This window comes from Pinus tabuliformis, chromosome J (genome assembly GCF_031772625.1).
Source record: "Pinus tabuliformis cultivar Carrire ecotype Pingquan chromosome J, CPIR1, whole genome shotgun sequence".
Classification (NCBI taxonomy): domain Eukaryota; kingdom Viridiplantae; phylum Streptophyta; class Pinopsida; order Pinales; family Pinaceae; genus Pinus; species Pinus tabuliformis.
Window position 1 is genome coordinate 994,152,206 of NC_142295.1, and position 288,358 is coordinate 994,440,563.

Here is a 288,358-nt window from a genome sequence, read left to right on the forward strand (position 1 = left end):
AAGCTCCGGGTCCGGATGGGTTCCCTGTTAGATTCTACCTTTCCTGTTGGGATATAATCAGTTCTGATCTTCTGAGAATGGTTAAGAAATCCCAATCTTGTGCCAAGATTGGCGGCGGCATCAATTCAGCGTTTCTGGCCTTGATACCAAAGGAGAAAGGAGCAGCTAATTTCAGCAGATTCAGGCCAATCTCGTTGTGCAACTCCAGCTACAAGCTTATAACCAAAATTATAGCCAACCGCCTCAAAAAAATCCTTCCTGCCATTATTCCGGAAAATCAAGGTGGTTTCATCAAAGGGAGGAAAATTCTTGATAATATAGTGCTGGTGCAAGAAGCTGTCCATTCAAGCTATCATCGAAAGGAAAAAGGTATGGTGATTAAGCTGGACCTGGCAAATGCGTTTGACAGGGTTAAGCATGAATTCCTGTTCATGGTTATGGAAAAAATGGGCTTCTCTCCAGCTATCACTAACTGGATAAAAGCCTGCATTGCCTCTCCTTGGATTGCGCCTTTAGTTAATGGGCGTCCTTCAGATTTCTTCCAAGCCTCTAGGGGCCTCAGACAAGGGTGCCCTTTGTCCCCGCTTCTCTATGCGATCCAAGCCTCGGTTCTCAGCTTCCAACTGGATCATAATCTCCAATCACAAATCCTTCCTGGACTCCGTATGGTTCATCAGGTCAAAGACATAAACCATGCCCAATTTGCTGATGATACGCTTTTGATGGGAGGGGCAAGCATTAACTCTGCAAAATCCTTCAAGAAGGAGCTAGACAGCTACAGAGAAGTTTCGGGCAGCAAGATCAATTATTCTAAAAGTACAGTTTATAGTTGGAATTGCTCGGCCAGGGAACTATCTGATATTGCAAGGATTCTCCAAATGGAAGGATCTTGGGATTGGGACTCCTTCAAATACCTGGGGATTCCTATCTTCAGGACCATTTCCAAAGTTGCCCATTGGACGCCCTTGCTGGACAAGATCAAAAACAGAATTCATGCCTGGGGAGCTTCATGGCTGAATAACGCAGGGAAGATCATTTTGATGAAAGCGGTCCTCTCAAGCCTTCCGTTATATCAGCACTCTATACTCTTGGCCCCTAAAACCTTCATCAACAAGATGGAAGTTCTGCTCAGACGCTTCCTGTGGGAAGGGGGGAAAAACAACGAAAGAAGGCTGCACCTTGTTAAATGGGATACTATAAAAAAGCCATTTATGGAAGGAGGATTACAAATCCGCGATCTGGCTTCTCAAAATTTGGCCTTGGGAACCAAGCTGCTCTGGGACATTGTCTCTGGGAAAATCAGCTGGAGCAAGAAGGTCCTGTGGAGAAAATATTTCCATGGGAAGCGCCTCAGATGTCTGGACCATCCGCCTCGCTTCGCCAAAGGTTCCCCTGTCTTTAATCTCTGCCTCAAAGCCTGGGATCATTTTAGTCGTAAACTGTATTGGATTCCAGGTAATGGGCGAAAAATAAGAATTTGGGATGATCCTATTCTAGGTGACCAACCGATGAATCAAGAAGAAGAAATTTCTAATATCAGAGACTGGCTCCAAGATCGCAACCTGAACACTCTCTGGGATATCTCCTCTTGGTCGGAGGATGGTCTATGGGAAAGCTGGCATTTGGGGGAGGTCCCCCAGTGGCTGGAGGGTGAAGCCTCTGTTCTATTGGATAAGCTACAAGGGAAAGCTCCTGTAAAAGCATCAACAAAAGACAAACGAGGGTGGGGATCAGTCACAGGCTCATATTCCGCCGCTGAAGGATACAAAAGCATCACGGCCATCCCGAATGTTCCCCCAAACCCGGCTCAATGGAATTTTATTTGGGACTCCCCCTCTCTTCCCAAAATTGATTTCTTCTGCTGGACATTAGCTCATAATAGTATTCTCACTCGAGATAATCTCCGTAGGCGAGGAATGGAAGGACCATCCTGGTGTAATCTGTGTAAGTCAGAGGAAGAAACAGCTGATCACTTGTTCTTAACATGCCCCTTTGTATCAGAAGTCTGGAGGGGAGTCCTCATGCTAAATGCAGATAACTTCGAACTCCCGAGGAACATCCAAAACCTGTTCCAGTCCTGGAGCAAATTGTCGCCGTATGGTCTCTCCAAAAATATCCTTCTCAAAAACTGCTGGCTCTGGATCCCCAAGTTCGTTTGTTGGAAGCTGTGGCTGGAAAGGAATAACAGACTTTTCAGAAATGAAAGCTGCAATCCGCTCAAAGTCATCACCAAGATCAAAGCTCTTTTAGGAGAAACTCTGGATGCCAACACTGCCAAAAAATCTGGGAAAGCCCTGAATAGAGAAGAGGAACTCTGGCTGAACTGTTTGGTCCCAAATCATAAAGATAGAGCTGCCATTGCTATCAACGTTCCCTCTAATTGGGAAATCAGGCTGGAGGAGCAAGAGTTCATAAAATGGAGGTCGGCCCTTAATGAGCATTGCCTGTTTTTTGATGGGGCCTCCAAAGGCAATCCCGGTATCGCAGGAGGAGGCGGAGTTCTATTGTGCCCGGATGGCTCTGAGCAGTTAAGGTTTGCCTGGGGATTAGGCAAGGAATCCAACAACAGAGCGGAGGCTCTGGCTCTGTGGCAGGGGCTCTCACAAGCGATCAAAGGCAATGTCAGTTCCATATCAGTCTTCGGGGACTCCAGAATTATTATTCAAGCTCTGCATACCAAAAAGAATCCTTCGCAGCTCCAATTATCAATCATCCTCAGGAGAATCAGATCTATTTTGCCCAAATTTCACAAGATCACCTTCTATCACATCCTCAGGAATCTAAACTCCCAAGCAGATATGGAAGCCAACCAAGGCGTTTTGCTAAGCAAAGGTTCGATGTCAGTCAACCAGATCGACTGTTTCTGCAACATCCCCTAAATTGAGCTCGCTGGATTTGCTGATGTTTCGTCGCCTTTCGTTTTCTCTATGCTGTAAGGGCATCCAAAGAATCAATAAGAAGAACGATCTGAGGAGTGCTGACATTGTCGAATCTGTCTGCCTATGGGGAGAGCTACTGCCACCGGGCCATCCAGCCACCAGAAATCGACTACAAAATCCGAAAGGGCAACGCTTTTGAATCCGTTTCTACCTGAGTTTTGTAATCGCTGGATTCTCCAGGATAGCGATGTAATCTCCAACGGCATTATTGCTGGCGCTTATTAAATAACATATCCGTTTCTGTCTAAAAAAAAAAAAAACATAGTTCAGAGGCATGTAGCCACCACATCTCTTCTCAGAGATAAGCTGCCTTCGCCCTAGCTGGTTTATTTCCATTTCTAGTTGTAAGCATATTTCATTGTTTTCCATTAATGAAATGAAGCATTATTTCCGTTTCATCTTTGTGTATATGGTTATCTCTGTATTTTTTTGCGTTCCTGTTTAAATCTGGATCAGAGTTAGTCTTACAAATTAGGGTTTTTTACAAGTTTTTTCCAGAATTACTTCAAGGCATTAGTTCTCCATCTCTTCAGGGATGTGTTGAGCATATAATTCATGGTGATTAAGTTTACACAACTTTTGTCACTTTAGGACATTTATGACGGCAGTGGCACAAAGGATGACACTTCGAGTACAAAGTTGGAAATGTGACAAAAATATTGTGTAACATATGCCCCCTAAAGCATGAAAGCAAAACATGAAGTGATGGTTGAAGTGCTTTATCAATTAAGGCAAGGAACTTAGAAGACCACCGTTAGGATCTACAAATCAAACATGATACAATATATGACATCTCTGAATAGGCATCAAAATATAATACATGAACCCACAGTATGGACACAACCATCTATCTGAAAAGGATCATGTTTATGGATCCACGACATGGACGCATCCATCCTTATGAAAAGGATCATGTCTAAGGATTCACGACATGGACGCATCCATTAGTATGAAAATAATCATGTATACAATCATGAATCTTAATAACTCCTCGCACCCTAAACTTTTACATATAAGATGTAGGGTCTTCATCTCTATCCCGGTCGAAGTATGAACCTAACCATGTGAATAGATGTGTTGACGTCAAACATGGTAGAAACCACCTGATTACCGGTCAATAATGTAAATCGTTAATAGGCGCGAGAGAAACCACCAACAATGATGATGGCCCTCAAGGTACACTAACAGAATCTACAAGTGTGAATAGGTGAGATGATGTTGAACGCTTACATAATCATTCGATCGAAGGCCAATGATGTAAGCCTATCGTCGAACATGAAGAACTTTCCATTGAAACATGCAAGCTCCAAGGTACTAAAAGGGAATTTCTAAATTAGCTCCCTGGATAATGAGATGAAGTCGACAAGAAGTCATCCGTCGAAGGAGGGCCATAATGTTTTCCACATAATCGACATGAAACATAAGATATCTCAAAATGACAGGAGTGATTCAGGATTGTTGCAAAGAGGGTCACATACGTATAAGAGGTTTGACTTTTGCAGGTATGACTTCTCTTGAACGTATTAACGACACGACTTTGGAGGTTGGCAACATCTGACTCAAACTGGATGGGAGGTCAGGATGACAACAGCGGTGATTGAATCAGAGGCAAATGGATTCCCCAAACCCAGGAAGGCAAGTGACGAAGAGAGGATATCCTGTTATAGACAATTTTGTGCCTGGCAGCATCAGGCATGAATTGTCAATAATCCAAGGGATCCAAAGTCCCTAAACATGATGTTCCTACCCCTAGAGGAACAAGGTCAGCAAACCAAAAGCTCTCAGATCAGTTCTCCACCTGAAAACACTAAAAAACAAGCAATCCTGAAATCAAAGCAGGTGCTCCACTAGGCTTCTGCGCTGAAACTCAACTCCTCCATGGTGTACCTGCGTTGCAAAGCAGGTAGAACAAAGGCCACCTGCGCTGAGCGAGATGGGACAAGTGGCACACTGAGTCATTGCTCTGGAATCTTCCAAAAATGACACTTGGATCAGGGATTTCGCCTTGTGATGAGTCAGAGGCTCTGTTTCTCCAAGTGGAAGCAAGGTTCTCCAAGTGGACTCAAGAACTGAAGAGAGAGAGGACACAAGGCAGCTACACATCAGTTGCAAGCTGACTCATCCTTTCTCAATTCATCTATATATTGAGCTCTCTCCTATGAGCTCAGGAGGCTGGAATTTTGTGCAAAGTAATGATATGCTGTTGGTTTCACTATAGAACTATTGGGTGATTGCTTGAAGGAGGTGAAGAGGAGAAATTCTTTCTGCTGGGAAGTGTTGCTGGATTGGGGCCTTCAATGGTTGTAACCTTCTCAGAACTTTACTTCTTCCATTAATAAAAGCTATTGAGGTTCTTCTATATGCATTTGTTTCAATGATGTATTGTGATGATTGTATATTTGATTTATGCTAATCCTTGAATCAGTTATGAATGCATGCTTCTTGTAGTTTCCTTCTTTGTTATTTTGCAGGATCTCATTGTAGTTGGGCTAGCAAAAGAACAAAGAGCTAGGAGCAAGCAGCAAAGAGAAGAGATTGGAGCAAATATTAAGCGCAAGGCAACGGTTAGTGCATTTCTTCATTCTCTCTTGCTTTCATAAAGAAGTAAATCTTAAGTAGTTTTATTTACAGTTGTTGCTGAGGTACTATCACCCTTAGAGTGGGATAGGGTCATCCGAATCGGATACTTTTCCCTACAACAAACTGGCGACTCCACTGGGGATCGTATCTGTTTGATTGTTTGTAGTATTTTGCTATTCATTTCCTGAACAAAAGAGTACCAAATCGAAAAGCTTTTGACTATATCAAAAGCGAAGTAGAGGGCAGCTACTCTAACTCATTTCTGAGCATGTTCATGATTTGAAGAGCTGATCTACAAGGATCCTTGTAAGCTCTTAGTGATAGCTTTTCATCTTCCTTGTCATCCCTTAGTGTGTACTTGACTGATAGCTTCTGATTTGAGCAAAAACTGTGAATTTTTGATAAAATTGTGACCCGGAAACTGAGAAAACGCAACTTTCGTTTTCCAAAGCAGGTAGTACACAGGCTACCTGCTTTGCAACGCAGGTCCCGAAGGGGCTACCTGCGCTGAGAGCCAGACTGGCTGTGCAGCACCTGCGTTGGCCCAATTTTGCCTTCTGCATTTGGGGTTTCCTCCCTTTTTCTTGCCTGTTTTCACTATAGATTTTGCAGCCAGTTACCAGTCTTGTACCTGTTCTGAAACCAACCTTACTTGCCATCATTCCGCCTCTGTTATATAACGAAATTGTACTTGTTCTTTTGTATTTCTTACATCATTTACAATTTCCCATAACGAAAGTGAACTAGTCTTGCTTTGGCCTCTTAGATCTGAACCTGTGTTAGGAATTTTGCTGGTCTAAAGAGTTAGCTTGTTTGTTGTCCATAGCTGATTAGTCTTTTTACTTTCGTCATTATGGTTTGATTTCATGTATTTCCAGTGATTAAACAAGTAAATCTTAAGGTGTCTTTTGATTTTGGACTAGCTTGTTTACTTTCGCTTGAAATCGAAATCAAAGTTATATAACAACTTTCTTTTTGTAATACATCAACATTAAGAAAGGGAAAAGAAAATACATGCATTGTGCATTTTGCATTTGAAAAAAGTTTGCATGATGATTTAGGAGAAAGTGCATTAGTTTGTGCTGTATGAACTGTGTGAAAAGATATGCCTTTCTTCTCCCTCAGTAGTTAAGATTTTCATCAGTCAAAAAGATTTGAAAAAGCTTGCTTCTCATCTTAGGCTGCATTTAGGAATTTTTCATATACATCTCGTGGTGAACCTTGAAAGGCAAACTTTAAAAAGATCAACTTAAAATATACTGAATGAACCTAACAACGCATTGAAACATAACGCAAACACATAGAGGTCTAAGCTAGAGACGTGTTCCGGCGTCGTTAAACGTAGTGACTGTCGATCTCTACGAAGGTGGGTGATTCCTCCTGAGGGACGATAGCACTAATACGGACTTGTGCTCCCACGTACCGTCGCGTATATATTGGGAGACCCCTATAGGCATTTATCCTTTATCCTTAGGAAGCCGTGTCGGCCGCCCTACTGATCGCGATGCAGTGAACACAGCATTCACGAAGATCGACCACCCGTAAAGTAAAACGTATTCTGTGGTTTCGCGAAAGGTTTGGCACACCCTCTGCCTAGATCTCCAGAGCAGTTTCTTTTGGCCTTTTTCAAACTCTATAACTGAAAAGGTCCAACCGAGCATTTGTCACTTCGGGCTCGTTAATACATCGAAGGAGACTAGAGTCATCTTTAGCTTTTTCTCGACTCTTAAAACATGAAAAAGCAAAGTTATGTCTAAAGGCGTCTAATAAAAATTCATTCAAATCGGAAACACAAATTTTCCCCTTTATATTTTAGTTGATCGAGTAATCCGCAATCGTGGAAGAAAGTCAATTGAATATCCGTCGTTCGCGGAGGCTTGCGAGTCAACCGTCTTTGTCTCTGGAGTCGAAAACAGTCCGGGCAAAGCGAGCTTGTCGAACCAGTTCAAAATCTCCTTTAAAAGTTAGAACAAGTGTTCCAACAACATCTGAGATTCTGGTTACTCCAAACATTTCCGGAAACCCTGCCTCTAAAGAAGAAGTTCAACCGCCACAGAAGGACAGTAATACTGATCCTAGTCTGGGGGCAAATACTTGTATAACTGAACCAGTTCCATCTGTAACCGGTCCAGAGAGTTTTGTTCCTCAAACATCTGTCGCTGTCGATACAACCCCTTCTTCGGCACCGGAAATGTTTTACGGACCTGACGGTCTTCCTCTTCCACCTGGTCTGATAGAGGAAATTATAGAGGAACCGCAAGTATCCACTCCAACTCATTTTGGAGTAGGGGTCACTCTATTTCCTGCTACAACAGAAGTTTGTCCATCACCAGTGGAAGTTCCTGTAGAATCACTAGGCAATCAATTGGATAGACTCAAAATGTCTGAACAACCGTCGACATCTAGGACTGTGTCAAATGACACGGCGACGGCAGAATTACCTGCTGCAAATCCAACAATGTTCGCCGGCATACCATCTGTCCCAACTAGCTCTCAATCGCTAGAAGGAGTCCACCAAGGGACTATCTCGGCAGTATGGTCTGTTCCTGTTTGTTCCGGAGTAATGTCTGGTAACTCTTATGGTGAGACTCATCAAATTGATCCTTTTGGGAATCAATTTAGGCCATCCAGTCCTCCAGGACAATCAATTGCCTTGAGTTCCGGATTACCACCGTATGGGGGGCAGTATGCCCTTTCATTACCCCCTCCGGGAGGGTACCCATACGTGAGTTCTCAACCTTATTCAAGTTATGGTGGAATTGCAACAAGTAGTTGGGTACCTATGCTGTCCCAACCACCAAGAGTTGTATATTCTATGCAACAGTGTGTACCTGTGACGAACATCCCAACTACACTGGCTATTATAACCGTGTCGCAAGTTCAAACGATGCCTGTTGTATGTCAACCTCAGATTTCTCAGGTTCTCATGCAACAGCCCCTTGACCCTGCAACCCAACCACAATCGCCTACTGGTGGGGCGACACAAGTACAATCGGGTACAATTACCCCACATCTTGGTCCAATGGTTAGTGTAGCACAACAACCCATGGTATCGCAACCGTGGATAGTGCAATACCAACAGCCACAATTCCAACAAGTGTACCAAGGTTCTGAACAGCAAATCTTTGCGAATACTGGACAACCATATATCCAAAATGGTCAAAATCAACCACTTTATAGTGGTCAAGTCCATCAACCGTATCAATCATACCAACATCAACTCCATTATGCTGGTATGCAAAGACCAACTGTTCAGGCAATTCCATCGTACCCTGGTTACGCTTCCCCTAACTTGAATCAACAGTTACCATTCGTGGCGACTTTAGAGTTGCCTGATTTACATCGGTTAACCAATGATCCAATTGCTTACGCCCCATGGTGGCCAGTGATCCCGCACAAACTTCCATCCGACATTCCTAAATTCAATGGAAATCCAGGTGAAGACCCGTCGAATCATGTGATGACATTTCATCTATGGTGTTCGTCGAACACTTTAAATGATGATTCGATAAGGCTTCGCCTCTTTCAGAGGACATTGACAGGTCCAGCGGCGAAATGGTATATAGAATTGCCAAGAGCTTCGTTCGACAATTTTAGCTCCCTTGCCACGACATTCTTAACCCACTTTCAATTACCAATAAGGTATGAAACGGGAACAGAGATATTGACCAACTTCAAGCAGACAACCGCAACTCATATATCAGATCATATACATGAGTGGCGACGTCGACGAAGAATGGTTAAAACATACGTTCCTGATAAGCTTTTAGCTGAATGGTTTATAAAGTCGTTACTTCCGGCCATAACGGAAGATGTGGCAAAGGGGGGAGTCGTAACAGAAGAGCAGGTTATTGCTCGTGCGCAATATTTGGACTTAGTATATACTCAGTCCGGCACGCTCTATGACAAAATACCAGACGCCCCTAGACCAGAGTTTTCAATCCCTCCTCCTCCTAAATCAAATAATGACTCTCATGCCGGCGATGGCGTGATTGGCACGGCAAACACGAATCCAAAAAGGGCCAATCAAAAGAAGGCCCGTAAGGATTCGAATCAAAATGCGCATGAAGAAATTCTTGCTTCGGAAGTAAATGCCGTATCGACAGATAAGGGCAAAGAAACCAATCAACCAGGAAGCAAGAAGAAGCAAAACAAAGGGAAGAAGAATAAACAAGGTGAGTCATCCCCTAAGAAAAATTCTTCGAACCCTCCTGGGAATAGGAAACCGAATCCATGTCAAATATGCGATGACAAGGATCATAACACTAAGAATTGCCCATTCAAAGCTGAGCTAAAGAGGTTCTTTAAGAGTCCGCATACCTCAGCTGTGTCAAGTGATCCATTTCCTAACCCAGGTCAAAATCTGGTTGATAGTGGAAACGCTTCCCCATCTCAAGTGCTTATGTTGTCGGTTTCAAAACAGTAGAATGATGCTTTGATTTCGACAAGGAACAAAGATTACGGGAATCCACAGGTGTCGAACGATAAAGGTAAAGATCAACCTAGCAGTTCGACAACAACTTCGGCAGAAGTTGTACCCCCCATCACGCATGAATTAACGATAAAACCGCCAAAGGGAGTAGTACACAAATCGACATTTAATCCTCGTGCCAGAGCGGCACAACATTATAACATAGTGGAAGATTTGGCGCAATCGCCATCTGCTATGTCGACTCTTGAGGTACTACAACATTGCCCATCCCAAAGGCAGGCATTGTTATCAGCAATTGGTGGGGTGGATCCTAAAGATTCCAATCTGGTATCCTTTGATCACAAAGGGTATGATCCTCAGTTACCAGCTCAACTAGCTTTCCTCGTCCAAGTGAAAGCCCTCAACAAAACAGTTCATCGAACGATTATTGATGAGGGAGCATCGACATGTATTATGTCGATGAGTTGTTGGAAAACTTTAGGATCTCCAACCTTGTCGCGATCATCGACAACATTAAAAGCGTTCGACGGAAGGATATATACCCCTTACGGTATCCTTAGTAATCTGAAAGTTGAACTAGGGGGCAAAACAGTAGAAATAGATGTTGAAGTCATCGATGGCAATCTTGACTATAACATCCTACTGGGAAGGCCATGGATTTATGCCATGCAAGCTGTTGTGTCGACTTATTTTAGGAAGATCGCATTCCCCTTTGAAGGAGGGATTACGGTCGTCGATCAACAAAACTTCCTCCCTAATGGTTCACAAGTTACAGGAAGCGTTCCTATGATCCATGGCAGTGACCGGTCGATTCAGGATATTGGAGTAGGTCTGTTGAAAGATCCCACCATGATGGGAACTTTCGCGCTACCACCTCCTATTTGCATAGGAAATGTACCGTTTGTAGCAACATGCAATATGGTATCCACCTTGAAAGTCACAGAAGGCAGAGTCGCTATGGATCATGCAATGGTTTTGCCACCAAGCCCCATTGAAATATTGTAGCAATCAATGTTTCAAGCTTGGGAGGCGAACCCAAATCAACGCTCGTCGAGCGTTTGGGTAGATAGGTCTAGAGAATATGGTACCTCATTAGATCCTTGGTCGAAAGTGCATGGGACTGACGAAGGAATCTTACAATCAATGTTGATTGAGGGGGCACCATGGAATGATCACCACCATCGTTCCCTTCTTCCGGAATATGAAGAAGATACTCGACACGACCTATACCACCCTTCAGTATTTGAATTCCTAACAAATACTGTAAATACGGTGGATTCCGAGCGAAACCTATCCAATATTGAAGAGACTATAGCCATAAATATCTCGACAAAACCTGATGTTGTAGAGAATATTCATGTCGGCAAAAGTTGTTCCCCTTCAGAACTGGAAATATATGACGCTCTCTTTCGCGAATTTAGAGATGTCTTTGCTTGGTCGTATGATGAAATGCCAGGCATCGACTCAAGTATCGTTGAACATGAAATTAAAATGTATCCTGATGTCAAACCAGTAAGACAACGGCTTCGACAGGTTCATCCTAAGAAAGCCGCTGCCATTAAGGCAGAGGTTGAGAAACTTCTCCATGCTGGATTCATCTACCCGGTTCCTCTAACCGATTGGGTATCGAATATTGTCCCTGTTATGAAAAAACAAGGGACGATAAGAGTGTGCGTCGATTATAGGGATGTAAACCAAGCTTGTCCGAAGGACAACTACCCTACGCCCTTCATCGACCAGATAATTGATGAATGCGCCGGATGTGAAATCTTTTCCTTTATGGATGGATTTTCCGGGTATAATCAAATAAATATCCGCCCACAGGACCAGTCAAAGACTGCATTTATTTGTCCGTGGGGCACATTCGCTTATCGGAAATTACCCTTTGGTTTAAAGAACGCAGGGGCGACGTTTCAGAGGGCAATGAATTATGCCTTCCATGACATCAAGAACATCGTTCAACCATATCTCGACGACCTTCCGGCTCATTCGCGAAAGCGGACTGATCATCCGCAGCATTTGAGAGCAATATTTCTACGTTGCCGACACTACAAGATAAGACTCAATCCACACAAATGTGTGTTTTGTGTCGGTTCTGGTCGTTTACTTGGCTTTGTAGTCTCTAAAGATGGGATTCGTCTCGACCCCTGTAAGGTTCAGGCAATCATCAATTTGCCTCCACCTTCGAATTTGCTTCAGATTCAGAAACTCCAAGGGAAAGCAAACTTTCTGAGAAGGTTCATTCCAAATTACGCAGAACTTGCTAAAGGTTATACACGTCTTTTGAAAAAAGATGTACCCTTCGACTGGGACCAGGTTGCGCAAGCTTCCTTTGACGCTTTGAAAGAGTCTCTAGTAAAAGCATCATTAATGTACGCCCCAGATTATCTTAGGGATTTTAACCTGTATCTAGCTGCAGCAGATACAACCATTGCGATGGTTTTAGTTCAAGAAGTCGACGGAGTTGAACATCCTGTATATTATTTAAGTAAAAACTTAAATGATACAGAAAGTAAATATTCTTACGTTGAAAAGCTAGCGCTTGCTGCTGTTCAAGCGGTACAGAGATTTCGAATTTATATCCTCTTTAGGAAAACTACCATTCTGTCAGATTGCAACCCCATGACTTATATACTGTCGCGACAGTTGCTGGGGGGCAAGTATTCCAAATGGATAGCGATCCTTCAAGAGTTTGATCTGGAATTTGTGAAATCCAAGTCAAAGAAAGCTCTGGTATTCGCAGAATTATTATGCGATCTCCCATCGTCGTCCAACGATGAAACTTCCAGGGAATCAATCGTGGACGAGACTTTATTTCTGATATCTGCAAGCGATGAATGGTATGGAGATATAATTATCTATCTCCAAACCCAAAAGTTTCGGCCAGACACCTCACACTCCGAACAGAAACGTATACGATACCAAGCAAAAGACTACGTGATCGTCGGTGATACCCTTTACCGTCGTGGTATCGATACAGTTCTGAGGAGGTGTCTCACCCATGAAGAGGCCGAAAAAGCCCTGAATGAGTGTCATTCAGGCGTGTGTGGAGGGCATCAATCTGGTTTCGCTACAGCCCAAAGGATATTAAGAGCAGGATATTTTTGGCCAACCATGTTTAAAGATTGCATAATCGCAGTCCGAAGTTGTCATTCCTGCCAAATATTTGATAGCAAAACCAGAAGACCACCCGCACCACTGCAACCAATAGTTGCAGTTGGGCCTTTCGCCAAATGGGGAATCGATTTCATGCAATACCCCACCTCGACCGGGGGGCATGGGTATATTATAGTCGCAGTTGACTATTTTACCAAATGGGCCGAGGCGATGCTTACATTGGACAATACTGGTGAAACAGCTGCCCTATTCTTTTTCAATCATGTAGTCGCCAGGTTCGGCGTACCCCAGGCTATAGTTACAGATCATGGATCACATTTCCGCAATCACATGATGGTCGAATTAGCTGCCAAACTAGGGCTATCTCACGACAGCTCTACTCCGTATTATCCACAAGCCAACGGACAAGTTGAAGCAATCAACAAGGTCCTGAAGCGTATGTTGCAAAGGATGATCGGAGTTCATAAAAGAAGATGGCACCTAATCCTGTATGCAGCCTTGTGGGCCTACCGAACTTCGGTAAGAAACGCAACCGGATTCACACCTTTCCAATTGGTGTACGGTCTAGAAGCAGTCTTACCGATCCAGTGTGAAATTTCGTCGCTTAAACTCGCAATTGATCTCCTCCCCGGAACTTCGGAAGAAGAGGCTCGTTTCTTGGAATTAATCCACTTGGATGAAACCCGTCGTGATGCCGCTTTGGCTAACGAAGCCCATAAGAAACGAGTCAAGGCTCAGTTCGACAAAAATGTCAAACCCCGTGTCTTCTCAGAAGGTGATTTGGTCTTGCTTTATGACCAAGAATCCGATAAATTAGGAGCAGGTAAATTCAATTCCTTATGGATGGGCCCCTATATTGTTAAAAGAGTGTTAGCAAAAGGAGCCTACGAGTTAATAGATTACGACGGAATTCCACTGGCGCAGCCCCGGAACGGGCTGTACCTCAAGCGTTACTATGCTTAAATAGTAACCTACATGCTTTTGTTGTATTTTGTTTTCGCCAAAGTTCTTGTTCTGGTTGAGTGATTCCCCTTTTTCATTCGTTGCAGATGTCAAACCTTATGGAGACATATGTTGGATATGCCGACAGAGCAAGTCGTAGTTCGCGGAACCTATCCTCCGCAGCATGGGCCATTTTTGATCCAAGTGGCGAGTTAGTAAGTTTCAGAGGTGTATGTATTGGGCAATCAACGAATAACATCGCTGAGTATAGCGCGTTGATAGAACTACTCTCTGATGCCGTCACACGAGGCATACGCCGACTAATTGTCAGGCTAGACTCACAGCTCGTAGTACTACAACTCAATGGCATATATTCCGTTCGTAATCCAGCGATTTATCGCATGTTCCTAAGAATAAAGATCTTGGAAAGACGATTTGATTCAATTCAATATCAACATATTTCAAGAAATTTAAACACATTAACTGACTCATTAGCAAACTATGTGTTAGATAGACATTTGCAACATTTATAAAAGGGACACATCATAAAAAGTGTACATATGAATCATCCAAATCAACCAGAATGAAAATCGAAAATCAAAATATATATAAGCTGTTCATAAAGTTCATACATAATGTTCTGTAACCGAGACAAAATTGGTCATGTGACCTAAAAACTCAAAAGTGCTAGGGGGCATCCTAGCCTAGTGATGCTCCTGATAGTAAGCCACAGTCTGTGCTATCATGCGCAGAAGACGGGTCCATCGTCTAGGTACACCGATAGTATGCTGCTGCATCGGTAAAGGTAACTCGTCAATCTGTACATTCGGAAGACCACGGGTAAGGTTCTCAACCTGCCCCTGCACAGCTGTAAGGGTCTCAGTATCGCTAAGATCACGGATAATAACTCTCCGAGCAGGTTCCTCTGCCGGAGCAGCAACAAGTGGTCTCAGACGAACTGCCGGACGAACAGGACCGACATCTGCAAGCACACATGAGTTCAATTAAAGTCTTGATAGAATAAAGCACAAGAACATTATAAATGAAAACAATGAACAGTAATATGGTTGAAATTCTTACCAGTAGCATCCCACTGAGCACCGTCTGGCAGTACCATATCCGGATCACCCCGGAAATCCATACCGACATATGGGTACTCGGAAAAAGCCATCTCCTGGCGATCGAACCACCTGAAGAAAGCAGCATTGAAAGAAATCTGGGATTGACCAGCATGTCTAGACATGTGACCGACCCATCGCTGCATACGTGGCTCGGTAGGAGAAGGCACTCCGAGATCAATATACTGAGGTTGCATCAGAGGGATCTTCTCCAAGGCGAAGGCAGTCAGAATCGAACCAAAACCAAAGTTCTTCAGCTTCCCGTCCTTCACCTTGTTCAATTGATTTTTCATCTGAGTAAGCACCGCATCACTCCAGTTGAAGATCTTCGGTTGGAGACATTCCAAGGCGTGCTGCATATGAGACCTGTTGGCAACATGTAAAGATGCGCTACTGGCCATCCTACCAAGAGTATACAGAATAGACCTGAGGGGCCTGCTAGTAACATCACGGATGACTACCTTGCCGTCTCTGCTCGGCTGGGACCCCTCCCTGCAATACTGGCGGACATAGTCTCTCACGGAATCATTCCCCCGAACTGTACCAGATAAAGAAATGGGGGCACCCCGCCTTGACAAGCCAGTCAAGAAGTAAATGTCTGTCACGGTCAATGGAATAGGTTTGTTCCTAATCTGGAATACTTGGTTAACAGGATCCCAAGCATCAAGTATATACTGCAGTAGAGAAATATGTGCTCTCATGCTAGAGATACGGAAAAACTTCAGCAAACCACAGTCTCGTAATGCGCCCACCGTAACAGGATCATGAAGGGAAATCATATCTTCTTCTTCATGTTCTCGTTCTCGCCATGTTAGGGCCATCTTGATCAAGAACCCCTGCAAAACAAACAAGAGAATGAGTCAGCTCCTGAAATTGATGAAAAACTGGCGAAAATTTCATCAAAATCTATGAAAGATTGTTGTTTTTATGCCCCAACGCAGGTGCCCAGTGTACTACCTGCGTTGGGGGACAAGCTGCCTTCAAACAGCTTGAATCCCAACGCAGTTTTCGAATAGGGAACCTGCGCTGATCAGAGGGCGCCCTGGCAAAACCCCAGAGGCTCAATAGAACAGCAAAACAGGCATAAAACAGGAAAATGAAACCATGAAAATGAAGAGCTAAGGTTTAGCTCCTACCTGGTCCAAACGGCGCTGAAAATCGTCCGCAGAATCTCCCGGAATCAGCTGGTGAAAATCGAGGGGAAAGAGGCTCCTCCAAAGCTCCAACAAGCAAAATGCAAATGAAATGGTAAAATGAGAGGTAAAAACCCTTTTTATTTGCTTTTTTACGTAGTTCAAGGTAAATATTAATGTGTTAATCTCATTTTCAAGTAAATATTACTCATTTCTAACTAGTTTGTTGCAGCAATTTGAAAATGCAGTGCTATCAGTGAAAAAGAGAAGCTAGTTATGGTAAAAAATCAAAAGTAAACCATATAATCGAGCAGTTTTAGCACACAGTTCATGCTCGTTAAAAAATAAACGCAAGATCCGAGCAGTTTTAGCACATAGTTCATGCTCGTTAAAAAATAAACATAAGTTGTGAGCAATCTTCCCCTAGAGTTCAAGCTCACCCAGAAAAAATGAACCGGTAAATAACCTTGGTAAATGTAACCTTTGACAGCCATATTAAAGCCCTTGGTCGTGTTCTTGCAGTCTCACCTCCATCCGTTCATTTGGCCAATCGTTCATCTCCATATGTTTGTTTACCCATTTTGAGGAACAGCTGCGAAGAGTGATTTCACTTAGCCATCCTTGTGACACTGCCGTGATTGGAAAATTCCAACCTGTACCTGGAATCTGCTGCTATCCCTGTTTATCACTCGTTCCTCAAAAGACGAGTCTTCTTTGAGATCTTTTCTCCTGACTCGTAAAATATGAAAAGTTTGCCGAGTTTTGGCCTTCCAGCTCGTTAAACGACCGGAAGAGCTATCCCTCCTCTAGATTTTAATCTTTTTGGACCTGAGGGATTATTGCACAAAAAGATCGAGCGCTTGTTTTGTTCGGCTCGTTAAAGCAATCGAAAATTCATCCCTTCTGTATTGTTTTATACTTTTTCGGACTTAAGGGATTAGATGACGAAAAAGGAATTCTGGAGTTGACTTTATGTACCTTTTCAGACTCTCTAAAAATGAAAAGGACCGAGTTATCCTTGTCGTTAGACTCGTTAAATTCATTACAATAGAGACAAACTTGTCTTTAGACGAGAACGAGTTTCCCTATTGCTAGGCTCGTTGAAACATAGCGATGGGCTTGCCCGAAGGGCAGGTTATAGAACAAGCATATGTTATCCTCCTCAAGCTTGACAAAAATAAAGAGGTACTGGTCAGCAATGACTGGGGAAAAATTGGGAGAACCTCACAGCTTTAATGGTAGCAAGTCGCTCTTGAACATGACACTTTGTCCTCCGTATCACATCGGGTTGGGTTGTTTCATTCACCGGTCTCATCACCATGGTCCTCGCCACACCATCCACATTTGGGGTAATGCTACCGATCCATCACATCAGTGTCGTTATATGTTCAAGAGATGTTGTTCTGCAAAGAGTCAACCGTGTCCCATCCACTGCCATACATTGTCCTTCATCCATTTCATGACCGCCACCCTGAATCATACATCACAGTTTGTTTTCACCTCATCACAATCACTAGCTCCGTTCCGTGTCACTGATGTGGGATTCATTAAGGCCCTCCTTTGACGGATCGCTCCTTGTCGACATCAGCTCATTATCCAAGGAGTTGATCTAGGAACAACCCCTTCAGTACTTTGAAGCTTGCATGCCTCAATGGCAAGTTTCTCACTTCCGGCGACAGGTATACATCAATGACCTTCGACCAGAAGATTTTGCATGGTGGCCGACGCCAAGTCCTTTATTCCCACCATGTGAATTGTACTGCCGTACCTTGAGGGTCATCATCCTTATCGGTGATTCCTCTCGCGCTTGTTAACGGTTTACATCATTGACCGGTAATCAAGCGATGTCTTTCCATGTTCGACTTCAAGAAATTCTCACATGGATCGACTTGTACATCGAGTGAAGATCAGAAGAGATTGAAGACCCCGGATCTAGTTTCATCCATCCGGGCTGCGATATATATTCAGGATATAAAGACATTTGATATGTACATCATTGCAGCAGATGATCATCCTTCTCAAAGAATGATAATTTCAGCAGAGAATTATCAGTCTACCATCAGACGATCGTTTGTGCTATGTACCAAAATGAATTTATAAAGCTGAGCATGGGAATGCCCGCCTCAGCTAGATCATGAAAAAGAATGAAAAATAATGTATTGTATTGTATCTTATTACAGGACACTTCTCAGCAGATTGAATGAACTTCGGATCCTCCTAATAAAGCATTTCACCCGATAAACGACCTCATACTTTAGGGGGCATCTGTTATAGACAATTTTGTGCCTGGCAGCATCAGACATGAATTGTCAATAATCCAAGGGATCCAAAGTCCCTAAACATGATGTTCCTACCCCTAGAGGAACAAGGTCAGCAAACCAAAAGCTCTCAGATCAGTTCTCCACCTGAAAACACTCAAAAACAAGCAATCCTGAAATCAAAGCAGGTGCTCCACTAGGCTTCTGCGCTGAAACTCAACTCCTCCATGGTGTACCTGCGTTGCAAAGCAGGTAGAACAAAGGCCACCTGCGCTGAGCGAGATGGGACAAGTGGCACACTGAGTCATTGCTCTGGAATCTTCCAAAAATGACACTTGGATCAGGGATTTCGCCTTGTGATGAGTCAGAGGCTCTGTTTCTCCAAGTGGAAGCAAGGTTCTCCAAGTGGACTCAAGAACTGAAGAGAGAGAGGACACAAGGCAGCTACACATCAGTTGCAAGCTGACTCATCCTTTCTCAATTCATCTATATATTGAGCTCTCTCCTATGAGCTCAGGAGGCTGGAATTTTGTGCAAAGTAATGATATGCTGTTGGTTTCACTATAGAACTATTGGGTGATTGCTTGAAGGAGGTGAAGAGGAGAAATTCTTTCTGCTGGGAGGTGTTGCTGGATTGGGGCCTTCAATGGTTGTAACCTTCTCAGAACTTTACTTCTTCCATTAATAAAAGCTATTGAGGTTCTTCTATATGCATTTGTTTCAATGATGTATTGTGATGATTGTATATTTTATTTATGCTAATCCTTGAATCAGTTATGAATGCATGCTTCTTGTAGTTTCCTTCTTTGTTATTTTGCAGGATCTCATTGTAGTTGGGCTAGCAAAAGAACAGAGAGCTAGGAGCAAGCAGCGAAGAGAAGAGATTGGAGCAAATATTAAGCGCAAGGCAACGGTTAGTGCATTTCTTCATTCTCTCTTGCTTTCATAAAGAAGTAAATCTTAAGTAGTTTTATTTACAGTTGTTGCTGAGGTACTATCACCCTTAGGGTGGGATAGGGTCATCCGAATCAGATACTTTTCCCTACAACATATCCCAAACCCAACACAAGATAGAGATGAGTGTCATGTTCATGAGTGACATGTTACCTTTTATACAAGGTACAAAACACAATTTAATTCCATTTTCCCCCCACTATTGCTAGCGAGTACCTCTTTATTTTTGTTAAGAAGCTTGAAGAGGATAGCATATGCTTGTCATATAAGTTCACATTTCAGATGAATCCATCCTAGTAAGTTTAACAAGTCCTAGGAAGGAGTAAATCGGTCTCGCCATGGTGACAATTCTTGAATCCTTTGAAGTTTTATGAGTTTGACAGAGGTGAAACTCGTCATCTTTTTCATGTTTAGATTTGAAAAAAGGCAAAAAGGAAACTCCAAAGGTCCCTTTTCGTAAATAGTCTCTTCAATTCGAAAAGGTAGAAAATGATATCCAAAAGAACCGCTTAGCCATGTTCGACCAAGGTATTCCTTTTTCGTACAATAGTCTATCTAATTCTGGAAAAGGGTTAAACTTATACTGAGTAGACATCTTTTCATTTACTTTTACGAGTTCAAAAAGACAAGTGCTCGACAATCTTTTGATATTTTTCGAGTCAGAAAAGAGCCGAAAGAGGACTCTTCCTGAAGGAACAAGTGGTATAAAAGGATAGCAACTGGTTCCGATCACGATGGAATTGCTCAAAACATGTAAAGGTCAAGAGGCTAGCTAATAAGACCACTCATTGCATATGTTCCCCGAGAAAGGGTAAAACAACCAAGTGAAAGTGTATAATTGGCCAAAGAGATGGTGATGATGGAATGAAAAAACCAAAGTTCATCTAGCAGAAATGGGCTGATAAAAATGGAAATCACAAGAGGTAAAGTGAGAATGGTTTCATTTTTACACAAGCTTAAAAGAAAAATAAACTATGCTTGGATTCGGTTTCATTTTTACACAAGCTTGAAACAAGATAAACTATGCTTGATATGAGTTTGCATGCCCCCAACATAATGACTCAATTCGAGGTACATGCCCCCTAAGTTTCATTTCATTCACCTAAGTAGACAACTAGTTACTAACAAGTGGATGGAATGAACGTTCATTTACGAGATCAAGTGAAAGACTCAACTGGGAATTTACAAGATCTAATCAAAGATTCAAATTGGAATGGCTTTGTTTCATTTTTTAATGAGCTTGACACAGGAAAAGAACCATGCTCATGACAGCTTGTTTCATTTTTTAACGATCTTGACATAAGAAAATAACCATGCTCATAGGGACCTATTTCATTTTTTAACGAGGATGTCTTAGTAAAAGAACTATCCTCGTGACACCTATTTCATTTTTTAACAAGGTTGGCATAGTAAAAGAACTATCCTCGTGACACCTATTTCATTTTTTAACGAGGTTGACATAGTAAAATAACTATCCTCATGGGAACCTATTTCATTTTTAAACGAGGTTGACATAGTAAAAGAACTATCCTCATGGGAACCTATTTCATTTTTTAACGAGGTTGACATAGTAAAAGAGATATCCTCATGACACCTATTTCATTTTTTAACGAGGTTGACATAAAGAACTATTCTCATGGGAATCTATTTCATTTTTTAACGAGGTTGACATAGTAAAAGAACTATCCTCATGACACTTATTTCATTTTTTAATGAGCTTGACATAGTAAATTAACTATACTCATGGGAACCTATTTCAATTTTTAACGAGGTTGACATAGTAAAATAATTATCCTTATGGGAACCTCTTTCATTTTTTAACGAGGTTGACATTGTAAAAGAACTATCCTCATGACACATATTTCATTTTTTAACGAGGTTGACATAGTAAAATAAATATCCTCATGGGAACCTAATTCATTTATTAACAAGGTTGACATAGTAAAATAACTATCCTTATAACACCTATTTCATTTTTTAACAAGGCTGACATAGTAAAAGAACTATCCTCATGGAACCTATTTCATTTTTTAACGAGGTTGACGTAGTAAAAGAACTATCCTCATGGGCACCTATTTCATTATTTAACGATGTTCACATAGTAAAAGAACTATCCTCATGACACCTATTTCATTTTTTAATGAGGTTGACATAGTAAAAGAACTATCCTCATGGGGACCTATTTCATTTTTTAACGAAGTTGACATAGTAAAAGAACTATCCTCATGGGGACCTATTTCATTTTTTAACGAAGTTGACATAGTAAAAGAACTATCCTCATGGGAACCTATTTCATTTTTTAACAAGGTTTATATAGTAAAAGAATTATCCTCATGGGAACCTATTTCATTTTTTAATGAGGTTGACATAGTAAAATAATTATTCTCATGGGGACCTATTTCCTTTTTTAACGAGGTTTACATAGTAAAAGAACTATCATCATCGGGACCTATTTCATATTTTAACGAGGTTGACATAGTAAAAGAACTATCCGCATGGGGACCTATTTCATTTTTTAACGAGGTTTACATAGTAAAAGAGCTATCCTCATGGGAACCTATTTCATCTTTTAACGAGGCTGACATAGTATAAGTATTATCCTCGGACATTGATCATGGACTATAAGAGACCATGGCTTCCAAGAGGTTCTCATCAGATGAGAGAACAACCCTCTGGAAGGGATATCTTTCAAGGGATCTAATGAAAAGATAACGTTCCAATAATCCCAGTACATGATGCATCATATCACTAACTATATCAACATTTGACGCGGGCATGGAACATGTGGCCACATAATTAACCTGTGGCGAGGAAGATGTCGCTTGCATACAAGGACAATTAAGGGAAGATGGTTGATCGAGAGTCAAATTAGGACCAACGAACGAAAGTTTATTAATGACCACAATTCTTCCTTCATGTAAGAAACATTTGACACGAAAGAGACAAGAGACAAGAACTCACATGACATAAACATAGTCATGGTCGAGAAGTAAATTAAACTCCAAAGGGCCTTGGAAAATCATCACGTCGAGATAGACGATTTTTCCTCCCAAAGTAATAGGCAACTTTGGAAGGATCCCTAAGGGTTGACTGGCTGTAGAAGCTAATAAATTCTGGGTAACGGGCACAAGCCACGGAGAACCTAACGCTTTCCAAGTAGTTGAGGACAAAATACTAATGAATGCACCTTCATCTATGATTGTGCCAGGTACAACCACATTATAAGCCTGCATGGTGACCTGAAAAGGCACATGAGAAGGAAGATGATATCCTGACAATCAACTCCAATCTAAGAAAGTGACTAAACTACTTGGAGGGGGTGCCATCGGGATGGGAGGACTAGCCTCTTGCATTATGGGAAAGGGTGGATCACCCCCCTGTACCATGGTAATAGGAGGATTTCCCCCTAATTCTTTGGAATCTGAAGAAACTAGAAGAACTTGAGCAGTACGAACTTGACTCTCTATAGGAAAGGTGTGATCACTTGAAGCTAGAATTCAACCATTTCCTCGACCAATGGTTGGTCAGAAATGGACTCATGAGATTCACTTTAAGAGAGAGTAGTATTAACCAAAGATGAGTTCTCACCAATCACTTGATCAATTAGTGGAGGATCAAGGAAAAGCATCTGATAACCACTCAGAAGACAAGGTTGAGAAGCAGTAAGGATATCCAACACTTTCGATGCCTCATCCATATAAGGACAAGGGTGAATATGATGATTCACTTCTCATAACCTACAGGGAAATTTAACTTTTCCCTTTTTCCCATGGGTTTTACTGTCACTAGTTGAAGGTTTATATCCACCATGATCTTTAGATCTTGATGACGAAGGTTGATGGGAACCTGTGGACCACACTTCTAAGACCCTGGGAATACCAGGGAAATCTCTAAGAAGGTGTTAAAAATTACATAACATGCAATGGAATTTCACTTTTCGGGGTTGATTGGAAGATTTTTCAACATCAGCTACATCTGTAGCAATGACTGCTTTGTTGGTCTTTTGCTTATTTTTCTTATTCTTAATCTTCCTTTTCTTCTTCTTCTTATACACCTAGTTACTAGCTTGTAGGCTTTCACCAGAGAAAGAGGAAGAAGACCGAATAGGCGAAGAAGGCAAAGAGTCAACTTTAGGCTCAACTGGAGGTTGATACTATTCAGGTGGAGGACAACCCGGTTGAGGAGAAATTTGGACATGCGAAACCATAGGGGTCGAAAATAACCAAACTGGAAAACACATGGTAATCCCAAGAAGGGATAACGTTGCCATATAAAGAGAACCAACATTTCCAAAAGAAGGAAAATGACTTGGATTCCTGTCAGGGGAGTTTGCTTGATTGGTAGACTCCGGAATTGTTTCCATTAGTCTCGACCTAAGATATACTAAGGAATATTTCCACAGGAAAGATATTATTCCGCAGTCAATTAATTCTAGAAATAAACAATAAATAAATCAAAAAGGGGTAACTGGGCAAAAGGGTTTACCAAGTATCCGTGAATTGTTATATACACCTTGGCAGAACCAAGGACTTAACGTACGACAACCAATCTCCCCAAATGTTGTATTTGGTGTATCATGTCTACAAGGTGGATGACTCGGTTACCTGTGGCTGATATGAAATTATCATAAGTTAAAATTACTTGAGAAGAATACTTTACGACAATTGATTAAACATAAGAAATGCATAACATAAGTGAAAACAATAAAAACACAATGATACAAGACAACAAAGTTGATTACAGAGTTTGTCCCTGGTGGACTACGTCTCTGGGTCCACTTTCAAGATGGGCGACCGCTTTATTAGGATTGAAACCAAGGAGTTAAATTACACAGAGAATATACCAGAATAAATGTGCATGGAGGCACTTCCGATCACTGCCAAAAGGAAGCTCTCTGAACCAGCTTTCCAACGCCTGTCACGATTCGCAATTCCAACTCTGGATGTTCATGTTTCATTGAAAACAAAAACTGCCAATGACCTCCAGAATGTGCATACAAAAACCAAAACCACTAATCGCCTCTTATATGAACAAAAATCGCCTCTTATAGGCCTGCAGGTACATCAAAATCTCCTCTGACCTAAACTTGGCTTGAACAAGTTGCATTCTAGGTAAGTTGATACTCATTCTTGTTGTGAAAGGACACCTAGGATTAGGTTTAATGGTCCTCGAATTAATAATTTAACAAAACTGTTAACAAAAACCTAAAAATACATTATATTAACCGCAGGCCGTTAGTTGACTGGGTGGAGGTGTTGACATATCCCATGTAAACAGCTGGGTTCTTCAACAGCTAATTGCCTGACTGCCACCTGGTGGCTTATCCACCCAACGGTTACGGCTATCGTTACTCTGACGGTTTTACATGTGTCCACCTCTGCCATTGCGCTACACTAACTTCTGCAGTGAACTGACTTTGCTCACATGCCCGATTCAAACCCCACACAGTCAGTCATGATGGTCACATAAATCCCGATGGTTACATTTGATCACATGTCTATTGTCTATACTTGTGGTCTCCGACGCGGTTAAGACTGTAGTCAATGTTAACCCGACGGTCAATCCATCCGTTGTTCACATGTCTCATGACCCTTCACGGTTCCGTTGCGGTTAGAGGTGGCGGGTAGGGCCTGTGCATTGTTATTTGTAATGTTTTTTGTTGTTTAAACATATTAACATATGCCTGAAGGTTATTATATGGTTTTTTTTAATTAGGTTTAGGAATTTTAACACATAGTTTTAATGTGATAGGTTTGGTAGGACTTAGGTTTTGATGGTTTAGAACTTAGGATTAGGGTTTACGAATAGGTTTTAGATGTAGTTTTAGGGTTTGATACATGGTGTACATCAAGAACCTGATTACAATCATTTGTCACAAAGTGACATTCACCCAACACACCTCTTCATCACAAAGCCACTTTTGCAATGTCATCACATGACGACAAACCATATCAAACCTCTACAAAGGACAACACACCCATGTCGATGATCAACCTACGAGTGGATGACAAAACCCAAATCCTGTGAGGCAAACGACAAACACATGTCGATGACCAATCCTGTAAAGTGGATGACAACATCATGTCAACAACCCCAATCCTACGAGGCGAACGATAAGCACATGTCGTCGACCAAATCTTGGCAAAACTGATGACAACCACATGTCGACAGCCAGGTACAAAACCATCACAACTGAACACCATGAAATACCATAAACATCACCTACTCAACCATAATCAACACCATCAAAACTAAGCGACACTGAACTGAATGCTGAGGACGACACAGAATACTGATGATGACCTGAGTAGCTGATCTGATGAGATCCTCTTGGATCAATCCTCTCCACTTGAAAGATTTTGGACCACAAAAGTTTGACTAAAAAAATAGTCAATGAGGGTAGAGCTCCCTCACTTTCCACCTTGACCTGATGATGTACCAATACATTCGATCAATTACCTGCAAGTGATGACCCTGATGATGCTAACCATGGCACATTTTTATTCGGTGACCTGTTCCACCCATCCACAGTATGAACAACTTGTGACGATGGTCAAACAACCTATTATGAACATGGCAATTGATTTCTTTCCATGAAGAACCATGAGTTAGTGATTCATAATCATCTTTGAAAACAATCTCTACTGGATATTGTTCAATACCATCAACATGTATTAACAATATATTTTGCGGAATAACAAAGACAATCAAAGATATTTTGACATCAAACCAACTACTTGACTTGACATACTTTCCCGCTTCCTGATTACTAAGTGAACTTGCTGCCATGAACCCTTCAAACTGTAAGGTGAAAATTGTTACAACTTAGTTTGTCTTTGAAAGTATTGAATTAATTGTTGATTTGTTTGAATCACTTTTTCCTTATTCATTAAATGATGTTTCCATTGATTAGCACTTTCCCCTGATGAATAAGTTCCCCTTAGATACTTTGATAATGCTTTATAAAATGCTTTGATATGAAAACAAATAGGTTTCCTCTCCACTTGAAAAGAAATTTCCAAATTGTTCGAAACATGAAATGGGGACACAATACAAAAGAAATTGAACACCAACTTTACCCAATATTGACCTGTATCCCTGTATCTGTTAATTTCCAAACTTGAACTGAATTTATTCATTTTGACACTTGGAAGAGGAGCTTTAGGCACAAACTATAATTCATGTTGTATTCCCTGCTTATGAGTAAGATGTTTGGATTTATATAGAACTTGAATAGTTTCTATCTTTTTTATCAAACTATCTTTAAACTGAGGCTCATAACTTGAACAAACATCATGTCAATTGTTATGTTGCTCCTTTACACACATGATTACAAATCTTTTATTTGAACTTATTAATCGCTTCATCGGATAATCATTAACTAAATTCAAGTGATTTTTGTTTTGATGTGCCCTGACAATAAATTCAACCCCATATTTTTTAAGGTGATATTTATGTTCTCTCATCTAAAAAATTGCATCACGATCATAAAGATAATGACTTCCTAAGACAACTCCACATATGTCTACTGGAACCACATCTAATTCCACTTCATCAATGTAATTAGCTGTAATGGCAAATCTTAATCGACAATGTTCACTGACTTTTATCTGAGTTGATTTATTTAGCCATCCTAATGGGTAAGGTCTTGGATGATTCCGTGTTCCCAAACCCAAACTCTTAACTAAATATTCAGATATTAAATTCCCCTGTGATCCATTATCAAACATTGTATCTATCTTTGTATGCTTAGAAGTTATCCTTATGTTAAACAATTCAACTCTTTTATCCTCATTTGAAGGATCTATGTTTGATGAAGATGCAATAGTATTCGAAATTGAACCAGTGTTAGAAGTTTTACCTATCGTAACCATAGCAGTTATCCTCCTTTCATCCCCTGAATCTGAACCTAGATCTTGTTGTACTGCTGCAATTGCCTTCTTTTCATCCTTCTCCTTAAGGAACTTTTTGGGCTTAAGTTATGGATGAAGTTTCCAACACTTAGATTCATCATGACCGATTCTCTGTCAATGAGACCAAGTAGGTCTTTCCTTCTGAGCTAACACTAATTTCTTTCTCTTCGAATTGTTCTTCCCCTTATTGTCATTGGAATCTTTGATTTAAAACTCTTTGGATGATTGCGATGAAAACTTGAATGGTCTACCACCTAATTCAATATGTATGGCTTGAACACACACTTCATCAAAATCATTAGGATTAAACATCAATAATGTATGCTGCAAATATGAATGTAAATTGTCGATGTATTTTAACAAAGTTTCACGTGTATCCGATGAAATACCAAGCGCCAATGCTTTCTTTCCGAACTCCTGAGTAAACTCCTGAACACTCTTCCCTTTACCTTGCCTCAGATGTTGCCAATCAATAACAGCTTGTTGCATGTATCCTAAAGGATAGAATTGTTTCCTAAGAGCTTCTAAAAACTTAGACCATGAAGAGATGACTTTTCCTTTACGCTTTACATCTATCTGAGTTTTACTTTCCCACTAGATTAAAGATGTTCCCCCCATTCTAATTGTAGCTAACTGAATTTTCGTTTTAATGTCAGAGATGTTTTGAATATGACAATACACTTCTAACTGCTTAATCCATTTTTCTAACTTTTCAAGATTCATTTCGCCATCATAAATAGGTAACTCAAATTTTACATCAAGTTTCAAAAGAGATGTTTTCTTCAGTTTCTTTTTTGTTTCAGATTCTGTACTGGACGAAGGAGAGGAAGAAGATGATGATGGATATGATGGAGGTGAAGGTGGTTTATCAGCGTTACCTTTACCTTTGTCCTTCTTTGATGTCTTTGAAGAAGAAGTTGCATGTCTCGCCTTCTTGTCTTCGTAAAGTTCTCCCAACACCTACTGCATAGTCAAGAATTCTTGTTGAAACTATTCATCACTCATCTTAGTTTCAGTGTTTTCACCTGCATCAGAGCCTGTCATGGTCAACTTATGAACGACTCGTCGCTTTCCAATATCTGGATCGATCTGCTCAAGGATTCCTTCTCCTCGTTGCGACTTTGACCTGATTAACATTCAATGGCAAATTCTACAAATGCAACCTGCTCTGATACCAAATTATATGATCTGAAATGATCATAAGTTAAAACTGATGTAGAATTGATTAGCCACTACTGATTTGAATGTTAACTGAAAGTGCCGAAAAGGAGGAAAACTGCTTGAGAAGAAGACTTTACGACAGGTGATCAAACAAAAGAAAGATGCATAACATAAGTGAAAACAGTAAAAACACAGTGATAGCAGACAACAAAATTGATTACGGAATTTGTTCCTGATGGACTACGTCTCCGGGTCCGCTTTCAAGATGGGTGACCGCTTTATTAGGATTGAAACCAAGGAGTTTGATTACACCATGAATATACCAGACTGAATGTGCATGCAGGCACTTTCGATCACTGTCAAATTGATGTCTCTGAACCAGCTTTCCAACGCCTGTCACAGTTCCCAATTTCGACTTCGAATGTTCCTGTTTCATTGAAAACAAAAACTGCCTATGACCTCCACAATCTACATACAAAAACCAAAACCACTAATCTCCTCTTCAATGAACAAAAACCGCCTCTTATAGGCCTGCAGGTACATCAAAACCTCCTCTGGACTAAACTTGGCATACACAAGCTGAATTCTGGGTAAGTTGATACTCAGTCTTGTTGTGAAAGGACACTTAGGATTAGGTTTAATGGTCATCGAATTAATAATTTAACAAAACTGTTAACAAAAACACAAAAATACATTATATTAACCATAGAACAGCAAGTGGTTACTTGACCGGGTGGAGGTGTTGACATCTCCCATGTGAACAGTTGGGTTCTTCGGCGGTCGACTGGCTGACTACCACCTGGTGGCTTTTCCACCCGATGGTTACAGCTACCGTTACTCCGATGGTTTCACATGTGTCCACTTTTGTCGTTGCGGTTACACTAACTTCTACGGTGAACTGACTTTGCTCACATGCCTGGTTTATAGCCTGCACGGTCAACCCTGATGGTTACATCTGATCACATGTCTGTTGTCTATACCTACGGTCTCTGACGCGGTTAAGACTGTAGTCAATGTTAACCTGACGGTCAAGCCATCCCCTGTTCACATATATCATGACCCTTAGCGGTTCCGGGTCGGTTAGGGTTTGTGCATTGTTATTTGTAATTTTTTTTCTTGTTTAAACATATCAAAATAAGCGCGAGGGTTATTATACGGTTTTTTGACTAAGGTTTAGGACTTTTAACACATAGCTTTAATGTGATAGGTTTGGTAGGACTTAGGTTTTGATGGTTTAGAACTTAGGATTAGGGTTTATGAATAGGTTTTAGATGTAGTTTTAGGGTTTGATACATGGTGTACATCAAGAATATGATTACAACCATTTGTCACAAAGTGACATTCATCCAACACACATCTTCATCACAAAGCCACTTTTGCGATGTCATCACATGACGACGAACCATATCGAACCTCTACAATGGATGACTTACCCATGTCGATGATCAACTTGCGAGTGGATGAAAAAACCCAAATCCCGCGAGGCGAACGACAAAAACATGTCGATAAAGTGGATGACAACAACATGTCGACAACCCAAATCTTGCAGGCGAATGAAAAACACCTGTCGTCAACCAAATCTTGGTAGCCAGGTACAAAAACATCACAACTGAACACCATGAAATACCATAGACATCACCTTCTCAACCATAATCAACACTGTCGAAACTTAGCGACACCGAACTGAATGCTGAGGATGACACAAAATACTAACGATGACCTGTGTAACTAATCTGACGAGATCCTCCTGGATCAATCATCTCCACTTGACAGCTTTTGGACCACAAAAGTTTGTCCAAACAAATAGTTGATGAGGCTGGAGCTCCCTCACTTTCCACCTTGACCTGATGATGTACCAATACATTCGATCAATCACCTGCAAGTGATGACCCTGATGATGTTGACCATGGCACATTTTGATTCAGTGACCTGTTCCATCCATCTGCAGTATGAACAACTTGCGACGATGGTCAAACAACCTATTATGAACATGGCAATTGATTTCTTTCCATGAAGAACCATGAGTTAGTGATTCATAATCATCTTTGAAAACAGTCTCTACTAGATATTGTTCAATACCATCAACATGTATTAACAATCTATTTTGCGGAATAACAGAAACAATCAAAGATGTTTTTGACATCAAACCAACTACTTGACTTTACATACTTTCCTACTTCCTGATTACTAAGTGAACTTGCTGCCATTATCTCTTCAAACTGTAAGGTGAAAATTCTTGCAACTTAGTTTGTCTTTGAAAGTATTGAATTAATTGTTGATTTGTTTGAGTCACTTTTTCCTTATTCATTAAATGATGTTTCCATTGATTAGCACTTTCCCCTAATGCATAAGTTCCCCTTAGATACTTTGATAATGCTTTATAAAAGGCTTTGATGTGAAAACAAATAGGTTTCCTCTCCACTTGAAAAGAGGTTTCCAAACTGTTCGAAACATGAAATGGGGACACAATACAAGAGAAATTGAACACCGACTTTCCCCAATATTGACCTATATCCCTATATATGTTAATTTCCAAACTTGACCTGAATTGATTCATTCTGACATTAGGAAGAGGAGCTTTAGGCACAAACTGTAATTCATGTTGTATTACCTGCTTATGAGTAAGATGTTTGGTTTTATATAGAACTGTAATAGTTTATATCTCTTTGATCAAACTATCTTTAAACTGAGTCTCATAACTTGAACAAACATCATGTCGATTGTTATGTTGTTCATTTACACACATGATTATAAATCTTTTATTTGAACTTATTAATCGCTTCATTGGATTAGCATTAACTAAATTCAAGTGATTTTTGTATTGATGTGCCCTGACAATAAATTCAACCCCATATTTCTTAAGGTGATATTTATGTTCTCTCCTATAAAATACTGCATCACGATCATAAAGATAAGGACTTCCTAAGACAACTCCACATATGTCTACTGGAACCACATCTAATTCCACTTCATCAATGTAATTAGCTATAATGGCAAATCTTAACGACGTCGTTTGGTGACTTTTATCTGAGTTGATTTATTTAGCCATCCTAATGGGTAAGGTATTGGATGATTCCATGCTTCCAAACCCAAACTCTTAACTAAATATTCATATATTAAATTCTTATGTGATCCACTGTCAAACATTGTATCTATATCTGTATGCTTAGAAGTTATACTTATGTTAAACAATTCAACTCTTTTATCCTCATTTGAAGGATTTATGTTTGATGAAGATGCAATAATATTGGAACTTGAACCAGTATCAGAAGTTTTACTTATCGTAACCATAGCGGTTATCCTCCTTTCATCACCTGAAGCTGAACCTAGATCCTGCTAGATTGCTGCAATTGCCTTCTTTTCATCCTTCTCCTTAAGGAACTTTTCGGACTTAAGTTCTGGATGAAGTTTCCAACACTTAGATTCATCATGACTGATTCTCTGGCAATGAGAACAAGTAGGTCTTTCCTTCTGAGCTATCGCTGATTTCTTTCTCTTCAAATTGTTCTTCCCCATACTGTCATTGGAATCTTTGATTTCCAACTCTTTGTATGATTGCGATGAAAACTTGAATGGCCTACCACCTGATTCAATATGTATGGCATGAACACACACTTCATCAAAATCATCAGGATTAAACATCAATAATGTATGTTGCAAACATGAATGCAAACTGTCGATGTATTTTAACAAAGTTTCACATGCATCCAACGAAATACCATGCGCCAATGCTTTCTTTCTGAATTCCTGAGTAAACTCCTGAACACTCTGCCCATTACCGTGCCTGAGATGCAGGCAATCAATAACAGCTTGCTGCATGTATCCTAAAGGATATAATTGTTTCCTAAGAGCTTTTAAAAACTTAGACCATGAAGAGATGACTTTTTCTTTACATTTTATATCTATCTAAGTTTTTCTTTCCCACCAGATTAAAGTTCTTCCCCACATTCTAAGTGTAGCTAACTAAATTTTCGTTTTATCGTCAGAGATGTTCTGAATATGACAATACACTTCTAATTGCTTAATCCAGTTATCTAACTTTTCAAGATTCATTATGCCATCATAAATAGGTAACTCAAATTTACATCAAGTTTCAAAAGAGATGTTTTATTTGGTTTCTTTTTTGTTTTAGATTCTGTACTGGAAGAAGGAGAAGAAGAAGATGATGATGGAGATGATAGAGGTGAAGGCGATTTATCGGCCTTGCCTTTACCTTTGTCCTTCTTTGATGTCTTTGAAGAAGAAGCTGCATCTCTCACCTTCTTCCCTTCGTAAAGTTCTCCCAAAATGTGCTGCATAGTCATGAATGCTTGCTGAAATTGTTCATCACTCATCTTAGTTTCAGTGTTTTCACCTGCATCAGATCCTGTCATGGTCGACTTATGAATGACTCATCGCTTTCCAATCTCTGGATCGATCTCCTCAAGGATTCCTTCTCCTCATTACGACTTTGACCTGGTTAACATTCAATGGAAAATTCTACAAAGGCAACTTGCTATGATACCAAATTATATGATTCGAAATTATCATAAGTTAAAACCGATGTACAATTGATTAGCCATTAATGATTTGAATGTTAACTAAAAGTGCGGAAATCGAGGAAAATTGCTTGAGAAGAATACATTACGACAGCTGATCAAGCATAAGAAAGATGTATAGTAGAAGTGAAAATAGCAAAAACACAACGATACCAGACACTAAGTTGATTATGGAGTTCGTTCCTAATGGACTATGTCTCGGGTCCGCTTTCAAGATGGACGACCACTTTATTAGGATTGAAACCAAGGAGTTTGATTACGCAGAGAATAGACCAGACTGAATGTGCATGAATGCACTTTTGATCACTGTCAAAAGGAAGCTCTTTGAACCAGCTTTCCAACACCTGTCACGGTTCCCAATTCTGACTTCGGATGCTCCTGCTTCACTGAAAAGAAAAATTCCTATGACCTCCAAAATCTGCATACAAAAACCAAAACCACTAATCGCCTCTTCAATGAACAAAAACCGCCTCTTATAGGCATGTAGGTAAATCAAAACCTCCTCTCGCCTAAACTTGGCATGAACAAGCTATATTCTGGGTAAGTTGATACTCAGTGTTGTTATGAAAGGACACCTAGGATTAGGTTTAATGGTCCTTGAATTAATAATTTAACAAAATTGTTAACAAAAACACAAAAATACATTATATTAACCACAGAACCGCAAGCGGTTAGTTGACCGGGCAAAGGTGCTGATAGCTCCCATGTGAACAGTTGGGTTCTTCGGCAGCCGACTGGCTGACTGCCACCTGGTGGCTTATTCGCCCAACGGTTATGGCTACCGTTACTCCGACAGTTTTACATGTGTCCACCTCTACCATTGCGGTTACACTAACTTTTGCATTGAATTGAATTTGCTCACATGCTCGATTTATACCCTGCACGGTTGGGCCTGATGGTTAGATAAATCCCAACGGTTACATCTGATCACATGTCTCTTGTCTATACCTGTGGTCTCCAACGCGGTTAAGACTATAGTCAATGTTAACCCGACGATCAATCCATCCACTATTCACATGTCTCATGACCCTTTGTGGTTCCACTGCGGTTAGAGGTGGCGGTTAGGGCCTGTGTAGTGTTATTTGTAATGTTGTTTGTTGTTTAAACATATTAACATATGCGTGAGGGTTATTATACGGTTTTTTGACTTAGGTTTACAACTTTTAACACATAGCTTTAATGCGATAGGTTTGGTAGGACTTAGGTTTTGATGGTTTAGAACTTAGGATTAGGGTTTATGATTAGGCTTTAGATGTAGTTTTAGGGTTTGATACATGGTGTACATCAATAACCTGATTACAATCATTTGTCACAAAGCAACATTCACCCAACACACATCTTCGTCACAAAGCCACTTTTACGATGTCATCACATGACGATGAACCATATCGAACCTCTGCAATGGATGACATACCCATGTCGATGATCAACATGCGAGTGGATGACAAACCCAAATCCTGCAAGGTGAATGACAAACACATGTCGATAAAATGGATGAAAACATCATGTCGACAACCCAAATCCTCCAAGGCGAACAACAAACATCTGTCGTTGACCAAATCCACACGGAACTGACAACAACCACATGTCGACAGCCAAGTACAAAACCATCACAACTGAACACCATGAAATACCATAGACATCACCTGCTCAACCATAATCAACACTGTCGAAACCGAGCGACACCGAACTAAATGCTGACGATGACACAAAATACTGATGATGACTTGTGTAACTGATCTGACGAGATCCTCTTGGATCAATCCTCTCCACTTCAAAGCTTTTGGACCTCAAAAGTTTGACTAAACAAATAGTCGATGAGGGTAGAGCTCCCTCACTTTCCACCTTGACCTGATGATGTACCAATACATTCGATCAATCACCTGCAAGTGATGACCGTGATGATGTTGACCATGGCACATTTTGATTTGATGACCTGTTCCATCCATCTACAGTATGAACAACTTGCAACGATGGTCAAACAACCTATTATGAACATGGAAATTGATTTTTTTCGATGAAGAACCATGAGATAGTGATTCATAATCATCTTTGAAAATAGTCTCTACTGGATATTGTTCAATACCATCAACATGTATTAACAATCTATTTTGCGGAATAACAGAGACAATCAAAGATTTCTTTGACATCAAACCAACTACTTGACTTGATATACTTTCCTGCTTCCTGATTACTAAGTGAACTTGCTGCCATGAACCCTTCAAGCTGTAAGGTGAAAATTGTTGCAACTTAGTTTGTCTTTGAAAGTATTGAATTAATTGTTGATTTGTTTGAATCACTTTTTCCTTATTCATTAAATGATGTTTCCATTGATTAGCACTTTCCCCTGATGCATAAGTTCCCCTTAGATACTTTGATAATGCTTTAGAAAAGGCTCTGATACGAAAACAAATAGGTTTCCTCTCCACTTGAAAATTGGTTTCCAAACTGTTCGAAACATGAAATGGGGACACAATACAAGAGAAATTGAACACTGACTTTCCCCAATATTGAATTGTATCCCCGTATCTGTTAATTTCCAAACTTGAACTGAATTGATTCATTCTGACATTAGGAAGAGGAGCTTTAGCCACAAACTATAATTCATGTTGTATTCCCTGCTTATGAGTAAGATGTTTGGTTTTATATAGAACTGGAAAAGTTTCTCTCTTTGATCAAACTATCTTTAAACTAAGTCTCATAACTTGAACAAACATCATGTCGATTGTTATGTTTTTTCTTTTACACACATGATTACAAATCTTTTATTTGAACTTATTAATCGCTTCATCAACATTAACTAAATTCAAGTGATTTTTGTTTTGATGTGCCCTAACAATAAATTCAACTTGATATTTCTTAAGGTGATATTTATGTTCTCTCCTGTAAAATACTGCATCATGATCATAAAGATAAGGACTTCCTAAGACAACTCCACATATGTCTACTGGAACCACATCTAATTCCACTTCATCAATGTAATTAGCTGTAATGGCAAATCTTACTTGACATTGTTTGTTGGCATTTATCTAAGTTGATTTATTTAGCCATCCTAATGGGTAAGGTCTTGAATGATTCCGTGTTTCCAAACCCAAACTCTTAACTAAATATTCAGATATTAAATTCGCCTATGATCCACTGTCAAACATTGTATTTATCTTTGTATGCTTAGAATTTATCCTTATGTTAAACAATTCAACTATTTTATCCTCATTTCAAGGATTTATGTTTGATGAAGATGCAATAGTATTCAAACTTGAACCAGTGTCAAAAGTTTTACCTGTCGTAACCATAACAGTTATCCTCCTTTCATCACCTGAATTTGAACCTAGATCTTGCTAGACTGTTGCAATTGCCTTCTTTTCATCCTTCTCCTTAAGGAACTTTTTGGGCTTAAGTTCTGGATGAAGTTTCCAACACTTAGATTCATCATGACCGATTCTCTGGAAATGAGAACAAGTAGGTCTTTCCTTCTGAGCTATCACTGATTTCTTTCTCTTCGAATTGTTCTTCCCCTTACTGTCATTGGAATCTTTGATTTCCAACTATTTGGATGATTGTGATGAAAACTTGAATTGTCTTCCACTTGATTCAATCTGTATGGTCTAAACACACACTTCATCAAAATCATCAGGATTAAACATCAATAATGTATTCTTCAAATATGAATGTAAACTATCGATGTATTTTAACAAAGTTTCACGTGTATCCAATGCAATACCAAGTGCCAATGCTTTCTTTATGAAATGAGTAAACTCCTGAACACTCTTCCCTTTACCTTGCCTCAGATGCTGCCAATCAATAACAACTTGTTGCATGTATCCTAAAGGATAGAATTGTTTCCTAAGAGCTTTTGAAAACTTAGACCATGAAGAGATGGATTTTCCTTTACGCTTTACATCTATTTGATTTTTACTTTCCCACCAGATTAAAGTTGTTCCCCCCATTCTAAGTGTAGCTTACTAATTTTTTGTTTTTTCGTTGGAGATGTTCTGAATATGACAATACACTTCTAACTGCTTAATCCAGTTATCTAACTTTTCAGGATTCATTTCGCCATCATAAATAGGTAACTCAAATTTTACATCAAGTTTCAAAAGAGATGTTTTCTTCAGTGCCTTTTCTATTTCAAATTCTATACTGGAAGAAGGAGAAGAAGAAGATGATGATGGAGATGATGGAGGTGAACAACCTTGTCTTTACCTTTGTCCTTCTTCGATGTCTTTGAAGAAGAAGCTACATCTCTCGCCTTCTTGTCTTTATAAAGTTCTCCCAACATCTGTTGCATAGTCAAGAATGCTTGCTGAAACTATTCATCACTCATCTTAGTTTTGTTGTTTTCACCTGCATTAGATCCTATCATTGTTGACTTATGAACGACTCGTCGTTATCCAATCTCTGGATTGATCTGCTCAACGATTCCTTCTCCTCGTTGTGACTTTGACCTCGTTAACATTCAATGGCAAATTCTACAATTGCAACCTGCTCTGATACCAAATTATATGATCTGAAATGATCATAAGTTAAAACTGATGTAGAATTGATTAGCCATTGATTATTTGAATGTTAACTGAAAGTGTGCAATCGAGGATAACTGCTTGAGAAGAAGACTTTACGATAACTGATCAAACATAAGAAAGATGCATAATAGAAGTGAAAACAGTAAAAACACAGCGATACCAGACAACAAAGTTGATTACGGAGTTCGTCCCTGATCGACTATGTCTCCGGGTCCGCTTTCAATATGGGCGACTGCTTTATTAGGATTGAAACCAAGTAGTTTGATTACACAAAGAATAGACTAGACTGAATGTGCATGCAGGCACTTATGATCACTATCAAAAGGAAGCTCTCTGAACCAGCTTTTCAACGCCTGTCACAGTTCCCAATTCCTACTCCGGATGCCCCTATTTCACTGAAAACAAAACTGCCTATGACCTCCAGAATCTGCATACAAAAACCAAAACCACTAATCTCCTCTTCGATGAAAAAAAGTCGCCTCTTATAGGCCTGCAAGTACATCAAAACCTCCTCTGGCCTAAACTTGGCATGAACAAGTTGCATTCTGGGTAAGTTGATACTCGGTCTTGTTGTGAAAGGACACCTACGATTAGGTTTAATGGTCCTCGAATTAATAATTTAACAAAAGTGTTAACAAAAACCAAAAAATGCGTTATATTAACCACATAACCGCATGAAGTTAGTTGATCACGCGGAGGTGCTGACAGCTCCCATGTGAATGGATGGGTTTTTCGATAGTTGATTGCCTGACTGCCACTTGGTGGCTTATCGCCTAACAGTTACGGCTACCATTACTCTGACGGTTTTACATGTGTCCACCTTTGTCGTTGCGATTACACTAACTTTTGCGATGAATTGACTTTTCTCACATGCCTGGTTTATACCCTGTGCGGTCAAGCCTGATGGTTACTTAAATACCGACGGTTACATCTGATCACATGTCTGTTGTCTATACCTGCGGTCTCCGAAACGGTTAAGACTGTAGTCAATGTTAACCTGAGGAGTCAATCCGTCCCCTGTTCACTTGTCTCATGACCCTTCGCAGTTTCGTTGTGGTTAGAGGTGGCAGTTAGGGCCTGTGCATTGTTACTTTAATGTTTTTTGTTGTTTAAACATATTAACATATGCCCGAGCGTTATTATATGGTTTTTTTGACTTAGGTTTAGGAATTTTAACACATAGTTTTAATGCGATAGGGTTGGTAGGACTTAGGTTTTGATGGTTTAGAACTTAGGATTAGGGTTTAGATGTAGTTTTAGGGTTTGATACATGGTGTACATTAATAACCTGGTTACAACAATCATTTTTCACAAAGTGACATTCACCCAACACACATCTTCATCACAAAGCCACTTTTGCGATGTCATCACATGACGACAAACCATATCGAACCTCTGCAACGGATGACATACCCATGTTTATGATCAACCTGCGAGTGGAAGACAAAACCCAAATCCTGCAAAGCGAACGACAAACACATGTCGATGACCAATCTTGTAAAGTGGATGACAACATCATGTTGACAACCCAAATCTTGCGAGGCAAACAACAAACACATGTCGTCGACCAAATCCTGGCGGAATTGACGACAACCACATGTTGACAGCCAGGTACAAAAATATCACAACTGAACACCATGAAATACCATAAACATCACCTGCTCAACCATAATCAACACTGTCGAAACTGAGTGACACCAAACTGAATGCTGACAACAACACGAAATACTGACGATGACCTGTGTAACTAATCTGATGAGATCCTCCTGGATAAATGGCTAAAGGATAACAACTTAGTGGGGTCTCCCAATATATACGTCACGGTACCGAGAGCACAAGTCCGTGTTAGCGATGTCCAATGCATAATCTTTCGATGAGAGCATTCACATATACTTTCCATATGTGGAGTGCCTTTGATATACCCGAAAGTACTGCAGAACGATCCTATATACTTCCGTACATGAAACAGGATATCACCCTTGGGATACAACGCTATTAGATAACGAAACATGTTAGGTTTATAGACACTAGAACACTTCTCTAGCCTAGACCTCTCAATGTTTGCGTTAAGTTCCAAATGCTCCTTAGGTTAATTGAGGTAAATTTTAAGTTTATCTTCAATTAAGTTTCGGTTTTAAGGCTCAAAATAATGTCACATGAACAACTATGATGCAAATATCATAAGAAAATGATTCTTTTCCAATTAGATGCAATCTAATCTAGTAAGGGAAGAGATTTAAACAATTATTCAACAATGAAGAATGCAACAAACAAGGCTTTCCTAACTAGATCTTTCACTTTCATTTTCCAAATGCAATGCCAAAAAGTAAAAAAGATTTTCACTTTTCCTAAGACGCACTTATATGCATTATGCTTTTCTTTTTTTATTTAAATGATTTAATGCAACTAATGCACAATTTAATTTTCAGTTATTGAAAAAATTGATCTATTTCCAATAATTAATTCCAAAAAATAACGTTTCATTCAAGTGACTAATGCAATTTTAACGAAAAGTATTTTTTCGAAATGAAAACTAATTCAATGCAAAATCAATTCCTTTAATCAACGCAAAAGAGAAACCACTGTTTAATTAACATAAAAATCAATAATTCTCAAGCACACAACTAGTAAACAAAGATCTCAATCAACTCAAAACTTGAAAAAACTCAATCAGAAACCGATTTTTTACCGCTTCAAGCAAGAGACAATCTTTTGCATTCCACAAAGAAATCAAAAGCATACAGACAAAGATTGATGCAAATAAAGCATCGAAAAGACCTAAGAGACCAGGACACACTAGAGTTTTCAGTAGAGACCCTAAAAACTCTCACATTCAAGGACCAACACCACTTTATATAGCAAAGCCAGTGTTGACAGGGTCATTAGTGCTACTTTTCATAGCAAAACTCTTGCTAGTAGCACTACCTTTCGTAGAAAAACCCGTGTTGGTCTTAAACATGGTTAAATAGTGGAAGACAAGGTTTTTAGCTTGACTATACAAGGAAAAACAGGCACTGTCAGCGCGACTGTCACTAATAAAACACGCACTAAGCGAGGAAATTTTAGGAAAAACAAGAAAGACTTAGGAAGAAACTTTAGACCTAATACCCTACGACATCAACAATTCAGAGTACAAACTAAAAATCAATCCAAATATAGGGTCTTTCAACGGTTTGCCAAACTTAACGAGAAGGCAAAAAATGAAAGGAGGATGAAAAGGGTGTAGGTTTCCCCAACAGAATTGCCAATTTGTTATCTAGGCAATCCCTTTTACGGTTAGAAGTGATCCCTCTAGCCCAATGTGTGGGTCTAGTAATAATTGTGACAAAACAAGCAAACTTCCCTAACCTAAATCAGAATGACAAATGAGAAAGGGAGATGTCCTACCTCTCGCCTATGCACTCGTACTTTGATGATCCCAATCCCTTAGCTCCGAGGCTCGCTCCTCGCTATTCCTTGCGTCTAAATACCTACAGAGATATCAAAATACAATGACAAGAGATATCATAGCATATGCATTCCAATGTAAGTTATACAACAGATCAAGGATTATTCTTCTAAGAAAACTATCATAGACAAGCTTATGGGAACTAAAACATGATTTGTATTAATGATTAAATCAAAGAGGGGAGCATACAATCAGTGCCTTGATGTTGAAGGCCTCATTCAAGATGGTTCCATGTCCAAGCCAAAATTAACAAGCTCTCCTTTCCTCTCTCACCAAAATGGCAGCATCTAAGCACAATCGAGCAGAAGAATGGCAACCAACAATGACCAACCCATTGAGGAAAGTGAAGAACAAATTTATAGTGAGGGAGAGGGAGTTAGAGATCCACCAAAGGGGGAAGAAAGTCCTTAACCCAAAGGTAAGATCCCTAAAGGTAGGATCAAGGGCTCTAAATGGGAGTACTCGACCATATCTTCATCCAACAACTACCAGCTCACCGTTCTCGAGGCTTCTAGTAAGAGAAGCTTTTGCTCCATTTTTGGAGAAACTACCTCAAGAGGACCAGCACAGATTTTCTTATCAAAAGTCATGCTGCCAGCGCTAGTCACTAGTTAGACAAAAGGTTACCAACACAAATTTACCTACTAAAAGTGGTGTTGGTCTTGCAAATTAGGGTTTTTCACAAGTTTTTCTAGAATTGCTTCAAGACATTAGTTCTCCATCTCTTCAAGGATGTATTGAGCATATAATTCACGGTGAATGAGTTTACATAACTTTTGTTGCTTTACGACATTTGTGACAACAATGGCACAAAGGACGACACTTTAGGTATAGAGTTGGGAATGTGACAAAATACTGTGTAACACTCATCCATCTTCTACAACAAAAATTTGAATCTGTCTCCCTGGTAATATACACTAGCACTGACTGATATTTAAACACTCCTTCAACTTTGAATTTCCTAAATTGATCATGGATGGCATTAGACAAGAATTGACTATAATTAAATAAAACTGAAGGCTTTTGTCCTACTAAGAAAACTAACAAGAATCCTAAAACTACTTCATCAACCCACTGGTTTGTATAATAACCAACTAATTGAGTCACCGTGGAAATTACTTGCTTTGACATCTCTGGAAAAATGGAAACAAGGTATGGGGGATTTGTTCTGTGTAATTCAACATTTTCAGGGAGAAAACATTCAAATATATGGGCTCTCTGGGGAAAGGTGAGCTTTTTGTAAGACTCCATTAATGAGTCAGTGGAAAATGGATGCATGGAGGCTTGTGGATTTATTTGCAAGGCTTGGAAAATGCTCTCAGGAGAAAATTTCATCATTCTAGGCAATCACTGCTTTTCTGCTTGGGAGGTATTTGAGGTGTGGCACCAGGTGGAAAATTCAGGGAAGAAATCGGTTTGAGGGAACATGAATTGAGAGAGAAAGGACTCTCAAATACTCAATTCATCGCTCAAGTTAAGGTATTTATACTTTCCCCAATTGTGGAGTTCGTACATGTCGAACTCACACTCAGTCTCAACAATTTTGAACTGGGTGTTGATCAGGGGAGTTTTTTCAATGTCTGGGAAAGGGAGAATCATGGGGTCTTCTTTAATCATCTTTCCTTTACCCTTCTACGTTGACATTTTCAATTAAAAATGAGTAGAACAGGTTACCAGAATACTCAATTTGTCGAATTGTGTAGAGAAATTGCTGACAGACAGCGCCTGATCACTTTTATTGGCTTGATAACGACCCACCAAAACTATAAAAGCGTGGAAGGAAATTAATGCATGCTCCTGGGGTGATTTTATAATGGAAATGGCAGGGTGTCATAATGGAACAATAAACGTTTCAGGAGCGGGAGCCATTAATTTGGAAAATGGTTGATTTGGCGGGAGGAATTAAATGTGCAATGTTCAATTGGCGAGTAATTTGAATGTTGCAATGGTCATTTGAGGTGGACGAGTGACATGGAAAAGGGGATGAGGTGGAGGTGTGACATGGAGGGCGGAAGGGAGGACAAGTGGCACAAGGGGTATGGATGGAGGTGACAAGCGGAAATAACAGGTGGGAGTGACGATCAGAGGTGACGAGGAGATGGTGGTTTTCGGGGGGGTAGAGAGGTAAGAGGTTTTGGGCCCCGAAAGCACTGTGGAGCTGACACGTTTGTCGAGGCAATAAGCTCTCAAATAACTTTTCAGGACCCCCGCCCCCCTTCCATTAACCGTCGATAGTGCAGGGGTCTGAAATCATTCTCCCGCCGTTGATCCAGGCGAGAGTCATCGCTGTCGCGCGATGTTTATTGGAAAAAAGAGAAACAATCAGGTCATATCATGTGGTAAATATAACATATAACCTATAGTTTTATGGATAATACATACATATAAAACTTTATTATTAATTTAAAAGCGACATTTTGATTGGTGCGTTATAGGTGTATATTTTTTTATTTTTTAAATTTCTTTTATTCTTTTATTCCACACATTTTTTTTGCCCTTTTTATTCTTTATCCTTTTTCTTCTTTTTTTTAATTTTTTTCTTTTCTTTTTATTTTTATTTCTTTTGAGCCAAACAAACTTGAAATGAAAAATATTTTTTACAATGTCCCAGTGGATGAAAACTTGTTAAAAATACAGGACTCCTATATTTATAGGACCCTAACAAGCGAGATTGTGGTAAAGTTTAAGGGTGGAGGTGGTTTAATCTTCGAGAAGCCCTGGTTTTTTTGTCCTGAGTCCCACATTCATGCTTGGAATATGGCACGGGGATGGTTGGCTAAAAGAAAGATTTGGTTCAACTCAATCTATGGTCGGGTGGTACATGGATGTCCCTAACTTGATTGGCTTTTGTATATGTTTATAATAGCTCTTTTCCTCTTGTATTTCATGAGTAATTGTACATTTTATTATGTGGCTTTGATGGTTGTTCTATCATGGTTATTATTATGGTTATATGTTGGTTATAAGCATGGTTTCATAACAAGTTCTAGTTATGGCTCTTGATACGTTTGGTTTGTTAATGAATGGTTGATGAACGCATGATCTAATAAGTGTTTTTTTTTTTTTTTTTACAGAAATGGTTATGGGACTTTGATTAACTGTCTGGCAAAATACCATGAGTTCGGTTACAAAAGCTGATACTGGTTTCTTGGAATCTCTCCAACCAGCTGAGCATGCCACAAACACTTTTGAATCGCATTTTTTTACAATTTTTCACATGATCTTTTCCTGCTATCTTCCCTAGCTTATGGATACAGACAAACTGCTTTAGCAAAAGACGGAAGAACATAGAGATTTTTTAGGGGATTGGGTGCCAGGAGAGTTCATTATCTCTAAGGATAGATCCAACATCTAGTTGGTCTGCCCTATTTGCTTCTACATCTGCTTCCTTGTTATTGATTCTCAGAATATGGAAAAATGTCAGACTCATGTGTTTTATCATGCTTTTGATTCTTGAAATTGTCCTTGCCAGTCATAGATCTGCTAGATTTGCATTGTTCACCATTACATTTATAATGATTTGGGAATCTCCCAGCACAGTTGCTTCTGTGAGTCCCATGTCCCTCAGTGTTTTGATCCCTTGGAACAGCGCCATGACTTCCACTTGAATGCTTGTGGTGAGGCCTAGACCCCAAGCAAATCTGTGAGTGGAAGGCTCTTTTGGATTTATGATTATGCCTCCTACTCCAGCCCTTTCTGGATTTCCTGTGGCTGCTCCATCAAATAACAAGAAAGGAAGAGTTTGATTATTCAACCAAGCTTGAAATTCTTCTTCGTTTTTCCTTATTTGCCAGTCTTTAAGGCATAGAGGAGATATTGTAGACTTTTGAAATTTTAGATTGAGAGCTGCTCTGAACTCCATGTCATGCTGGCTTAAATTTGAGTCGTCATCTTTATCACTCAGCCACTCATTTAGTTGTCCTTTAACTGTGTGTACAACTACTTTATAGTTCTGTTCCTTGTCCCTGAAAATCCTCCTATTCCTCTCCAACCAGGTTTCCTAGCTAATAAATTTGGGCAGGGTAGTCCAAGCAAATTTGACAATCTTGTTTTTTGGGCCTGGTCCTGGATATCTAGCCAACCACCCAGCAAACAAATCTGAAACTATGTGGGGGAGGTTGGGCATCAATTTCTGCGTTCCAAGGAGCTCCTTCCAGATTTGAACTGTAAATTTGCATTCCAGAGAAATATGAACAGCAGATTCGAAGTTTTCTTTACATAGAACGCATCTTGAAGGACCAATAAATCCCCTTTTCAGCAACCTATCCTCTGTTAGGATTTTTTGATGGCATAACAGCCAGCAGAAAAAATCAATCTTTGGGATAGTAGCAAAATTCCAGATACCTTTCCAAGGCGCCGGATTGGGGGGGACGTGGGGTCTCTCCGTGATTTTGGCATAGCCCTGAGACACTGAATATCTTGTCTGATGCGCTCCCCAACCTCTCGAATCTTTCCTTCTCGCGTGGATAGGGGCAGCTCCATGAAGCATCTGAAGAAGCGTTGCATAATCTGGTAACCACGCAGCTGGAACGTTGGTTTTCCAGCCTGCCCAACTGTCTCCATGCCAAGAAGATATGTCCCATAGTGTACTTAGATTCGCTTCTTCCATCCACGCCTTCAGTTCTCTCCTTAGACTCGAGTTTGCAATCAGAGGTCTATTCATAATGTTGTCCTCCCAGATTCTAATGTGCTTGCCATTCCCGGGAATCCAATATGCAATATCTCTGATAAGAGGCCCAACTTTAAATATTAGCTTGCTGAGGAGGGATCTGATCTGATCTTTAGGTTGCTCCAGACAACGTAGTCGCTGCCCTCTGAAATATTTTCGCCACAACGCCAACTGGACCCATCTAGGCTTTGGTGCTATGATCTTCCAGATCAGTTTAGCACCCAATGCTAGATTCTGAGTGTTTAAATTTTTAAAATTTAATCCTCCCTCTTGTAGCGGCCTGGCAACTATATCCCAGTTTATTAATGAGAGTTTCTTTTCATTGTTCTTGCCTCCTTTCCAAAGGAATTTTCTGATTAATTCCTCCATGTTTTTAATGACTCCCATTGGTGCCAAAAGTACAAAAAATTTAAACAGAGGCAGGCTGCTTATTACTGATTTTATTAGCACTGATTTCCCTGCCAAATTGAGCCAATGTGACCCCCAGGCTTGCATTTTGTTTTTGAATTTTTCTATCTGTGGAGACCAATCCTTACTTGTAGCCCTCTTGTGGAATATTGGTAGCCCGAGGTACTTGAAGGAAGTCCAAGAAGCTGATGCTGCAAATCCCAGGCATTTGACAATGGAGCTTACAGCAACCACTGATACATTCCAGCAATATACGTGGCACTTACCCTTGTTTAGTTCATTGCCCGATGCTTGGCAGTAATCTTCCAGCACCTCTTTGAATTTCCTTGCCGATAGATGAGAAGCATCCCCAAGAAGCAGAGTATCATCTGCGAAGAGTGCGTGATTGATGCATCTGATCCCTCTTGCTATGCCCAATCCAACTATTTCTTGTTCTTGTTGTTTCTTATTTAAGTGGAAACTGAGGAAAGAGGCCTGCAAAACAAAAAGGAGAGGCGACAGGGGGCACCCCTGCCTCAGCCCTCTAGTTGCTTTAAAGAAATCGGCAGCCCTGCCATTCACTAGAGGAGAAATCCATGGTTCGGAGATACAAGCTCTGATCCATTTTATGAAATTTTATCCAAAACCTAGCTTGTGCATTACATCAAAGAGAAATTTATGCCTTACGTGATCAAAAGCATTTGCTAGGTCAAGTTTAATAACCATACTTTTTTCTTTCCGTCGGAGGCTTGAGTGGATCGCCTCTTGGACCAAGATGAAATTGTCTACCAACTACCTGCCTTGAATAAAGCCACCTTGGTTCTCCGGGATGACTTTAGGGAGGATTTTCTTCAATCTGTTTGCTATAACTTTGGTGATCACTTTGTATCCGATGTTGCATAGGGATATTGGGCGGAATCTGTTGAAGGAGTTAGCACCTTTTTCTTTAGGAATGAGAGCCAGGAACGCTGAGTTTGTGCTGCCCCCAATTTTTTGACACTCTTGGGATTTTTGTATCATTTTCATAAGATCCTTCTCGACTATTTGCCAGCAAGTTTGAAGAAACCTGGGCGTGAAGCCATCCGGACTCGGGGCTTTGTCGGGTTCCATTGCAAACAGAGCATCTTTAACTTCGTTAGCTGAGATTTTACTTTCCAGAATCTGGTTCATTTTTGCAGTTATGAGTTTGGGGACATCATCTATCAGTTTGGCAGTTTCGCTGGTCCCCATATCTTCAGAATACATTTTTCCAAAGTGGTTTGATGTTGCCTTCTTGATGCTGACAAAATCTTTTATGGTGTTGTTCTCATTTTTTATTTCTGATATATTGTTTCGGCATTTTCTAGCTTGGGCATGTTTGTGGAAGAAGGGGGAATTGCGATCTCCAGCTTTGAGCCATAGACTCCTTGACTTGAGTCTCAAAAACTCTTCTTCTGTTAGGCACGCTCTTTGGAATTTGTGTTGCAGCAGGTTTTCCTTAGCTAACTCTTGTTTGGTGATTTCAGCAGCTTCCAGGTGGAGGTGATGGAGTTCCAATTCGTTTTGAATTTATTTTTATTTTTTTTCTGTCTGCTGCAGGATTTGGCAATGTCTTTACCCAACCTTTCAGCGTTTTTTTGATCCTACAAAGTTTTTCCTCCCATACAAAGAAGGGGGACCCCTTGACCGGCTCTTTCCAGCTCTCTCTAATCTTATGCAGGAAATCAGGCTCTTTGATCCATAGGGAGCTAAACCCGAAAGGTATAGGTCCTAAATCCTTAGTGGGAGTCAACTCTAGACTGATAGGCTTATGATCAGAGGCACTGGTTTGGAGAATGTGCATTCTAGCCTCCAACCCCAAGAGAAGGAAGGAGCTTTGGACAAGAAAACGGTCAAGTCTTGCTGCTATGTGTGCCGGCCCCACTCTCTTGTTTGACCAAGTGAAAGTGCCTGAGACTAGTTTTATATCTAGCAAATCCCAATCTTGCATGAGGTCTTCTGCCCATTCTCTTGTCGAATCCCTGACTATGCTACCTCCTCTCTTTTTTTTATGCTTGGAGTGTGAGGTTTAGATCTCCAGCTATAATGACATTTTCCAAGTTTTCTATATCTGTTAGGCCTTTGATGGAGTCCCAACAGTCTTTTTTCTCACCTGCATTGTTAGGAACATACACATTGAACAGACATATAATCTCTTTTGAATCTAAGTGTTGAAAATTTAAAAAGATCCAATGAGTGTTGAGGGACTCAGAAATTAGAGAAACTTATTTGAGTTCTAGAGCGCCCCCAGCCCTCCCGATGCTCCACGGGCAGACACTGCATGCGCTCCATTTTTTTTCCAAAATTTTTTGCTTGCATGGAGGAAAGTTGAGTCCTCCAATTTAGTCTCCTGGATGAGGATAATATCTGGGGATTCCAATCTTGTTAAGCTGTGCATTGCTTCTTCCTTAGTTGAGGTACCCATCCCCCTACAATTCCAGGAGATTATTTTCATCATTTATTTCTGCCTTGGGGGGCTCCCTTAGAGCCCTGTGTTTGAATCCTTGTCACCTTCGGGGTTTTGGCTAGGAGATTCTCTAGCGTTGGTTGGCTGCCCTGGAGCTTGTCCTTGTAGGTTTCTTGTTCTCTTTTTTCTTTTGCAGATTTGCGCCCTCGAGTAGATCTTCTGGGAGAAGACTGGGATTCCCCGATTTCCCCTTCTTCCTCTGATTCTTCAGACTCTTGGGTTTCATCCTCTTCTTCTGTAACCTTTTCTTTGGAAAGCTCTGGGATACTTTTGATGGAAGGGTAGGCTTTGGGGGGAGAGGTCTCCTTTGGACCTTCTGTCTCATGTGTGTTCATGATCTCAGATCCGAGGATTTCAAATTTATTCCCTTGGCTTTCCCTGACTGATTTTTGAGCAATGCCCTCTTGGTGGGTTTTGGCACCCCCATTTGTATTTTTCCTGTGAGAGTTTTTGGATCGCTTTGCCTGGTTCCATCCCTCATCCTTTCCTTTTTCTTCCACTCCTTTATTTGGGCATTCCCTGGCAAAGTGCCCGTAGACATGGCACTTCCGGCATTTGAATGGCAACTGCTCATAGTCCAGTTTCTGTCTGTGGGTCCAGGGACCTACCACTATTTTGACGGCTTCTGACAGTTCGAATTCCAGATCTACCTCCACACAGATTCTGGCACAGTCATACTAGTCCTTACTGTTGACCTTGTCTATGAATTTTCCCAGGGTATTGTCGATATGCTTCAAAGGGTCCCAATTCCAGCAGTGGATAGGGAGATTTGGGAGCCTCACCCACACCAGGACCGTTGTGGGCACGTCCACTGCCGGATTGAAGTCTGGGGTCCATTTGCTTAAGTATAGCCCTTGGGGGCCCATGAAATAAGGACCATTCCTGAAAATTAAATCTTTGTCTTCTTTTGCAAAGAATTCAAACAAAAAGTAGCCTCTCCCGAGGAAGTAAGAGGTTACCTTGTTTTGGATCAGAGGTGCCCAGTTCCTGGCAACCTAGTTCTCGGTCGTCTTCGGTGAAGGCCAGAGTCCTGTAAACTGTCCTACCAGAGCCCGATCTGCCAGCGAGAGGGCTACTTGAATCGGTCCTTTCGGTGGAAGAGCGATCTCCGAAATATCTTCCAGTCTTTTCACAAACTTCGTTGATTCCTTGCATTTCTTCTTAGGCAGGGAGGCTAGGAGGGTTTTAAAGGCCTCAGCTGCAGGAGTTGAAGGGGGAATGAGAGATGGCTCCTCCATGGCGGGCCAATTCCAGCCAGGGCGGCCGCAACCTGGAGCTAGGTCCTCGACGGGCCCCCGCAGGCACAAAATTCGGTCAGCGGATTCCCGCGCAGGCTCCCGAGAGGGTCTTCAGCGGCTCCCACGTAGGCTCAGAGAGCGCGAGGTGCAGGCGCGAATGCAGTTTCGGCTCCCGCGAAGTGCAGACTTCGCAGGTCGCAGCAAAACCCCAGTAGAGCTCAATTTTTTTACGAGCTGAAGAAAAAAACTACCACCATTATCTAATAAGTGTTGTTTGCAACTATTATGAGAGGGAATTATACCTTCCTGAAGATTCTCATATACGTATCATATCCCTATGTTCAAATATGCATTCATGACTTGTAGATTAGATGTTCTTAATATGTTTGACGAAATTATTGTCATGGTTAGGCCTGGTTAGGTCAAGTCTCTTACTCAAATTTGAATGTTTATCTTTGTTGTCATGTCACTTATGCATCTGAGAAGTTACATGAAGTTCTGGGTAGTGGTTTGAAAGTTGACCTAGAAATTAGGCTAAAAATCTGGGACTACATGCTCTTAACTATAAAGTTTCGGTTGCAACCGCATGGATGCAGGCTTGTGCATTTGGTTGGAGGCCTTCCTGTGGGTGCAGCTGAGGATTTAAGGTAGAGAAGGAGGGGTCCAACTAAGGGTTTGGCCACCTGGGATGGTTTCTCAGCCCCTGAGTGTCCTATAGACCCTGTAGCATTTTTTGAAAGGTTATTTTGTCGTCAATAGTTGGCCCCACTTCCTTAGTAGGACCTAGGAGGTCGTGTCATGTCATAGTAGCTCTTTCTCTCTTGTTTACCTTGGCAGGATGGTGAAATTGGATAAATGTGGGAGGGGTGGTTACATTACAACAACATGGTACAAGTGATCAAGATGTGGATTATCATCTCACAACAGATGGCTTAGTGAGATTTAGGGATAGGATCTATGTGTCAAACAACAGTGAGCTCAAGAAGCTTATATTGAGGGAATTTCATGTCAATCCATATTCAGGTCACCCTAGATATCAAAAAACATTGACAACGATTACGAAGTTCTATCACTCGTTGAACTTGAAGAAAGAGGTGGCTGAGTATGTTGTGAAATGTTTGGATTATCAGCAGGTAAAAGTAGAGTGTAAGCATCCAGGTGGTTAACTACGGCTGATTTTGATTCTAGAGTGGAAATGGGGGGTCATTTCAATGGATTTCATTTTAGGTTTTTTGAGGACATCAAAGCATCATGATTCTATTATGGTTGTGGTTCATAAATTGACCAAGGTAGCTAATTTCATCATAGTTAAGTCTATGAACTCAACTAGTGACATAGCTTAAAATTTCATTAGGGAGATAGTGAGGTTGCATGGTATTCCTAAGAAGATTGTGTCAAATAGAGATGCCAAGTTCACTTCCAGGTTTTGGAAAGAGTTGTTTGCATGTTTGAGGACAGAGTTGGCCTTCCATACAACTTATCATCCGCAGACAGATGGATAGACAAAGAGGGTCAACAAGATTCTTGAGGACATGTTGAGAATATATGTCATGAATCAGCAAAGGAAGTGGGAAGAGTATTTTCCACTGGTTGAGTTTGCTTATAATAATGGGTATCACGAATCTTTGAAGATGAGTACATTTGAGGCACTTTATGGGCGGAGTTGTAATACTCCTATCAGTTGGAGGGATCTAGTGAATAGGTTATTGATTGGACCAGACATGTTGGCAGAGATGGAACATGAAATGTAGGTTATCAAGAAGAATCTAAAGGAAGTACAAGATAGATAAAATAGTCATGCAGATCAACACATGGTATTTAGGGTGTTTTAGGTTGGGGAACACATGTACTTGCACATCAAGCCCATGAAAAGCTCCTTGAGGATTGGATCATGTGTCAATATGACACCTCGATATTTCATGCCTTTCAAGATCCTTGATAGTATTGGACTACTGGCCTACAACCTTGCATTGCCTTTGATAATGAAAGTCCACAATGTGTTCCATGTTTCATTGATTAAAAGATATGTGAAGGATGTTGATCATGTGATTTATTGGTCTCTATTGTAGGTGGAACCATGAGGAGAATTCTAGCAAGAACCTCAGTGCATTTTGTAGAGAAAGATGCTCATGCTCTGGAATCGAGCAAGTTAAAGTGTAGTGGAAGCACTTTGGGGCCGATGAAGCGACATGGGCGATGGTTGATCAAATGCGAGCTATGTATCCTTCTCTATTCACTAGTTGAGCAGATATATATATATATATATATATATATATATATATATATCGAGTGGTGTTATAAAGCTCCATGGGCAACATGTGTTTTGTTGGTTTACATGTGTCATTGAACACCAAGGACGGTGTTCCCCCAACAGGGAGGGGTTTATAACAACCCCTAGTTGATTCTATGTAAATATAATAAGACCAAGGTCATGGGACACATATTCCATGTTGAATATTGGGTAAAACATAGTGATGGGTATCAATGATGATTAATTTATGGATATGGAAATTGACAAAGGCAAAGTGGAAATAATTGACATTTTATTTATGAAATAAAGGAAAATAGGAGAAAAGGGAGATGAGAGGTCACATATTTGCATGAGAGGGAAACTGAAGGAAAAATGAAGGAAAATGAAGAAAATAGAGGCCTCAATGATAAAAAAGGCTTTTGAGGATCAGTTTCTAGCTTTTTTTTGTCAATGTGTGAGCCTTTTGATAGTTTTTGTGCAGAGCTCTCTTCTATTCTCTCATTCTCTCATACTCTTGCACACTTAGAGCATGCTTAGAGCATTATAGTTTCACTTTGATTGGAGAAAGAAGGCAAAAGGAAGCATGAAAGCGCAAGGGAACATGTGGATCAACAACTATAACTGGATTTCTTTGCAGGTAACAGGTTGCATGTGCGATTTCCTTATTGATTTCTAGATGTAGGGTATATGAATGTGATTTTCTGGTTATGCGTTGTCATTGGCATGGATATTTGCCTGTATTGAAAATGCTTTTAGCCTTGCGTTGCCATTTCCTGGAAAACCATGGCGTTGTGGGTTTTTCCACTTGATTGTTTTCTGATTGGTGTTCATAATTCCTTATGGTTGTGGGTTGAAACAAATGCTCTAGAAGCCCTGGAACAACTTAGGTTGAGTTACTAGTCCTAGAGACTAGGTTGGGACAAACGTTATGGAGCCCTTGGTGGGTTGAGTTACTAGTCCCAGGAGCTGGGTTGGACAAATGCTTTGGAGCCCTAGAAGGTTGTGGGTTGAGTTACTAGTTCCTCGAGCCTTGGACAACTTGGGTAGAGACTGATCTAGTTGATGTTAGTGATTCTGACCATGAGGTAGAATCGCTCGTTGAGGGTTGAGGTGGTTTGGCCTCTAGAAGCCCTAGTTTGGTTTTGCTTGGTTTATTCCATGAGATCCCACATTCATGCTTGGAATATGGCTTGGGGGTGATTGGCTGAAGGAGAGATTTGGTTCAACCCAATCTATGGTCGTGTGGTATGTGGAAGTCCCTGACTTGGTTGGCATTTTAATATGTTAATATGAGACATTTCCTTATTATGATCTATGAGCAGTTGTAGAGATTATCTTGGCTGTATTGCCATGGTTTTTATGTTGGTTATTTTATGGTTATATGTTGTTTATTTTTCATGCATCATCTATGGCTCTTGTCATGAATTGTTTAGCTATTAATTGGTTGATAAATATATAGACTAATAAATGTTGTTGCAACTATGTGGAGAGGGCATAGGGCCTTCTTGGTGATTTTCAGATCTATCTCAGACTATTATGGTCATATATGCCTTCATGACCTGTAGCTTACATGCTTGTGATTCAGGTGGATATTGGTGGCCACCCGCCTATTCCACCTAGACCCCCCAATAAGTTTCATCTGTTTCCTTATTCATTTCAACATTTACTATTTTTAGCAGTTTTTCGGGTCTTGAACTTCCGAAGTAGTTTTAACCCCCTAAACGGTGTTTTTTGGAGTCTGCGGCAGGCTCATAGCAGTGGGCAATGACCTACAGTGAAACCTATAGTACTTTGCGAGACCTTTCCAAAAGGTATAGTACGCACCACATATAGATAATATGACCAAGTTACGACCCCGGGAAGTTGGTTGCACAATAACCCTAATGGGGCCCACAAACTCTTGGTGTTACATATCCCGAGGTTAGGGTTTTGGTTGTTTATGGTTTTCTCATGTTTTCAAATAATAAATAGGCCCTTGAGCCTCATTGTAACACAGTTCATAGGCATGTAGCCACCACATCTCTTCTCATAGATAAGCTACCATCGCCCGAGCTATCTTATTTCCATTTTGTTTGTATGCATAGTTTAATATTTTTCTATTAATGAAATGAAATGTTTTTCTGCTGCATATCTGTGTTTATGATTATATATGTAAGTTGTTTCATTCTTGTTTAAGTTTGGATCAGTGGTATCAGAGTGGTCTGCTCTTTCTCTGTTTTTCTTTGCATGTCCCCAACAAGTTCAGGGTATAATTAGTTAGGGCTTGATTTGGTTGAACCATTGCAAGATCAGCCTCACAAAACCCAACGAACTCGATGGTGGAAGAAAAGAAAGACGAGGGGGCAGGAAGCCCTCGAGCTACGAAGGGACGCGATGATGGATAACTTTGTCGAGATCCTTCGACGAATACCCACAGGCGATGCATCTTCATCCAGCAACCACTCTGGAGACACCACTCTTTTTAAGGTACAAGTTAACTTCAATATTCCCATATTCAAAAGCCTGATAGATGCAGACGCCATAGCTAAATGGTTAAATTTGTTGGAAGGATATTTTTCAATTCATGACTTTTCCAATCGGGAAAAGATTACTTCTGCACTTCTCAAATCCGCCCCACATTAAGGACTGGTGGGAAACCAACTGTGAACAAAAGGACGAGAGTGAACCCTCTCTGTTTTCGGCCACACCCACTTTGAATTCTTTCTGAGACGCCATCAAGGAACAATATTACCCTGTCATGAGCTATGAAAACAAATACATAAAGTGGACCACGCTACGACAATGAAGGGACCAAGATGTGCCAGAGTTCACAAATATTTTCCATACCCTTAACATGAAGTTGGGTATCAAGGATACTGAGCAACATTTGGTGCTCAAGTACCATGGCTATCTACACAAGTACTTCTAGGATAAGATGGAGTTCCTGGACATTTCCTTGCTCAGCACGACGTATCGGTACACTGTCAAGATTGAGCAGAAGTTTAAACAGAAGAAGCGGGACTTTGGATCTATAAGTCCAAAGCAAGGAAAAGGCGCCCCTAAACCATAGAACAAAGGACCATGCCAAGGTGGGGCTACCCAGGATAGCCCGCCGAAGCCACAAGCAAAGAACTACACCATGAAGAAGAAGAAGGATAAGGAAAATGGTGTGAGTTCCATAAGATCTCCACTCACAATACAAGTGAGTGTCAGACCAAGTAGTCACTAGTGGCTGAGCTAAAGGCTTCTGAATCAGATGTAGGTTCTGAATCTGAATTAGAACCCGATAAGGGAACTGACAAAGGGAAGCAAGTCATTGATGTAGAGCCCAATGCCACCGTGGCTACCACCAAGATCCAGAAGATTGAGCCTGAAGATCCAGAGGAGGGGGAATGCCTCTTCCACTCACAGATGTGGGTGAAGGGTTCTCCATTGTAGTTCATTATCAACAGTGGGAGCCAAAAAAACCTCATTTCAGCAGAGGTCATGAAGTGGCTAGAACTAAAGACTACAACACATCCACAGTCTTACACCATCGGGTGGCTTCACCAAGGACAACAGTTTCGCCTTCCCTACAACATCAAGCCCTTCACGGATGAGGCACTGTGTGACGTTGCTCCTCTTGACATTTGTGATGTATTGTTATGACAACCATACTTGTGGAAGCAACATGTTGTATATGAGTCTAGACCTTGCTCTAAGATTATTACTTTGGCTAATAAGTTGTACAGGATACTAGAGGTAGCCCTGCCTACCATCATTTCTTTGATCACTGCAAAGCAATGTAGTAAGATAATTTCCTAGACTAGGAATTTTTTTTCCTTATGATTCACCCCCAGGGCAAGAAGAAGGTTGTGGCCACAACTTCCAAGCAAGGCTCCTATGCACAACAACAACAAATGGACAAGGTCGTGGAGGAGTACAGGGATATTTTCGCCTGACCCGCAGGGATACCTCTACACTGTCAGGTCAAGCACTCCATCGATCTGACCCTAGGCATGCCGCTACCCAATGAACCGATCTATCGATTCTCTATTCTGGAGAATGATGAGATCAAGAGGAAGATTTAGGAACTATTGCAGAAAGGGAACATCAGGCCAAGCTCATCACCTTATGGGAGCCTGATTGTATTAGTACAAAAGAAGGATGGGACCTGGAGGCTCTATATTGACTATCGGGTGCTGAACAAGATCACTATCCAAAATAGGTACCTAATCCCGCAGATTGATGACCTTCTAGACCAACTCAAAGGGGCCAAATATTTCAGCAAGATTGACTTGAAGTCAGGTTATCACCAGGTGCCTATCAAACCCTCCGATGTGTGGAAGATTGCCTTCAAATCCAAGGAGGGCCTTTTCGAATGGTTGGTCATGTCGTTCAGATTGACGAACACCCCTGCAACCTTCATGAGACTGATGGACGACATCTTACAACCCTTCACCAATGCATTCGTGATGGTGTATTTAGATGACATCTTGATCTTCAGCCACAGTTGGGAAGAGCACCTCCACCATACTCGACAAGTCCTTCAAACCCTGCGATAACACAAGTTGTGTGCTAACTTGGAGAAATGCACCTTTGGCCTGACCCAGGTTCAGTATATGGGATACATCGTTGATGAGCATGGTGTACATGTGGACCCATCCAAGATACAAGTCATTCGGGATTGGCCAGACCCAACCACTCTAAAAGAGCTCTGCAGCTTTCTGGGTCTTTCCAATTTCTACCGCAGGTTCGTGTTGGGGTTCTCTCATGTCACTTGGCCTTTAAGTCAAGTCACCAAGGCGGAGAAAAAGCAAATTTTTTTTGGTCGGAAACCCAATAAAAAGCGTTCTCCGAGTTGAAGAATCACCTTTGTTTTGCACCAGTGCTCACATTACCAGATTTACAACAACCATTTGAGATTGAGACAGATGCCTCCGACTATGCTATTGGTGTGGTTATTACTCAGCATGGGCATCTAGTGGCTTACCATAGTGATACACTTTCAGACATAGTCTGAAAGGACCCCACTTACGACAAAGAAATGTATTCCATTATGCAGGCCTATCATCAATGGAAGCATTACATTTTTGGAAAGGAAACAGTCATCCACATAGACCACCAACCTCTACAGTTCATACAGACACAATGGAAGTTGCATAATAATCACCATCAGAAATGGTCCACCTATCTGCAACAGTTCCATTTGAACATTAAGTATAAGAAGGGCAACACCAATAACGTCATTGATTGCCTTAGTCGACCACCAGTCATGGCGCTGATCACTGTGCTCGACTCCTGTGGGCATAAGACATCGGGGTGGCCACATCTTTACAAGAGCGATCCAGAATTCAGTAGCATATACCAAACACTCCTGGAAGGGAAGAAAGTTCCAAATTTTCACCTTCAAGATGCACTGTTATGTCATCTGGGACACATATACTCCTCTATCTACTCCTAACTGACCTTGGGAATCTATCTCCATGGATTACATGTCGGGCCTTCCTTCTACTAAGCAAGACAACGACTGCATTTTCGTGGTCGTCGACAGATTCTCTATGATGGACATCATGGTGACCTACAAGAAGAGTATCACAGCGAGTGTGGGTACACTTTAGGATCCCACATTTCATTATCTCATATCGGGACAGCAGATTCCTAAGTGCATTTTGGTCAAGTATCTGGTCGATGCTGGATACAAAACATACTAAGTCCATGGATTTCCATTCCCAAACTGACGACCAAACAGAGGTTGTCAACAGGATGATCGTATACCTTCTGCGCGTATACAACTCGAAGCATCCATGCACGTGGGATGAAAGTATCTCCTATGTCCAACACAACTACAAAGAGCTCTCCATAGCTCAACAGGCTACAACCCCTTTCAAGTAGGGCTGGGATTTGAGCCATTATGCCCCATTGATGTGGCCATATCATTTACAGCCACTCAGGTAGATTCAGCTCATGTTCAATCCGAAGTTGAAAGGGCTAACAGATTCATTAAGCGCATTCAACACATCCGCCAATAGGCCCATGATATATTAGACAGAGACAATGCTAAGTACAAGCAACACCATGATCAACATTGAGTTTCGCATAAGTTCTGGGTGGGCGATAAAGTTTGGCTACATTTGCAGAAGGAGCGCCTTGTTGGACCCCACCACAAGCTTCTCCCGTTCTGATACGGGCCATACACCATCACCAAGGCCATCCGTGACAATGAATTCGAGCTTAGCATCCCACTGTTCCTTGGTCTGCACCCAGTGTTCAATGTAGATCACCTTTAGCCATACTTTCCACCATTGTTGGACACATCTGACATTGCAGAACAACTCACACCAACAGAGCTCAACCCGGACTGCATGGAACATGCCACAACTAATCAGATCATGGACACATAGATCAAGAACACTCACCAACAGAGGATACAGTTGTACCGAGTTATCAAAGTAGGCTAACTCCTTCACTAGGGAAAGTGGTTCACAAGGGACCAAGTTCAACAGAAATTTCCTCACCTCGTGGAGGTTTTGCACGCAATGGGGACCATTGCTTTCTAAGGGGGGAGGAATGATCCAGGTGGATATTGGTGGCCACCCGCCTATTCCACCTATTGGGGAAGGTTTCATCTGTTTCCTTTTTCATTTCAACATTTACTATTTTTAGCAGTTTTTCAAGTCCTGAACTTCCGGAGTAGTTTTGACCCCCTAAACAACGTCTTTTTGGGGTCTACGACAGGCCCGCATGCGGCGAAACCTGTAGTACTTGGTATGATCCAGGTGGATATTGGTGGCCACCTGCCAAGTCCACCTGGACCCCCATCAGCATTTTCAGTTTCCTTAATTGTAGCACAACTTACTATTTTTAGCAGTTTTTCGGGTCCTGAACTTCTGGAGCCGTTTTGAGGCCCTAAACGACATTTTTTGGGAAATCTGGGGGCAACATGCGTTCGGGTCCTGAACTTCTGGAGCCGTTTTGAGGCCCTAAACGACGTTTTTAGGGCCTCAAAACGGCTCCAGAAGTTCAGGACCCGAACGCATGTTGCCCCCAGATTTCCCAAAAAACGTCGTTTAGGGCCTCAAAACGGCTCTAGAAGTTCAGGACCCGAAAAACTGCTAAAAATAGTAAGTTGTGCTACAATTAAGGAAACTGAAAATGCTGAGAGAAACAATGGTGGGGGTCCAGCTGGACTTGGCAGGTGGCCACCAATATCCACCTGGATCATGGTAAGACCTTTCCAACAAGGTATCGTACGCGGAAACAAAGATAATATGACTAAGTTACAACCCCGGGAAATTGGCTGCCCAACTAACCCCAACAAAGCCCACAAACTCTTGGTGTTACATCTCCTGGGGTTAGGGTTTTCGTTGTTTATGCTTTTCTCATGTTTTCCAATAATAAATAGGCCCTTGAGCCTCATTGTAACACAATTCATAGGTGTGTAGCCGCCACATCTATTCGCCCGAGCTATCTTATTTCCATTCTGTTTGTAAGCATAGTTCAATATTTTTCTATTAATGTAATGAAGTGTTTTTTTGTTGCATCTTTGTGTTTATGATTATATCTCTAATTTTTTGCGTTCTTGTTTAAGTTTGAATCATCTTGCCATGTGTTTGACGAAATGTCTGGTGTGTTCTAGGAAGTCTAGATCAATTTATGCCTTCAAGTTTGTATGTATAGCATTGTCATTATGTCATTAATGATTCTGAGAAGTCTCAAGCAGTTATGGGTAGTGGTCTAGAGGATGACCTGGAATTGTGGCTCAGATCTCGAGACTGCACCCTCTGAACTAGGCAATTTGGGTCACAATTGCACTCAGGCAGTGTTGTGTGTGTGGTTGCAGGCCTTCAACTACACATAGGCCTTGTCATGCATGCAGTGAGGGGTTAAGTTGTGAGAAGAGCAGCCACAACCCAGGGTTTGGTCACTTGAGGCGGTTCTTTGGCTCTCGAGTTTCATGTAGCCTTGGGGAATGTTGTGAGTTGTCAGTTGATGGTCATTTGTAGGCTCCACTTCTTTAACTAGAGCTAGGAGGTTGGGTCATGTCATAGTAACTCTTCGTCTCATGTTTACCCTAGCAAATCAATGAAATTGGGTAAATGTGGGAGGGGAGGTTACAGTAAATTCCCATTTTATTTCTTTGTTGTTTTTATTTATATATTGTTATTTTCGTCAACTCCTAATTTTATGGGTTTATTTTTTTACTTACATCTTGATTTTTATTGATTATTATTTTTTCTCTAATGTTTTGGTTGAATTTAATATTATTTATTTTTTAGTTGTTGTGATGTAACCCTTGCATCTCTACTGTATTTATTTGTTCCTTTTGTCAGCCTATCCATCTCTGTCTCGATGATGAACCACAGTAAGTGGTTCGAAACACGTCGACCCTAAAAACTACTTTGTGATTAACAAAACTCTATTTTGACTTCACAAAAGGCTACATTCTGAGAATATAAAGATTAACAAAAATCTATTTTGACTTCACACAAATCTCAAATATTGTTGGAACTTAACTAAGGTTTAAATGGCCCTGTAAAGCTAGTGATATTGTTTATAGCATGTAATAAAACCAAACCAAACAATGTTAGATTAGATTGGGAAAGAAGTAGTAGAATGCATAGTGACACTAATGGAATTTGTGACATACATAATAAAAGTAGACATAACGGAGGAGGCACTTAACTAGAAATGAGTTTGGTTGCTATTATGGGGATAAATGGTATCATTTTGTATTCACAAACAACTATGATGGCCACTATAAAAGTGTTGTGAAACAACACATACACTTGACATGCACAATTTAAGAGATCGATGTTTATAATGATAAAGAATATTGACTAAAACCTCTAACAACCGAAATGATTTATATTCTCCCATATATAAGAAAGAAAAGAAGTGGTGGTATTTGATACGATTAACGTTGAGGATTAGTTCATTGTTGGGGTTGAGAATGAGGGGAACTATCTTTGTTTACTTGTTTGTCGCTGCCATGATTGTAGTAACAATTGTGGCATTAATTGCTAGAAATCTCAACAATGAATCACCCATAAATAAACTATCATGAGGAGGAGAGATTGTCTTTGACTATCATCCGTATCATACTTATTTTTTATGCAAGAGCTCATAAAGTAATAGGGCTTAATTTGATTTGACATTCCAGTTTTCCTTTGCCTCCCGAACTTTGAGAACTCTTCAGACGAAGTATTTGACATCAACACATCTACATGGATATATAAACACACATGTTTATGTGGACGATTCACAATTATTTTTCCATATGGTTTGTTAGTGTTGAATAGTATCCGTGATCAAATGTACTCTTTCATATTGATGACAATTTTTTTTGTCAAATTATAATACTTTCAGATTAAATTTGACTTGGTTGAATTGAGGCTTCTGTGATCCATGACTTGTCTCGTGGACCCATGACTACGTTTTTTCCCTTTTCCAGCCTTAATTTCATTCTCCCTTCATATTTCCAAACTCTAGCCAATTTCTATTTTCCTATTCTTTTCCATTTAACTCTAGCCATATCCCATATTATTTCATTTATTAGAATCGACTTTTGTTAAAGAATCCAACTCTAGTTGTTCCCCATAGCATTAAACATGGTCGCAAAGTCTTTTGCAATACATTACGTTGTAATGTACGTAATACATTATATATAATCCCCCATTCTTTTATGGTATATATAAGCCCCCACCTCTTAAGCACTAAACGGGCCCACAAGTCATGTGGCGCCTTAAACGCAAGTCTCATGCCCCATTGCGCTCCCATAACCTCTCCTTTTTCTGATTGCGACCGTGCGACCACAATGACAAATTTCTCATGGCAGTCCCACAATGGCAGAGCTCATCTTATTGTTGCGACATTGGCAGACCCGATAGGATTATCTATTGGATTTGAAAGATTTTCGGGTCTGGGAGTGGTATTCCTATATGCTCCCCCTCCGCAATGCGATTGCGATCAACGTTTCAGATGCGATATTCTTATAGGATGGTTTTGAAGGTTTTTCAAGTCTAGTTGTCCCATTTTTTAATGCAAAAAGGGCCTCCTTTAAAGTCATTGCATTACGATAAGTCACTCCACCAATATTGCAAAACTTTCCCCTCGCTGATTGTGATGACTCCTCCCCCGCCGATTGCGATAAGTCTCCCCCGCCGATTTCGATATCGCAATTGGGATTGCATAATCATAAATCCCTCCTCCGCCAAGCCCCTTCTGACTTGCGATTGTGATGGATGCGATCTTTTATATATGGCAATTTGTTAAAGTTTCGGGTCTAGCCCGTTGACAAAACACTATGAAACATGGTTAAGGCCCCTCTCTCTGTTGCGACTGCGATATACAATGACCCAGATCAATGACCCAGATTTAATCGGCTCGAATCAGCCAACCTAGATCAATGGTTCATAATCCTCCAGGATGGTCAAATCAGTTCATTTTTTGTGCTCCCGGTCACAGTTTCTCATTGTTTTCGTGTAATTTCCTCCATTCACATAGCACCAAATCATTCATTTTGCCTCCACTCAGAGGATAACGAGGAAACTTTTGATGCATATCCATTCCACCTCCGCTCAAACATAATGTAGAAAAACAATGATAGTAGCACAGTTCATCAACTAGTAGGACTAACAGTAATGTCTATTCTAGGCCTCAGTTACCACCGGAATTCCTAGAACAACACCAAAACTCAACCGACTGATATTATTAGCAGTATTGATCTATTTTTATAATTTTTGTAACAAATCTTGAATTCTATTTCAAGATATTTATTTTTGTAAATAATTGTATAAATACTTCAAATTTCGAAGTATTGTGGGTTGGATGTTTGTGAATCATAGCTTGGAGCTAGTGTACATTTTGCAGTAATATAATAGGCAGTTGCAGTTATTATCTTGGGATTCTTGTGGTATGTTTTTGTGATAGTGTTTTCTATGATATTTCTTTTTCCTACCATCTTTATGCTTTCTTGTGATCATCTCATGAGTTTTAAACATAATTCATAAGTTATATGCTCTGTTTTGATGAGATCTTCATGCAAGTGTTCTTTCTTCTTGATGAATGAATTCATGGTTACATGCTCATTCTGACCCTTTACCTTTTCATCTCTGCACCACCATGACAAACTATTTCTGTCACTGATCATGCCTATCTTGCCCCATTATATCTCTGCAATTGATCATTAGAAACCTTAGGGTAGTTCCTATATCTATGAGCTTCATCCAGCAAACCTTAAAATCAAACACCATTGAGCTTAATATCTAGCCCAACATCTGATTCCCTCTCCAGTCACTTCATTGGCTGTGAGACCTTTGAGAGAGCCCTCTCTGATTTGGTAGGGCTAGCTGCCAAGTCTAAAGATTGGTTTGAGATTACCTCCTTGACATCCTTTCTCATCCTTGGGACACTGAGGAGTGCTAACATGGTCAACACATCATTGGTCTAGTAGATATGGATTGCCACAACTATGCATCATGGTGGAAATTATAAGACTCATGTCACATGATAACATAACATAAACTTTATTATGCATGTGATGTATATAAGGATTTGTCTATGAGTGTGTGTGTGCGCACGCACGTGTGCACACACACACACACACACAAAGGATTTCATATCAAATACAATAGGGTTGCTTAAGGTAGTGGTCATGACTAAAGCAAAACACATTGATTGTTTTAATATTTTTATTGTTAAATGTAAAATAATAATAATATACACTTTCAAAAATGGTCGAGGATAATGCTTGCCCCTTGTACATTTAGAGTTGTGTGTTTTTAAGCTTACCCATACATCTTATTTTTGTAGGGTGCATGCCTTGGTGTATGTATTAGGCTATAATGTTGGTTTTATATGTTGATTCTAGTCATACCACCATGTAGACATTATAGTGCTTGTACACATGGGAGTACAATCATGTCAAGGATGGTTGTACAACTATCGATTAAAATCCTACAAGTATAGGTGTAAGGGGGATGAGATATATTCCGTTAATATTCTTGTCCTAAAATAATAATGTTGTACCATATAGATGATATTAACAAAGTGAGAAAAAACATTAGAAATTAGCTGAGTAGTCAACATGATACATCACATCAAGGTGTAGTAGATAAAAGTACGATTTCAAAGGAAGGATCTTTTTTATTTGTTTAAGGTTATCCTCCTATGTTCACTTAAGGGTTATAGATCCATTAATATCGAATTTTCATCTTCATTTTGTATCAAAAAAGGAAAGGACCAAGTCCAAGTACTTATCATTCATAGGAACGAGGGGTAATAATGTTGTCATTTCTAATACTCATGCATTGCTCAACTAATACAAAGGCAACATCATTCCTTAAATTGCCATCCCACTCAACTCAATTTTAGTAAAGAACTAGCGCATCCATGCAAAATAAATGGCTAATGAATATCGATAGCCTAGTCTGGTCCATGTACATACTAGGTGCCCACTTGCACAAGTGTTGCCTCTTCCTCCACGCCCAAAACGACTTTGATATTTTCATGGTGATTCAACATTCTTTGAGAATAATGCATGGAGAAGAATTAATGAATTTGGCTCAGGAAGGATGAATGAATGAATGATTTTAATGACGTCCACGAGGCTGAGCAGCCTAAGGGACCCAGAGAATAACAACCTTAACTCATCTTCATATTCCTTTCAATGTCAGATCTTCTACTATGAGTCTTGACTAGAAGGCTAGCAATCTGATTGATCTTATCTTTGTCAAATAGATGGTGCATGTTGTCAACCTTTAGATTGTTTTCATATTGAATGCGTATATCCTTATATGCTGCACACTCCTTGACAAAGTGTCATTCTCTCTCCACCATACCCTTATTGTAGAAAATGCAAATTCTCTCTTCCCAAACTTCCTTGGGGATCTTCCACATGCTAATCTCACATCTAAGGTGATGTGACCCTGTCCTCAATAGTGCCACTAGCACCCTCACTTTTATTTTAATAGTTGCTCCTAAATATGTTTTCTCACCATGGTCACGAGTTGGTGTTGAAAATAGCAACAAGAAATGCTAAAAATAGCAATGTTATAGATAGCATTTCAGGATATATTCCAATTTTAATTTGTCCTTGAATTAAAATTGAGAATCAAAATTCGAATTTAGTCTCACCAGCTGTTTGAAAAATAATTAATTAATTCATCTTGAGTTAATTAGTTGGTGAAATTCAAACATGAAGTCTTTGCGAAGACATACAACAGTTATCCCTTTGATTGAGGAAGTTATCCCTTAATTAAGGAGATAAGGATGAGTTGTATTTGAGTTGTAATTAGTGAGCTCAGTTAACTGAGTTAAGTCTAGTTAAATCAGTTCCAAATAGTTTGTGGAACTAATTGTGAGTTTAGTCAGTTAATGCATGCATGCATGCAACTAGTGTTCTCCAGATAACTGAATATTCTCTCATAAATAACTCATGAATGTCAGTTCAGACAAAGACCCAGTTGAGATAAAAGGCAGGGACAATGTACTATTAGTTGCTAGAATATTTCCATGTGAATATCTCTCGCATGCAGAGGGAATTCATTCCTTGAGGATTGCGTAGTTTCTACAGAGGTCAGAGCAGTGTGTGAGGTGAGAATCACACAGGTTATAGCTGGATCACCCAGGAGAAACAATGCAAGGAAATAGGAGGCTTGGAGGACAGAGGGAAAGGCATATGTGTTGTCTATTATGTCTATGAGCAGCAGTGAGGGATTGTACTGAGAGCTGGATAGCTTGAGAGCTAAAGCTTTGTGTAATCCTGAGATATTTCCACTTGTATGATAATACAGATAGCGGGGTTTTTAGCTGAGGCTTTCCCCAGAGTATTCTTCTGTGTTTCATGTGTGATTGAATCTTCTTCTTTGTTATATGTGTTATGTTTGATCTTGCTCAAAATTGATTAAGCTTCTGCAAGTTTGATTGTAGAAGTAGATTAAGTATTTTGCTTTAGTACATTGCATAATCAGTTTAATCTACAGTGAGAATTTCTACATGGTATCGGAGCAAAGGTGATCAAAGCGGAGAACAATATACAAAGAAGTTCGAAGTTCGAAGGTTGAAGTTCTTGATTGTAGGTACAAAATCAAATTCTTATCACATCTCAAAGTTCACCAATGGCATTCAATGGCTTGAGACTCGAGTATGCCCTGGATGGCAACTTGAATTACATAGCATGGAAGGATCGCATGGAAGCGGTATTAGAGGACAATGGTTTGAAGGACTTCATTGATCAAGAAGTCCCCAAGCCAACAACAACTAATGCCCAAGAATTGGCGGAATGGAAGAAATGTGTGATGAGAGCGAAGAGGATTCTTCTAGAGGGAGTTCGAGACCATATTTTTCTCGAGTCTCCATGGGAAGGAGACTCTATTTTCAATGTGGAAGACATTGAAAGATCTTTATCAGAACAACAACGACCAGAGGAAGCTGGCGCTGAAGGACAAGCTTCGGAAAATCAAGTGTGAAAAGGGCGACATGACCTCAACATATCTGAACAAGCTCACCACTTGTAGAGATGAGCTTGGAAGTGTAGGAATCATGACAGCCGATGATGATATGGTGAGTCTTGCTCTCCTCGGTCTTCCTAAGAGCTAGCATAGCTACCAAGTTTCAGTGAATGGAAGAGAGAAACTGCCAGATTGGGAACGACTGTGGTCGGATCTGATGCAGGAGGAGAACGGGAGACGCACTAGAGATGGTTCTTCATCTAAGCATGATGATGAAGAAAATATTGCCTTAGCCAGTAAGGCAAGGAAAGGGAAGGAGAAGGATTCTCATTCCAAATCGAATTCTTCTCATGGAGGGAATAAGGTTGACAAATCTAAAGTGATATGATTTAATTGTCATGAGGTGGGCCATTATGCAACTAATTGTCCATTGAAGAAGTCCAAGAAGGGATCCGTGGAAGGATCTGAAGGTGAGGCATTGGCCTCTCAGTTCGAATTGGATTTTATCCTCATCGCATGCATGGTTTCATCGATGATGGGTTGTGGTTGGTTTCTTGACAATGGAGCCTCATTCCACATGACCGGCGATAAGAGTTTGTTCAGTACCTTGGAGGAGAAAGACCTCGTGATGTGCATAGAGATGGGTAATGATGAAAGGTATAGTGTTTCAGCAATGGGCACAATTACTTTTCAGAGGGAGCATGGAGCTCTCAGTACCTTGACATATGTGAAGTATGTGTCTGGACTGAAGAAGAACTTGGTATTGATCACGATGTTGGAGGACAAAGGCTACGATGTTTTCTTCAGTAAGGGAAAGGTTTTCCTTAGACACATCACCACGAGACATGTGAAGTAGATTGGTTCACGAGTCAAGAACCTGTATGCTCTTGAGGTTCAAGATGCATGCAAAGCCTTGAGGAGCAAGGCAAATGTTGGAGACTTGGTGGTTGAGAGGGAGAGTAAATTACCTCTCAATATGCAACCCCATAAGAAGTCTCAAACAATTGTGGAGGAGCCACAATTGGAGATGTTGAAAGGAGACCGAGTGGAGGCATCCACTCATGTAGAGACCTCCAGTAGGGGGAAATTTTGAGCCAAGTGGGTAGAAGGATCACATGCAGCCATACCGCCAGGTGTAAGGTGGGGTAATGTGAAGTGATAGTCCCAAGAAGGCTGAAATAGGGGCAAGATCCTTGAGGTACCCAGCCTATTTGATTAGACCTTGCTACGGGAGCCCCAACAAGGAGTAGCAGGACTAACTGAGTGGGTAGAGACAGATGCGGATGGAGCAGCAAAGGGGGGTTCAACATCAGAGGGTGTTTCTAGCCCAATAGGGAGGTCAGTTGGGAGATCGGTTACTTACTTCTCAGTAACTGAGTTGCAGTGCAACATTGGGCAGCATGATGCAACATGATGAGAGGAGGTGCAGTGCGGATGCAGTGCTGGGAGATAGGACCAGCATCAACACGAATGCAGCAAGAGGAATCAGTGTGATTGATGTAGTCAGAGATGAAAGTGACAGAGGCTATAGCAGTTAGATACTAAAGAGCACAGAGGTGCAGAGTTTTCAGTCGACAGAGGCAATAGCAGTGAGAGACTTTGATGACAGAGGCATCATTCTGATTCAGGTTGGATATTTTTTTTGTTTCTGAAGTTGCTGGAGTAACGACACTTGAGAGAAGTGTTGCATGCAGAACATTCCAAAGGTTCAGGATCAGGTTCGAGTTGAATTCCTTTCTTGTTGAGAGGGAGTGTTGAAAATAGCAACAAGAAATGCTAAAAATAGCATTTCTATATAACATTTTAGGATAAATTCCAATTTTAATTTGTCCTTGAATTAAAATTCAAATTTAGTCACACCAGCTGTTTGAAAAATAATTAATTAATTCATCTTGATTTAATTAGTTGGTGAAATTCAAACATGAAGTCTTTGCGAAGACATGCAACAATTATCCCTTTGATTGAGGAAGTTATCCATTAATTAAGGAGATAAGGATGAGTTGTAATTGGTTAGCTCAGTTAACTAAGTTAAGTCCAGTTAAATTAGTTCCAAACAGTTTGTGGAACTAATTGTGAGTTTAGTCAGTTAATGCATGCATGCATGCAACTAGTGTTCTTCAGATAATTGAATATTCTCTCATAAATAACTCATGCATGTTAGTTCAAACAAAGACCCAGTTGAGCTTAAAGGCAGGGATAGTGTACTATCAGTTGCTAGAATACTCCCATCTGAATATCTCTTACATGCAGAAGGAATTCATTCCTTGAGGATTGCGCAGTTTCTACAGAGGTCAAAGCAGTGTGTGAGGTGAGAATCACACAGGTTACAGTTGGATCACCCAGGAGGAACAACGTAAGGAAATAGGAAGCTTAGAGGACAAAGGGAAAGGCATATGTGTTGTCTATTATGTCTATGAGCAGCAGTGAGGGATTGTACTGAGAGCTGGATAGCTTGAGAGCTAAACCTTTGTGTAATCCTGAGATATTTCCACTTGTATGATAATACAAATAACGGGGTTTTTAGTCGAGGCTTTCCCTAGAGTATTCTTCTGTGTTTCATGTGTGATTGAATCTTCTTCTCTGTTACATGTGTTCTGTTTGATCTTGCTCAAAATTGATTAAGCTTCCGCAAGTTTGATTGTAGAAGTAGAGTAAGTATTTTGCTTTAGAACATTGCATAATCAATTTAATCTACAGTGAGAATTTCTACAGTTGGATTGAACTTTTTGATGTAGTATGCTTTTTTACATCGATTGCGATTAGTCCACATGGCAGTCCTAAATTTTTCCATCAATATATATATATATATATATATATATATATATATATATATATTGTCACGTTGGTGTTAAGGCATTCAAGTAGCTTGTTATTCCACTTACTCTACCACTTTTTGTTTTACTTCATCCAAGTTTTATTCCTACAATCTAATCCTTCTTCCATAGCTATCTTGGGCCAATGTTGGTTATCCATGTTTCTAGTCTTATTTAAATAACTTATTAAATTGGTTATCGTTGTTGCCTCTAATGGAAAAGTACCTGCTTCAGCCAAAAGGATTTCGTATGGGACTGTGGCTTTACCTTTGAGATTGTTAGTAATTAGATGTTTTGTATTCTTTCTGACTACCTCCAGTTGCAAGTTGACATGCTATTTCCCCATACTTCACAACCATAGAGAACAATCGGCGTAACCAACAAACCAAAAAGGGTTTTCTTGGTTTTCCAATTCCAAAGTTCAACTCTCCTGCACGTATTTTGGAGTAAGTATGAGACACTCCATCCTCCCTGAATTCTTTTCTTCCTACAAGTCTCCCAACTGAGCTTCTGTTGGAATTCAATCCCAAGATATTTGTGTTCTTTCACTATCTCCAAAGGAATACCTTTGAAAAGAAAAGTGTTTTGTTTATCTTTTCTATTTAAAGAGAAAATATTGATTTTAGTCTTGTTAATGTTCACTTGCATCACTTGTTAAGGCCTTTAAGTGTTATCTTAAGCCATGCAATGTTTTTGAGATTGGGATAAGATCATGTACGTATAAAAGCAACTTTACCACATAACTTGCTAGATGAACCCCTTCTCCATCCGCTTTGCTTAACCAAGCTTCCAACTTACCAATATATACACTGAACATAGTGGTGGATAGAGGAAATCCCTGTTTAACACCAATATCGCTACCAAAACATTTAGACATTACTTCACATGTTTTGATTTTAGCTCTAAACTTCTCATAAAGTCTATGAGATGCTACTCTATTCTTGTATGGGATGCCCAACTCTTCCGCCTTGTTCCATAGTTTGTCTCTAGGAATTGTGTCAAAGGCTTTCTTGAAGTCTAGAAAACAAAAATAGGTTGTTTCACCTTACTTTTCCTACACTTTCTCTATCAAATTTCTAAGGGTGACACAATGGTCAATGGTAGAGTGTCTAGGTCTAAAACCTACTTGTCCTTTTCCCCTTTTCCCTTACTTTCTACCCAACTGCTAATTCTTCACTCTATCATGCTCCCAAAAAGCTTTCCCATGAAGGGGTTGACCATAGTAGTGAAGTAGTTAGAGGGGTTATTGATATCTCCACTCTTAAAGAGAGGAATGACCACACTAGTAGTCCACTCTCCCGGAATACCATCATGGATGATCCCATTGAAAATTCCTTTTAATTGAGGAGCAAGGAGCTCAAATCCCCATTTTAGGAATTCAGATTTAAGCTCGTCTATGTTCTCTGCTTTATATAATGAACAAGGTTCGTATATGCAACAAAATAATCTTCAGAATACTTCGAAGACAAACACATCAATTGTAGGACAAGAAATGTAAATTAAATATTATATAAAAGAATTGATGTGTGATGATTACAATGAGGGTCAGGGCTTGCTTATATACCCTAGGCATATACCTCTTCACCAATGGTTATGTCCTTAGGGACATACCTTTTCATTAACTAATTATTAATTAATCATTAATTATTAGTATTCTCATTTACATTATTTGTGTTATATATATATATATATATATATATATATATATATATATATATATATATATAACATTGCCTTCCTCTTCAAAAAGCTTTGTCCTCAAAGCTTACTGATGAAAAGCCTTGATCTCTTTTTCAACTCATCGCAGAACTGTCATCTTCGTTGTTACAAGACGATATGATCCTTGGAGCAATAAATAAAATTGTCAAATCGAAAATGGATCTGACCATCCTAGATTAATCCTCTGTGAAATCTTCCAGTCACTAGAAATTTGCAATGAATTGTTATCATCAGACTGGATTTTGCAAACTTTAGTATTCCTTGGAACATAAATCTGTTGTTTATGTTCTGAGTGATACTGGTACGTAGATTGATTAAAAAGTCTGCTCTTATGGTTCAAATGTCGATAAGGAGTTTTTTTGGTTGGATTTCCCCTTATCATGTGTGTGGCAGTTTCCTGATTTACTTCAGGTATTGTTGTTGTTGAGTTGCTTATAGAATTTTCACTTCAGTAGGTTTATCCGCTTCTTTAATTGTGATATTGAATGGATCAATATTCATTCCCTTATCTTCAACTTGGACTGTTACAACTGGAGACTTTAATACTTCTTCTTGAGTAAGTTGTTCTAACTTGTCATTTAGTGACTTCTTGTCACTTTTAAGCTTCTTTATTTGCGTAAGAAGGTCTTGGTTATGATTCCTTAGACGTAAAAGCTCTTCGATTTTTGGATTGTTGACTTTATTTTTAGTCTCCTCCCCATCTTTTAAACTTTTGATTTGTTCTACTAATGTTTGATTAAGGTTTTTTAAATGTAAATTTTCCTCTTCTTGTTCTGATAAGTGCTGCTTGAGTTCCTTCTTGGTGGCCTTAGCTTTCTTGACTTGTTCAAGTAGTTTTTTATTGTGATCTTTGAGGTGCAAAATTTCTTTGCCTTTACTAGAGATGAATTCTTCAAGCTCCTTCTGTTTATTTGATATTGTTTCTTGATTCTCTTGTAGCATCAGTTTTGAAATATCCTTAAAGTTTTTTGATGACGAGAATCTTGACTTTGACTTCATTGTCACTTCTTGGAATGCGATCATTTTTTTCTTATAAGGAAACATCAACATCTTTTTTCTAAGTTTAGCATGAACATACCCAATTCTTTTAGCCAAGGTTGACAAAAAATTATGCCAATCTTTGGGTTAAACATAGTTACGACTCAGAATTGAGAGATGCATTCATAGTGGTCAATTATTAATTGTAAATCATTAATTTCATACTCTTTTTGGCCAAAACTATTTGTTCTTTCTTCTATGCTTGACCCTAGTAGTAATAGTTGATTCGCCAAATTAACATTGACATAATTTTTCTCGTCACTTGCGCTGATAGTGATATTAATCCTCTTTCCTTGGATATTCCCTTTTAATATAATTAATTTACAATCTGCAATTGGAAGACTTTTATAGGAAAATTTCCCTTCCTTGGTTTCTAGATTCTAATCCATTCTTTTGTCTTTATTAATTGGCTCCATATTGTCTTTATCGATATGAGATTAAGGTTTGAGGGTAGCCTTTTCCATATATATATATCAACAATTTGTTTTGTTTTGTTTGAAAAGTTACAACTCTAGTGAAACTTCGCTATTCACCTCTTTGGGGTATAATATAAAATATGTGTCCACTTATGTGCCTTCTCCAGATAAAAAGTAAAACTTACCATTCACATAAAGAGTTTTTGTATTCATTTTGTTTTTCTTTTACCTTGAAGATACCATGGGAAATTACCATGGGTTGCTAAAACCATGAACTTGTAAACTACTTAATGAATAATCAAAATAATTCTATCTACTCTTCCTTCTCTTACGTATAGTTTTAAAGATATTTGGAAAGATTCATTTTTGACTTTATCATGCATTTTTGATAAATAATGTAGAATATATATGAATTTTCTCTTCCAAAATTTACATTCGACTATTTTTTATTAGAATCATTGAAATGTCAATGACCAAAGGTTGTCGCTGTTGTTTTTTTAGTGGCCAAGGGCTTGACCGAAAATGGAGAAACTCCAACTTGTGTAGCAAAACGCTTTAGTTGTGACGACAAATTGATGGCCAAATGACGAGATCTGCCAACATGGCTCTCATACCAATGTAACAAACAAGGTTCATATACTTAGAGGATTGCTCTGATACAAATGTAACGAACAAGGTTCATATACATGGGAATAATCTTCAGAATACTTCAAAGACAAAGACATCCATTGTAGGACAAATAATGTATATTAAATATTATATAAAATAATTGATGTGTGATGTTTACAATGAGGGTGAGGGCCTGCTTATATACCCTAGGCAGGTACCTCTTCACCAATGGTTATGTCCTTAGAGACATATATTTTCATTAACTAATTACTAATTAATCATTAATTATTGTTATTGTCATTTGCATTATTTGTGTTTGTTTGTTTTGTTGTTTTGTTTTTTTTTTTTTCCACAACACTTTACCGCTTGCTAAATTCTTTATTCCCTGCTTGATATCATCCTCCACTGAAGTGTTCATTGTGGGGGGAGTATCTTTCTAGTGCACCTGCTCATAGAGGAGCCTCATATACTCCAACCATTGACCACCTGTAATATTGTTTTCAGTCTGCTTTCTCCTTGTTGTAGCTCTTTCCAAAATCCCTTAGGGTTGTGCTTTCCAAGAGAGGTTAACTCCTTTCTTCTTCCATTTACATTTTTTTTTTGTACTAATTTTTCATATTTCTTCTTGTTTTCTTTGCTTCACTTTCTCTCTTTTAGAAATCTCCTAGTTGCCTTGCATTCTTCATCATACCATGGATTTGCCGATAAAGTACTTGTAATTCCCTTCTTGAACTCAGAGATTTTACATGCACTTAAAACCCTAATAACACTTAAAGAGAAACCATAATAACACTGAAAATAAAGAAATGCGTGCAGATCATGAAGCCTTTCATAAAGCTTGGATACAAAAACCTAGATTTCAACCTACGAGATCTAAAAAACAAAAGCCACCCACTCTCATATTCGTGATAAAGCAAACTCTCTATGAGGGCATAGAATTGAGATCCCCAATGTGTGCTAGATGAGTGAGATAGTGTATCTAGATAGGGTTTACATTTGGAGTAACACTATTAATTTCTATGCAAGTTTCATATGGGATGGTATTGATTAAAAAAAGGAATAAAGTTTAAACGTATCCTCACCCTTAACTTTGAAACCTTTCATTCCATTCCAATATTGATATAATAATTACATAACTAGAAAAAGACATTATGGTTCAAGTGACAATATATGTATATTATTGATAAATGTTACACACCATTAACATTGATAAGTTAGAAAAAATTATGGTACAGATCGCTGAAACCTTACCACGTTGAGTACACAAGCTTAAAAGGTCACCTTCGAGGACAGGTGTGATAGCAATGGCAACGTTGGGCCCATAATCGTTCGATATCTTTTCCACTTGACTCGACTGAAACTAAAGTCCCCCGGTGCTGCTTTCCAATAGCTTGATTTAGTAAAAGAAAAAACGAAGTTCTCGGGTGCTTTTGACAACCAGACCAGTCCAATTCCTCGTACTAAATAATTATTATTGGTATCATTATTTCAGATTCTTTTCATTTATTTTCAATGAGGGCAGGGAAATTGCTATGGGAAGGCTGTAGCTGGAACACCTGGGAGGAAGCACGTCTGCTCCTTATTACAGGTCCCGGCTTCGTACCTGTTCTTTTCCAATTTTGCCCAATTTGTTGGAAAGTTGTGTTTGTAGGGTTCGAACGAAGGCGCTCTAGGGTTTTGGAGGCTGAATGGCATTTGTTATCTTGTGATCAGGCTCAAGGGCTTCAAAGGGAAGATTAGCTTCTGCCATTGCACGCACTCTCAAATGGAGCAGTACAGAGTGGAGTCTGCTAAACGTAGGGAAGCTATAATCTCTAATCCGGCGGAGTTAGAGAAGAAAAAGATCGCCATTAAAGCTGCTGGTCCTTCTAAACTACAGGTGCCAGATTTTCCTTGTGTTATTTATTTTATTTTTACTGTTTTAAATTATGGCTTCTGATTTGCAATGCACTGTGTACGTGAATGAAGCACTTGCCATGGTATTCTTATATTTCTAATCCAAGCGAAGGATTTAGTAGAAATGTTTTTTGGTTTATCCTTATATTCCACCAAGTTGACGGGGAGCGTGGTAGTGGGAGGGGGCGATGTGCAAGGGGACGTGTGGGAGCAGCCCAAATTTTACGCAAATTCAAGGACGCGGAACGTTGGCCCTTGTCTCCAAAGTCATAAAAATAAGAAACAATAATGCTAAAAATTCAATAACAACCATTCATCCTTGCGAATCAATCATTGTCCAATTTTGTGGAAATGCTATAATGCTGCCAATCCAAAAATCTTGAAAACTGTTTAGTCTGCAGAATTATGAATGAGATACCAAAAAACACTCAGTAACCAGGTTTCCTCCAAAGAACTCTGGGAGATGTCCGCAGGAATCCCATTATTTCAGCCGCACTCTCAGACCGTCACTCTTTGACTAATACATCAATTAAGCAGCTCTAGAAATGGCGTATATGATGGCTTCTCGCACCAATAAAGACGGCAGGGACAACAACAGAGAGCGTCTGTAATTTATGAGTTCAGGTTTTTTTTGCGTGAAATCCAAAAGAACGGTTTGCCTGAAACCCAATACAGTAAGTCTGTTATTACAGAGAGTTGGAAGGAGTAGGTGCAGATAGCATTGTCCGCCTGCCTAAAAGTCAGGGTCTTCTCTCGCATCCAATATTCTCGAACACAATTAAATCGTCTTGGCTTATTTTTGCACGACCGAGAAGCAGCAAAGACCATTGTACGCAGGATTCTGCTTCTACATCGCCCAGCAGGGGAGTAGTGGGGGTCGGGTTCTAGGCACCGACTGCATACAGCAACAACAGAGGCCCAGACCAGGAAAGGAAGAGAGGATGCACACTAATTGTTTGACGAATCAACTGTATAACAACTGAAGTAACAATCCTTGTTTGTGTAGTATTTTTACAGGACCTCTGATGGACTTAGACATGTATGTCAACCAATTCCTTGAAATCCTGTCAGAGCGTCCAGCTTCGCTTGAACCTGCAGTAATAGTGGCTGAAGGTCAAGGGGTACAACTTGAAACCGAGGTCCATGAAAAAACCATTGAGTCGAATTTCTTATTCTGGACAGACCAAATAAAACAAATGCTGCAAAAAATAGAATTTCTGGAAACTGAAAACAACAAGCTCCGTTCAGAAATACACACCCTCTCTATCAGAGTTTCGCAGGTGGAAGGGGATAATTTATCCCTTAAGAAGATAATACATGAAAGCAAAGAGCAGAAAAATCTCCATCCTCCAAATGATACGTTGAATGCTTAAATTCTCGACCTTAAAAGCACGCAGGAAGAAATCCGATCCCAACAGGCCACCTTCAAACAAGAAACTGATGCACACATCAATTCTTGGGCACAAGTGGTTTGGGCAAAGGATAAAACTCCTACCCCTCTTGCAGCAGTTGAGGAAGTGGTGCAAGCAAAACTTGTGGAAGAACGCACCAGACGAGCGAGAGAATTGAATCTCAAGGTGAGAGGTCTCCCCTTACCTCACTCCTCTTCGGAGTCTATGGAAGTGGGGGCTAGGTTCTTTCAGGAGACCTTTAGCCTCCTTCATATAGCTCTGGACAGAGCTTGGTTAGGCTACGACTCCACTCTCTTCCTCAGGTTTCGGACTGCATCCGATAGATTCCGTGCCCTTAGGGCTAAGCGGAAGTTGTTTTCTCTCCCTAGCAGGATTTTCTTGGATGAGGACCTCACTCGAGCACAGGTTGTGGAACTTAAACAATCCAGAGAACAAGTTATGGCAGCACGACAAGTAGGGAAATGGGTAGTTATCAGGAATCTTCGGGCAGTCATTCGGGACTCCAGGTAGGGAAATGGGCAGTTATCAGGAATCTTCGAGCAATTATTCGGGACTCCACGCAGGGAAATGGGCAGTGATCAGGAATCTTTGGGCAGTCATTTGGGACTCCTTCCCACTTGGGTGGGAACCCCGAACTGGAGGTTCCAAATGACAGGCCCGCTTGGGGAGACGACAAGGTACAAGCATCTCTATCCGTTGTTGGAATGGCAATGGATCTTTTTGGTCATCGCCGGGACTTTTGTATGATGCTCTTGAATCAGCGGACATCCTCTTCGTGGTCGAGACTCATGCAAGCCCTATTCGACCTCTCCCAGATATTGCAAGTTACCATTGGTTCTCAATTTGCAGGCAGGAGACGAGGAGCTCGGGAGGGGTTAGAGGATCAGGTGGAGTTGCTTGTTTGGTTAGTGACTCACTTTGGAACAGGGTATCTTTGGTAGCCGAAGATGAGTTTGCCAGGTTTATGTGGATTCAGATTAGCGTCGGAGTCTCTCCTTCGAGGGACATCTACATTGTAGTTTGTTACTTTCCCCTACCTCTTCACCATTTGCCATCCATAATGGCTCAAATGGGGACCCCTTTATAGACTTGTACATTGACATCACCCAATACTTTGTTGTTGGGGAAGTCATCCTCCTAGGTGACTTCAATGCTCGTACTAGAGATCTCCAGATCCCTCTCCACGATCGATCAAAGGATGTGTTTTGTACCCAGGGGATAGATCCAGATTCAGTTGGGCTTCATCGGATGTTAAATGATGCTTTGGGGCCCACTACAGTTTATGGTAAGCATCTATTGCAGTTGGGGGAATCACAGGAGTTGTTAATTCTAAATGGTCTCCCCTGTTTCCCAGACTCCCGCTTTTTCACGTGTCGACCATATGGCGGGGGTGCGAGTGTAGTTGATTATGTCCTTGCTAGCCAGAACTTGCTCCCTTTTATTTGCCATCTCTCGGTCTCCCCCATCCCCCTTGCTGATCATGCACTTCTTTCCTTCTCTCTTCAGTTTGACCCTCCCCTTCCACCCCATCCTTCCCCTCGAGGCCCACCTTGAACCACCTTTCGATTTGATGAAGGCAACCCTGACATCTTCTCCTCTACCCTACACAAGATGCTCCCATCAGAGACCCAATTCTCCTTGCTTGATTTTGCTTCCACTAAATACACCTGTCTTTCATCTGCCATTTGGGAAGCAGCACTCAAATCCTTCCCTCACTCCACTCATTCCACTTCCACCTCCCGAAAAGTTGGATCTTGCCCCATGAACAAATGGTACGATGACGAATGTAAGACTCTACATCGAGAACTTCGATATGCTTTCACCCACTCTCAACCCTTCTACCCTGACCTCAAGGCTTATTACCATCGTCTCCTTCGTTGCAAGAAACGGCTCTTTGTTTCTCATAGAAGACGGGAACTTTCTAATCTCCTTGCCCACTCCCATAAATAATTTTGGCATACCATCCTTCCTCGACGCTCCCCTCTTCCATCTACCTTGACCCTACATCCATGTTCTCTCACACTTTCAACCTTTATGATATTCCGAGGCAGGGCCAAATTCATGTTACCTCCCCGCCGCCTTCCTGTTACCTATTCTCAGACAAAGATATTAGAGAGGCCATTTGGGTGATGAACAACAACAAAGCAGCCAATGAGGAAGGCTACCAAGCAGAGTTCTTTAAACACGATTTCCGTGCTTTGGTTAGCTACTTGGTTGATCTCTTCAACCATGTAGTCCGTGAAGATTTTCCATCGGCATGGTCACACCACATCATCCGTCTGATCCACAAATCAAGCTCCAGCCCAAATCCTAATAACTACAGAACAATCATGGTGGGCCACACGTTCTCGAAGTTGATGTTATTGTTCTACATAGGAAGCTCTCCAGTGACCTTGAGCAAAGACAACTCAGAGCTAGGGGATAGACAGGTTTTTGACCAACTCATCAGACCATTGACCACATCTTCACTCTCTACGTCGTGATTGAGGAGGCATGACATCGCTCTTTGAAAGTCTACTGTTATTTCATAGATTTTCGGAAAGCTTTTGATTCTGTTCCGAGGAAAGCCTTTCTCCAAAGACTCAAAGATATTGACATCTTGACGACCCTATTGATAGCTATTACGCGCCTATATGAGTCTGTCCTTGGTCGTCTTTGCATGGCTCATGGGATGTCTGATTTCATCCGAAGCACTATTGGGGTTAAATAGGGATGTCCTTTGTCCCCTACCCTGTTTGGATCTATATTGATGAGTTAGAGGCTTTTCTACACGAGCATATCCAGGACAATGATGGCTGCCTTCTTCTGTAGGTCTTGATATCTATTCTACTCTTTGCTGCCGACGTGGTCCTCCTCTCTGTTGATTTCTGGTAGCATCGATGTGCTCTAAGCCTCAAAATTTGCAGGGAAGCTAGGACACATGTATTCCAGAATACCCAGAAATTGTTTTGGGAAATTCTACCCAGAAATAGTTTTATTAAAATAATTAATTATTTTTAATGGGTGCCTAAGTCTAAACTTAGGAAATTAAAAAAATTAAAGGGTATTAATGAAACTGGGTGTGAATCTTCTAGAAGAAGACGAAGATCGAGTCATATGATTTGAGCCATTGATTAGAATCTAATCCGGGCTGTTGATTACTCAACTGGAATATTATAACAAGGGCTTTGATGGGCATTTGGAAAACACATCGAGTGAGAGATCAGAGATCGATTTTATCAAGAGAGCAGCGCAACAGTTGCCGGAGAAGGTGATCAAGGAGATTTCTTGCAGTGAGGGGCAGAGATAATTTTCCGGAGGGAGTTTTCCTGATTCGGAGGGTACAAGGCAGAGAGGGCAGAGAGGAGTCCAAAGAGGTAGCGCTAGGTCACGTTGAGGCAGTGTAGAGCTTCAGAGGGAGCTTGTATTTCTACTTTGGAACAATCGGGATCTAGTGTCGGAGCTGGGGTGTGAGATCGAGAGGCTAGAGGGATGAAGTTTCCAGCGAGCAGAGGATCAAGAGGAGGTGCAGCGCAGTCCCAACAGCAGTGATGCAGTAACTGCGTGGGTGTGACGAAGTACTGTGAGAGACAGCGCAAAGGCTCATCTCCAGTGCAAATCAGTGCTAGATTTCCCAGTGACAGGGTGAGATCATCTCACTATCTTTTTATCCAGTTAGATCTCTGTATAGGATTGCTAGTTTGGGCATTCGAAGAATTGTACTAAGAAATTACTGCATAATAATTCAAACCCTCAGCTGCTGCACCGATTTTCCCACATTGGGTTTTTCCGGGGACATTTGTCCAACACTTGTGTGTGCTATTTCTTTCTTGCTCAGTTCTTATTTCCGCATATTATTTAAGTTGTGAAGGCTGCAGTTGTATTTACTTTGATATTTACAGTGTAACACAGTAAATAACTTGCATGAATTAACAAGTAGAAGTAATATCAGTTTGCTGTAGTTCACATTCTCCTCATCTCCAGAAGGATTTCAGAGGCAACTAGATGCCTTAGCTCTGTTTTGCGATCTTCGAAAGTTGATGGTCAACCTGGGTAAAACCAAGGTTATGATCTTCAATGGGGTGAAGAAAACTTCAGACTTTCACTTCCTATTCAGAGGGGAGGAGGTTGAGATCACCAACATGTATACATACTTGGGGGTGCCATTCTCAGACCCTCGCTACAGTTTGCGACCAACGCTTCAGCCTCAGATCAACAAAGGATATGGATCCTTAGCCCTTCTCAAGAGACAGTGATTTTGACATCACTTCGAGGACATCTTGTCCAAGATGATTCTCGTTCCACCTTGATTCGTCCCACTATTCTATATGGCTCAGAGATTTTGGGATCGTCTTTACTTGAGTTGGTTTGGGCTTCAGTTGAGAGAGTCCAGATTCTTCTTCTCTGCCGCATCATTAGATGCAAACAAACAGTACCTCAACACATCATCCTTGTAGAGTTTGGAGCTCAGCCCTTTCGACTTGAGATAATATTCAGTTTGGTCTCATTCTTGCATCGTGTCCAGGGATTTGCAGACTTGATAAAGTGTAGGGACCGTTACCCTTACTTGGCATATTGGTCTTCTGAGACTATTGTCCATTCTACTCCCTTGGGCCGGGCTAGATGTTGGTTTACAAGAGATTCAGATCTCTTAGAGTCAGTGAGCATTCAATTGGATTGTCTCCCTCCTTTCCAATATTCCTTGGATGCTCCTGGTCACCTTCTACCTACTAGACAAGAGTTGAACAAAATAATCAGGGAGGACATCTATAGGCAGTTTGTCCACGTTACCTGAGTCAATCCTTCGGGAGGGTTGCGCCCAAAGATGGCCTTCTACGCTGAGCACTTCTTGGAGTTGAGAGACAAGCTCATTATTCGACCCCAGTATATGTTTCACCACTGGATGCATGCTCTTCGCATTCCTCTAGGCCAATTCAGAGTAGGTTCTCATAGACTTTGGGTAGAGACGGACCACCAGATTGATAGACCAGACAAAATTTACCAGGTATGTCATTTACAGGAAGTAGAGACCGAGGTGCACTTCATTTTTGGATGCCCTATCTACTACGAGATCAGAGGAAGGTTCCATTGCTTGTTCAGAGACTCTCAAACCCTCACAGACTTTTTCAAGTATCTCGATCAGAGATGTTTGGCCCTATATATGCAGGAGGCTCTCAGGTTTCAAACGCATATTCTTCAGCCTCCCATCAGACCAGACCCCACACAGAGGATCACGACATTTTTCAGGGTACTACCTTTAGACAGGGGCACAAAGAGACCGATTGATACCGTTAACTCATCCTCCTAGGTGACTTCAATGCTTTTACCAGAGATCTCTAGATCCCTTCCACAATCGATTAAAGGATGTGTTTTGTACCCAGGGGATAGATCCAAATTCAGTTGGGCTTCATCGGATGTCAGATGATGCTTTGGGGCCCACTATAGTTTATGGTAAGCATCTATTGCAATTGGGGGAATCATAGGAGTTGTTAATTCTAAATGGTCTCCTCTCCCCCACAACCCTAGCCGTCAAGCCTAGGCACAATCTCCCACATATCATTCTTCATGATGGAAGCATATTCTTCCACCATGGCATCCCTTCGAACTTGTTGGCCTATAGCCTCTTCGTAGCTAGATGGCTTGGCCTCCACAATGCTACTCACCATAACCAAATAGCTACCAAACATCTCGGGTGGTCTCCTCTCCCTAACTGACCACTTGGCTTTCTCACTATCTCCTCGGCTTCTTGCAGGGTATCACGAGGCCATTTAGGCATCCTCTTCCTTGAAGTAGCCTCCTGAGTTGGGGTGGGTGTATCCTCCTCTATAATCGGTACTCCTGATGATGATGCCCCTGTGGTCTGCAGTGAACCTGTACTTTGGGACCTAGTGCCCAATGTACTTGTAACCTGTGGACCAGTCACCCCCGAATCCTGTGAACCACCAAACCCTTGTGATCTTGGACCCTGTGGCGAACCTCCCTGCTATGCCCTACTCTGCTGCTATACATGACCCAAATCTCTTGACCTCCTCAAGGCTCGCTCCTCCTCGAACCTCACATCTTGCCTCACCACCACCTTCCTCAAGGTTGGAATATAGATTCGATAAGCCTTTGAGGTCTCGCTGTACCAAACAAAAATGTCCTTCTCTACTGTGGGCTCCAACTTTGTCCTCTTCTCTGAAGGGACTTGTGAATATGTAAGGCACCCAAAAATCTTAAAGTGACCCACCTGTGGCTTCCTCCCAATGAAAGCCTCCTCAGGAGACTTGCTCCCCAACACTTTGTGTGGACTCATGTTCTACAGATATACTGCAGTGTTGCATGCCTTTGCCCATAAGAAGAATGGTAACCCTTGATCATGTAACATAGCTCTTGTAGCCCCAACTATGGCCTTGTTCTTCCTCTCAGCAACCCCATTCTGTTGTCAGGTGTAAGGAATTGTCCATTCTCTCCTGATGCCTGCACTAGCACAAAAATCTCTGAACCCATGAGAGGTGTACTCGCCCCCATTATCAGACCTCAAGACCTTGATCTTCCTTCCCATCTGATTCTCTACGAGAGCTCTGAACTCTCGGAACCTCTTGAAGACCTCACCCTTGGTCTTCAAGAAAAAGATCTAGGTCTTCCTGGAGTAGTCATCAATTAAAATGACAATATACAAATAACCACTCAAAGAAGATGAAGATATAGGAACACATACATCTGAATGAATCAAGTCTAGGATACCACTCACCTGCTGTCACTGCTTAGGAATGTTGATAGGTGTTTGTCATTAATGTCAACCCAAACAACACCAGGAGCTACCCCGATCTTCGATGGCAAATTTGACATGGCAATTCATGGAATCTTGTGTCAAGATCCTTCTAGATAAATTCTCCTCGACGTGATGTTTCCGTTGATATATGGTACGCCTCGTGGTTCCACTTGGTTTGAGAGAAAATTGACGTTGAAGTTGAAGACCCAGTTTTGTGGGCTAAAACCCCTAGGGGTAGAGACATGACACCTTATTCACCAATGATTTTCAATATATGACATGGATTCTCACCGTAATCTCACCACGTATAAGTTGAATAACTTCAAGATCCAAAGGTAGTAATCCAATCATTGACTTCACACTCGGGTAGGACCAAATGCACTAAGCCAATAATTGGTTTGCTTAAATTTAACGCTTTTATTAAGAATTATTAAGGATATGTCACTAATAAGAAATAATTTAAGTCAAGAAGTATTAAGACAAATGTTAGGAGGAATATTAAAGTGATCCACTTACCTTAGAACAAAAAGATGCATATTTTAAAATATTTAACATTCTAAATATATTATGCATTACTCCTCCAACGTACATTAAGAAGCCCCTCCTTAACATCCGACGATCAAATGATAAGTATTATTACTTAAGTCTGAAATTTCGGGACTACCCTAAAGGAAAATCAACCCAGATCAAATTTTTGTTAGGGCTCAGTTTGTTGTAGGTTTATCAATTGTTAGCGAAGTATTTGGCAAGGAAGCGAGGTCCTATTTTGTTGCAGGTATATCAAAGGTTAGCAAGGTAGCGATGTTCTGTTTTGTTGCAGGTCTAATCACCAAAAGATTAGCGAAGATTTGGGCAAGGTAGCGAAGTCTTAGTCGAGGCCTATATCACAGAAGTTTCAAACATCACAAATATTGGTCAAGGAGTTACAATTCTCGATCTAGAAGTTACAGGTCTTTGTCAAGAGTTTCCAAGCAATCATTACCGTCTCAGACCACAGAACCTTGAGCAAAGAAAAGTTTTTGACCTGAAATTACAAGTCTGAGATCTTCGTCCAAGGATTACTGTCTCCATTCAAGATTAAGTGAAGGATCAAGGTCTCGGAACCCCACTCCAATCTACCAGAGACAAACAAGGAAATATCTTGATGATCTGCAAACTCGTTTAAGGATCTCAACCCTTCTGTTCAACAACAAGACCTGGTCTTCGTTCCTCATTCAAAAACATCACAGGCCTGAACAACATTGAATAACCCTTAGCTTGTTGTGAAAGGGACGAAAGGTAGACCTGTAATCAAGCAAAGATAAAGGTCTGTATAATTCAAATTCCCTTCCTCTGTGTTAATAATGTACTTTAATAATTGTTGACTGCACTGTACCATGTATTAGGCTAGTTTTCAGTTTTGCGTAACTGCCTTGTCATAACTGTAACTAGAGTTGTGTCGAGCTATGCAAGTTTTGTCCTATGTATGTCTAAGTCAATATTCATCTCTTGTATAAAATGTGGTTTTGTGTCAAGGTTGGGTACGTTAAGTAGAGTCTAGGCTTGTGTTCAAAGTTTGTCAGCTGCTGCAACAAGTCAACAACAAAAGGGACGAACTCAAAACACAAACACATTTCAGGTACGCATTGTAATCATTTAATTTGTACATTTACTTTTATGTACTTATATGTGTACTACAGGAAAAGGTAAGTTGAAGGGTATTTTTTGTTTTCCGTTTGGGGAAATTTGCATGCAGGTAAAAGAAGACTCCAGACATCCAAGAAGACATTCAAGAACTTGAAGAGACAAATCATCATCTCTTGAAGGAAGCATTACAATGAGATAATTCTTGAAGGCATAACAACTATCTTGTCACATCATTCCATGTATTAAGAAGCATTGTCAAAGTCAAGAGTCAAATCAATGTAACTGGGCCATTATCTCTGGTATGAGAGCCCATATTTGTAAAAGAGTCAAATTACCTAAGAGTTGTAAAAGGCATTGCTGGGAAAGTTAGTTTTATTGTCAAAGTATGTTGGGATAAAGGGTTTGGTCCTAGTGTTATTGAACAGTCAAAGAAAATCATTGTAATATCATTGTTGATCCAAGAGGATCTCGTAAGATCAGTTGCACAGGTTCATCGTCAGTGTTCAGTGTCTTTGTCAGCATTTAGTCCAGTGTAGTTCAGTTTTGACATTGTTGATTATGGTTCAGGTTGTCCAGGTGATGTTTATGGTTTTTCATGGTGTTTAGTTGATATGGTTTTGTACCTCGTTGTCGACGTATGGTTGTCATCAGTTCCGCCAGGATTTGGTCGTCGACATGTATTTGTCGTCTGCCTCGTAGGATTTGGGTTGTCAATATGGGTTGATCATTCACCTCGTAGGAATTGGGTGTTGACAAAGGTTTGTCGTCGCAAATGTAGCTTGTGTCGACGATATTTATGTGGGTGAATGTCACTCTGTGACGAATGGTTGTAAACGGGTTGATGAAAAAAACTATGTATTAAAACCCTAAAACTACATCTAACCCTAACCTAATCCTAAGTCTACACCATAACCTAAGTCTAAATCTAAACCATAACCTAAATAGTAAATACACCATACATAAGTTCTAAACCTATCAAAACATTCCAATGCAAACCTATGTGTTAAAACAAAACATACAACCTTGTATTAACTCTCGGCCTTTGCAAATATATGTAAATACATTACAAAAACATTGTAAATGGTATACCAGTCCCTAACGGCCATCCCTAACCGCAGTGGGACCGCAGCCATGTGAGCAGTCGTGGCTACGGTTAGCAGGTGTCCATGGTAACCACGTGGAAACCAAACAGTTAACTGTTCGTCATAACCGCAGCGGAACCGTGTTCACATGAGTGGATAAAGGCGCTAACAGTTACGATGACGAGGCTGTCGGAGGTTACGCTAACTCCAGCGTCGGAACCACGGGCGTGTGAACACACGATAGAAGACTGCGCCACCACCAACAGTTACCAGAACCGATGGAGCCCTAACCGCGGGGTTAACCCACGTCTGCACATGCGCTGTCAGTGCCTTCGCCCGATTAGCTAACCGCTAACGGTTTTCGGGCTATTCTAAGGTCCAAAAGTAGGTTTTGTTCGGATTTGTGATATTTAATTACACCTAGGTGCTGAATGTCACTAGGTGACATCAATTCATTAACCTAAAACCCTAAACCAACCCTATTTTGAGCTTATTCACTCCTAAACACAACATGTAGGAGTTTGAGTGGATTTGGTGGGTGTTAAAAGGCAGTTTTGCTCATTGAAGTGAGGAGAGTGATTTTTGGATTTTGTATGCAGGTTCTGGAGGTCATAGTTGTTTTTGTTTTTAGTGTAACAGGAGCATCCAGAGTTGGAATTGGGAACCGTGACAGGCGTTGGAAAGCTGGTTCAGAGAGCTATCTTTTGACAGTGACCAGAAGTGTCTGCGTGCACATTCAGCTTGGTCAAATCTCTGTGTAATCGACGTCTTTCGTTTCAATCCTAATAAAGTTGTCGCCCATCTTGAAAGCGGGCCCGGAGACGTAGTCCATTAGGGACGAACTTCTTAATCAATATTGCTGTCTGGTATTGCTGTGTTTTAGCTATTTTCACTTCTGTTTTGCATCTTACTTATGTTTTATCAGCTGTCGTAAAGTCTTTCTTCTCAAGCAGTTCTCTCAGTTTCCGCACTTTCAGCTAACATTCAATTCATTAATGGCTAATCAATTCTACATCAGCTTTAACATATGATCATTTCAGATCAATTGTAACGTGGATCATTGTCCTTGGTTTGGGAATCCACACATTTTGTATTTAATTTTTGTCTTTATAGGGTGGTAGGGTGGTGCTAGGCAGGTGAATGAAGTCAGCTACAGGTTGGGGCCTGTAAACACTTCAGGGTGGTAGGGTGGTGCTAGGGTGTTGGGGCATCCATTCAGTTGACTGCTGATAAAACTAGGGTGTTGGGGCATCCTTCTAGTGGGAGTTGGAGAAGAATGCTTTTCTAGAGTTCTAGGAAGTTGTAGCTTTCTTTTCAGTTGGGGTTGAAGATTAAAGAACTTATTAGAAAAGCGTTTGGTGGTTTTTGACCTGGACAGGGTTTACCACCTTAAAATCTTGTGCCTACTGTCTCTATTTTTGCATTGTTGTTTACTGCTCTTACTGAACAATAATAATAATAACTGAAGATTAACTAATGCTCTGAAAAGATTAATAAAGTGCTAATTGCTAAGAAACACTGATTCACCCCCCCTCTCAGTATTTCCAACAAGGAAGGCCATCTTGGTGTACTTTCCCAAAGCACACTTATTGCACACATCATGATTCTCTTTGCCAAACACTGGTACACCTATAACTATCTCCCTCAAAATGAGCAAAGCCCCATGATGCAAGTGTGTCATCCTCTTGTGCCATAGCTCACATAAATCGCTATTGCTAGTAGTGGATACCAATGCTCCCATCAGTTGAAACATAAGTATGTACAACTTCCCTTGGGATACATGAGGACCTGTCCATCACGGAACACCACTACATATCCCGTGTCTTCAATAGCAGATATAGAAATGAGGTTCTTTTTCAACCCCGAAACATATAGGACCTTTGTCACTTTCAAGGAAGGATGCAACTCCCTCTGAAAGGATACGATCTCCACACCAACTACTCTAACTGTAGAGTCATCACCCAACACTACCTCCTAATCTATGTCTCTCACAACTAGATCTGTGAAGTGCTCTTTGACACCTGTCATGTGTCGTGAAGCTCCACTGTCTAAGTACTAGATGCTGGAGGATAAATTTGTGAGAAGACTTGCCAACATAAAAAAGTCTCTGTCAAATTTTGTGGCAAACTCATCTATCTCCACAAAATCTGTAACGTTCTTCCTCTTTCCCTTCTCGTTGGGACACTGAAAGGCATAGTGCCCCATTTTTTGGAAAGCAAAGCACCTCACCTTGCTCATGTCCTTCCCTTGTGTCTTCTATTTCCCTTTCTGCTTGGTCCCACTCGTGGACCCCTTCTTGTACCTCTTCTTGCCCTTAGCTGCAAGGGAAACATTCTCCTCCTCATCCACCCCACCATGTTGATCGACACTTTTGGCATTCCTCTTGATCTCCTTCTGAATGAAATCATCCCACATCCTTCCCCGATCTGGAAGATGTTCTCTAGCCACAATGCCATCCATGAATCCATCACACTTCTTGGGGAAGCCACTCAATGCCGTCTTGACCAATTGGTCATCAGGAATAATCTCTCCCACTGCAGACAACTCATCTCTCACTTGTGTGATCTTGGTAAGGTATGAGGTCACTGTGTTAGTTTTGGTCATCTTGGTGTTTCTAAGTTTCTCATGTAATACCATCTTCTTGTTTTCATTAGTGCTTTTGTAAAGTTTTATCAAGGAATCCCACATCTTGTAAGCAGATTTCTTCCCTGACACATGAGGTGTAAGGTGTCTTTAATTGCATCAAGAAGGATTCCATTAGCCTTCACATTGCACTTGTTGAAGTATGGAAACTGAATAGGAGCAATAGGTGGTTGTAGTGCCTTCTCAACAATATCCTACAACCCGGACTCCTCAAGCAACAAAACTGTCATCTCCTTTCATGGGCTAAAATTTTCAGCCCCACTCAACCTATTCTCCACCCTCAAACCAATAACCATTTGACCCTTTCAACCAACACAACTATCCAACACTGAGAATGGAAAACAATCTCCCTCTCAACAACAAAATCTCTGGGTATGTAGGCTATTTATGCATGCTGTTTAACACTTCTTAGCTTATAGGTTCACTGTTGCTCTGATACCATGTAGATAAATTGCACCTATAGATCCCCCCGCGGTTTCAAGTTTGTTTTTCACATCAAGTTTAATGCTGTTTTGAACTTGAATCTAAAATCTGAAAATGAAACACAAAGATTAACTCTACTTTCAAATTTTCTAAGAAATCACACATGTATGCATAAAATTTAGACACGATATATTTGGTCAAACTAACCCTGGAAAAACCCCGAAGAAAAAACTAGTGAGCAAGAGAATTTATTTTCTTGTCAAAGAATTTTACAACATTAATTAACAACAATTAAACTCACTTATCTCCCTTGAATTTTGTGCCCGAGTCTGCCTTGAAATTCATGTTGATAGTCACTCGAATTTTTGCCTAAGTAGTCTTGAAACTCATACTGAACCAACCTCGAAGTCCACGCAGGTAGTCCCCTAAAAAATTCGCTTAGATTGCCTTGAAAAACACACTCAAGCAACCACGAATTTCAGCCTAACCAGTCTCGAAAATCGCATTGGAGCTCAGTCAACAGATCAAGAAGATGCCTTGATATGCGTGCCTCCTCTTGTCCTTGAGATCTGTGTTGATTTTCTTGTTGCTGTGCTATTGTACACTTCTTTCTCTGCTGGGATTTGCTTTCTCAGCCTCCTTTTCTCCTTTCCTCTCCTTCTCCTTCACTTCTCCAAATCTCATGAAGAAAAAAAATAATTCTACCTCTTCACTCCCCCTTCTCCTTTTATAAACTTATTAATTACTAAAACCACTAACCCTTGATCTCAATGGCCAAGATTAAATCTTACTATCTCAAGGTCAACGATTGTGACTTATGCTAGAAATACTAAGAGGGAGGTTGAATCAATATTTCTTTTACAATCGTTATTTAGTACCAGTTAAGATCACTTATAAACAAAACACAATATATATATATATATATATATATATATATATATATATATAAAGCCAAAAGAATAACTTTATTAATAAAAACAACGAGGACTTCAATCCTCTAGGGCTCCAACTCTCTCCTTTGGCTCAGGCTCCAACCCTTTGCTTTTGTTCCTCTAGATGAGTTCTATAGTTCTTCAGGGCTTCCAAATTCTTCTGCAACAAGCCTTGATAATACCTCCAAGATCACCATCAACAATGGCCTCAAATAATCTCCAAAATACTTAGTCCATCAAGGTCATCTTTAGTAATCATAGTAGGTGTCTCCAAGATTCTTCATGTTACCTAAACAGTCTTCTCAATGTTACTCCATGAGGGCTTCAACAATGCTGCTCCATTGACTTCAAATGTGCTTTAAGGTTTGCTACTTCAAATCAACACAAACACTCTTCAAGAAGGCTACAAGATGCTTCAACAATAAACTCCAAATGATGCTTCAAAAAGTCCTCAAAATATCTAAAACAATAATCTTCAAGAATGTTCCCCTGATCACTGCTTTAACAAGAGTTATGAAATCTGCTCCAACAATCTTGTACAAATGTCAACATCACAAGTTTTCTCTTCAAGTCTGCATAAATTGCTCCAAGAAGTCTCCAACAAATAATAGGTTATGCTATTCAATAGTTGAGGCAAACGTTCACATGTTCTGCTATCAATAGCCCAACAAACTCGACAAATCCAAGTCCAACAAGCCCAAAGTCCTACGACTGTTGCTACAATATTCTCCTCTGTCCAGATGTCACAAGTTCTTCCAATAGTTCGAGTTTTGTAGCCAAACTAGATTTCCACAGGTATTGGTCCAAGTTTTAGACACCTACAGGGCCGAGTTCAAGGCTTTTACAAGTTCGAAGATGATGCTTGTAATAGGTCTGAAGTCTTAGATCCTTTCCATAGCTTCGAGCTATTTGAGGTTTCCACTAAAGTGTTTCCAAATTGAGGTATAGCACAAAATGTTTACAATGCTTGCCTAAAGAATGGCCAAAGGTCGAAGATGGTATCTCTCAGGTGTGAAAGAAGCATCACCACAACTCTGAAGTATAAATAGTCTCCACAGGTCCAAAATGTAGATAGTCTTCACAAGTCTGAAAAGGGTATTCTCCACAGGTCCACATGTTTGAATATTGGTCTTCTCCATTGATCTGAGCTCAGAAGTCTTCACATGTTGTATTCCTTTTAGCCCTTCAAGTTTACGAGCCGTGAAACAATTTCCTCGCTCTGCAATTATCTTCTTCTTATCTTGAGCCGAGATGATACCCCGACTGAACTTCCCATTACTTGAATTTATACTAATTCGCTGGTTCTGAACAGTGAGGACTCATGGAGAGCTGACTTGTGTGTGGGAGGTCAACTTGAGATTTAAAGCTGACCTGTATTAAGTATTTATATTTTTCGACCTGTGGTTTTTCCTGCCTTGACTTCATATGCTTCCTTTGACTTCATGTTATGTATCACAATTAATTTAATATATATCAAAGCCAGAGATACCTTCTATGAATTTTCTCTTTGAAATGCACCATCAAACTATGATCTTTGTCATATTCAAAAGTCTTAAATTCGATGTGTTAATGAATTCACCTCTAGTTCAATACTAAGCCAACTCACTTGTCCATTCCTCAATCAAGCAATGTGTCAGGTTATCTTGATTGCAAACTACCAGTTCAATGTGTCGTAGGAGCCATCCAAGTTTTAGCTTTGGTAAGAATGCGATCTCTGAAAGAACTATTCCAATTGTGGAAACATGCCATCGCTTCAAAAATAAACCCACATTCGACAATACCACATAACATTATACCAACTATCCTCAGAACTTAGACTTCAATTTATGCAAGATCATGCTTCCTCTTGAGCCCATAGATCATGTAGTTAAATGCTAGAATCAATCCATCAACAACAACCAATGACTTTATCTCCAACCACAGAGCTTGTTATTCTTTATGAGAGTTCGTTGCTTAGTCACAACATTGTAACTCCCTTTGATGAACAAGGCTATCCATATCTAGGGCTAGTGCTTCATTTACATTCTTCATTCAGGGCATGTCTAGGGTTTCATCATATGGATGGACAATGCTAGGACATGGACCTAGGGTTTCTTGTTTTCATCTTCAACAAGGGTGCTTCAACACAGTTAGGGTTTAACTATGCTAGAGACATGCTTCAACAAGAGCTAGGGTTTATCATGTACCTAGGGTATGCTCAGGACACCAATGCAAGGGTTACTTAGGGTTAGGGTTTGCTATCAACACCTAGGGTTTGCACCTAGGATTTCATCTAGGGCATGCTTCAACAATGCACCTAGGTTGCCATCTTATTGACATCAATGACAAATTTATCCAACAACTTAATCTCTCATTGAGATGACTTAAGTCACTTTTAGAAAAAACCGCTTTCTAAAATCACTTAAGCCACTCAAGCTTTATAAAGTCATTTTTATTAATTAAATAGAAAAAGTCACTTTCTAAGTTAATAAAATCACTATATAAGTAAAGTCACTTTTTCAGAAGGGGTTCACTTTACCACTTTTCCTATGCTAGGCACAAAGCACTTGGAAACACTTCCTTGGTACCATTTCTCAACAAAGTCTGCTTGATCATCTCCTTGCTATTGTTGGGATTTTATTCTTGTAAGAAGGGTTTCTCTGATATTGGATCTTGAATATCTTGTTTCTCTATCATTTGTTTCATGAGTTACCATTGACTTTGGGGAGATTTGTGAATCCTTTTAGCTATTAGAGAAGGTAGTCTGAACAGAATTCACAAGAATGAGATTTGGGGTGACCCTTGGTCGAGAAGGGGGAGAAAGAGGATGAGGGTCCACCTTGTTGAAAAGTAGCGAAGGAATGTATTCCTTGATTTGTGCCTCAATTCAAGGAATCGATTTAGTGATCTTCTTAATCATGCACGAGTCCCAATGATGAAGATGAGTTCAAGGAGCAGTTTGACTAGTGTGAGTTTGTGGAGGATTGAGTTATCTATCCTCTAGTGTGAGTTAAATTGGGAATTGAATGTTCAAGTGGAGTTAGCCTCCTAAATTTTAGGAGGACCCAGTTAACTAAGTGTGTTGATTTTTGTTAATTAGAAAAGCTCCAATTCAACTTCCTAATTTACAAACTCACTAACAATAGCCAAATCGAATTGCTTATAAGAAGATCGAAGGCACACTTTGTATTCATAATTCTTGAGCACGAGTTTATGATCAAGTGAGCTTGTGAGAGGAATAAGCCAAGAAGTTTTCTCTTGTGCAAGTTGGAGAAGGAAGGCAACCTTGAGAAGAGCGTTGAAAAATAGGAGGAAATTCCAATTTTTTAGGAGTTGGGAATGCACTAGGAAATATGGCTTTATTTCCTAAGGAATGCACATAGATTTAGGGGCTTAGGTTTGCCCAGTTTTCGAGCAGCAGATTAGTGTTTGAGTAGGTGTTTTAAGCCTAGTTTAAGGCAGACAAAATATTGTATTTTTCTGATTGTGACAAGCTGGGTTGTAAGAGATTTGTAGCTTATTCTTCTTCAATAAAACTCTGAAGTAAGTGAGGCTTTTCCCTAGAAAATTGTTGTGTTTTCTTGTGTGAATTTGTGCAATTAAGTATGTTCTATTCCATTATTATTTGGTAGAGAAATTCTGTGTCCATATGAAAAGAAAATCTGTTTTCAGATTGTTCATACTAGCAGATCAAAATTTCGTGGATTTTCTACATGGTACCAAAGCTGTGAACAGAGATCAATTAGAGCATAGACTTCAAGATGACAACTCATACAGGACTAGGATTGAGAGAGCAGGATAGACTAGATAGCTCCTCCAATTTTGGTGTTTGGAAGGTCCGCATACTATTTTTGTTGGACGAGTTTGGGCTGAAAGAATTTGCTGAGCAAGGTGTTGTAGAACCTTTAGATCCAGACGAGTTGAGGCTCTTCCAAAGGCAGATGGCCAAGGCCAAAGGGATGATCTTGGATGGACTTCAGGATCATGTAGTTCCTAATGTTGGAGGTAAAGATACAACTAAGGACATGTAGGATGCGTTAGTCAAGCTCTACCAGAACTCTTCTGAGAACCGAAAGATGGTCCTCAAAGAGAAGCTAAGGACAATCAAGATGCAAAAGGGTGAGAGTCTAATTGCTTATCTCACCAGAATCCAAGAAGTCTGTGATGAGCTAGCAGCTGTTGGAGAAAAGCCCATGGACACAGAGCTAGTGCGTGTGGCTCTGAATGGGTTTACCAAAGATTGGCATACTTTTGTTCAAAGCATTACTGGACGAGATAAGTTGCCGGATTGGGAATGCCTATGGAGTGACTTCATTCAGGAGGAGCTAAGGCTCAAACTAGTTGAGACTTCTAGCAGCAGTGGCAAGGGTTCCAAGGTTGAGAAGGAGGAGGAAAATCTTTCTCTTGCAGGAAAAGTCAAAGGAAAGAAAGGCAAAGGGAAGAGCGAGAACAGTCAAAAGGGTGACAAGAAGAAGATAAATCTGATTAAGATCAAATGCTTCCAATGCCATACTTTTGGACACAATGCTTCCAAGTGCCCTAACCGGAAGAAGAAAGGGTGGAATAAGGAGCATGTAGCTGCATCAACTGAGGTAGATGAGTTTGCCTCTTAGATTGAGAAGGATTTCTCATCGATAGCTTGCATGGCAAGCTCAGTAGGGAGCAGTGCGTGGTATATTGATTCAAGAGCCTCTTTTCAAAAACTATAAATCGAGAGTATTTCAGCCAGCGGGATGAGAAGGATATGCAGGTGAATATCGAGCTTGGAGATAATGGCAAGTATGCTACCAAGGGAGTTGGTACTGTTAACTTTGAGAGGGAGTAAGGTAATACTCTTCATCTCAAAGTTGTTCTCTATGTTCTAGGGCTAAAGAAGAACTTGGTTTTAGTAGCTATCCTTGAGGATAAAGGATATGATGTCATCTTCAGCAGAGGTAAGGCTTACCTCCAACACTTGGCTTATGGATGTAAGAAGCAAATAGGTATGAGAGTGAAAAACCTCTACAAATTGCATGTAGACACTGATGCAACCTTGAGCAACAAGGCAGGATGTGCAAATGTAGCTGAACTTTGGCACAGGCGTATGGGACACTTGCATCATGGAGTGCTGAAGATTTTTCAGCAAATTTCCATAGGATTACTAACGGGAGGCCTTGACAAGAGTGGAGTGAGCAAGGGATGCACGCTTGGCAAGTATGCCAAGTCTTCCTTCCATGGTCAAGATACCAGACCCAAAGGGATTTCGGATCTAGTGCATTTAGATGTGTGCGAGTCCTTTTCTTCTCCGTCACTAATGAGACACACGTTTTATGTTACTTTCATTGATGATTTTTCTCAGAAAACTTGGATTTATTTTATGAAAAAGAAAGATGAGGTCTTAGACAGGTTCATGGAGTTTAAGGCTTTGGTAGAGAAGCAAACCGGGAAGAAAATCAAGGTAGTGAGAAGTGACAATGGTGGAGAATATATCTCCAATGCCTTCAAGGAGTTTTGTGCAAAGGAAGGTATTAGGAGAGAGTTGATAGCACCTCATAACCCTCAACAAAATGGGGTGGTTGAGAGGAAGAACAAGAGCATTGTTGGAGCAGCTAGGGCTATGTTGCATGATCAGGATCTGCCTAGGTTCTTGTGGGCAGAAGCATGCAACACTGCAATATTTCTGCAGAACAGGAGTCCACACAGGGTGCTTGGATGAGTCACACCAGAGGAGGCTTTCACAGGCAAGAAGCCTGATGTTTCACACTTTTGGATCTTTGGCACAAAGGTCTACTGTCATGTGTCCAAAGATAACAGGAAGAAGTTGGATGCCACAACAGAGAAGGGTATCTTTGTGGGGTATAGTGAGACATCTCAGGCATACAGGGTGTATCTTCCAGGACTTAGGAAGACAGTTCTCAGGCGAGATGTGAGATTCCAGGAGGATCAGGCTCTGAGAGTTTCCTTAGAGCGTGAGTAGATTGCAGTACCTGAGGAGGAGCTACTTGCTCCCAAACAAGAGTCACAACCAACACCTCAGATTCAGCCACAACTACAGTCTATAGCAAAAGGGTAGCACAAGAAGATTTGCAGTAGGGTGAGGAGGACAAGCCAAATCGATAACAGACATATCAACTAGGGCCATCCACCAAAGGGAGGAAGAAGGCCAAGTGGGTCAAGAGGTTGATCCAAGAGGCTTAGGAGTAGGTCGAGGCTCCTAGCACCATGTTTAGGCAGAGTAAACAACCATAGAGGTACACATGTTATATGGTGCTGATGACAGAGTTGGTGGACACAGAGCCTTCTTCTTACAAGGAGGCAACTTCTTTGCAGGTTTGGTAGGATGCCATGGTGGAGGAGTATTCCTCAATACCATGAAGAATGATGTCTGAAAGGTTGTTCCACGACTTGAAGGGATATCAATTGTTGGATCCAAATGGGTGTACAAGCTGAAGCATGGAACAGATGGGAGCGCGGAGAAGTTCGTTTGTGGCCAAGGGCTTCTCACATATTGAGGGAATAGACTAGGTGGAGACTTTTGCCCCAGTGGAGTTGTTGAGGAGGGGATCTATATAGAGTAGCCAAAGGGGTTCGAGTAGTTAAGCAAAGACACGTGTGCAGGCTAAAGAGAGCTCTTTATGGGCTCAAGAAAACTCCGAGAGTATGGTACACTCAAATTGATAGCTACCTTCGAGGATTGGGCCTCACTAAGAGTGAGGCGGATGTCAACCTTTACTACATCATGGTTGGAGGGCTTCCACTCATTCTAGTTCTCTATGTCGACGACCTTATATTGACTGGAGATGAGAGCTTGATCCAGGATTGCAAGGAGGAGCTTGCAAGGGAGTTTGAGATGAAGGATATGGGGCTTATGCACTATTTCCTTGGCTTGGAGGTTTGGCAGGGTGATGGTGAGATCTTTGTGGGATAGTGCAAGTACACAACATAGATTCTACGAACATTTCATATGCAGAATTGCAAGCCCATGGCCAAAACCTCTAGTCACACACTGGAGGAAGGTGGATGATGGCAGAGGAGAGCGAGTGGATCCTACAATATACAGGCAACTCATTGGGTCGTTGATGTACTTGGTCAACACATGACTTGATATTTGTTTTGCAGTCAACTAGCTGAGTCAGTTCATGGTTGAACCGATCAAAGTGCATTGGGTTGCTGCAAAGCATGTGTTGAGATACCTCAGAGGCATGGCGAACTATGGATTGAGGTACAAATAGGTTGATAGAGTAATGCTTGAGAGCTTCACAATGCAAATTGGGCAGGGAGCTCCACAGAGAGGAAGAGTGCTTTAGGTGGCATCTTGAGCATTGGGTCAGCCGCAGTTTCTTGGTACAACAAGAAGTAGAGATCGGTTGCACCCAGTTCAACAAAGGCTGAGTACATGGTTGCTAGTCAGGAAACTGCGAGGCTATTTGGATGAGGAAGTTACTTGTGGGACTTTTCAGACAAAGGATGGAGCCTACCATAATACATTGTGATAATCAAAGTTGCATTAAACTCTCTGAGAATCCAATGTTTCATGATCGCTCAAAGCATATCGAGATCTGGTATCACCATCTTAGAGATTGCGTGCAGAAGGGGATAGTCAAGCTACCGTACATTCCAACAAGGGAGCAGACAACAGACATCTTGACCAAGGCATTGGAAAGAAGTAGTTTTGTTCATCACAAAGATAAGTTGGGAGTTGTACATAATCCCTTCTTCGCTAAGAGAGAGTGTTGAAATGTAGTGAGGGAATGGATTCCTTGATTTGTGCCTTAAATCAAGAAATTAATTTAGTGATCTTCGTAATCATGCACGAGTTCTCGTGATGAAGATGAGTTCAAGAAGCAGTTTGACTAGTGCAAGTTTGTGGAGGACCGAGTTATCTGTCCTCTAGTGTGAGTTAAATTGGGAACTGAATGTTCAAGTGGAGTTAGCCTCCTAAATTTTAGGAGGATCCAGTTAACTAAGTGTGTTGACTTTTGTTAACTAGAAAAGCTCCAGTTCAACTTCCTAATTTAGAAACTCACTAACAATAGCCAAATCGAATTGCTTATAAGGAGATCGAAGGCACACTTTGTATTCATAATTCTTGAGCACGAGTTTGTGAGCAAGTGAGCTTGTGAGAGGAATGAGCCAAGAAGTTTTCTCTTGTGCGAGTTGGAGAAGGAAGGAAGCCTTGAGAAGTGCGCTGAAAAATAGGAGGAAATTCCTATTTTTTAGGAGCTGGGAATGCACTAGGAAATAGGGGCATATTTCCTAAGGAATGCACATAGATTTAGGAGCTCAGGTTTGCACAGTTTTCGAGGAGCAGATCAATATTCTAGTAGGTGTTTCAAGCCTAGTTTAAGGCAGACAAAATATTGTATTTTTCTGATTGAGACAAGCTGGTTGTAAGAGATCTATAGCTTATTCTTCTTCATTAAAATTTTGAAGCAAGCGAGGGTTTTCCCTGTTGGGTTCCCTAGAAAATTGTTTTGTTTTCTTGTGTGAATTTGTGCAATTAATTCTGTTCTATTCTTGCTGCTATTTGGTAGAGAAATTCTGTGTCTGTGAAAAGAAAATTTGTTTTCAAATTGTTCATACTAGCAGATTAGAATTGGCGATTGGATTTTGATTGATCTGATAGTAATGCTTATTTATTCACTGAAGGAGTTATTTTTCTTTCTATTCCATTGGAGGATGAAGGCCCAAAAGAGGAGGGAGGGGAATCTTGCCGACTACTTGTTCTCTTTTTAGCATGTTGCCATTGATGGTCTTTCTTTAGTGGGGCATGGATTGGAGTTGTAAGTTTGCAATCTTTAGCGAAATTGTTGTACTCATGATAAGCTTTGAGTTTGAACCGTAGCTATTCATAATCCAGTTTCTATAAATATGTTCAATTGTCTAGGTATAAATTTATTACTTCTAGCAATCCTTTTTTTAGATGTACTTCCACATAGATTCTAGCACATGCAAACATCCCAACCTTAGGGTTGAATTTATCTATGTATTTGCCTGAGAGTATTTTCTGTGGTCAATAGTGAGTTAGCACTCTGATAATGAAGAGGCAAATAGGGAAAGCGAACCTAAACTAGAACCATTGAGGACACATCTATTTCAGGGTCAAATTGTGGTGTCCATCAATTTTGATACATCCCTCTTGGGTCCATGAGAGATGGTTCGTTCTAGAAGATGAAGTCTCTATCTTCTTTTGGAGCAAAAAGGCATAATACCCATGACCATAAAACTAATAAGTGAGGGTACCTTGAATCATTATTGTCGAATTTATTTGCATCCAAAGGTCCATGGCTCTGTGAGACGAACATAACCTAGAAAATACCGAATAAGACCATGCTTGTAAAGAGCGAATGCTTTGAGGCAACGAGCTAAGGGGGCAATTTTATTGCAAGAACTATGCCTTTTTTTACAAAATTTAATGGCATGGGCTTTGAAGTTGGCTTGCTTAGTGATGTTGCAAGAGCTTGAGATCTAGCATCTTCAAAGGAAGAAAGGGTATTCCCCCTTTTGATTCCATGTCTAGGAGTGACAAACCAAAGTCCAACGCTGACATTCATAAAGTCATCAAACCTGAGATTTAGTCAATATTTATAATTTAACTTATTACTCGATAAATGTGACCCATTTTGTACAAGGTTGAAAACAATTTATGTACGTTTTATCTAAATTAAAATAAACATTTGAATGAGATGATGCATTTCATTTGAGATTACATTCCTAATACTTTCTTAATGCTTTAAAGATATGAATCTTCCCTATTTTGTATGAAAGTTCCCTTTTGTCCTTTTCAATTGCAATCAAGTTGTCGAGGCACAAATGCTTCACTATGATTTTATATTTTTAATTGTTATTGCATAATCCCTACAAATATTTGTCTCTATATTTCTTTATAGGTGGTGTAGTAGATTGCACTCTGTAAGGAGCAATTGGATTTAAGTTGGCTCGCTTCTCGTATTTGCAAACAACACTGCAACCATATCCTTGGATTTCTTATTTTTGTGAGAATTGGCATTTCTATAGCAAAATATAGCAATCTAGTGCAAAGCCTCATTAGGTGACCTAGACAATGTGCAACACATGGGAGTGTCACCATTGTCACCTCAGTAACTACTCCCCTCTCTTTAATGAAGGATACAATCCAACACAAGGGAGGCTTCCTTGGTAGGGCTTAGGGATCAAGTAACTCAAGGATCATAAGCTAAGTGCCCCCTAAGAATTCTACAATATAAATCCAACGGATGAAGATACAATAAATTAGGGTTTGAAGTGGATGGAGTAAATTTTAGTTTGGGTTCAAGGGAGCTATGAGTCAATCTAAAGGCTATGGTTGGTCTAAAGAGTCTCAAATAGGTTTCTTGAACATACCAAATCGATAAAATACCTAAAGCTATTGTAAACTAGGGTTTTAAATAAGCAAATTGCAACAAGACAATAGCTATAATGGCAACAAATTTAGCTGTGAGGTGAATAAGCTATGTGAAATAAAGGCTAAATTAGAGAGTAAAAGAGGGATAAAGTTACAACAATTTTTGATGTTTAATAAGGCAAATATAACAACTAAAACCTTGACGCCAACCCTAGAAAATGGTTGAAAATGCATGAAAAACTTCGCTTTTGTTTCTTTAATGCACTTTTACACAATATCTAACCCTAGGATATATATCAGTGAGTTAGTAAATGCTAAAAATACGAGTTTTTGCTATAATTCAACCCTAATTTACAATGAAATAAAAAAAAATCATTTTATATTTACAAAGAATGCCACAATAGAGATGGACTAGTGCCTTCTTAATCTAGGGCATATGGAGTCTATGATACAAACAATTCTAGGGTTTCCTTGGAGTGATACTAAATCCAAACAAACTAGGGCAAATAAACTAACTTACCCTAGGGTGTGATATTTAGCTCCTCAAATTTTCGGATGATTAAGGGCAATAAAAACCTATCTCTATTCCTCAAATACTTGGGGGAAGGCTATGTTGCAGGATATGGAGCCGCCCCTCCGAGTATCAAGTGCATTTTTGTACAGATATGTTGAAATGCAAGTGATACATGCTTATTATGTGTATCAAGTGGCATACAACAAATAGCAACACTATACACTGTTTATCGATAGTCGTGCATTGTGTGTGGGCCCATATGGCTTGCTGATATAGCCTAGTTTCTCGTTTTAGTTGTTTAAAAAATGTTTTTCTCTAGTTATGTCTTTAAAATATTTTTTCAAAGAAGCCTCTAGAGATTAAAAAAAGTTCTTGTAAAAGATTATCCCGATCATTTCTCTTCACACTATTTGAGATTTGAACAAGGGAGAATTGAACAGTTGCCCATTTATTCTTGAATCTATATATGTATTTTGAATTATAATGTTAAAACTTAAATGCTTTCTTTTGAAGTATTAGTATAATTTTTTGAAATACACACACATATATCACGTCTCACCATTTCCTATTTTTTTGGGTGTCACGTTTCAAATGCATTCTCGTTTCAGATATTTGTTTCTATTTCCTGATACCATTCCACCTAGGAGGAAGGGTATAGCTCAACAAGGGACAAATGATGCAAATACCAAATAAACTAACTTAGCACATGAACATTCACCCCAAGGAGCAAGATACCAAGATAAAGCAATTAAACTAACTTGCTTCACCATGCATCATCCAAGATCCACCATAGGCATCCATGAAAAGAGATCACATCACATCACAAGTCCACCCAGGTGAAGTCACTCCACATGCCTCCATGGTGTACAATGTTAGCTTTTGGGCACAAGAAACAGTGTACACACACACACACTAGATGTGGAAAATCACAAGGGAAACCTTAGCCCTTAACAACTGTCCGAACAAGGTTGTAACTCAGCCCTTCTTTGCTATCCAAATAGGGGAAAACTCAACCTTTCTCTGCTGTGCAACCAGGGGCAAACTCAACCCTTCTCTGTTGTCCAACCAAGGGAAAACTTAGCCCTTCTCTGTTGTCAAAACATGGGCAAACTCAACCCTTTTGTGCTGTCCAACCAGGGGTAAGCTCAACCCTTCTTTGTTGTCCAAACAGGGGCAAACTCAATCCTTCTCTCTTGTCCAACTACAACATACTCAACAACCTTACTTGGCTTGCCACAAGCCCTCTTGGCCCTTCACAGATATGAGGCCTACCACAAGCCCTCTCAGCGCTCCGTAGATTTGAGGCTACCACAGGCTTCCTTGGCCCTCCACAGATTCAAAGCCTACCATAGGCCCTCTCGATCCTCCATAGATATGAGACCTACCGCAGGCCTTCTCATCCCTTCATAGATCTGAGGCCTACCATAGGCCCTCTTGGCTCTCCACAAATTTGAGGCCTACTTGCCCTTCTCCTGCACAAGATGCTCTATTTCCAACTACAAGAATGAACAACTCACCCTTCTACTTGTAGTTTTCCAAAGGGTGCAATACCATGAGTTTATACAATGGGTCATCAAAATACCATGGGTCGTTAGAATACCATGGTTCCATTGGTGCAAAGCCCCATCACTTAGCCCACTTGCCCCACACATGAGAATACTCCTGATGCTACCCAAAACATCAATATTCCCTCTTAGCGAGGGATGTATTCTCACAACACCACCTGGAAGTGGCATTGCCTACGAACCTAGAACACATTTCCACCCTTGATTCTCTACCACAACTGCTTCATATGCCATGAAAGCAATCCCCGCTATATGAGAGGGACCCTTCTTCGAAGACATCCTACTCCTAGACGCCTCTTGCTCCTGAGCATCCTGCATGGCCATCTCGTACCATGACTCTTGAACCTGAAGGTTTTCTTCCTTTGAGCTATTGAAACTTGACTCCCTCTAAGCCCCTAAAAATTGAAAACGGTCTCCCAAGAGCATTCAATTTGATTTAAAATAAAAGACGACTGCAATTTTTTTTTTGATTTGCCATAAACCCTCGAGAAACCCTTAAAAAAATATTCAATTTAATTGCAAGGGAAAGTCAAAATTCCTTCTAGCTTGAAGAGATAGGCTAACAAAATGGTGGATGGGATCAAGAATAATTAAATATAAAGCCCAATCCGTTTATGCAAGAGGAAAGTTTGGCTTCAAATGATGTTGATTTTTCTTTGATATTGAAAGAGATCCAAACCAAACCCAATCCTCTTCTTCAAATTTGTTGGAGAAAACAAAAAGGATATATACCAAATAAATAAAAATATGTGCAAGGGTTAGATCTATATGCCAAAGTTAGAAAACATTTACAAACTATTTACAACATTTACAAATCTACAAATAACAGGCTCTAATTAGGAAATATATCAATTGAAGCAACATATATAAAAGATTTTAAGATATAAATGAGTTTAAATGAGGCAGTAGCTAAGAAACCATGCAAGAAAGTCTTGGGATCCAATCAAGAAGGCTCTTCAGATCTTATGCCTTGGGAGTTGGCTAGTCCAACCGAGGACTTCCCCTCACACCCAAGTTTTCGAATATAAAAAGATCTCTGCACACTCAAGATCAAGTTGTTAGATCAATAAAGACATAAAATAACAATATAATCATCAAGAATTAGAGATACCTGCTAATTCAATTAAATTAAAATGTTACCTTAGATCCATTAATCAATGCAAGATACCTATGCAATAAGTTATTCCACAAAGGCTAATAATCAAAAACTTCTAAAATATTATTAAGTAGAGCATTAGGAGCAGTATTACCATAAGAAGTAAGAGACAAACACCACAATCAATGAAAACCCCAAAGACTTGCATTATTATTATTCCAAAAAAATTACAAGAAAGTTTCGAGAACTAGTACACGATCCAAAGATCGGATGATTTTGAGAAGCAAATGACTTCTAATTTATAGATAAATCCCTCAAGTGGAAAATATCGGCTAGTTGGTTTGATCCCCGTCAAATAATCTCGATCGTTGATAAATATTTGTTCATCTTTTAATCTCCATCGTTGAAAATCTTTATTTTTTAAGAAATTTCGAAATTCTCATTTAATCCATTTTTTATTACCTCAAAATTAATTATTTTGAGCTAATTTCCTCAAAAAATTGATTTTGACTTAACTACCAAGGCCCAAGAGTCCAATTTTTCTTGAAATTTCCAATATTTCCTTGGTGGGGGACCTCCAAAAATTAATTTATTTAAGACCCACGAATTTTTTCACATAGAGAATTTAATTTCTCGAGGATTTTAATTTTGACTCTAATTAATTAAATTTCTGGCTTAAGATTTTAATTTATTTTTGCTAGAAAATTTAATTAATTGACACATGAGGAGATTAAATATTTTTTCCGCCCTCTAATATTTTAGCCATGGTGTCTAAGTATGAGAGACCATGCACTAAAATATTTTTTACACAAGATAATTACATTTCAACCCTCAAAGGGAGAACACCTGTTCGTTATAAACTGTCAATTTATTACCCAATTCTGTGACTCAATATGATTTAGTAGACCAAGTGATTTGTAATAAAATAATTTAGGCAATTAGCTTAAATTATTCCTAAATTACTTTTACAAAAGACTCGACTAAAACACTATGACTCACCTAAGATCTTGACGATAAATTCCACCCGAGCTTTGGGGTGAGGCTAGAGGGAAAAACTCTGCTGATTATCCGTGTTTAGAGACATAGCTGAATTAGTGAGACGAAAAACCTCCTGGGATGAAATTCATCGCGAAAATAATAAGCTTACCTAGGTTGTTACATACACATATGGTCTTACTAGCATCATTAACATCAAAATTTTGCAGAACGGGTTTACAACTCTAATACACTGACAACTGACGATGATGAATCTAGGATATTTGAGTGCTTGAACATGACAAAATCCTTTTGTGGAAAAATGTACTGCTATATGGTAGTTGACACGGAGTGGTCAACACTGGGTTTTCCCCTCGTGGTTTTTATTCGGGCCTCTACCTTAATCTCTGGTGTCTTTTGTCTTTTGTGCACTGTGATCTTTATTTTCTTATACTTGAATGGTTAAATTGATAATTGCTTGATGAATAATAAAGAAAAGCTAAGAAGGAACAATAAATATCTTCACAAGTAATTATCATGATAAAAAATTCAATCTTGCAATCGAATTTCACTAGCTAGAACTGTGAAGGTTCTCTCTTTTTCTATGGTACTGCTGTAGCAGCTTCTGTAGTAGCACAATATGAACAAAATATGCTGGAAGTAATGCCTAAACTACTAGCTGATTGGGTGTAGAATTATTGATGAATGGGTGCATTGTGAAGGCACTCCTTGTTTGAAGGTCACCTGTTTGAAACCTCGTGGGTAGTCCCACCAGTCGAGCCTTACCTAGAAAAAAGACCTAAACTACTAAAAGCAAATGAGATGTGCAGGACTGTTGGCTGCACTGGGGATGCTTTTGCATCACTATTGTACTTAGTGATCTCGACTCCCTGGACATTTTAAGTTGATTTCAATTTTGGTGCATTCTATCATATAATAATTTTATGACAACCTTGGCTTGGAACAGACAGATGAGATCTTAGAGAAAAATATAAGTTTCCATATTGTTTACTTTTTGTGAAACTGATATGCATGGGGGGATGCTTGAAACTAATTAGTTATATGATTTATTTTTATTTGATGACAAGGTTTTTTTTTCCCTTGCAATGTTAAGTTGCATCATTAGCCCTTGTATATGGGATAGAATTTATTGCATCGTGATGCTTTTTGTTGTTCATTGTTACATGTTTTCTTTTCTTTCAAGGGGAGTAACTAATTTTTTGATTTGAAGTGCTTTATCTTTAGGTACAAGAAATTTGATTTCCATGAGCATGGTGCTCGCTACAATGTTGTGAATTTCTCCTTAGCTTCAAGAAGTTATATAAATTAAAACTAAATAAGTCTATAGTTGTTAAAATTGGTAACTAGGGCCAAACTCCATGTGGGTTATCTTATTAATGGCAACTGATATTTTTCTTGGATCCCTCTTATCGAGAGGTGTAGGATTGATGTAAAGATCATCTGATTTCGATAAGTATTCATGGAGATATGAATTTATTTGTGATATGGGACAATTCGTCAAGGTCGGCCAGCAACCAATTAAACCCCACTTGTGCTCATTGTTTTAGTATAAATAGAGGTGCCTTGAAAGTCATTTGGACACACATCCTCTTGGTGATCTCTTCCTCTCCACTTGTCTTTGGGTTTTGGTGGGAGGAGAGATCTAAAGAGGATACGTTTCCTTAGAGGATGCCCTAGATCCTAACGCTTTCATGGAGGAGAATTTAACGCAGTGAAGGAAGCCTACCTATATACAACTCTATGGAGAGCCCTACGTTGCCCTATATGCAGCTCTATGGAGAGCCCTACACTGCCCTATACACAGCTCTATGGAAATCCCTATGCTGCCCTCTACACAGCTCTATGGAGAGCCCTACGCTGCGCTCTACGCAACCCTATGGAGAGCCCTACATTGCCCTATACACAACTCTATGGAGAGCCCTACGCTGCTCTATACACAGCTCTATGGAAAGCCCTATAATTGCAATAATGCACTCAGCTTCAATAATACTCAAAGCAATAGTATCTTGCTTCTTGCTCATCCAAGGGATCATGGAAGATCCCAAAAGTAAAGCATCCACCTGTAGTGTTTCTTGCATCTATCTCACTGCCATCCCAATCAGAATCTATATATCTCACGAGTTGGATTTAATTACCAACATATTGAAGCCAATGATGTATGGTCCCATGAAGATATCTTAGGATGTGTTTGGTTGCTATCCAATGGTCATGCTTTGGCTCCATCTGAAATTGACTGAGGACATTTACTGCAAAACAAATGTCAGGTCTAGTATTCACAAGATATATAAGGAGCCAATCAACTGTTTGTAGCAAGTAGGATCCACTAGACTAGAATCTGAACTCCTCAACTTCTTTAGATTAGTAATCATAGGAGTTGTCATTGGATTGCTATCCATCATGCCAAATTTTTGTAGTATCTTGATCACATACTTTCCTTGACCAAGATATATTTCACCTGGTTTCTACCAAACTTCTAGTCCCAAATAGTAATGCATAATCCCAAGATCCTTCATGTCAAATTCGGCTGCCAATTGCCTCTTGCATTCCTGAATTCGATGTTCCACACCTGTAACAAGTAGATCATCCACATATAAAAGTATGATCACTGGTTCATCCTTGACCACTTTGATGTAGAGGTTAGGATCTGCAGAACTCTTGACAAATCCAAGTCTCAATAGGTATGCATCCATCCTGGCATACCATGCTCTAGGTGCTTGCTTCAAGCCATATAGAGCCTTCTTCAATCTGTAGACATGTGTCTCCCTCTTATGGACTTCAAATCCTTGAGGTTGCTCAATGTAAACTTCCTCATCAATGGTCCCATTCAGAAATGCTGTTTTAACATCCATTTGATGGATATTCCATCCCATAATAGCAAACAAAGAGACAAGTGATCTGATCTTTGTATATTGAGCTATAGGAGCAAAGGTTACTTCATAATCAATACCTCTCGTGAAAAGCCTCTTGCCACAAATCTTGCTTTATACTTGTCAATGCTCCCATCCACAACATGCTTTATCTTAAATATCCATTTGGAAGTGACAATAGATTTGTCACTTGGTCTAGGAACAATCTCCCAGACATCATTCTTCATTATTGACTAGTATTCTTCCTGCATTGCATTCCTCCACTCTTGATGTCTAGCTGTATCTTCATAGGAGGTGGGTTCAACTTCAATGAGCTTAGTCATATAAGCTACATAGCCAGAATATCGTTTTGGTCTCTTACTTTCTCTAAAGGTTCCTTTTGCTACAATATGTCCCTTTGCCTCTTGTAGAGTTGTTTTTAACCAAGTAGGTCTCTTATGAGTTACTGGAATAATAACATGCTGCATAGGTTCACTATGTCCTTCAAGATCTTCTTGAATTGATGTAGGATCTTGAATATTGTCATCTTTAGAGATTTCTTTAAAGATGGGTATCGCTTCTTCATCAGAATCAACTGGAATATCTTTGGATCTCTTGTAAGCTATATTTTCATCAAAGATGACATCCCTGCTTACTTCAATACGACGATCCTCTTTAATGTAGATTTTGTACGCCTTTGATGAAGCATTATAACCAATAAATATGCCTTTTGTACTAGTAGGATCCAACTTCTTCCTCTTATCTTTTGGAATGTGTATGTAAACTGGACATCGAAATATTTGAAGATGATCCACACTAAGCTTCCTTCCTGTAAATGCTTCTTTTAGAGTCATATTGTTGAGAATCTTATGAGGACTTTGATTCTGCAAGTAGACAACTGTTACCGATGCTTCTCCCCATAAGAATTGAGGGAGATCTTGATCATGTAGCATGGCTCTTACACATTCTTCAATTGTTCTATTCTTCCTTTCAGCCACACCATTTTGTTAAGGATTCTAAGGAACAATTAGCTCCCTCTTAATGCCCGCTTCCTTGCAAAGTGCTATAAGCTCTTTGCAGGTATAATCTCCACCATTAACAAACTTCAGGGTCTTGATCTTCCTTTTTGTCAGATTCTCTACTTCATTTTTGCATTCTTGAAACTTCTCGAATACCTCATTTTTGTTCTTAAGGAGCTATAACCATGTTTTCCTCGAGAAATCATTAATGTCACATAATATTGATGACCCCCAAGAGATTTTATTGCCATAGGTCCACAGACATCAGAGTGTATGAGATCTAAGATTTCCTTTGATCTGGTATCACTTCTTGCAAAGGGTTTCTTCACATTCTTGCCTAGAGCACATCCCTTACAGATTCCTTCATATTTCCTTTACTTCAGGGATGCCAAGGACCATTTGATTCAGTGATTGCAATATCTTGCAGTGAAGGTGTCCATACCTTCTATGCCATAGTTCAAAAGGGCTAACATCTAAGTGTATTAGGACTTGAGGGAGAGGTGTAAGAAGTCTATATGAAGTCCCCTCACGAATCCCAGTTATCTAAGCATGTTCAATACTGGAGCCCTTTCCCCAAACCAAAAGTTTTCCATCAACAAAAGCAATCCTATCACCTTTATCTTCTAGACAAGAAATAGAAAGTAAATTTTGTCTTCAAACCTAGAACATATAGTATGTTGTTGAGATGAATACTTCCACTGGTCTCTAGTTCCAATGAAGTAGAACCAATTCCTTTCACTAAATAGTTCTTCTTGTGTCCAAGTTCAACTGAATGAGAAGAGATTCCTTTTGACAAAGTTTGGAGTTGATTGCATTCACCTGTCATATGTTTGGAAGCACCACTGTCAATAACCCATACATTATCATCCTTGAAAGTGCCAAAGAGAGCGGAGAAGAAACTTCCATCCATCACTTCTTTTGCTAGCTTGGAGATGTTCTTCAAGATGCATTCTTTGATAGTTACAATGAGGCTCCCAAGAAACTTGAAACCCTTCTTCATAAACCTTGCCATTGAGAAGAAAGTGCCAACTAAGATGTGATCTTCAATCTTCTTGCACCTTAGCTCTGATACCATGTTGGAAAATCAAGGTTCTTGTATATTATAGTTGACTTTCCTTACTTGATAATTACTTGTGATGTTAGTTGGCCTTTTATTACTTTTTATTTCTTGTTCATCAAGCAATTACCAAAACAATGAAGATCACAAAGAGACAAAGTACACAAGATATAGGCTCCAAGCTAGGGCAAAACCCCTCCAAGGGGAAAACCTAGAAAGAATACTTCTCTTCTTATAGAATTAGTTCAAAATGAGACTTCCAAGACCCAAAGACCAAAGCCAAAAATCCTCCCAAGCACCAAGTTAGCCCTTCAACAAGATCTCCTTCAAGCAAGATGAAATCTTCCAAGGTCAACAAAGATCAAACCTTCTTCAAGTCTGTTTCAAATAGGTCTTGGCCTTCACTTAAGATCTACACCTTTGAGCTGCAATTCTCGACCTTGCAATTAGCCCAAAAACCTTAGATTTCGCACGTGTGGACAAAATTAGGTCTTCTTTCGTTCTTCCTTTCCTTTGCTAGATGATTCTTCTTGCTTTTTTGCCCTTCGCACTTGCTTTTTTTCATGTCAATTGTAGATCAAACTTGTTGTGAATGAGTGCTTCAGATGAGTCGAAGTCCTTATTTATAGCCTTCTTGAGAGGTCGAATAAGATTCATTTGGGTTGACTTGTCTTTGTTAGGGCCGACTTGGTCTTGGAGGATAAATTAGTTTTCTTGACTCAAAAATAATTATTTTCTTTTGTTACAATGAGTCCAAATGGGACTATAATACATGACACAAATTCTTCATTGACCTAAAAATCCCTAGAAGCATGAAGAACATGCTTTGACCTAGACTAGAGCATGAAACCTGTTATCACATTTATTTAAGTTTGAATTTTTTAATGCTGACAATTATAGTGTCAACGAAATATTTGTAATGAACAGGAAAAAATGCTGAGAATGGGACTATTAACACTATTTGAGTTCATAAAATTATTCGAGGAATACGCTGACAACAAGAGTGTCAAAGTTATCGAGTATTTGGTGATAACTGAACTATGAGCGCTTTTGTGAGTTCAGTAAATTTAAAAATGCGTTGACAACGGGAGTGTTGACCACTACCGGTCAACTACCCATGCAGTACACCCCCTTTTCTTTGCAAAAAGGGGTAGCGCTTGATCGACGTGTCCGTGCCATCCTGCAGTCATCAGCAGCTTGATTATTTTAATTATAAACCCAGTCTGCATGTATGAATTGTAAGTAATCTTAGCAGATCTGAGTCGTGTATGTAAATTGCCTAGGTGGACCTAACTTTCTAATGGTAATCTACGTCCCGAAAGGTTTTTCGTCTCACCGATCCATGATCGGCAGAGTTTTCCTTCAGCCTGACCCCAAAGCCGGGATGGATTTTGTCATTAGAATTTTAGGAGAATCCTAGTGTGTTAATCTGCTGGATTATAGTTGTGTCGCAGAACTGGGTGGTTTATGAGGGTCTATGGCAAATGGGTTGTCCCCCTTAAGATGTAAAGTTGTAAAAGTCATGATGTAAAGTGTCTTGAGGGTTAGAAAATGTTTTAATCCCCTCATAAGTCCTAAGTCCTAGGTCCTAGGTGTTTTTTCCAAAGGCTAAGTTCGAGGATCCATTTTAAAATGAATTAAAAAATTAAAAATAAATAAATAAATAACTAAAAAAATAATAAAAAATAAAAATAAAAAATAATAAAAAATAAAAAATAATAAAAAATTATAAAATAAAGCAAAAACCCTAAAAAATAATAAAATAATAATATTTTGAGTAAATACATGCAAAATTTCATTTTTAATGAATTAACAAATTCGACGGATGAGATTAAGAGATGTCTTGATCCTCATCGACGGTCGAGATCATTTCAACATGGATCACTCGAACTAGCCATTGGGATCATTTCCTTTAAGTAGGGTGCTAGGGGTCATTTTCAGATCGGAGGATCTGTGAGTCTTGCGCTGAAGAAGCTCTCTTGTAGTTCATTTTTTGGGCAATAAAGAAGACTTTGGGGTTAAAAATCTTGCTGGTGTTACTCTTCTGAAAATGCTGTAAGATTGTTTTAGTTTTTCTGCATAATTTTATTTTCAGCCATTGATGATAGCTTAAAGAAGATTGATCTAGGCACAGGTATCTTGTCTGATCTTTGGGGTTTGAATAATAGTTTAGATTCTGAAATATAGTGGCAGGTATCTCCATTTGATTGGGGTTTCACTATTGTTTTCTCCTCCTATGTTGATGGTTGATTTTAAGCTGTGCAGGAAATCCTTCTTTTCAGATTACCGGGCGTTAGGGGAAGTTCTCGGCTGAACCAGCCAACTCCCGGGTTGTGTTTTCTGAAAGAGCCCAGCCAGTTCTTGATCCCGGGCTTATCATTCAAAATATTTTTCTTATGAATGCATGCAGGGTTTTCTGAAGCATTTTACATTTAAATTAAATTCTGATAACATTACTGTGATTATCGATAAATCTGGCTACTAAAGAGCCTTAGATCTGTAAATACTGTAATTCTTTCGCTGAAGCTAGGGTTTTGATTTTGTTTACTACAATTTTTTTTTGTGATTTTAGGATAGTTTTGAAGGGTTTTACTTTAAAATTTTGTGTATATATGCCGGATTTTGTTTTCTTCTTGCAGGTTACAGACCTGAGACAGAATCGGTAGAAAGTTTTCTCTAGATGCAGCGTTGATTGTTTGCCCATCTGCTTGGCTGGCCGTCGAAGGATCAAGGCCCAGAAATCACGCATAGAAGGAAGCATATTTCGTTTCAAGGGTTCTGGCCGTCCTGTCACCCACGTAAAAACATCCTATCTGCAAAAAATCTGTGCATTTCCTTCTACGCCGTGGCTTTATAGCCGTAAAAAAAAAACTGCAAAAGTACATGTGTGGCTGATTTGTACATGCGCAAACCATCAACTGAGAGCCTTTTTCAACAGGAATCGTTCCATCTCCAGTGAATATCAGATATTTGTGAGAAAATGAAGGTGCATTGACTGGGTAAAGGAAAACTCATTCACTGTATCCAGCGCGAAAAGCTTCAAGTGAAACTGCGGTTGGCATTTTTGCGTGGGAGCTTCGGATTAACCAGTTCTGTTGGGCTCGTGGTCCCGGATTATATGCGATGGTCTATCATCGTATTCCCTGTTGATTCACCTGCATCTTCAAAACCGACCCGCAACCATCACGATTTGGATAGCAGCTTCAAAATACCCATGCGTCTTATTTAATCTCTGCCGTCTGGTTGCTGGAGGCCGCACGTTTCAAACAATGGCGTAAAGCTCTGACGTATACGTAGACGTACTGTGTGTAAACAGCAGGTAAGAGACGCATCACTTGACATGAACCATTCCTTTCCAGTTTGCTAATCCGAGCCCAGTCGAAATCGTCCAGCAGAAATTACTCAGGTAATGTTTCAAACCGATTCATGTTTTTGCCCTCCGCCGTCGAACTGTGCTCTCGAGATTTCTTTCTACGTGTGTCCAATCTTTTGTCGGGGTCACGATTTCTTTGTTAACGCAGACATTGGCATTAGCGCGTTTGATCTTTGTTTGTTTTAAATTTTAATATCATGGTTCTGTTAGGTTTTAGTTTAGCATAGTCTAGTTATTTTCGTTTAGATCCAAGCGTTAACTTTTTTTAGATTTCGTTAGTTTCTTAGCGTATACTTAGATTTAATTTTGTTTCTTTTATTTTTCTTATTTTTATTTTTTCAATCTTTATAAAAATATCAAAACAAATTTTTGTTTCAAATTTGGTTTTATGTTAATAAAAAATATATGAAAATACAAAAATTAGAAATCATAAAAAATTCAAAAGAGGCAATAAAAAGTTTTCCCTTTTTTTTAAGTTTTAGATTTAGATTTAAATTTCAAAGTTTTGTTTTAGTTTAGATTTTAAAATTTTATTTTTGATTGAAAAGCATAAAAGGTATCGTGGGAAATGTTGCCAGTTTCAGTTTTTCTCGGGAAATCATCACGCAATATTTTTTCACGCTGAGATTTAAAATGAATAGACAAGTCTGCGCATGAATGAACATCTTAAAGATTTGCTTCATATGATATCTAGTTAATGATTTATAATTTTAAGGCATTGATTGAAATTTTCTTAATTACTGGATATCGGTCATTATAAGAGCTTTGTGGTTTTAAAAGGATATCTTGCACTGTTCTAAGTTACTTGATGATAAATGATTGCTGTTCATGGTTTGTATTTCTATATCATCTAGCAAGTAATCATTTAAACATAAATCTTATAAGGCACTGGTCCGCTAAATTAATAAAATCATTTTAGTGCTTCGTGTCTCCCAAACCAACTGATCAACAGTTGGTCTCCTTCACCTCATAGGGTCTACCCCCCTTAGCCACGGGAGACAGGCTTAAACGGAGAGATCGGGGATCAGAGTGACAGCCCCCGGTCTGAGCGTTGTCGTGTCAATCTGCGCGACAACAAGGAGTGTCAGCATTATCGAGTGTTTGGAAATAAAAGGAAAATGCGTTGACAACGGGAGTAGTAACGCATTTCTATAAATGGTCAGTTAAAACTCGTTTTTTCCTGTACAACATAGTAATTTTGGGCACACTTTCCAAACAAAAGAAAACAGAGTTTTCAAAATCGAAAGAGGTTTTTGTCCGCTACAGATCCATTTAAAAAAACCTCTCGGTTTTCTAACAGCTATCACGGTTTTGGATTTTCAAAGGGATCACTGGACCCTATTTTTCAAGATATCGTGAGGAAAAAGCTCATGGACAATTGTTGACTTGGATGCCACCTCATCAATTTCGACTCGCTGATCCTTATCTCCAGCAATGAATCCAACAACAACATGATCTTTAGATGCAGATAGGCTTGGAAAGTTTCATATGCATGTATCTAAGAGATTTATATTGCTATTATTGGATTATTGTAATTAATTTTGAGCTACAAACCTGTTTCAATTATTGTATTATCTATACAGGCAAAGACTGTAGAGAAAGAAAGGGTTGGTGTTTATTTGAGATATAGCATCCTTGTGTATTTTTTGTGCAGATCTTAATGAAAACAATCTTCATGAGCATTTACAGAAATTCTTGTGTTGTATTTCCTTGTTTGTCTTTTTCTTTGTTTTATATTTCCTCATGTCTGAAAAACTAAGTGTATGAGATTGAGATTCATATTTTATGCTCTTGTTTCTTTATTTCTCAGGCATTAATAATTGTTGTTCACTTAACCCTTACACTAATTTCCTTCATCTTCCTCTAAATTACTTAAGTGTCAAAGGAATTACTGCTACCCTGCTTTTGTGTTTTTCTCATCGAAATTGTGTTTGTATAAAACTTGATTGGGTTAGACTCCATGCCCAATGGTAGTATTTTCACATAGCCCAACCAAATTTCAATCATTCTTCAATAAATCTGGCCATAGGACTCAATTGCAAACCTTCTACTACAGTGACCTTGAGTAGTTTAGTTTAGGGAGAGATCCATCTCCAGGTTGAAGGGCCAGCTTTCAACCTCAAAGAGGTTCGAGGTTACCTTAGAGGTTTTTCCTGCAGCCAAGGTTTTCCTCTAAGAGATAACATTTTGGTGCCGTTGTCGGGGAGCGAAAGGCATATTTTCCCCAAACGATTTCTTTGTTTAAGATCAAATCTCTGAGGGAAAACCGAGATTTGGATATCAGTTTTGGCTGCAAGATGTTTGTTTTGGCGACTCCATTTTCAATTGCAAACCTTCTACTACAGTGACCTTTAGTAGTTTAGTTTAGGGAGAGATCAATCTCCAGGTTGAAGGGCCAGCTTTCAACCTCAAAGAGGTTCGAGGTTACCTTAGAGGTTTTTCCTGCAGCCAAGGTTTTCCTCTAAGAGATAACATTTTGGTGCCGTTGTCGGGGAGCGAAAGGCATATTTTCCCCAAACGATTTCTTTGTTTAAGATCAAATCTCTGAGGGAAAACCGAGATTTGGATATCAGTTTTGGCTGCAAGATGTTTGTTTTGGCGACTCCATTTTCAAGAACCTAGAGTTAGAAGCTTCCATGGCGACTCCATTGTCAGAAGGATTCATGTTGAATTTCCACGATCTTGGGTCTAGGATAAAATCTTAAAATCTCTGACGCTACCAAACCAAGAATCTCATTAGAACTACTTTGCACAGTGGAATATAAACAACAGTAAATCACACATGCACATAATATAAACAACTTTTTACAATTTTTAACCTAACTTCGTTATATTAATCCAACTGATATAATACAACAGTCTAGGGCTCCTGTACCAGGGATAATGGCCCTCATACATCCACTAGTACAAGAATACAAACTGGGGCTTGGTGTCAGTACATTGACAACCAATCTGCCCTCAACAAGATACTTTGACCATCTGGCTGATGAAATCGACTCTCTCAGCTCCCCTTGGTCGTACCCTATACCTGCCCGGGCATTCGATTCTCGATCTGCAACTCCTGCCTCTATCAATGCTCCAAGTCCATCTGGCCACTGAATCTCGATTGTCAATCTACGCTCTAGTTGTGCCTTTATCGAGACTCTTGTCGAGTTGTTCACAACTCCGTTTGTGAACAACTCTCAATCTGCCCACTACTGCTCCTCAGCTACTCAGGGATTTCAACCCACTATAGTCTTTCTGCGCTGCTCCAATGAAGACTAACGTTGGGCATGAAGGGCTGCCACTTATCACTGCAAGATGTCCATCTCCCACAATGAACACGGGCTAGGAGTGATCCAGATTTAAGCAGGAACGCAATAGATTACAGCGATAACCATAAATACAGAGATGTGATAACCATAAAAACAGAGATGCAGCGGAAATAATATTTCATTTCATTAATGGAGAATACTGAAATATGCTTACAAATAGAAATAACCTAGCTAGGGCGATGGTAGCTTATCTCTGAGAAGAGATGTGTCGGCTACATGCCTCTGAACTATTTCGAACTGTATTACAATGAGGCTCGAGGGCCTATTTATTGTTGAGAAACAATGGAAAACCCTTCACATTCCAAAACCTAACCCTAGAAGATGAAACGCCAAATTGTGGGCCCCGTTTTTGGGTAAGTTGGTACATCAACTTCCCGGGGTCGTAACTTTGGCATACGATCTCCGTTTTACGCGCATGATAGCCCGTTGGAAAGATCTCTATGAGGACTACAACGGAAAAGACGATTTTTTACCTAAAAAATTGCAAAACGTCGTTTAGGGCCTCAAAACGGCTCCGGAAGTTTAGGACCCGAAAAACTGCTAAAAATAGTAAACTGCGCTATAATTAAGGAAACTGAAAATGTTGAGAGGAACAATGGTGGGGGTCTAGGTGGACTTGGCAGGTGGCCACCAATATCCACCTGGATCATTCCTCCCCCCTTAGGAAGCAATGGTCCCCATTGCGTTGAGTTCCTCCCTGAGATGAGGAAGCTTCTGCTGAGCTGGGTCTCTGGTGAGCTGTTCTGCAATCTCTGATGTGTCCAGAAATGGTGGGGAGCATGGTCGGAGACGGTCCACATTGAACACTCGGTGCAAGCGAAGGAATGGCAGAATGCTGTGCTTCAAAGCATTGTTTCCCGTAGCCTTGTTACTGGTGTAAGGACCATGTCGAAGTGGTCTGAGTTTCTGATGGGTTCTGGTAAGGCGCTCCCTCTGCAAATGTAACCAAACTTTGTCGCCCACCTGAAACTTGTGTGGTACCCCTCCGGGTAAGGAGAAGTTGTTCCTGTGTTCTGTCACGACTGTATCCCTCTGTTGCTGCTGCTGTGTGGAGGAACCCTTTGCGGGGGCTATGGATGTAGCAACGATCTTCCCCTTACTTTGGGAGCGAACCAGACAGAAAATAAATTTCCTAGTCTGTGAGATGAGCTTGCTGCCTTTCTTAGCAGTGATCAAAGAGGTGGCGGTAGGTGGGGCTACCTCCGGTATCCTGTATAATGAATTATCCAAAGAAATGATGACGGCGCGAGGCCTTGACTCATACACAGCATGTCGCCTCCACAAGTATGGCTGGCCTAATAGTACATCACAAACATCCAGAGGTGTAACATCACACAATACCTCGTCTGTGAAGGGCTTGATGCTGTAGGGAAGGCGACACTGCTGGCGAACTTTGAGATCTCGTCCTTCGTGAAGCCAACCGATACTGTACGGCTGTGGGTGTGGTGTAGTTGGTAGGCCCAACCGCTTCACGACCTCTACTGAAATGAGGTTCTTTTGGCTGCCACTGTCGACAATGAATTGCAGCGGCGAACCCTTCACCCACATCTGTGAGTGGAAAAGACGTTCCCCCTCCTCTGGATCTTCGGGCTCATTTTTCTGGATCTTGGCAGTAGCAACAGTGGCGCTGGGATCCGCATCAATGATCTGCTTCCCTTTGTCATTCCCCTTGTCGGGTTCTGACTCAGAGTCAGAACATGCATCTGATTCAGAAGCCTTCAACTCGGCCACCAACGACTGCTTGGTCCGACACTCACTTGTGTTATGAGTGGGACTCTTGTGGAACTCACACCACTTTCCTGTGTCCTTCTTCGGCTTCATGGTGTTGTTCTTTTCTTGCAGCTTAGAGGGGTTGTCTTGGGTCACCCCACCTTGGCTTTGTCCTTTGGGCTTCGGATTTGCAGATCCAAAGTCTCGCTTCTTCTGTTTGAACTTTTGCTTGATTTTGACAGCGTATCGGTATGCTATGCCGAGTGAGGAGATGTTCAAGAACTCCATGTCTTCCTGGATGTATCTGTGTAAGCAGCCGCGGTATTTGAGTACCAGATGCAGCTCAGAATCTTTGATACCCAACTGTGTGCGAAGGGTATGAAAAATATTTGTGAACTCTGGTACATCTTGGTCTCGTCCTTGCCGCAATGTGGTCCATTTGATGTATTTGTCCTCATAGCTTTTGACAGGGTAGTACTGCTCCTTGATGGCATCCCGGAAGTCATTCCAAGTGGGTGCGGCTGAAAACAGTGAACCTGTACTTTCATCCTTCTGCTCGCAGTATGTTTCCCACCAGTCCTTGACGTGGGGGGCTGCTTTGAGAAGAGCGAAAACAATCTTTTCTCGACTTGAAAATTCATGAACAGAAAAATACCCATCTAGCAGATTTAACCATTTATCTACGGCATCTGCGTCTATTTGACCCTCGAAGATGGGGATTTCGAAATTAACTTGTACCTTAAATGGTGTGGCGTTTCTAGAGTAGCTGTTGGAAGCCGATGCGTCGCCTCTGGGTAGCCGCTGAAGGATCTGCGCAAAGCTATCCATCATCGCGTTCCTGTGCCGCTCGAGGGCTTCTTCGAGCAAGATTCTGATAGGATCTCCTGCCCCCTCGTCTTTCTTCTCATCCGCCATGGGAGGTCGTCGAGATTTGCGAGGCTAGTCTTGCAAAGGTTCGACCAATTCAAGCCCTAACTCCTTATATCCCGACCTCGTTGGGGACATGCAAAGAAAAACAGAGAAAAAGCAGACCGCTCTGATACCACTGATCCGGATTTAAGCAGGAACGCAATAGATTACAGCGATAACCATAAATACAGAGATGCGATAGCCATAAAAACAGAGATGCAGCGGAAATAATACTTCATCTCATTAATGGAGAATACTGAAATATGCTTACAAATAGAAATAACCCAGCTAGGGCGATGGTAGCTTATCTCTGAGAAGAGATGTGTCGGCTACATGCCTCTGAACTATTTCGAACTGTATTACAATGAGGCTCGAGGGCCTATTTATTGTTGAGAAACAATGGAAAACCCTTCACATTCCAAAACCTAACCCTAGAAGATGAAACGCCAAATTGTGGGCCCCGTTTTTGGGTAAGTTGGTACATCAACTTCCCGGGGTCGTAACTTTGGCATATGATCTCCGTTTTACGCGCATGATAGCTCGTTGGAAAGATCTCTATGAGGACTACAGCGGAAAAGATGATTTATTATGTAAAAAATCGCGGAGCAAGATTTCCCAAAAAACGTCGTTTAAGGCCTCAAAACGGCTCCAGAAGTTTAGGACCCGAAAAACTGCTAAAAATAGTAAACTGCGCTATAATTAAGGAAACTGAAAATGTTGAGAGGAACAATGGTGGGGGTCCAGGTGGACTTGGCAGGTGGCCACCAATATCCACCTGGATCAAGGAGGACTGCCCATCTTCTACTGTAGATGTCCTTCTCTACACGACAAGTCTAGGGCTGCTCAAACTGCTCCTGGTTGATCATACCCTTGAGCTCAACCACTGCCACTCTAGCAACCACCTAGGTCCATGAAGATGGTGCACACCGGGCTCCAACTTGGGCACTATCACACTGTCCTCCAATAGACCATAAATGCCCAATCCACGTCCACACTTGGTCCACTCTCACGTTGCCCTCCAACAGTCCACGAGTGACCAAGTCCACGCTGTAGCATCTGCACCTAGTTAGGGCATCCTCACACCTAGGAGACCCTTACACACAATTGCCCACAGACTTCTCCAACTCTGCGCTTTGCTCTGCAATAGAGGAGCTATTGCACAAATCTAGGTTCCAAACTTCACTGTGGAAACTGCCTATTGGTTAGGGCTTCTAACATGCCACATCAACCCTACCTCCTTGGCTTCCACAGGCTGCAACAATTTTGTCCACACTAGGGCACCTACATCACTCCATAGCGGGATCTGCTCCTAGTTTGAGTTCCTTAATGTCCAAGGCAACTTCAACAAATAGCTCCTAACAACCTGCAATGTAGACTGATCCAAACTGATCCAAGGACGTGGATCCAATGCACATTCCCACATTGTTGCAACACTGTTGTCCTGGTTAGGGCAAGTGCATGCTGCAACTGCCCTTCATAAACCGACTTGACAACCCTCTCTTTGCTGCGGCCTAGGCTAGGAGGTACACCTTCTTTGCGCGCTGTTGTTCTGGGCAATTGGCAGCCCTTAACAACCCAACTTTAGGCCTATTTTGGGAGGCTAGGCATATGGCCTACCTTCGCTGGCTGCGACACTCCTACGACCCACCAAAATAGCGCCCATACTGGCCCTAAAATAGTTTGCAATACTCCCAGCAGTCTCGACCTTCCTCCAAGGGATCTCGGCCCCTCTACCAGCAACTCGGACCCCCAAAACAGTAAACTCGGACCCTTAAGATAGTCCCTCCTTCCACGTTGTTCCTTCCTGTTTATTGATGCGACTAGGGCACAAGGGAATCCTCCTCCAACGAGTCTTCCTTTTGAGAATGCATTGCACCAATAGATGAGTAAAATGAATCTCCTTCACCCTCTATTTATACACAAATGAGGGGCTCCACGAATTCATTTGAAGAGACATGTCTCTTGGATGAATTCCTCAAGCCTACATGACTTTGGCTGTCCATAATTAACTGTCAACTTCAAAAATTCATAACTTCGCTTCTAGAGCTTCGATTTGAGTGATCTTTGGAGTGTTGGAATTGACTCGCCAAGCTTTATCACCTCAAATTTTCCCAACCACAAATTCATCATGGTTTTGACCCAAATACTAATGGGTGCAAAACCCCATGCTTGGGTTCCAAGCCCACAAGTGAACCTTGCCCTTCAAACCCTGAACCCTAGGGCTTGGAGTACCTCCCAAGCTACACAAAAATCAACAATTCATAGCTCAAATGAGTGGTTATTTCACTAGGCCAATGAAGAACTCAATCGCTGCTACTATTGTTTTAAGGTATGAAAGTTTAGATTTTACAGTTATTCCTGGTTTTCCTAATCATCTACCCAAAGATGAATATTTTTTGAGAAATGGACCAAAATTTAGTGGTGATGATTTGAGCCTGACTTTGAAACATATCACAAATTTTCGTGACTTTATTGATCTTCTTAAAGTCAAGTGTGAAGATGTATACATGAGATTATCTAATGATTCATTCCATAACAATGTTTTGGGTTATCTTCTTGGAAACATGGATGGAGAAAAAAGAATCTGTAGTAGATCATGTTTCCATTCAAGGTTTTAGAGAATGGAATGATGGGTATACTGATGGTGAAGTGGATACAATTTTTTCTGCATTTTTGTCCTCTTATTTAAAGTCATGCAAATGTAGCTCAGAAGAAAAGATTCATTTCTTAGAAGAGTATTCCAAGGAAATTCAGATAGAGCTTGTAATCTTAGAGGATCAACAATTTTTTCCATATCAAGATCATTCTTTTGGAATTTCTTCTCAACAACAATGAAAAGACATATTGCTTCCCTCTGTTATTGAGAGTGGGGAATTTTCTGTTTTGGATTATGAATTTGAAATAGAAAACATGCATGAAAATTTCAACCATGATAATCAAATTACATAATACATTGAAGATCAAGCAAGATATGGCATCTATGACTTTGATGATCCTGTAGCCATTTATATTGAAGAGTTTTTTAGTTCAAATTTTCAACCATGGTTTCACTGTGAAGATCAAGTTTATTCTAAGCTATCATTATATTGTCAAGTTTTTATTTTAATCAACTATAATCAAGGAGTCTGGTTTTCAAATCAGATGTTAGATTGGTTGCATTGGAAGTTTCATATAACTTGAAGAAAGATAAAGTCAGTTGGTTAGAATAGGAACAATGTACATAAATAAGCTCACAAGACGGAGCATCCTTTCATTTTGGCATTTCAGTTTTTAGTTTTCAGCAATTGGTGTTTAGGTTGAAACTAGAGTTCGAGTGTGGATTCGATTGAAATAAACAGTTTTCAGCTTTCACATTGCAGTATAGATTTCAGTTGATTTGGTTCAATTTCAGTTAATGATTGGACTAAGTTAGAGAGAAGTTCACAGAGTAGGATACAAGTTTCAGGTAAGAAGCTGGAAATAGCCCAATGGATTAGGCCTCTGGTCTATGGGGTTCTTGCTGCCATCCATGATCGACAACATCCCTGTGAAGCTACTTGTTATCACATTTATTTAAGTTTGACTTTTTTTAATGCTGACAATTACAGTGTCAGCGAAATATTTGTAATAAACAAGAAAAAATGCTGATAATGGGACCATAAACGCTTTTTGAGTTCAGAAAATTATTCGAGGAATACGCTGACAATAGGAGTGTCAATGTTACCAGGTATTTGTTGATAACTGGACTATCAACGCTTTTGTGAGTTCAGTAAATGCGCTGACTGTTATCCTCCACAATATCCCAAGGGTGAGAAAGGAGATCGACGAAGGTAACCTCAGACCACTTAGGGTTCAACAGCTAGCCTTGCTAAACCAGAGAGGGCTCTCTCTATAAAGCTCACAGCCAAATATGATTGGAGTGGGAAAAAGATATTAGGCTAGATATTTCAGCTCATGTAAGGTTTTGAAATTTAGGGTTTTGCTGGATGAAGCATGAGTCAAGGAACCAAGGCTAGGGTTTTAGGAAAAACTCAGTTGCAAAAATACAAAGGAGCAAGGTAGGTATGTCTCAATGGCACTTCGAGGCTTTGTCAGTGTAGTGTAGGGTTGAAAAACATAGGTTCAAAATGAGCATGGCAAGCATGAGTTCATTCATTAGAAGATAGATAACATAAAGATGAAATTCTTATTAAAACAGAGCTTAAACTTTAAGAATTCTGTTCATCAAACTCATAGGAAGATCATTGAAAGCTAGACATGGAAAGAAGATACATTAAACATTCATAAAAGTGAATCACAGAAGAAAAAGATTGCCACAAGATCATACCACATTAATTCCTGAATAATAGTTGCAACTGGCTTGTATTATTGCAAAGTGATCAAGTAGAAAGGCTCCAAAAGACTCTCAAGCATCCAACCCTTTCTCTAACTTAGACTAGGTTACATATAGATCAAAATACTAGTTTCCGCCTCTCAGGGGTCGAATCCAACATTCAGGGAACTGCTTACAAGAATATCTCCAACCATACCTAAGACTAGGGAGGTTAGAAACCAACTCCCAATTTGGTGCAAAACTGATTCATTTGACCATAAGAACCTATACAAGCATGAATCTACTTAATTTTTACTTTGACAAACATAATTACACCTCAATGCATCATCACAACCCCTAAAATGACAAATTACATCAGCAAAAGTCGAACTAGACTGAGCAAACTGAGAAAAATGAGTTCCAGGCAAAAACGTAGCAAATTGCCTGAAAACATAGCGTGCCTGGAGAAAATGTAGCGTGTTGCTTGTAAGTGACTTTTGGAGGGGTTCCCAAGCTCCAAATCAAGATCTAAAAAATGTTGGAGAAAGCTCTGCCTATCTACTACACCATAGAATCTTCAAGCATTGAAAAAGACTGCTTCTAGACCTCCAAAAACCATTTCTCCCACAACTACTCCAAAAATGTAGTGTGCCTTTGAAAAACATGGCAGAAAGGTGTTTTTTTTATTACTTTTTTTACTTTTTGACCTAGCAAAAGCTGCTGACATGGATCTCCGGTTACATAACTTTAATGTGCAGGTCATAAGGAATCCAAAAATGCAAACTTTCGTGATTTGGAGGCCTCCAACAAAAATGTAGCGTGGGACACGCTACCTTTTCTGCCCAAAACTGTGTAAAATTTCCAAAATGCCCAAAATCTTCAAAAAATTCCAAAATTTGTTCAAAGTGTTTGAAATTTGTTCCTTGGAGCTAGGTAATGATTCTTCAAGCTATGAGTGAAGCCTCAACCAACAACTCAAGCTTGTCCCCCTTGTTTTGCTGAATTAGGGTTTCCCTTAGTTTTCTCTTCAAGTTTTGAATTTTGATTTGGGAAACCCTGTTTCTGGTGTAATAATGTCTAGCCATGTGACTTTGCAAGTTGTTTGCCCTGTTGGCCCTTTTAAGGAGCTCCTCCAAGTGGCAATTAACTTTATCCAACCAATACTCCCTATTTTTCTCAAAGTCTTGTTCAATGGATTTGTTAATGTCTTGCTGCTCCAAAGGTGTAGATGGCTCACTCCTTTGGTATCCTTATAGCTGTAGCTATGGCCTCAATTGAAATGATGAAGTTGAACCCTGCAATGTTGACCTTATCACTCCTAAGGTTTGTGGAAAAAAGACTGGTTAACTTGGCATGATATCCTACTTGTTGAATTTGCTCACAAAACCCTAAACAACCCACCTTTTGGAAACATTGTCTGGCAAATGATCAATTATTTGGTGTCAAGTGGCTCAAACCTTGACACCTGACCTCCTTTGTTGTATGGCTTCTTTCCTCCCTCCATTGTTTACAATTGCAAAGCAAAACCCTAGTGTAAGAGATGGGAAAAACAAAGTTTTTAGAGGGAGCAGGGGATTGGGATTAGTGTATTTAGGTGAGGGGATGAAGGGGTTAGGGAGAAGATATGTGGGTAAGAAAAATTGGGGAGGTAGGGAGATGTGTTAGGAAATTTAGGGAGGTGAAAAATGATGAAAATAGTGAAGGGATTGCTGTAGGGAATTTAAACACAGTCCTAACCCTAAAACTGCCAAAAATGTAGCATGGAGACTAGGGTTAGGCCTAGGGGTTAGGGAAATGAGGGAGGAAGGGTAAGAAACGCTGTGGGAAGTGTATTTGGGTATGGAGAAGGGTAGAATAGGTAGTGAACTAGGTATATTTGCTTGCAACCCAAATTATGGAGCTCACCCACCAAAAATTTAGCGTGGGGACTGTGGGAGGGTTTCTCCACTGAAAAGATGAAATAAATGTTGATAGGAGGTGGCAAGAGCTTTAACTTACTTGTCAATAGGCTGATGGAACCTTCATTGGCCACATAAAACCTTTGAAGATGTATTCTTTGCCTCTAGAAGCGAAAACGTAGTGAAGGGCCAAAAACGCAATGTGGTTCGCTGAAAACGTAGCGTGGAGCTTTGGAGGGGGTGCCAATCACCTTTTGAGAGTGTCCATTGATGCTTGCTATACTAAGCAATGTTGCAGTTATCATTATCGGGATATTATCGGCGAGGGGAAAAAAGAGGAAAAAATCATAAAAATAAGAAATAATCAGGAAAAAATCGTAAAATACAAAAATATTCATTTTTTTTAATATCTAAAACATCTACAACATAAAATAAATACGTTGACACAGAAATATGATAAAAGAACTAATATATAAGATGTGTAATATCATTTCTAGTGCTACATCACACATAACGGTGAATCATGTCCTGAATAGTAAGTCTTGACTCCTGAGTCCCAATTGAGCCTCAAAATATCAACAAAAGATATAATAAGGTATCTCATATCATGAGTCATAATGTCATATACAATGAAATGAACCAAATAACTAAAGTCTAATACTACTGATTTCCTTTGCCCCTCTTGCGAGAAAATGCAATAGCAAAGCCCTTTCCCTCTAGATGTAGATGTCGGTGGAGTTGGCAGTGGATTTTGCTGTGCTCTAGAAGCTAAATAACTGGGAGCTATAGGAGGTAGACCACGTCCTCTATTGGTGGCAGGGGTAGCCCGGGTAGGTGGTGTCACCTCCTCCTCTTGTTGCTCCTCCTCCTCCTCCTCCTCCCCCTCTACGCCTTCCACTACCTCCTGCTCTAACCAATCATCGACAGACTCCATGAGAGGCCTCTCGGCCTCAACCCTCCATGCAGCAGTGATGTCAATCCCATCGAATGAGATGGCCTCCATACCAAGTATCCTCTCAAGTTGCCTCACCCACAATCAAAGATTGTAGTAGATGTAGACCATGTCATTAAGTCGCTGGGACTCCAACCTGTACAAATATCATGAAATAGTAATTATAAAAAAATATTGTTTAATGAATTCAAAAAATTATTTGGAAATTTGCAATATTTTAAGTTTTAAGTTTAACTTGTTGCGCTTCTTGTTGTGTATTTTTCAAATACACTCCAGTTGCGCTCACATCCTGAGGAGCTACATGTTTGGCTGAGGATTCAAATGGCAAGCTTTTGCAGAAGGGGTACCCTGGCACCATACATTCTCCACCATGCATCTACAACAAAATTACAAATAAAATTTTAAATAAACATAAGAAAAAAATGAAATTTGAAAGTTGAAGCAAAGTATGAAGTTATGAACTTGAAGAGACAATGAAATTTGAAACAAACTAAAAAATACCTGGCATTTTAGTCGTCCTATCAGTCACAGCCATGTCAAAGCCAAATGTGCCACCTGCCATCTTGTATGTCTCAATTTCTTTGGAGATTTCTGTACGTTCTGCTGGAGATCGCACCATCCTTTGAACACAGGTTAAGAATCCATCCATGATCTCAGCATCAAATACGAACCCACATGGGTAAGAAAATGCGGGGTTCAGGTAGATCCCTGCAGCATGAATGGGACGATGGAGTGTGTTGTTCCATCGTTCATCAATCACTTCCCATAGGAGGAGTTGTTTCTGAAACCCCTCATCTCCTTTATTATCATAGTAGGCCCGAATGGATTCTTTGGCCCTGTCCATGGCCTCATACAAATAGCCCATTGCGGGCTTCTCACCATCAACTAATCGAAGAACCTTTACCAAAGGTTCAGTAACGGTGCACACCTCCTGCACTCCTGCCCAAAAGTCTTTCTGGTATGAAACTAATCTGCATATGGCCTCTCCCTCTGGTTTGCGGCTCATTGTCAAAGTACTCCTCTGAAAGAAACATTCTCTTCACATCCCACATAGAATTCAAGAGGGATTGAAGAGATATGAAACTAGTGGCAAACCGTGTAATGGCGGGGCACACCAACTCTTTGTTGTTGGTGAATGTTCTCATCAAGCTAAGCACAGATGTATGATTATATATAAATTTTGTAATGCTTTTTGATGACTCAACAATATTTAGGACAAAGGAAGTTTTTCCTATGTCCTCCAACATCAAATCAATACAATGTGCAGCACAAGGTGTCCAAAATAAAGTAGGATGCCTCTCCATAAGCATTCTGCCAGTAGCAACATAATTTGCAACATTGTCCTTTATGACTTGGACAACATGTTCTGCACCCACCTTGAAAATAAACACATCCAACAAATCACATAAAGTTTTTGCATTTTTGATATGTGAAGATGCATCAATAGATTTCATAAACATTGTCCCCTTGGGACAACTAACCAAGAAGTTTATAAGGGTTCTCCCCTTTTGGTCGGTCCAACCATCTGACATCACAGTGCATCCTGTTTGTGCCCATGATGCCCTAAACTCCTCCAATCTTTTGGTGCAGTCAACCTTTTCATTTTGAAGAATCCGGCCTCTAAAGTCATCATAAGAAGGGATTTTGTCATTAGGGCCAACAATTGCAATAGCATCAACAACAGGGTGGAAAAATGGATTATTCTTTGCAACATTGAAAGGAATATCACTTCAAAGGAGAAATTGGCCAACAACTTATCAGCTTGTTCTTTCTCAGTTTTTTTAAGCATTGAACTGATAGATGGTTGTGAACCAAGCATGGTTCTAGGAACAAAAAATGATGAGGCAACTACCGGGTTGGTTGTAGATATTGATGCTGAAGTAGAACCAGTGCCACTTCCTTGTTCACCTAAGCCTAACACCATCTTTGCTAGTTGCTTCTTCATTTTTGTTTTGGCCTCTCTATCGTGCTCTAAATTTTCCAATGATCTCATGGCTCTTCAGATGATTTCCGGATTTGTATTTGAGCAAGGCCCTACATCAAATCCAGGGATTTGTGCAAGGTGATACTTCAATCTATAAACCCCCCCGACATATGATGCCCACACAACTTGCAACTCAAGTTTATTCTATCAAACCCTCCATCAAGTTCACCAAATTCTCACAGAGGGTCCAATTTCCTTGGCATGTTTGTAACTTGGTTGAACTCTTGACTCTTGAGTTTTAAATTTATAAGATGAAGTTTGAACTTTGAACTTTGAAGTTGAATGGTGAACCTATGGCAAAATAAGGATTGCAAGTTACAAAAAAAAAAAAAAAATTACATACATGAGTAACATGACAAAACACATTGAATTTTTGACAATTTAACAAACAAAACACCATCAAATCAACTCAAAAATATTTGATAAATCAATGGGTTATCCAAACCCAACCAAAAACAAAAAAAAACCAAAACAAAACACATAAATTTGGTGTCTATACCGGTTTGCCGGAGAAAATTGACCCTCTCCTCCTTAGCTCTCAATCCACCAGGGTTTTTGAGTCGTTTTCTCCTCCAATTAGCACCCAATCGACTAAGGTTTTTTCTCCTAGATCATTCCCAATCCATTGCTGCCGCTGTCCGTAGAAATGTATAAAAAAAAATTTGTTTTTTGGTGTTATAAACCCGCTATCCGCTAGCCTGACGATAAAAACGCTATCGAATCGCGATAATTTCATTTTTATCGCAATTTTTTTTTTAAATTTTCGCGATTTTTTCGGGAAAAATCGCGAAAAAAATTAGGCAAAAAAATTGGGCAATTATATCGTTGTTTTTTTAAAAATCGCGATAATACGATAAAATTGCGATTTTCGCATCACTGGTACTAAGATGGCCTTTGCTTGTGAATTAGTGCTCAATGCCAATGGAATGAGTGAAATAAATGCTTATATGGTTTCTTATAAGAGTTAAATTCACTTTTTTGCATATGACATGACATCATCCTTCATTTTGAAACTAAAAGTGAAGTGTTTTGTAGTAATACCTTTATGAATTGAAGTAGCACCTTTACCTTTATTACATATGCCTGCTAAGATGCTAACTCCCTTATGTGTAGACTCAAGACCATAAACATGGCTTTTTTAGCTTAAAACTGACATAATGATGACAATTACAAGTGATGACCTAGACCAAGACCTTTGATTGATCCATGGCCCGTAACACTTGAAAAATGACATGACCATGATGAATAATAATAACCATGAATGTTGAAGGGAGTAGCATTGACCTAGATACACCAACCAATGATCAAAGTTTTTTATTTGAAGACCTACTGAAACCATAAAAAAAACTTGACGTAGGACATTAACAAAAACTTTGAAAGAGCACATTTGATCACTGGTGACTGGCAGGAATGACAGACACTAACACTGATAACAAGAGTGTCAACGTTATTATGTGTTTGAAAATAAAAAAAGGAAAATGCGCTGAAAACGGGAGTAGCAACGCATTTATGTAAAAATGGTTAGTTAAAACTCTGTTTTTTCCTGTACAACACAATGATTTCGGGCACGCTTTCCAAACAAATGAGAACTAAGTTTTCAAAACCGAAAGAGGTTTTGTTCGCAATAACCCATTTAAAAAAACCTCTCTCGGTTTTCTAACAACTATCATGGTTTTGGCTTTTCGAAGGGATCATTGGACCCTATTTTTTAGGATTTCATGAGAAAAAAGTTCATGGACAGTTGTTGACTTGGATGCCACCTCATCAAATTCGACTTGCTGATCTTTATCTCCAGCTATGACTCCAGCGACAACGTGATTTTTAGATGTAGATAGGCTTGGAAAGTTTCATATGCATGTATCTAAGAGATTTATACTGCTATTATTGGATTACTGTAATTAATTTTGAGCTACAAACCTGTTTTAGTTATTGTATTATCTATATAGGCAAAGACTGTAGAAGAAAAAAGGGTTGGTGTTCATTTGAGATATAGCATTCTTGTGTATTTTTGAGCAGATCTTAATGAAAACAGTCTTCATGAGCATTTGCAGAAATTCTTGTGTTGTATTTCTCTGGCTGTATTTTGCCTTGTTTTATATTTCCTCATGTCTGAAACACTGAGTGTATGAGATTGGGATTCATATTTTATGCTCTTGTTTCTTTATTTCTCAGGCATTAATAATTGTTGTTCACTTAACCCTTACACTAATTTCCTTCATCTTCCTCTAAATCACTTAAGTGTCAAAGGAATTACTGCTACCCTGCTTTTGTGTTTTGCTCATCGAAATTGTGTTTGTATAAAACCTGATTGGGTTAGACTCCATGCCCAATGGTAGTATTTTCACATAGCCCAACCAAATTTCAATCATTCTTCAATAAATCTGGCCATAGGACTCAATTGCAAACCTTCTACTACAATGACCTTGAGTAGTTGAGTTTAGGGAGAGATCCCTCTCCAGGTTGAAGGGCCAGCTTTCAACCTCAAAGAGGTTTGAGGTTACCTTAGAGGTTTTTCCTGCAGCCAGGATTTTCCTCTAAGAGATAACAAAACCCATGCTTTGATAAATGAAAAATTCTTTTTCTCTTTTTATACATACAAAATATACAGTGTCTTGTTTACAAAGGTCATTATGAAGACCAAATCTAGTTACATTCTCCAACATTTTATAGGGAATTTGAGAAATATATGCTGCAAAGAAGCTGTTTTTGTGCTTTGGTTTAAAACTTAAACATGTATCTGATCAATGCTAAGCAATGATTGAGAGCAAAGCAGTCTCATTTGTAAGATGATCATGTTTACAGGTTTTGGGACAAAAGAATCTTTCCATCATGCAAAAAAATGAAGAGTTATCGATTTAAGCAAATAAAGAGCAGAACATTCCACTGTGCTTAGTAATTTACATCGTCTATTTCTTGAATGTACAATGTTGTTTGACTTCTTCCTAAATGGTTTTCTTTATGGTATACAACAATTATTTTTGATGTCTCTGTTATTTTGCTTGCAAAAGTACAAGGTCTATGCAACACAAAGGGTTTGTTTTGAATAAGATCTGGGTTTTGGAACCATCAATCTTTAGATTGAAATTTTAATTTTTGAAGATATTATCTGATTATTTGTGTCAACAGCACAAGCAAATTTACCTCAATTGTAGAATTTTTTTCTTTCAAATTTATAAACTTAATAATTTTGGTTTTTTAAATCTTTTCCTAATAGTACAGAAGTTTGCAGGTAATTGCAGACTTTGACATGACTCTTACAAAGTACTGGGTTGATGAGAAGCGGGGACAGAGTTGAGTGCTTTGCTTCTTTGGACATGCAAAGGCTGTCTTTATTTAGAAAAATGCTAGCACATCCTGTGTGGCTCTAACGCTGTTATGAATTGTCACCAGGCACTCATGCCCTCTTGAAGCAAGGAAAACCTGAGTATGATCTCAAGCGGAGAGAAGTACATGATTATTATTACCCATTAGAAATCTGTCCTACAATTCCAGTTGATGAGAAGACAAAGCTCATGGAAGAGTGGTAGGATGCTTTTGCTGGTTTATCTACTTCCATCTGTTTTTCATGAATGGTCTCTGTAGGCAAATTTATTTTCAAGGGTCGAAGGGCTGAATTTTTATATGCTGCCTTTGATCTGGCATTTATAATTTCATTTTTGAGTTGAATTGTGAACGTTAAAGTTAATTAGGTTTCAAAATAAGTGATCTATCATATTTATAATCCCAATATCCTAGATTGCTTTATTATTTATTTTTTAGCAGAACAAACTGATTTTTAGTAAGATTAAAAAACGTACATAAAGTATAGAAAAAAATACATAAATTATAGAAAAATGTAGCGAGTGCTGAAAGATAAAAAAGCAATGTCAAATCATGATATAAATTAGAGTAGCTACCTGCCCCGGAATTAATGAGTTAGCCATATAGTCATTCTCCTTCAACTCCTCAGATGCTTTAATTGTTAGGCCTTTCAGACCATTAAGAAGCCATGAGAGAGAGGTATCTATTATATCAAGATCATCTAGGGCGTAGACTTAACCTTGAGTGTTAGCGACCTGAGGACTAATCCCCAGTCCAATATCCAAAGTTTTGCAGATATTAGCAACTTGAGAAGGTAAGATTATGCCACACCCAGAACCTTACTTGCATTAACATGGAGAGAAGTCTCAGAATCAGAGGTCTTATAAAGTCTGACATGCATCAGAAACATGACAGTGACATTTTTTTGGATTGCATTTAAGTGCAACATGCCTTACGCTTGACCAGTCCTATAAGTAACAACCTGCACAAGCAAAGGAAAATCCTACAGTGCCCCTAAAACTGTCATGAACATGTTCACCATGCAGGCTAGAATAGACGCTGTAACCCAATGATGACAAAATACAAAGTGAAACCTACCAAGAAGCATGATGAACAAGTATAATTCCCATCACAAGAAAAGTCTCAAATACCAAATAAATGACCAAACCTCTTATGCAGCAATTCTCTATTAGCGTGATCAGGAAAGAGCACAAACTGATTCTGTTTGTCATTTGCCTTTACCTTCTCAAAGGGAAGAAAACTAGGGAAGCAATAGGATAGAGTTAAGAGCAAAAAGTGTTTCTTTGAGGTGCCTTCTCCATTGCATTTTTAAACGGAGAAACAACTAATCTTTAGAGCTTGGAAACCAAATTTAAGAACCTTTTACTCACAACCTACCTCCAAGAAGACAAGGATATGCCCAAACCTTGTTGGAGGCAAACACATGATGCATTGTGCCTATAATCAAAATAGTACTACTACAACAAATTTACTCATGTAACTGAAAAGAATAGCAACGATATGATTGAAGTAAAGCTCAAATAATAGAAAGAGTTGAAGACAAAATATTGTGCGCACCTGCACACCCAATTGTATTGCTCCTACAAACCTGAATGCATGAAGAGCTCTCTAGTGAAGACTTTGTTGATTAGGTAGTTGGTGTGACATATCCCATCTGCCTTCTTTGTCCAGTGGGGTACCATGTCTATAAAAATTCATCCAATTTTATTGCTCCTACAAACCTGAATGCATGAAGAGCTCTCTAGTGAAGACTTTGTTGATTAGGTAGTTGATGTGACATATCCCATCTGCCTTCTTTGTCCAGTGGGGTACCATGTCTATGAAAATTCATTCCTTTCACATACTGCAACTCTATCCAAAGCTTCCCTCAGATTTCAAACCAGATTTATATGCAAATCTAATCCGAAAATTAGCTATGTGAAATAGCTGATTTTTATACATTCTTTTACTTCACCTGTGCATTTTGCCATTCGCACACAGCGCATGTAAAAACACACAAATATAACTATTCCACCCCATAACAGCATATATGATGCATATGGATTCCTTCACACACTTTAACATTAAAGCACAAAATTCCTTGCAACATACAGATTTAACAGTGAAACATATGTAATTTGTTCATATAAACTCAATTCATATATTATTTATTAACAGTAGAATTTCACAAGATGGGCATTCACTGCAGATACCACCCCTGAGCAGGCTATGATATGACAAGGGAAAAATTCTACCTATTGGTAATCTCACTCAACCACAAGCACAACTGATCTGTAAATTGTAGGCCTATGGCCCATTCATCTCACCAATGCAGATCTTCTCTGTGGAATTAAGAATTCGATGTCTGCAATTCAGAACTAGGCAGAGATCATACTACTTGAGATGCTACTCACCCAGGCAGAGATCATACTACTTGAGATGCTACTCACCCAGGCATGAAGGAGTGGTTCTGTTCAGATTGGTTTCAAGTTTTTTCTTGATGGCTTTCCAGTGCCAAGGTCAATGCCTAGCCAAGGAAAACAAATCCACCTATATAATTATGTTATGCCAACACAAACAATGTACCTTGTATACCTAAGTGTGCAAACACGACACTCAGTCCCATGGCTTTGTCCATTGAATATATATATATAGATATATGATCAAGCAAGATTCCAAATACAAACACTATTACCACATTGCAATTATGTATCCACGTATTTGGGAAGGGATGGCTGTAGCTGTTGGCAATGCGCACAGTTTTGGAGGTGCCTGGTCAGTGGTATGTATGCATTTTGGAGTGTATTGACACGAACAGTCGAACCAATCAAACGATTCCTGGAAATTTCCTGTCATCATGGTTCATATATAATTGTGCGTGCTGTAAGTAAAACACATACTATATATTTGAATGTTCAAGCTTAGTGTTTGTTTAATAATCCCATCTACCCATTCGTTACATCTATATGAGCAATTGACAAGATGCATAGCAGTTCTCAACTTCTCTCTTGTCATCGCTATGTCATAGCCATGTGACATTAACTAAATAAATATACATTCTTTTGCATGAGGAATGCTCATGCGCTTGGGGATATATGGCTGTAGGTCAGCAATGTTTATGGCTGTTTTTGACTTGGGCAGAACAAAAGGTATGCCTGTAGCTAATGATCCACACAACATCCAAGCCTGTTTCCTATTCCAGCGATCCAATCCTAGAGGATTTGATGCTACACAGCAGGCAAACACACCAGCGGATAAGCGATTGAACAACTGGGCGGGAGATGCAAGCCAGATATGCTATGGAATCTATTTTTAATGCTGTGGGTGATGGAAAAAATTACCATCAGAACTAAAACAAGCATGCATAGAAGCCACATGATCTGAGCTAAACAAAAGTAGCTGCCAATGGATCCCAAGTCCAACGAAACTGGTGCAGATTCATGTTGCACCCTCTTATGCTACTCACTCAATGTACAATACTCTCAATGTCAACACTTCCCTAGCAATTTCACTGTCAGAAGTCTCACCTCCAGAGGAACCCTTCTCAGCCAGGTTACAATTCTGGTTTAGAGAATCCCAATCAAGTTACAATTCATGTAAGGGCCATACTCAGGCAGCACAACCCATCAAGAATCAATTACCAGATCTCCAATTGGTTGGTGTTAGGAAAGGATAATAATTGAAAGCAATCAAGGACTCATTGCAAATTCATGTCAATTGCAACAATTCACTCCCATGCTTAAGTTCACTACATGGCATGTATTCTCAACATCATAATAGCTTTGACCTGTAATTGAAGGCCTTGGCCAAAATGACTCACCAACACATTTTAGTATGCAGAATAATAAAAACATTAGAAAATGCTATTAGAATATCTCACTGTGGATTGATTATCTTTATTTCTGTAATAGATCTTTGATAAACAAAATAGGTTGAGATTTATAGCTCAGACAGGGAATTCCACGCAAGTTCAGTGTGAATTTGTGAGAAGTGCTTTGAGGTATTTTTCAAAAAGTAATTCTATTTTGTAATTCACTTTAGTTAAAAAGTGAAAGTCTTATATTTAGCAGTTGAGTCTATTGTTGCCACCTGTCACACACACCTAAGTTAGTGAGAAAAGCCCTTAACCCCACAAGGTGTGGTTGGTGGCAATACTAAGAGATGGGGCTGTCACCTATTCCCAGCTCTCTCCGTTTAAACTCTCTCCTAGGTAAGCTAAGGGGGGTGGTCCCTAATGAAAAGTTAGATGAAAAATGATGTGAGGTTTCTAGGAGATGTTAAGGTCAATTGGATTACTTTAAGATTATGAGCAAGTTTCAACAAATATGATGAGCAATATGAAATGAAAGATATTCTTAATAACCATCAACACATAATTCAAAGATGAGCATATAAAACCAGTGCCTTCAATATTGCTTTAAAATAATAAACATTTGCGCAAAAAATAAGATGTTTCAAAATGAAACACCAAGTAATCTTGCAAGACAAGTGAATGTTAGAAAAAAATGATATCAATTTGCAAGGTATAGAAATGCTTTAAGCAAAGATACATTCATTCATGGTCACAAAAGCATGTTAAAATGACTCGCAAAATGAAAATAAACAAAGCTTTACTTGTCCACAAAGACATTACACTTGATCAATGAAATACTTCAACAAAATGTATCACTAGAGATCTTCACCGAGATAGCAATCCAAAATTCATCACTGTAATATCACTGTACTGTGAGCATGTCTGAATTGCAGCGTCATTGAGACTGTGACTTGAGCGAGGTTAGCACTGGATCCTTGATTCAAAACACAGTTTTCATATTTTCTTGACAGTGGCCTCTCCTCAACACAGAGACAATGTTACTGCACTAGGCTACCCATCCGAAATCCTCAGAGAGAGAGACATCCGAGCTCCATTTTGCTGCTATCCATCCGAGATCACAGGGAGATCTGCGAAGGTCTCATTGTTGTTTGTCACAAAAACTTCAGACAATCCGGACTTCTGTCTTTTGTTACCCATCCGAAATCATCAAACTTTTCACTGTAATTATTATGCAAAAAACTCAGAGACAGATCTGAATTTCTGTGTCCTAATGCAAAGTTTGTTCACTGTAATTACCTACTGAAATTGCAGAGGTATCCGAGTTTCTGAACTGAACTTATGCGAAGATCCTAGCTGGGTATATATAGTAGTTTGTCTCCATAATAAGCCGACATGATCTATTGAAGAGATGTGTCCCTTTAACTGTGAGCCGACATGAGTTCTTATTCTTACTTGAAGCCGACATGAAGAGGAGGACTGTGCTTGTCATTGGAGGGCTATTAGACATAGACATAGACTCATATACTTTTTACATATGCTCAAGAAGAGCCCTTCATACATGACATTAATTCTTAATGACAAATCCTAAGGCTCTCAATGGGAGCCATCTAAAATAAAATCACTTGCTCATGAAACCCATGAAGCAAGGTTTACAAAAATAATTTTATTTCCTTTTATTACATCATCACAATTACATGTCATTATGAAGACCGAACCTAGTTACACTTTTCAACATTTTCATCATAACAAGTACATGATATAAATGCAAGTAAAATACTTTGAAGTAAAATGAGTTAAGATGATACGCACTTAACTAAGGTTAGATGCAATTATCTTGATTAGTTTTAAAGCTAAATGCCTATTCTAAGTGAGAGATCTTCCTTTTAAACTCTTACCAAAGGGTTAAAATTGGTGTGACTGTAAGGAAGAGGGGCTGAGGACTCACTAGTAGTCGTTAACGATACCCTTCCCCTCAACGTTATGAGCCATGTGTGCCTTCGTTTCTACAAGGGGACAAACCAACTTCATAAGCTTATGCTTGGAGGTAAATTGAGATAGAAATGCAAGCTATTCTAATATGCCTAAATAGAATGCATGTAAGTTTCTCCCAAAAAAATATTAGATTGCAATGCTTCAAAATAAGGAAATTGTACTCGACATAAAGTGCAAATATAACTTCAATTGAAGAAATAAATTGAAATTAGCTTGTAAATGAATTAAAATGATGCAAGTTGCTTGGAAATAAAACTTGTTTGAAGTAAACACAATGATGATATAGTGCTTCAATACTTAGGATAACAAATGTAGCATAAATGAAGCATGCACTCAAGTGATCATGAAACAATTTGCCAAGCTAAATAGAAAGAAATTAGTAAACTAAATTAAAGCTTGCTAGAAATGTAAAGTGCTTGCATGTAAACAGTAAATTACCCAAAGTAAAGTGTTAACTTGTAGCTCAAAGAAATATGAAATAGAAGATGCAAAGCTTAAGTGCAATTGTAGCAAACTTATATGAATAAACAAAATGTGATGGATGAGGTTGTGTTAATTTCCAAATTAAGCATGCAACCAAAATGAAAACTAAGAGAATGAAAAAGTTAATCCACCCACATATTTCTCTCCCTAAATGGAGAGAAAGGATGCCATGGGTAAAACCCAAGCTCCCACAAGAAAATTAGATCTTTTATTAACTTGTTACAATGAGTAGAAGGCCCCTTAGTGGGCTGCCCAAAAGATGGAAGGGAGAATTACAAGATAAGAATCTATAGGAACTAAAGTCTCCTTCCAAGAAGTGGCAACCACAATGGCCAATGGAAAACTCTTGAAATCTGAAAATTACAAGGACCAAAAGGCCCACGGCCAAGCCAATTTGCTACTGTTCAAAATTGCCCACGACCTCCTACAAGTCGAAGCTCAAGTGCTCTTGGGGTCCTACAACAAATAGTTAGTGTTTCAAGCTTTAGCTACCTCAATCACGTCAACAGAAAAAGGGTGAGCACGATAAGTAAATCTGAATTTTTTCTGCAAAACCAACCCTCAAAATTAGTGGAAACTAGAGAGGAATGTTAGCAAAAAATGTTTACAAGTATTTTACAAAATTAGACCAAGGAATTAAAGCAAAACTCCTCTTCTTGTCAAATTTTTAACATGCTCGTCAATAGCAAAATGAAATCGATATTAGCACAAGAATTTGAGATAAATGATTTAAATGTAATGAACTTTGAAATACAAGCTAAGGCCAAAGATCCTTGCAAACACAAAATTGTAAGATGAGGCCTTGGGAGACAACAAATGCGGGTTCTCCAATGAGCTTGTTCAAGAGTGGGATGATTCCTCGAAGAATTTTCCCTCATGCTTGAGGCTTAATTCAAAATATGTTTCTACACAACTTCAAATACACATTAGATTTGTTGTCGCACAGAATATCTAGGCACCACGACAACAACTCAGATCGGGCGCGGTCACCCTGATCCCCAATCTCTCCGTTTAAGCTATCTCCTTATAGCAGGCTAAGGGGGGTAGACCCTGTGGAAATGGAATGAAGGAGAACCAGTTGGGAATCAACTAGTAAGGTAGACACAGTGAAGCGACCAAGTACTTGTTTAAGGTTTAGCAAGACCTATAGGATTTGATTAAATTTAAACGATTGATACCAGTGCCTTATGGAATGAACGATCTTGCTAGGGAAATGAAGACCAAGTAATCGATTAACAACTGCTTCTTAGATGAATGACTATCTTCTATGAAATGTAGATCCTAAACTATGTTAGATGCAAGAATCTTGGTTAATTTTAGTTAAATGCCTATCTAAGTTTTAGTCCTTCAATCCTTTCTGTGTTGAGCCTGATTTCATAGTAATTGACAAAGAGAAGATAAGGTGAAGCACACTAAGGTGTGATTAACGATACCTCTCCTGAAAATCTAACATACCCAGTGCCTTCGACGCTGCAGGTAGTTGTGGCTCTGATGACTAGAAGGTCACCGTTTTAAGTACTATTAAAAGCAGGCTTCTCAAGCAAAGATGGATGAATATCTATCTCTTTATCGACCAAGCTTATGCTTGGAAGTAAATTTTATTTATGCAATGCTAACTTATATGCAAATGCACGGGATAATAAGATGAAGCTAGACTAGAGGATTAGAAACACTTGAGTCGCAGAAGCCCTTAATCACCAAAATGAAATGTTCACTTTACTGGATGAAGACTTAAAAATAAACCCCTGAAGATATCACAATTAAACCACAAACTTATTTCAAATCTTTTTGATACAATTATAGCTCAAAGAGAACATAAACTTCTTTACAATTTAAATTCAATGTCAACAGATGTTCAAAAAATACTCAGCTTAGGAAACAAAGATATGCAATTTATTACAATTCCATGACAAATTACTTTAATAATTACTCGAAATATTCGCAAAATGTCTAACATGCAATGAACATCAAATAATTCAAGCAATTAATATGACGATCAATTTCAATAGATGCAAAATATTCTAGCAATTAAATTTCTAGAGATCTAATTACTTTGAAAAACCATGAAATTTAAATGCTAAACAATTCACAATCCTAGAATTAAAATGATTTTTCATTAAATGACCCAAATCCATAAGATTTATAAATTTTCTATAGTTTGTTTGACTATGGAGAAGTTAACACAAAAAGACACCAAGAAGGAACTTTAGATTAACAATTTAATTATTCCTTAGGCAAATTTAATGTGCTAAGTTTTATGAAACAAGTTGATGTGGCCAATGATCAATTAAGATTTTGTTTTTTATGTGACCAAAGTAAAACAAATCAAAAGGATTTAATAACTTTTAAATTTTTTAATGGGCCAAAGGCCACATAAAAAAATTTAAAATCTTTTAATGTGAAAAATTATCTTTTGATTTAATTTTTTCGAAGTCTCAAAGTCACATTAAAAATAAAAATGGCACTGAATTTTTTTTAAATTTTTATTTTTTATTTTTTATTTTTTTATTTTTATCTCAAGCAAAATCAAAATGTCATAAAAATATCAAAACAAAAAAGGAAAAACAAAATAAAACGAAATTTGAAAAAAAAATATCAAAGTAAAAAATTTAAAATCATATATATATTTTTTTGATTTAAATAAAAATCAAAACAAAGAAAAACAAAAAAGGCAAACTCATAAAACAAATCGAACTATGGAAGCAAAAACCTAACCCAAGCTAAAACAAAAGGGAAAGTGAATAACAAAAGGAGGGAAACTGAATGTTACATGTGCCTGCAAGTTTGACGGCGACAGCGAAGGGAAAGCTTGTGGAATGAGGAGAAATGCAAATACACATGAGATGGCAACGATGAGGGAAAAGATAATGCGGGCAGCGAGGACGCAGAGGAAGAAAGCTGATGGACAAGGGAGGAAGGAGCCGTGGGTTAGGGAGCTCAAGGAATGGGAACGAGTGTGCAAGCTCGACGGAAAGAGATGCAAGGAGGGTTGTGACAAGGGAGCAACAAAAAGAGAAATCGTGGAAGGAAGAGCTGCGCGGGAGGAAAAAGAAAGGGTTCACGCATAATCAGAGGGAAGACAGCTCGCAGAAGAAGCAGGAAGAGCAGGGTACACAGACAGAAAAGGAGCCGATGTAGAGGAGGGACAACGAGGAGATGAAGGAAATGCGAACTGGAAAAACGCAACATACAGAAGGGTTGCGATTTGGTAGCAACAACAAAATGAGGTTTAGAAAAGGAGAAAACACAAGCAGCAAAGATGAGGGGCTCAATACGACAACAAATAGGAGACAAATGGTAGCCAAAAACCTGAGAAAATTTCCCAGAAATTTATGATTAAAATGATATATTCTTTTGCTTAATATTTTTCGTCGAAACTCTTGTAGAGAAACCCCAGATCTAAACTCTGAGATCCTCAAACTGAAAATAATTTAGAATAATGCCCCTGCAAAATGGTATTGAGGCCAGATCTTACCCTCCAGGGTTTAGATCTGGGTTCAAATAAAAAAACTCTCCCTCAGATCTGCACTCTTTACTTGCAAAAACGAAAAAAAAAACCCAGAACCCTGATATATAAAAATAAATAAAACCTCAAAAACCCAAGTTAGAAAACCAAAAAAAATTACAGTTCTATGCACAAAAATGGTAGATCTATCAGATCTGAGAAGTATGAGTCCAACTCTACTCCCAAATCTGATAATCTAGGGCTTTCAACAGCTAGATGTATCAATTTTCCACACAAAAAATTAAATTTTTACATTTTGAAGGTGGTGTTAACTCAAAACCCTTCGTGTATCACCAATAAAACCTTATGATAAGCCGAGAGCTAATTTAGTTGAGCTCTTTAGAAAACACAGATCAGGAGTTGGCTGGTCCGACTGAAAACTTCCCCTAAAGCCCGAGGATTTAAAAATCAAGATTTCCCTGCAAAACTCAATCCAGCCATCAAAATAGAGCGAGAAAATAATAATAAAATTCAGAAAAATAGAGATACTTGCTATTACGTTCAAAATTTAAATCATTATTTAAACCCCAACGACTGAGCAAGATACCTGTACTCACATCACTCTTCAGAAGCTATTATTAATGGATTTAGAAAAAATTATGCATGAAAACAACACATCTTACAGTATTCCCATGAAGAGTAACACTAGCAGAATTTAACCTTAAAGTCTTTCTTTATTATCTAAAAAAAAGATTACACAAGAGCTTTTTGCTTAGCACACGATTCAGAGATCGGATGAATCGACTGACAAATGACTTCCTATTTAAAGATAAATTCTCCAACTACTAGTTTGAGTGATCCTCGTCAAAGCACAGATCAAGAGTTGGCTAGTCCAACCGAAAACTTCCCCTAACGCCCGAGGATCTAAAAATCAAGATTTCCCTGCAAAACTCAATCCAACCATCAAAATAGAGCGGGAAAATAATAATAAAATTCAGACAAATAGAGATATTTTCTATTACGTTCAAAATTTAAATTATTATTTAAACCCCAGTGACTGAGCAAGATACCTGTACTCAAATCACTCTTCAGAAGCTATCATCAATGACTTTAGAAAAAAGTATGCATGAAACAACACATCTTATAGTATTCCCATGAAGAGTAACACCAACAGAATTTGACTCCAAAGTCTTTCTTTATTATCCAGAAAAAAGATTACACGAGCTTTTTGCTTATAGCACATGACTTAGAGATCGGATGAATCGACTGACAAATGATCTCCTATTTAAAGATAAATCCTCCAACTGGTAGTTCGAGTGATTCTCGTCAAAGCACGGATTAGGAGTTGGCTGGTCCAACTGAAAACTTTCCCTAACGCCCGAGGATCTAAAAATCAAGATTTCCCTGCAAAACTCAATCCAGCCATCAAAATAGAGCGAGAAAATAATAATAAAATTTAGACAAATAGAGATACTTGCTATTACATTCAAAATTTAAATTATTATTTAAACCCCAGCGATTGAGCAAGATATCTGTACTCAAATCACTCTTTAGAAACTATCATCAATGGCTTTAAAAAATATTATGCATGAAAACAACACATTTATAATATTCTCATGAAGAGTAACACCAATAGAATTTAACCCTATAGTCCTTCTTTATTATCTAGAAAAAAATTACACGAGCTTTTTGCTTAGCACACGACTCAGAGATCGGATGAATCCATTGACAAATGACCTCCTATTTAAAGATAAGTTCTCCAACTGCTAGTTTGAGTGATCCTCGTCAAAGCAATCTCGACTGTTGATAAAGATTAAAATTTCTTTTAATCTCACCCGTCGAAATATTTAAATATTTGGCGAAATTTGAAATTTTTAATTAAATGCATTTTAATTAACTCAAAAATAATTTTTTTGAGTTAATTTCCCCAAAAAATTGACTTTGATTTAACCCGAGAGATCAAAGGTTTAAAATTTAGCAAAATAATTAATTTACCTTAGTCCCGAGATTTTTTAAAATTTAATTTCTTAGGACTGACGAATTTTGCTTCTGGAGAATTTAAATTTACCCAAGACCTAGAATTAATTAAATTTCTGGCTTAGGATTTTAATTAATTTTTGGCCAGAAAAGTTAATTAATTATTCTATGAGGGGATAAATTATTTTTCCAACTCTTAAGACACTTTATATTATGATTTTCATATTTTTTTACATCATGCGGGGAAAACCCATTTGTAATAGACCCTCACAGACTACCCATTTCTGCGACACAAACATAATCCAGCAGACCAAACAATTTGTAATAAAATAATCTAACCAAATAGCTATGATTATTCCCAAATCGCTTTTACATAGACAAAAATTATGCATGAAAACAACACATCTTACAGTATTTTCATGAAGAGTAACACTAGCAGAATTTAACCTTAAAGTCTTTCTTTTTTATCTAGAAAAAAGATTACACAAGAGCTTTTTGCTTAGCACACGACACAGAGATCGGATGAATCGACTGACAAATGACTTCCTATTTAAAGATAAATTCTCCAACTATTAGTTTGAGTGATCCTCGTCAAAGCACAGATTAGGAGTTGGCTAGTTCAACTGAAAACTTCCCCTAACGCCCGAGGATCTAAAAATCAAGATTTCCCTGCAAAACTCAATCTAGTCATCAAAATAGAGCGAGAAAATAATAATAAAATTTAGACAAATAGAGATACTTTCTATTACGTTCAAAATTTAAATTATTATTTAAACCCCAGTGACTGAACAAGATACCTGTACTCAAATCACTCTTTAGAAGCTATCATCAATGACTTTAGAAAAAAGTATGCATGAAAACAACACATCTTACAACATTCCCATGAAGAGTAACACCAGCGGAATTTGACTCCATAGTCTTTCTTTATTATCTAGAAAAAAGATTACACGAGATTTTTACTTATAGCACATGACTTAGAGATCAGATGAATCGACTGACAAATGATCTCCTATTTAAAGATAAATCCTCCAACGGGTAGTTCGAGTGATTCTCGTCAAAGCACGGATTAGGAGTTGGCTGGTCCAACTGAAAACTTCCCCTAACGCCCGAGGATCTAAAAATCAAGATTTTTCTGCAAAACTCAATCCAGCCATCAAAATAGAGCGAGAAAATAATAATAAAATTTAGACAAATAGAGATACTTGCTATTACGTTCAAAATTTAAATTATTATTAAAACCCCAACGATTGAGCAAGATATCTGTACTCAAATCACTCTTTAGAATCTATCATCAATGGCTTTAGAAAAAATTATGCATGAAAACAACACATTTATAGTATTCCCATGAAGAGTAACACCAACAGAATTCAACCCTATAGTCCTTTTTTATTATCCAGAAAAAAGATTACACGAGCTTTTTGCTTAGCACACGACTCAGAGATCGGATGAATCCATTGACAAATGACCTCCTATTTAAAGATAAGTTCTCCAACTGTTAGTTTGAGTGATCCTCGTCAAAGCAATCTCGACTGTTGATGAATATTAAAATTTCTTTTAATCTCACCCGTCGAAATATTTAAATATTTGGGAAAATTTGAAATTTTTAATTAAATGCATTTTAATTAACTCAAAAATAATTTTTTTGGGTTAATTTCCCCAAAAAATTGACTTTGACTTAACCCTAGAGATCAAAGGTTTAAAATTTAGCAAAATAATTAATTTACCTTAGTCCTGAGATCTTTTAAAATTTAATTTTTTAGGATTGACGAATTTTGCCTCTGGAGAATTCAAATTTACCCAAGACCTAGAATTAATTAAATTTCTGGCTTAGGATTTTAATTAATTTTTGGCCAGAAAATTTAATTAATTATTCTATGAGGGGATAAATTATTTTTCCAACTCTTAAGACACTTTATATTATGATTTTCATATTTTTTACATCATGCGGGGGAAAACCCATTTGTAATAGACCATCACAGACTACCCATTTCTGCGACACAAACATAATCCAGCAGACCAAACAATTTGTAATAAAATAATCTAACCAAATAGCTATGATTATTCCCAAATCGCTTTTACATAGACTCGATCTAGAACACTAGGACTCGCCTAAGATCTTAGTGACAAAATCCATTCCATCTTTGAGGTAAGATAGGAAGGGAAAACTTTGCCAACCATTCAAGAATGGATCAGTGAGACGAAAAACCTCCTAGAATGGGGATTGTCACTAGAAAGGTAGGTTGACCAAGGTTGTTACATACATGACACAGTTCTGCTGAGCTTATTTACATCATTTACACGCAGAATGGGTTTACATTATAACATGATGATTAGGCCGATGATGATAACTGGACGACATGAACACATTGATCAGGCGATATCCCTTTTTGCAAAAAAGGGGGTTTACTGCTATGGGATTGTTGACACGGAGTGGTCAACAAGATCCACATAGGTTAAAAGAATATAGTGATAAAGAAATTTTAGAGATTTATTGAAAAATCAACTAAAACATTCCCTATCTAGAGCAAATTCTCAAAACCAAATGCCAATGTAAGGTAGCTCTACGTTAACAAATCTCTAGAAACATAATGGAAATAATAGACTCAATAGCATAAGTGGAAAGAAGAAGCACAATGATCAAGATATTACCATGCTCAAGAAGAACAACACCTCATAAGTGAACCCCAAAGTCTTTTATTGCAATAAAAAGTAAGTGTACACAAGAGCAAAGCTTTCCCAAGCACAATAGCTCGTTTTTCAATGATACATAGTGAGAGCCCATGGCTTTATTATATAGAAGCTTGGGAGCCAATCCCAAGGTAGATGGGTGACAATCCCAAGACAGATGGGTGACAATCCCAATGCTTCTACATGCAAATTCGAATTTCCCAAGTGGCCATTTGATTTCCTCTAGAGAGGCCCACACAATCCTTGAGGAGAACTCATTGGAGTGAGAGAGGGACATGTGGTTGTGTGAAGTGGAGTGGTAGGAGACCACTCTCCACTTCATCTCAAGCAAACTCAATCAAATCTCCACCAAATACTCAACTCAACTTGGAACTCGAGCTATCTTCCACAATTTATGCGATTTGTCTTTGAGAACTTGTGGTCCTTCTCCAAGAAATTTGATTTCCCTTTTTGTCACATGTTTTTCCATGATTTTTGGTCCATTGTGGAATCCATATCACTTTTTAACTCCTTGATAATTTTCCACCTTATTTCCACATCATTTAGCATGTGTGGATATTTATTTCTTCCAATTTATTTAATTGATGGGCTAAGTATTGCCACATTTTACACAAAACTTAGGAAAAATGGGTTTTGAAAATCTAGAACTTATTTTTTACCCATCAAAGTGTGTCATAGTAGAAAGTTGAGGGTGAGAGGTGTAACTTTGATCACACATACCACATACAACTTCTTTAGACATTACTTATTACAATCTATTTTCAGAATTTATTCAAATTTCTGCTATGCGGGAAATTTAAGAAATTAAAAAATTGACCCCTAAACCTAATCAAATTCCACGAAATTTTTTGTGATCTAGTATGATAATATAAAATGACCCTAAACACTAGGACTCACCCAAGGCCTCACCATCAAACTGCACTTCGACTTTGTGGTTATGCTTGGAGGAAAATACTCAATTAATTATTAAAGACCAAAAGAATATGATAATTAACCAAGTGAAAAAAACCTCCCAGAGTAAACCCATTTGATAACAAAGTCCCAAGTTACCAAGGCCTGTTACATGATTCAACTCATCATACTAGTATCACTTTTACATCGTCCCTGCAGGGCTTGTGGAATTTGAGTACAATAGAAGAAGATGAGAAGAAAAAATAGAGTTGAAAAATTCTGATGGCATAGTGAACTCTGATGGTACATGAAGGCTCTGACATATCCTTGGGCATGGAGTCTTAAAAAACTTTCAGGTGCCACTTCAGTAGTCAACAAAATATAAAGTTGTATCTCATGCATGATGCATGACTTAGACTAGGAGGAATCTTAAAAATATATTTCATGCTAAAAATATAAAGACAAGGCAAGGTAGAGGCTTTTAACATGCTTAATCAGTTGAGCAGGTCGAACAACAAAGAGGGAGAGACAACCAACAACCAAGAGGAAAGACAACCAACAACCAAGAAAGAGACATTTCAAACAACATGCAGTTCCAAACATTAGTTATGTATAGTTGTACGTAGTGTGTACAACATTGTATGGATCCATACAATCATACTGAAAGTACTGTATGGGTCTGTATAGTCATACAGGCATCCATGCAATTCATAGTGCACACACACAGGCTGGACATTCATACAACAATCACTTCACTCAATTCAAGGTGTTTTTGGTATCCGTGCAATGTTGTTTATTTTGGGGCAGTGTGGGGAGGTTTCCTTGTAAGTTTTATGAAGGAACGAAGAACTGATTTGAAAAAGTTATTACCTGTTTATGTGTAAAATTAATTTTTATGCTTCCACTATATAAATTCTAACTATTGAGTGATTGATTTTATGGTTTGAAATTTAATTTCAACATTAATTAAATTCAACAATCTACTTGTTTGATTGAGGGAGTGGTCTACAAGGAAACATTTGCTCCAATCACTAGGTACACTTCTATTAGAGCTGTTATGCCCTTGGTTTCATTTATGGTATGGAAGATGTATTAGATGGATGTGGAGATAACTTTCCTTAATGGGATCATTGAAGAAGAACTGTATATAGAGCAGTTTTAGGGCTTCAAAGTAAATGGGAAGGAGTCCCATGTGTGTAGACTTAACAAATCCCTATATGGACTCAAGTAGGCATGGAGAGCATGGTATTCTAAGATTGATGGATATTTGCGAAGTATGGGCTTCACCAAAAGTGAAACAAATTCTAACTTATATTATGTATTTGTTTAGACTTGCTTATTTTGGTGTTGTATGTAGATGATTTGTTTTTGATAGGTGTAGAGAAGCTCATTGCTGGGTGCAAAACCGACATGGAAGTTGGGTTCAAAATAGAGGACATCGACATGATGCATTACTCCTTGGGGTTGGAGGTTTTTGTAGAATTTAAGGGAGATATTCCTTGGGTAGGTTAAGTGTATAGTTCAGATCCTGAAGAGGTTTTGGATGGAGGATTGCAAAGCTATAGCCACACCTATGACCACTAATTTGAAGGCAACAACTTTAAATTTAGAGTGGGTGGGTCCCATGATGTATAAGTAGTCTAGACTCTATAGGTTCCTTAATGTATTTGGTCATGTTGTGGTATGACAACAACCTCCCATTTTGTATATAGCTCCTAATAAAAATGCGGACCCTTCGATTCATTACTTTGGCTTTAAGTCCTTATGCATTTCTCCTTTTTGTTTTGTTAAAATTGGAAACTAGGGCCAAATTCCACTTTGGGCAGGTCTTTTGAAGAAGGTAATTATGGCAATGAATTCCTCTTTTTGAGAGGACCAAAATCGACATAAAGATCATTAAATTTGGATAAGGAGAAATGGGTTTTTGAATTTATGCCCACTCATATGTAAATTATCAAGGTCGGCTTCACCTCTATGTAGGATCATAAAGCCCAATCATCATGTCTCTTGACCCTCACCAAGTTGTATATATAGAGGTGTCCTCCCACCTCATTTTGAAATAGGACAACATCTGAGCCAAAGAAGCAGGTGGCAAGGAGTCAAGTTTATGAAGAGGTTTGTTTCTGTTTAGGGTGCGGTTTCCTTGGGAGAGAGAGCCGCAGATCTGAGGCACCATGCGCAGAGGGTAGGACTGTCTGGGCAGTTTATCTCTTGATTTTGGGTGCAAGTTTCTTGCTGGATAGAGCTGCAGCCAGAGGTATGCTTGTTGGGTGTTTTTCTGTGCTATTTGGTGTGGTGTATCTCTATTACAGGCCACAGAAAGAGGGCTGCTACAATAGCTAGTTGGTAACGTGTTTGGAGGGTGTGAAGGCATGAATAAGCCCTTCTCTCCAAGCCGCATATGCCTAGGCTAGAGCGCAGCTAGGTCAAGGATTCTTCCATGAGTTTGGGACTGTTTTATCTTGCCATTGATTTAGGATTGTTGTAGGGTGCGTTGAGGAGGAGCCTCAAGCCCTAGATCAGTTTTCGGGTGCCTACAAATGGAAAACCGCTGTTATTGAGGGTGTGGAGAAAGAGGGCTGTAGCAGGCTGCTAAGCTCTAACCAGTGACCAGAATTGCAGAGAAGAAGACATTAGTTCTTGGAGCATGCAAAGAATGCCAGAAGTGCAGATTGATTGGGCCAGGGTTGTAGCAGGCTGCTAAGCCCTAACCAGTGACCAGAATTGCAGAGAAGAAGACATTAGTTCTTGGAGCATGAAAAGAATGCCAGAAGTGCAGATTGATTGGGCCATCTTTTTGTCTAAGGGAAATGTTATTAGATCTTCAATTGGCAAGACATTTTTATTGTACTTTCTTTCTCTGCTGAACATTTGATAATAATAATAAGAATAATTGATCAAGGGTTTTCCCCATCTTGGGGCTTTTCCCTGGCTTGAGCCAATTCCTGTGTTTTCTTGTCTTGACTTGTCCTTTGCATTTATGTTGGATGTTCTTTCATTAGTTACTGTTATAAGACAATGGTTAATGTGATTGCTAATGGATTAATGGAATTAATTATGGGCTCATGAAGTAACTGACCCAAGCAAAGAACATGTTAACTCAAAATTAACATGGTATCAGACCCAGGAGAGGACATGCCCAAGCAAGAGTGAAAGAGAAAGCAATCACAAGGAGAAGTTTATTGACATGTCTCCTTTCTCTTCGAGTCTGAAAATAAGACAACGTGAAATGGACTATGAATGCACATTTGCTGTGTTTATTTTATTAAAAGTCAAGGGTTTCAAAATCTTCAAAATAGGAAGAATGGAAGTGGAAAAAGAAACTTTTTTTTTGGAAGCCCTAATCAGTAACTAAATTATAGTCCAATGAATAAAGATCAAGTACCCATGATCTTTGTGTCAAAGAAGATAGTCAAATAGCCATTTAAGGCTGAGAATCTTATCAGTGGAAGGATCTGACGTCAAATCTTTGGAAAAGATGTGAATGTCTGTTCATGGGATTGTTTGTCTACAGGATCATGTCTATTTCTTTTGTGCTTATATTACAGTGGCCCATGGATCTTATGGTTCACTTTAGGAATTGCACTTGTTTTATTTATGTGACTCGCATATTTCTATGATTCTCCATGGCTCACATTATTTCTAATATGTTCTGAGTGACATCGCTCCTGTGCCTCTATTGCTATCTGTGGCATGTAACGCGATCATATTTGATCTCTGCAGTTCACAGTTCAATTGGCTACACGATCTGATATCACTCACTGTTGAGAACATAGGCATCACAATTTAAGAACAGAGGCATCAATGGCATCACATGTTATATCTAAGGCATCACTCCATACATATCACAGTGGCGTTAACTATGTACAGTGGCATTGTTTCAATGAGGGTTTCAATACATTATGGGCATCACTACAGTGAGATCACGCTTCAAGTATAAGCATCATTGCACACATTCAGTCACCGATACTTTATTGTGACTCGCACTGACATTTCAGTGTCCATATTATACTATGATTTGCACTGCATTATGGTATGGCTTCACCCTCTCTGTATGGTTCAGTGATCGTCTAACATGTGATAAACTGTTAGGGTTCTTCAAAATCATTAACCCTTGACGTTGCTGTAAACTTAATATTGCAGTAAGTTTGTTGTATGTCAATATTTGTGAACCATTTTCAGATTTGATGTCTCTGGTCCAGTCTAGAGATCAACCTTGGTGCACTATTTCTTAAGATTATTCTCAAAGATTTATTTAGGATTTGAAAGAGATATCCTTTATTTGTAGCATAAGACCTGCTGACATCTCTTGGTCTTGTCATCTCACGAAGATTCTCTTCAAGCGGTGAACCTGAGGCATCAAGCATTGGAAGAATTTGATATCTTGCAATAGCATTGATCCTCCTTCAGTTTTGAGAAGAAACGTTTTGCTCAATCCAAGTGTTACATCTGCAGCCTGAGAAATCTTGGTGATCTTAACATGCCTCTATGATCTCATGTGCAGTAATCATAGGAAGAGTACTAAATAAGGATCAATCACCTTGCAAGGAGAACAAAGGTTCAATGAATTCTTGACTATAGGCCCTTATCCAGGGCACCTGTTCCAACATCAAAAGATCTGTGAACAGTGAAGGTACTACGGATCAATTTGGTTGGCAGAATAAGAGTTTGTTCTGAAGTAGTTACATCTGCGGCATATTCATCTCAATTCTGTGTGTAATGACTGTTAATTCTGAACATAAACCTACAACCCTAGAATCAATTCAATTATGAAACCTCTGTGAATCATTACAGACCTGGAATGTAATCTAGTTATAATCAGTCATCAAGACTTTTGAGGTGTGGTCTTATTGTACCTGTCCCAAGCATTAATCAGCCATAGCTATTCATATATGTATGAGCTCTTGGGAAGCTGCCTTGATTCAAGAAAAGTAAGGTGTATTTTGCAGCAAGAAAATACCAATATACAAGGAATTTTTACATAGATTTGGCTGTGGTCCATTGTCATCAAGAGTTGTTAACAGTTAACATCACCCACTGTAGAAGAACAAAGTCATAATCAAGAAAGTGTGACATCAAAGGTTTCGCTTATTGACAATAAACCTACTTCCTTAGGAATAGTTTCAAATAGAAACAATGTATAATATCTTCTCTTGCAGCAGGCAAGAAATCTATTGATATACTGCTGTTGAGGTTTGTCAGTTGATCAAGCAGATCACATGATAGAAACTGCCAGTGCATGCATTTGGTATCTGAAAATTTGCTGATAAGATAATGTACAGGTTGATGAAGCAAGATTTTGGGCGGAGCTATAAAATCCCTGTCAGAATAGATGGATGGCCCTGCCTCATGGATCAAAGAAATAATGACAGGAAAAGTAACAGGTTGCAGATTGCTTGATGTTTATGTTTTGACAAGATCACTCTCCCTATATTCAGAGGGAACTATGAATGAGATATTGTAAATATACATCAATTGATGATGTCTGCTTAACAAATGATGACCCTCATGTTTATCAATGTAAGAGGGAGCTGACATTTAAAGTCAAGATGGAAGACCCTACCCTGATGCACTATTTCCTGCACTTAAAGGTCTGATGAGATGGAAAAATTGCTGGCCTGTATATGTATATCTTGTGGGATCCCTGCTCTTCTTGATAAACACTCAGTCATATGCATCACTATGAAGGCTCCGAGTCAATCAATGGATAAGCCTCATATATTGGATAACTACTTATTGAAATATCTCTGTGATTCTAATATCTATAATCTGAGGTACACTGCTGGAATGAAAGATTCCATTTTTGATGCTGGATCGGTTGGTAGTGTTGTCGCACAAAATGTCTAGGCACTGCGACAACGGCTCAGATCGGGTGCTGTCACCCTAATCCCCAATCTCTCCGTTTAAGCTGTCTCCTTACAACAGGCTAAGGGGGGTAGACCCTATGAAAATGGAATGAAAGAGAACTAGTTGGAAACCAACCAGTTCGAGAGACATAGTGAAGCGACCAAGTACTTGATTTAGATTTAGCAAGATTTGTTGGATTTGATTTGATTTTAAGCAATTGATGCTAGTGCCTTATGGAGTCAACTATCTTGCTAGGAAATTTAGGACCAAGTAATTGATTTGCAACAACTGCTTGGATGAATGGCTATCTTATATGAAGTGCAAATCCTAAAGCTAATATGAAATGCAAGAATCTTGGTTAATTTTAGTTAAATGCCTATCTAAGTTTTAACCCTTTGATCTTTTCTATATTGAGCCTGATTTCGTAGTAATTAGCAAAAAGAAGATAAGGTGAAAGACACTAAGGTGTGATTAATGATACCTCTCCTGAAAATCTAACATACTCGGTGCCTCCGGCACTGCAGAGAGCTGTGGCTCTGACGACTGCAAGGTCACCGTTTTAAGTACTATTAAAAGCAGGGTTCTCAAACAAAGATGGATGGATACCTATCTCTCTATCGACCAAGCTTATGCTTGAAAGTAAATTTTAGTTATGCAGAACTAACTTAATATGCAAACGCACGAGATGATTAGAATATGGATGAATTTAGATTCAAAAAAGAAAAGTGCTTATGCTACGATCTGATTCAGAGTTATATATCAAAGCCCTTAATTGTCAAAATGAATGTTCACTTCACTAGACAAAGATTGAAAGATAAACTTCTTAGCAATATCATAATTAGACCACAAGCTTACTTCAAATCTTCTAGATTCTTTCAAATGCAATTATAGCTCAAAGAGAACAAAAGCATTTTCACAAATTAATATCAGATGCTTGAAAAATACTCAGTTTATGAAACAAAAGATACGCATTTTATCACAATTCCATGACAGAGTACTAAATTTTTAGAAATTAGTTTTTAGGACACCAATAAGAAAAACTTTATGACAACAGCAATTTGACAATGAAAATAGTAAGCTATCAATGATATCTTTATGCCAAAAATTTACCGAAAATTTTCCAAACTTGCCCACATGAATTATAAAATTTTTTCAGCCTGTTATGATGTGATTTCCAGAATTATATCAGATCTGATATACTTATTATAACCAACAATTAAAACATGAAATAAGCCCAATGATGAATACCCAACTCAAGAAATTAATTCCTTAATGTATTAGACAACTTAGGCACTGATTTTAGGCTAACCCACATGAAATTTTGCCACTGTTATATTTCATACTTCAGAAACAGAATTATTCAGAGATAACAGTCACTCAAAATGTAGATCTAGGCCAAATTTTTGATACACATCAAACATAAATGACTTATTAATGTATTTAGCAATTTTTTTAGTTAATTTAGAACCACTTGGATGTGTTTTTCACCACTATTAGAAAGGTATATGACTGCTGTAGCAAACAATGAGGAAAAAGATGGTTTAGAGATCAAATCTTTTGGCCCTAAGCCTTGAAGATTACTTGCCCAAATTGCCAAAAAAGTTTCAATCCTTGAAACACAAATTTTTATCAAATTTTCTGCAAAAACCCACCAATGATTAGCTTCATAAAATCAAACTTTCAAATCAGAAATGGAGCAAGGGGAATCTAGGGCCAATGAGAGCTAGCACTAGGCCCAATAGAACTAGCATTGGGCTAGGAGAAGGCAAATCTGGGCTTAGGAGCTCCAAAACTTGAAACTTTTGTTCTAAAAAAAATGATTTTTCTTCAGATCTTCAGATTTATTGCAAAATCTTTAATGGCTAGCCTTGCAAAATATTTGGGACAAGATATAGCCCTTTAGGGCCTAGATCTGTCTCAAAACCCCCCAGATCTGCTTGAAAAATCTCAGATCTGAGGATTTACTTGGCCGATTTTCCAGATCTATTCCTGAAAACAATCTTTGATCTTAGATCTTGCCCTCTAGGGTCTAGAATTAGCTCAGATCTGAAGATTTTCTTGGCTGATTTCTCAGATCTATTCCTGCACAAGTGAAAAGAGAAAAACTCAATGCCCAATATATATAAAAATAGAGAAAATCCCCAAAACCCAAGTGTTAAAATTCAAAATTATGTTACAAAATTTCAGTTCTATACAAGTAAATAACATATCTATACAAATAATCTACAGATCTATTAGATCTGAGGAGTATGAGTCCAACTCCGCTCCCAGATCTGATAATCTAAGGCTCTTAATAGCCAGATCTATCAAAATTTCCACAAAATATTTAAAAGATTTTGAAATTTTAGAGAGGTACTAGCCCAAAAACACTATGCAGAAAAAACATTATCATTAGATAAATCCTGAGGCTTATATGAAGTAGGCTCTTCAGAAAATGTGTTAAGAGTTGGTTGGTCCAATTGAAGACTATCCCCAAACGCTCAATGAGAACCTGAGAGGTCTTCTGCAAACACTAGATCAACCATCAAATCAAGTAGAGAAATAGAACAACAATAAAATTATGAAGAAATAGAGATACTTGCTACTTCAATCAAAATTAAAAATGTTACCCTAGATCCAACAAACTGAGTAAGATACTTGTATTTAGATTATTCTAAGAGAGCTATTGATTGACAGTTTTCATATAATATTAAGCAGAAATTAAAACAATGTTACCTATAATTCAAGAAGAGGAACACTACAACACGTTGAAACCCCAAAGACTTTTGCATTAATTCAAAAAATGATACAAAAGAGCTTGAGAGCTTAGTACACAATCCAGAGATCGGATGGATCAACTGACAGATGACCTCCTATTTAAAGATAAATCCTTCAACAACTAGTTCGAGTGATCCTTGTCAAAGCAAGCTCGACCGTTGATGAGGATTAATTTTTTTTTTAATCTCATCCGTCGAAATTTTAATTTCTTGAGGAAATTCGAATTTTTCAAGTAAATGCATTTTAATTAACTCAAAGATAAAATTTTGAGTTAATTTCCTCAAAAATTTGACTTTGACTTAAACCCTAAGGACCAAAGACTTAAAATTTAGCAAAATAATTATTTACTTTAGTCCCGGGACCTTTTAAAATTTGAATTTTAAGGACCAACGAATTTTGCCTTTGGAAAATTTAAATTTACCTAGGACGTAGAATTAATTAAATTTCTGGCTTAGGATTTTAATTAATTTTTGGCCAGAAAATTTAATTAATTAACTTGAGGGGATAAATTATTTTTCCAACCCTCAAGACACTTTATATCATAAGGGGGAAAACCCATCTGAAACAGACCTTCACAGACTACACATTTCTGCGACACAAATATAATCCAACAGACCAAACAATTTGTAATAAAATAACCTAACCAAATAGTTAAGATTATTCCCAAATCACTTTTACATAGACTCGATCTATAACACTAGGACTCGCCTAAGATCCTAGTGACAAAATACATTCTGGCTTTGGGGTAAGACTGAAGGAAAACTCTGCCGACCATCCGAGAATGGATCGGTGAGACAAAAAACCTCCCAGAATGTAGGTCGTCACCAAAAAATTAGGTTTACCTAGGCAATTACATACATGACATAGATCTGTTGAGATTATTTACATCATATACATGCAGAATGGGTTTACATTATAACATGAAGATCAGACTGATGATGATAGTTGGACGACATGGACACATCGATCAGACACTATCCCTTTTGCAAAAAAAGGGGGTGTACTGGTATGGGTCGTTGACACGTAGTGGTCAACAGGCAGTATGATGGATGGAAAAAACACATCTAGTACTATATATCTTGATTTGGTTACTTTGGAGGCATTATTGAGGCTGAGTGTATGAAGCAACAAGTATGGTTTATTATAAAGCCAGCTGGTTGAGGAAGCTCTTCTGTAAGCCATTCGAGCATGTGTTGATAATCATCGTTGTACGTTGCGTCATTCTTAAGTGAGACTCATTTTTCAGAAAAACCATGTTCCACGACAATTCCAAGTATTGGGCACCACTTTATTTTTGATACATTGGAGAGATACCAAGCTCCATCATTGTTGGTTGGATGAACAGATTTCTGTCATAGCCTCTTGGTAAGGTCAAGATTATCTTTTTTTTTGGAGAGGTTGGGAGTCGTGGAAGGACCCTCCCGTGAGGGTCATGCTTGAGTTGGACATTGAGCTCTGGGAGCTCCTGGGGGTTTGGGGACTTCTTGGAGATATGAGCGAAGAACATAGGGTGAGTGGTTCACCTTCCCCTACGGTTGATGATACATGCATAGGATGAGTGGTTCACCTTCTCCTATGGCATATGAGTAGGATAAGTGGTTCACCTTCTCCTATGGATACCACCGTGAAAGATGCATATAGGCATCTGTCGTTTGTCACATGTGGACATGTCGGTGGGATGTGGTTCATCCTTTCCCCACATGTAGGATGCTCATTCCCTACGATCGATGGTTGACATGTCAGTGGGATGTGGTTCATCCTTTCCCCACGTGTAGGATCCTTCCTACGATTGTTGGTTGGCATGCATGTAGGACGTGGTTCATCCTTTCCCTACTCTCGGTGGTTTGCATGTGTGTAGGATGTGGTTTATCCTTTCCCTATGATGGTTGTGATATGTGACTGTAGGATGCAATTCATCCTTTCCCTACGTGTGGTTGTGAGTAGGATGTGATTTATTCTTTCCCTGCTATTGCTCCAGTATCATCCTACCCATGTAGTCCGAGACACATGGGAAGTACCTCTCATCTGGCCAATGAGTTGGGAAAAGTGGATAGGGACCATAACACTACCGATGGACGCATCATGTACTGCCATACTCCCTATGTCTAGGATGCATGATGTTCAACAACTTGATCACTTGGGATCAAGTTCGATTGGGGTTCAACCCCTGGTTATTTGCACTGACTTTTGTCAGTGGAGAGTGACAAGGTCTTGTGACTCACAGTCGATCAATTCTTCTTTATTATCTATATCAGTGTTCAATAAAGATGAGATGAGATGCATAGATGGTTGATAATGAAAGGATGGCATGATAATGAGTGGATTGGCAGGTGTAATTCTCCCTAGTTGAGAGGGGTGTTAAAATTGGCAACTAGGGCCAAATTCCACTTTGGGCAGGTCTTTTGAAGAAGATAATTATGGCATTGAATTCCTCTTTTTGAGAGGACCAAAATCGACCTAAATATCATCAAATTTGGATAAGGAGAAATGGGTTTTTGAATTTATGCCCACTCATATGTAAATTATCAAGGTCAGCCTCACCTCTATGTAGGCTCATAAAGCCCAATCGTCATGTCTCTTGACCCTCACTAATTTGTATATATAGAGGTGTCCTCCCACCTCGTTTTGACACATCCAAGTGCATCATCCACACCTCTGAAATAGGACAGCGTGAGGCAAAGACGCAGGTGGCAAGGAGTCGAGTTTATGAAGAGGTTTGTCTCTGTTTAGGGTGCAGTTTCCTTGGGAGAGAGCAATAGTTCTAAGGCACAATGCGTGGAGGTTAGTAGGATTGTCTGGGCAGTGTATTTCTTGATTTTAGGTGCGAGTTTCTTGCCGGATGGAGCCACAATCAGAGGTATGCTTGTTGGGTATTTTTCTATGCTATTTGGTGTGGTGTATCTCTAATATAGGCCGTAGAAAGAGGGCTGCTACAACAACTAGTTGGTAAGCTGTTTAGAGGGTGTGAAGGCATGAATAAGCCCTTCTCTCTAGGTTGCATATGCCTAGGCTAGAGAGAAGTTAGGTCAATAATTCTTCCATGAGTTTGGGACTGTTTTATCTTGCCGTTGATTCAAGGTTGTTATTGGTGCGTTGAGGAGGAGCCTCATGCCCTAGATCTGTTTTTGGGTGCCTACAAATGGAAAGCCACAGTAATTGAGGAAGTGGAGAAAGAGGGATGTAGCAGGCTGCTAAGCCCTAACCAGTGACTAGAATTGCAGAGAAGAAGACATTAGTTCTTGGAGCATGTAAAGAATGCCAAAATTACAGATTGGTTGGGCCATCTTCTTGTCTAATGGCAATGTTATTAGATCTTCAATTGGCAAGACATTTTTATTGTACTCTCTTTCTCTGCTGAACATTTGATAATAATAATAAGAAGAATTGATCAAGGGTTTTCCCCATCTTGGGGTTTTTCCCTGGCTTGAGCTAGTTCCTGTGTTCTCTTGTCTTGGCTTGCCCTCTGCATTTATGTTGTATGTTCTTTCATCAATTATTGTTATAAGACAATGGTTAATGTGATTGCTAATGGATTAATGGAATTAATTATTGGATTATGAAGTAACTAACCTAAGCAAAGAACATTTTAACTCAAAATTAACATGTTTCCTTCCTTTTCTCTCTCTCTCTCTCTCTATATATATATATATATATATATATATTTTAGTGATTGGCAGAATCGGTAATGCATCGACTCTCGTACTTGTGTGACACGGGGTTGATCCCCGACGACTGCCACTATAACCTCCAGGTGCAACTGCACCGCCCCCAAGCACATCACATGGGTAATACGAGGTTTGAATATGTGACTTGCACAATGGCATGAACGCCTTAGCAGTACATTCGTTGGCCAATAAGTTGCACCCCTAGGGGCTCCTTCCTTTTCTATTTCATCTATCCCTTTCTTTTATTTTATATATAGCCTTCTTTTGTATAAAATGCATTATCAAAACTTCGCCCCTCTCTAAAAAACATTATAAAAACCCATATGTGATTAAGTTTTGAATGCATAGTGCAAATTTCCATGACGTAGTACACTCTTTCCCGTTCTGTGGAACTGAAATATTTTTGTCCTCCACCCTTCGTTAATAGTGCTACGTATATGCAAATTGCTCTATGTAAATCCTTCATGGCATGACGTGAATTTTTCCAGTCTATTGTCAGAAATTCCTGTCCCACTCCTTGTCAACCACGCTTCATGCGCTTTATCAACAAATGCCAAGGTTTACATAGAAACTAGTGTGGCGGGACATGAATTTCTTCCATTAGAAAACAATAATGTTTTCGTTTTGTGGTTTCTGTCAATCTCACCAACATATAAGCCATAACTATGAAATAGCATCGGGAAATAAGTCTTGTAGTGACGTGGCTTTTCTACTCCTCGTTTCACCACTTGGCACTCCCTGCCATGGGTCCCTATAGATCACTACCTTGTGTCAGTCATTTTCTAGTCATATCAACATACTAAAGCTCATTTTCTATCTACTTGGACCACATTTTCTTCCGCAACTTCAAGAATGGCTTTCGCTAAAATCTTGAAAATGTATTTGTTGGAAATACTGAGATTGGGGTGAATCAATATTTCACTCTTTTTACACAATTGGTTAGATTCCTTTAAACATTCAAATCATCAAAAACAAACATGAAACAATATCACATCATATAGACAATGCACAAAAGATTTTCTCTCAACAAAGATTCGTTATGTATGATTACATACAAGTTTATCAGCTGAACTGGAAGGAAGTACAAAAACTCCCCAAGGGTTTTACCAACAAGTGTTGGAAGGAAATAATTTTTCCCTAAGGCCTGAAGAGTTTTACAGATTGAATCTGAAGGAGTCTTCAGTCCCCTTGTACAATTTAACTTCCTTGCTCCACACTTCAACTTCTGCTACCTCAAACCAAGATTAAGACTAAGCTTGGGCTCCCATACCAGGGACAATGGCCTACATACAAATATATTCAATTAACAACTTCAACAATACCCAAACTACACACTAATGCCCCAACTTCAAGCAAATCAATTTTCCCACTCCAAATCTGGAAGATGCACAACATACCTCTGTTTCTTTGTTGATGAAGTATCACTGTCACTAGTATGTCTGCAATCTAAAGTTGATGTGATGCCTCTACTCAACCTCTGTTAGTACAAAGGTTGCAACTGAAACACTAGCTGAACATTCTCACTATTATACACCAAATGTATAGGCCTGTGCTTCAATAGAATAACTAGCAACAAATACAATTCTTCCACTACAGTATTCTGTTACAACATTCTTCACTAATAAAACCCTAGCTTGTCTTCATAGTAGCCATATAGTCTACAGATCACAAAACTAAGTCATGCCCCTAGGTTGATATCTAATGCACAATAGTTTGCTTGATGCTCTGCGTCACAAATACTAGTACCTTCTTATTACCGAAGATGAGAATCCTTTCTGTTAGAAAATCAGAAAGGTAAAAAGATTTTCTTATACAGATAATTACTTGTGAATCTTTTATCTTTATGTTCTTCGTTTATCTTTTAGTTCATAAAGCAATTATCAAAACAATAACACAAGGACAACAGATGTAGGCGGACAACCATGGAAAAGCTCCTATCTAGGGGAAAACCCAGTCAACAATTCTTCCTTCAATAGTTTCTCAAGATAATCCAAGACTCTAGACCCTGATAGAGATTCCCTCCACACCAAGTCAGCCCTCAATCCTTCTTGCAGATGACAGCCCTTCACAAGCAACTTCAACCTAGCAGCATCAGCAACAATTTCGACTCAGCAGCAGTAGCACTAGTAACTTCAACCAAACTTGGAGAACTTCGATCTCCCTCGATACACCTTAGAACAGGGTGAGAGTTGTCAAAAAATTTCGATCTTGAGGTTTACTATCTCCTTCCAAAAACTCACACTCCTTTCCAGCCCTTCCTCTAGCCCTTTCTCAATTTCACACTTTTCTAGTTTCTAGCTTCAAAAATCGAACTATGTGAGAGAGAATGAGATGCTCCAAAAGAATTCGAACTCCTTGTATTTATAGCCTTCTAGCGAGGTGAAATTAATTGTCTTGAGTCCGACTTGATCTCCATCAGGTCGATTTGGTGTGGAGGAGACTAAATTCATTTTTGACTCAAAAATAATTCTTCTTACATGATTCGAAAGCCCAAGAAGGGTCTCTTTAAATGTACAATGATCCTAATGACTCATAATAAATCTTAGAAGTCCTCAATGGTAGCTTTGACCTAAAACATGAGGACCCAAGCATGAAACCCATGCTTTAATAAGTCATAGAAATAATAATAAAATTATTTTCTTCATTCTTATGATAAGTACATCTCAAATACATTTATGAAGACCAAACCTAGTTACATATTTCAACACTTTCTGTCAGACTCCTTTAATTGTGTTGCAACTGCAAGATGTGATTTCAGACAATGACACCCTATTGCTCTTAAATGAAGAAACCCTCATTGCATATACATATCCTATTGATTGATTGATACCCTGAAGATGTACTGCCATTGGTTTGTTTACAATTCGAAGATGAAAGCCTTGCTTCTTACTATAGAACTGATCCCAGTCTTTCCAACTGCTAAAGGTGAAGATGAATTACCTCTGGCTTGATACAACTAAAGAAATATAACCTCCCTCTGTCTTTTGAGGATGAGTCTCTGTCTCTAGAATTTGGAGGTGTCACAAAATTTGTCTAGCACTAGTAATCACAAAGTGATATGCATTTTTTTGCAAGTATGAATCCTTTGCACAATTGGAAACCTTAGCAGTAATGTCCAATGAATTACCTCTAGCTTGATACAACTAAAGAAATATAACCTTCCTCTGTCTTCTGAGGATGAGTCTCTGTCTCTAGAATCTGGAGGTGTCACAAAATTTGTCTAGTACTAGTAGTCACAAAGTGATATGCAATTTTTTGCAAGTATGAATCCTTTGCACAATTGGAAACCTTAGCAGCTAATGTCCAATGACTTAAAAAAGATCCCAGGCTTGACTGCAAAATAGCTTTAGTTACCATCCACAACTGACCTCGGAGATGTCCTAAAAAACATGATTGGTCACAAACTAATATTTGCTCAAAACTTACCCTATTAGTGGACCGAAACTTCAGATATAGAATGAAAGTCAAACATCCTTACAATCGCTGCTAGATCATGCTTGTAGCCAATACTCTCATTCACAATTGTAGCAACAACCATAGTACACATAAACATCATGTACTAGATCCACTGTTTGAAACATCAGAAGTTGTATTCTAGATAAGATAAGATAAGATAAGATAATTTTATTAATGTCCAACAAATGACCATAAGAGGTCAACGAGACTGTTGGTTACAATGATTACATCATGCTAAGCCGGTGGACCGAACGGTGCCCTTTAACATTTCTTTTAAAAAGTAGAAAATACATCTATAATCTAAGTAAATGTAAATGTATAAGCTAGAAGCTCTCGACCTCGAAACAAAGCACTGCGATGAAGTAGAGAAGGAGAAGAAGAAGAAGGAGAAGAAAAGGCAGGGGTCTGTTGTCGAGATCCTACTCCTAACGTCTGAGGTCGAGAGAAGAAAACTAAGAGAAGCATGTCAAAGTCTGCTGTCCTGTGGGCATACTGGGCTGTCGTTCCTGTTGCCTGGAGGTTATAGGGCGCCTCCCAGGGGTGGATCCAATCTTGGAGCGTTGGTGCAGTCTGGTGGGTCGGTCCCCTCGGGACTGCATTGATCTGGTCTCAGTGTCTGTGGGTTGGTCAATGGTTGTTTTGGTGCCCCGCGCTGATGGTAGCACCCTAAAGAAGTCCGTGATCTTCTGCGTGGTGTCCGATCTGGTGGGGGGCTGAAGAAAACGGGCCCGAAATCTGAAGGCCTCCTGGAGATAAAGTGCAAGGCATCTCAGATCAACATATCTGAGGAAGCTGGTCAAAGTCTGAGAAGACCTGAAGAGACAATGGAAATGACCTTGAATCTCGTAGTAAGCAGGGCATCAGAAGATGAAGTGTCTCTATCTCTATCTCCTGTAAGTGACAGAGCTAGCAAATCCTATCTACCCTATTGATGTGGTGATCTGTCTCCACCCGGAGTCTGTGAGATCCAACTCTGAACTGCCTGAGGGGGATTCTAAGGGCATGCATCCAATGTTGGAACGTGTACTGGGGTCTGATGATGAGCCCATCCCTAATATCCAGGCAATGCTTTGCGTAGAAGGCCATTTTTGGACGCAACCCATTGGGAGGATTGGTCCATGTAATCTGAATGTATCGTTTGTAAATATCCTCCTTAATGATTTTATTTAGCTCTTATTGATTGGGGAGGAGGTGGCCTAGAGCATTCAGAGAGTACTGAAAAGGAGGGAGATGGTCAATCTGGATTCCTAAAGCCTCCAGAAGCTCTGTCACACCGGTGTACCAATATTTGGATCGGCTTGTTTGCATACGAGCGATGTTCTCCGAGGAGCAATATGCTAAATATGGGTATCCGTCACGACCCTTCCTCGCGTCTGCTAGGCCTCGGAACCTTTGCAAGACCGACACTAACCTGAATATCACCTCTAAGCGGAAAGGTTGAGCCCCGAACTCTGCTAGAATGATGTGCTGAGGAACTGTCTGCTTGCACCTAATGAAACGACGCAAAAGGAGGGTCTGGACCCGCTCCGCTGAGGCCCAATCTGACTCTAGGAGAGAGGGACCCCAAATCTCTGAGCCGTAAAGCATTGTGGGGAGAATCAAAGTGTCCATGATGCTCATTTTGGATGAGATGTCTTGGAAATGGTGCCGGAAACACTGCCTCTCCAGAAGGGCTAGGGAGCCATACCCTTTGTTGATCCGAGGCTGAAGGGCTGGCCGCAGGCTGAAGCGAGGCCCTGAGAACTGAACTCCCAAATATGTATAGGTGCTGACAATCTTGATCTCTTCTCCTTTAAATAGGAAGTGGAAGTCAGAGGTTTTCTTGACTCCATTGAAGACAATCACTTTGGTTTTACCCAAGTTCACAGTTAGATGCCTCCTGTCACAAAAAGCTGTGAGAGCATCCAACTGTCTCTGAAGGCCTTCTTGGGAGGAGGCAATAAGGGCAATATCGTCTGCAAAGAGGAGGATGGAAATTAGGACCTGGTGAAGAAGACACCCATTTGTATCCTGGATATGTTCCCGGAGAAGGGACTCAAGCTCATCGATATAGATCCCGAATAAAGTAGGAGAAAGGGGGCATCCTTGCTTGACTCCAATGGTGCTTCGGATGAAATCCGACATTCCTCCCACTGTGTAGAGACGGGCAAGGACGGCCTCATAGAGGCGCATGATAGTTGTTAGGAGAGTCGAGGAAATGCCAACCTCTCTTAGCATTTGGAAAAGATCTTCCCTCGGGATTGAGTCAAAGGCCTTCTGAAAGTCTACAAAGCAGCAGTACACTTTAGAGGATCGATACCTAGCCTCCTCGATCACTTCACGAAGAGTAAGGATGTGGTCGATCGTTTGGTGGTATGGGCGGAATCCTGCTTGGCCCTTGGCCCTGAGTTGTCTCTACTCAAGGAAATGGGAGAGTGTCCTATGGAGTGCTGTAGCATATAGCTTGGAGAATGTGTGCCCAACCATGATTGTCCAGTAGTTGTTGGGGTCAGAAGTAGGCCCTGACTTGTGGATTGGGTAGATAATGTGGTTGACCAACCATCCGGAAATCCATCCCAAACCACCTGGTTGAAAAGGTCCACCAGATATCCTACTAGGGGGCGAAGTCCATGCTTGAAGAATTCTGCCTATAAGCCTTCTTCGTCTGCTGCCCTACTGCTATTCATTGTCCATATTGCCTCTCTGATATCTTCGTCAGAGAAAAGGTGGTAGGAGGTGGGGGGGGGGAACTAACCTGAATCAGAGGCTGCCCAGGAATGTCATATAGCTGGGAGGTGTGAGAGAAAATTGAGGCAGGATCAAGGTCGACTGGGGTAGGTGAGCGCTGGGAAAGGATGGTCCCCTAGAAATCTTTAGGGGAGCGAAGGAGGAGAGTAGAAAGAACCTGTCTCCTATGGGCAATGAAAAGGCGCTTCTTGCGGCGAAGGAGGCGACGGTAGGCTGAACAGAGGTCTGGGTATGTTGGTAAGGAGTTCCGGAATGCGTGTCGGAGGTCCTAATGCATAGACTTGCATTCCTGGTCATACCATTTATTCATAGGGAAATTTCCCAGTTTGCGGGAGGTGGTGGTGGTACGGGTAGAATGGGGGAAGGATTGGAGCGCAGCTTCCCAGATTGCATATGAGAGGCACTGGTATTTGTCCTTGGTGGAGCTGAGAGAGGCAAAATGGGACTCCGATGGGAGTGTCTGTCTGAGGATAGAGGAGAAGAGATCAGGGTCACCCTCCTCAAATCAGAAGGTGGTCTTGGGAGGGTTGCGGGGAAGAGTAGGAGATGGATTCGGGAGGTTAAACTACAGAGAGAGTGAGAGAAGTGCATGATCTGCGAGAGGGATGGGGGTGATCGAGAAATTTTTGATGTAAGGGAGGAGATCTGGGTTTGCAATAACGTAGTCAACCACACTTGCTCCGCCTCCAAATGGTCTGCAGGTAAAGAAGTGCGAGGATGGGAAGCATGGTAGGCCATTCAGAATTACCAACTCATGAGATTCTCCCAACTGTAGTAGATATCTCCCATAGGCTGTGGTGGGTCCCAAGTAATCCTCGGAGGTCCGGTGCATGCTGATCGTGGTCAGGTCAATCCCCCGAGTGCAAAATATATCCTTTGTCCGGTCGTGCATAGGCATCTGGAGGTCTTTGGTCCGGGCATTGAAGTCCCCCGTGAGAATGACGTCCCCTACTGCTGAAAACCTGGTGATGTTAGAGTACAGGTCTGTAAAAGGGTCTCCGTTTGAGCTATTGTGAATAGCGTAGGAAGACGAGATAGGTGGGAAGTAACAGACTGCGACATAAATGTCTCTCGGAGGTGATGTTCTGGCTTTGATCTGAATCCACATGAATCTGGCATATTCATCGGTCGCGACCACCAATACTCTGCTCCTAAGGCTATCATGGACGAGGCAAGCAACACCTCCTGATCCCCTGACACCTCCTGAACTCCGTGTCTCCTGTCGGCAAATTGCAGTCCATTGGTATCCAGTAATGTCGGGGAGAGGTCGGACTGGGCTCGCATCAGTCTCGGTAACCAGGAGAATGTTTGCTGAGCTAAGGGCTTCATAAAGTAGGCCTGGTGAAGACCAGAAGGAGCCATTGCCATTCCAGCAGTGAACCGAGAGATCTGTGCCCTGCCTCCTCTCCGCTCGGGCCCGTCATTTGGAGCTATCTGAACGGGATGTCCATCCTGGGGGGAAGGTGTCCCGAATAACTGCCTGAAGGTTTCTAATCACTACCCATTTCCCTGCCTGTCTTGCTGCTGCAACTTGTTCCCTAGCTTGTTTCAATTCAGCTACTTGAGCTCTTGTGAGGTCTTCATCCAAAAACACTTTATTCGGAAGAGAGAATAGCTTCCGCTTGGCTTGGAGTACCTGAAGTCTATCCAAGGAGTCACGGAACCTGAGGAAGAGGGTAGAGTCCTGCCCTATCCAGGCTTTGTCCAAGGTTATGTCTAGTATGTCGAGAGTGTCGCCTAGAAACCTGTTCCCCAGTTCCATTGGGTCCGCTGAGGGGGGAGGTGTAGGGAGTCCTCTTACCTTAAGATTTAATTCTCTTGCTCGTCGGGTTCTTTCCTCCACAAGCTTTGCCTGCACTACTTCCTCCACTGCTATGAGCGGAGGGGCCTTGTCCTTTCCTTTGACCACCTGTGCCCATGTGCTGATATGCAACTCCGTTTCCTGTTTAAAGGACATTTGTTGGGATCTAATTTCCTCCTGTTTGTTTTTAAGATCTCTGATCTCTGCCTGTAAAATCTCGTCGGAATTCTGCCCCGCACTTTGTTCTCGGTATTCCTGCAGTGTTTTTCTGATAGATGCATTGTCTCCCTCTACCGATAGAATTCTGTTTGACAAGGTGCCAATGTCGGCTCGCAGCTCGCGATTTTCCACCTCTAGGTGTTCCATTTTCCTCATAATTTGTCTAATTTGGGATGTCCAGAAAGCAAAATCTGTTTCTAATGCAATATCGGTGGGGTTGTATACATTCTCATTTTTGTTGTGACACTGCTGTAAGTACTTCAACGGACCTCTGTTGTTGAAATCTTTGGACAGTGGCGTTTCGGCTTCCCCGGGATCTTTGTTGTGTTGCTGCTCTTCATCATCAGAAACAATATTTCCAGCCCCCATTTTGAAAGATTGCCTTGATTACTGAGACCTCACCTTTGTGATACCCAAACAGTGGTCTCACTGTGACTGTTAGAGAATAGATCAAAACCCTAACAACTTCTTGACAGTTATGTGTGCTAAAGCTTAGAACATTAGTGGAGATGTCTTCATCGCATGGTCAATATTGATCTCATACAATATTTTAATTAAGTGCCACATCCGTCTTGAACTATATATTTATATGCACACTATTATTCAAATCACACTCCAGGTTGGTGGATGATACAACACATAGGTATACATATGTGCTTAAAGCCTTTAATCGCACTCTCTATTCACAAGCTTCATACACGTCGTCAAATGTCCAGTGTACAAATCGCACACAGCGTAGCTTCTTTAATTCATTGTAGACACAAGTCCATAAACTTTGTATTTTCTCCTCTGTTGCACAACATCTATGTCGTTGCATAGTCACATATCATGATTCACAATCATTGAATCTCGACCCCATGAACATGATAATAGACTCACGTCAGATCATACACCAACAATTAAAACATAGACAAAGTCATACCTAGGATAGAAGCACCAATATTGTCATACACTAGATTGATGTGTTTACTGAAACAGGGATACACCTTCAATTGACAAGTCACACATCGAACCATAGACCATACTCAGGTATTGCGCATTGTATTGATGCCAAATATAGCACAGACCACAAGCTATGACCATAGTCGATGCTGCTTCATTGCATCAGATCTATGATATCCCTTGCGCATAGACTTCACTACATCATTACTCTTGCGTAGAGAATACTTTAGAGGTCTTCAATGAAACTCAAATGGAACCTTGTCAAGGTTCCCTGGATTAAATACAAAATTGCGTCCATAAAAGATAACCAGAGATGTATTTACCAATAAAGGCCCCTGAGGTGTCCTATAAAGTTAGCGAATGCCACAGATGTGCCCTAGAAGAGGGCCGCAAGCATAGTTAAGAGGCTGCAAATTATTCCTTCTGACTAGTGCGAATACCACCAGCAAAAGGAGAAAGAATCCAATAAATCCCATAAAACCAAATAAAAAATGTAGCCTAGAAACCCTTGCCAAAAGCCTTATGGTCAGAGATTCAATGGTCCTCAAGCCAAAGGTGATTTCAGAAAATTACTATAGATCAATGTTCAATTCACGTATTGGAGAGATAACGGGTCTCTCTTTTTATAGTGAAGGATAGGCCTTTCATGAGAGGCAACCGACCTAACTTTAGGAGGGAACATTTAATTTCCTCCAAAATTCGAATTTGAGCCAAAACCCCTTATTGCTTTTAATTTTAAAATAAATTTTCATAAGCAATCTTTTGCCATAAAAAAAACTCTTAATGAAGAGCCACATCATCAACTTGTTTGGGGCTTTTGACCACAAGTTGAGTGCATCATCTTTGAACCAATGTTTTAAAACTCCGACTCCAACTCGGAAACGACCAGGGTTGACTCCGACTCCGACTCCGACTCCGACTCGGTATTGACTCAGTTAGTTTGATTTCAATGACTCGGTCGTTGTAAAAAATACGTTTAATATTTTTTTTTTTTATTTATAAAAAAAAACATAATTTCAAAGATTTTCATTCATGTTTCCAAACACAAAGCTTTAGAATATAGATAGAAGACAACATATGATCAAAGTAGGTTAATGAATATATCCATTATATCAAAATGGCACCCAATGCACTGTCCAATACATACATGATGATGATATAGAGAATCAAAGATCAAAACAAAAACACATAACGAAGGAGGCAACAGGCTAGAAATGGCCTCTACAACAAAAGTAAACTGTGAAACATCACCAGTCACTAGTGACCACTGCCCAGTACTATTGGCTACTGCTAGAGGAGCCAACATCATCTGGATTCTGGCTCAAATTCTGAATCAGAGTCAGACAGGGAAACCCATGGCTCTTCCTCATCATCATCTTCAACTGCAACTGTAGTAGTGGTAGCACTAGCAGGTTGTGCAGCCGCTGCACACTAAGATAGATGAGATATGCGCTTTCGTCGTGGCTGAGTAGAGGAAGCGCCTGCAACTGGAGGACTTGGGGCTGGGCCTGAGGCTAGTACAAGTGGATCTGCATTCAATTGAACATTTTCTTCAAGTGATGCCACCACCTATAAATCCAAATCAAGATCCTCATCAGAATCAAACTCTGCTGGATGACTCTCCACTACCCAATCTGATGTTGGATCAATATCTTCCAACACAATGGGATCTAAATCAGGTCTTTTGTTCAGCAATTGGTTGCGTCTGAGCCGAAGGTTATATTGGACATAGACTAGATCGTTTAACCATTTTTGATCCAAACAATTTCTCTTATTCGTGTGAATCCTCTCAAAGACAGACCAATTGCGCTCGCACCTAGTAGCATTGCAAGTTTGACTCAAAATACGAATTGCAAACTTCCGCAATTGAGGACAATGGCTACCAAAAGCCTCCCACCATTGTGCTGCAAAAAACATAGTAGTGTAATGAGTTAGCTCAACAAATTATATCGAACTTTCAAATTATAAACAATTTAACAAAATATTTATTAGGAATTTGAAAATTGAAATTTTTGTTTACCTGCCTCATCTGCTTCCCTTGCAATCTTTGCTAGGTTCTTCCCAAACATACTAGTGGCTTTGCTGAAGGTTGTGATTTGTCGATGTATCTCCAGTTGATCACACTCCAATGGGATCATGCGATCAATGTAGTCAATCAATCCATCTCTAACCTCCCCACTCAAAGCGCCTGCTGCCTGAGCTTTATAATGATACCGTGGGTTCAAAAAATACCCAGCTGCATGTATAAGGCGATGGAGTTGATTGTTCCATCTTTCATCAATGATTGCCCAAATGGGCCCATACTTAGCCACTTTATCCTTGTGTGCCCTCTTTATTTGCTCCTTTGCTAGATCCATAGCCTCATAAATGAAGCCCATAGCCAATGTTTCCCCATCCACCAACTGCAACACCTTAACCAGTGGCTCAACAACCTTCACAATCTTTGTTGCCTTTCTCCAAAATATTTCTTCATTAGCTTTCTTTTTCAATTCTTTGCCGTCCTGTTTGAGAGACCACTGACTTTGATTCCATTCATCATTGGAAAATATCTTTTGCAAGTTTCTATGTTGTGAAAGCATAGATTGCAATGTCAAAAAATGAGTTGCAAATCTAGTGATGGTAGACCTAATAATATCCTTGCCCCCTGTGTGTCTCCTCATCAGGCTCAAAATCCATGAATGGTTGTAGATAAATTTTGATATGCTTTTGGCATGATCTACAGTGTTTTTGACCCAATCTAATCTGCCAATATCCTCAAGCATGAGGTCTATGCAATGTGCAACACATGGGGTCCAAAAGATGGTTTTATGTTTTTCCTCTAACAGTTTACCATCAATGACATAGTTAGAGGCATTATCTGTGATGACTTGAACAACATTAGCCACCCCCACCTCCTCAACGACCTCATCCAATAGCTGAAACAACAATTGTCCAACTTTCACCTTATCAGATGCATCAACTGATTTTAGAAACATGGTTCTTTGTGGGCAGAAGATAAGAAAGTTTATGATGGTACGGTTCCTTTGATTAGTCCATCCATTTGACATGATGGTACATCCTGTTCTTGCCCATGAGTCTTTGAAATCTTTCAAATACTCATTAATGGAGGAAATTTCTTTCTGCAAACGATACCCCCTTATCTCATGCATAGTAGGGCCTTTGAAGCCTTTTCCAGCAGCAAATATGGCATCAAACATAGGCTCATAATATGGTGAACAAGAAGCATTGAAGGGGATATCAGCATCATACCACCATCTACATATGTAATCACAAGCAATCTCCCTTAATTCTTTCTTCCAATGGTCATCTAAAGTGGGCTGCAAAGTTCTAACTTCTACTAGCTTTAGGACCATGTGCATCTGATGGAGAGGAGGGTGTGGCAGTGAATTAAATTTTGATATTCATATCACCCTTATTTTTCATTTTACCCTTACCCTTTTCTTGAATAGACTCCAAAGAGGGAGGAACATATCGGAAGGGGTTGGATGCATCAGTATAAGGGATAGAAGAAGAACCCTCAAAATCAAAATGGGGGTTGGTAGCCCTCATTTTTTGTATATTCCTCTTGCTCCCAATTTTAGCCTCTATTTATTTTTGCCTAAATTTTTCTTTTAAACTTCTCAAAGCTATTTAACAACTCCTTCCTAATCTCCCCAATTTGTGGTGATTCACATGGAGTAATTTGGCCTCTAATCCCTGCTAAGTGTTGTTTCAACCTATTAATGCCCCTAGGACCATCCTTAATTTTTCTATGGCAAAATTTGCAATGCATCTGACTATCAACCATTTCAACATATGCCCAAGCAACATCTTTCACTCTAGGTGCCATTTTTTGACTTGGAAATGAAATGAAAAAATCTGAAAATGAAAACAAAAAAAAATAGCATTGCTTCAATGTTCATTTCTTTCACAAAAAACACTCTTTTCAATTTCCAGATTTGCACAAAAAAATAAATAAGCAAAAACAGATTTTTAGAAGTGAAAAAAAATACCTCTAGGCACAAACTGCCTCCTCAAAGTTGCTCCAACAAACCAACTCCTCAATGTTGCTCCAATGGCTGCCCAAGAAGCTCCTCACTCCTGCTCCAATGCTTGCCCAAGACTCCTCACTGCTGCTCCAAAAACAAACTCCACAACTCTTCACAAACTCCTCACAAATTCTCACTCAAATGCAATGAGATGGCTGTGAGGAAATGAGAGGGGTTGGGTAGGTTTTATAGGGTTTGGGAGAGGGAAATGGACCCCAAAGAACCCAAAGGCACATAAGAATGGGCTTTGGGGTCCCCAAAAAACCAAACAGAAAAAAAACAGAAAAAAAAAAAAAAAAAAATATTGCGCCTTTCGGCTGCACCCATCGAGCCAACTAAGTTGGCTCGGACTCGGCCTAGCTGGCCAGGTTGTTACCCAGCAACCCAACTGGCCGAACCAAGCTAGCCACTGAGTCGACCCAGTCATGCATTGGCTCGGTCTGACTCAACTGTTTTGGAGTCGGTTCGGCCGAATTTTAAAACAATGCTTTGAACAAACATATCTTTCAAACCGAGAGGGCTCTCGTGGCATGCCACAAACGATCAGAATCGACATGACAAGGAGAAATCAACAAAGGTGGTTTTGTCATGAAAAGACATGATTTGCCATGTCATTTTGGTCAACAGAGGTAGGGCATCTTCCAAGGGATCCAAATCCTAGAGCTAGGGTTTCACCAATGCATCATCTCATCCATGGGTGCAAGCATACTGAGGAAATCAACGATAACATACTCAACAATATTCAAAGGTCTTCTTGTGTTTTGGTGCATCAACTACCTTAAAAGATAATGCCATTTTGGGGCAATAAACCAACAGATTAATTAGCGACCTATGACTCATATATGACCAAGTTACCAACCATCTGATAAAATTGTGCACTTTGTTTCTTTCCAAGACTCTTTGATCTTTAACAATTTTCTTGTCACCCTTTCTTTTGACCTCTTGAGATGAGTGGTCCTTATTGTCTTAGAACTGAGAGGTACATATCCTTTTCTAAAATCTGCAATCATCTTACATGCGTTCGTAAAATAAGGGCTTTTGGACACATTATATGGGATTTGTAACTTCAAAAAAGATGTCAGCCATATCATCATCAGCTTCTTGCTTTTGTATGAGCTTCCAAAGAGAGCTTAATATTGCTGTCCCACTTGATTTCATTGGTTGAGATGAACTTCTAGTTTCGACCATGTTTGAAGAAAATGAGGAAAAGGGGCTATAATTCATTGAAATCTTTATTTGAGTGCATCGTCTTTTGTTTTCTTTCACCTTCTCGGCTTTCTTCATTCTGTCATAATCCTTTTCAAGTATCTCCTTGAGTTCTACAAAGACATTTTTGTAGCCTTTAACACCACCTCTTTTACCATTACTAATAGAAAGTAGGTGGTCCATCACTTCTGTTAAAGACCCAACAAACTCAACATTACATAATTTGCATTTTAGATGTCTCTCATGGACCCATTCAATTTATCCACATGTTTGCATCCCTCTCTTTGTTGTTGATTTTGGAGGTGCCATGGCAAATGTTTTTACATCACTAAACATATATGAATAACTCTATAGGCTATAGGCTATGTAATTGTTTCACCCCCTTTGCCTATTCAAAAATTAGCCATCACTTGTAATATAAAGGTTTCCAACACTGAGAACAGTCAATATTACAAAAGTTTCCAGCATAGAGAATGGGAAATATTACAAAAGTTTCTAGCACAAAGAACATACAATATTCCTACAACAACAGATACCAAAGCAAATAATGATTGTTTGTTGCTTCAATTTTGATTATTGTCATGTTCTTTTCATATATCACTGTTTGTTGGTTTAGTAAATGTTAGTTTCCTAATGCTCTGTCATCTGCACATGCAAATATGTGCAATGTTGAATTCTTGGATTTATAGTGTAACATTGTAAAGTATGTATCACATGGATGAAAACTGTTTGATGTTGGCAGAGAATTGGTATCCTAGTAATCTGTGCATGACGTTTAAATCTATAGTGACACAGAGGCTATAGGCAATTATGATTCATGAATGCTAATTGGGAATTCAATTGAAATCAAATAGGCTCAGAAATCACCTCAGGCTTGATGCTCAAACCCCTTGCTGAATTTGAAAAAGTTCACAATGGCCATGGCTAAATGCTCCTTCGGGTGAAGATGGAGTGCTATGCCTGTCATTGTTCGAAGTCTGAACTTTGTGTTCACCTATAGGCTGAGCAATGGTTCGATGGAGCGGTGTCAATGGTCGTGACTCACCTCATACTTGTGGCTGTGCGACAAACTTGTGCTGTAGAAGCATGTGGCTAGCTTGTCACCTGTGCAATGGAGGCCCAAGTGGTGATGGCTTATAATATATACAACTCACTCTTCAAATGTGGCGGTGATGGCCTGAGTGATGGGCTTATACTCAATGTTAATCTTCAAACACAGCGGTGACGGTTAACTTATACTCAATGTTAATGCCCTCCATTTTTTTCTTTTTAGCAAAATCCTTAAATCAACCTCATGAAAGACCCTTAATTGAATCTCATGGCCATTTTAAAAAAATTTGCTTTGAAATCCATCTTTAGGTTCAAAATAGGGAGTAGTTTCAGGTTTGTTTAGGTTTGACTTGAGGTTTGTCTTTGAGATTCAACAAACTTGAACCTTTTTTTTCGAGGTCCAATGAATTTCAAACCTCAAGGTTCAAATTCGGTGAATTCTATGATGTAGGTTATATATAGCAACAAATGCAACTTAAGGGTGGTGGGATCCTCACCTTGTGTTAAAGGAGATAATCTTTTTCTTTTTGTTAATTTTTTTGTTGTATATTTTTATGAGGTTGTGCCCTCGTGTGATCCTCGTTGAATTTGGCCATATTGCAGGTTAGTTGTATTGAAATCCGAGTCCTGTATGAAATATATCGTTTTTCTACATGATAAATATACCCAAAATGTTATTTTAGTTACTTGTGGAAACACAATAATGGATGAACTCAATTTCTCTGAGTGCCATAATTTTCAACATGTTTTTGTAGTAATTACCTTATGTGAAAGTAGTGAAATTGAAGTGAAAATTGGGTTTAGGGTTTCTCTTCATGTGCTAGCCTTTGTTTGTATTATTTAGAAATTTCTGAATCTTGGCTTCACTCCTCTATCTATATGTTGAGGGCTTCCCATCTTTCTTTTTTGCAATGTGGTGATGGATATCATCTACAGGTATTGGGTGCAATGTTTAATACTTTTGGTCATTATGTCGTGAAGTGTTCTATAGTCTAGTATGGGGGAGATGTCATGTAACGTAATGCTACATTAGAAAATTACAAAATAAATCAAGAGTATCAATTATCCAACTAAAATATACATGCACATTGTGTGGGTGGTGAGGTTTTCTGAGGCACTAGCTACTTTCTATAGGTAATTTTTGTTTTTAGAATTTCACTTAAAAAGAAGTCCCTCACTCTACTGAGATTCGTCTCTTGGCTTTGTTTTGGATGGTAGCATTCGATAATGCCCTGAATCCCTGGACATAATTCTGGCCTGTGGGTTATGTGTCCTCTCTTTGGGTTCGTAGCTTCTGCTTGGATCCGGTGACAATTGATGGATCTGTTCTCTTAGAGTTTCCGTGCAAATCGGATGATGGATGGCCTGGATATGTAATCCTTCGACCCAGGCTGCCACTAGGGTAAACCCTAGCCTCAACAACACTCATCTTCTTCATTGTATCACCAATAATAAGTTAATAAAATTTATCTAATATTGTTTTATCTGCAAGGCTAATTATTTGAAAAACAATATTCGTTTAGAAAAAAAATCTATATTTAAAATTTATTGTGATGCATATAATAGTATTCTTAAAAAATACAATTTATATCGATCAAAATCTTTTATTTTTTTGACTCCAAGGGTGTAGTATGATTAAATATATAAATTCTTTTATAATTTGAAAACCAACACAGATCCATCTTATTCCTGAATCCATTATGTGTCGAGAGGGATCAAATCTCGAGGTGCAAACCTTTCCTCAAATTTTCCACTCTAAAAGAGGTTTACACCTTGAGAGATTTGATCCCTCTCAATGCTTGATAGATCTAGGATTCTAGGGTTAACATGGATCTAAGGCTGGTGGGTTTCAATTTTAGTGCGTCCATTTTGTGGTTTGTGGGTATCGGCTTCATATCTTCAGTTGTAGACATAGTGGGTATCTACTATCAGGAAAATTTCTAGTATTGGCTGCAATTCCTTTTGGCTTGTGGGTATCGACATTGAGTATGGGCTTCATGCCTTCTAGCACAGGGATCAACTTTAGAGCTTCTATTGGCATCATGGGTATTAAGTATTGGCTTCCTGGTCGTCGGTGTGGGAATTATGCTGCTTCTATTCTCCTACCTATGTATATATAATTAGCAATATTATCCACGTTTTACCATTTTACAATTGTATTGACTTTTTCCAGTAATAATTAGTAGTATTAATAATAATAATAATAAAATAATATAATTTAAGTAATGAGTTTAAAAATCACTACCATGAGTAATTTGTAATATTATAATTTTCATGTTAATATTGGTAGTTAGTAATAATAATAATAATACTAGTAATTAATTTGTATGTATGAGATGTACACCACTGTATCGAAGTTGTATTGGGTTTTTTTTAATACAAGTTTGTCTGTACTGAACCATATTTGTACTTGTATATATATTCGAATTTGGTAAATATGCCCCAAGTACAATGAGTGTCCCATTCCATCAGGGGATGTCCAAAAGTACCTTTCTTGTGTCCTTCGTAAGGTAGGCATGGGCTTGGTGCAAAGAAATTTAATAGTGCTGAATCACTTCAAAATGTTCTATGTCTATTGAGCTTGTTGCATGACCTTCGTGAGCTCCCACATTAGAAATATGAGCCCCAAATATTTAACTTCTTCCTTCAAATTCAAGAATAAGCCCATTTGACGGGGTCAAAGTAACAGACTTGATTCTGGCGAGCAAGATTCTGTCATGCAATTTGACATAGGATACTGCGGGACAGAGAGGAGTAGGCTGAATTATCTCGGTGAAAAATTGAAAGATTCTGAAGATTGGACACACTGTTCTTTGGATAGATGGGTCCTAGAAGGTTCTTTGATGAATTGATATCTTAGTAATGATGTACAGTATGCACCTAATGTTCCATCTCAACTGAAATATTGTACGTAAGGTTGATGCAAAAAGCGATAAAGTCTAAGGATGTTATGATTTTGACATGGAAGTCAATTTTGATATTCTAGCAGTAAAAATACTTTCTAAGATTGTCTTGATTTTGGAAATGTGCTTGGCTTACCCTTGTTTCTTCCTATAGTTCTGTCTTTAGTCCTTTGTAAGAGGGTCATAGTAACAACCCCTTTGTGTGGTCCCAAATGGGGACTGGATAATCTCTTTCACACTTTTCATTGCACCTCTTTCGCCAAATGAAGCCAAATTGCATTTTGGTTTTACTATTCCGGAATTTTAAGCCCATCTTCTCAAGATATTTCCCGAACCTTTTTATTTTCTTTGCACTATATGTTTAGTATTTGCCGCTTGATATTTGTTTTATCAATGGGAAAAATATGACCCACATTGTAGGAATTAGATCTGGTGATCTTTCTGGTTTGATTATGATTACTGAATTTGAAAATTGGTTTTCAAGAACAGGTGGGAGAAGACTCATGCACTTCTTATTGAGGGTGGTCTGACCTATGCAGCCATCAGGAACTCAGTTGCAAATTCTGTAATTGATTTTCGAGATTATGTGATCCAGTTGTTTGAGATTCTTGAGGTAGAGACTCCATTGCCATTGTGTATAATTGTCCTGAAGTATATTTGCAATTTGTTGTTTAAGGCTGATCATAAATTAGAATTTTGACAATTGTAATTTGGATGTCTTCTACTCAACGAGGAAAGTTTATTTGCAGAAAAATGGGGTACCTGTTCTTATATTTTCAGCAGGTCTTGCAGACATTATTGAAGAGGTAATCTGATATGCATAATTTCATATTCATATTTTTAAACTAGAAATGTTAGCTGGAAATACTTAATGAATTATTTATTTCCTTTGGTGTCTAACTCAACCTCTGGGGAGTTTGTGGATATGGTTTTTTCATGTTTGATAGGAAAAATATCATTGCACATGTACAACTTAATGTGAAAACAACCTGTGGCCAGGTTATGCGGCAGAAACTTAAAAGAAATTTCAAGAATATAGAGGTGGTTTCAAATCGTATGGTCTTCGATGACAATGGAAATCTCACTGGGTTTAGAGGTACATATCTAGCAATTTTAGGTGATACTAACCTGTCTGATTAATGTTTCAATTTATAGATTGATGCAAGAAGTAGCTTGCTAAAAGGTGAAAACTGTGTCTCCACGCAAAAGCTGAATAAATATGTTGATTTTCTTGTGGTATGCCATATCGACCAATATACTAACTGTTCACGAAGTCTGGAAATTTAACTCGATATAACTAAAGTTACACTTTAAATTTAATGTCTGTTTGAGTCAACCTATTTTAACCAAGCACACTGTAATCAGTCATCACGTGTGACTTCATTTCTCCAATTAATATCTTGCATCATACAATAGATAGGCAAAGGATAGGGTAATCAAATTAATTTTGAGGTTCAAATTTTATGATATGAACTTGTATACATATTCTTAGAATTATCTCTATAATGCATTCTAATCAAATTTTTCTCATTGACATAATCCACCCTTTTTTAGTGTTATGTTTAATTGTTTCCTTTGCTTGATTGTAACAGTAAAACAGAACTTTGTGACTTTAATCTGGCTTCTCTGCATATCAATTTTTTGTATTAGCTTGTAATGCAAATGATCGGATCACCTTACAGGCAAGACAATTCACGTCTTAAATAAGAATGAACATGCCCTTGAAATGGCTGCCCCCATTCATGAAAACTTGGGCAGCAGTGATGTGCCTGATGACAGTGGTGCTTCTGGTGTGAGGAATAGAACAAATGTCCTGCTACTCGGGGATCACATTGGAGATCTTGGCATGTCTGATGGCTTGGAATTTGAGAATCGTATCTCAATTGCATTTTTGTAGGTTTTATTTATCTTAATTGTGGAATTCCATTGGCATGGTTATTTGATATAGTTATCAGTTGTTTGGCTTTTAGCAACTCTTCCTTCTTGTTCAGTGAATTGTTTGTAACCTGTATGTTCAGGAATGACAACGTTGAGGAATGGATGGAAACTTACAAGCAGGCTTTTGACATTGTCTTACCGGTAGGCTTTAGCGTGGTAAAATGTGATTTTGCTGTTGTTATTATTATACTGCATTGGTTTGGTCTTCCTGGAATATTTCACTATCAGCCTTTATGATTGTTTGACTGTAGAATGATGCCTCCATGCGGGAAGTAGTGGATCTTGTTCATGAATTATTTTCGTAAATTCACTGGGAATTTCAGCTTGCACAGTCTGCAAACCAAGTGAAGATCTATTTGTCAAATCTCAGGTGAGGCTTTTTGTGAGCTAGGTCATGGCAGCCAGAATGAGAAATTCCTACACTGAAATCAATTATATGTTACTGTTTGAGGTTAGGTCTATATATAGCAGTTGAATCTCTGACGTCAATGTTCACCCATGCCTTCCATTTTAATTCCCACCGTATTGCAATTTCAGATTGGCAATGTTGAAAACTAACCTGGACCGTGGACTCGATGGAGTTAAACATTATTGCAACAAATGTTGAGGATACATTAGGAAGGGTATTTTTTACGAGAATGTCTTGTGAACACGCCAATTATTTTTTTTAGGAGAATATCTGGTAAACATGCCAATTTTTCATCGGCCTTCTATTATTTAAGCCCTTAAACTTGAATCTGAACAAATAAAAACAAAACATTAGTCTGTGTATATTTTGGTGTTGGAAAAATCTTATTCTTCGTTGATACCTTGTTTTTCTACATTATTGGTTATACACACCTGATAATGAGGCATGGGTATTCAAAAATAATGTTTTGGGGAATAGGTGTTGCAGAGTAAATCAGGAAATGCAAGTCCGAAGATGATCACGTCTTGTGTTATGAATGTCATGAATGTCGTGTAATAAACAGAGCCACCACTGCATAAGCTATGCAGGGAATAGGGAAAGCTTTTCCCTTATGACAAGTAATGCTGTACAAGATAGTGGATAAGAAAATTGAGTTTCCTCATTTTGTAATCACTATTGAAACATTGGGCAATTGCTTTTGTCATTGAACTGACCTAGGTTCCGTGAATACTTGATTAGTTCAACTTATTTTGAAGTTGTGCTGTTGATATCCTCACCTTTCATGTATTCAAATAAAAAATAATGGCAGATATGTCATGTAGTTAGCAATTTGGTTAATGTGATGTTAATTTGGATTACATCCAAGTCTCTCATGTTTGAGACAAATACTTGTGGGAAATGTCCCATAAAAAATCAAATTACATCCAAATCTCTCATGTTGGAGATGAATATTAGTAGGAAATATATCTCTCTCTCACACACACACAGTCACATATACATATATATATACATAAGAAAGTTCTCATGATTGGTCATCAGCGATGACCCTCCATGCTCTTTAAATAGATATCATGGACCAATTGTGTGCTAAGCCACAGATCAATAGCCTTTAGTATTGAAGAGAATATGAGCTGTCAAATCACTCTATGTCTAGAAAATATTATGACTATCGGATTAAAATGCAACTAATGCATACTAAAGAAACACACTTTTACATAATAGACTTATTGGACCAAGTTGAACTTAATGAACTCCTAAGTGTCTAAATTCCCTAACATCCCCCCTTGATGACAACTTAGGATAGGATTGAAGGATTAACGAATATGACACTATAGGAGAAGGAATGAGGCATTAAAGCCTATCCCCCTTTAATGACAAATTTCTAAATTCCTTTCATTGACCAAAGCTAGAAAACTTTGCCTCTGTAAGACACTGTGAAAATGTATACAACTTCATCAATTGTTGGGCAAAAGAGCACTTCAATAACTTGGTCAAGAATGAGCTTTTTGATGAAGTGCAATTATAGCTCATTGTGTTAGTTGCATTGATGTTGAACTGATGTTTGGTGAGCTTGATGGCACTTTGATTGTCACATTAGAGGGTGGTTAGATGCTACTATTGGAATCCAAACTCTGAAAGGATCTGCTGAAGCCACAAGACTGATTAACTTGTATTAACCCCTACTCGATGCTTTGCTTCTGGTAAAGACAGAGTAATAGCCCTTTGCTTCTTGCAAGCTCAAGTGACAAGTTTGGAACCAAGACTGAAATATAACTTGGTATACTTCTGATCATTGGGGTCGTTTGTCCAATTTGAATCAGTGAAAGCAATCAAGGAGTCCCCCCTAAACCATGATGTATCCGAAAATGCATTGTACCTCAAATATACAGAATTATCCTTTTTGTTGCTTTCCAATGACTTTCATGGGGTGTTTGCATATCTGGGCAGTAAGAACAATAACAAAGGAAATATCATGATGGTATGAGTCAAATATAAGAGGCTGATAACTAACTAATGGTACAAAGTGTCATCAACTTTGGGTGTAGTGCAGGTGGGAGCAAGTTCGACTCTAGACTAGAAGGGAGAAGGGGCTAGTTTACAATCTTTGTTGGGAATGTAGCAAAGAAGCTTACATCCATACTTAGATTGGGAAAGCGAAATTCATTCCTTGGTTTGCAATACTTGGAAGCTAAGAAATAATGCAAATAGCATAAGCTTGTCATTTGAAACTTTTTCCTAACTCTTGATTTCACACGGGATAAAAATTTAGGGTCACTGCCAATGAGGATAAGGTCATCAACAAAAAGAGAAAGGATTATGATATGGATTCCTACTTTCTTGGCATAGACATTGAGGTTAGAATGCATTTAAAGAAGCCAATGTCAAGAAGAAAGCTATCCATTTTTGCATACCAAGCTCGAGGTGCTTGTTTAAGACCATAGGGAGTTTCCTTAGGTTGTTCCACGTAGGTTTCTTCTTGTAGGTCCCCATGCAAGATGACATGTTTTGGACCTCCCATCCATGTGAGGTAGCAATGGCTAGAAAAAGATAGATGGAATTCGTTTTTAGGCCACAGGGAAAAGGTTTTGTTATAGTCAATTCCTTCAACTTGAGAGAATCCTTCAACAACTTATTGGACCTCATGTCTTTCGATACTTCTATATGATGCATACTTAGTTCTATACACCCATTTACATCTGACAAATTTCTTCCTTTCGAAGAGGGACAAGTTCCCAAGTATCGTTTGCCAACAAGGAACACTATTCAAATTCATTGTTGTTTCCCAATTTGGATGGCCTGAAGCTTTTGCTAATGTTTCTAGATCACGAGTCTTTGAATCTTGAGCCAAAAGAGAGGAGGCTTGTTGGAACTGCAAATGAGTATGATGTTGATATGTAGGATCATCAACAAGATCACCGACTATTTCTCGTGTCGAACAAACCAATTTGGGAAATTGTGGTGTTATCATATTCAAATGACTCATTTAGAGGAAGGTGAGCAGGCGAAGGTGGATTTCCATCATAACTGTCATCATCTGAAGAAGAATCCATAAAAGTAATAGAGGGTGACACAAATGCTGAAGATGGTAGAAACACGAAAAATGGCTTGCAAATCAAGGCGGGCACAGCTGTCAAATTTGGCTCTCTGACCAATATATTTTTATCAAATTTAACATCTATTCTAATGATTATTTCATTAGAATGATGTTAAAGAAGTCTATAGCCTTTTACATTTTCATAATATCCAACAAAAATACACTTCTCACTTTTAGATCGTAAAGCTTTCCTTTTCTCATCTCGAATGTGTACCCATGCTACACTATCAAATACATAAAAGTGGCTTATGTTTGGCTTGATTTTAGTGGATGCTTCTTCCAACGGTATGATTTTAAAAACCTTTGTGGGAATGCAATTTACTATGTAATTTGCATAATTGATTACTTCTACCCAATAATGAAGACTTAATCCTTTAGATTGAATCATATAATTAGCCATTTCCTTTAATGTACAATTCTCTATTTCAACAACACCATTTTGTTGTGGTGTATTTTTTCCTTAAGAAAGGAGTTGTTAATTTTGGGTATGTTCTATGCTGGAGCAATTTATTTAATTTCTTTTCCATATTAGCAATCACATCAGCATAAAGTAAATTGCAGATAGAACATAAATATAAATCGCAGAAGACAAGCCAAGACAAGAGGACACAAGATGTGGCGCAAGCCAGGGACAAACCCCACAATGAGTGGGGAAACCCTTTGATCAAATCTTCTTTTATCTTCAAAGTTCTGTAGAGAAAGAGAGAGAGATAATACATACAACAGAAGTCAACACTTTGACTTATCTGGATCTGAGCATAGATCATTTCCTATAATGATGAGATCAGTTGAAGACATTCTACTTCAACTGAATCTCCTAGGTGACGACTTCACCTATCCATTTCGTTCATCTGATGCACCTTACCATGTAGCATCATCATGCTACTTTATGCATCTTCATGCTGCTCATGATCACTGCTGCCCATACATGTCCATGACTTCATACTTCAACTGCTTATGCGTCATCATGCTTCATGCTGCCCATGTTGCCCATGATATCACCAAGCTTCATGCTGCCCATGCTGCATCACACTGTTCTATTGCTGAGTTTTTGTACACAACTTTACTGCCCTCCATCATCATGCTGTACATATTTTGCTGCTGTCATCATGATGACTGGTTAGGGTACCAAGCACCATTGAAACAGTCCTTCAAACAAGCTAGAACACTTCTCTGGATATGCTGTTGATTTGGGCATATGTACAAGTCCTCAAAACTCATACACAATCCTAGACTGTGGTGTTATGGCTTGCGGCCTAACACACAGTCTTTCTGTGGCTTCCAGGCAACATAACCCTTGTTTCTTGTCCTTCCGACAAGATCCCAACAGATCTATCCCTTAGCTCCTCGGTTCTCCTACAAGAAGAGAACAACTTCATGCAGTCATAAAAGAATACGCAAACAGTCTTGTCTCTATGACATTCTTGTCCCGTACAACAACTCGAACTTTCCTTCTTGCTGTCAACAGGCTTCAATTTGCTGTGTTAGTGTCTATTCTGGGAGTGCGTATTAGGCCTCTCTTATTTGTGGTTAGGGCCTCCTTAGGCTAGCGAAGATGGACTGCATTAGGCTGCGTATTAGGTCCTGAGTAGAAGTCTACAGGTCAGCGTATTAGGGCCTCCGTATAAAACTTTTGGACAGGGTAATAATGCCTCCATATTAAACTTCTGGACAACGTATTTAGTGCTTCCATATTAAACTTCTGGACAGCGTATTAGGTGCTTCCATATTAAACTTCTGGACAACGTATTTAGTGCTTCCATATTAAACTTCTGGACAACGTATTTAGTGCTTCCATATTGAACTTCTGGACAACATATTTAGTGCATCACTTGACTGTGTAATGGAGCTTCTTTAGTTAGTGGATAGGAGCCTTTCCTTGACTACGACTAAGGCACGTCTGAACTGTGGCTAGGGCACAACATAACTGCGGCTAGATCATTATCTCAATTGCGTATAGGGCATCATCTGAACTGTGCATAGGGTCTCCTCAATGTCTGCGGATCTAGCCTTATCCAAGCCTTCCTTTGTTGCGGATAGGGCCTTCCCTTGATAGCGGTTAAGGCACCTCTGAACTGTGGCTAGGGCACAGCTGAACTGCGGCTAGATCATCATCTCCACAACATACAATAGCTAGGGCATCATCCAAGGCCAATGTATTCTTCTTAGTGTCTCTCCTTCACCAATAACCCAAGACGTGGAGAGGAGGAGATCACTTGAAGAATATGTTATGTTAATGACTCCAAATCCTTTCTTATTTATACTAAAAGTGGATGATTGAATAGACATGACGTTTGGACTTCTAGAGCCTACATAAGAGTTGGTCAGCTTGATAATAATTACATAAACAAAATAAATTCATATCTTCATAAATACTTATCACAATCAGATGATCTTTGGATCAATCCTACACCTCTCGACAAGAGGGATCCAATAAAAATATCAGTTGCCATAAATATGTTGACCCACATGGATTTTGGCCCTAGTTGCCAATTTAACACTCCCTCTCAACTAGGGAGAACTCCATCCGGTGATCCATAAGTCCAATTGTACTATCTCTGCCATCAGTGCCCTGCATTGCTTTGCCCAACTCTGCTCAGCTCTATTGGCTCCTCTGGCTCTGCTCTGCTCAGCTCAGCTCAGCTTTGCTAGCTCTGCTCTACTCTGCTCAGCTCTGTTGGCTCTCCTCTGCTCTGTTGGCTCTGCTCAGCTCTGTTGGCTCAACTCTGCTTTGCTCAGCGCTGCTGGCTCTGCTCTGCTCTGCTCAGCGCTGCTGGCTCTGCTTTGCTCTGCTCAGCTTTGCTGGCTCTGCTCTGCTGAACTATGAAGAAGAAGAATTGATCGAGAATTCTCCATTGATCCGAAGTCAGTATTAGAGTGCGTACCACTGGTCCCAGACCAGTCTCAACCGACCCAAAATCAACGTCATAGTGGGTACCACTCCTACCACTGGTCCCAGACCAGTATTGTAGGCTCAGAGAGTGTACCATTGGTCCCAGACAAGTCTCAACCGACTCGAAGTCAACGTCATAGTATGTACCTCTCACTAGTCCCAGACCAGTCCTGCACTGACACGAAGTCAGTCTCGGAGTATGTACCACTGGTCCCAGACTAGTCTCAACCGACCCGAAGTCAGTGTCATAGTAAGGTACAACTCCTACCACTGGTCCCAGACTAGTATCATTGATCCCAGATCAATGGAGGTCTTCCTAGCATAGGGAGTATGGTAGATACAATGATGCGTCCATCGGTACTACTATGGTCCCTAACTTCATTTCCCTGTTGATTGATCAGTTGAGAGGTACTTCCCATGAGTCGTAGACTACATGAGTAGGATGCCTCGATAGGAGAACTAATCAATCCTGTCCTCACAGGAGAACACATCAATCCTCCTACAATCGCCATGGAGAACACATCAATCCAGGCCGCCATGGAGAACACATTAATCCAGGCGTCACAGGAGAACACATCAATCTTGCTACAATCGCCATGGAGAACACATCAATCCAGGCCTCACAGGAGAACTAATCATCCTGCTACACAGGAGAGCGAATCATCCCGTTCCACAAGAGAGCGAATCATCTTGTCCCACAAGAGAGCGAATCATCTTGTTCCAGTGCGCACCACTAGGAGAGGGTGAGTCACCTTGTGGTCGTATGTTGCTCCAGTAAGAACCGCAAGCCCCCCAGAGCTCCCAGAGCTCAATGTATGCAACATGCAGGACCCTTTTACAAAGGTCTCTTGACGACTCCAAGTCGTTCGGGAAAATCACAAATTTGATCTTTCCCCGGGGCTCTGACTTGTACATCATCTCAGTGCGATGGAGCCTCCTTGCTCATCGACTTACCATATCCCAGATAAGGCAGTATTTGATGTCTATCTGCTGGAGCAATCATTGAATACGGGATTCCTCAATAATCGAATCCCACCTCTGGTTGTCACAGAGAATCACAGTGGTATTCATCATGTGTACTCACTGAAGAGTTTCCACAACCAGGCAACTTCATACGAGATCATACTCGTAGTTATGTATTCGGTCTCGATGGTACTTATAACAACCGATTTCTGCTTCTTGCTCATTCATGATGGCGAAGCATAATCCAAAGAGAACCAACACTGAGAAGTGCTCTAGTGATCCTCCACAATGCCTGCCCAGTCAACATTCGAATAATCATGCAGTTTTCATATTTCCGGCAGTGTATCTCAATCCATGAGAGATTGAGCCCCGAAGATATCTCAGAGGATTCTTGGCACCAATTCAATGAGGTTCAACCAAATATGAGCTCACCATGCTAACTGCAAAACATATGTCTGGACGGAAGTTCACCAAGAACATCAACGTGATTGAGTTTATGAAATTCAGAGGCATTTCCCAAATCTAGTTCGACATCACTACCATATAGCTTCCGAAAGTTAATATCCTTGAGGTAGTCACAAGCTTGCAGTTTATCATTCCACATACGGAATCCAACTCCCTCCGTCTCCTACAAATGAGAGGGTCTGCACCTGTCAGACATAGGTGCCAGTATGAGAGGTTTATGATCCACAACCTTTGAGTAATGGTTTGGATCGATTTCACTCCTAGTGAATCTCAGCTTCATCAGATAGCGATCAATCCTCTCATACTATGCCCGGGTGTTTTGCTTCAAGCCATAGAGGGCTTTATTCCACCTGTATACATGAGATTCTTGTTCATGAATCTCAAACTCCTCGGGTTGTTCCAAACTTGTGGACCAACTACATGAGGGGGAATGGTTCCCTTGTAGGATTTTCCTTCGGTACATCTTAGACATGTACCTTCATGCTCTTTTTGAATTCAGGCATCTCTGCCCGTCTGACTCACAGACCTCCGGTGCTGTGTCAATGGACATGGTCCCCAGTGGACTTCTTGCAACTTGATACAACCCTGAACTCAAAAACATCTTCGAAAATTCAATTTTCAAACACGTACCTTTCCATTGACGAATGCCACCATAAAACCTTTGACTTCCATTCCCTTTTCGGGATAGTTGGCATCGACTCCAAGTGTAATCCCATGATTGTTTCCATCTCTACCAAATTAGAGAGTGCACCCTTCTATCTGATGAAGTGCCTTGAAGCACTACAATCAATATGCTAGAGTCCCAAAGAATGTGAAGGAAAGGGCCAATACAAGATAACACTTCTTTATCAGAAACAATATTTGATTCTTCTTACTTGAGGTTCCTTTCTTCCTTGAAGAGTCGGCCGTGTCTTTGACGACTTGCATCTCTGTCATTCGGACACTCCTTCACATAAGGGCCGAACTCATAACCAAGACATCTACCTTTCCATCCACCCTTAGATCCGAACTTCCCAATGAAATGATCTTTAGGCATGTCATCAAAAACTTCCGCTGCGTCATTATGATAACATTCTCTGCTTCAACTTCAATCTAGGTGAATTATGAAGAATCCATTGATCCTTCTGTTTTGTCCCAACTATCTTCGGTGATTGCTCTTTCTCTCTTGCTTGGGCGTTGTCTTCACCTTAGCTCTGATACCATGTTAATTTTGGGTATGTTCTATGCTGGTGCAATTTATTTAATTTCTTTTCCATATTAGCAATCACATCAGCATAAAGTAAACTGCAGATAGAACATAAATATAAATCGCAGAAGACAAGCCAAGACAAGAGGACACAAGATGTGGCGCAAGCCAGGGACAAACCCCACAATGAGTGGGGAAACCCTTTGATCAAATCTTCTTTTATCTTCAAAGTTCAGCAGAGAAAGAGAGAGAGAGAGAGAGAGAGAGAGAGATAATACATTTACAACAAAATTCAACACTTTGACTTATCTGGATGTGAGCATAGATCATTTCCTATAATGATGAGATTAGTTGAAGACATTCTGCTTCAACTGAATCTCCTAGGTGATGACTTCACCTATCCATTTCGTTCATCTGCTGCACCTTACCGTGTAGCATCATCATGTTGCATCATGCATCTTCATGCTGCTCATGATCACTGTGCTGCCCATACATCAAGTTGTCCATGACTTCATACTTCAGCTGCTCATGCATCATCATGCTTCATGCTGCCCATGCTGCCCATGATCTCACCAAGCTTCATGCTGCCCATGCTGCATCATACTGTTCTATTGTTGAGTTGTTGTACACAACTTTACTGCCCTCCATCATCATGCTGTACATATTTTGCTGCTGTCATCATGATGACTGGTTAGGGTACCAAGCACTATTGAAACAGTCCTTCAAACAAACTAGGACACTTCTCTGGATATGCTGTTGATTTGGGCATATGTACAAGTCCTCAAAACTCATACACAATCCTAGACTGTGGTGTTATGGCCTGCGGCCTAACACACAGTCTTTCTGTGGCTTCCAGGCAACATAACCCTTGTTTCTTGTCCTTCCAACGAGATCCCAACAGATCTATCCCTTAGCTCCTCTAACTCGGTTCTCCTACAAGAAGAGAACAACTTCATGCAGTCACAAAAGAATACACAAACAGTCCTGTCTCTATGACAGTGCTGTCACCTACAACAACTCGAACTTTCCTTCTTGCTGTCAACAGGCTTCGATTTGCTGTGATAGTGTCTATTCTGGGAGTGCGTATTAGGCCTCTCTTATCTGTGGTTAGGGCCTCCTTAGGCCAGCGAAGATGGACTGCATTAGGCTGCGTATTAGGGCCTGAGTATAAGTCTACAGGTCAGCGTATTAGGGCCTCCGTATAAAACTTTTGGACAGTGTAATAGTGCCTCCATATTAAACTTCTGGACAACGTATTTAGTGCTTCCATATTAAACTTTTGGACAACGTATTAGGTGCTTCCATATTAAACTTCTGGACAACGTATTTAGTGCTTCCATATTAAACTTTTGGACAACGTATTTAGTGCTTCCATATTAAACTTCTGGACAACGTATTTAGTGCATCACTTGACTGTGTAATGGAGCTTCTTTAGTTAGTGGATAGGAGCCTTTCCTTGATTGCGGCCTTTCCTTGATTGCGGCTAAGGCACGTCTGAACTGTGGCTAGGGCACAACAGAATTGCGGCTAGATCATTATCTCAACGGTGTATAGGGCATCATCTGAACTGTGTATAGGGTCTCCTCAATGTCTACGGATCTAGCCTTATCCAAGCCTTCCTTTGTTGCAGATAGGGCCTTCCCTTGACAACGGCTAAGGCACCTCTGAACTGTGGCTAGGGCACAACTGAACTGCGGCTAGATCATCATCTCCACAACGTACACCAGCTAGGGCATCATCTAAGGCCAACGTATTCTTCTTAGTGTCTCTCCTTCACCAATAAACCAAGACGTCGAGAGGAGGAGATCACTTGAAGAATATGTTATGTTAATGACTCCAAATCCTCTCTTATTTATACTAAAAGCGGATGATTGAATAGACATGACGTTTGGGCTTCTAGAGCCTTCATAAGCGCTGGTCGGCTTGATAATAATTACATAAACAAAATAAATTCATATCTTCATAAATACTTATCAGAATCAGATGATCTTTGGATCAATCCTACACCTCTCGACAAGAGGGATCCAATAAAAATATCAGCTGCCATAAATAAGCTGACCCATATGGAGTTTGGCCCTAGTTGCCAATTTAACACTCCCTATCAACTAGGGAGAACTCCATCCGGTGATCCATAAGTCCGATTGTACTATCTCTGCCATCAGTGCCCTGCACTGCTCTGCCCAACTCTGCTCAGCTTAGCTCAACTTAGCTCTGCTAGCTCTGCTTTGCTCTGCTCAACTCTGCTGGCTCTGCTCAACTCTCCTGGCTTTGCAAAGCTATGCTGGCTCTGCTCTACTCTGCTTAGCTCTGTTGGTTCAACTCTGCTGGCTCTGCTGGCTCTGCTCTGCTCTGCTCAGCTCTGCTGAACTATGAAGAAGAAGAATTGATCGAGAATGTCTTATACCATTCTCCATTGACCTAAAGTTGGTCTCAGAGTGCGTACCACTAGTCCCAGACCAGTCTCAACCGACCCATAGTCAGCGTCATAGTGGTTACCACTCCTACCACTAGTCCCAGACCAGTATCGTAGGCTCAGAGAGTGTATCACTGGTCCTAGACAAGTCTCAACCGACCCGAAATCAGCGTAATAGTATGTACCACTCTCACTGGTCCCAGACCAGTCCTGCACTGACACGAAGTTAGTCTCGGAGTATGTACCACTGGTCCCAGACCAGTCTCAACCGACTCGAAGTCAGTGTCATAGTAAGGTACAACTCCTACCACTGGTCCCAGACTAGTATCATTGATCCCAGATCAATGGATGTCTTCCTAGCATAGGGAGTACGGTAGATACAATGATGCGTCCATCGGTACTACTATGGTCACTAACTTCATTTCCCTGCTGATTGATTAGTTGAGAGGTACTTCCCATGAGTCCCAGACTACATGGGTAGGATGCCTCGATAAGAGAACTAATCAATCCTGTCCTCACGGGAGAACACATCAATCCTCCTACAATTGCCATGGAGAACACATCAATCCAGGCCACCACGGAGAACACATTAATCCAGGCCTCACAGGAGAACACATCAATCTTGCTACAATCGCCATGGAGAACACATCAATCCAGGCCTCACAGGAGAACTAATCATCCCGTTCCACAAGAGAGCGAATCATCCCGTTCCACAAGAGAACGAATCATCTTGTCCCACAAGAGAGCGAATCATCTTGTTCCAGTGCGCACCACTAGGAGAGGGTGAGACACCTTGTGGTCGTATGTTGCTCCAGTAAGAACCGCAAGCCCCCCAGAGCTCCCAGAGCTCAATTTATGCAACATGCAGGGCCCTTTCAAACACATACCTTTCCATTGACGAATGCCACCATAAAACCTTTGACTTCTATTCCCTTTTCGAGATAGGTGGCATCGGCTCCAAGTGTAATCCCATGATTGTTTCCATCTCTACCAAATTAGAGAGTGCACCCTTCTATCCAATGAAGTGCCTTGAAGCACTACAATCAATATGCCAGATTCCCAAAGAATCTGAAGGAAAGGGCCAATACAAGATAACACTTCTTTATCAGAAACAATATTTGATTCTTCTTACTTGGGGTTCCTTGCTTCCTTGAAGAGTCGGTTGTGTCTTTGATGACTTGCATCTCTGTCATTTGGACACTCCTTCGCATAAGGGCCGAACTCATAACCAAGACATCTACCTTTCCATCCACCCTTAGATCCTAACTTCCCAATGAAGTGATCTTTAGGTATGTCATCAGAAACTTCCGGTGCATCATTCTGATAACATTCTCTGCTTCAACTTCACTCTAGGTGAATTATGAGGAACCCATTGATCCTTTTGTCTTGTCCCAACTGTCTTTGGTGATTGCTCTTTCACTCTTGCTTGGGCATTGTCTTCACCTTAGCTCTGATACCATGTTAATTTTGGGTATGTTCTATGCTGGAGCAATTCATTTAATTTCTTTTCCATATTAGCAATCACATCAGCATAAAGTAAACTGCAGATAGAACATAAATATAAATCGCAGAAGACAAGCCAAGATAAGAGGACACAAGACGTGGTGCAAGCCAGGGACAAACCCCACAATGAGTGGGGAAACCCTTTGATCAAATCATCTTTTATCTTCAAAGTTCAGCAGAGAAAGAGAGAGAGAGAGAGAGAGAGAGAGAGAGAATACATTTACAACAGAATTCAACACTTTGACTTATCTGGATCTGAGCATAGATCATTTCCTATAATGATGAGATTAGTTGAAGACATTCTGCTTCAACTGAATCTCCTAGGTGACGACTTCAACTATCCATTTAGTTCATCTACTGCACCTTACCGTGTAGCATCATCATGCTGCATCATGCATCTTCATGCTGATTATGATCACTGTTGCTCATACATGTCCATGACTTCATACTTCAACTGCTTATGCGTCATCATGCTTCATGCTGCCCATGTTGCCCATTATATCATCAAGCTTCATACTGCCCATGTTGCATCACACTGTTCTATTGCTGAGTTGTTGTACACAACTTTACTTCCCTCCATCATCAAGCTGTATATATTTTGCTGCTGTCATCATGATGACTGGTTAGGGTACCAAGCACTATTGAAACAGTCCTTCAAACAAGCTAGGACACTTCTTTGGATATGCTGTTGATTTGGGCATATGTACAAGTCCTTAAAACTCATACACAATCCTAGATTGTGGTGTTATGGCCTGCGGTCTAACACACATTGTTTCTGTGGACTCTTGGGGCTTTTTCTGGTTCACATTGTTTTTGTGAACTCTTGGGGCTTTTTCTGGTTCCATCTTCCATATGACATTGCTAATTTCATCTTCAGTGAATGGATTCAGGGGTGTTGCGTTGTCCTCCTCGTTAACCATCCTTGGAACGTGCTTGAGGAAGTCATGAGCTTCCTCATCATCCTCCGCACCTTCTTCTTTGAACAACAACCAAAAATGAGAGGTTGTTGCCTCTTTTATAAGAGTTGTGCCTTTGAGGACAACCCCATTTGGCGAGGTGATTTCAGCAATGTGGTTTCTAGAGAAACGAGTTCGAATTTGTTTGTGGAAGAAGGTTGTATTTTTGTCTCCAGACGCAAGCCAAAGATTGTGTGACTTGAGCCTCAAGTATTCTTCCTCCTCTCTGAATATCTGGAGGGTGCTGATTTGGTGTTCTTGCTCGCTATGAATTTATGCGCTGGTAATGTCTTGCATCTCTAGGCCCATTTGCAGATCCAGCGACTGCTTTGTGCTCTGTTTTCGTTGGGTAGTGGGAGAATCTATGGGCTTTTTTATCCATTGTTTCAGGGTTGTTTTGGTGGCTTTTATCGTTTGCTCCCAAACATAGCTGGGCGATCCAAGAACATGGATGGACCATGCCTTATTTGTTGTATCCATAAACCCTTCTCTGTTTGCCCATAGTGGGCTAAACCAGAAGGGGATTGGCCCTAGGTTTTGTTCTTCTTCCATCAGAAGGAGGATGGATTTATGGATTTATGGTCTGAATTCTACTTTAGCAGAATTTTTGTGGAAATGATCATCTTCTCAGAGAGGAAGGAACTCTGAAGAAGGAATCTATCTAGCCTGACTAATATTTGCTCCTCCCCTATTTTGTTATTTGTCCATGTGTAAAGCCTTTTTTTTGGCTTGAAGTCAAATAAATCCCATTGTTGAATCATGTTTTCCACTAAGGGAAGAAAGCGGTCCCTGCTGCTGGTTCCTCCTCGTTTTTCCTTTGGGTCATGGATTAGATCAAAGTCTCTTGCAATAATTATATTCTTGAGGGAGTATGCTTCCAGAAAATCAGTCAGAGTTTGCCAGCATTTTTCCTTTTCTGCATAGAGGACAAGTACATAGAGATTAAAGAGAGCAAAGTTTATCTTACTTGAGAGGTGTTAGAGTTCGGTGTAAATCCAGTGTTGCGTTTGAAAGGAGCTCTCAAGCTGAAACTTGTCAGCCTCCCAGAGAGTGGCTATCTCGCCGCATGTACCTCTGGCGCTTACCGCTTTTCCAACTTTTGTTTTCCATTTTCCTTTGTTGAGTTCCAGAAGGGCTTCGCCTTCTATTTTAGTCTCTTGGAGCATGAGGATCTCGGGGAGTTCTAATTTCAGTAGGTTCTTGACTGCTTCAACTTTTGATGGATTCCCTAGTCCTCTGCAATTCCAAGAGACTAATCGCATTATTTACTGGCAAGGGTTGGGGTAGCACCTCCCTTGGGAGGCCTGGTTCTAGTATTTTTGCCGATAGACATCTCTATAGTGGCCTGGTTGCCTTGCATTTTTTGTCTCTCTGCTTCTTCTTCTCTGGCCTCTCTGTGAGTTTTCCTCCCCACTCTTTTCGAGGGCCTCTCAGTTGTTTCATCTTTTGAGGATCCCAATATCTCTGGGGTCTTCTTCCTTGTCATATCTGCATAGGTTGGGGAGCTAGAGGCACCTTTTGGGGTTTCGATTTGGAGTTGTTAGCTTGTTGTTCATCCTCTTTATCTGCTGGGCCTTGGAGTTTTTTTGCTGTACTGAGTTTTCAAAGGGGTTTGTCGGTGTGTCTGCTCTTGGTGGGACTGAACTTCCTTCTGCTTGGGCTTCGGGAGGAGCACCCCTCCCAGTGGACAAGGCTTTCCCTTTGTTCCTGTTGCTCTGCTTAGTTGTTCCTGATTTCTGAACCTGAGTCCATTGATCTCCTTTCTCCTTCTCAACTCCATCCTCTGATTTCTTTTTACAGTGCTTGGAAAAATGCCTATAGCCATGGCAGTTTTAGCATTTAAATGGGAGTTGCTCATAGTCTAGCACTTGTATGTGTGTCAAGTCAGCCACTGTGAGTTTAATAGCTTCAGGGTGTTGGCATTATGATGTATGTGTTGTACTTGATGACAACCCACGTGTAGTAGAACAACTCACTTGTATATGGTAACGAGATGAATCTATGTAACTAGATGAATCTACATGAGAGATATCAGATGTAACAAAATGCATGGGAGTTGTGTTTACAGATGTGACAAAATGCAAGATAGTTCAAAGGAATCATTTCAGAAGTAATATGGAAAATTACATTGTAATAGGTCTATTCAGAGGTAACAGGGCACTGGTATAGAAGAACAGGAAGATGGAACTAAGGTATACTGATCAGAATAAAGAAGGTAAAGGAAAAGGTCGATGTAAAGCAGTTTAAGAAGTATAGGTAGGTCCAATTAGTCAAAATAGTGTATACACGTTGGTCCATAGAACAAAAGGCACGTATACGTATACTCGCATTTTCACATAAGGAAAAATGCGTTTGGGATGGAAAATCAAGGTTTTGGTCCAAGGTATTGGTCGGAGGTATATGGCCCAAGGTATTTGGTCCGAGGTATTGGTTCAAGGTATTTGGTCCAAGGTATTGGTCCTAAGTGGTTTTGGTCCAAGGTATTGAGAAAGGCCTAAAACTATATAAGGAGGAGAAGATCATTAGGCCAAGTGTGGAAGTAATGAATATCTTATGAAGAGTGAGATCAAAAGCAAATATGCATGTTATGGGTTTATGGTGCTTTGCTTGATCTAAACTAAGGATGAACCTTAGCGGTTGATGGGGATGAGATCTAATGATGGATCAGGATCATGAGATCTAAAATGAATTATTATTATATGGTTTGATCATGGATAGTCTAGATCTGAATGCTAATGCATGATTTACATTGTAAATGTTCTGATCTGGGTATGTCTGAAGTCCGGAGGTGCAGCGAAGTTATGAAGTAAGTATTTGCAGATCTGTGTGCTGGTTTGCTTTGGTGAAGGTGCGTATACACGCTGGTTCGGCTCTTCCAAGTAGCGTATGCAAAAGAAAAGCTTGATGTTCAAGGATGACTGATCTATCAGATCAGTGTTGCTGTTTTACTGTTGTCTGTCAATGAAGTCTTCTTAGATCTGAATGTAAAACTGAATGAATAAGGAGTTTGATATTTAATAGATTGATTGTATAAGTGAGAAGAAGTGATCTTTGTTGTTGCCTGTGTAAAGCTCTGTAAGTTGATAATAGATGTTCAGTATATCGCTGGTTGATACAAACTTGATTCAAAAGTTTATGTTTGCAGTAGCTTTGGACGTATACGCAGGTTTGATTAACAGAAGTAGCGTATACATGCAGTTTGAGTTCAACCAAGTAGCGTATACAATCTGATGCATGGTTTCTGAGGTTACAGTTGGTTCTGAATGATGATGCAGGTTTCTGTGTTCAACACAATGTTCTAGTGATAGTGATCTGATTGTTTCAGATTAACTGCATGTTGGTTGATGAAGTTTGAGTTTCAAAATTTTTGATGGGTTATTGATGAGTCAAGGTCTTCATATGTCTTGATATGTGCCTGGAGCATCCAGTGTGAAAATTCATGAAATGTGGTCCCTGGTGGAAGAGTGGAGTTTTCTGTAGGTTGGCACCTATGTACTAGTAAACATATTGGCTAGTACAAGAGCTAGGGGGTTGTAGCTCCCTTCCAGTAGAAGCTGGAGAACGAGAGAAGGTTGTAACCTTTTGCAGGTAGAAGCCTGCGTATTGGTATGAGTCTACACTAGTACAAGATTATAAACAGATTTTCTTATTATTAAAAGAAGAAAGAGACGACAGCAGCAGGTGGTTTTCACCCACATTGGGTTTCCACCTTAAATTTTGGTGTTCATGTGTGTTGCTTTATTCTGCTTTTACTACACTGCCTAATAAGTTACTGATGTATTGGTTTAAGATCAACACATGATAAATTGTCTAAATCACAAGCTCTCTGGATATACGCTAGTTTTTCTAATCACAGTTGCCTGTACACGCTAGTTCACTTCACTGAAGTAGCGTATATAGATTTGTTTGAGAAATAAAAATATTGATCTGATAATACTAATTCACCACCCATCTCAATATTATTTCCAACAATTGGGATCAGAGCAAGTCCTTCAGAAGAAGCGTGATTGCTTGAAGGAAGATCCATCAACATGAATAATCACGAAAGCATGGGATCCATTAGACCGCCAATATTCGATGGGAGCAACTTTGTTTATTGGAAAATAAGAACCACAACCTATCTACAATCTCTTGGAACAGATGTCTGGGAAATTGTGGAAAGAGGATATAAATTTCCAACAACAATTCCTACGGACACGGCAGGTAAAAAGCAATATGAAACCAATGCCAAAGCTATCAATACTTTATTGGGAAGTTTGTCACAATCAGAGTTTGTCAAAGTCATGTAACTCAAATAAGCCAAAGAGATATGGGACAAAATCGTTCAGAGCTACGAAGGAGACTCTCAGGTAAAACGTGCTAAGCTTCAAACTCTCATAATTCAGTATGAAACTCTTAAGATGCATAGTGATGAGAGTATAGCTAGTTACTTCTTACGTATAGATGAGGTTGTTAATTGTATGAAGAATCTGGGTGAAGAAATAAAGGAAGTTACCTTAGTTGAGAAAATTTTGAGATCCTTGTCTGCTAAATTTGAATCAAAAGTGTTTGCCATAGAAGAAAAACAGGATCTGCAGAATATCACTATGACACAACTTCACGAAATCCTAACTGCTTTTGAGATGAGAAAAGGAGGTCCATCAGATATGAGAGAAGCCACATTTAAAGCTTCAGCAAAAGGAAAAGAAAAGGAAGAACACAATGAATCAGGACACATTTCAGATGAAGAAGATGAGGTAAATTTGGTCAAGAAGCTTCAACGGGGTTTTGGAAGGTTCAGAGGTAAGCTACTTTTCAAATGCTTTGCTTGTGGTGGAGTCGGTCATTATGCTGCTAGATGTCGTCATAAAGATAAATATGAAAAAGGAAAGGATTATGCAAAAGGGAATAGGAAACAAGTTGTGAATAGAAGGAGTTACTATACTCATGAAGATGGCGATGGTTTATCTAATAGTGATGAAGATGAAATTGGTCAAGATTATAGACTTCTCATGGCTTATGATAGCAATGATTTTTGGGATAGTTTAAAAGAGGATAGTGATGGTTTATCTAATAGTGATGATTATAGACTTCTCATGGCTTATGACAATGATGATTTTTGGGATGCTTTAGAAGAGGAAAACTTTCATGAAAAAATCTCTAAACTCAAAATCTATTTAGAAGAAAAGAATACGATCATATATACATTGACATACCAACTTGTTGAAAAAGAAAAACACAATGAAAAACTAGAATGTGAAATTGTGGGTCTAAGAAAAGATTTTGAGAAAACAAAATCTCTCAATCTTAGATTTGCTAAAGGGTTAGAAACTTTAAATACAATTATCAAAGTTCAACGTTCTCCTCTGATAAAGACAGGGCTTGGATACACTGAAGAATCATCTCAATCCCAGAAGCTGTCAACCTCCACCAAAAGCTATCTTGATACAACAAAGACCAGTAAACAGTATGACAATCGTCAGCAAAGGCATAAAGCTGATCACCAGGTAAATCATACTTAATTTGCTCCAAGGATGAATATCAATAGAAGCCACAACCAACCTCAAGCAAATCATACTCAATTTTCTCCAAAGATGAATATCACTAGAGACTACAATCAACAGGTAAGTAGATTCGATAGTCGCAGAAACTTCTTTAATGGGCAATGTTTTTCATGTCATAATTTTGGTCACAAAGCTGCTCAATGCGTTGCCTACAAAACCATCATGACTAGAGAAGCACGAAATCAAAGGAATGTAACAGGGATTAAAAGAAGTTCCTATAATAACTTTTCTCCTCTTGAAAATGAAATAGAATGCTCAATTTGTAACAACTTTGGTCATGAAGAATCTGAATGCAAGAGAAAATTTCGGCAAACACCTCGAAAGGAGCAAACGCCATTAAATTCTTAGATATGGAGAAGGAAAGAATATCACATAAAGATGTGGTATAGCCTTGTATGGAGAAGGACAAGAAAATTAGTGGTACATCGATAATGGATGCTCCAAACATATGACAGGTGTAGACCTGTTACACTGTAATTTTCCATATTACTTCTGAAATGATTCCTTTGAACTGTCCTGCATTTTGTCACATCTGTAAACACAACTGCCATGCATTCTGTTACATCTGATATCTCTCCTATAGATTCATCTAGTTACGTAGATTCATCTCGTTACCATATACAAGTGAGTTGTTCTACTACAAGTGGGTTGCCATCAAGTACAACACATACATCATAATGCAAACAAACTCCCCCTTTAGACTTGATGGAAACCATGTTGGTGTTGATTACTGTAAGCTGTAGAAACTGTTAGAGATAACAACCAACACCAAAATACTCTCCCCCTTTGACATCAAGGGCAAAGGGCAAACCAAGATATTCTCCCCCTTTGATATCAAGGGAAAAGGGGTGACCAAAGTGAAGGCTTTCATATCTGAACAACTGAATATAAACATTGACCATGCTCCCCCTAGGCACATGTTGAATTCGATGATGTTGTGATGCACTAAACCGTACATGCTCCCCCTGAGCACATGCAGAGTCTGTAAAAATATTTCCAAAAGAATAGCATGACTCTATAACTCACCTATGTGAGTTTGACCTTCCTATCACCAATGACTCATACATACATCAATCTCCCAACCAAGTGGGGATATACCAAATTTGACTCATCCACCCAACCAAGTGGGGATATACCAATTGTTTATACATGACAGAAATACAATAAATATTACATCATCCATCCCATGCAAAGTGGGGATACAAATTACATCATTTGTCCAATAGGACTCATTCAAATGTATGAGAAGTCATATCACACCCTAGACTTTTACATGACTTAAGAAACAAATGGTATAAATATCTGAAGCCATAGTTGGACTCAGCAACCATAATGCCAACAATGTAGAATGCGTGTGAAGGCTAATGCTCCCCCTGAACCTATGCTACCTGTGCATTGTTAACAAGTCATTAATCAAGGCATCTTTATCAGTCTGATAAAAATTAATGAACAAAACATATTGTTAGACTGTAATCATCAACATCAGACAGAGCACCCATATCAAAGTCTAACCCATTGTTTTCCTTGTCAGAAAAACATATACGCTTCTTTAGCCACAGAAACCCGCGTGTATACGCAACTATACTTCATGAAACCCGCGTATAATAACCTTCCTCTGAAAAACTGGATTTAACAGCAGGATGATGCAACAACTACTCCTAGCTTTTGTCTGAGATATTCAAATGTTTCTCTGGACAGTGGTTTAGTGAATATATCAGCAACTTGTTCTTTGGAAGGGACATACTCCAATTTTACCTTTTGTTCAAGCACTTGTTCTCGTAGAAAATGGTACTTGATGGGTATGTGCTTGGTCTTGGAGTGCATGACTGGATTCTTTGAAATACTTATGGCACTTGTATTATCACATAGAATGGAGACGGGTGGAGTACATGTGATATGAATGTCTTGCAAAGTTTGCATCATCCAAAGTAGTTGTGTGCAGCAAGATGCAGTAACCACATATTTTGCTTCCGCTGTAGATAAAGCAATTGAACTTTGTTTCTTGCAGAACCAAGACACTAACCTGGAACCCATATAGAATGCACCACCACTAGTGCTTTTTCTATCATCAACACTTCCTGCCCAATCTACATTTGTATATGCATGAAGAGTAAGATCTGCATCTCTAGGATACCACAGTCCAAAGTCCTGAGTTCCTTGAAGATATTTGAAAATTATTTTCGCTGCTTGAAGGTGTGATTCTTTTGGATTTGCTTGGAATCTTCCAACTATTCCTACTGCATGCATAATGTCAGGTCGGGTACCTGTTAGATAAAGCACACTGCTAATCATGGATTTGTAAGTTGGTTGATGTACTGTTGCTTATTCATCATTTGAGCTGAGACTGCATCTTGTTACCATTGGAGTACATACCGATTTAGAATCTTCCATTTCGTATTTTTTCAAGATCTGCTTGAGATATTTGGTTTGTGAAAGAAAAATATCATCTTTAGTTTGTTGAATTTGCAAACCAAGAAAATAGGTAAGTTCACCAAGCAAGGACATTTCAAATTCTTGCTGCATTATTGAAGCAAAATTCCAACTCATGGATTCTTCATTGTTACCAAAAATGATATCATCAACATAAACATTAATAATTAGCAATTTATCATTTTCAATCTTTGTATATAAATTGCTATCTGCAAAACCTTTTGTAAAACCTTGTTGGTGTAGATATTTGTCAAGGTGGTAATACCAAGCCCTTGGAGCTTGTTTCAAACCATAGAGAGGCTTTTTGAGTCTGCATACAAGTTTTGCATCATTTCCAAGAATTAATCCTTCTGGTTGTTCAATATAAACTTCTTATTCTAAATCTCCATTAAGGAAAGTTGATTTTACATCTATTTGGTATACTTTGAATTTTTGAAAACTAGAAAAAGCAAGAAACATTATTATGGCTTCAAGTTTATCGTGAGGTCTAGGAACTAATTCACAAGTGTCATTTTTTCAATTTGCTCAAGTTCTTCATCCATGGCCTTGACCCAACATTCATCTTTGCATGCTTCATTTACATTTTGAGGTTTGGTGGAGGATAGTAATGCTAGATAGCTTGAGGTCCCTGTAATAGTTCTTCTTGTCTGTACACCAACCTCATTTTCTCCTAAAATTTGAGTTTCTGGATGATTTTTCTGAACATTCCTGGACGGAGTCTTTTCTTTTACCATTATATCTTCTGGTGCTTCATTGGTTTCTTCTTCAATATAATTTTGATTTAATGTGGGAAAGTAATCCCCATCTTCCTCATTGTCATAATCCTCTGTTGATTTTATTTGTTTTGGATTTCTGCATGCTTCATCAACCACAACATCAATGCTTTCGACAATTTTCCCAAGTCTTTTATTATAACATTTATATCATTTACTTCTGGAAGAATAACCAAGAAGAATCTCTTCATCTACTCTGGGTTCAAACTTACCAAGTTTTTCATCAGTCCTTTTAATAAAACATTTGCTTCCAAAAACTTTAAAATATTTTACAGTAGGAGTCTTACCATACCAAAGTTCATGTGGAGTTTGAGTGCTATTTACCCGAACATTTGCTTTGTTGAAAATAGTCACGCAGCAAATGCAGCTTCACCCCAGAAGGTTGCAGGAGTTCCAGATTCATCTAGCATAGCTCGAGCCATTTGTTGAATTGTTCTATTCATCCTTTCTACCACACCATTTTGCTGAGGAGTTCTTGCGGTGGAGAATTGTCTTTTTATTCCATGTTGCTCACAAAAGTCAAAGAATTCATCCGATATAAATCCCCCTCCTCGATCAGATCTGAGGCATTTGATTTTTCGATCTGATTCATTTTCAACCAAAGCTTTGAAGGCTTGGAACTTTTCAAATGCTTCATCTTTATGCTTTAGAACACTTATCCAACACATTCTGAAAAAATCATCAATGAACAAAATAAAGTATTCTTCTCCACGAGGTGAATTTATCTTTGTTGATCCACATAAATCAATATGGATAAGTTCAAGAGGCTTACTAGCTGACCCTTCTTTTTCCATGAAATGAACTCTGGTTTGCTTACGAATTTGACATGGTTTGCATATTGTATTTTCTGGGATGTTGATATCTAGAAGATCACGAACAACCTTGAGTTTGCATGATTTTTTTATTTGAGAAAAGCTTAGATGTCCTAATCTTCTATGCCACAGCTAGTTTTCATCATTTTTGCTTAGATAGCATTGCTGTTGTTATTCTTTGAGTATGTATAAGTTGTTTGGAGTTCTTGTACCTTTGATCACGGTCTCTCCTATAGCAAGCTCACGAACAACACATATGTTTGATCGAAACACCACTTCATTTCCTTGATCACACATTTCATTGACACTCAACAAGTTATGCTTTAAACCATCTACATACATAACATTTCCAATGTTAACCTTTTCTTTCAAGAAAATAGAACCTTTATCTTTTATGACAGCTGGAGTGTCATTTCCAAATGAGACATTTTTTTCTTTTTCTAAGGCATTATATGACAAAAGTTTCTCTTTGTATTTAAAGGTAACAGGGCACTGGTACAGAAGAACAGGAAGATGGAACTAAGGTCTATTGATCAGAATAAAGAAGGTAAAGGAAAAGGTTGATGTAAAGCAGTTTAAGAAGTATACACAGGTCCACTTCGTCAAAACAACATATACACGCTGGTACACAAAACAAAAAGTGTGTATACGTATACACGCACTTTCACAGAAGGAAAAGCGCGTATGGGATGGAAAATCAAGGTTTTGGTCCAAGGTATTGGTTCGAGGTATATGGCACAAGGTATTTGGTCCGAAGTATTGGTCCTAAATGTTTTTGGTCCAAGGTATTGAAAAGGCCTAAAACTATATGAGGAGGAGAAGATCATTAGGCCAAGTGTGGAAGTAATGAATATCTTATGAAGAGTAAGATCAAAAGCACATATGCATGTTATGTGTTTATGGTGCTTTGCTTGATCTAAACTAAGGATGAACCTTAGCGGTTGATGGGGATGAGATCTAATGATGGATCAGAATCATGAGACCTAAAATGATTTATTATTATATGGTTTGATCATGGATAGTCTAGATCTGAATGCTAATGCATGAGTTACATTGTAAATGTTCCGATCTGGGTATGTTTGAAGTCCGGAGGTGCAACGAAGGTATGAAGTAAGTATTTGCAGATTTGTACGTTGGTTTGCTTTGGTGAAGGTGCGTATACATACACGCTGGTTTGACTCTTCCAAGTAGCGTATGCAAAAGAAAAGCTTGATGTTCAAGGATGACTGATCTATCAGATCAATGTTGCTATTTTACTGTTGTCTTTCAATGAAGTCTTCTTAGATTTGAATGTAAAACTGAATGAATAAGGAGTTTGATATTTGATAGATTGATTGTATAAGTGAGAAGAAGTGATCTCTGTTGTTGCCTGTGTAAAGCTCTGTAAATTGACAATAGATGTTCAGTATATTGCTGGTTTATATAGACTTGATTCGAAATTTTATGTTTGCAGTAGCTTTGGAGGTACACGTAGGTTTGATTAACAGAAGTAACGTATACATGCAGTTTGGGTTCAGCCAAGTAGTGTATACAGTCTGATGCATGGTTTCTAAGGTTACAACTGGTTCTGAATGATGATGCAGGTTTCTGGGTTTAGCACAGTGTTCTGGTGACAATGATCTGATTGTTTCAAATTAATTGCTTGTTAATTGATGAAGTTTGAGTTTCTAAATTTCTGATGGGTTATTGATGAGTCAAGGTCTTCATATGTCTTGATATGTGCCAGAAGCATCTAGTCTGAAAATTCATGAAATGTGGTCCCTGGTGGAAGAGTGGAGTTTTATGTAGGCTGGCACCTACGTACTAGTAAACATATTGGCTAGTACAAGAGCTAGGGAGTTGTAGCTCCCTTCCAGTAGAAGCTGGAGAAAGAGAGAAGGTTGTAAGCTTTTGCAGGTAGAAGTCTGCATACTGGTATGAGTTGCACCAGTACAAGATTGTAAACATATTTTCTTATTATTAAAAGAAGACATAGACGACAGCAGTAGGTGGTTTTCACCCACATTGCGTTTCCACCTTAAATCTTGGTGTTCATGTGTGTTGCTTATGTGTGATGCTTTATTCTGCTTTTACTATACTGTTTAATAAGTTACTGATGCACTGGTTTAAGACCAACACATGATAAATTGTCTAAATCACAAGCTCTCTGGATATACGTTGGTTTTTTTAATCACAGTTGCGTGTACACGCTAGTTCACTTCACTGAAGTAGCGTATATAAATCTGTTTGAGAAATAAAATTATTGATCTGATAACACTGATTCACCCCCCCTCTTAGTATTATTTCCAACACAAGAAGGCCTTCCTCTAGGTCTACTTCTATGCAAATTCTCGCACAGGAGTACTGATCTCTTCTTTCTGCTTGATCAATGTATTTACCGAGTTTGTTGCCTATGGCTTCTAAGGATTTAGGGTTCCAGCAGTGCAGAGGTAGATAGAGCAATCACACCCAGACCGGGATAGCTGAGGGCACATCCTGAGTCGGATCGAAGTCTGGTGTCCATTGATTCAGATACAGACCCTGAGGCCCCATGAAATACGGGCCGTTTCTGAATATGAGGCTCCTGTCTTCTATTGCTTCAAATACGAATACAAAGAAGCCTTTGCCGACGAAATGGATTTTTATTCCTTCCTTGACCAGATATTGCCAGTTCCTTTGCACCCAGGCATCTACAGCTTTAGGCGAGGGCCATAAGCTTGTGAACTGTCCAATAAGCCCTCATTCTGCTAGGTTAAATGTCGCTTTGCAGGTTTCTTCAGTCCGCAGAGCAACTGTGGGGATGGATTTCATTTTTTTTACAAAATTCTGCTGGTTTTCGGTTGCTGGCCGTTTATTGCAGGCTGCAACTAGATCCTGGAATGTAGCTAGCTCAGGTGGAAAGGGTGGGTCTTTCTCGTGAATCCCTCCTAGGGCCATGGCTCTGAAGCTGTGTGCAGTCTTATGGTTGACTGTGGCTCCTCACGCGCTCCTCGGGCTTCCTCCTACCAACTGCGGAGGCTGCACTAGACTCTCGCTATCTGGTTCCTCTCGCGTAGACGAGTTATTGTTCCTCAATTTGTTTTGGTGCATTCATATATGTTGGTTTTATTATGGATGAAAAGATCAAAATAAAAAGATTTGTAAGTGGGTTACCATCATTCTACAGTAACAAAGTTACATAGGATGAGGCAAACACCTTGGATTAAACTGAGGAAGGGAAATCACCTTTATGAGCAAAATAGAAATAAACTAACCTCTTAGGAGATTTGGGATAACAAGAAGCGAGCCAAGGTGTGTTATTTTGGCAGCTGAGGGACGAATTCCCTCCTTTCGACAACGTTCCTCTTCTAGAGAAGACTCGCTTTGCCCTTGGAGGAATTTAATTTAGTCAAGGAAAAATTTAATTTTTAATGTGTCGCCCATAAGTACTCAAGAGTGCAAGTTGGCTTGGGCTAGCGAATTTGTCCACCTAATAAGCATGTAAATACATCACAAGTCAAATCACTTTGGAGCATCACATCGCACATCTCTTCTTCTCTTGGAGGTTCGACTACATCTGAAAATTGCAGGTTCTTTTCACACTTGCAAATATGAGAGATAGTCATTTATGATTGGGCCAAATTATACTTCTGTTTTGGACTTTGACCAATGTTAACTTTTGGAGTTTGGGCTTGGTTGACTTGATTTTGACTTGGGTTTTTAGATTAGTTTTGGAGGCCGAATTCAAAGGCAAGGAGAGCAATTTTTCTGGGCACTTTGACATTATTTGACTGCAGATATAAAGCTATTATTAGGCTGCAGGGTTGACCAATTTCTTAGGCACTTTTTGGGATTGTTTTGACCATCTTTGACCAAGCTAAAGAGGCCGAATTTTCTGTTGCCAAGATCAAACTTTTTGGAGGCTCTTTGACTGCTGAAAGTTGACTGGTTAGGGCATCATTTGCTACTATTGATTGTTGTTGATTTTGACTAGATTTCACTTGTTGACCAGATTTGACTTTTGGGCTCATCTCTTAAATATTGGTTAGTGAATTGTTGGATAAGTCAAAGGATTGACTGACTCTTTTGTTGATAATTTGGAACATTGTATCTCTCTGCTGAACATTTGATGACAAATCTAAAAGAAGAAGAATTTGAAAGGGTTTTCCCCCTTGTGGGTTTTTTCCCTAGTCTTTGACCAAATCTTATGTCTTTTGTCATTGCTCTTGGTTGTCTTCTATTGCATATTAGGTTTACTATTATATCTATAATTGCTTATTGTTATTGGAAGATTGAATTTGTTTAAAAGTAATCGCTAATTGAAGAAAGAATTGAGCTAAGTGATAGTGCTAGCATAGAACAATGGAAAATTAACATGGTATCAGAGCTGAGGTGAAGACAAGCCCATGTATACAAGAGCCTAAAGCAATCACCTTTGAAGGAATCTATTTGGAAGAAGCTACTTGATTAAGATGTCTACCTCTTACTTAAACAATACATAGAAGTCGGGTGACTCAGCAATTGTTGCTACTTGGAAGATCAAGTTGGAAGTGATATTGGATGACATTGATGTCTTGGAATGTTTGGAAGGAGAAATACCTAAGCCACCAGAAAATGCTCCTGCTGTTGCCGTGTCCAAATATAAGAAAAGTGAGCTCAAAGGCAAGAGAATTCTTATTGATTCTTTGAAAGATCATTTGCTTACTTATGTTGGAAAATTGAAAAAGTCTAAGGACATCTATGATAAGTTGGTTTGGATGTATGAGGTCAAAAATTTGAATTATATTCTTTTCTTGAAGAATCAACTGAAGGACATTAAGATGAACAAGGGGGAAGCTATGCAATCCTAGGATATGAGGATATACCAACTAAGAGATCAATTGCTTATTGCTGGAGAGCCTATATCTAAAAGAGAGATGGTGCTTGTTACTTTGCAAGGTCTTCCTCCTATTTGGGAAACCTTCATTACTACTATAAGCAACAATGATAAGTTCCCGACATTTGATGAGTTTGTTGGCAAGTGCACTCAAGAAGAAACCAAGATGATATCCAGAGGGAGAATTCAAAAGCATGAAGAAGGAGAGCCCTCTGCATTTGTTGCACAAGACAAGAAGAGAAAAGGAAGAGGAAGACCATCTGGTTCAAGAAAGCCTACCCCTGAATCAAAGGACTCCCATAGAAGAGGAAGAAGAATTGAATGCTTCAATTGCCACAGACATGGCCACTATGCCCGAGACTATCCAAAAAAGAGAGATGCTCCAAGATCCAACTACAACAACAATCATCGCTTCAACAACAATAGATTTAATGATATAAGAAGAGGAGACGATAGAAGAAGAGATGCTCTCGATGATCGCGAAGAAGGCGATCGTCCTCAAAAGAGATCAAGGAACTCCAGGTATGAAAATAATGCAACTACCACTCAATTTGAATACATTCTTATTTCTGCCCTTTTTAGTTCCTCTCCAAATTTGTGTGATAGTTGGTTGGTAGATAGTGGGGCTTCTAGACATTTCTCTGGGTATCAGGAAGTCCTCTCAAATTTGGTTGAGAGGGAGACTAATCTAAAGATCATCCTTGGAGACAACTCTATGTATCCTATGAAGGGTTTTGGTTCTGTCAAATTTCATTTGGTTTATGGGGAAACCATTTTGCTTCATGATGTCATGTATGTTTCGAGATTAAAGAAGAACCTTGCATTTATATTTTCTTTGGAAGACAAAGGGATCGGAGTTGCCTTCATAGGAGGAAAGATCCTCACTTGGCTTGTGGAATCTTGCATGAGGGATGCATTCACCCCTGGATCAAGAATTGAAGGAGTCTATAGAGTCAATGGAAGACCACTGCAAGCAATGGTACATGATAGCAATCATCAAAGCGAGATATGGTATCAAAGGTTTGCTCATCTACATTATGAAGCTTTGCATAAAGTTAGAAGGATGGTTTCCGGGATGCCTGAAGTTCAAATTAACCATGATGGAGTATGTCCGGGATGTGCCAATGGAAAGAAGTCAAGGGGACCATTCCCCTCTAGCAAAAGTAGGACCAATGATATTCTACAACTCATGGACTCTAATCTATGTGGTCCCATGTCGGTAAAATCTCTGGGTGGCTATCTTTACTATATAATTTTTGTGGATGACTTCTCCCGAAAGACATGGATATTCTATTTAAAGCACAAGGACAAATCATTCAAAATGTTCCAGAACTTCAAGGCACTGATAGAGAATCAAACATGGAAAAAGATGAAGGTCTTCAGGTCTGACAATGGTGGAGAATATACTTCTAATGAGTTCGTTGAATTTTGCAAGAAGGTTGGAATTAAGAAGGAGACCATCGTACCTTATAATCCTGAGTAGATTGGCGTGGCTGAAAGAAAGTATAGGACTATCATGGAACCTGTCTGAGCCATGTTGCATGATCAAAAGCTGACGGAGTTCCTTTAGGGAGAAGCCACTAATACAACGTCTATGTTCAAAACAAGATTCCTCATCAAGCCCTAGGTGACAAGACTCCCGAAGAAGTGTTCATAGGTGTGAAGCCTGATGTTGGACGTCTGAGGATATTTGGTTGACCTATGTATTTTCATGTGTTGAAGGACAAGAGGAGCAAGATGGAAGCCACAAGAAAGAAATGTACGTTTGTTGGGTATTGTGATAATTCTAAATCTTTTAGAATATATGTGTTGGGTCAAAGGATTATCGAATTTATCAAGGATGTGACTTTCGATGAAGATGCTGCCCTTAACACAGTTACCAATCGAAGATAACTTTGACCGAGTTTTCACTTTTTTAGATGTAGCAAAAAATAATCCGATTTTGAAAAATGTTAATTCAGAATACACTTTTTTTTGGAGCATATTTTTGACACTTTAAATTTTGTTAATGAACGTTCTTTTTAAAGGTAGTGTTTTTCATGTTGATTTCGAAAAGTGTTGACGCATCATCAACTCTTTTTTTGGGGGGACTTATTTTTGACACTTCAAATTTTCTAATGTATTAAATATGAGTAATTATTTTTTAAATTTAATAATTTTTGTAGTCATCATCTTCTTCCTTTTCTTCCGTGAGATGTTTTTAAAGTATTTTTTTAGATTTTTTTTTTTTTTTTTTTTTTTTTTTTTTTGTAATGAAATATTTGTTTTCTTTTGCATTGTTAAAAAAGAAGGTCAATATTTTAAATTTAAGATTTTCTATATATTTATGTATCATTAATTAATATTTCAATGTACATCAAATAATTGCCTCTAAAAAAACAATAATTTTAAACATTCGACAAAAAATACATATTTTGAATATAGATATAATTAAAAAAATACACATTTTAAGATTTTTTTGCTAAAATGGGCATGTCAAATAAATTATTTTTATGGGAATTTTTTTAACAATTTAAAAAAAAAATAACATTTTTATGAATTTTACATCGAAAAATAATAATATTCACAGGTTTTTTATTCACATTAAATTAAAGTGAAAATCAAATAATGAAAATAATAAACATATAACAACAATAATTAAATACTTATTCTTATTATAAAATCTCAAAATCAAAACATTACAAGTATAACTAATGAATAATTCATTAAAATCTCGTTTTCCCAAACCAACTTCTTGCATTGCATCTAAAAGAAAGTGAATAACATTAATCTTTACTGCATAAAATTGCATTGTAGTGAGCCTTTTTCAATGGCTATGCAATTTCTTCCTTTTTGTAAGCAACATGTTAGTGTTGTACTTAATATTAAGTACAAAAGAAATAATTACGTAAATTAATATAAACACAAAAATTAAAAAAGAAAATCTTAAAATTAAATTTTATATAATAAAACTTACATGAACCTGAGAACAAATCCAAAACCCAATCTCCTTCATTTGAACATAAATATGTAAGATAGTTAATCAATGCCTCTGATTTTTTATAAATGTTAACTATCTCTCATTTTGCATCTTTACCTTCATATGTTAGTTTTTTTACAACAACATCATGAACTAGTACTTGGATATGACTCTTTCCATCTACTAGATTAAGAAGAAATGACTTATAATTATCATCTTTTGTCCAAGATTCAACATGAATGAACTCACAATCACTTATAATTGGCTAATCTCCGAAACTAAGAATATTGACTTTTCCCTGTAACATGAAATAGTAAAAATTCAATTAACTTGTACATAAATACAAATTTCAACACTAATCAAACATACAATTTTAATGTCTTACCATGTAAGTTGCACCCTTGAGTTTGTTTTTCCCCTGAAGCTTGATAATAACATTGCAAATTGTGTGTTCGAATGAGATGTCACAAATCTCCAAAGTGGTGATCTTGTGACTTCTTGAAATCTCGAAACCACTTTATTAAAAGTTTGATAACTATAAGGCTCACTATCATATCTAATGTTTGAAAAAATGAAACCATGAGGAATATTTGCAATAACTAGGGAATAATCCCTTTTAGGTATGAGTTTTGCAATGTCTTCATAATCACTTAGTATTATTTGATATTGGACACTGTCGAGCCGATTCCAAATGTAATGATTAAGATAAGGATCAAGTTTAACATTTTGAAGACGTTGCTTTCTTTACTTTTCCAACTTAATTTTTTCAATAAAAATTTTGAAACCACTTGGTAATGCACCTACATCCTTCTTCGAAATTTTTAATGAAATAAAAAATATATGTATAAGTAATAAAATAAAAATAGTTTACATATAGATAAAATGAATGTACAAATAAGCATATATTTTTGAATGCAAGATAAAAATCTTTTAGTGTTGCTGTAGAACTTGAATTTGGGTAGTTACATACAACATCATCTCAACTCTTTTCATTCAACATTTTAACCATATGTTCTTGTATTTTCATATAAAGTTTATGACTGAATAAATAAAATAAAAAATGTTAATATAGTGATATGTATAACAAATACTACCAACAACAATATGTTATATTTAAAAGAAAATTATAATCCAAAAATAAGTCAAAATAATTCAACAAACTTATTTTTTAAACTCACATATTTCGTCAAATAATAATTCCCCTGACCTCACATGAGATAATACCGATTCGATAAGTATGTCATCCTTCACTCTTTGAATTGCTTTCCAAGGTGTCATAGTCATATCATATAGAAGATTTTTAATTTCAGGGTCTATCTTACGGTTGGTACATATTAAGGGTTTAAACTTTTTAACCTTATGATTTTTTATGCTGATATTCTCCCACATGTTGAAAATCTCATCAATTAAATCCCATATCTCCTAGTTATTTTTTACATTTGATGAATGACACCTTCATTTATGCAAATAGGATGATGTTTACCAAGTTCTAAATGTCAATTGGAAAATATTATTGATGCCTCTGAATAGATCTGAACTTACTTTGCCACATTTTGCAATGATTTTTTCCTCAATTTGATAGCCTATTTCCATACAACATTGCTTATGAAAGTTTAAAGTAAAATTTGTCTTATCCCCACCACAATTTTCTTCAAATTCACTATGAATAAATTTGGTCATTTGGAGAAAGTTATAAACATCATATACTCATTATCTGTATTATTATCCCATGCCAATAACTTTAATTTTGCATCTATTACACCAACATAAATGATAGATTTCATTGTTTCAAAAATCGAGTTATTGGGATATTCCTCCGTCAATTGTCTTCTAGCCTATGTAGAATGGTTCCCCCCAATTACATAATATTTGTATTCAAAACATTTTGACCTATCAAATGCCTCTTTGTTGGGAACTTCAATTAGATCAACAAAAATTACATAATCAACCACGTGCATATGGATTGTACTTAATCAATGTTTTTAAGTTATGAACATGCATGTGGTGTGACTTTCTAATTTGATATTTATATTGTCCTTCATTTGACTTATAGAATTGACTGACATTAAGCTAAAACGTATGACGGACTTCAACCAAGTTTCTCTTCGTCAACTGATTTCGAATGACATTTTATTTTGTTTTAATAATGTCATCTTCTAAATCAACACCCAGTGTTTTTATTTCCCCGCTTACTTTATAGATTTCACTATGACCTTCATTGATACCCATGGTTTTTTCAGAAGGACCAACTTTTGATTTCTTCATCCAATTAGTTAACATATTTTCTTTCAAATAAACAATCTCCTCATCATCAATTGGAAGGACATCCATGGGCATTTTTGTTGTTGTTGTCTTTTATAGTTTTTCACATTTTCAACATGAGTTCTAATCTCATTGTCACTAATGGAAACATATTCTTCAACTTCAGCTTCCACATCTCCAAAAGTAACATGTCTAGCTTTACTAGATTGATGCATTTTAACCATTCTTCCCTACTCCCCTATATGTACTCTGTAGTTTCAGAAACTATTGTTTTTTGCTTCTTTTTCAAACTCCTTCTGCTATCTCTATGTGGAAACTATTTATCACATTCATAATATTTGACTTTATATAATACATTCCCTCCAACATAATTGAAAGACTCTTAGAAAAATCTTATCAAACAAAATATAATATGTCAATAATAAATAAGTTATAAAAAATATAATGATATTGACAATAATGCATAACACATAAATATATATAACATCTCTATATAATATTCTGTCGTTTCATATTTGATCTTTAAGAAACGATATCTAATTTTCTCAAGTGTCTTAAGTAGTTTTACAAGAACATAAACAATATTTGTATTCGGCACCAAACATATGTCTCGTACTTTGCCCATCACCTCATAATTTTCACCATATTTAATCTGACCACAATATAGATATATTTGTACACCTTCATTGCTTTGTCTATCTTAAACATACCATGTAGAATTCATTTTATATATTTCTCATGCTATCTTCCATTATGAAGCAATCTTTGATGAATTTAAGGGGTTAGTTGCTCGACTTTTACCATGTATCTTAGTTCGGTTTCGTTTAAGAATATTCATAAATGGTCCAACTGCAACTTTATATACTTGGTTGGTTCATGATAGTTACGTCGACATGATCATAAGGGTAGGCCGACTTCATTTTTCTCAAATCATCCTTTCATTGTAGGCCGAATTGAGTGAGGGATAGTGACAAGGTCTTGGAGGGTGACTTACAATTTGTTTTTGACCTTTTACAATGTGTAACATGCCTTTAGTACATTACAATGACTCTTTAGACTTTTATGACTAGATGACAAAATCCCTAAGAGATCACAGTGGGAGCCTTAACTAAAATAAACTTTCTTTCTCATGAAACCCATGATGCAAGCATTACAATAATTTTATTTTTCTTCTTTACATCTTTTACATAAAAATCACAATTACATGTCATTATGAAGACCGAACCTAGTTACACTTTTTAACACTCCCTCTTAACTAGGGAGGTATTCATAATGGTACTTAGTAATTCTCAGTCTGAAGAATTTCTCATTAGAAGAATCAGATTGGTAATCCATTTGTATAGCATCATATCAACCAACATTGTCATATAGCAAGGCCTTGACTAACAACTCTAACTCTCGACTAGATCTGAGCTCAATGCTGGTGAGGCCAATGATTTATAGACACTCTCATCATTGTCTCTCTCGGAACATACCCCACCCGGGTTCTCAGGGTGTGTTCCATGAGGACTATTCTTATCTTGGATTCCCAGACCTCAAAGAATATCGGTCGTCTACGACTACTCTTATCTTGGATGCCCTATCTCATCCTCAAAGAGCATCAAATGCCAAAAGATTACCCAATCCCCCATTCTGTCTTCCCAAGTGAAGACCAGAATGATGTGTCTATTTATTCCTCTTAATTTAGGGAGGATGTATCTTTTCCAATAAAGAAATGTATTCATTCATACATAATGAATGTACCTAAGCTCCCTCTTGGCTTAGGAATTTTTATTCCAAGTTTCTACCAAGTAAGAAACTTGTTTCCAGGCTCCCTCTTAATTAGGGAGCTACAATAGCACCTCAGGCGGAGATGAAAAAACAACCAAGTACTTGAAGAGCTCATTCCTTCGATGTCATGAATTTCTTCTTCGTTATGGGGTCTCCATCTTTTGGGACTTCTTCATAGGCCCACACACCATCCATCTCTTTCATCCATGAGTCAGTCATGTCATTATTCCTTTCATCAGAAAGTGATCCATCAATCTACATCTGGCCTTGCTTCATGTCATGCTGCCTTCTTCATGCTGTCCTTTTTGGAAGGATCTTACATCCTTCTACATCCACAGTTCTTCCCTTGGCAGTCCTGCATAAACCCATCCAGATATTGTTCAAGAATAAGAAACGAACACTTAAATCAAAATTACTTTTGTGATGGTCTTTCATCATGACATCTTTTTGTAGGAATTTACAGGGTAAGTTCCTCGGACATAACACCAAAGGACACCGCTCACAAATAGATCATAGATCAATACACCAGTATTGTTGACGTGGTTAAAACCCTCAAAGAGGGAAACAGTCCACGGCTTGAGCCAACGCGGCCACTTCATGCAATTTATTAATAAAAGAATGAAAATTTACATAAGCTTCTCTCATGAACGATTACCCTACAAATGACCCTCCATGCTCTTTATATAGAGATCATGGACCAATCGGGTGTTAAGCCATGGATCAAGTGTCGGTAATACCGAGGAGAGAATAAATCGTCGGATCACTACATATCGTGACTGTTGGATTGTAAGTTACAAAAGTACATAGTAAAGAAACACACTTTACCTAACTCTACACTAGACCAAGTTATACTTAACTATTTCCTATGTGTCGGAATATCCTAAAATCCCCCCTTAAGAACAACTTGGGATAGCATTGAAGGATGTACAAATATGACACAATAGGAGAAGGAAGGAGGCATTAGAACCTATCCCCCCTTAGTGACAACTCCCTGAACTCCAACCATAAATCGAAGTTTAGTAAACTTCGCCTATGTGAGAGCCTTTGTAAAGATGTCTACAACTTGATCATTTGTTGAACAATATTGCACTTCAAGAACATGGTCGTGAATGAGCTTTCTGATGAAGTGCATGTGCAGTTCAATGTGTTTGCTATGCTGATGTTGGACTGGATCTTTGCATGGTTGAATGGCACTTTGATTATCACACCAAAGTGTAGTTGGATGCTGCTGCTGAAAGCCAAACTTTGACAGGATCTGACGAAGCCACAGGGCTTCCTTACCAGCTTCTACGACACCACGATACTCTGCTTCTGCTGAAGAAAGAAAAATTACACTTTGTTTCTTGCAAGCCCATGTAATAGGTCCTAAAGCAAGAGTGAACACATAACCTACAATAGACTTCCGATCATCAAGGTCACCAACCCAATCAGAATCAGTGAAACCAACCAATAGAGGAGATGCTTCTGCACTGTAATGAATCCCAAACTGAACTGTACCTCGAACATAACAAAGTATTCTTTTAGCTGCTTTCCAATGACTTTCATGTGGGTTTTGCATAAACCGGCAATAAGGCCAACAACAAAGGAAAGGTCAAGACGAGTATGGGTCAGATACAAAAGTTTTCCTACAAGTTGACGGTATAAGGTAGCATCAACTTCAGGGGAAGTACAAGTGACTGAAAGTTTGGCTCTAGATTGAAAGGGAGAAGGGGCTGGCTTACAGTCTTCCATATGAAAATGGCGTAGAAGATCACATGCATACTTGGACTGGGAAAGGGAAATACCTTCCTTGGATTGCAAGACTTGAAGACCAAGAAAATAATGCAAGTGTCCTAAGTCTGTCATTTCAAACTTCTTTTTAAAGTTGGACTTCACATGGTTTATAAGGTTTGGATCACTACCAGTAAGGACAAGATCATCAACATAAAGAACAAGAATGATAAGAGACTTGCCCACTTTCTTAGTGTAGACAGTATTGTCAGAATGACACCTAGAAAATCCAGTTTCTAAAAGAAAGCTATCCATTTTGGCATACCAAGCCCGAGGGGCTTGCTTGAGACCATAAAAGGATTTCTTAAGTCGACAAGTATGTTTGTATAAAACCAGTAGGTTGTTCCATATAGATTTCTTCATGCAAGTCCCCATGCAAGAAGGTAGATTTAACATCCATCTGATGGACTTCCCATTTGAAAGAGGCAGCAAGGGAAAGAACAAGGCAGATAGAGTTCATTTTGGCAACATGGGAGAAGGTTTTAGTATAGTCAATGCCTTCAACTTGTGAAAGACCCTTAACAACAAGACAAGCTTTATGTTTATCAACTTTTCCATCTGGTCCATACTTGGTTTTGTAAACCCATTTGCATCTAACAAGTTTTTGTCCCTTTGGAAGGGGAACAAGATCCCATGTATCATTTTCCAATAATGAATGATATTCTTCATTCATAGCTAAGTCCTAATCTGGATGGCCTGAAGCTTCTGCAAAGGTGTCAGATCATAATTAGTTGAAGCTTGAGCTAGTAAAGAAGAGGCTCTATCGAACTGAGAACGTGTATGTCGCTGATTTGTAGGATCACTAGCAAGATCACCTATTGCATCCCGAGTAGCACGGACCCATTTTGGAAGCTGAGGAGCTGAAGGAGGATCCTGAGAAGGTGGGGGAGGATTGTCATCCTTGCTGTCATCATTTGAAGAAGAAATATTTTTAGAAGGGATAGAGAGAGGTGGCACATCTGCCAAACTAGGCTTGTAGGCCGATATATTTTCAGCAAACTTTACATCTCTTCTAATGATAAAATTTTTGGACTTAAGTGGAATAAGTCTATATCCTTTTACATCTTCAAAATATCCAACAAAAATACATTTTTCACTCTTAGGTTCTAAAGCTTTATGTTTCTCATTTGGAATATGGGCCCATGCTTCACTTCCAAAAACACTAAAGTGACTTACATCTGGTTTAATTGAGCTCCATGCTTCTTTTGGATTGATATTCTTTAAAACCTTAGTAGGAGTGCGATTTATTATGTAATTTGCACAGTTAATTGCTTCTACCCAAAAATTAAGACTAAGTATTTTAGATTGAAGCATACAATTAGCCATTTCCTTTAAGGTGCAATTCTTCCTTTCAACTACACCATTTTTTTGTGGAGTATATGGAACAATATGTTGCATTTGAATTCCATTCTCAGTGCAAAAGTTGATGAATTTTTTGTTAACATATTCTCCGCCATTATCAAATCTTAGCTTAAGAATTTGATGTCCAAATTGTTTTTCAACAAAGGCCTTAAATGCTAAGAACATGTTAAATACTTCACTCATGAGTTTTAAGAAGTATACCCAAGTGCATCTGGAGAAATCATCAATGAAAGTTAAGAAATACTTGTAGCTAGAGAATGAAACAACTGGAAGTAGACCACATAAATCATTGTGCACAAGCTATAAAGGGGTTGAGGCGTGCCAAGAGACACGTTTTTCAAAACTATCCCGGTGATGTTTTCCGAGTACACATCCGGAACAAACACCATCTCTGCAAGATACCATTGGAAGACCTGTCACCATATTTTATTTACATAGATTCTGAAGGGATCGATAGTTTAAGTGACCAAATCGCTCATGCCAAAGTTTGTTCACTTCATCATTATGAGCAACAAATATCGAGGGAAGATTTGATGACCCAAAGTTGTTAAACTTATACAACCTTTAGAATCATCAACAATGCCAGTGGCTAAAATCTGTCTAGGATCTCTTAGGTCCTTAATTACAACATCGCGAGGCGAAAATTCAATGATTTTACCTTCACCTGAATGAGTTATCTGATATACAGATAGAAGGTTGCAGGATAAGGTTGGAACACATAATACATCATTGAATTGACCATTGTCTATATGAACAGTTCCAGTCTTTACAACACTAAGAGATCTATAATCACCGACATATATATTTTTGGTGTTACAATCATTTAAAGAAAAAAACATGGCTTTGTTTTTGGCCATGTGATAAGAAGCTCCAGAATCAATGAGCCACTCATGAGAATGAGAAGAAGAAGATACATTTAGTGCATATCCAGACCGAGATGTTTGACAACCACATGCAGAAAGTGCTATTCCTAAAGATGAAGTTGAAGTTGTTGAGTGCTCCAAATGGATGTTATACTTCTTCATTGCTGCTTCCAAGGCTTCCATCTTCTTAAAGCATTTGGATTCTAAGTGGCCATCTCAATTAAAAAAGTGGCAATGTCTATCAGTCTTCTTCCCTTTGTTTTTATTTTCCTTATCATTTTGTTGAAATGATTTTTCATTTTGAGACTGAAATGGCTTAGGACCCTTGTTTGGTTTAGGACCATTCTTTTTAGGATACGACTTCTTAGGATTCTTTGAATTTGGTTGCTGTTGGGCAGCTAAGGATTTCTTAGAAGAGTTTCCAAGATTAAGAAGACCAAGATGTAAGAGTTTTTCTTGTTCTCTTATTAAAGAATCACAAAAGACATCAAAGGAAGGGGACTTGTAGTCTTGTCCTTGAGAAATGAAGGCTTCTCTTGTAGAATGGAAGGTGGAAACAAACACAGAGTAGGCTGGTCCCAACTTAGTAAGAATGGAATATATAAAGTTACCATCTTCTTTCTTAACCTTAACGCCTTCCAAGAGAAGTCTAAAGGTCTTGAACTTGGATAAAAAATCTTCAATGGAAGAAAAATTATTGGGGTCCAATGTAAGCAACTCATTTTCGAGTTGATGGGCTCTAAGTTCATTTTTAATTCCAAAAACTTTAGTGATCTGTTTCATTGCTTCATTAGGAGTATCAAGTTCTGCGATATGAAATCTAAGGTCTAGAGAAATAGACATCCCTATCAATCCACGTGCTTGATCTCGCCCATTTTCCCATTTGGCTGCCTTATCTTCATCTTTCGGTTTGGTTTCTTGGCCTGAGGCTATTCTGTAAAGACCTTTACTTCTAAGTAAATCCACAATGTAGGGCCACCATTGGAAGTAGTTGGTGCTATCAAGAATAACTTGGCATGGACTTTCCATTTTAATAGAAACTGAAGCTATAGATGCTAAAACTAAGTGTTCCAATGGAAAGATCTCGAAAAAGTAGGCTGATTAAAAAAAACGGCCTCTGGATGAAGAAGTTATGGATTTTTGAAGAAAAGTTGTTGAAGAAGCAGACGAAGTGTGGGAACGTGCGAAAATGAATGATAATGTTGTATCTAAAAAAAAATCTGCCCCCTTTCCAAACTTAATCTAATTAGCTCAACAAAAAGAAAGACTTGAACTCAAGACCTCTATTCCTATAAAGTAGCTTTGCACCAAGTGAGCTAAATTAAAAGGTTAGTAATTTTTGGAAAAGAGGAAGGTTTTTTTTTTTTTTTTTTTTTTTTTTTTTTTTTTTAATCTTGAAGTTACTGAAGCTTCGGGGTGTGTGCTTACTTGAGAAAGCTCTTTTTTGCCTACAAAACAAAAAACACAAAACCCAACACGTACATACAAAAAAAACAAACCTTATGGCTTAAAGTTAGCTTTAGCCAGAAACTACAAATTTTCCTCAATGTTTCTGATTTTTTGAGATCACACTAAGGCGCGACGGAAAAGAGCATACGGATGAGAAAAAAAATCCTTCCTTTTTATTTCTGATTTTCCCAAATCACAGAGTCACGGGGCAAAGAGCATACACAGAAATGAATGGTATAGATCCTGTAATAAAAAAAAAAACAAAGAGCTAAAATGAACCGAAATAAACAGAGAGAAAATAAGTAAAAACTACAAATAAACACTGTATACCTCCATATCTTAAAAATGACGTAGCTAGGGCTACTGGAAACTTTTTCGCGTCAAACGAAAGGGGTTCCTCACTGGAACAAATGCTCCTAACACAATAGAGCAGTCCTCTCGGCCCGAAAGCAGTTAGTAACAGTAGATTTAAGAAACGACAGTCGGATGCAGTTCTACTGGCCTCAGATTTGGATCACCAACGGATGCGGCCCTCAAATAGCTCTGATACCATGTAGAAATTTACAGGGTAAGTTCTTCAGACAGAACACCAAAGGACACCACTCACAAACAGATCACAGATCAATACACTAGTATTGTTGACGTGGTTAAAACCCTCAAAGAGGGAAACAATCCACGACCTAAGCCAACGTGGCCACTTCAGGAAATTTATTAATAAAAGAATAAAAATTTACATAAGCTTCTCTCATGAACTGTTACCCTACAAATGACCCTCCGTGCTCTTTAAATAGAGATCATGGACCAATCGAGTGTTAAGCCACAGATCAAGTGTCGGTAATACCGAGGACAGAATGAACCGTCGGATCACTACAAATCATGACCGTCGGATTGTAAGTTACAAAAGTACATAGTAAAAAACACACTTTACCTAACTCTACACTAGACCAAGTTATACTTAACTATTTCCTATGTGTCGGAATATCCTATTAGTTGACACATCTCCCAAAGATATATATATTGTCAAAGGTCTCCATCTTTTCCAGACTTCCATCAGAGTCTTCATATTTTTTTGGGACATATCATAGTCAAATCTTTCAGTTCTAGGATTTTGAATGCCTTCTTCCATGGTTGCATATTCCACAATCTCTTCCTTCCTTTCTTCACACACTTCATTCCCATGAGATTCCAATAAGAGTTCCTCAATTGTAGTCAACGACCTCATACTTCATATGAGGACATATTATGTTGATTTCATCTAGTGAATATGTGACCCATGCATTCCTACATCCTTTTGAGGGAGGAGATCCTTTCTTTTGATCACACTCTTAAGATAGATCATTGGTTCATGATATCTGCAACCATATGACATGGCTTCCACAATATCAAATGTAAGCATACATACCTCATTTTTTTTGGGTCATCTAGACTTCCTATAGCAGTATCCTTTGAATGAAGGAGCTTCAATCCCCTTATCTACTTCACTATTATGTCATCATACCGTCATCCCATGAATTCCACAAGTTTGGAATTCTTGATGAAACACTTGCTTCCCCTCATGATCGATGAATCTTAAAATGAACATTCCATCGAAGAATCTTGAGGATCTTGTACATCCTTTCCTGCAGATGTTACCTTTCGACTGATGTATGATGAGCATTTTCCTAGATGAATTCTTCCATTTTCCATAAGTGTCACTTGAGCTTTGAATGATGTTTCCAAGAGCTATATCCTTCATAGTTGGCTGCCATAGATTTTATTCCTCCTTCATGTTACCTATGGTAATGCCATGAGCTCTTACTTCTAATGCTTCTACCATGATGCCATTTTCTAATATGATGCATCCTATATTATTTACATTTCTTCCTATATAGATAGCTATAATTTACATAGCTAAGGAGAACTTAGTGGAGGATATTATCTTAGTCATACTAGAGATCACTCACTTCCTCCTTCTACTTAGTCTCAAGTTCTTCCACTTCATCAGTAATATGGATTCTTCCTTGTTTCTCTTGTTATTGTCCCTTTTAAGTTTACGACAATCTCTTCTATAATGCCCATATTCTTGACATCCATAGCATTGAACCTTTGCCATGTTCCTTTTCTTTTGAGGACCAAACTTTATAGATTTTCCTTTTCTCTTTGTCATAGCAACATGTGCTTGATTTTTCTCATTTGATCCTACATTAGTTTTTGCCTTCAGCTTGGTTTATTCGATCTTGCACAATGACCACAGATCCTAGAAAGGTGTGGCTTATTTCTTCCCATAAATACTTGAAGTGAAGTTGCCCCATTCCTTTGGTAGTTCATTTAATACTACAATGGTCATTTCTCTATCAGACATTATTTCACCTAGATCTTGAAGTTGATCTCTTATTTATGAAATCCTTATGATATATGAGGTTATTCCTTCGTCATTTGAAATCTTCAATCTGTAGAGTTCTTGCCTTAGTGAGATAACTTGTCCTGCAATTTTTACGAAAAACAACTCTACAAATTTTCCATATATTTCTTTTGAAGTATTTAATTTTGATACATATGGTATGAGGGAGTCTTTGATGGATTCTATGAGAATCCTTCGGACCCTCACTTCCCCTTTCATGTATCTAGCAAGTGCTTGAGAATATTCTTTAGGAAGTTGGGTTATTGACCCCTTGATGTGTTCCATGAATTCATTCTCAATAACCTTGAGATCTGTTCCTTTCTTCCATGCAAGGAAATTTGAAGCCCCAACTAATTTGTTACTTTCCTTGCAAAAAGACATTTTGATAGATTCATATGAAGTCATAAAAATACTTACTCGAATAGATGATGCTTTCTCCACTTGCTTCCTCCTTTAACTTGATAGTGATATAGATAGTAGAAGACTACTCCTTGATAGATTCTTTCTATAAGAGTAGTCCTTGATCCTTTTGGTAGAGAGATCACTTTGATGAAGTTATTCAAAGGTTAAAGCTTTTGCTTTAATGAGAGAGAGATTTGTTTACAAACCCCTGGAGATGATGACAATGTTCTTCGATGTAGCCTTCTTTTAGTATTTAAAAAACCTTCCACTCCTTAGATGATGATTAAGTGATGATCTCATAAATGCCTATAGGGTTTTGGTCCTTCTTTCTACTTCCTCCTTGATGATGATTCCAATATTTTTGCTGAAGTAGATTTCTTCAATCTAGGGTTTCCATATGATTTAGATCTGGAACTTTTGCTTTGGTATTATTCGACTTTCTTTCATCTCTTTCTTGATACTTGATCCTTATGTTTCTCTTTGATTGGATGCCCCTCCTTGACTTTGTCACCTTAGCTCCAATACCATGTTGAGAAATCTAGGGCATCAAAAGATAGGTGATTTCTTTATTATGATAATTGCTTGTGAATGTCTTTTTACTTCTTGATTATGATCTTCTCTTCTTGTGTTATTATTGTGTTATTTTCATCAAGACAATTACTAACTCATGAACACTACAAAGACAAGAGACACAATGTACAAGCTATTATCTAGGGCCAAACCTCTCACTCTTTGAGAGGAAAACCCAAACAAATTATTCTTATAGAACCTTCAATTGATGAATACCAAGACCATCACAAAGGGCCTTGACACTAGAGCCCTTCCAAGACCAAGTCACAAGCCTCCTCTTCTCCCTTAGATCTACGCTGCTATTCTTCTTCCTCTTCTCGACTTCCTTCAGAATTTCGACCTCTCCTTTACAATGGAAACCCTAGATCATATTTGCTTCTTGAATAGTCTCTTCAAGAGGGAGACTCTTTTCTCTCTCTTACTCGGCTTCCTTCAACGAAGTTTTCACCCAAACAAGATCACCTTTATGTGACTACAACCTTCGATCTATCTTTGCCAACTTTGAACCTGCAATCTTCACACGTGCGAGGGTAAATTGGCCTAAAAGTAGTCCACAACGATGACTCTTTCCTTTGCTATCCTTCCTTCTTCCCTCATTGACTTTAAGGCTCCTTCTAAGATGATTTGCGCACTTGATATTAGAGACTTGCTTCACCGAATTGATGTCCTCCAAATGAGGCCGAGCACTATTATATATAGTGGTTGGTTCATGATAGTTAGGTCGACATGATCACAAGGGTAGCCTGAATTCATCTTTCTTTATTCATCCTTTCATTGTAGGCCAACTTGAGTGAGGGCTAGTGACAAAGTCTTGGAGGGTGACTTACAAAACAAATTTGACCTTTTACAATGTGTAACATGCTTTCAATACATGACAAGGACTATTTAGACTATTATGACTAGATGAAAAAATACCTTAGATCTTACACTGGGAGACTTAACTAAAATAAAATCTCTTGCTCATGAAACCCATGATGTAAGCATTACAATAATTTTATTTTTCTTCTTTACATCTTTTACATAAAAATCACAATTACATATCATTATGAATACCAAACCTAGTTACCCTTTTTGACAAGCGCCTGGAAGCAACTGTGCGACTCTCGACAGGTGGAGGGTCGATTACGAGAATCGATCCTTCACCTGCTGGGGCCCGCACGACCATGGGCGATGCTGTGTTAGGGTTAGTTCATGGTTTTTTTTTCATTTTTTTTTAAACAATTTAGTATAACGTTTCAACGATTTCAAAAATTTTGAATTAATGAATTGAGCTACCTCGAGATGAATTAAAGAAATAAAAAAATAATAATTTTTTTTCCAAAAAAAATTGAAAACTGGTTTTTCAATTTCAAAGCTCTAAAAAATATTGTTTTTTCTTATTTTTCTCCTAAAATTCTTAAAAATATGAGTTTTTTGGTATATTTCCCTATAAAAATCTAAAAATTGTGATATTGTTGTGATTTTTCTCCTAAAATATGATATTAGTTTTTTTTTTTTCTTCCCATTCCTCTTTAAATGGTCAAAATAGAAGGAAAACTAATCTTTGAAATGCAAAAATCTCTTGTTGAATGTCTTCTCGATAACAATGTAACTACTCTGCAAAATGACTCCAAGCTTTTTAGCGAATGTTCTAGGGGATTTGATGTGATGTGAGGAATAGAAACAATGAAAATTATTATATAGCGAAGATTGTGGGATTTCTTTAATGTTTCTTGAATGTGAGATTAAAATTAAAATTAAGAAAAAATAATATATAGTTAATATTATAAGTTTAGATTAACTTTTCTTAAATATGGAATAAAAATAAAATAAAAATTATAAAAATTAACTTAATTACCTAGTTAATGTTAGATAATTTAAGTAAAAGATTTCTTTTATTTTTGAAGGGAAGATTTAAAAGAAAATTTGTGTGGAAAATGTGAATAGAAAGTAGGGTAAAAATATTTAGGACATAAGTTTAATAGAATGTTTTCAAATAAATTTTGGAGTGAAATTGTTCGGCCAATTTTTTATTTTTTTTTGGGGGGGGGGGGGGTGGTGTGGGGGATTTTTATTCTCTGGGGGGGTGGTGTGGGGGATTTTTATTCTCTAAGTTATAAATTGTCATTGGGAGAGAATGCATTTGTATCATTCAAAATCTTTTGTGGAAGGTCATGGATTCTTCTGATAATGAAGTTTCTCTTTCTGCAACATCAACATCTTCCTCACGTAACAAATTTATTTATATTGATGAATATAACAAGAATTCTTTCACTATGAATAGAGAGTCAAATTTTCTACTTAGTCCTAATCCTGAGGATTATGAGAGCACCACTGATGAAGGGGAGGATGAAGAATTTCCTTCAAATGATAATTTTAGAGGCACATACGAGGATAATGCATTTTATCTAAGTCAAGGTTTCAAAGGCGCACATGGTGATGATGAATTTCCTCCAAACGAAAATTTCAAAAGCACAAGTGAGGATGGTGAAAAATTTCCTCCAAGTAATGATTTGAAATTCACAAAGATGATGATGAGTTTCCTCCAAGCGAGGATTTCAAAGGCACAGATGATGATGGTAAATGATTTCCTCCAAGCAATGATTTGAAACACACAATCGATGATGATGAATATCTTCCAAGCGAGGAATTACAATGTACAAATGATGATGGTGAAGGATTTCCTCCAAGAAATGATTTGAAAGGAAAAAACGATGATGATGAATTTCCTCAAAGCAAGGATTTCAGAAGCACAAATGAAGATGGTGAAGGATTTCCTCCAAGAAATAATTTGAAAGGCACAAAGGATGATGATGAATTTCCTCCAAGCGAGGATTTCAGAAGCGCAAATGATGATGGTGAAGGATTTCCTCTAAGAAATGATTTGAAAGACACAAACGATAATGATGAATTTCCTCCAATCGAGGATTTTAGAAGCACAAATGATGAAGGTGAAGGATTTCCTCCAAGCGAGGATTTCAGAAGCACAGATGATGATGGTGAAGGATTTCCTCCAAGAAATTACTTGAAAGGTACAAATTATGATGATGAATTTCCTCCGAGCGAGGATTTCAAAAGCAATCATGATGATGATGGATTTCCTTCGAGCGAGAATTACAAAAGCACAAATGATGATGGTGAAGGATTTACTCTTCATGAATATTTCAAAAAAATAAATGAGGATGGTGAAGAATTTCCTCTGAGTGATATTTCAAAAGCACCGATGATGATGATGGATTTCCTCCAAGCGATGATTTCAAAAGCACAGATAAGGATGGTGAAGGATTTCTTCTAAACAAGGATTTAAAAGGCACAAACGATGATGCTGAATTTCCTCCAAGCGAATATTTCAAAAGCACAGACAATGATGGTGAAGGATTTCCTTCAAGCGAGGATTTCAATGGAAGAAATGAGGATGGTGAAGAATTTCCCCCAAGTGAGGATTTCAAAAGAACTAATGATGATGATGATGGATTTCCTCTAAGTGAGGATTACAAAATCATAGATGATGATGGTGAAGGATTTCTTTTGATTGAGGATTTCAATAGAAGAAATGAGGATGGTGAAGAATTTCCTCCGAGCGAAGATTTCAAAAGCACCAATGACAATGATGGATTTCCTCCTAGAAAAGATTATAAAAGAATAACGATGATGGTGAAGGATTTCCTTCGAGTGAGGATTTCAATGGAAGATATGAGGATGGTGAAGAATTTCCTCCAAGTGAGAATTTCAAAAGCACAGATGAAGATGGTGAAGACTTTCCTCCAAACGAGGATTTCAGAAGCACAAATGATGATAGTGAGGAATTTCTTGCAAGTGAGGATGGTAATGAATATTTTCTAAGCAATGATGGTGTCGAATTTCCTAACTATGTTTAGAATGATCATAGTGAGGATAATGTTCCCCTTAATGATGATGAAAATTCTTATAGAGACGATAATGAAATGATGGAGACATTGCAACCAAATATTGTATCTAGGAGTAGGACTATACCTTTTCATATCAATCCAAGATATTCCAGTTATATAAGGTATAAGACAAAACATCTCATGAGAAGAAGCTCTACCAATGATCTGATTTCAAGTGAATGTTGTCAAAAGGATTGCTTGAAACACATGGATTTCAAGTTTGCATTAGATAAAAGGAAGAGATATTTTTCAATGAATAAAAGCATGGAAAACTCATATTTAGTGGGGTGCATGTAATCTGCATTGGCAGGTTATGATTATCATATTGGGAATTTATTGCTCTGTAGAAAGGCTTTCAAAATGTTTTATTCAATTGGTAATTTTTATTTGCCATGAATCCAAGCAAGATTGGAAAAAGATCCCACATTTGATTCATAAGTACGTTATGGACAAGAGATTGGGCCATTAGAAAATACTACAATGTCATGGATGCAAGACTTATTTTCAAAGCATGGATAATGTATTCCAAATAAAGACAAAATACATATTCCTGATAATTTCTCAAGACGAAAAATCTACAACTTATACAAAGAATATGCAGAATGTGCTGAAGGAGATGGTAATTTTATCACATGTTCATATTTTACGATTATATGGAGGAAAAAATTCAACAATGTTTGTATTCCTGAGAAGACAAGGATGAGGGTTCACAACATGTGTGCTTCTCTTAAATAAAAAAGGGATAAATTTCAAACGGTAGAAAGAGGTATTCATTTATAACATTATTTTTAAAAAATGGATAGTTATCAACTTTGAAAATGAATTTATTAATAGGTTTGTTTTATGTTATGTGCAAATTCTATTGTCAAAGCACTTCAAGAGCACCACAATGAACAAACAAGTGAAAGGAACAAGTAATATAAGCATAGAAAGAAGTGTTATGATAATCCAAATAAATATTTGGGTTTGATAATTGATGGTATGGATCAAAAGGAAACACTTCTACCACATTTTTCCCACACCAAAAAATTTACAGGAGGAAAATTTTATTTAGTTTCACTTGGTCAATTGTATGGTCTTGAATGGTTGTGGCCAAGGGTTTACTTCACAGCTCCAAATATTCATAATGATGCAAATATGACCATAACCATAATTCATGATGTGCTTTCTCATTGGTTTGGTAAGCTTCCTGAAGTTTTGTATCTGCAATTAGACAACACTAGTCATGACAAAAAAAATCAAATTGTTTTTGGATATATAAACATGCTTATTGAATTGAGAATCTTTCAAAAGGTAAAGGTTGGTTTCCTTCTTGTTGGGCACACTCATGACCATATTGATAAGATGTTCAGTTGTTTTTCAGTAATAGTGAGGAGGAAGGATGTTGGGAGCCTGTCATCATTAATTGAATGTAGTAAGAAATCATACATTCCAGAGCCTAATTTTCACATGTTGGAAGAAACTATTGACATGCAAAGGTTTATTTTGGTATCACATGGTGAGGAGAAATGAATTGAACAACTTAATGACATTAGCTTCCAATATCAATTTCATATCAAAAAAATTGATGGGAAAACACTTATATGGGGCAAGAAGTATTCAAATACTACAGAATGGGGGCCGTCATCAAGTTTACATTTTTGAAGTTCATTATAGATCATCCAATATTTGTATCAAATATATTATTATTACAATCAATTGTTGAAATCTATAATGCACAAAGACAAGAGAGATATAAATTATTCTGAATGATTGTAAGAAATAGAAAAAATCTATTAGAGATACATGAGTACTTTGATGTTGTTGATTCAGTTTGGTGGGATTATTTTTTCAATAATCAAAGTGATATCATTTCAAGGTTAGGAAATGAAGATATACTTTGGAAGACTCCATTTATTTGGCTGCAAAATATGCCAAATGAACATGAATAAAGAAACATTGTTTAACAACAACAATCTCAAGGTAGTATTAACTCTTCACAGGTAGAGAAAAGAGAAATGTATATTGGTTCTAGAAGATCATGTGCACAATGTGAAGCCATGGAAGACCTTTACAGGGGTTCTGTGCAGGAGGTTAAGAAGGGTTGCATGATCGCAATGTTAGTGGATGGAGATTCACATGGTTATTCTTTTTGGGTTGCCAAGGTTATCAAGGTCATTAAAGAAAATGATGATGTTATAGTAGTTGAAGTACACTGGAATGCCATAAATGCACACCCATTCAGTGGTGTGTACAAACCAAATATGGTAGTTGATAAGAAAATTGGTAGAAAGAGAAAAATAAAGGGTACAAATATAAATCGTCGCCTCACAAACCTCTTAAAATTGGAGGATGTTGACATACTTGTTTGTGATTTAAAATTAAAAAATAGAGGAACTCTTCACTTTAGAAGCATAGATATTTTGAAGAGGTTGCTACCAAAATAAGCAGTGTTAAGATGAGAGTTTGTTGAACCCAGCCGTAGATCTAGAAGAATTTTGAACTTGAAATGGTGGGCATGCATGTTGACATAGATGGGGCACTAGTTGATGAAAGAGAAGAATATGGGTTATCTTCATCTGCATCCAGTCATTCATCTAAAGATGTTGTAAATTCTGATGGTGTGCTAGAACCTATGAGTGATTTTGAATAATTGTCTAAATCATTTTATGTAAATAATGTTTGCACGGTAACTTGAAATAAATATTTTAACTTCCATATGATCAAACATGAAGTTACGAGTCATTTCTATGTTTGTTGGATTATATGTTTTAATTATGAAGAATTCATTTGTTTAAAATATCCATAATGCAACAATAACTTTGAGAAATAATTTATGTTTCATTCAATCTACAAGTATTGATATTTTGATTAAAAGTAAAAAAATATTAAAAATTAATATTGAATTTTTAAATTATATAGTGATATTGTCATGATATTATTTATTGTTATCATTGGGCCATAGTTAAAAATTTGTTGCAATTTTAATGCCCCATTAAAAGGGGATACTTCATTTTGATGGTTGATTTTTAAGTTTTTGTTGCAATGGGATAAGCTGTCTTAGTTTAAGATTTGAAAAGAGTTATACTTTTAGCCTTTAAAATAAAAATTACTCTTGGAATAATAACTCTTTCATTTAGGTGTTCATTTTTAAAGTTTTTTTTAGCCATATAATTTGTCTAAATATAAAATATCATATTTAGACAAATTATATAATATTCCTAGTGATGGAATTTTAAGGCTTTTAGAGACGTGATATTTTATCTTTAACATCATGCCTAAAAATTGTTGGAATTTTAAGGTTTTTAAGAGTCATGATATTTTATCTTTAACACCATTGCTAAAAAATGTTGAATATGTACCTCAATTTTTTTGTTGTTGTTGTTGTTCCAGCATCAACACTTCTCATTTTCAGGGTGTTTTTTGATATTTTATTTTGTAAGTTTAGCAAAACTACATCTTCATCGTGTCCAAGATATCACCCCGATCGGGGCGGGGAATTGAACCAATGAATTCACATCAAGGAGTGCCTTAACAGAGCACTTGATCACCGTCTATCCAAGACCTGTGGATGGGTGTTTTTTCATATTTCAAAATTTGGTTTTTACTGCCATTTTTTAAAAATGTTGAAAATGTACCCTAAAAAAAACGTCATTCCAGCATACACAATATTCGTTTTTGGGCTGGTTTTTCATGTTTTTTGGGGTTTTTTTTTGCTAGAGTTCTTATTTTGAGGTCACAGTTCTCATTTGATAGGTAACTTTATTCCTTGGAAAAGCAAGAGATATTCCACCTCCTCCTCCTGTTGAGAACAAGGATGATGACATGCATCTTCTAGATGGCCCTTCTATGCCTGAACCAGAGAAAGACGTTTCTAATGATCCCATGGAGCCTATGGACCCCTTGGATCCTCCTCCTTGTGATCCCCCTGCCAGGAAGAGACCTCTTTGGCTTCGTGATACATTACATGATGCCGAAAAACATGTCATTGCTAGAGAAACCTTTAGAGAAAGTAAGAAGCCATGCCAATACCAGGGATATGTTGTGGCTATGAGCTTCATCATTTAGGTTGAACCCCACACCTTTGAAGTAGTGAAATAGTAGGTTTGGAAGGATTCTATGGCCAAAGAGTATGCGTCTATTATGAAGAATGATGTGTGGGATGTTGTTCCAAGACCCAAAGGAAAGTCTATCATGATTTCGAAATGGATATACAAGATTAAGCATGTAGCCGATGGAAGTATTGAGAAATATAAAGTGAAGTTCGTGGCTAGAGGTTTCTCTCAGAAAGAGGGAGAAGATTTTGATAATATATTTTCACCAGTTTCCCGCTATACCACTATTAGATCTGTCGTTTCCCTTCAATGCTAGTCAAGGATGGACTCTTCACTAGATGGATGTGAAGACTGTGTTTCTTCATGAAATACTACAAAAAGAAGTATTCATTGAGAAAATTCTAGGATTTGAAGTACATGACAGGAAGAATCACATTTGCAGGTTGAAGAAGGCACTATATGGTTGAAGCAAACCCCCAGAACCTGCTATGGTTGTATTGATAGTTAGCTGGTGAAGCTTATATTCATGAAAAGCAATGTTTACCTAAATATATACTTCAAATTAGTCCAAGGTATGCCTCTCATTTTTGGTTTTGTATGTTGATGATTTATTCTTGACAAGTAGTGAGCCTTTGATGCTCGAGTGTAAGAGGGAGATGGCCCCTGAGTTTGAAATGAAAGATCTTGGATTGATGCATTACTTCCTGGGATTAGAAGTGTGGAAAAATCCGAGAGATTTTCTCTTTTCTTTTACGTGATCTTCACATGGCACCCACGTGACATAGCACCTTTATACTAGTTGGCATAAGCACTTGAGATCCTAGGGACACATGCCCATATAGCATGTCTGATATGGTTATCTTATTCATAATTGTGCATGTTTAGCTCTCTCTCTCTCTCTCTCTCTCTCTCTATATATATATATATATATATATATATATATATATAACAAACAATGCTTGAAACCATATAACTATGACTTACGCCAAGCTAATCCTTTATACATGTGGTGTATCCTATGAAACTTATATATATCACCATATGCGTTCACCACATTAATTTGGCAACTCACTCACATATTTCAATCATGGGACTAGATTCCTCTCTTCGAGGGGACCAATTTTGACTTTTGAAGCACTTGATTTGGATAAGGGAAAGTGTATTTTTGAAGTGAAGCCCACATGTGCACAAAAGTACAGGTTGACCCTAAAATAAAATTGGACACCTTTGGAAGCCTATAAATACAAGTGAAGTGACCCTCATTTGGATATCATCATCAATCATTTTCTTCTTCTCTCTTCTTTGGTTTGGTTCACACAGGTCTGAAGTTGGTTCACAGATATTGGTTTGTACAGGTTTGAAATTGCAGGGTCTGAATCTCACACATGTGGATTAGGGTTTTGGTTTCCAACTGCAGGTTTGACACATGATTTTTTTCATTGTATCCGCACGCATACAGGCCTATCCATGTAGTCAAAACACTTCAGTCGCACACATGAACACTTGCTCCATGCGGTTGAGACTTAGGGTTTCTGACGACAGACGACCATAGATCTGAACAATCGACCACATGCTTTAATGTTACTATGATTATTATTATTATTGGGTTCATATCTTGGATATTGTTTGGTTGATATTGTTGGATAATTTTCTAATTGACTCATTGTCCTCTATGCTGAACATTTTATGACAATCTAATAGTAGAAGAATTTCAAAGGGATTTCCCCCTAGTGGGGATTTTCCCTGGTCTTTGACCAAATTGGTGTCTCTTATTGATTGTCTCCTATTATCATTACATTATTTTTCTATATTCAGTTACTATTGATTGATGAAATAATTTATTATTATTGAAAATATTGCTAATTGAAGAATTGAATTTGGATAAAGTAATTGAAACAACATAGAGTAGTGTAAAAAATAACATGTTATCAAAGCTAAGGTGAAGGACAGGCCCAAAGGAGGCAAGAGTTGAAGCATCATATTTGGAAAATTTGAAGGAGCCTATCAAATCAAATTAATATGTCTACATCTTACTTCAAGGAAAATGAGAAGCTGGGAGACTCATCTAACTTTGTTGCATGGAAGATCAAGATGGAAATAATATCAGAGGATAATGATGTCTTGGAATACATTCAAGGAAATGTGCCTTAGCCTCCAGAGAATTCTTCCATTTCTGCCAAGGACAAGTATAAGAAAGGTGAGTTAAAAGAAAATAAAATTATAGCTAATGGTTTACAAGATCATTTACTTGCTTGTGCTGGAAATTTGAAGAAATCTAAGGAGATGTATGCTGAGCTAGCTGGCATGTATCAAGTCAATTAATTGAAAGAAATAATCTACCTGAAATGTCAACTTAAATATATGAATATGAATAAAGGAGATTATGTGCAATCCTACATTATGAGGATATCTCGTCTTAGAGAGAAATTGCAGAGAGCTGGGGAAATTGTGCCTGACAGGGACATGGTAGTGGTAACCCTTAGAGTTCTCCCTCCCATTTGGGAAACCTTCATTACCACTATAAGCAATAAAAATAGCTTCCCATCATTTGATGAGCTCATTGGAAAACTCACTCGAGAAGAATCAAGAACGATCTCAAGACTCAATTTACAAAAGCATGAAGAAGGAGAGCACACTGCTTTTGTCACTCATAACAGGAAGAAGAAAGGAAAAGGAGGTCCATCAAGTTCAAGAAAGCCTCCTCCTCGAAATTCAAATAGAAGGAATGGAAGATACAATGAATTGTTGCAAATTGGATGCTACAATTGTCACAAGAAAGGTCACTATGCTCGAGATTTCCTTGAGAAGAACAATGGTCCACACTACAACACTAGAAGCAACAATAATAGGTTTAATAATCAAAGAAGAGGAGATGATCAAAGGAATGATCATAATGGAAGAGATGAAAGAAGAATAAGAGATGCTCCGAGTGATCATGAAGAAGACCACCGTCCTCAAAAGAAGTCAAGAAATACTAGGTATGAAAGTAATGCTGCAAATCAATTTGAATATATTCTTATTTCTGCACTTTCTAGTTCCTCTCCTCCAGATACTTGGGACAATTGGTTGGTTGATAGTGGGGCCTCTCATCATTTCTCTGGGTATAAGGAAGTTCTCTCTAATTTGGTGGAGAGGGAGTCAAGTTTGAAGATTATTCTTGGAGACAACTCCACTCATCCCGTTAAAGGCTTTGGGTCTATTAAATTTCATTTGGATTTTGGGAAGTTTGTTTTTATCCATGATGTGATGTATGTGTTGGGGTTGAAGAATAATTTGGTTTCTATATATGCTTTGGAAGACAAACGAATGAGGGTTTCTTTCATCAAAGGAAAAGTACTTACTTGACCTGTTGGATCCTCTATGAGAGATTCTTTCACATTGGGATCAAGACCTTGGAATACCTTGGAGAGTCATTGGAAGACCTTTTCTAGCTATGGTCCATGATACTAGTCATTAAAGCGAGCTATGGCACCGGAGATTGGCCCATCTACATTATGGTGCTCTTTTGAAATTGAAGAAATTGGTATTTGGAATTCTCGATGTTCAAGATGAACACAATGGAGTATGTCCTGGATGTGCTAGTGGAAAGAAAACAGCGGGACCATTCGCCTCTAGTGAGAACAAGATGAAAGACATCCTCCATCTCCTTCATTCTGACATATTTGGCTTTATGCCTGTACATTCTCTTGGTGGCCATCTCCATTATATAACCTTCATCAATGATTTCTTAAGGAAGACATGGATATATTACTTGAAACAAAATGATGAAGCCTTCGAAATGGTAAAGGAGTTTAAAGCTTTGGTCAAAAATAAAATAGGGAAGAAAATTAAGATCTTTAGGTCCAAAAACAGTGGAGAGTATATTTTAAAATCTTTCATATATTTTTTCAAGAAGGGATGCATCAAGAAGGGGATGATTGTGCCCTATAATCCCAAACAAAATAGAGTGGATGAAAGAAAGAACAAGTCTATTGTAGAAGCTACCCGAGCCATGCTCCATGATCAAAATTTATTGTAGTTCCTTTGAGGAGAAGCAACAAATACGACGATATATGTTAAAAACATGGTTCTTCATTAACCATTAGATAATAAGGCTCCTGAAGATGTATTCACAGGTGTCAAGCCCATTATTGGTCACCTTCGTATTTGGTTGTCCCATATATTTCCATGTGCTAAAGGACAAAATGAACAAGTTGGAAGCCACGGGAAGAAAATGTATGTTTGTTGGATATCGTGAAGATTTTAAAGCATTTAGAATATATATTCCTGGTCAAAGGAAGGTTGAAATTAGTAGGGATATAACATTCAATGAAGATGTTTCCCTTGATAAAGCAAGGGACCTTCCTCAGCCTCCTCCTCCTGAGAAGAATAATGATGATATGGATATTTTAGAAGGTCCTTCCATGCCTAAATCAGAGAGAGACATCATTGATGATCCCATGGAGCGTGTGGACCCCTTGAAACCTCCTCTATATGATCCCCCTGCCCACTTTGGCTTCGTTACACATTACATGATGTTGAGAGACTCATTCCCATCATAAGGACTTTTAGAGAAAGTAATAAACCGTGCAGGTACTGGGGACATGTTGTAGCTATGAGCAATATGATTCAAGCTAAGCCTCACACCTTTGCAAAAGTCGTGAAAGAACAATTTTTCAAGGATTCTATGGCCAAATAATACAAATCAATTATGAAGAATGACATATGGGACGTTGTGCCGAGACCAAAGGGGAAATTTGTGGTGACTCCAAAACAACTATTCAATATCAAACAAGGAGTCGATGGAAGAATTGAGAAATATAAGGAAAAGTTAATGACACAAGGATTCTCCCAGAAAGAGGGAGAAGATTACGATGATATATTTTCTCCTGTGGCTTGATACACCACCATTCGCTTAATAATTTCCCTTGTTGCATGTAAATGATGGAACCTTCATTAAATGGACGTGAAGACAACGTTCCTTCAGGGCATGTTACAAGAAGAAGTATATGTTGAGCATCCACAGGGATTTGAAGTAGAGGATTGAAAGACACATGTTTTCAGGTTGAAGAAGGCATTGTATGGTTTGAAGCAAGCCCCCAGAGCATGGTACGCCCACATAGATAGTTACCTGATGAAGCTTGGATTCACAAGAAGCAATGCCGACCCCAACCTCTACTTCAAAGTCATCCAAGGTATGCAATTGATTTTGGTTCTACATTTTGACGATCTATTTTTGAGAGTTAGAGATCCCCTAATGATTGAGTGTAAGAGGGAGCTAGCCTCTGAATTTGAGATGAAGGACCTTGGACTCATGCAATACTTTCTAGGCCTCGAGGTGTGGAAAAGGCCCAATGAGATCTTCCTTTCACAAGGAAAATATGTCGTGAAGTTGTTGGAAATATTTGGAATGAAAGAATGCAAGTCCTTACTGACACCGATGAAAATAAATTTCAAGAAGCTATGTGGAGAAGCTGCAAGACCTGATTTGGCGAATGCATCCAAGTATAGATAATTGATTGGGGCTCTGATGTTCTTAGTGAACACTCATCCAGACATATTCTATGCAATGAACATTTTGAGTCAATTCATGACCAAACCTCTCCATGCACATTGGGTTGCTGCCAAACATATTTTCATATAATTGCATGGGACGATCACCCTTGGTTTGAGATATTCTGTCAAAGATGTTCAACTTCATGGATATACTGATGTTGACTGGGTAGAAATCGTTGTCGATAGGAAGACTACTTCTGGATGTTGTTTAAGCCTTAGACCTGCCATGATATCTTGGATGAGCCAGAAACATAATTCTGTAGAATTGAGTACTTCCAAGGCATAGTATATTACTGCTAACATGGCTAGCTACGAAGCAATTTGGTTGAGAAAGCTCTTTGGAGATATATTTGAGCAGGTCTTAGACACTATAGTGATATATTGCAATAACAAGAGTGGGATTTGCTTGGCAAAGAATCCTTTGTTTCATGACAAGTCCAAGCACATAGAGATCTAATATAATTACATTCGAGACATTGTGCAAAGAGGAGTCGTTAGACTCCATCACATATTGAGAGATCAACAGTTTGCAGATATTCTCACCAAGGCTTTGCCGAAAGGGAAGTTCTTGGTCTTCAAGGAGCAACTTGGACTAATGAATGTGAACCCTCCTGATAAGGGGCATCTTTGATCGAGAACACTGAGCATAGCTCTTCTCTCTTGGTTGAGATCCCTAAGGAGGGAATGGAGTGTTGAGGGCTCCTGGGGTTGAGGGAACTCTAGACAATAGGGTATCTCCCCTATATGTCACCCATAGGGTGTGTGTGTGTGATCCTTTCTCTTTTTGAAAAGTTGGCTATCTCCTCTGTCTTGGTATAGCAGAGTATACCCCAGTGGGAATCATATCCACAAGTCAGGCTTGTTGGGATTGTCCCTCCCCATCTGGCCAATGAGCTGAGAGGCTTGGGAGTGTGTGATCCTTACCTTTGGTAAGTTGGATGTCTCACCCAAGCTTGATTATGATGCAGGTGTTCTACCACATGAATCTTGAGGGTCATTTCTAGGAAGATCGACAGGCAATAGGATGGATGTGATCCTTACCTCTTATATAGCAAGTGGTATCTCGCCCATTGATTGCATCATGGGATGGTTGTGATCCTTGATTGGTAAGTTTTATCTCTCATATTTCTTGATGAGATGACTTGGCTGAGAGTCTCCCATAATACCTTCCCCACTGTCATAAACATGAGGTGAGAATATCCCATAGGACCTTCCTCATTGTCTAGAAAGGGTAGTAGCTGAAGCTCCACTATGATTCTTCTTCTTCAGATTCGAGAATGATTTAATATATAGAGTTGAACAAAGATGGGACATGATATGATTATAGGATACTTATGATGATTATATGATGTAGTTGGAATATCTCCCTTGCTGAGAGAGAGTGTTAATTTTGTAGCTAAATGACAAATTCCAATCATGGGACTAGATTCTTCTCTCCAGTAGGACCAATTTTGACTTTTGAAGCACTTGATTTGGACAAGGGAAAATGTATTTTTGAAGTGAAGCCCACATGTGCACAAAAGGATAGGTTGGGCCTAAAAGGAAATTGGACACCTTTGGAAGCCTATAAATACAAGTAAAGTGACCCCTATTTGGATATTATCATCAAGCATTTTATTCTTCTCTCTTCTTTGGTTTGGTTCACATAGGTCTGAAGTTGGTTCACGGATATTGGTTTGTACAGGTCCAAAATTGCAAGATTTGAATCTTGCACGTGTGGATTAGGGTTTTGGTTTCCAGCCACAAACTTGACACATGATTTTTCTAGCTATAGTCGCAAGCATACAAGCCTATCCATGCGGTTAGAATGCTTCGGTCGCATGCATTAACACATGCTTTGTGCGATCAAGACTTAGGGTTTCTTATGACAGTTGACCATAGATCTGAAAAGTTGACTGCAGGATTGAATGTTACTATAATCAGAATTATTGTTGGGTTCATATCTTGGATATTGTTTGGCCAATATTGCCAGATAATTTTTATATTGGCTCATTGTACTCTCTACTGAACATTTTATGACAATCTGATAGACGAAGGATTTCAAAGGTTTTTCCCCCTAGTGGGGTTTCTCCCTGGTCTTTGACCAAATCGGTGTCTCTTGTTGATGTTGTTGATTGTCTCCTATTGTGATTACATTTCTATTATATCTTTAGTTACTATTGATTGATGAAAAAATTTATTGCTATTGAAAATATTGCTAATTAAAGAATTAAATTAAGCTAAAGTAATTGAAACACAATAGAGCACTATAAAAATTCAGAGACCATGTTGGGTTTAAAATGCGGATGCAAATTAGAGTTTCATTTAATATCAATCCAGGTAAGTAAACTTTGAGGATCATCCAATATATATGGATTTAGAGACAAACTAAACTAAGCTAGGTGAAGAAATGCCAAAGCTCCCTTACAGGAGGTCATTCATTGGAATCTCCAACACCTTTTAATCATTTAATCAAAATGAAATCTAAAGACATTGTGACAAGTGTAAGAAATATTAAAGCTCCCTTACACGAGACTATTCATTAATATTTCTAATCATCTTAATCAACAAACTATTTAAATTAATGAAATTAAAGCACTTAAACCTAATTTTGATTGATTGCATGAAATATTAAATCTCTCTTACAAGAGACTATTCACTTATATCTCAAGCATATGAATCAGAAACTTAAACTAATGAAATCAAACATTAAATAACAAATCAGATTCATTGAAAGAAACATTAATACTTTCTTACGAAAGTTCATTCGTTAATATTTCAAACATATGAACCAATAATTTAATCTAATGAAATTCACAAACAAACATAAAATGAAAGTTTACCAAAACAAAACGAGCATGCAAGTGAGGCAATGGGGCCCCTCCATAACTACACAAGCACACCTAGAAAGAAGTCAAATGTAGAAGAAAATCCAATCCACTTTATTTATCATCAATTGCAAATTGAAATTACAAGCTCCAAGTTCTACATTCCAAGAGGTCCTAAACTCTACATTACAATGATTCTAAAATCTAAAATTACAAATGAAGGACTTAGTTTCTAAATTCTAAAAATTAAGATTACAAATGAAGGAGATAACACTCCTATTTATCCAACAAGATGAAATAACAAACTCATAATGATGATCCACTATTCCCTCCTTTGATCCACATAATTTTCAACCAATGGTGACACATAACCCTATCCTCCATGATCTTCTCCATGAGGTCCATGATCTCCTCAAATTTGAATTTGAACATAGAGTGCCACATAAGGGTGCCTTAGCAGCTGCCTTTGTACCTACACATGTCAACAAACTCATTCTAATTGTTAGGTATAAGTATATGGATATTATTTTCTAATGTTTAACCACAAATTCTCTTAAAAATACTAAGAATTAATAATGTTTTGGAAAACACAATGGTAACCCATTTAATGATGAAAGTGAAGCTAATGTGATGACATGTTTGTGGAATAGAGGTGAGAAAATATGTGAATGGAGAGAATGTGGATGTTGAATGGAGTGAAAGTGGATGTATTTTAAGGATAATTCTTAGGCCCAACAGACCACGAGATATATATAATTTGCATGTGATGCATCAATAGGTTATGCATAAATACATATGTATTTCAAACCATATAACTAACAATGGTGTGCATATGTTATGGGACCCACGATTATCCTGCACCTTTCATCCAATAGTTCTAGATCTCCCAATGCATCAGATGGTATGCAGGGGTTAAACTCTCCTCCGCTGACATCATAGGGGGATTCCCCACTAAAATCCTCATCGTCAATCTCATTTGAGCCATCTGATGGTCACCATGACAAAGGGACCTCCCCCCTCACCTGTCAACGTCACAAGGGGAGGGGTCACACTGTGTTTACCACTAATAATTCACTAATTCAATCTCCATCATCCATTGGGTAAGTTCTCTACCCTTGGTTACAGTGACATGACCATATGGATTATTGGCCCTCTGGGCTGAGGCCCTCACCTCCGTCGAAGCATAAGGTTATATGACACGATTGTAGCCCTTGTATCCTCCAGGTTATGTTGCGTGATATAATGGAGGGTTAATACATGGTGCAACATATCATATGGTTTATTTCTCATGGTTTACACCCAAATATAACCGATTTCATAGGCACATTGTCGAGTGATATAAATGACACATGGCTCATATAAACAACACGTGCATACATTCACTTTGACCATAGAAACTATTCATGACCATGATGAGTGGCTTAGTTAGGTCACCATGAGGAGTGTAACATGCTAGCGTTCATCCATAATTAGATGTGGTTGAGAGATTGGAAGTTGACACTTATTTCCACATGAAAAATGGAAACACATACACACTCCTATGTGTGTGTAGGAGTCATGACATACACACACAATATCGTCAAACATGCCATACAATTTTCGTGATAAATTTAGGACCATTGATTACATACATGCCTGTGGGTTGTCCGCAGCTCTTGAAAAAAATAATATACCCAGATTTGTATCCACAGGGTTATTTGCTCCCTGTCAAAGACGATAACCAATACACAAATGCTTTTTTAACGTAGTAGATGTGTACACATATATAAATGTATAGGTATTTCAGCACTCATGTTATATTATGACTATTAAGGATTGAAATCTGGCATTAAAAGTTCATTTAAGGATATGCTTATTGTGTTATGAAGTAACTGTGCAGTCACTTGTGTAAGTTCTACCATTAAACATAAACATACAATTACAGGCTTGATGTTTTAATTTGGATCTAGTGTAAGGATATAGCTTCCTTTCAAGACTTGGCTCATTTAGTGAGACTAACATATTGTAGAGACCTATAGATGTCTCTAACTAGGGCGATAACATACATTTTAAACCAACCTTCCTGGGTTTAATTATATAAAGATTAAGAAAACCCATATCTTACTATAACCACAACACCAAGAACCTGTGCAGTAAAGTATTTATCAAGTAGAAAACAAACCTTATCATACACATAACAAACGTACAAATGTCATGCCTAGTCCAGTAGTATAAATCAAGTCATCAAGCATATGAGACAATCTCATCAATAGCACAAAGAACAAGGATTATTTATGACCGTGCTTGCATAAAATAGAAATATAGACCCAAGAGCCAGGGAAAAGCATACTAGAAATCTTGGGAAGCAACCATATGAAATAAATAGGCCAATAAGGCTAAAGGGGAGGGAATCTTCAATATACCTAGTCAAAAGTGTGAACAATGCTAGTAAGTGCTTGCACTTAAATCAAGATTATGTTACTACATCATAACAAGATTTTCCATGTTAGTTACTACTAAAACATAACCATTACAACCATACATTGTTCCAATATATTTAAATAGTCCCACAACACATCAATCAGTCATGTCAACAATCAAATTACAAACCATGCTTCATACGACAATGGTACCATTTCCAATTAGAAATATGAACATATTTTCTATGTGAATAAAAAACACTTATCTCAAGGATATTGGGCAACGAATTGTGGGAAAACCACTCTCCGCCCAACCATAGACAACTTGTATCCATTCCTCACATGAATTTTTCACCCCCACGCCAAAGTCCAAAGACTGAGGGCGATTTTGCTCAAGTATTAAAGTCAACTACTAGTTGAACTAGGGATTTTATAGGTTCTCCCACCTCCACCCACCAACTGATTTGCGATCAACAATGCACAAAGAGTCTAGAGACCTTATGTATCCACCCATCAGAGTGTAACACTGTGATTCCACCCAACTTGAGGACTCCATTACCCAAAATAAAATCAAGCTATAGAAAGGAATCCTCCATAAATCCTCTAGGAATTTACTAGGAATAATTCCTCCACCCAAACCCTCAGGGATTTTTGAGAAACACCATCTCCTCCATCTAGACAATTGGGGACTTGAGAGGTAATTAATTACTCACTTGGAAGTAATTTCTTCTTGCTCCCTTTCTAACCAAAAAATCATTCCTCTTTTATTTAACATTCTTCGTGGCCTTTTTATTTTTCCTCCTCTTTGCCTTGCTTCGCCTTCTTTTTCCTTTCCAAATTTATGCTCAAATGAATTTATCGCCTCTTTATTGCACTCCTCTTAGCAATTTGAATTCTCCCTTCTTTGATGCGCTATTCCAACAACTCGAAACCTCTCCTCTTTTTCTCTGTTGTGTTATCCCAACAACTCAAATCCTCTCTCTTCCTTCTTTGTTGTGCAATTTCTCCTTGGTCAAATCCTTCTCTTCCCCTCTGCAGTTCGAATATTCCCACTGCTTCTTTTGATGCCCTCTTCCTAGAAATTCGAGTTTATCTTATTATTCTTTAGACATTGACCTCACTTGCCACAATTTTACTAGCCAATAGTTCCCTATATTTTTTATGTTAGTTATCTTGTTGCAGTGGGTGGGCAACACACCTCACAAGCTGGTAGTCTTCCCATTTCCTCTTCAATTTTCTTGTCCTCACTACCTTGTCCAATGTTCCAAATCAAGGATGGCCCTCATCCTTTTTCTTGCAGCTCCATAAATTTTGTAAACACCAGACCATTAAATTCACCACCCAACCTTAGAGAGATGACATAACCAATTCAGATTTTCTTTCTTGCAATAAGAAAATCTCCAACATGCCCAAGGGAGTAACCTCCCCAACGCTTGGAATATATGTCTCTTGGCTTAGCTCTAAATTTTTTCAATTATTTACATAAGATATTACATTGCATTTCGTAAATGGAAAAATGACCGAGGCTATTACAGGAGTACCCTGGGAGTCAACAACCATCTATGTAGGTGTTTTGTTGATGGAGTCTTTAACAAAATAGACATATAAGGGGAGAAACGGTGACAATCTCTATTACAATTAGAGACTTTAGTGATATAAGAAAAATGGACTTGCAAGCTATTTTAATGTGTATTTGCTAACTATGAACACTTGGTATTTGAATTCTCTTGGATAGTTCTTGGTCGCTAAAGCCACAATCACGGCCTTATTTATATGTTTACTGTGTAGAGAAAACCACAAAATTCATACTAAAAAATGAAAAATTAACTAAAATGCATAGTGGGGAAAACTTTTGTCCAAAGTCCTGCATTCGGGAGTGAGGACGCTAGGACACATGGGTCTCATACAAGGCTACATGTTGGATAATTATGTAGCTCGATTATCTTATCCTAGAGTTTGATGACGAGCATTATTTAAATATTATGATTCTTGTTTCTTTTATTTTAAGATTTTTTAGAGTTATGTTTTATGTTGAGCATTTCAATTTTAATCTCCCAATAAAATTATAAATTAAATATTTCCTTTTGTCCCATCTTCTGCGTTTTGACCCTTGAAATTACTGTTAATTTTTTTTTGTACTTAGGCCAAATTTCATGTGTGTGAAACAATTCTTTTGTTCCTTGTTCCACACACACATTCTCTCACACATATTCCCTTCTGTGCATATTATTTATTTCGCATACATCTCCGACTTCACAAACTCTTGTTTTGCATAACTAGTTCTTCCACGCTTACCACTTTTCACACATTCTCCCACTCCCTACTATTTCTTTCATGTATTCCATTTGTCATGATCACAACATTTGGAGGCCCAATATTTATCTCACCTTATTAACTTTGACTAATCATTCATTGTTACTAATATCAAGGACGTTAAAAGTGAATAAATCTTTGAATTAAATATATTTTCCATAAACAATGCTCTTAATCTACTAAGTTTTTATTTAGTCACGTCAGACAGTAACAACTAGTAATTATATAGGCAAGTGTCAAAATTAGAGCTTGAAATTTCACCTCAGGCTGAGAAAGGTAAACCTCAAAGGCTACATCAAACCATTTAGCCTCATAGCTAGCCCTACGGGGCAGGAGAAGGCTCTCTCCAGTCTATCTCGGTAAAATCTGCAATGGGATGAGATGACCAACAAGGTAACACTGATATTAGGCTAGTAAACTGATTAAAAAGGTTGATTTTGGGGTTTTTTGGGTTTTTGGTGGCAAATTGAGGAATTGCAATTTTGGGTGCGGGGATTGGACACAGTTTCTGCAGGGGGTTCCTTGGGGCAAGGTAGGAGACAGCGTTGATGCCTTTAACTGAGGTGAATGGTCAAGAATGAAAGATGAGGAGCTAAAGAGAGCAAACAATCACTTTGAATTCTCTTTAGACAGAAGAAAACATTGAAATTAAACAAACTTAAAAGCAGAGCATGGCAAGCATGAATTCTTACTTTAACACTTCATTTGTTTAATGTGCAGAAGTAAAAGAAAGGAAATGAATCACATAACAAGCTTACAAGTACATTGAGAAACACACCATCAACACATGAGTCCACAAGAATCCCAAAGAGGACTGCAAAACCCTGGTCTTCCTTAGCCAAAAATTGCAGAGATACAGTGAAATAATACAATGATAGCTTCTCCCTCAAGAGTCCAACCATGAAAATGAGCAAGAAAGTACATAATATAGATGATCTAACCTCTTTCCCTGCCTCCATGGGTCTAGCTCACTATCCTAGGAGTTGTTTCAACCACTTCTAAACTAAGCACTACAATCTAGGCAGTCAAAACAACTTGCCTCTATAAACTTGGAAACCACTTCATACATTAAATTTTTACCCTTTACATAAATGAATCTTCTAGAAGAGTTACAAAAGGGTAAAAGTGTCTAAAAAGTGTCATAATTACATCAAAGAGGACCATCATTAACCTCAAAAAGTCAAAAAGAGTCAAATCTGCGTTTTCTGGGCTGAACAATGCATTTCTGGACAAAACTGCCTGACGGGTCGCGCCCCTTTGGAGCCCTGTTTGAGGCACTTGCAGGTGGCCAAATTGAGCAAAAGTGGGCTTGTTGGAAAGGTCTGTGAGTCTACTTTCCAACCCAACTGGAATTTTTGGATTTGGAGGTCATTTGCCCTGTCAAAACTTAATTCGCCCAAGACTGGTTTCTGCAACTCAAAAAAGGGGCAGAAAGTCAAATTTTGCATGTATTTTGACCTTTTGGGGGCCCAAAACTCCATAAAAACTCAAGTCCATCCATAGGCATATGTAATTTTGCATGACAAATCTAGAAATGTTGAGTTTTTGCAAAAAGGAGTTGCCATGACAAAGGGTATCACCGGGGGTGAGACCCGTTGAGGAGCCAAAACCTGTAAATTTCCAAAAATTGCCAAAATTACCCAAAATTTTCAGAATTTTTTGGGATTTGAGCTGTGGCTAGGCTAATGAGTGCCATGATCCTTGAGTGAAGCCTCAGCCAAGATACGGGGGGGATTTGGCTTCTTTCTCTGTTTTTGAGCCTCGGTCAACCTCCTTTGAAACACTTTCATTTTGGCTTTGCATACATGCATCCTTGCCCAATAATGATTTTTCATATTCCTCAGCAGCTTTTTCTCTTGGTTGGCCTTAGCCAACAACCTCTCTAAGTGTGCATTCACCTAGATGAGCATAGACTCTCGGTCAGCAGGCAATGGATCACCGGGTCTTCTTCGGTTCAAGACTCGGTCACTACGAATCCTCCATAACTCATCAAGTACTTTCTCCTCCTCCAATTGTTTGTTCCGCTGCTCCAGGTAAGTGATAGTCCATTGGGCACCTTCAAGTCTCATCTGCAAAACATCATTTTCAGCCCTGAGATGCTGAATGATCTCCTTTGCCTCTCGGCTAGGAGAACTGGCCTCAAGATCAATCATCTCAGTGTCTGGAACTCCTGATGGACCCTCATGAATCATGGGTTGTTTGCCCCTCTGTGGTACCTGTGCTGGTGAAGAAAGCGAGGCCCCTTCCACCTGATGTGGAGATAACACTCGTTGTGCTGATGATGAAGGCGAGACCCCTTCCACCTGCTGTGGAGATAATACTCGCCTGGTTGCTGCAAATAAAGCCCTCTGGCCTCTCTGATAAGTGAGCTGAGGTGAAGAACTAACATGTCAAGTGACCGGAATATCAGGCTGCTGAGATGGTCCTCCCTCCTCCTGAATGACCTCTGGATGTGGCTGGGGTGGTGCTGTGAAAAACTCACGGGAAATGAACTCCTCCCATGAGATGACCTGCTGAGTCAACTGATGCAAGACTATGAGCTGAATCAAACCATAATGACATAGGCTCCTGTACTGCTGGGCCGAGGTCTTCCTCTGCAACATGGGCACCATCCTCTGAATGTTCTGAAAGAAGAAAACCGGGATGTTCATCATCCTTACTCGGGTGAAGTGCATCAAGAGGCGAATGTGATATGAGTACACCTGTGAAAATCTGCCCTCACAGGTAAAATAGTGCATAATAAGCCTCATGATGGGAGCATACTCGCTCCGGAGAAATCTGAATGGAAAAACACCCGCCAAATGTCTCATGAATGGTGGCCGGACATAAGGCTCAAAGTGAACAGTATCTAGCAACTTGCGCTTAGGCCACACCTCACCAACATTCGGTATCCCTGTAGCATGTGAGATCACCTCGGGTGTCAATGTAAAATCTACCCCTGCTAGATTGACATGTCCATCATGCAAATGTAAAACAAAGAGGCGGGCCAACTCTCTGTGATGTTGAATCCGAGAGATCCTCTCACAAAACTGATAACAAGACATGTACTGAAAACAAGTAACTGCCATAGGACAGGCCTGTAATTCTGCCAAAGAGGTGGGCTCCTCTCGCTTATGATGTCCACCCTTACCCCCCTTACGAGGCCTCCTCTGTACCTCAACCTCTGTAGATGATGAATGGTCATCACTTTGCTCATAAGTTTCGGTTTCTGACATGGTTTAGGAGCAAAGTGGACAAGCTGAACTGCTGTCTCTGCCTGCAAAAAGTGTTGAACTCTATGTTGTTTCAAGGGGAAAAAGACATGAGGGAAATGTTAGGGGAGGGATCTTTTAACAAGGAATGGGAATATATAAATATAACAGGGAATTTTTAAGGGAAATGTTGCAAATCATTATGCATATAGGAATACATATTTATAATTGGGAAATCATTTGCAAAGATCATTGCATATGGGAAAAAACATGTATGAAAGTGAACATGGGAATGTGCATACATGTATTAATAGGGGAAATAGGGAAACCATGCACAAAACATGTTGACATATTTACCAACACTTTTTGTTATTTACACATGCATATGGTGGAGGGAAATTAGGGTTTGAATTTGTTTTTTGATGCTTTGGGAGAGGGGTATGGTTTTCATTTTTAGTGATTAGGGATGGGGAAAGATTTGCATTTCATTTGTAAAATAATATGGGAAAAGAGATGAACACATAGGTGTGAGTGAAAGGGAAAGGAGGGAAACAAACCAAAGGAAAAAAATAGCTTGAAACAACACAAACCCTAGCACAGTTTGTTCATTAACATTGCAGCCATATAATGTCTTTTCACTTGCACGATTTGAGGTTAAAATACAAGCATGAGGGCTTACATTCATCACCAACCACAAAAATGATGTGTAAAGAGCCTACCTCGAACAAATTTGATGACTTGGAGGAAGATTGGGCAATTTGTTTGAAGTTTGCAGCAAGACAGTCCAACGGGTCGCGCACCACGCCCAACGGGTCGCGCCCGTTGTTTTTCTGAACTGTGGGAGACCCTCTGACGGGTCGCGCGCACCCAACGGGTCGCGCACCTGGCTCGACGGGTCGCGCCCCTCTCTGCTGCCCGAAATCGCTCTGCCTTTGCTCCTTTCTCTCAATCACTCTCTCAAACCTCTCTTGCAAGCGTTAGGATGCACAATGAGAGTGAAAGGAGGGAATTTGGGCTTTTATAAGTTTCATTTGAAAAAATTTCATTCATAAACCCACTTTCTAAAGTTTATCTTTGACACTTTTATAACACTGACTTTTGGTTTCCTTTATCCTGAATTTGACTCATTGAGTGCTTTGACTTGATTCTTTTTGCAGGTAGATCGTCTGAGGGATCTTGGCAAGGGGACCAGGGTTGCATTTTGTCCGCTGAAGACTTTTGAAATTTCATCACTTATTTACAAAAACTGAGAAAATGACCTTGGCTTTAAAAAACAGAGTTTTTAAATCCAAGGTGAAAGTTCACTGTACAAGATAAAAATATCGAAGAAACATGTTTACAATCCTCCCTCTGGCTTGCTGAGTACTCATGGATTTTCAGAGACATGACCTTGCAGAGATAAATGACCAAAACCCTAGACCTAGGACTTTGACCTCAAGACAAATCAAGACAAGCTTGAAAAACTTAATGACTGATATGACCTGATCCAGCAAAGCCAAGAGGGGTATAAATAGACCAGCTCCTCCATCAAGGTTATGGCATGCCTAACGGGATGCAAAAATTTGACACTGATGAGACACCTACTAATGCAAATGCAAAGAGCTTTGATCGCTGATGGAGGGCTTTCAAGACAGACACTAACACTCCCACTCCCTACTATTTCTTTCATGTATTCCATTTGTCATGATCACAACATTTGGAGGCCCAATATTTATCTCACCTTATTAACTTTGACTAATCATTCATTGTTACTAATATCAAGGACGTTAAAAGTGAATAAATCTTTGAATTAAATATATTTTCCATAAACAATGCTCTTAATCTACTAAGTTTTTATTTAGTCACGTCAAACAGTAACAACTAGTAATTATATAGGCAAGTGTCAAAATTAGAGCTAATTGGCAATGAGAATATCGTCAATCCATTGCGTATTTCTAAGAACAAAGGGAGAGAAGCAATTTCGGTTGTACCTCTGACTGACTTGTGCGTCAACATAAGAATTTTCATGTACAACATTATTTTCCCTTGCATGATTTCCCACTCAATGTTATCATTAAATTCTTGTACGCCAATTGTCATGATCACAAAGATTTCATATTTATTTCACTTCATAAATTCCCCTGTGGCTTACGATAATTATATTGTGGTATGCCTCTCAAAACTCGCCTAATATTTTTTATTTAAACTTAGATACAATATTCATATAATATTCTCTTCACCTATACTTCAATAATTTATGATAGTTTTTCTTTTCACTATCCAATATTCTTTAATAGTACACAGTTGCAAACCAAGCCTCAAATTTTAAACACAAGGATTTCATTCATTCTATTTCACGTATGCTTTCAATTACTCTTATCCCTTTCCATTATGCTCTTTAATTAATGTGGGTACTGATGACATACCAATTTTATGTTTAATATTAGACTCATTATAGAGTCTTCTAATCCACCTTAACCTATGTCTTTACTATGAATGCCTATTTATTTAATTAGGCTTAAAATACTCTTAAATTCCTTAATAACATTATTATAAGAACCAATCCATTATGTATGTATGTATGTATCCCAATAAACATTCCCACATTGGTTTATTAAACAACATAAATTTATTGTAACAATTATGGTCATAACATGACACTATGGATTTTATCCCTATCTCCTTTACATTTTATACTAAGTTTTAGATTTGATAGTTGTTACCACTATATTTTAAACATTTGGGTCTTTTTGCATAATAAACATATTCATACACTTGTTCTATATGTTTTAAAATATTTAATTCAAGCCCAAATGCTTGAAGGACTTTACATATGCTTTACTCGTTGTATATAAATCTATATGTCATGCACCTTGTATATAATTATTAGCAGATTGTATTTTAAACTATTGGTTATAATGTTTACAGCCACATAAGTATACAACCTAGCTATGCACTTGATTTGGAAATCTAAGGAACTTGTAATGTGGCCCCCTTCATATTTATGGCACAATTTCACTGAGCCATGAGAGTGGTTCCACCTGCATTCACATGGTGTAACATGGAAACATGTGTAAACACTAGAATCCATGGTTGCGGTGAGATTTTGGTCGATCAACAATTGTCATTGTTAGGGTTTCATTTTTTGTTGTAATGACTTTGTTTTGACATTTACTTTGGCTTTGTTTTCACTTAGGTTTGCAGAAAAAGCATTGCTCTACTCTACTACCCATCTAAACTCTACCATTCTCTATGAACCCGAAATAGTTGAAACCCTACTCTCTCTTCAGACCTTGTTCTGTTGCTTTGAGTGAAAAATGCATTATGTTCCAAGGGTCAGATAAGCATGTTGCAGGTACGAAGTCATTTTATGGATTTACAAATTATTTATCTTTGTAATTCTAATGATTTTGGGTTTGCTAATTCTAACCAGCCTTTCTTTGGTTCTCACATATTCGTAGAGGGTAATTTCCATAGGGTTGTTGAGAATCCTCCAGGGTTCTAAACATATATCATTAGTACTCAGCTCTCATTCTCAATATAAACTAGTTACAAAGATTATTTCTCCTCATCTTTTCTTTTCAGGTGAATTAATGTATATGCATACATATTTATTTTTATTTCTTTGTACAAGTCTTCTTTGTAATTATTTAATAAAGGGTTTTAAACCTAACCCTTCATTTCGTCTTGTGCATAGCTTCATTTGTGTAGTCGTGCTTCAGTTTTTTATCTTTCCTTGACCGAACTTCTGAGAAAGGTTCACACTTCGACTGGTGAGTTGATATTATCGTAAAAATATACAATCCTTGTAATTTGTATTATTTCTTGTTCAATTACACATTAGGGTTTATTGATTAAAACCCTCAACAAAACAATTTGGTTCTATTTTACTTGGAATGGAGTTTTAACTTTATTATTTGATTATATCCACTCATGGCTAGACTAACTTGTAGTAGGCTTTAAATTTTATAGGGCTTATTAACCTACAAGATAATAACCTTACTTAAATTTGTTTCTTTTAAGCCTCTTTATAATTTGTATTAATTGAGTTTTAATGTCATTCTCAGGTAACACAGGTTTTTGGTAAAAATATTTTTCTAAGGTATGATATCCTTCCAAGGTCTTTGTTTTTATTCTTTTATAAAACTTAATTTCTTTCATGAAAGTCCCTCTTACTGTTTATTCTCTTTGATATTTCCCAGGTACACTATAAATCGTTGTTTATCTTTCGAATGCTTCTTCTATAAGCTTGGGCATGGAACCAAAACCTTTCAATTTCTTAATGGGTTCGACCTCCTTCATATACAAGTCGACAAACAATAACCCTTGGTCACTTCTTCCGATAAAAAAATAGTTCTCTTGTCGCGTATTGAGACATGGAAGTTACTACGGAGTATATACCCTGAGGGGAATTTAATGTCAATGAATTTTTTTGCCTTATTTATTTTGTTACCTGACTAAGGCCGAAAGCCTTCAGTCCACATACTATTCCATTTGTAATATATTTTGTGTCTTTTAGACCTCATAAATTAACTTCTTCCTCTCAAAATTGGAACTGTATGTTGAACATTTTCTATTAATTCAAAATGGTTAAAAAATTATAATTTTTTGTTATTCGAATGATCTCATTAATTTATTCATATTCTTCCTGGTTACTTCATGTATTATGAATCTATAATTGGTGAAAACTCCCTATCTGCATTCTTTCATTAGAATTTATAAAATAACAGTTATAAGGGTTTAAACCCATTATTGTGTTTTTCTTCCTTTTTAATTTAAGCCATAAAATTTGGTTATCTTCTTTGTTCATGCACTCTCTATTTGTATGATAAGTATTTTTTTATCATTCTCTAAAAATTCCATCCTATCCTCTAAGATTTATATTCTTGCTTCAAACTAAAACTTGGCTTCTCCTTAATTATTGTTATGCTAACTAACCTCGACCATATCTTTGATTTTTCATTTATACTATGGCTATACTCTGATATAACCAAACTTATATATGTAAGGAAGGATACTACTAGCATACACCAATTTAACCATATTATACTTTGTTTGTACCACATTAGTCTCTCTTTTTTTAAAACATAATTGCAGTTATACTAAATTTTGAGTTGAATTATAATTTGTGCATTCGACAGTAGATATTTTTTCACAAAATATCTTAGAAAATAAATCTACTATAACAAAATTCTTCCAATGTCCATATGTAAATATGCATAATGATTTTTTTGTTCTAAATATAAAAGTATGTGAACCAATATCTAATACTTTATATAAGAAAATTATATTCTTTTTCTTTTTGGTTGCATGCATACTCAGAAAACTTTCATCTCTATAGTGCTTTTAAAATAAAATCCTTAACAATTGACAAATTGACAAACATTAAAACATTCACTAGTCAAGATACCAACTTGTCAATTTTGTTCAGGAAAATAATTCTAGAGCTACCAGGCTCCACCCATCCTAAAATCTTTCTCCTAAAAGGTCCCCTGAGCTTCAATAGGCTGCAAAACAATTTCGTACTTTGTTCTTTCTTTTTGTCCTTATACTTTTCACCCAGTTCTACACTGCATGAGTTTCATCCAGAATAGGACAAGAAACATACCCTTTTTCCCATTCCAGTTGGTAGTTAGTAACTACCTCCACCTTATCCACCATGTGGAAGGTAACTTGGTTCATTAATGAGCCCCACTCTCCCTAACCTCCTAAGACAACGTTCAGTATTACTGGGAGATTTATTGATCAATAAATTTACATAATTTAATGAACTAATATTTAGATTAGATGCCTAGGTCTTGCATCATCAAGGGTAATTAAATTCAATCATTAACTTGTAGTCCATAGTTTCTCTTTATCCAATTGCAGCCTCAAAATTATTTTCTAGATTTTTATTAACAACTTAACAAAACAACTTTACATAATATGACTATTAGTGACATAACACTGATAAAACGGTCCCAAATAAGTTTAAAGTCAGAACATCAAACACACTTGACATATACAATATTCATAATTAAACTCTAATTCAGGGGATATCATACCCTCCCTTGCTTGAGTTTGACATCCTCTCGATGTCTACTCTGGATTTCAACCTAGTTTTTCAAAATAAGGATTGATATGCTTCTTTAAAAGCATCTTTCAATTCCCAAGTTGCCTCTTCTGGGCTGAAATATTTCCATTGAACTTTGACTTGGGGTTATTACTCTATTCCAGAGCGTGAATTCCTTATGATCTAGTATGTGTATAGGTCTTGCCAGTAATTCTCCCTTTGGTTATACCTATACAACATTCCAATCAAATATGTGAGTTGGATCATGTAAGTTCTTGCCGACATTTGATAGTCTGTCAAATATCAATAGGCGCACCTAGGACTTGGTTTTGTGAATATTTCACATGTACTTGTGACCAAGGGCCTTCGAGCTATGAACAAAGAAAAGAACCGTGGGTAAGCGTTTAAATGGCTTAGGACGATCGATCTACATTGGAAGTGGTGCACTCTAGTGGGCCAGTGCCAAGGAGCCCAAAAGCTTGTAAGATGGCAGGGACCTAAAAGAATGGTAGTGTTTGGAGGAAACCATAAGAAACCTTTGTTTTTGAAAATAGAAGCTAGGGTTTTTAGAAACCTTATGAGTGGCATTGATATGGAAAGGGCTTGGAATGATTTAGAACTGTTCATCATATGATATGATATAAGAATCCTTTCAGTTATTCAAGTACCTATGACAGATTCAGAGAAACCCTAGATGGACTTGTCTCCTACCCAATAGGATATGATAATTTACAAATCCTGTGATCATCTTGTACATTGATAAGTTGGACTTGGTTGCCGATGAAGGAAATTAAGGATAAATATGGTACTCAAGACGATGCATTTCTTCAAAAAAAACTTTGACTTTTGGTTGATGGACAGTGGTGGTTCCCGGAGGCGGGATCAAGTGGAAGCTATACAAAACTTTGACTTTTGGTTGATGGACAGTGGTGGTTCCCAGAGGTGGGATCAAGAGGGAGTTGATAGCTTCCTTCAATCCTCATTAAAGATAAGTACCTTCAAGACTTATGTTATTTGGTTATGGAACTGCTCTTGTTTAGATTTATCATTCTTAGATTATTTTTCATTCTTCCTGCATGAATATGTGAATGCTTCTTTTAATAATTTCTTGGATGAGGATGTGATCCATCTTGAGGATCATCAAGATATAGAGTATTGCAGGAAGAGTTATCTAGGAGAGGGAGTCGATGCTGGAAAATGAAGGAGTCACTCTCATACTTAGAGAAGAAAGATATACTTGCCTCATCATCAGGTACACCTTCATTATGTTTATTTAATTTTCTATTATTGCTCTTGCATTGGTTCTGGGGTTTGTTAGGGTCCTATGATTCATAGTTTCAATTGATGATTGGCTATTTTCTTTCAGTTGATGAAATTGTAAATAATATTGTATTCTGCAAATGATTTACAAAACAAAGTATATAAAAAATGATGAAAACAGGGTATAAAATATGTATATGAGAAAAAGAAAAAATAGAATAAAAAGAAAGAATGAAAAACCCCATGAAAATGTATGCAGGTGAGCAAGCTGAAATGCCACCAAAAAGATCAAAAAATGCATTAAAATTACTTTACAAGTTTTTCAAATAAAAGTGTACAGTTTGTTTAAATGTCACATAGAAATAAATTCTATAGTTTGATCATATTGTTTAATCATGATTAAACTAAGTTAAAAGGTTGCATATATTAGATAATAAATCAACCATCAAGCCTAATCTTGGTTGAAATCAATAGGTAGATCAGAGGAATATTAACTAAAGTGTCTAATCTTGGTTAATTGCTTAAATATGCACTAGAATAGGGTTAGAAACAACCTTAGGAAAATAATATGGGCTTGCTAATCAAAACTCGCCCTTAGTATTAATTAATTATGTTTACTATAGATTAATCCCGATTTAATTAGTTTAATTGTGTAAATTAAACATGATTAATTAATATGTAATAATGCACGGGCGCTAATGTTTGGTTTTTATACAAAAGGTCGAAACTGACATTTTTTTTTTGTCGGCTTGTGATATACGACATGCATAATCTAGTGGTTTTTATTTAGCCCACCAAGATCAACAGCGGGGAATCAACTTCGGACCCCCCTGCCCATCCTATCTTTATCAACAGGGGGGTTTGGAAAGTGGTATGCCCATTCCTGAGCCCCACGATACATGGTGGGCGCTCGTCATTTCACACACCCCCCCCCCCCCACCCACTCCAAACTGCTTACCACCTACCCCCCCTCCGAAATCCGACCATCTTCGTGCCAACAATTCCTATTTCATCATCCCTCCGCCACATCCCTACTTCACTGCCACTCCTAACTCACCATGTGGCCTCCCTGCTCCAGTTTCGTTATAATCTACCCATTACACTATGACCGTTACCCCCTAAACATATACCACCTGGCAACCGATCTGTTTCATAACAGACCATAAATAACAAAAAGCTCCCAATCGTCTATAAAAATCCCCAAATCGATCAATGTCACTCCTTTCTGCTCCCCGTCCCCTTCATAAAAACAGGTACAGGATTTCAAACAGACACCTCATCTAATCGATTGCTCGATCACCCCTGCAGATCCTAGTCAGGTAGATTTGACCACATACTGCTTATAGCGATCAGTTTTTTGCATCAGACTTTCGAATTTTCCCTGGTAAAAGACTAAAAACCTTCATCTCTGTTCCTGACATTCTGAGCAATGGAACCTAAGGGAAAGTAAAAACAAACCAACAAGAATCCAATGATCCCTCCTATAATTGACTTGGACCATATACCATTGGCAGATCAACATTAAAAAATTGCAGAGACCAATTGTGATTTCGACTTTTTCGAACTACACAATTGGCTCAAGTAGACCTTTCTAGACCAGAGTGATGAAATCAACCTCTAGGAATCCATCTTGCAACAATTCATGTTCCCCCAGACTCATCCTTTTCCAGGCTTTGTCATGTGGTGTCAATCCAGATATATTCCTAGCCAGAGAGCGATTGTGGCCCAGAATGGTGATATTCTGTTGACCATAACCCCAGAATCCATTAACCAAATGCTGCAAATATACCAGGGTGACTCTTTGAGCCCTTTTTCTGTAGATTCCCTCATGGAACTCTACCAAAAGTTTACCTTCCCACAAAGAGTTAGGATATTTAAGATCTTTATACCAGAAGATATTCAACTCCCAAAGAAGAATCCTCCATACCAAGCCTCTATGTTTCCTGAAAAAACTAAACAAATTGTGTCATTAGTGTCTTGTCTACTAGGATACCACTAAGATCAATGGGTGGATGAGCCTATTTTAGGTTTTCTGTCCATATTTTCCACAGAAGAAAAATCTTCTGTAATATTTAATTTTAGTCAATTCCTCACAGATAGCATTCATGACCAATTCCTCAAGATCAAAACAGAAGGAATGCTTAAACATACATCAATGTTAGTGTATATGTTTTTGTTTCATCAGACAGATAGGTTTCCAATGACCTTGCAGAAATTGGATGATCAAGGCAATGTACAGTCAGTTATACAATGGACCTCTTTAGTGAGAAAGAATTCAAGAGATTTCACCTTCAGTGATTGATCAGTTTATCTATACAGTGGTGTGTCTTCTAAACAACAATATGGAACCTAGGATAGGTTATGATATTCAAAGGACTTTACACCTCAGTGATCAAGCCAAAACAGGAGATTGGTACTTGTACCATAACTACACCGATATTAGAGTGTATGGTTGTGATCTGCCACCATACAGATTGCCAAAATATGTTCCTATGAGAATTTTCTCATTGGAGTATATCCAGAAAATGATTAATATGGATGATTTACATTTTGTCTGAGCCAAGAAGAAGGCCCAATTCAAGATCAAAATACATGTAGGGCCATTCATATGCAACAACAGGGCAGCATGCATTGAGGCAGATGAACTTTCAGTTAAGTTTCACTTGGTCCTATGATCCCTTCGGCATAATTTCCAGTCTAAGAGTGGAGAAGTAGACCACTGGTTATTCTCATACTCCCAAGCCCGAAATTGAGAAGTTTACGAAAAAAGATCAATAGGAAGAGAACATATTGTAGGAAGCTGAGGAACATATTTTATATACAACGACATCACAGACACATGTCCCTCAAGATAAACGTGATAAAAGTCCTAGAGAAGAAGAGTCTTCTCATGTGACAAAAATTGAAGCCAAGCAATTCCTAATTTATACAAAGAAGCCCAAAAAGAATCCACCACCCGTTTTTATGCAAGATGAAGAAGGACAGACTACTATAGTCATGACAAGTAAACATGTTTCAACGACACCAGAAGACATTTTTATAGGCTCTCCATCTTCCTCTGCTTCACAAGATCCTCCAGATGTAGCTCAGACAATAGACTTGGCTCAAGGCCAAACAGAGCCTAATATTTTTACTAAGTACAAAGCAATCAAAAAAAATAATGAAATGTTAAAAACCAGTACTTACACTCAATTCTGGAAGAAAACTGCTACTTCCCAACACAGGCTTCTGTTAGCCTTTGATACTGAGCAAGGCATAATGCAGATGGCTTTCTTGCAAGCACATGTTCCCTTTCCTAAATCACCAACAGACTACAAGCATACAATCTTCTCCTTTGATACAAATTAGCTCCATATGATTAATCATATGGACATGCACAAACAGGCTAGTGAGATGTTATACTCCACTCTAACTAACACTGCCATGACAACTTCAAAACTACAGGTCTCCATCAGCAACATATAGTCGCAACTGAAGCTGGAGAAAATCTCATCCTTGGCAAAAGATACTAGGATTAAGTCATTAGAGGACTTAGTCATAAAGTTAGGTTATGACCCCAGTGATGTAAAGGCAGTGGAGGAGATAGTAAAGACAATTTTTTTTATATAGCAGCTCTGAGGAAGCAGCTCAAGCTGCCATCTACAAAGGATCCTCAGACCAAGGAAATGGGAGAACTAGAAAAACAAAAGGAAGACATGTTCAAGATAATAATTGAACAGAATGTCCAAATCAGAGAAATGGAGGTGGAACTAGAAAAACTACTCAAAGAGAAGGATAAATCCTCACAGTTGGCTATAGTCCCACTTACAGCAGTACCAATTGCAGTTGCAGGAGCAACAGAGGTTTCAACATCAACAACAACACCAACACCAACTACAGATTTGACCACCGAATTGGTTAAAGCCATGCAGGAGATGTCCATTCAGGGAAAGGAGATTGAGAAATTGAAAAAACAATTGAAAAATCTACAAGAACAAAAGTTGAAGAATGATAACTCCTATATATCAGAGTTATAGAAATATCACATGCTTTCTCAAAGAATAAAGTTTCTAGAGAGTGAGTCAGTAATGGCTCAAACTCTAGCATAGGCTAAAGAAAACATATGGGTAGATATCAATGCAGCTATAAATGAGTTTTGGCCATCAATCCAAATCATTTTCGAGCAGGAGGAGTTGATGCAAAGGTTAAAAACATTGATAAAACAAGTGAGGGAAGTATTGGGAGATAAGCCAACTGAAGCGACAAAATTGATCAAAATATTAAATTCTAAGACTAGAGAAGAATTAGAGGAGCTACAGATTGAAGATAGGGCTGAAACCATCTTATAAATCAAGAAGGTTTTGTAGAAGAGAAACCTGATGGTTCGATTAGAGAACAAATGCCAGACTCTGGAAACTTTTGTCCATAGATTTCATACCAAGTTTAATCTACTAAATTAGAGAGGTTTACCAGGTTTAGTGGCCATGAATGACAAGTTAATCGACTTGAGTGACTACAGTCAAAAGCTTTACACTATTGCCAAAGATAAATCCAAGTTTGTAGGGGTAAAAGGTAGTATGACAGGCAAATCTTTCTTGGAGGCTTTATATTTTGATCTCATCATCAAACATGATATTAAACATATTTTCATCAACAAACCCACCTTTGAGAAATATACCGAAGTTGATGAAACATATAGAAAGCTAATAAAACTTTCTATCCCCAGTGAAGATTGATGGGATCACTTGTGTGAATTACTTGAGTGAAACATTTTTTATTTTTTTTTATTTATCTTAGACAGCAAGACATCACCTTTTTGGGGCCAGTCATCAACAACCTTCCTTGACAATAGTGCCAGTATCTCTAGCAGTTCTGAATTCCTAAATTTCTATACTATTTATGTAATCTGTTTAGATATTTCAAGATTATGTCTTAATCTTTTGACATTAAGATATTTTGTAATTATTTCCTATAAGTAATTCCTAATTTGAAGTAGTAGAGGTTGATGTTTATGTAAAAGAAAGGACCATTGATGTAAAGTTGTTCCACTGAGTTCCAGTGGACACATTTCAGTAATACAAAAGCTTTTTCAGGATTCCTGTGTCAGATTTTTTGGTGAAGTGATATTCTCTTTGTTATTGTGTTTTCTTTGTTTTTCATATGTGTTTATTTTCTCTATTGTTTTAAAGAAAATTAAGTTTGTGATTTGTTTTAATAGCACCCTGTTCTGGCTTAAAACAATATAAATGTTTTCTACTGAAGTTAAGAAATAGAATTCTTAATTTCTCTCTACTTAATGAACACTTAACCATTTCTTCTTTCCCATCTCATTAAACATATAAGATCCAATAAATCTGCCTACCTTGCCCTGTTAGACCTGTCTGTAAATGCTGAAATAAATCCATTTGAAGTATATTGACTCCATTACCCAATGGTGTACTGTTACATTCTCAACCAAACAACCAAACCAAATCTAAAACCAAACCCTTGAGCTTCCACAACTAGCCTAATATCTCAATATAAACAAATCTAAATTTGAAAGAGAGATCCCTCTCTGAAGTTGGCAGGGCTAGATCCCAACTTCCAAAGTGGTTTTGTGGTTACCTTTGTATTTATTTCACAGTCTTAGGAAATATAGAGAGCTAACATTCTGGTGACTCCACTAGGGAATGGACAAATTTGATTCATATTTAAGTTTCCCAAAAAATATAATTCATCTCAGTGATTAAAATTTCCATTTCTAAAATTGAGCTAAGACTGCCCGTTTTCATAAGATTGTATAAAGTTTAACAACTGCACATATTTGGTAATAGATATGGCTCCTAAAATAATTCATTCCAGAGCATATCCAGATCCGAATCCTCCCAATATCCTAGATAATCTTGAGAAATTGATAAGGAAGAAAAGCTTTGTTACCATAGAAAATATTCAATTTGACCTACCCTTTGAAATTAGTTTGTTTAGATCCAAATATGAAAGCTTTGCAGCTGAAATTGTCATTGATGAGCCGATGTTAAGACCATACATATCTCAACATCAGTCTATAGACCAGGATTTTGACAAACAAGCTCTCCAGCGGTTTGAAAAGTTAGAATATCTGCTGACAAACCTAGACGAAGATATCCATAAAGCCTACATCCAACAATCAGTTGAACTTTCATCCCTATCATTATATGTTTCCTCCCCCATCACACAATCTCTACATCCAGTTTCCACTAGCTCCATCTCTTAAAAAATTTCCACTACCATCCTTGCAGCTACAAAAAAAATTGTTATTACATCTCCTTTCATACCTTCCATACCCATACCTGTTGTAGTTCCTTTTGTACCCCACATACCAGCCATGGCAGGTAGGTATGATCCTTTGGAATTGGAAGCACCTTTAAATGCTTTGCCACAAAACTATTCTAAGAGATTGCCACAATTTGATGGTACAGGTCCCATGACATCACACCAACATATTGATAGAATTAATGACTTCTTTGACTTAGAAGAAGTTGACGATGATGATGTTAAAATTAGTTTGTTTGCTCAGAGTTTAATGGGAGAAGTTAAGAAGTGGTATAGGGCATTACCAATTGGGAGCATAGTTGATTTACCTTAGTTTCACCAACTCTTTTTTACTAGATGGGAAACAAAAAATAATCCCCTTCAAATTCTAAATGAATACAAACACTTAAAGAATACTCCAAATGAGACCATTGAAGATTATTGTGCTAGGTTTAACCGTGTCTATAATGCCATTCTAGCTGCTATAAAACCCCCACCAGGATTAGCCCTTATTCATTTCCCAGAAGGATTCAATGTAGACATGGCCTATCAGTTAAGAGAAAGAGACCCAACCACTCTTGAAGAGATGTAAAGTAATGTTGTTAAGGTAGAGGCTAATTTATTAGCCAAAAGAGCTAAATTGAAAACAGATAGAATGGTCACTATTAAGGAGGAACCTACCTCCTCTTCATCAGATCCGAAACTATATAATCTAGTTAAACTTATGGAAAAATGATGGAGAGGATGAAAATGGTAGATAGAACACCCCCTAGAGAACCCTGGGGAGGACCTCAAAATAGAAACTCCAACTTTAGGAGAAAACTACCACATATTAAACAAAGGGAACACAAAGGCCATGGTGATCAACAACCAATGAGACCTCCATTTCAAGAAAATTACACTGATGAAAAACTTGAATTGTCTGAAGAACTAGAGGAAAATCAAATAAATTTATTCGAAGAAAGTGAGATATATCACATATTCCTGACCAAAGAGGAGCAAGACCAATTTTTTCTCTCTCAACTAGAAGATATCCGATTAGAATCAAAATATTATAAGCAAGGATATAGAAATGCCATTATGGAGGTGCATTAACAATACAATTTAAGTAGCAAAAAAGCTATTGGAACTTCTTCCTGTAAAACTCAAAATGATGCCCCTTCCTCTAGTCAACCAAAACCTGATTCTCAAAAACAAATTCCTAAAAAAACCTGATCCAAATGTCAAGGAAAGTGATAGATCTCAGACATATTTTAATATGGAAACTGAATTGGCTAAGGTAAACATCCCCATCCCTTTAACGGAATTGATGACCAAAAATGTATACAAGACTCAAGTCATGAAAGCCTTAAAAATAGGAGAAGGGTCAGATGACCGTCTTGAAATCTTGTTTAGACCTGAAGTTGAGGGTAAGCCTCAAGATGTCATTGTTCCACCTTTCTACATTAGCTTGAACATCCATGATAAAATATTACATAATCCAATGCTTGAATCTGGAGCATCTCACAATTTGATGCCCAGAGAAATCATGGAGAAATTAGGGTTAGACATCACCAAACCATACAAGGACTTGTATTCTTTTAATTCAAACAAAGTTAGATGTCTTGGTCTGATTGTAGTTCAAATACCTGCTAAGAGTCTAGTCATGGACATCGTAGTAGTTGACATACCTCCAAAGTATGGGATGCTACTGTCTAGATTATGGGGGGAAGCTGCAAGGCACTTTGCAGATGGATATGACTTACGCCACCATTCATGTGTTTGGAAAACCTAGAAGACTTTATAGGGAAACACTCATGAAGTACATGGTCAACATTCAAGATAAGCATAACAATTATCCCTTATATTCAGTACATTCATACATGGACTCTTTTGTCTTATACAATGATGACTGTGTAGAAAATGAAGTTTCACCCTCAGAAGCCGAAGTCAGGAATACAAAAATAATAAAATTTAATACCGAAGGAGCAAATCCAGAGGGAGAAGCCTCATGGAACATGGATTTTGATGGAGTTGTAAGCAAGGAAGGATCAGGAGTTAGTGTGTGGGTTTTCAATTCACAAAATAGAAAAGCCGAAGGACATTCATATAAACTAAATTTTCAATGTAGCAATAATATAACCGATTATGAAGCAATAATCCTAGGATTGCAACTTTTGAAAAAATTAGGTGCCAAAAGAATTTCAGTTCATGGAGATTCTGAACTTATAATTAAACAAATAAAAGGGGAATACTCAGCTAAACATCCAAGGTTAAGGGCTTATAGGAATGATGTTCTAGATTTCCTTGAACATTTTTTTGAGTATGAATTATCTGTAATTCCAAGAGGTAAAAATATCATAGCTGATGGTCTGGCTACTTCGGTTAGTACTTGCAAAATTCCCTATCGACCAAGTCACTAGTACACGGTTGAAGTTAAAAACAGACCAATTGTTCCAGATAATATCAGGTAGTGGCAAGTTTTTGGTAATGATGAACAGATTGAATTTATTTTGCAGTCAATGGATGAATTCGAGTGTGCCAATATAGACATAGATTGTGATGTAGATAACAATGTAGATAAGATGATTACTAAAGTAGAATTAAATGAATTATATAAAGATCAAGAAGAGTTAGAAAATTTTCAATTAAAGGATAATGTTTTGCCAAGAGGGTTAGTTCCCTTAACAGAGTTATTTGATTTCAATGATGTAGAAAAAAAGCACAAAATAGAACCATCAGGGGCTAGGATAGAGGAATGCAACATAGGGATTGCAGAGAGCCCTAATATTATTAAATTATCCAAATCCTTGCCTCCTGATGAAAAATAGAAATGCATTGCACTTTTGAAAGAATTTTAGGATATTTTTGCCTGGAGTTATGAGGACTTGAAATCCTATGAAACCAACATCATTCAACATACTATTCCCCTTAAAGAAGATCAAAAACCTTTTAAACAAAATCTAAGAAGGGTTAATCCACTCCTATTGCCTCTAATAGAAAAGGAAGTTAAGAAGCTATACGATGACAAAATTATTGTACCTCTTAGATTTTCTAAGTGGGTTTCAAACGTAGTACCTACAAGGAAGAAAACAGGAGAAATTAGGCCGTGTGTAGACTTCTGAAACTTGAATAAAGCCTCTCTTAAAGATAACTACCCCCTCCAAAAATGGATCATATACTACAAAAGTTAGTTGGGTCTAGTAGGATATCTTTACTAGATGGATTTTCAGGTTATAACAAGGTCCTAGTTCACCTTGATGACCAACAAAAGACAACATTTACTGCACCATGGAGTACCTTTATATATGCAAATATGCCTTTTTGTCTGATGAATGTTGGGGCCACCTTTGAAAGGGCAATGGATTTTTCCTTTTTTGATGAAGTTGGCAGGTTCATTGTCATTTATCTGGATGAATTCACTATATTTTCAAAGATTGAGGAAGAACACTTGTTAGATTTAAGAAGAGTCTTTGAAAAATGTAGGAAATTTGACATCTCACTGAACCCCAAGAAAACACCGTTTGGTTTGGAAAAGGGAAAAATTCTAAGCCACATTATTTCCAAGGAAGGCATGAGAATTAATCTTAGCAGAGTTGAAGCTATACTCAAAATTGACCCCCCCAATAATAAGAAAGAAGTCTAGTCCCTCATTGGAAGGATTAATTTCCTTCAGAGATTTATTCCTAATTTAGTAGAAATCCTTAGATCCATCACAAATATGCTTAAAAAGGATTCTAAAATAAAATGGAACTTTGAAGCCAAAAAATCTTTCAACGAAGTAAAACTAGGTCTAATGACTGCTCTTGTATTTATTAGTCCAAATTTCACCAAAGATTTTATGTTGTTTTCTTTTGCCTCTAATCGCACTATTGTAGTTGTTTTATTACAGAAGAACAATGAAGGACATGGGCAAGCAATAACTTAGTAGGGATTTAAGGGATGCTTCATTAAAATACAATATAATGGAGAAACAAGCTTTTGCCCATATAATTTCATATATCCCTAATGCTATTGTAAAAGATATTTTGACACAAACTGATCCTGATGGAAAAAGGGGAAAGTGGATTGTTGTTACCTTGGAATATGATCTTGAAATCAAGCCTACCAAGATGATTAAAGGTCACGGATTGGCAAAACTAATGGCAAAATCTAATTTCCATGCACTTGATATCTTGACGAATAGGAGGAGAAAATGACTCCACAGGTATCAAAAGCCTTTCTTACCTCTCCATGGTATGAATAACTTCTCTTTGTACTACAAAATTTACAAGCTCCTCCAAGTTTGACTAAAACCAAAGCCAAATTTCTTAAGTTAAAGGCTGTGAGATTTTATGTTCTGGATAATAATCTATATTGGAAAGACGCAGGAGGAATTTTACTTAATTGTGTGCTAAAAGATGAAGCAGATAAACTTCTATAGGAATTCCATGAGGGAGATTGTGGAGGACACTTGTACTAGAAGACAACATCAAACAAGATTTTAAGGGCTGGCTTCTACTAGCCCACCCTGTTGGCATATGTCCACGGGAAAGTCACCACATGTCATCAATGCCAAATATTTGAAGGAAAAAGAAAATTTCTACCCCTACTCTTGAAACCCATATAAGTTGAAACCCCTTTCCAACAATGGGGTTTGGATTTCATTGGAGAAATACACCCCAGTTCCTCAGGCCAGCATAAGTGGATCCTCACAGCCATTGACTATTTTATGAAATGGATTGAAATTGTACCTATAAGACAAGCCACAAATGCAATAATCATTAAATTTTTAGAAGGAAACATTCTTGCTATATTTGGATGCCCAAATAAGATAATTACTGATAATGTAGTTGCATTCAAATCAAAGAAGATGGTGGACTTTTGCAAAAAGTATAACATAAGATTGGGTCACTCTACTACCTATTACCCACATGGAAATGGGTTAGCATAGTCTTCAAATAAAATTTTGGTTAATATCATCAAGAAGTTGTTGCAGGATAATAAAAATTCTTGGCATAACAAATTAATCAATGCTTTTTGGGTTGACAGACTCACTACCAAAAAATCCATTAGTATGTCCCCTTTCTAACTAGTTTATGGGATAGACGTTGTTTTTCCCACATCCTTAGGAATCCTTGCTTTGAAATTACTGCAAGAATCCCAAGTTGAACCTAATGACCTTTAGAGAAGAATAAACTAGACCATACAACTGCAACAATCAAGAGAGGAAGTCTACAATAAAACCCAAGTCATCCAAGATAACATCAAGAAAATTTATGATAGGAGAACCAAAATAGATGATTTTCAAATAGAAGACACTGTACTGAAATGGGATTCAAGAATTGAGGACAAAGGTAAGCATGGAAAGTTTGATAATTTGTTGAAGGCACCGTACAAAATTGATGCTTATAGAGGGAACAATGCCTTTTTTCTAAAAGATATGTCTCGAGCAGAGCTACTTGGTGGACCTGTAAATGGCAGAATGCTAAAACATTACTTCCCTTCAGAATAAATCACTTTCCATTTAAGTTATTGTTAATACCATTTTATTTTTCTACTGTCAGTGAGGGCGGTTTCCATAAGAAGTTGAAGCCTAAAGAGAAGGCCATAAGCTCCTGATGAGATGTTGCCATATTTATAGCAATAAACAAATCAATTCAGATGTAGAATGAAGACTGAAGGAAAAGGACCAAGGCTATTGATCCAAGTGTTCTTGACACCTCATAGGGAGGATGTCATCCCCAGCTGGAAACATTGTAAGGTCCTATGATTCATAGTTTCAATTGATGATTGGCTATTTCCTTTCAATTGATGACATTGTAAATAATATTGTATTTTGCAAACGATTTACAAAAAAATATATATATAAAATGATGAAAAGAGGGTATAAAAAATGTATATGAGAAAAATAAAAAATAGAATAAAAAGAGAGAATGAAAAACCCCATGAAAATGTATGCAGGTGAGAAAGTTGAAATGCCACCAAAAAGATCAAAAAATGCATTAAAATCACTTTAGAAGTTAAAAAAAAAAAAAAAAATTGTGCAGTTTGTTTAAATGCCACATAGAAATACATTCTATAGTCTGATCATATTGTTTAATCATGATTAAACTAAGTTAAAAGCTGGCATAGATTAGATAATAAATCAACCATCAAGCCTAATGTTGGTTGAAATCAATAGGTAGAGTAGAGGAATATTAACCAAAGTGTCTAAACTTGGTTAATTGCTTAAATATGCATTAGAATTGGGTTAGAAGCAACCTTGGGAAAATAATATGGGTTTGCTAATCAAAAAGCGCCATTAGGATTAAATTAATTATGTTTAGTATATATTAATCCTGATTTAATTAGTTTAATTGTGTAATTTAAACACGATTAATTAATATGTAATAATGCACGGGTGCTAATGTTTTGTTTTTATAACAAAGGTCGAAGGAAACAAAAAAAATTGTCGGCTTGTGATATACAACGTGCATTATCCAGTGGTTGTGATTTATGCCACCCGAATCAACGATGGGGAATCAACTTCGAACCCCCTTGCCCATCCTATCTTTATCAATAGGGGGGGTGTCCGAAAAGTGGTATACCCATTCTTGTGCCCCATGATACATGGCGGGCGCTCATCATTTCGCACCCCCCATGCTCCAAACTGCTTACCACCTACCCCCGCCCCCCCCCCCGAAATCTGCCCATCTTCCTGCCAACAATTATCTCTGCCTATTTCATCATCCCTCTGCCACGTTGATGAGCCTCATCATTGAGTAATTATATGGGCCTTAATTGGCCTTAATTCACCTCCTAGCTTAGTCAATCCAACTATTATCACAACTTATTGCATACTTTTGATTATATTTTATTTATGAGATGAGTTAGAGTTGGATATTTTGCTTTGTGGTCTAATGTGCATATAATGTAGGAATAAAGGATAAAAGCAAGAAAAATGCAGGCATAAAGGATAAAAGCAAGGAACTATGGCAAAGACCTTGGTCAAAACTCGAATGGAACAAGGGAGAGTAATTATAGGAGTTGAATCCTCCTCATTTACTACCCCTCCATTCGAATATTCCTCCATCAGCTCGGAGTGCAAACAACCATCACTTTGAAGACTAGAAGACAACCGAGCAAGTGAAAGTGACACAAACCAATTTTTCTTGAGTTAGAGGCCAAGCCTCCCTAATGGGAAGGAAGTCGTTAGAGACTTCAGATGTATAAATAGAGAGGCTTAGGACCTCAGTAGGATTCAGACTTCTATTGTAAAAACTCTATTTCATTTCTGAGCTGCAAGACTTGTGACAAGTTGTTCTGTAATCCATGGTTTTCATAATGAGAATGAGTTTTGTTTTAAGCCAGCTCTGAGTTAACTCTGAGGGCTGAAGCTCTTGGGTTAGGGCCCGACCCGAGCAGCCAAAGCTCCTCTTCATTGTACATATCTGTTAGCATAGATTTCTGTTCATTTGCTTAAATAGATTCATGGTTTTTCATTGTTTATCTGCTTAGTAGCTTTTTGGTTCTGTTTATTTGCTTAAGTAGGATTCATGGTTTTTCTGGTTATTTGCTTAGGTAGCTGCATTTTCATTACAATAGCGTAGAGTAGATCGGTTGTGTTGTAGTTTACTTCCATTTGTGCCTTCTTTCAGTTTACAGGTTAGCTAGGTGAAAAATATCACTATCAGGTTGTGCACAGGTGTCTCAGCCTCATCTCCTCCCTCTGGGACCATGACTTGAGGAAGAGACCCTTTAGCAACCCCAAAAACACAGGTTTCTGGTTCTCACATGAGCTATGGAGTTCATTGTTTGATGTAGTTATTTGTTCACCCGCACTGGTTTTTCTGTCATTTTCATTTAAAAACCTCCTTCAGCATGTTCTTCATGCATTGCTTCTTCACCATCAGATCCACAAAAAACCTTCACAACCACTGTCCGATTCATTAGTTTTATTCAACTGTCACCTCGCATGAAGTCCACCACTTGCTTTATGAGATTTAATCTCCACCATCAATCTGTCTCTTGATCCGACGGCTATCACGTCACCCGATCACTTTATGCGCTTTAAACCCCCACCGTCGATTTGCCTCGCCTGATCCGACGACTATCACTTCACCCGATCACCAACTAGCTTGGTCGATCTCCACCATTGATCAACCTTGCCTGATCCAACGGCTATCGCACAATCTCGCATGAATTATTGCACGATCATTATCCGCCCGAGAGCATGCGAGAAAAGTGGTTTTCTCGTGCTACGTGTCATGCAGTAAGGCTAATCGCGTGAAATTTCAGAATTCCACTTACTGCCTTGAGGGCACACGAGAAACTACTTACCGCCTTAGAAACCCGCTCCATCATTTCCACATGTTTCTGTTTCCCGCGATACGATCTCCGCCATCCATCTCTTGACTTCATCCATGCGATAAGATCTCAGTGGTTCATCACTGTGTTAACCTCGTTCGTCCATCTCTTGACTTAATCTCTGTGATTAGATCTCGGCCATTCATCTCTTGTTAACCTCGTTCATCCATCCACTCGCTTAATCCCTCGCGATACGATCTCCACCGTTCATCTGCTTTGTTACCTTGTTCGTCCACCCATTCACTTAATTCCTCGTGATACGATCTTCATCGTTCATCCTGTTCATTAACCCCGTTCATCCATTTATTTTCCTAAGCCCCGCAATAAGATCTCCACCGTCCATCTTCTGTTCATTGATTGATCCAACGGTCCCTATGCGCCACTGCGTCCTTACGTCGTCCTTTCATTGATTTCGACCGCAGATTTCTCTTCTGCTTGAAACTCGATTTAGTCTAAGTTTCTTTGCTTACAACTTAGTCTAGTTTAATGTTTTTTTACTTTTGCAACTTAGATAGCAGCCTTAGGTTAGTGACTGTTTTAGCAATTCTGCTTAGCATAGTTGTTTAATTGGTTAGTTAGGTTATGGTGTGAGTTTAGCATTTCATGATGTATTCTTCATTACTGCAGTAGAGTAGCTCTCTCTTAGAATAGGTGTGCTCTTCTTCCATCAAAGAATTAAGATTCTTCTGTTCCTATAGAAGTCTGGCTTGGAACCCCTGGGGTTTCTTACCAAATAAATAGTGACAATAGGCAGGACCTTCACTTCTACTTGTGCATATAGCACTGTCACCTTCAAGTTTGTACGAACCCTGGGTTGATAAGTAAAGCTGGTAGCCCTGGGATTTGCAACATTCTTGTTGCAAATACCTAGTCTCATCACACGTCCCTACTTCAACGCCACTCCTAACTCACCACGTGGCCTCCATACTCCAGTTGTGTTATAATCTACCTATTACACTATGTCCTTTACCCCCTAAACATATACCACTTGGAAACCGATATGTTTCATAACAGACCAGAAATAACGGAATGCTCCCAATCGTCTATAAAAAGCCCCAAAATGATCATTGTCGCTCCTTTATACTCCCCATCCCTTTAAGATAAACATGTACAAGTTTTCAAACTGCCATCTCATCTGCTCGATTTCTCGGTCACCCTTGTAGATCCCAGTCAGTAAATTTCGACCACGTACCAGTCACAATGATCAGTTTTCTGCATCAGACTTTTGAATTTTCCCGGGTAAAAGAACAAAAACCTTCATCTCTGTTCCTGACATTCTGAGCAATGGCACCTAAGGGAAAGTAAAAAAAACCAGCGAGAATCCAATGGTCCGTCCTGTAATTGACTTGGATCATATACCCTTGGCAGATCAACATTACAAAATTGTAGAGACCAATTGTGAGTTCGACTTGTTTGAACTACACAATTGGCTCAAGCAGATCTTTCTGGACTAGAGTGATGAAATCAACCTCTGGGAATCCCTCTTGCCACAATTCATGTTTCCCCAAACTCATCCTTTTCTAGACTTTGTCATGTGGTGTCAATCTAGATATATTCCTAGCCAGAGAGCCATTGTGGCCTAGAATGGTGACATTCTGCTGACCATAACTCCAGAATCCATTAGCCAAATGCTGAAAATCTCCCAGGGTGACTCTTTGAGCCCCTTTTTTCTAGATTCCCTCATGGAACGCTAGCAAAAGTATGAGAGAGCTAGGATATTTGAGATCTTTCTACCAGAATATGTTCAACTCCCAAAGAAGAATCCTCCATACCCAACCTCTATGTTTCCTGAAAAAACTAAACAAATTGTGTCATTAGTGTCTTGTCTACTAGGATACCACTCAAATCAATGGGTAGATGAGCCTATTTTAGGTTTTTTGTCCATCTTTTCCACATAAGAAAAACCTTCTAAACAACAATGTGGAACCTAGGATAGGTTATGAGATTCAAAGGACTTTACACCTCAGTGATCAAGCCAAAACATGAGACTGGTACATGTATCAGAACTACACCGAAATTAGAGTGTATGGTTGTGAGCTGCCACCATATAGATTGCCAAAATATGTTCCTATGAGAATTTTCTCATTGGAGTATATCAGGCAAATGATTAATATGGATGATTTACATTTTGTCTGAGCCAAGAAGAATGCCCAATTCAAGATCAAAACATAGGTGGGGCCATTCATATGCAACATCAGGGTAGCAGGCACTGATACAGATACACTTCTCAAGTAGATGAACTTGCAGTTAAGTTTCACTTGGTCCTATGATCCCTTTGACATAATTTCCACTTTAAGAGTGGAGTAGAAGACCACTCATTCTCATCCTAGGCCAAAAATTGAGAAGTTTATGAAAAAAGATCAATGGGAAGAGAACACCTTTCAAGAACTTGAGGAACATATTTTATCTACAACCACCTCACAGACACCAGTCCCTTAGGAGAAATGTGATAAAAGGACTAGAGAAGAAGAGTATTCTCCCATGACAGAAATTGAAGCCGGGCAGTTCCTAATTTATACAAAGAAGCCCAAAAAGAATCATCCACCAGTTTTTATGCAGGATGAAGAAGGACAGACTATTATAGTCATGACATGTAAACATGTTTCAACAACACCAGAAGAAAGTTTTGCAGGTATAAGACAAGACGACATTTTTATAGGCTCTCCATATTCCTCTGCTTCACAAGATCCTCCAGATGTAGCTTAGACAACAGACTTGGCTCAAGGCCAAACAAAGCCTAATATTTTTGCTAAGTACAAAGTAATCAAGCAAAAGAATCAAATGTTAAAAGCCAATACTTACACTATGTTTTGGAAGAACACTGCTACTTCCCAACACAAGGTTCTGTCAGCCTTTGATACTGAATAAGGGAGAATGCAGATGGCTTTCTTGCAAGCACATGTTCCTTTTTCTAAATCACCAACATACTACAAGAAGACAATATTCTCCTTTGTTACAAATCATATCCATCCAATTGATGAGATGTACATGCACAAACAGACTGGGGAGATGTTATACTCCACTCTGACTAACACTGCCATGACAACTTCAAAAGTACATGCCTCCATCAGCAACATACAGTTGCAACTGAAGCTGGAGAAAGTCTCACCCTTGGCAAAAAATATTAGGATTAAGTCATTATAGGACTTAGTCATAAAGTTAGGTTATGACCCCAGTGATGTAAAGGTAGTGGAGGAGATTTCAATAAATTCTTTAAATGCCTTGTTTTTATGCTTAAGCCTAATCACTGTGGGTTTTGAGTTTAGGTCTAATTATACTAGAAGGATAAAAAATGATTACTAGTTAGTGTAATAGATGGTTGTTTATTGGTGGTAGATTGACGCTCATCAAATATGTTCTCAAATATATCCCTATGTATTAGCATTTTGTGTCTTACATACCTATGAGAATGCCCGAGAAAAAGGAAAAATTTATTTCATTTCTTATGGACGTGAAGAAATAAAAATAATGAAATGACACTAATCAAATGGAAGAGAATTAGTAAGCCAAAGATAGGATGTGGTCAGGGATTAAAAAATATTCACTAGTTTTGGAAAGCACTAGTTACTAAGATTATTTGGATGCTCATTAGTTCTGAAGGCCTTTAGCATAATTTTATCTCTGAGAAGTATATGGACCCACTGTCATTAGAACAATCTCAAGTGCCTCAATAATCTAGATAGTTTTAGTTCAATACTTCCCTCTTACTAAGAATTTTCTTACTTCATGAGTAAGTGATAATAAATGATAAGATTGGGAATAAATCCTTGGATGGGATGTTGAGGAAATTTCAATTTCCCCAACTTTGTTAAATAGATTGACTGAAAAAGGAATTATTATTCTAGATGACTTTGTAGACCTAATGAGTACTAATATGAGTTAACAAGGAAGAAAAATTGTTAAGACTCTAGGACTGAAGATGTATTTTTTCTTATCACTATAGAAATATCACTTTGAGACTATACCTAGCCTATATAAGATTAAGACTAGAGGATGACCCCCTAGTATGGTCCAGGAACCTAACCAATGGATAATTTACAATAGACTTGGTTTATAGAGCCATGTTTAACGAATGAAAAGTGGAAGCGTACTGGTGATAGAGAAAATTTTGGTTAGTAAAAACACCTTTGTATTCTAGAATCTTTAATTGTTGTCCCTAACAAAGAAAGCATTGGACTAGGAGGTCCTTTAGAAGAGGGTAAGGAAAGGTCCTAGTATTTGTATCTTATTTAAAAAATATGGGGAAACCGTTGATTATTTGTTGGTTTATTATGACTTTACTAAAGAGGTATGGGGTACTATTCTCTCTTTCACTAGTAGATATGGTATGTGGAAACAGGAATCTCCATTGGAGTGTATGAAGATATGGTTCAATGATTGAAAGCTCAAAGAACATAGAGTTATTTCCTTGATTGCCTCTTGGGCTATATGTTATACGCTACGAGTGCAAACATATTTGAAGACAAGGAGATTCCACTTTTTCAAGTTCAACATAAAATAATTATTTTAAATGGTGGAATTACTCCAAAGACAAAAAGTAGCAAGGCAGGTTGGTAATCTTAAGGTGTACAAAAGTGGCAAGGCAGGTTGGTAATCTTAAGGTGTACAAAAGTGGCAAGATCCTTATATGTTGGTTGATCCCTCTATTTTATATCCTTTAAAGGTGTCGATTTTTATAGTTACTTGGTTTATATGCAAGGTCCAATGCTTTTGTATGATGCAACATGGGATATTATCCCGTGATTAGTTAATTCTTAGTACAATGCAATTTAAAGGCTAAATTCTCAAAGACAATATTTATTTGTAATTAGGGTTATGACATATCAATTAAGATGTTCTTCTTGAGTTAAATATCAATGTTTTTTTATGGGATCTTGCATGGATCAAGGAGTTTTGGAAACAAATAATGGTTCTATATCATTAAGTTCATTGTCGTAATAAGCATTTGCATACTATTGGGTAATAGTCCTCCTATGAATAATTGGATCTCTCAACAATATAAGGCTGCATATGGGGCGCAACTGGAATCAAGCATGTCAAAGAAATTATTGATACACATTTTGTTTGCATTTATGTGCCAGATCTAGGCCAATCACGATCGTACCTTTGCATTCATACTTTCCATAATCCCCCTGCCCCCCATGCACACAAGTGCATCCATCATATGGTGATAAACACAAGCGTCTCTATGGATTGGCAAGCTCCGTGGGGAAAGTCTCTCATTTAATTTGCCTTAGGCAGGCTCTCCCTTCATCTCATCTCTATATCAACTTGCAATACTAGCAAGATTTCCAAGACATTCCTGGTCTAGATCGCATTCCTTTGCCTTTAATTTTTGCAGGAGGAATGAATAACATAAGAAAAAATGACAAGTTTGGAGGTTGGATTATCAATGATTATATAATGTAAGGAGTTTGCAATCTTAATGCATGGATGGAATTGAGTATAAGGCATCACTTCAAGTGTTGCCTCATTTGGAGCAAAATCGATTTGTTTTAGTGATTTGAGGAATTTGTGTCTCCTTTGACAACATAACTGCCAGTTTGGCCTTCCATGAAACATATAAGTTCCTTGTCTTAAGGTTCTCAGAATGAGAACACAAACCCTCTATTGAGATAGCTCCTGAAATCTTGGGAAGGTTTATTGGCCGCCTTGGATCACTGTCATGAAGCTAAGGAATTGGAAAGGAAGTTGTTCCAATTGATGTTCAACACACAAATTGAGACTCTATAGAGTAAACTCAATTATCTGAAAGAGAAGTTAGGATAGAGATGACCATTATCCACTGCAAACATGAAGAGATAAAGGATAATTTTTTAGGTGGATTCCAGTTGACCTTAGCAGAATTCGAACCCAGCTCAAGCCTAGTATGGAAGAAAGGAATGAGATCCCAAGGATTGGAGCATCATGGTTGACTGGTTGAATTCAAATTTGAAGATGGGACCTATGTAGAAAAATAGAAAAATGCTTGGGAATTTATTTTGATAATCTATGTCTAATTTTATGTAAATATATTTTGTTTTTAGGAGTCTTTTATCAAGTCTACAGTAGGCATCTTTTTAGAACAACAGGCAAGCAATGCCATAAACAATGGTTCTCCATTTTGTGGCGTTGGCTTGATGGTCCCTGACCCAGGTTCAGCGTTAAGCATCCAAGCAAATCCCTACACTATTGGCCCTTTCGACATCAACCCATGGAGCGCGGACTGAAGTATCACCAGAAGCAGTATGGGGGAATGCAAGAACCAAGTTTCCACACCCTGATATGGTTGTGATGTCGGTTATTTTCCCTAACCTTCCTTCGCGTAGATTAATAAGCCCTTTAGGGCTTATCAAAGTACTTCTCTTATTCATCCTCGACGCCTCCACAAAGGTCTCCATTCATCCTTTACAGGCCCTAAATAGATAGATCAGGCACTTAAGCGACCTTGTAACTACTCTTACTTCTGTATCTACCCAGATTTGCTTAAATATTGGTTACTTTAACATGCGCTTATGGTTATCTTCGCGTAAACATATATCTCTACTTGCGGTCATACAAAATAGGGAAACATATAGATTCGCGCATCAGAGTAGCATTAAAACATAAACCCAGTATTCAACATAACATAATCGCATGTAATGAACAGAAGTAAAATACACAAGTAATTTCAAAATACTCCTTTTTATTATTGATTCAAATATCTAGTACAGACTCTGACTACCCTGCGCACACAGCTGCAGGGGTCCGCGCACTCAATTGCAAACTTCTACCCTAGGCCTCTGCGCACTTAGCTACAGAGCCTCTTCCTACACTAAGACTCTTCACTCTTAGCTCTCACAGACCCATGCATAAAACATAACAAGACTCAACTATGAACTGAACTATCTTAGACTCCTCTAAGACCTCCTTTTTATACAATCCCATGGTCCGCGGACCATGGGTAGATCTCTAAAGCTGACATGCTTTTACACAAAAGAAGGGTGGAAACCCTTTATTGACTCTTGACATCTTCGCACTCCGCGACCACAAAATGCAAAGACTTTACATTCCTTTACACAAAACTTGGGCCTTTAGCCCCAAAACTTGGGCTTTTAACCCCAAAATTGACCCTAGGGGACCCGTTCCCAACAGGCCCCCAACACAAATCTGAAAACTCGCCCTCGAGTCACTCTATTGGCGCAGAGATCTTGTCGTGAAGACCTCCTAACTCCACTTGTATGACTGCAACTTCGGCAGTGCACTGTGTTTCCGCCTGCTTCATCTATTCGACCAACTGCTCCGTCGATGGTCCTGCACGATCTGCCTGTACCTTCTGCTACATTCCCTGTAGACTAGCCAGTTTTCCTTCGATGGTGGTTGTGAGCACATAGGCTTCATCAAGCCAAGGCCCTATTCTGACCTTGAGGATGCTCTCTTTGTGTTGTGCTGCATCCACCTGCTCCTTTAGCACCTTTGCCTCCTACAGTTTTGCTAGCCTCTGCGTAAGGGCGATGGTGCACGTCATTGCTTTGACTTCATCATATCTCTATTGCAACTCTCGTGCCTCCGTTCCAACCTTTGCAAGGTGGGATCCTCCTGTAAATTAGTAACCAATTCGAGCGCCTGCCTAAAGAGCGTTGTGCACTCCTTCATTGTGCTATCCACAATGGCTACTGCATCTATGACAACGACCTCACGCTACTCCTTTACCTCTAACGGAGTCGAGGGCTGGTCTCTCAACGCAAGTTTTGTGATCTTAAGGTTTAGATCCAACTAAACCTTTGCCAATTTTGTCCTTGCTTTACACACTTTAGCAACGAGCTTCCGAATTCACACATCCACTGGCTCATCGTCGGGAATGTCCATCTCTGGGATAGACTTGCATGCTTCAGCCACTACCTTGGCCGTGTGCTCATTCTTCGCAGTGATAGCCTTAAAGAGCTCAATGACAGAAGTCTTCTCGACAAACATTTGGGTGTTCTTCATCTTCTACTCACTGATGATGTTCAATGCTCGTTGTTCCCGAGCAAGAAGATTTGCAATCACACCATCATGTAGGGTGTGAAGGGCTTCCCTTGGAAGTGCGGCCAATTCTAGCCCAACCTTATGGAGGGTGCAGACAGTGGCTCGATCATCTTCTACTTCCAAGGTCAACGCTCCATCTGGCAGTGCAATAAACTAGGGGTCCAAGGGGCGGACCATTTCTGTTGCTTCAACTATCCCAGGCGCCAAGCTGGTTGACACCGCGCTACTTCGTGCCCACTGGTACGCACCTGTGACGCCTAGATCTGCAAATCGCGTAGACCCGTCTGAATGGTGCCCAAGGCCTGCTTCTATTGCTGCTCGAACATCTGTAGCAGTTCTATGGTGGCATCCCTCACCGTATCAACAATGTCATACAAATCACCTTCTGTCAAGGTGATCGGGTTGAGGGAAGTCTTACTGGCCTTGGACTTCTTCCGCGACCCTACTTTCTCTGATTCCCTATTGCACTTGATCCAGAATAGAGTAGTCTTTGGGTCTGCTCCTCCCTGCCCTATCTGTTGTTCCTCCTCCTCTTCTGTTTCTGGGGAAGGCGACTTCTGACTCTTGTCAAAGTCGTGCTCCTCTTCTTCCTCTATCTATTTTTTGGCAGTGCGCTCTGCCCTAGCTTTGTCCTCAACCTCCTTCTTCCTCTTTTCTGCTAGTTGTTCCATCTTCTGCTTGGCCTCTTCCTTCTTTCGCTGCGCTGCAGACTTGCTAGACCCAGCTGTCAAGTCAGAAGAGGTGCGCCAATCTATTGGCCAACGGTCAAGGACCGTTTTGATCGCGTTGTCTATGGCCAGGTAGGGAAGGTCATACCACTTTTATTCAGGATCCTTCCGCATGTACATGGAGACCTGGTGGAAGTCCACCTTGAACTCCACATACTTTTCCAGCTGATCATAAATGATCGACGACAACCGCGGCTTGTAGTTGATGGCCATGTGGATATTCATCTCCATCAAAATCCAAAAGGTCTTGACGTCCTTAACCCTTTGGGGGTCCTTCGTAGCCCAGAGCGAAGTGAACTTCGCTGCTTTTGGCAAGTCCTATGCGATCGGAGGAAACTGGCTATCCTCTGGTAACTCCCATGTGACCAACACTATGGACAAAAACAGCCATGCATAGTGAAATGTTTTGCTTTGATCCTGCACCTCTCTACAGTTCGCAAGAAATTCGCTGCAGAGGTAGCACACCTAGTTGAACTGTACATCCTCTCTACACTGGGCCGCTAAGGACACTACTAGTGTCGGCACTTCATCTGCATGACACTTCTGCATAATCTTGCCTGCTAGGATCTGAGCGACTACCTTGACCGCGAGGTTGGTTATGCTAGTGATGGAGTAGTCGCATGACTTATTTGTGAGCTTAAATTTATCCTTCATCACTTCGGCGAGGTCGCGCTCACCAGCCTTTCCTCCAAACGCCATGACTGAATTTTCTCCTACGTGCGACAACCGAGTGATCCTATGGATCAACATGTCAGTGATTGGTATCGGCTCCTCTAGCCACAGGCACCCATCATGCACCAAGCATAACAACTGCTTGATCACTATCATGGTTATGGTTGTGCAATTGTAATGTGATACCCATAGCATGTTTAATAGACTATCCTTATCCACCCACTTTCTTGGCTCCAGCGTGGTCACACCAGAGTCTTTGTAGAAGACGCGGTGCATGAGTTGATTTGTGGCTAAGTGGGGAAAGCGCTCTGTATCAGCCAAATCCCAATCCTCCAATTTTAATAGGGGGACGCGCCCCAAGCACGGTCCTTCAAAGGCGATTTTGTCTAGCAGCAAGGGTGTATGTAGCGCGACCTTGTTTTCATCAATGTCCTTTGGAACCTTTGTCTTGCCTCTACGTGGAGGAATGTACTCGGGCAGCTTAGAGATAGGGTCAGACCCCTCAACGTCAACATCCTCCGCCCCCATGTCAATGTCTTCCTCATCCATAGGGATCTCCTCAACATCCTCTTCGGGTTCAAGGTCAATTAGCTTTCCCTTCTCCTGTACGGTGGGATTTTCCTTCTGTGGGTGCCTTCTAGGTGATGTGTGCACCGGCTGTGGCACTTTCTGCTTATCTTTCTTTGATTTTGGACCCTCTTGGGTCGATGTAGGCCTCAGCTTGGGTGTCCTCAGTGATTTAGGCACTTCAGCCAGTACTTCGACGCTCTCAACCTCCAGGGCAACTTCCTCAACTACCATTGCTACTCTTGGGGAAATTCCCTCAGCTGCCATTGCTTCCCTTGCACTCATGGTTTCTGTGGGCACTGACATAATACTGGACAAAAAATCCTGCGTCTCTTTTGGCAACCTCTCAAATACTGAACTTGCTATCAGAGCTTCAAATTTCTCACGATTCATGCGCGCCTGAGAGCTCAACACCTCAATTCTCAAAATTCCAAGTGTTTTTCCGTGGGCAGCCACCTGTAATTTATAAGTATTTTCGAATTCAAATCCAACCGTTCACCCCATAATTCGTTCATAAATGTTGGATTGGCGGCAAATTTTCACAGATCTTGCCCTTAAATTCTAACTTAAATGCCACCCCCCCACTCCATTTGGTCATTTTCCCACTATCAAGTCATGAACAGTGACCATAACGGTCACTTTCTCGCTGCCATCTGCGGTCTGTTCTTGGATAGCACAGCTCCCTGCATGTTTCAGCCGACATTGTGACATTCCTTCATTTTGCGCAGTTCCCCATTCATGCAACTCCCCAAACTAGGCAGTGTAGTTTATAGTCTCGCGCCTCCTTTCAGCTACTTAGAGCACTAAGACTATGATTCCACCATGTAGTCATCTAGCTGGATTGCCGATGTATGGCTTCAATCAACTACCATTCACCTGCCCTGGGAATGGTTCTCCATTCAACTTTACCAACTGAACTGCTCCACCATCGGTAATCTCCTTGATGACTTAGGGCCCCAACCAATGCATCTGAATTTTTCTTGGAAATTTATCAAACTTGTTGTCATATAATAGAACTAAATCATTTACCTTAAAGGTGCACAGTTTTATGTTTCGATCGTGTCGTGCCTTTTCGTGCTCCTTTTGAACTTGTTGATGGAATCCAACTAGAAATATACCTTCTTTAAGCTCTGTTAGCTGCGCGAGCCTCTCCTCCAGGGCTCTACAATCCGCCATTCCTGTGAATGCCGCTATGCACAGGCTACGTACAATGTACTCCATCAGCATCACAGCTTCCATGCCATAAACCAGTCTGAACGGCGTTTGTCCAGTCAACTTCTTGCAAGTCGTTCTATAAGCCCATAGCACCGCGGGCACATGAACATCCCAATCATTTCTTTGAGCATTGCAAACCTTTGTGAGCGCGCTCTCCAATATTTTGTCAAATGCTTCTACTATCCCATTAGCCTGTGGGTGATAGGGTGTGCTCTTATGATGGTAAACCTGAAACTCTTTCATTATCGCGCTAATCGTTTCATTGATAAAGTGTGTACCGCGATCACACATTAAAATTTTTGGACAACCAAACCTTGTCAACACATACTCAAAGATGAATTTGGTTGTTATTGTGATTGTATAGTCCTTCATAGGAAACTCCTCCGCCCATCTTGTTAAGTACTCAGTGGCAGTGATGATGTACCATGCACCTGTCTTCTTCCCTAGAGGTTGAATTGGTCCTACAAAGTCAATCACCCACTTCTCGAAGGGTTATAGCGATATCTGCGGATTCAATGGTAGCTCATCCCTGCACGAGGGTCTGCCCATCCTTTGGCATGTGTCGCATGCCCTACAATACGCTTTTGAATCCTTATGCAAGGTCGGCCACCATAACCCAGCATGTAGAATCTTCTGCGTTGTTGCTTTTCATGCATAATGACCTCATGTGGCTCTGCCATGAGCCTCAGCGAGGATGTCGTTTCGTTCAAATTCTGGCACATAACGTCGCAATATTTCATCTGATCCCATTTTGTACAAGTGACCTGCAATGACAGAAAAGTCTATCACGCACACCACCAATTCCTTCTTCTGTTGGCTTGTATATCGTTCTGGAGCCATACCTGTCGTCAAGAAGAGTATAATATCTTCAAAGTGGTTTTTCGTGATGTGTACTGCAAAGAGTTGTGTGTTGGGTAGTCCTTCCTCCAAATTCGTAGGTTCCTCTCCTGTTTCAATGCGCAACAAATGATCTGGTCCAGCATTCAAGCGTCCTGGTTTCACAATAACTTCAAAATCATACTCCTGGAACAACAACAACCACTTGCATATCTTCCCCCCAACACAGGCTTGTTGACCAGGTATTTCAATGCAGAATGGTCTGTATACATCTTAAAATGTCCGCCTAATAGATAATGTCTGAACTTCTGGAGCGTGTACACCATAGCTAGTCCTTTGCACTCTGTCGTGGAATATTTTTTCTCAGCTTTGGACAACTTCCTACTTGCGAACGCTATAGGGTGATCCAAGTCCCCTTCACCGACCTGTGTCAGTACTGCTCCCAACACAATACATGACACATCTACATGCACATGAAATTCCTTCTTCCAATCCGGGAAGACTAGGATCGGTGCGATGACCATTTTCTCCTTTAGCACATCCAAGCTCCTCTGGCATTCTTCATTCCAATAGAACGTAACAACCTTCTTTACAATTTTTCCATCAACGCGGTGATCTAGGCATAGCTCTTGATGAATTTATTATAGTATTCTGTATGCCCCAACGTTGCGCGCAACTGTTTCACACTTCTTGGAGCCTCCAAATTGATTATGACTGCGATATTCATAGGGTCTACCGTCAAGCCTTGTCTGCATACCACATGGCCTAGCAGGATCCCAATAGGGACACAAAACAAACATTTCTTCAGGTTGAGCATGATTTAGTACCTTCGGCATGTATCTAGCATTACGCGCAGACTTGCCACATGGCACTTCACCAGTCCGAACACTGTCCAATCGTCAAAGTATACTTCTAGAAATTTATGAATGAAATCCTTGAACATCGTGATGACTACGCACGAAAAGATCGTTGACGTGTTCTTCAGCCCAAAAGGCATCACCATATACTAGAATCATCCCCATTCAGTCGCAAAGGTTGTCTTACTTCTATCCTCCGGCGCAATCTTGATCTGATGGTACCTAAAGAACCCATCAGTGAACGAATATGCTTCCTAGCCGCCAACATTATCCAGGACCTCATCGGTGAATGGAGTTGGGAAGGGATCATGCACGCAGGCATCATTCAACTTCCTGAGATCTATGCATATCCTTATTTCTTCCTTCTGCTTCTTTTCTTGAACCATTATTGGGCTTACCCAATTAGATTCTTCCACCGGTTCAATAATACCTGTCGTGAGCATCTTGTCTAACTCTAAGCGGACCCTTTCTTTATACTTCGGATTGAGGTGGTAAGGTCTTTGCTTCACAAGTTTCACATCCAATTTTAGGGTGATCTTCATGACACCCAGGTCCCCTATTATCCCTTTCAGATCTGAAAACTTTGTGGGAAACAGATCCTGATATTCGCGGAGTAGTTTGGTGACCTTATCTATTGTCGCGTCGTCCCAGTAGTCCCTAATCTTTGCAAAATTTAGCTCTGCCTCCATGCCAATGTTCACCTACCTAGTTTTGAGCGGCTCAGTTATGTCTGGGTTCTCTAGCTGTGGTCCTTCAACTTCGCGGTGTCCTTCAGTCTCTGGAATATTAATCTTCCTCGGGTCTTCGTCTTCTTCTTTTGTTGTGACATTGTAGCACTCCAGCGTGTGGCTCAGTTGGGTGGTCCAATCAGGTTGAATCAAATCTAGAGGATCCTACGGTATCCTGAAGATTGTTGTCTTAACCTCTTGCAATGCTTCGTTGATGGATTCAAATCCATCCTCAAAACTGAATGTCATCAAAAATCCCTAGTGCAAAATATCCCATTCTTTGGTGCCATGGTGGAGTTCTGTCTCCAAGTACCAATTCATCGGTATAACGTCCAAGGTATGATAAAACAAATGGACCCATTCCGATTGAGGCTTTGCTTTGTACACTTCAATCCATTTGGCGAAATGGTTGTGCAGATCATTTCTCCCATCATATTTTTCTATTAATCGCACCTTCAGATGACCAAATTGTACCTTCAACATCCTCCTAAATTCACACCAATCATCAAAACTATCTTTGTGTGTACCCCACCATCTTGTGGGCATAGCGCGCAATGCCTAATCTAATGCCTGGAAGGGATGATTCTTTGGTACTTCCCTTTCAAATGCATCCAAAAATTGATCAACATCAATTAACCCATCATAGTAAGGCAGATTTCTTATCTCTGATGATACACAAGGCAACAACTTGGTCGTCATATTACAGCACAACATAGATACTTCATGCAGTCGATTCTGCCACTACTCTAGTTCTTCGTCTAAATGTGATGTGTAGGAGCTCTCATGGTCCCATGCAATACATTCGTCTACTATCGAATTCACCCAATCCTGATCTCGCGGCGTTATCTTGCAAATCTGGTCCAAATTGTCATCACTTTCATAATCGCGGACCGGTTCAGTATAGCGCAGTCCTTTTGCAGGGCCCAATGGCACCACTACGTGGAGCAATTTCTTCTCAAATATCATCTTTCACTTCTTCAAGTTGATTACCCCATTCATGTTAGTGGCTCAATCAATCCCAAGGAGAGCGGGGTAGGGACTGTTGTCATCCACAATTTCTATCACTTCAAAATCTACTAGTGCGCTCGCGCCTTTGATATCAACTGTTACCCCCTGCAACCTCCCCATTGGGATGATTTTCTATTGATTCGCCATCCTTAACTGAATCGGAGACCACTGTAGCACAGGTCTCCCCATTCTTTCCCATGTCTGTTTCGGCAAAACATTCGCGTCGGACCCTAGGTCCAAGATAACTTGGTCCATTTCGTATTCTCCTATCTACACGGTGAGTCTCATCTCACATCCAATTTGTGCCTTATGCTTACCAAGCTTCCTAACTACGTGCAGTCTGTCAGTAGCGGTTTCCTTTCCAGTGCACCTATTGATCAGCTCTTGCAGTCCCTTCACAGCCTTACTATCGCGAAGCAGTTTCATGCAGGTCTCCAAGAACGTGGTAATCATGGACGAGTCCATTTCTTCAACCGATTTCTCCTGACTCCCTGAGGTAGAGGCCTCAACAAAACTTTTCTTTGCTTCCATAAATGTTTCTTTTGCGCATTCTAGATCAAACTCGGTCTCCTTTTTTGGTGCTTTGTAAACCCACTCGCCTTCTTCGGGCTGCTTCCCCTTATCCTCACTAGTTGTCACTCCACTCCGCAACACAATATTTACCTTGGGGTCTTCCTCGCGAGGCTCAGCCCTCATCATCTGCAAGTTCTGAGTCAGTTGTTGAGGTTGCGCCCCCTTCTCACGTATCTTGGCTAACAATATAGGGCAATCCTCCGTCGCATGGTCAAACTGAGTACAATAGCGGCATGACAACCGCGTCAGATTCGTGCAATCTCGCGCGTAGTGTCCTGGTCCTCCACAATTGTAACAAATAATCTGCCCTCGACCTCTACCAGGTCCTCCTCCACCTCGGCCTCAGCCGCGCCCCTGATACTCGCCTCGTGCTCCTCCAGCGCCTTGGTTCGAGGGTCGCGTTTCTGCCTGCACCCTGTATGCAGGTGTTCTGTCCATCATTAATTCATGACCCACAGATTGACAAAATTTGCAGAAGAGTCGTTGCGATGTATGTAAGAATTTTTGCAGCAAATGGCAATTGTTTGTTGCATGTTTCCTAGCTACCTGACAGATAACACACCATAGCGCGGGCCCTGTACTTGGCCATGCTGCAGCTTCCGACCTCAGAGGCATTGGTCTCCCTGATGCAACATAATTTGTGAAAACAGGACAGTGATCTTTGTCATGCCCCTGGCTTTTTCACTTTAGGCACCACACTTCTTCGCACGCCTCTAGTCGAGCTATTCTATCTTTCTTCAGACTTTGCATTTCGAGGCAAAGGTTCTGCAATTGTGCATGAATCTGTTGAACCCCCAGATTAGCATCCTGCATTGGTGTCTCATGCAATCTCATCGTGATTTCCAGAGCTTCCGCCTGGGTCCCAATCTTCTATTGTGATAACGCAACCCTTAGGTGAGGCAGGAGCGAGGCCACAAACCATTCGTAGTGTTGCCCATCAGTTAGATTCATGTTGGCTTCACGGATCGTACACTTCAATATTTGATCCAAATCCCAGGGCATCTCTCTAGGCTTCATCATGATCTCCTTGAATCCCATAATTAATTGCTCCTCAGACTTCGGTCTACTAAATTCCTTATTCAACGCGGTCTGGATATCAGCCAATGTGGACGTCGGATTATCAGTGCAATACTTAATGTACCAAGTTAGTGTGCGGTCCTGCAAAGCACTAACCAACATTGCTTTCTTCATTTGATCATCTGTGATACCCTGAGCTTCCATACAGCCTTCACGACGAACCAAAACTGGTTTGGATCTTCATTTCCTACACCCTTGAACACAGGTAGCTTCATGGAGTTCGCCATGTTGAACGGTGGTGGAGGTGGCGATGGTGTGGCTGAGGGGGTAAGCGGTGGAGGTGAGGATGGAGGCGATGTGGATGGATGAGATGAGGATGGAGGCGGTGTAGGTATTTGCGGGAATCCCTGTCTTATCAACTGAATAGCGCTCAGCGGAGAATCCTGTGTTGCTCCTTCGTCGTCACTCAAAGGAGGCTCAATCAATGGGCTATATTCAAGGCCTTTTCTTCCTCCATCCCTGAAAGACATTCCACTTTGCGTAGCCCCAAACATCAAGGTAACTGCATAACCCACTTTTCACACAAGATAATCTTAATCCAAGTATTTAATGATTTCAAATACTTACCTCGCGGCCCCTTGAAGAAGCGGCGCTCTGCTTTGCTGTAACTGGCCGAAGTATCGACCGCGAATTGTCACAAACCCTCCTATGATACAGCCAAGCCAATGATTGACAGCGCGTGCAATCTCATCTTCAGAGGCTTCTAATTTCCACACTAACTCCGGGGTCTAGACGATCGGACCGTCAAGCCTCCACCTCCCTTGACCGTCTGCCAACTTCACGATCCACTCGTATAATTAAATCGGGAAGGAACAGAAGAAGATTTCATGTATCTCTATGTACAGATATCTGTCCAACCACTGTTCTTTCATCAATCACAGATTCCTATTTTCTTGCGCCACAAATTCGTGGATCTTTCTATCCAACTAGTATTCAATATCCTTCTTAGTTGGATTCCAATGATGTGACATCACACATCTAGTTATGTAGATCCCGGTCCCGGTAATGGAACCATTTGTTGGCTTGATGGGCCCTGACCCAAGTTCAGCGTTATGCAGCCAAGCAAATCCCTACACTACTGGCCCTTTCGGCATCAACCCACAGAGCGCGGACTGAAGTCTCACTCGAAGCAGTATGGGGGGATGCAGGAACCAATTTTCCACACCCTGAGATAGTTGTGATGTTAGTTACTTGACCTAACCTTCCTTCACGCAGATTGATAATCCCTTTAGGGCTTATCAAAGTACTTCTCTTATTCATCCTCGACGCCTCTGCGAAGGTCTCTAGTCATCCTTCGCGGACCCTAAATAGATAGATCAAGCACTTACACGGCCTTGTAACTACTCTTACTTTTGTATCTACCCAAATTCGCTTAAGTATTGGTTACTTTAACATGCACTTATGGTTATCTTCGCGTAAACATATATCTCTATGTAGTGTCCTATCTAGGGTGCTAGACTAGGCTATATTTATTATCGACTAGGATGCGTAGACTTAGAGGCATGCGTCTACAGTATATAGATATAAAGGATTATTAGCTAAGTGGTTATGATGGTAGGTCACAGGACTTCTTTACGGAAGATTGAGGTATGTTACCTATCACCCAAACACTTAGGTCACTCAGTTAATCTACCTAATTACAACACTGTCATTCAATTCATTTACCAAATTAAAACACTGTGTATCACTTCAAACCAAGATTTCAATCTCCTTACAGAGACACTATGCATAAAACCCCTGTTCAGCAAATACTCAGCATTCACTAATATTCATGAAAGATAAAGACATACTGAAATTATAAGCATACTTTGAAATGATAACAAAGTTCATGACATTGCTTTAAAAGACAACAAAGGATCGAATCCCTTACAGGATACGATTCACGATCTCAGTGATGAACTATTCAAGCACTATCATAAACATTACCCATACGCATTCTATTGAAATCGAAAACCAATTCTAATTGCTGTGCATATCATTTAATACCCTAAGTTGCGAATAAAAAGGAAATGACAGTATACCAATTTAACGCAGGGCCCGTCCGCGTTCCAGAGGTATACTGGACTGTGATCAACCGATTATAAAATCAACGCAACAAGGAAAAATCGTGACTGCAACCGTGTTCTTGATATTAAGTTCAAACTCTGTTTTCAAACGATACAATGATAACCAACACTAACTACTACACAGAACTGTGTTTACATATGTTTTTACAACCCTTACATTTCGAAAACGAATGTACATTCATGATGTGGCTGTTGCCGCTTTTATCATGTCGTGATTTTTAAAATGTTTCTATCCTAAACTGATTTCAAAAAGGAACAAAACTAAATCAATTTAGAATGCTATGCTGTTGCTGCCTTTGTCGCCAACATGCTATACTTTGACCATCGTTGACCGTGCATGTAGGAGGGTCGGTTCTGCTGTAGGATAGGTATTCGTCCATGCTTGGACATTCTACTTTTCATCCCTACCCTTCGCTCTAGCCTAGCTGTCATGCCACATGTCAAACAATAAACCAATTACAGGATGTTGGAACTTCCTGTAGTCATTTTACCAAAAATTCCTAATTCTTTAACATAAAACTCCTAAATCAATTTTAATGCATTTTAATAACTATAGTACTATTAACTAATCAATTTTCAAGGGATCTAAGAGATGTATGATGGAAAGAAGTAGGCAAATGATATGTTTTAGGAGAAAAAAAGGAGGTCATGGGATGGTACCAACATCTCTCCCCGACTTAATGAATTAGCATGTCCTCATGCTAACCACGAAGTGCTTCCCTTGAACTCTGTCCCTGCCTGGACCTCTGCTACCTTTAGCAATGTATCCACATTCTTTTTCACCTGGGCATCTTTTTGACCATGGAGCTCCTGCTTTAATCTTTTGTATTTTTCTTTGAGGGTCTTCTTCTGGTTGTACCACTTAGTGGCCCATTTACAAATATCCGTTTGCTCAGCCTCAAGTTCACTGATTCGCTCCCTTAACTTTTCATTCTTCTGTTGAGTCTCTTTACTCTGCGCTCGGAGCATCTCATTTTCTTTCTTGATAACTTTTTCTAGCATATTAGCCTCCATGAGTTCTTCCTTTAATTTCTCAATTTGTTTCTCCAGTTTCTTCTGTTTCTTAATGGGAGGTGGTGAACCTTTTTCTTGCATGTTATTGCTTTCAACCTCTATATCAGCTCCTGGTCCTGGTTGTGAGTGGTCACTACTCTCAACAT

At 38.9% G+C, this 288,358-nt stretch overlaps 2 protein-coding genes across 5 annotated transcripts; one reads left to right on the forward strand and one right to left on the reverse strand.

Annotated features, from left to right (window-relative positions):
• Positions 1–44,525: 44,525 nt before the first annotated feature.
• Positions 44,526–44,915, reverse strand: LOC149230180 (uncharacterized). The gene has a single exon (XM_089381220.1). The coding sequence runs from the start codon at positions 44,913–44,915 to the stop codon at positions 44,526–44,528; it is 390 nt and encodes a 129-aa protein (XP_089237346.1).
• Positions 44,916–74,390: 29,475 nt separating this feature from the next.
• Positions 74,391–179,581, forward strand: LOC149230181 (uncharacterized). Of its 4 annotated transcripts, none has more exons than XM_089376006.1 (11): positions 74,392–74,677; positions 74,803–74,968; positions 130,911–130,971; positions 131,072–131,204; positions 177,362–177,485; positions 177,611–177,678; positions 177,820–177,968; positions 178,555–178,765; positions 178,891–178,951; positions 179,062–179,180; positions 179,348–179,581. In XM_089376006.1, exons 2-10 carry the CDS (start codon positions 74,855–74,857, stop codon positions 179,113–179,115), a joined length of 975 nt encoding a protein of 324 aa, XP_089232132.1. In that variant the 5' UTR covers positions 74,392–74,677; positions 74,803–74,854; the 3' UTR covers positions 179,116–179,180; positions 179,348–179,581. The 4 variants fall into 4 exon arrangements, with proteins under 4 accessions (XP_089232134.1, XP_089232132.1, XP_089232135.1 ...); XM_089376009.1 differs by having other exon boundaries at positions 74,401–74,677; positions 177,622–177,678; positions 177,872–177,968; XM_089376008.1 differs by having other exon boundaries at positions 74,391–74,677; positions 179,062–179,386.
• Positions 179,582–288,358: the final 108,777 nt, after the last annotated feature.

Excerpts from the sequence above, each read along its gene's own strand:
- LOC149230180 (XM_089381220.1), bottom strand. The coding sequence starts at position 44,915 with ATGGAGTTCAGAGCAGCTCTCAATCTAAAATTTCAAAAGTCTACAATA.
- LOC149230181 (XM_089376008.1), top strand. The coding sequence starts at position 74,855 with ATGGAGCAGTACAGAGTGGAGTCTGCTAAACGTAGGGAAGCTATAATC. Across the intron at positions 74,969-130,910 it reads CTGGTCCTTCTAAACTACAG|GTAATTGCAGACTTTGACAT; the intron begins GTGCCAGATTTT and ends AGAAGTTTGCAG. Across the intron at positions 178,952-179,061 it reads CTTTTGACATTGTCTTACCG|AATGATGCCTCCATGCGGGA; the intron begins GTAGGCTTTAGC and ends GTTTGACTGTAG.